Consider the following 288,358-nt stretch of genomic DNA (forward strand, 5'->3'; position numbering starts at 1 on the left):
GTCACTCTGCCATCTCCCAGCGCCTGTCCCCTCTCATCACTCCATCCTCCATGCCATGGAAAGGTGATCCCCCACAGACAAACGCCGCTGTTCCCATGCTGAGGTCCCTCCACTGCAGCTACGTGTCACTGCTGGTGCTCAGCTCTCTTTGCCTGGACCCAGAGCCCATGGGACATGGTGCTGCCCCTCTGAATCTTTGTTATCAATGAGAAATTTAGCAATGCAGACAGTGGAAGCTGCTCTGCTCTGAGCCTATTGTGTTACATGGGGGCTGGAGTGAGTAGGAAGCCAAGCTTTGTTTGACCTGCTGAACTGCCACTTGCAGGACTGGTGGCACACGCCAGCCCACGCTGCTGGGCCCGCTGCAGCTTGCACAACAGACTCAGTGCCTGGTGGGGGCAGGAGGCTGGGACCCTCATTTATGGAAGAGTTGGCATCCTGGGCACTGGTGTGCTATCTTCACCCAGGTTTTTTTCATATAAGTACGGAGGGAGCCACGCAGAAGGCATGAAAGAGAGGGTGCATGCACTCTGCAGTGCCACCCAACACACCGAAACCTGCACTGCTGCACCCACTGCATCCCGTGGTCAGCCTCCTACAGCAAAAATGCCACCGAATGCAGGCTCAGCGCAGACCTACATCAGATGAATGCCTCCAGAAAAGCCAGCACAAATACAGGGCCAGCGCGGATCAGGGCAACATTCGGCAGGATCCTTAATGCTCCCCTCCCTCCCTTCTGGGCTGAGAAAGCACAGAGGGTGATGCAGCAATCGTTTCTTCAGCGCAGCCTGGGTTGTGGCTCTTTGTTTTATAGTGGAGGTGTAGCAAGCCCAGGAAGGCTACACATCCCAGGAAGCATCTAGACGTGGACAGCTTTCGAAACCTAGTTCAAACCAGTCTGTGATGGGCCTTGGCAAGTGTCGATTGGACAAGGTTTCATGAAAGTTTCATTTCCAACATGGCAGTGTTCTTGACTGTTGCTGTCTGGGGTTTTCCAACCCAGATGGCAAATGCTAATTGGCTTTTTCCTATGCTTCACTACTGTGATATATTTTACACTAACAAGGGCTCTAAAGTTCATTACTGGTCCAGTTTCTTGGTCTTTCGTTATAAAGTGCAGTAGAAATTTGTGGGAGGTATGATTAAGATATCCCTACCATAAGTGTACAGTTGTGGTCTAGCCCTGTGGAAACTCTCCAAGGGTACATAATTCATTCTTTATATTCACCACCTATGTGGGTAAAGCTAAAATTACGGCATATATCTGAAGTTCTTGCACTGGTACTCTGCTCATTATGCAGGGTACTACTGATTACGTTATGGAATTTATTTCTTTACCATTGGCAAATGTCTAGTCTAGTGACATTGAGATGTTGGGTACAGGAGCCTTCCAGGACTAGGTGTGCCTTGGATGGAAGGTGCAGAGGGCACTGAAACAGAGCCAGTGCCAGCTTCTAGCAAAGGACCCCTCTGTGCAGCATCTGGGAGGGAAGCAGAGCTGTGCCCCTGCTCCTGACGACCTGTCACCATCCCGTGCCTCAGACGTTGTAGCCTTGGGGCCGGGATGGGATAAGCTGAGCCTGGCTGACTCACACACTCCTTTTCTGCCTCAGCACATACTATATCACTTAGGCCGATGCTCTTCCAACAGGTCTCAAGATTTAGTGCAGTTCATATTTGATCAGGCAGGTCCCCAAGGAACCGTTTGAATAGCAGAGGATATGAGTGCAGAATGTGAAGGGACCACCTGGGTCATTAAACCCAGTCCCCTGTTGTCCCTGGCAACTATATAATAGACATTTAATCCAGAAAGGCCCAGCTACCTCCATTCCTCCTCCCCTGTGCGGCTGGAGCCAGTAACACGATATTAAAGCCGTCACTGAAAGCACATTTCTTGCTGCAAAAAGGCAGAGCTCCCAGAAAATGGAAATTCTCTGGTGTCTTTGGCCATAATATATCAGTAGGAATAACACAGTTCCTAGCAATAGCGTTTCACACAGAGCCAGACTTGGCATTTCCCCAAACACTTTCTCAGCCATTTTAGAGATTTATAACTAATAATTGCATAGCTGGATAAATAATTAGACTCTGAGGTTTTGTCTTAGCTTTTTCCTTATAAATAAATCCCTTATTCACAAGCTATATTAAAACACCTGTCAGTACTATAATGTGCATTTCATATCAGTGAGTCGCTTATTTCCTGCCTAGATACATTGGTTTTATTTCCATTATCTGTACTCTTTTATTTATGTAATTATCAGCCCTGTCATTCACCAGAAATACATCTATTCTATGTGAATAGGTGTATATCACTATATTGGAGACGATTCACACACACAAGCACACACGCACAAAGGGTTACAGAGAAGCGAGACAGCACAAGGCAGAAACCCACCACAGAATGACGGAGCCGTCCTAAATTGGATCTGATGGCCCTGGGTGAGTGCTGAGATATGGCAGAGCTGTAGCAGACCACGTTGTCCGACTGGAGGAGCACTCTGAAGGGAGAGCAGTGACTCCCAACAACAAACTCCAACCCTGCAGAGGAACCGTTGGTTTACGTCTAGAAATACCTTCAGAAGGTCCTTCCAGGAAGAGGAAGACTGAGAAGGCCGAGAGAGCTACTGCAGCACTGAGCTCTCATGGGACCTGGTGTTAGCAGGTATATATTAAGCGTCTAAGAGAGTGAGGGATAAAGAAAATAGAAAGAGCAGCATTAGCAATATATTTGCCTCTCAGAAACGTACACTGCTCCCATTTCATTCTTGGTGGGCCTAAAATTTGCGCAATTACTTGGAGTCAAGGACAGGAAAATAGTTATCAGGTTAGATTTATAAAAGGACAGGCACCCTCAGCACTGGGAATAGATGAGCACATCGCCTTTTGTCAGCTGGAGGCGGATTTATGGGAGGGAGGACGTGGGAGGCTAACGGGGCTGTTGCTCTCCCCCACCCCGTCACTGCTGCCTGCTGCGGCACATGCTGCGCACCATGTCTGCGGGGATCTGCTGCCCCTCGTCGCTACCGCAGCCTTATCTGGCCACCTTTGAGTTTCCCCCAATGTCAGTCCCTCCTGCAGCTTTGTCCGCTCTCCCTGTCTTCACTCTTCCTCTTGGGTTAGATGAAATCTCTCTTCCAATTTAGGGAACGTGGTTTGCAGCCCACAGGAATTAGCATCTCCTCGGGCAATGTGCTGGGGGGGAGCAAACAAGGCAAAAGCTGCCCAGGAGCAGACTGACTCTTACATAAACAGAAACGTAACTCAGAAGACCCAGAAGATCCAAAAGCCTGTGTTTTCTCTGCACTTAAGTTCCCTCTCCATTTTATGCTGGCTGGGTTCTGTGGTGACCTAAAGTCAATGGAGCTGCAGCGAGTGGGGCAGGGAAGACCTGCAGCCGTTACTGAATCCCACGGCAAAGACTGGGTATAGTTGACACGGACCTGATTCCACTGACATCATTACTGAAAACTGGGCTCACTTTTGTGTCAATCAACTTGACTTCATGGTTGCACTGGGACACGAGAGCAAGTAAAGACACTGGACTCAGGGTCATCATCTCGTGCCTCTGCTCTGACCCTGTGCAAGGGTGACAGATTATGTGAAAGAGATATTTCCTAATGACACTAATTTATTTTTGTGCACCTGAAGACCTTTGGCACAACACCAGCAAGTACCAATGGTAAAGCAGGTAGGTAAGCGTTGCTTTTTTTCTGTATCTATCCTAAGGATGGGCATATTTCGTGAGACCCTGCCTGGAGTACTGCGTCCAGCTCTGGAGCCCCCCAACATAAGAAGGACATGGACTTGTTGGATTGGGTCGGTCCAGAGGAGGGCCACAAAGATGATCAGGGGGCTGGAGCACCTCTGCTATGAGGACAGGCTGAGAGAGCTGGGGTTGTTCAGCCTGGAGAAGAGAAGGCTCCAGGGAGACCTTATAGCAGCCTCCAGTACCTGAAAGGGGCCTACAAGAAAGCTGGGGAGGGACTTTTTACAAGGGCATGTAGTGACAGGATGAGGGGTAATGCCTTCAAACTAAAAGTGGGTAGATTTAGATTAGATATCAAGAAGAAATTTTTCACTATGAGGGTGGTGAGACAGCGGAACGGGTTTCCCAGAGAAGTTGTGGATGCCCCACGCCTGGAAGTGTTCAAGGCCAGGCTGGATGGGGCTTTGAGCAGCCTGGTCTAGTGGGAGGTGTCCCCACCCATGGCAGGGGCTTGGAACTAGATGACCTTTAAGGTCCCTTCCAACCCAAACCATTCTGTGATTCTATGATATATTGCATGACACAATTGTAAAACCCAAACTCTAATGGGTTGAGTCAAACAAAAACAATATGTAAGACCTCATTACTATGTCCTCATAACCACATTTTTCTTTTCTCCATCAGGTCCAAGCCTTGCAGCAAGGGCCATTGCAACACTTCTATAAACACACAGGGATGCAATTCTGCTGGAATTCCACTCAAAGCAGAGGGGCTGTGGAGCCAGCGATCAGGCCTTGGCTGCATGCTTTCCCCTTCCCAGTGCCCCAACCACAGTCTGGGCTTTATCTCCAGACCTTGGGAGACCTCCTCAGTGTGGGCTTGCATGGACAAGTTTGCAGGGGACCAGCCGCTTCCTGCGTGTGTTTTGCTCACACTCCCTCCATGTAGGGGTTGGTCTGAGCGGAGCCCCGAGGACTCTGCAAAATTTAACATTTGGATTTTGCTGGCTGGCAGGAGGTTCACTTGCTCCTGGCTTTCGCTGAGGGACGTTGGGGAGCAGCCGCTCCCCCACAGCCATAGCAGGGCTGTCAAGCAGTGACAGTAGGTGGCCAGCTGCTGGAAGGGGGCCAGGAGTTTCAGGAAAGATATCAGTCATGCTATTTACCAGAAAAGTCTTCGGTCTTCGGCTCTCCTGGCCATAGGAGGATGGGTTTTTTTAAACTTCTTTGCTGGGTTCTATGTTTGCTATTACCTTGTGAAATGCCCCAGAGAACCTCTGCCCTTAGCAGCTCAACCTGTCTTCTCCCTCACGAACTGGGCGCCCGTCCCCATCGTCCTGTGGCCACAGCATGGCTGTTCTGTGGCCGCACAGCCCTAAGTGAAGTCACCTGGGCAGCATTCCTTAAAGAGCGCCCAGACACCACAGCCACTGCCTCGTGCTCATCTGTCCTCTCAGAAGGGCAGTGGCATCGTAAAAATGTCAATCTATTCTTTAGGTGCCTTTGTGGTCACTTCACTGTGTACAGAGAAGGGAATGAGGGGGATCAACTCACCTATGTTTATCACAAATTTTCACATAATTAGAAGGACTTTCTGCCTAGGGTCCATGCTGGCCCATGGAGACCTGTGCAGTGAGATGTAGTCAGGGCAAGCACGATAAGAACAGCCAAGCTCTCCTCTGATGAGGTGACTTGTGGGACTGAGAGGCTGGAGCATGCTTTGCATGGGGCTACTGTGTCCAGAGGTAGGGAATTGCACTGTATAACCCACACGGAAGATGTTTCCAGTGATGCTAAGCCATGTCCACTCCAGGATGTGATGTAGTTAGAGAAAGGGCAGAGAGAGACAACTAAAATGCTCAAGCTAATGAAACAACTTGTAAAGAGAGACTAAAGAGGCTTTGGAGAGGAGGAGGCTGGGTATTATGACTTACATTTACAAAATCATGAAGACGGTGGATGAGGTGAATGCAGAATGGTTATTCACCATATCCCACAAACTAGAACTAAGGGGAGCGGGATCAAACTAGTAGTAGATTAGTTTAAGACAGATAAAAGTGCTTCTTCAGGTGATGGGTAGTGAGCCCTCCTCAGAGCCCTACCTGGGATTCATCTTGGAAAGTGCTAGGTGGACCACATGCAAAACTGAATGGAGGAATGAGCCAGAAATTGAGCGGTGGATCGGTCAAGGATGATCAGGGTCCAGTATCTCCTGTTCTATCTATCACTGTTGTCATAACCATTGTGTACATGTCTCTGGCTTACATTCATCGACAATTTTGAGGTAAGCCTTTTAGGTACTCTATTTGGCTTTTTACAAGAAAACATCCTCAGTCTGTAATTCCTGCATGAAAAGCAAAATAAAAATTAAGAGTTGTGATTTACAAGAATGAGTAAGGCGGTGTTTAACTTAGCCAGCTAATTCTCCTTTAAATCTGTGCTGAAAGCCACAGGCAGGCTTCCAGCATGTGAGTCTGTCTTCAGTATTTCCTACAATTTGAACAAGAGTTCAGCTGGAGTTCTAAATTACTGGGGGAAATTGGCTTTTCTCCATCTGGTTTTCACCAGTTCTGCAGAGTTTACACAAAAATTGAAATTAATTTCCTAAAATTTCAAAACATGCTGCAGCGGTTGGAGTTTAGTGGGAAACACTAGTGCAATAACCTGCCAGCAAGGTCACACCGCAGAAGAAACTTGACCTTTGGCTGCAGAGTGACTGGAGTAGTGTGAGGAGCAACAACCGTCAGATCACTCATGAGGAAGAAGGAGAGGTTTGGGGACTTCACTTTCCATTCAACCCATGTGGAAAGAAATCTGGAAACTGCCAGCTGCACCCTGCCCCCCAGTCTCTAGGTCAAACCCAAATTTTGGCAACCTTGTTGGAAAGATGTTTTTTAGCTAGAAATTTTGGTGCTTCTGCCCATGCATATTTCCAATGAAGGGGCCCAGAAACATCCCAAAGTATGTATCACGCCTTTTCAATATGCTCAGTAGCTATTTGTAAGAAATTTTGTTGGGGGTGAGCTACCGGGCAGGTTGCATGGAGCTGCTTGCCAAAACTGGAGCCTAGCAGAGCATGGAGAGGAGAAGGAAAGTGAGCATGGAGAGAGCCCAGTGAACACAACAAGGTATTGTTGTACAACTGGGGATGCACAGATCATTTGGGACACAGGAGGCTGCAGGTTCAATTTTACTTACTGTAGAACACTTCACTCTGGAGACTTAGGTACGTGTAGATTTGTTTAACAGATCTGTGAAGAAAGCCGAAGGATGAACATCTATCATCTCTCAGGGCTTCTCAGTCTGTAAGATTTACTTTTAACAGTTAGTTAACTGTGACTCTCAGACAGAGAATAGGGCAGAGCTTTGGGCAGTGAATGTGAATCCTGAGCTGCTCCGAGCTTGGGAGGAAGATAGGCAGAAATCTGGGTAGTTGCAGCCTTAGGAGAGACCTATGGAACAGCCATTTTATAGGTTGGTCCCAAACTTTTACAAATTTGGGTAGTGGCTACAGATTTCTGTTCCACTGAAAGCCCTGGTGACATGGTCAGGAATTTCTCACAGCAGCAGGGCAGATTTTGGCAGCTCTTACGGGTGCCCTCTTCTCTCAGCTGTGCTGTCTTTGAAGGAGGACACAGAGACGGATCCTGGAAACTTACGCAGCTTTTGAATGATCTTGAAAAAAAAAGAGCAGAGGGGTTATTCCTTGTCCATATCAGTTTGCTTGTTTGGTGTATGATGCTGTCTCAGAAATATTAGTTAATAGATGTACAGCTGCAGCATGGCCGTGGCCAATTAGCAGCACAAACCGCTGAAGCTGGCATTGCTGCAGAGAGAAATAGCTGTACACCCACAGCCTGAAAAGTTAAAACTTTGGCCAGTACTTCAGCAAAGGGCTTAAACTGATAAACAGAGCAGCAAGTATGTAATATAATAACACAGAAAAATAATTTTGTCTCCCCCTTTCAATTTCTGAAAGATGATGACGTCACACTTGCCATTATAAACAAACCATCCTTTCTCAGGAGATCTACGTCTCAGTGGCATCAGCCATTCAAGGATTCTCCCAGCTCCCCACGAGATTTCAACCAACAGATGGCAGCAACCCTATTGCTAATGGCACTACCGCTACGATTTTTGTTCTCATTAAGGCACGTAGTTTCCCTGGGATGTCTCAGACCTCACTGCTGAGCCTATGGTCAGAAAGACGCCAGAAATGTCCCCATAGCAGAGCAAGCAGCCGTCAAACACAAAGAGCCTCCACTGGCTGCACTCTCCATTGCATTCACGGAGACAGGATGGCTTAAACGAGACTACAAATGCCTCCCAAAACCACGGCTGAGTCCTACCAGAGCCAGCAAACACTGCAGCCCCACCGGCTGCGCGGCAGCTGGCATTCAGCATCACTGGTTTTTCATACCTGAACTCTGCCTGTTTTGTGTAACTCATTAATTTACACACTGCCTCCAGCCTGTTTGTGAAACCGCACCTGGCACGAGGCACGTGTAGGTGGTCCTTTTGGTCCAACACCGCAGGCACTTCTCACTTCTTCTGGCTCTTTGCCACTTGCCCTGTAAAGGCATTTGGCCATTCACGGACAGCCACAGGCTTTTCCCTCCAAGAAACCACTTGAAACCCAATCTTCTCACATAAAAGTTTTCTTTCCCAGCCAGCACTTACATTTTACATCCGTTCTTTATTTTAAATGTATGGTTAAGTTGGCCACATGCGTTGATGGTATAAAATTCATTTTTGTGGGGACATCCAACAGACACCCCCATGTATCTTATACACATTTTGCTGTATGTGCAACGTACAGCCCCAGGGCTAGACAGGGCTTGCTAAAAATTTCTGTGGCCTACCATACCGTGTTAGAGCAGGGATCTGGTGGATTTGGGAAACAGGAGGGAGTTGGGTGCTGCAGAGCTGGCCCTGCCTAGCTGAATTTTCTTCCTTCTTCACAATGCCACCATGATGGTCACCAGTCTTTCGTGGGCACTGGCTGTTGCTTAGCGTTTGCTGCATGACTTGTGGTGCAAGGGGAAGCACAGGGACAAATAGGGAAAACATAGTTGGGAGATGCTGAGGAGGAGAGGACAGGGGAGAGCAGGGGCAAGTCAAGTTAGGCTGCAGTTACCTTCCCACTCATCAATGTGCTCCTAATTTGAACCCAGACCTCAGGCAAATGAGCAGCAGTCTCAAGCATGACTAACCCAATTTTACTCAAATTTTGCAGATCTGGAAAATTGCATTAAATGACTGAAAACAAAGCAGAATGGATGTAAGTAATTTCTTAATACACCATCCTTGCTCAAATAGTTGCTACTCTTGTAACCTAAAAAAAAAAAGAAAAGTAATTTCTTCAGGGGACTGGAAGAAGCTGCCCAGTCACAGGCCCTAGTCCTCATGGGGGCAACAGAACAGGGCATAATAAAGAAGTCCCTGGAGTACACCGACAATAACCTCCCGACATAGGTGACTGAAAATATGAGAAGGGGAGGCGATCTGCTGGACCTCAGAATTACAAATAAGGAAGAAACGGTCAGGAATGTGAAGGCTGGGGCAGCACTGGCTGCAGTGACCATGAGATGGTGGAGTTCAGGATCCTGAGAGGAAGGAGCAGGGAAAAGAGCAGGACCACAACCCTGGGCTTCAGGAGGGCAGACCGTAACCTCTTCTGATTACTGCTTGGAAGAATCACATTGAAATATGTTCCTGGAAAGAAGAGGGGTCGAGGAGACCTGGTTGATTTTCAAAGATCACCTCCTTCAAGCTGAAGAGTTCTCAATCCCCACATGCAAGACATCAGGCAAAGACAGCAGGAGTCCTGCATGGATGAAGAAGGAGTTCCTGACAAAACTGAAACACAGAAAAGAAGCATAGAACAGGTAGAAGAGGGTCAGGTCACACAGGAGTAATACAGAGACTCTATTGGAGCATGCAGGGATGGGGTTAGGAGAGCAAAAAACAATACAGAGTTAAATATGGTGAGGAATGTGAAGGACAACAAGAAGGCCTTCTATGGCTCTATCAGCAGCAAAAGGGAAACTGTGGGCTTGCTGCTGAAGGTAAAAGGGGATCTGGTGATGAAGGATGTGGAAGAGGCTGAGGTACTCAATGCCTTCTTTGTCTTGATCATTCTGCTAAGACCTGCCTTCAGTGATCCCAAGCCCCTGAGACTCATGGAATAGTCTGGAGCAAGGAAGACTTACGCTCACTGGAGAAGGACCAGTTGAGGGAACATTTAAACAAACTGAACATACAGAAGTCCATGGGACTTGATGGGAGCCACCCACGAGTGCTAAGGGAGTTGGCCAATGTTATATATCTTTGAAAGTTTGGGGTGATCAGGAGTCATCCCTGAGGAAAGGGAGAAAGGAACTGTCACTCCTATCTTCAAGAAGAGCAAGAAGAAAGATCCTAGGAAATACAGGCTGATCAGCCTCACCTCAATCCCTGGGAAGATGACGGAGCAAGTAATACTGGAAACCATTTCTAAAAATATGACAAAAAACAAGGTGACTGGAAGAAGTCAGCATGGATTTATATGGGTTATGAAGGTGAAATCATGCTTGGCAAGCCCAATAGCCTTCTAAAATGAGATGACTGATGGATAAGGAGAGAGTTGTGTCCATTTTTTATCCTGACTTTGGTCAAGTCTGTTTTCACAAACTGATGAAGTATGGGCTAGATATGTGAATGGTAAGATGGACTGAAAACTGACTGAGCTGCTGAGGTCGGAGAATTTTCATCCATGGCACAAAGTCCAGCTGGAGGCCAGGCAGTAGTGGAGTACCCCAGCGCTGATACTGGATCCAATACTGTTTAACGTCTTCATTAATAAACTTTATGATGGGACAGAACGCACCCTCAACAAGTTTGCAGAGGATACAAAACAGGGAGGAGGTTTTCATGCACCATCTGGTTGTGCTACCATTCAGGGGCACCTCAACAGGCAGGAGAAATGGGATGGCAGGGATCTCAATAAGTTCAGCAAAGGGGAGTGCCAAGCCTTGCCGCTTGGGATGAACAAACCCATGCACCAGTACACACTGGGGACCGGCCAGTAAGAAAGGAGCTTTGCAGAGAAGGACTTGGGCGTCCTGGTGAATACCAAGCTGACCACGAGCTGGTAATGTGCCCTTGTGGTAAAGGTGGCCAGCTGCCTTCTGGAAGCATTAGGAAGCATGTTGCCAGCAGGTCAAGGGATTTGATCCTTCCTCAGCCCTGGTGAGACACATCTAGGGTGCTGTGCCCGCGTCTGGGATCCCTAGTACAAGAGAGACTTGGACATACTGGAGACAGTGCCTCAAAGGACCATGAATATACTTAAGGGACTGGAGGACCTGACATATGAGGAAAGGCTGAGGGACTGTTCAGCTCAGAGAACGGAAGCTCACAGGGATCTTATCAATCTGTATAAATACCTGATGCTGGGAGAGAGTAAAGAAGACAGAGCCACACTCTTCTTACTGGTGCTCAGTGGAAGGTCAGAGGCAATGGGCACAAACAGAAATACAGGAAATTCCGTTTAAACACAAAAAATATTTTATTTTACTCTTTGAGTGATTGAACACTGGAACAGGTTGCTCAGAGGGGTTGTGGAGTCTCCATCCCTGAAGATATTCAAAACACAGCTGGACATGGTCCTGAACAGCCAGCTTTAGGTGGCCTTGCTTCAGCAGGTGGTTGGACTCGGTAATCTCCAGGTGCCTTCCAAACTCAACCATTCTGTGATTGTTATACTCTTTAAATAACCTCGTTTTCAGTGTAAGTCAAATACGTATTTTTCCTGAAGTGAGAGCTGAGGCCAAGAAATGACACAGAAAGATGAATCAGTGGAATCTTATGATTTTAGAAAATGTTTTTAGTGATTTGACTGTTCCTTAAAGTAATCATGTGATTAAGTCTTGTTGGTGACTTTATTCCTTGGAAACCGAAAGCCTGCTGAATTCCAATCCACGTAAAAATCAGCCCTGCCAATACCCCAGACACCAGACTAATAACCTTCCTCCTCCATCACCACTTGGGCTAAACAAAATATATTAGGCATCTTAATTAGGTACATGCAGTCATCTTGGAAGGCACATAGAAAATGACCTAATCCACAATTAGCTCACTGGGTCTGGTTTCTGTGGGGGTTTTCATACGCTCCTGATTATGTTGCGTACATCAACGTACCCCTGCAAAACACCTCTGAGGCTGACAAGAATACACAAGCACACACATGACTGCACTGTCCTTGTCCCTCCGGTCTTACCGCCGGTCTGTGTTTTGTCCCTGTGGTGTCCCCGCAGCGGGAGCTCTCTGGAGCTCTCCTTGTGCTTATCCCAGGCATGATGGGGCCCTCTTGACTCTGCTGCACATAAATACATCAAATTGCTGCTCTCCATCTCAGTTGTGCAATCCCCAGGGGAGTGTTAGTGGCGCTCGCCTCAGAAGAAGATAGATAAGAGAAAGCTTACCCTATCAGCCCTCGCTCGGGGGTGAGGTACAGCTGTGGTCACTCCACCGAGAGAAGGACAACGCTCAATGCTCACAGCAGAGCCCCTCTACACAGGGAAGGAGGGAGACAGGGACAGGCATGGCTGTGATGTCCACAGAGAGCACGGAGGTGAGAGCAGGCGTCGTGGCCACGGTTCTCAAAGAGAAACGGGTACACGTGTGCAGTACTAGAAGACATTTCATTCGGGTTTGCTCTTTGGAGCAAAACCAAAGCAAAAATAAATAAAAATAAACATTGCAGCTTCTACAGGTTCACTGAAAAACAGCGCAGCTGTAATAACAACAAATCATACACAGTGCATAGCTCATTTTTCCTTCTGTAGGTTAACCAGAGAAGGTCAGAGCAATCATGTTTAATAAAAGAAGGTTTCCCTTATTTTCTGGCACTGGCTCTGAGCAATTGGCCTGTAAGAGCCGCTTTCAAAATCACTCCCTGCTTGTTCTGTCTCTTTTCTGCTTAACATTCCTCAAGGCACTTGCAGCCAAGTAGATTATTTCTCTTTTTTAAAAGAGAAAAAAATGAAACGATTATATTAATTTAGCTCAGATTTCAACCAACGCACATTACAAGTCTCCGCAGATTGTATATTAGCATGGGAATTTTGAATACACAGTAATTGAAATATATTACATTCAAATAAAGTCTCAAGAGGGCAGCTTCAAATGCTGGTTTAATTCTTCTGCATTTTTAAAGTCTGTGCATGGTATGAAAATAAGTCACTGAAAGAGGCTCTCCCTACACCGATGAACTAGTTCACTCTTTTCTCCTAACGGTGCCTTGTATTTTTCCCTTGACAGCTACCCCCGAGCATTTGGTTTGATTATGAGCAGGTCTTTAAGACTCTGTAATCCTGGCTGGAAGCGGTCTGTGTGATGAGGATGGTCAGCATTTCATGCCTTGCCCATCACCTAGCACACAGCCACTTCTTGGTACCTGTTGAGGTACGTTACCTGTGGCTACATCTGTCCTACCCGAGAGCAACCACACTGACCACTCACCCAGAGTCACCACAGGCTCTCCTGCAGCTCTGCTGGCAGGACGCTCCTGCCAGTCCCTTCTCCAGGATGGCAGCAGGCTCTGCAGACACCCTAGTTCTTGTCTGGACACATCACCCTTGGGGTCTTCTTCACCAGGACTGCTGTTCTGCCAGAGCTAGCAAGTGCCACCAGGCCTGCAGAGTCTTGTTAATGCCCACAAAGGATGATTCACGCGGGCACAGCTGCCACTGCCGCCTACCCAAGGAACGGAGAGCCGTGGTAATGGAAAGCAAGCCTGCAGCTTGTCCAAAAAGCAGTGCTCACAGGGAGTGGGTGGTCATACGGGCTCCCTGGAAGGCTGGCCACGCATGAGCCCCAGCTGTAAGTGACACTACCTTTGGGGCAGCCTGGTCATGGCTGGGTTGAGATGCTGGACACGGAGAAGGCATCTGGAAAAGGAAGGGAACCTCAGGCTCCCCAGCAGCTGAAGGGCAGAAACTTAGGGCTTTACACCATCCTGTTACCCCAGACCCATCTACCAGCTCAGGTCCTGCAAACTGCCAGGGATCTCCTAACTGTCAGTGCCCTGGCCTCCTGGCACTTCTCCAGCCTAAAGCAACCCGTGGACCTGGGGGAACTTCTGCTTCCCCTCCCTCAGCCCCATTTGCCTGTGTAGTAATAGAAAAACCCCAACTGTTGGTCTGTCTTTCAAGACAGCTGGGTGCAGCCGAGCTGTGGGTGCTGGGTGCCCCATTGGAGCCTCTGGAGAGGTGGTATGAGAAGAGGAAGACAATCCATGATGTGTCTGTGCCTGCATTTCCCCATCCTAAGTCTGTCTAGATCCCACGGACACCCCTTTTGCTTGGGAGGTTTTAACGGAAACCGCAATCCAGCAGCTTCAGTCCACAGAAATCAGCCTTTCTCTCCTGCTGATCTGTGTTTCTCACCCCTGCTACCTCTGCCCCAGCAGCTAAAGTTTTCACCCCAGCCTGCCCACACGTGGACCTCACTGCTGCTGTCCCCAGGCCAGTTCTCTTGCCTGCACTCTGATCACTCACCCCTGCTCGTACAGCAAGCTCCTGCTCCAGCTCCTGTGGTTCATGTGCTCTAGCTTGCAAATGAATGTCATCCACATCAGGAATTTTAATAGAAGTTAGCCAGCAGAAGAGATTGAAGGATACTTCAAAATCTTCAGGCCCTAAGGAACTCTACAGAAATGAAACTGTTGAGGAATGAATGAAACGCTTGCACATTTTTCTTAACCCTAAAATCAGTTTCAGCAGCCAAGACTGATCACCAGCCTGAGCCCTTGTATTGGTAATCTCCAGTCAGAGGTGGGAAATTGGGAAATGGAACGGCTACAGCACACGGAAAATGCTGGGAATCGTAGTACCCTACTAGCGGGAAGGCAGGGTAGGGAAAAGCCAGCAGGAGAAACACTCCCCTTACTGAAGTCGGTTAGAAATGGCTCCCGGATAGCACTAGAATGTTTCCTAGGAGGAAGTATTGTTTACCAGACAAGGCTGGGAATGCCAGCCCGGATTACCCAGAGAAGGACAGTTATGGTGACTTAGAGAGCTGGTGAAGAAAGTTTGTTGTTACAAAGACAGAGGTACCAAGCTTATCTCTGCAGAAAGCATGGAGAGAGATGGGGATGCCACGGTCAGGCATTGACAGCCGTGGTGTGGGGATGCTGGCAGTCCTGGAGACATGTGCGGACAACATATATACAAATACAAATACGAAATACAAAACGGATGAGCTCCAGACTGCAAAGACCTGGGAGACCCCACGTGTCTGAAGGCCGTGGACAGGACACACCACAGCCTCAGAACAGACCCTCACTTTCTAGGGTCATTTCTGACTGGCCTGAGATGGGGACCCATGCAAAGAAGTCAATGGATGTCATTGCAGTGCCTCAATCCCAACTGGAAGGGTGGCAGCAAAGTCATTTTATGAACATATCCCTCTGAAATCCCAGCACCTTCTGCAAGATGCTAAACGAAGCGATAGAGCCCAAACTGCTTGAGGTTTCTGAGAAACAATTTAAATATTCACACAGGCAATTACACCAGGGTTTGGAAGGGAATGGGATATTACAGCTAATTAATTTTTGATGCTACAAAGCACTGTTATTCTACTCCAAGCCACAATAGGACAGCTGAAATCACTCTCTCCTACAGCTCTAAGTTCTTAGAGATAGTCTGGAGCAAAAATGCTAACAATGCTCAAGTATATATGTTCCAAGATATGCTAGTCAACAGATGTTTTTCTACCCGGCAGAGGTTTATGGAAAGTAGGAGGGACCTTTCAGGATAGGTGGGCAGAGAAAATAACTTTGAACTGATTAATCTGAATTTTTTTGAATGTATGAACACAAGTAGCCTTATGGAATAAAAGATTTGCTGATTCCAAAATGATAAGTTTTGATAAAATGAGGAGAGTTACTTAATGCTTTTAAGAACTAAAGGGCTTGACTGTGAAAAAGGCTGAGAGTAACTTTACTGTAAAGATATAAAACCTATATATATTAACCACGGTAAGTTTATGTTCTAACCTAAAGGGAGAGGTCTCCATGGTCAACTAGATGAAAAATTATCATTTAAACAAATATCAGGAACAAGGAAAGATCCTACTGAGAGCGCAAGGAAGATATGAGCAACAAAGCAGCCTGTTTCCTGTTGGTTAAGAAGTACTGTGAAGAAGTAAGCTTTGCCAAATATCAAGCTGAGTTAGAAACTGAACAACAAAATAAGAAAAACATGGCAAAAGGCTCTTAGAGCAAAGGGGGATGCCCGCAATCAATATAGGGTAAAGATTAGAGATTACCCAGGTATAGCCCCCAAAACTAATACCCTTTTATAGGCCTGCGCTGGGATATTATCTGGAATACAGCATACAATTCCCATAAATCAACTTCAGGGAACATCTGAAATGGAATAAGTACAGGGTGTAAATACAAAAGTGAGAGAAGAGCTCTTCTAAATGGGAAACTGGCCGTGGATGAGTCCTGGCTGGAAATCAGAGGACAGTTTCCAGCTCACAGAGGAGAGGGGTTCTATAATAGTTTTTCAGGAAAGGTAGTATGACCAAGTAGATTAAATCATTTTGAGCCTGGCTCCTACAAATAATTTCAAAGTATTCCTGAAGGTGCTATAGACAGCATATTTCTGGTGCCTGAAAGTGCAGAGCATCATCAATGCAAATAAACTTATACAAAAAAATCGTAAGAAGGTTCAGCTCTAGTAAAAGAAACATTATATTCTCTAAAACATTTTCACCGCACATCAAATTGAACTATCGTGTTGATGACATTTTCATTCAAGTATTTCAACCCAGGGGGTAGAACCCAAAAAAAAAATCTTGGACTCACGGAAGAGATGTAAGTGGTATCACTCACCATGCCCAGTACAACCTGATTACTGACTGTCATAAAGATGACCTCCTGAAACTACAAAAAGCATTGCTTTGGTTTGATGAATTTCTTAGCGCAATGCTTAACTGCAGTGATTTTTTAGTTCGTATTTTTCCAAGATCCTCGTATGCTACGTGCAAGTGTTGGCAAGTTTTCAGCTCAAGTTTCCTGCGTTGTCCTCAGTAGGGTATTTGCAACACTGTGAAGTTGAAGTAATGTAGTTTCTCCAAATAGTTATTTTGTTCACTGATAATGAAGATACCTTGGCCCTTTCCTTTGCATTACTTATTATCAGGATAACTGAGGAAGAAAGAAGGAAAAAAACACCAGCAGTGTGCTGTCTCGGCACCCGGGCTGCGTCCTGGATATTCCTGGGGTAAAGGCATTGCAGAAAAGCCTGTCCCACTTGGATGGTGCCCTACACTTTCCTGTGCTCCATGAGGCTGCCTAGCTCCATGGACCATGGACTTGCCCAGGCTTCTCCTGTGCCAGAGACAGTAGCTCTCACTGCCTTCTTTGCCAAATGCGGCTCCACACTGATTAATGCCACATGGCCCAGCAGGACAAATCTGATCCTGATTAAGAGCAAATACCCAATTTCCCTTCTGTTAGATTAGCCAGAGCGCATCAGGGTATTTCTTCTGACTTTATGCTTCATCCTGTCTCCTCACGTGTTGTGGAAGGACCAGCAATGCCTTTTCTGGCGCGCAGTTACAATGGCCGGCAGCAAACCCCACCAGGCGTGAAGCGTGTACGTTTGCGAGGGTGGGTGGGCACTGCTTCTGTACCTTGTGTCATATGGCTGCAGGAGCTTTGATTCATTATTAGGCCATCTAAAACCAGATTTACACTTCTTAGAGCTCTGCTGCTGCTCTGATTATTGCAGTGTGGAGCCATATTTTCTCTCCCTACCAACACACAGTGGTGTTTGATGGGAAGGATGTTGCTCCCTCTCAGGAGTCTGATTGCAGAATAATGGTTCGGACCTGGGAGGCACGTCAGGCTCCTTTCTGCCCCGAATTGTGCAGCATTTACCCTGCTCTCACCTCGTTGCCCCGTGGTATTACTTGCAGTAAGAGAGGCGAGCCCCAGCTTGGCACCGCAGTGATACTGGTGGGGGGAATAACGGAGGGGAGGGCTCAGCTCTACCTTGGCGGAAGAGCAGAAAGTCAGGTGGGCGGCACAGCAGAGAGGCAGGTTTGGGAGAAAGTCTGTCATGCATTTTCGGATTAATTTGGTGTGGCCTCCTTGGCTCTCATTGCAATGTCTTCCACGCTGTTACAGTTTGAGAAAACCCATAACAATTTATTGCCATTTAGACAATTATTCTATCAGCCGATGACCCCTCCCCACCTGGAAAGGGGAATCAGGGAAAGCAAGGAAACACAGGGGCTGAAATATAAATAGATTTAATAGGATAAGACTAAATAATTAACAATAGTACTAAAGAACCAGTATTAATCCCGATACTAATGTAAGATATACAAGGATTATGCTCAGCCCGTTCCATCAGCAGGAAGCTGTGCACTCCCGGCAGGGGACAGCAAATGTGGGACACTGCCAGCGCTGAGGCTGCAGGAGGAAGGGAAGAGCTCAGGGGTCCGGCACCGGGGCAAGGAGTTTCTCTGGACTGCCACCATCAAGGGAGAGAGAAACTACGCAGCAAACTTTCTAATTTATATCAAATGTGACGTTCATGGTATGAAATAACCCTGTTGGCCAGCCTGGGTCAAACGCACAGGCCTCGCTCCTCCTCATCCCTGCACCTGGCAAGGCTTGAAAACACTGAGACCTTGAATCCCACATAGCCTAGCTGGCTATAAAGTCAATATTTTCCTGAATTCAGACACTAGAGTCTTTCAAAAGTGGAGTTTTCCCCAGCATTAGAAGATAAATTAGTCCCGTGTCGCTTGACCCAGGACATGCGCTTGTTTAAAAATACATTGATGGCAGCTGAGCAGTGACTGAAGTGGGCAGCCCGATGTGCCGTACGAGGGGCAGCGATAGCAGCGTGCCCAGGCTTGCTTCTTTCCCAGAGGCGCTCCTGAAGTCGCAGTTTTGCTGTTGGCCATGGGGACCCAACTCCGGAGGTGCTGGCGCTTCCGAGCCGAGCACGCTCCAGCTTCCCCACGCCTGGTGCCTCCAGCTGCTGCGTGGGCAGCCGGGGGCTTGCTGGCAAACCACCTTGTCCTGCTGTTGGCTCCGTTTAGTGCACAATTTGGTTGCCTTCAGTTAGAAACTATACTTATATAATTAGTACTAAAAATAAGCTTTTCAAGGAGTTTTAGCTTCATTATGTTCTTAAAACTTAGGTACTTTAGCTCTTAGAAAGAGTACTTCATTGTATAAAACCACAAAATAATAGTGAAGTCCTCCAGCCTTTAGTCTCAGGTATCACAAGTTCCTTAAAATCCAGCTAGCTTTAGAAATAAAACCTTCAGTTATTTTACATTAGAAAGAAAAAAGCTTAAGGAAAAAAGTGGAAGCGTATTTTTGCTGCATGAGCAGTCTGTGGACGTTGGTTGGTGCTCAAAAACCTCTTTCTGAAATGTTTAATGTGAATTCTTGGTGATATTGTTTTGCTTCTATCACATATGCTCCATCCGTAAGATTTGAGTCATTCTTGAAGAAAACAGGAGGGTCTCCATGGTGACAAACTCCTGTGGTCTGAAAAAAATGTGACAACATTTTCTCCATATCCTAACATTTTTATTTTGTGATTTTTTTCCCCCAAAGCTGAGTTTACAATGATAAACACATAATAGCACGGTTTTTAATATTCAGTATAAACAAAGTCTTCTCGAATGTGCAAAGAAACTGCCCTCGCTTATGTACACCTGCAAAAAGTTACCGGCGTGCTCCTCTATAGTGAAAACTCTCCAGGAGGGATATGTTAACACAAAGTGCTGCAGACTCACCCACACAAGAGCTACCAGAATGTTATTTCCTTAGCCTTCCCTTTTCAAAAATTAACACAGAAGCATCTCTCTCATAGATCCTACCAAGATGGAGATTGTAGCATCTCATGTGTTTATATACCCTGGCGAGTGATGGCTGGAAGGCTGCTCTGAGCAAGCAGAATGTCGGGAAGCCCCTAGAAGAGGGCCAGGATTTGCCCCCCGCTACGATGCCACCAACACTCAGAGTCCCCTCTCGCACTGAGGACCCACTGTGCAAAGGTCTGTACAAGCCACCGGAGGAAACGGACCGTTTCTCCCAAAGGCCTCACATTCCTAGTAAAAAACATTGAACTATTATCCCCAAATCACTAGAAATTCTAAAAGACGGAGCATCCATCCAGGTGAGGAGAAAAAAATAGCCTCTCGTACTTCGCACCAGCTTGGAACGGGTCGCTCTCAAAAATACCAGGGGATGCAACTGTGATTTTTGCACAGACTCAACTCACATTATATACGCAAAGTAATTCTAGCAGTTGTTTTGTTGTTGGTACACTGTACAATCTGTGTGAATAGAACTATTTAGGTTTTTAACTGGAGGAATATATGATGCAAAATGGCTGGCAAAGAAAGTTCAATTGTGTTTTGTTCTTCCAGTGCTCTGTACTCACACTGATCCTGTTAAAAACACTCCAGGACTTCAAAGCCCCTGTAGAACAGGAGCCAGCTGACCATATACATTTTCTTACTGCTCTGAACACGTTAAACAGCAAACTCATTTATATTACTGCTGCTTGTAAATATTCCAGATCATGGTTTTCTCAGTAAATTTCTTTTCGTGTGAAGTTTTTTTCAGTTCCCTAAGAAAATGGCCTTGGCTTCACCTAATCTTACACAGGATTTATAACAGAATATTTATATTTATTCAGTAGGGTAGCTCCTGATTTATACTTGTTTGTTACTAAAAGAAAAAAAAAAACAACAAAAAAAGAAGGGCCAGTGAATTATAGGATAGGGTTTTTTAACTTCGATTTCTGAAAAAAAAAATAATCTGGAGCAAATGAACAATTTCTAAGTGTGAAAATGAGGAACAGATAAAATACATCTGTCAAGGACAATCTGTCCAAGTAAGCCACATCTCTTCTGGGTGATAGGTCTTGTGAGTAAGGGAAAAGAAACAGAAGTTACGCATCTAGAATTCAGCAAGCTTTCCGCTGTCTTATGTGATGTTTTCACTGGCAGAACAGGGAAATGCAGACTAAATGAAACTGTGACTACAAGGTGCAAAAATAATTAGATCATGTACCAGACTGCAATTATCAAGACTAACTCGTCAAATGAAGGCATATAGTGACTGGAGTACATCTGCCGCTTGTCCTGAACTTAAGTCCTTCGCCTTAAGTCTAAGCCTTAAGTCTAAGCATGACTTAAGTCATGCGCCTTCGTTAGTAGCCCGACAGCAGCACCGAGTGCTCACCCAGCAAACCTGCCTGGGACAAAAGGCAGGTTGCAGTTGCTTGATGCCTGTCCAATGTGGCATTGGTACCGCTGATCCTGCCATCCCTGCGGTGGGGGGGATGAGCTAGACCTGCGCTTGAGTAACTACGGTAGCTCACCTCTTTGTTAATGGTTCTTTCCCAATGCTTCCGTTCTCAGCAGCGAGCGCTGGTTCTGTTAGTTCTTCTTTGCTCTCGGCAGGGTGGTAAGAATTTAGCATCAGTCAGTAATAAAGCTGTCACTGACTTCAAGCGGAGTGATGGTGCACTGCTCTTGTCTCCATTGTCAGTGGAGATTTGGGCTCAGTTCAGTGGTCTAAGATAGGGTTCATAGGGCATGTGAGATGTGTGGGGTTGTCAGAGGTTAGGCAGAACTCAAATCCTTCTGCAGGAGCAGCTACACACTAACTGGGGTGCCCAGGGCATCTCAAGCAGCACTGGATGCCTATGTTGAGGCAACACACCCAGTGGAGCCTAGCAGGCACCTCCATTTGATCATCTGAGTCACTCAGACTGTACTGATGGTACCAAGTAATCTCCATTGACTATAATAAGAACTGAGATTCCTGTCTCATACGTAGAGCCTACATTTTTTCTTAGTCAAAAGCTGAATCATACCTCAACCAATTTCAATAGAAGTTCTGTGGGACATTCAGTAGTACAGGTCCAATACCAAACCACTAAAGAGATTAAGAGTTTCGCTCTACCCTTCATAGATGAAAGAGGCTTTCAAGTCTTGGACACAAAGTTCCTTCATTGTGTTCATTTTATGGTTCTACTCTTATTGACAAATGGAAAATATTATCTCCAATTAACTGTTTTCTCCCCATTATCACCAAGCACTTTACAGACAGGGGTAGGTAACCTCTGCAGATGCTGAAATAGCGACACCAAGACTTGCTCCCGGGTACATGGAAAATCAGTGCAAAACTGAGAACAGGACCACACGATTCTCAGCACATCCACCCACTAAGTCTTGGTGACCTGTGACAAATTTTAATTGCAAATTAAATGGTTTGCTGATCTAATAGAAATCTGCGTTAAATTTCCTTGCAACAAACCCCAGAAGCAATAAAGAAAAAAAAAAAGATACGGAAAGAGGAGAGGTTTTAACCTACTGCATATGTATTCAAAGTATTATTGCTGTCTTGCACTCCTCATCAGGGATTCCAGCTCTGGACACTTCACTCGCATATGTTTGGGATCGTATCATGTTAAATAGAAAAGCCTTGGTGTCCCCCTTCCCTCTTTCATTACATGAGGTTTGATCACGTTGTGCAAATGTTTGACCCGCAAGTGGAGCAGGATTAGGCAAGAAGAGACCAGTCCTTTTGCCATGCTTCTAGCATTCTTGTTCATTAAGATCATGGTGGGGCATAAGTACAAAAATGAAGGCTTCCAGCCAAGCAAAATGTATTATAGAATATTGAGAAATTGTGAGTAATGAGATGTATGATCCAGCATCACTCAGCTTTCTCATTTCTAAATTGCAATGAGATCTGAAATTGCCCACTTCCACATCATTTACTGAGGGTTAACAAAAAGATCCATTCTCTCTCACATTGCGCTCCCCAGAGAATTTCTGAATCGTGTGATTTTGCCACTGTGGTCCTGTTCTGCTTTCAAAAGTGCTTCTGGAAAAATGTCTATTGTCCCCAAGTGCCTGTTAATTGTGCTCAGTTTACTATGAAATGATTGTTTTTTCTTCTAATGGCATATCCTGCAAATCAAACAGAGATCAGCTCATCCATCTGAGCTCACGCTTTCTTGCACATTAACAACAGTGCAGAAGAAAGCCAAATTATGCCACAGTTATTGCCGGCAGTCATGGTCTTCCAGCTAATCTCAGAGTAATGTCACTGGAATCCCATTATCTTCAGCAGTAGAGATTAGGCTGAATTAAGCAGCTATTTTCCACCAAGTTCCTCCTCCATCATTTACTGAATTTGCAGGGCTAATATACAGTATTAACAGCTTTCCAACCCAGCCTGGATTTAGCGCTTCAACAAAGCGCACACTTTCATGGCTACATTTGCAGTGTACATGTGTATTCAAAAATTGGGGTGTTGAGGGCAACGCAAGCAGACAAAATACATCTGCATCACACTTCAGCGGTACAGAACTACTTGTTTTAAAGATGGTAAACATAAGCCATCACAGAACAGATCAAAACTGATCATGAACAAGGCCAGAAATTGGAGTTCTTACCATCAGAACAATGAGGTCCTGGAACAGTTTTCTTCTAGAAATATGAGGTGTTAAAGTGGGAATAGCCCAAATGCAACCCTGGTCCTTCACGAGGGCTGCAAGAGCAGTGTGCTCCAGCCTGCCCGCCAATGGGCAACCTCTGGAGGTGTCTCCATGTACAAAGGCTACCTGTGCACGCATGGAGACTGCAGTCTTCCCACCACACCACCACTTGCCTGCACCTCCCAGGCCCTGTCCATGGGGCTCCTGGGACAGCCTTGGAGCTGCCACAGGGAAGCATACGCTGCTCATCGCTAAATACTCTCCTTTTTTGGTTAAACTGCTCTTTTATCTGGGCTGTTAATTTGCATACCTCGAATATAGACTCCAATTAAATTAAAAAGGAAAAATAAAGTAACTACAAATTTATGTGAAAACAAAAAGAGTCTGATCAGCAGAACCCAAACCCAATGATACATTTTTAATATTTCAGCATGCACACAAAAGGTATAAAGGTATAAAAAACTCCAACTGCTGCTGTAACAGAAACATGTTCATAAGTGATCAAGAAAGTTGTGATTGGGTATTTAGGCATTTGCAGACTAATTTGCCCCCAGAGCACTCAATTTCCTCTCCTCCTCCCGCAATTTTCTTTACCTGTAATTTCATTTCAATTCCTACTCCCTGTAAGACCCACCAGGTTGTAGCATTCGCTACAGTTGCGCTCAAAGCACTTGCCAGTTTGCCAAAGGCTCTTCTGAAGTTGGTCACAAGATACTTGGTGCCAAGACATGTTCAATAGCTCAATTAACCTATCAGTCATATTAAATTGAAGTACTTGAGCATGAATGGTTGGATGACATTGAGGTGCTGGAGCGGGTCCAGAGAAGGGCAATGAAGCTGGTGAGGGGTCTGGAGAACAAGTCTTAGGAGGAGCGGCTGAGGGAGCTGGGGATGTTCAGCCTGGAGAAAAGGAGGCTGAGGGGAGACCTTATCGCTCTCTACAACTACGTGAAAGGAGGCTGTAGAGAGGTGGGGGTTGGTCTCTTCTCCCAAGTAACAGGCGATAGGACAAGAGGAAACAGCCTCAAGTTGCGCCAGAGGAGGTTTAAGATGGATATTAGGAAAAAATTTTACACTGAAAGGGTTATGAAGCATTGGAACAGGCTGCCCAGGGAAGTGGTTGAGGCACCATCCCTGAAGGTATTTAAAAGACAGGTAGATGTGGTGCTTAGAGATATAGTTTAGTGATGTTTTTTGTCAGAGTTAGGTTGATGGTTGGACTAGATGATCTGAAAGGTCCCTTCTAACGTAAGCGATTCTGTGATTCTATGATTCTAACAGCACTGGCACTTCTGTATCTAAGTAAATATACCTATAACTTAGTTTTCCTGGAGTTAAAATTCTCCCTGTTCTCATTACATATGGAATAACTCAAATGTATTCTGAGTTCAAAACACCACCCCTGCTACTGCTACGACGGATCAAAATTGCACTTGCTTGGCTAGCACCGGGGAAACCTCTGGTATCAGAGAGGTTGTGTGGAAGGGAATTAGAAAACCTGAAAGTCTCCAAGAGGGCAGAAGTTTGTAAGCTGGGAAACCCATGTCTCTTTAAGATGCTCTCTGTGAAAGCTCAGAGAGCTCCTTCTCAAATTAATTTTGCATACTTCTGAAGGCCACTAATGGATGTGAACGCTGATGTTTTCTCTGGCAACTGCGAATAGAGGATCATGCATGAAGTCTTACTGGAGCCAGCTGTGGGCCATGTGGTCTAGCTGAGCAATTAAAATTCCTAGATAGTGCACTCAGTGCAACGCGTACGATTACCGCATCTTCTTACCAGCTCGTAGTCTTGAGACTCTCCAACAACAGAACCTCTGTTCTGGCTCTTGAACACGACCAAATACCAGCAATTCATTAAAAGAGTTGTTAAGTTGCCTAGAATAGCTTCAGTGTTGTGGCATTTCTTTCATGCTGAGAAATCAATGAAGCCTTTCCAAATACCCATAAATCACCTTGAAATATTTCTTAATAATTTAAATTCCTGCCCAACCCTGCTGAAGTCAACAGTATTAAACAAGCAGGGTTGTACGACAGAGCTCGGCAAAGGAAGACTCAGCCGAGGAGGAGATTTGGGAAGAACGACAGAGGTCTGAGTAAGGCTCCCAAGCAAATCAGTGCATGCTGGCACTGGGACACCTCCAGCAGAAATCCTCCAGCAGAAAATGAACATTTTTTTAAAAATCACTTGAAATTTTACCAGTAGAGGGAAACAGAGCACCTTGGCTGCAACCTGCTCAGAGATGCAGGGCTGTCACTGGCTTTTCCAGTGTCCTTTTTCCTTGGCGATGAGCTGCTCTCCTGCCTCTTCTCCCAGCGAGCGCCCAGGTTGTCCCCTTGGTTCCCGCAGCCGCACACTGTGTGCAGGTAGCCCCAGGCCTGGGACCAGGCAAGGGCCCTGCAGGGGCCACCCCATCCGTTCAGCTCAAGGGACAAGCAATACTTTCAGCATCTTGCTGTTCGGGCTTGTCTCTTCCCGAAAATGGGATAGTGTTTGCCCTTTGTACGTAAATGAAACCGTCAAAGTTTACTTCGCAAAGTTGGATTGCTAAATCTCCATTAAAGCACTTAAATACAAGTAACTTAATCTTCAAAGCTGTTACATACCTCTGACTTAATGGAATTCGTGGCTTCTTAGCACTTCCAAATATCAAGTCCCTAAGGATGTACTTCAGCACTTACATCTGGCATTAGGATCCTGGCTAGAGGGACGGAGTTGTTTGGGGGCATGGGGTTTAGTTTGTTTTTTTCAATCTGTTACAAAATAACACTTTTATATGCAACCTATAATTGGTATTTTTGCTTGCTCTTCAGCCTTTCTGCCTTTTTCATAGTAGCAACTGGAGTGTACAAGTTTAGATAAAAAGACAGCGTACCTCTATCTTGCGTTGTACAAATACAGCAGCAGTTCCTTGAAAAAAATAAGTTCATAAACTTTCAAAGGAAGAAGAAAATTCTTGCTTTCCCTGGGTTGGATCCTATCTTTGACAGCTGGAGAGCAAATAGCGTGATCAGAGATATTTTCTACTCATGCACAGGCATGTGCAACCTGTGCTTCACCACCCATCCCAGATTTCTCTTCTCTGTCCCACGTCCTGCAGTGGCACCTTCATGTTCCAAAAAATGACTCCTCTTAGAAGTCATAAAGGAGGGAAGCTGGCAGGCTGTGTTTTAAATCTGCCATTATTAGTCCATTATTATGGGCACCTGTGCCTGAAAGGCACTCCTGGATCCTGCAGCTGAGAGCATCCCTTCGATAGACATAAACGTGCAACCCATTATCTGCATATGCAGATGCGACGGCTTAAATTGACATTTTAATTCTGGAAAAATGCCAACTCACAGCAAACTAGTCAAGAAGTGTGAGTTATACTTAGTGGAGTTTTTACAGGTTCAGTTTCCCTGTTGAGTAGTCCCATGCCCATTAACATACTCTTCTTCTTCAAGGAGTCAATACTCTACAACCATTCAAAAGCCTTTTTTTTTTTAAAAAAGAAGTGTGTCTCATGAAGAGGGTTATCATTCCTTACAGGAGATCAATAGACAAAGCTGATTTTTCCAAGAATCGAGGTTATTTTTGAGTTTAGTCCTGTCCTTGAAAACTTTTCTTGCTGAAAAACAGGTCTTACAGAGGAGCGATGAGGAATTACTGAAAAGGAGACATTCCGAGAGTGTTGCACAGGAAACACGTGCTTTCTCAGTTGTACTTTTACAGGCTTGTTCAATGAAATGTGTAGATGTAGCACCACATCTGCATTTTATGGGCAAGAATCTTTATTTTTCTTCTTTCATGAAAGCTATACTGTTATAATAATCACTGCTTATCACGAAAAGTTTGTACGTGGCTGGAAAAATGTAGAACAAATGATACAGGACATTACATTATCAGCATCATTTGTTTTATAGTGAAAGTATGCAGAAGATTATTTTAGAATACTCATTTTTTACAAGCTTTGTCTGTGTTTTATTCTGTTTGGTTTTAATACAAGTCTGGGCCAGAGTGATAGAGAGAAATTGTTACAAGCTTTTTTCAGAGTGGAGTATAAACTACAAGTAAAATGCAACAGATCGGATTATATTAAATTGCCTCAGTCATTAAGCATTTTCTTCTCCTTGTTATCTTTAATGGTAACAGCATTGCTTACTTGACTCATTTTTGCATCATCTTGTTTGTTAGGAAGGGAAAACCAGGAAGTTTTCTTATGCTTTACTCATTTCAGCTGATTTTCTTTTTTTTTGCAAAGAATGATGGGATTAGCTAAAAATAAATCTGGTGTTGACGGTGTCAGCTGTTCCACAACATATATTAGCTTCCAAAAATCATAATATTGGATCGAATATTACTTACAAATCGTTCAGTCTGAAAATCTATTTCCTGCTGAAGTAATCTGGACCATGCTTTCAGGTTTTTCCTTGTAAGTAGAAGGACAAGGAACTTGCTTTCTAATGGAATAAGTGTTTTTTTCCTTTTTCTTTTGACTCTAGAGGATAAATACATAATACGTTACGTCTCAATAAGATCCACAAATTAACAGTATTATCAAGATTTTCAAAGGCTGGTGGATAAAGCTGGACACAGCTTCATCAAATGCCTTTTATTCAGCTACCTAACTCTTGTAATGATAATTGTAAAGAATTGTGCTCTACCCTTAAATGATTTCTTAAGCCATTTTTCCGTGTGACTTTAGCTGAGGGATGGCTTGGGTAACAGAAACTTAGTTGTATGTTGTTTTCCTTTTCAAACAATATGCTCCCCTTGTTTAAAAAAACACACTCAAACCCAGAAAAAATGTTCTGTTCCAAAATAATAGCTGATAGCAGTACTAACGATGTTTTGTTTAATAAGGTTGTAACACTCACCACCCATGGTGAGTGTGAAGTCTACAGAGAAATCATCTGAAGCAGACCATTAGTATTCTTTACAAATGTCAAAATAAAAAATGTTTCCTTAAACAGTATGTGTTTTCTATTCTGTCTTTTTTTTCTCCTTGTATTTAAAACTCTTTCAATTAAAAATAAAGACTTCAGTTGGCACCAACTGTCCCAGTAAGAGCGTGTTGTGCTGATCGTTTGGGCTGAGGCAATGCGTTCCCTTCTAACACTATTGCCATTTCCTGGTGGTTGTCATGAACGCTGACTCCTGGACCTGAACTTATTTTACACACCTTTTGCCAGCTTTTTTTCCCATGTGCTTAAGATTTAAGCAAATAGTAACTCAGATTTGGAGATCGAAATAAAGCATAAAAATACACTTCATGATTCACTAAACTGATTGTTATTGAAAGTAGCTATTCACTGGAGGATGCACTTTCCTACAGAAATAAGCTCCAACAAAAAAAGGACAGGATAATCATCACTCAAAAAGCTACAAGCAGTGATTAACAAAGCAACCTCAAAATAATTCGATAAATACAGCTACCAAGACAGAGACAAATCTGGGTAGGCCCAAAAAGATGGCACTCAAAACTACCTTATTTTTCATTGTTACCTGGACTCCCTCTCATTCTGCTCAGCTCTTTGGTCTCACCCATGACCTACATTCAAGCTACTTACCTTGGCAAAAAGTAATGGCAAAAAAAAAATAAAATAAAGCAAGCAAGTAAATAAAGGGCTTAGCAACTTTCACTGTTTCTGCCTGAGAACACAGCAGAAGAATGACACACAACTTGCAATGGCCTAGTGAAAACCATCTTTGCATCTGTATCTTTGCAAATGTTGTCATACCCTTCTTGAGTGCTTTTAGCTTGTAAATTATTCAGATGGGAACATTATGCTGCGTATGATCACACTGAAGAGCTGTGAAATGAAGAGCAGTGCACAGGGACTGAAGGCAGGTGTGTAGAAGAGACTGTGTCAGTAGCCTTCTCTATTCCTCAAAATCCCAAATCTGCGAGGGCTTATGATGACTATGAGAGAAGAAACTGCTTTTGGGTTCTTTACTTGACAGGGAGCAGTCTCCTCAGCCTGCCACGCCATTACTTTCCCTGAAGCACTGTAGCAACAGTTTATAGCGGATGTTTCTGGGGTTTTATACTATTTGCTTAACTCCATGACACTAAGAAGTTTAATATTGGACTGCTCTCTTACTTTGATATTAGCTTGAAGTGATTCCATGTGTACTTTTGTATACATGCAGATATTTAAATCTAGTAACTGATATGATATTTCAGTGCCAAGGTCAGAGTTACATGGTTTTTTAACCTGCCAATAAGAAATCAGCAAATTTTTTGGAACTCTTGCCCTTGAACTTAATTCATCTATTCTGAGGCAGGGATTATAGTTTAGTGCTGAAATTCAGCTAGTAGGTATATTGGTTTTTAGCTAGATATGTGGACTTACAGATCTGCAGATAAAGATTTGTGGTGAGGATTATTCTTCTTGTCCAAAAATGTAAGCAGAAATATAATACTTGGCCATTACCTTATGAAGAGAATATTGAAGAAGCATCAACTTTGCAGAAATCAGATGCTATGTCGAGCTGGAATCAGGTATGTTCCTCAGCACACACAATCACTGGCAAATAACAGATCTGATTACATGTTTGGCAACATAGATCAGGAGTCAGAATGCTGTTACAAATTGTGACACACCAAATTTCAGTCTACGAAGCAAAGAACTAATTGCAATAAAACACTTTGTTATCGCTTGCTACAATATTTTCCTATTTGCCTACCGTTTTGTAAAGCAAAGTTCCACTCACTTCCCTCAGAACAACACTGGAGTTTCAGGAAAGGGGGAAGAGTTTCGTTATGATGAACTGAGAAATGTGCAAAGACCTGTTTTTAAAGCTTCCATTGCTGCCCGGGAACGGAGCGGTCAGAGGCTCCCTCTGCCCCATGGAGGTGCTCAGCCCCATCTCTCCGTGCGTCGGGGTAACCGTCTCCCCCTACGGAGCTGCCTTGGGGCAGCTCACTGGACCTGGGGGACAGAGCAGTGTCTGTGGATGTTTTGGAGGCAGACGGTAACGTCCCGACCAGGTGTATTGCCTTGGACACATATTTTAATGTTTAGCCACAGTGGTGTCATTTTTCCCCATCAATTTTCACTGTAAATCCAATAACGTGGTTATTTTGCAATACAAGGCAATGTCTTATTGTACTGAAATATTTTTCTTCCTCCACTTCCTGCTATAGTAATTCCTGTGATTTTGTTATAATCTGAATTTTAGCAAAGGCTGGATATTTGGTGATTTATCCTAAAAAACAGTTCCAGAGACTTTGAGGCTGGCCTCTTCACAAGTACTGCCTGAATCGTGATTGCTCTTGGAGCTCATTTCCAGATGGTTTTCCAGTAACTTTTCTCTGTCAGCAGTCAGTTTTCTTCCAGGTGAAACAGAAAAAGTAGGCCTGATCCTGCAAAGACTTCTGTGAATGAGCATTTAGAGATAGTGTGCACCATGCCCCAGGCTAGATCCTAAGAAAACTCCCCGTAAAGACTGAAGGAATTTAGGAAGTAGGTTTGTTCATCAGCTGCACCGAGTTAACTTGATTTTTTGGAAGCTAATCAATGTTTTTCTACTTATAATTTGTATTTTTTTGCTGAGACGTCTGGCAAGGGAGACTATCCTGTGCTTGGTTTGGTGGAACATTAAACAAGCTATCATCATTAAGGATTATAAGGAAATTATCTGCACTGTACTTGGGTCTCATGTGGATCGATGATCAGACTATGGCAACTAAATGCTCTCCTACAAGCAAGAGGAAGGCTTAGGTTTGGATGATGGAGGGTGTTCTCAGTCATAGTTACAACATCGTAACAGCCAAAGAGCAGTTAAAAGGGTGTTGCCTGCATTATAAAGGCATAAATTAAAAAGGATTTCACCCTGGAAAGCCTGGTCTTATTCTGGCAGCCCTAAGCCTTCAGAGAGGATGCTATCAAGGCTGTGAGCTGTAAAGCAGGTAAACGTGTCTGAAAAGCACTCCTCCACCCCTTTGCGAGCTGCTGTCCCAGCTCCCCTCTGGCACAGCACACATGGAGGGACCCTGGAAATGCACGGGTGGCCTGACCAGGAGATCCAGCCCCACGGGGCCACATGAGGCTGCTGGTCTGCTCCTGCCCTTAGGCCATGGCAACAATAAAAACAATAAAAAAGGGAAATGTTTGATAACCATCAGCAAAAGACTGATGACAGTGAGTAGTGGAATAAATGTTAAGTAAAAGGTAGTGGATCTGTTTTGAGGATTTTTGTAGTTATTTTTTTAACAAAGAAAATAGTTTAACCATAGGCAGTCAACACAATTGCACGCTTAGGCTGGTAGCTTGTCAAGGCACAAAAACTCTCTGAATTCAGAATGATTATGATAAAAGTTGGATAATTCAAGGAAATAAACACATATTTATATAGAGAGAGATGTGTACTAATAGAAAACCCCAGGTAACTCTCTAGAGCACTAGAACTGCTTCTTCATGTACACCAGACACATGGATAGATAGCTACGGAATATCCTTTTGACACAATCTCTCTCTTACAGCTTCCCCAGTGAACTGAATACAAAAAGAATCCATTAATTCCCATGGGAGCAAGTTGCACTCATTTTCTTTTGCAATTTGTCTTCCCTGGCGTAGATCTGTAGGTTACGGCTTTCATTTTGTTATGCTGAGGGGGTCAGGGCTACAAGAAGAGCCTCGTACTCCTTCACACCATGTTCTCCAAGCCCAGGATCAGAAATGCTCAGCCCCGCAGCAGGATTTGTGTGCCATGTTGGGGGTAGAGCGGTGGCCGTGGCATGAGGGGTGCTGCTGTGCTGCCTGTGCCCTGTGTGCCCTGTGCATCCCCACCCTCCTCCAGGATGCTGAGAGAGGAGTGGGGTGTGGGGACACGTGCGGTTGGAGCTGTGGCAAAGTTCTTCCCCACACACTTGCCTCCACCTGCCAGAGCTGAGGTTCCAGCAGGCAGCAACTCCTGCCTCAAATTCCCAGAGACTGGCAGCAGAGTCTTAAAATACTCAGGGACCTTTCAGGACACCATGACTCTACGGAAGAAAGTGAGACCTTGCACGCTCACGTCTCAGCATGTGCATTTTTACACATAAATGCAGATTCTGTAGCAAATGGCATTTTTGGATTATTTTTGTTAGATCAGCTGTTTCTGTGGATCTCGTATTCTTGCACTCGTTTCTCCCTGGAGCATCAGTTGCCACATGGAAGTTTGTTCTGGTTTCTAAGAAAAAGTGCTGGAAAGCTTCATGCTGCTCATGGCCAAGGGAGGAGGTTTTAAAGGAAGGAATAAACACTTGGTTATGATAAGTGGTGGCAAGTAGCTTACAGAGCTTAAATTGGTCCTTGTGACCCATTCCTCACCTGTGGTACTAGTTCCTTGTAGAAGGCTTAGCCAATTTTACAAATTCAGAAAAATGGCTAAATGTTAGAGTAACTCGTGCTAGCAAGGTTCAAATAAGGGAGTGGTGCTTGGCTGGTAATAGTTATAAATTCTGGTCACCCCCAGTAATTAGAAGCACTTGGAGAATTGTGTCCTCATCCAAAACCTCATCTGTAGGCCATGTGCTGCCATGTGTGCCCAAGTGCCTTTGCATTCAGCGGAGCATGACCAAGATCAATCGAGCTGTGACAGGCCCCATGCCACAGACCGTATCCTGTGTCACCCAAGTGCCACATTCCTCTGAGTGTGACACTCAGCAGAGGTGATGGCTTACAGAGGCACCAACATGTATTTGTGTGTAATGACGTGCTGCCTTCTTCCATACTACGGCCATTTGTTCCTGTCAGGGCTGGAAATGGAGCAGGTTTTGACTGCCTGTGACTGAACCGGTCTTGAGTCACTCAGCAGGATGTGTCCCTGCAACCACTGGACTGTCCTGGACCAGCTGTGACACAGGGTGGCTCAGGAAGGACATTTCTGCTGGAAAAGTTGTGACTGGCAAGCCATTTTTCACCAGGCAACAGAAACAACCAAGGTTTAGAGGCTAAAGCTGCACAACTTCTTTGGAAGCAGAAGAAACCAATCACTAACATCTTAGATGTGTTTTATTGTTGTTGATTTGTTTGCTCTACATGTGGCTGAACAGACTTAGTAAGACATCTGCTGGAGATGCAGCAAGGGCTGCCTGCCTCCCGATTCTGCAACCCCCAGTTGCATCCGTGTTGCAAAATAGGAGACAATGAGAGCACCTGACTGTCTACATCTTATACCCTGGCTCTCTGTGGGACTAGTCCAGCTACCCCTTTTCAAGAAGAACCTGTAGACAGAGCTAGCCCTAAGCCATAGTGGCCAAAAACCAAACTGTGTCACCTAGTCTTAGGGCTAGGGGTGGGGTTTTGGCTCTTTATCATGCAGTTATCTTGAGAAATCTCTGGCTGAGAAGTCCGTATCTTCGTGAGGAAGTGAAGGTAAGGAAATCTTTATAAATCCATAATAGCCTGTCAAGCAGGACGGTGCATGTAGTTCCTAAGAGAAGTCTCCCACTACACGACATCTAGAAGAGGGAAGACTTCTTGGGAAGCCATATTGAGGCAATGGTTTCCAGGGAAGTGGACAGAGTCAAAGCGAAAGGAATGTCTGAACTGTGAGCAAGGAAAACAGGAAGAGAAACCGAAAGCTTTGGACTAAAGTAGGAATAGACATTGTGTGTGTGTTTGTGTGTCCTAAAGGGGCAGAGATTAGATGGGATTGAAAAGATCATAAAAACTGTAAACTGATGCAAGTTAGAAGCTGTCAAGTGAAGGGAACTGATAAATACAGTAACAAGAAAGATCCATGGTTAAGTGGCTCAGGGACATAAGGAAGAGTATAGAAAAAAAAGCACCCCAGTAACAGCATAGGTTAGCGGCTAGACAGTAAGACAAAATTGTTGAAAATGATTCAGTGGTGGCACAAGCACCATTTTGTCCCAAAAGTTACCTAATCTCTGTCTCGTTGGGTCTCAGTCATGTCGTATGGTGACAGGACATACAGAAACGTTTTGTCATTTTACCATCCATCGCAAGCCAGTTGTTTATCTGAACAGCATTGTGACTGCCCAGAAGTGCAGCTCTGTGGCAGGGAGGGACAGGTCTTCAGGACAATCAAGGTGTCACAAAAACAGGTTCCAACATGCCTGGAGAAGCTGGCTCTTCCCTTGAACTAGGGAGAGAAGACCTAGTCATGAACACGCATGGTTACTAATGTAGTTTTTTATAGTGGGTATATTTACTTAAGCCTTTATCTAATAAAATATTGACCTTTTAATGAGGAGTTCAAAACCAGGGATGAAGAATCAGGAAGAAGAAGTCACCTTCACAAGAACAAGTCTTTGTTCTGGTTCTTTCTCCTTTGTAGATCAGATGAAGACTCAAGTAATGGCAATTGAACAAATTAAAAACTGTTAACTAATATGCCATAACTGTGCATTTCTACTCCCATAGTCTATCCCACATGTGTTCAAATGTCTCACTGAGAGTGGTCTAGGCCAATTTACCTTGTCTATCAACTGGGGAGTGCTAAGAGAGTGTAAACGGGAGGTGGGGTGTGTTCAGCTCTGCAGTCCCACAAGTGAAGTTGGGCTTGGATAGCTGAGTGCAGGTGGCTCTGTGTGAGGTGGGTGTTGAAGTTCCCTTTACAGCCCTTGGAGACCCACTCGGTCCGGCCAGCCCCAGCTGGAGGGGGCTCAGCTGGTCAGCAGGGGTGCTCACACTGGGGCAAGCTGAATCGTTCCTGTGTTTGACTGCCTGCATTGATGGGGGCTTGATTGAGGTCTGCTGTTATACCTACTTTCCCAAACAACCATCTGGGATACCCCAGGGCATCTGAGGTGGCATTAGGAACCTGTAGCTGGGCACACAATAAACCCTCCAGGCAGTGGAGTGGTGCACCAGGTGCAGGACATGGCTGTATCGACTAGGCTGTAGGAGGAGGTCAGACACCAGGCTCATATTGTACACCCACAAAACCAAGGTGTCCAAATCTGGAGCTGAATTTGTCCCTTTCCAACTGTTTCTGTGGCCTGACTGACTTATCAAGCCACAGTGGCTGGATTGTGCAGCCAAAGTGTCCTTAGCTGCTGCCAGCAGATATTTCCCCTGTTCTTTTTGGTTTTATCTTTTCCATCCACAGCAAGGCACTTGTCCCTACTCTCTTGACTTGTTTTTATCTTGTAATTTCTCTGTAGCACTTACAGCAGTGGAGCAATACAGACTGTTAAAGATAAAATACAAACACCTGTTACCACTCAGTCGTGGTTACAGCAGTCTCCAGTAACTGGCTTCTGCATGGAAGTGACACAAATTCCAGCCTGATGTGAAAAGAGCTTAGGACTCAAGAATTTTTGGCTTGCTTGTAGCTTTATGCATGCATTTCATGCTAACAGCTCAATGTGGCAGTCACGTACAGCCTTCCCCCACCTCCTCCCCCGCTGCTGGTGTGTTAGGAGAAATAATTCTCACTCTGTGGCTGCAAAAGATAACAAAAAAAAATCTCCGTAATGCACGAACCAGACACCCCCTCACATTTCCAAGTTCAGCTATGCTGACAAGCCATGACGTTGTGCTGCAGGATGGTCCCACGAGTGACCTGGAACACCACCTGCCATATGGACCACTGCTCCATTGCACAATTTCATAAGGATGCTCACAGGCAGGCATGATTTACAGGAGGCAGGGCTCGTTAGTGTTCTGCCAGTTGTAATCTCTGCACAAGTGTGTTATCAGTGATGTTTTGGGTTTTTTCTGCATGCTGGAGCCTGGAAGAAACAAGCTGTTTTCTGATTATAGGGATCTAAGTTACATGCATATTGTTCTCAGTTACACAGTGTGTTTGATTACTAACATTTTGGAAATCACAGACTCTTCTTCTGGCAAGATCAATTCTTTTCTGCAATCTCACAGCATGAGCATTGTTGTCACTTGAAAATGACTTTTGCAGGATTGTGTTTTATACCACAATTTTCTTCTTCCCTTAAATTAGCTTTCATCTGTGTTTTTCACAGATGCAGCTACAGCACATGCTGAAAAGCACCAACCAGGGCACCATTCTGTTGCTTTCAGTATTAAGCACGTTCCTGTTAACAGTAGCTGCTGTGATAGGCAGGAGTCCTGACTCTGGAGCAGGTTGCCACGGAGCTAGTGACTCCACAAATGCAGAAAGTGATGAGCTACACCGTGGGAGTTTATGGCTGAAGTATATGTGATACGTATACATGAAGTACATGAGTACAAGGAAGTCTGTGTAATACGGTAAAGGAAGAAATATGAATAAGGCAACCTCAGTGGACATGGCAGAGAGTGTTCTTGGCACGTGAGCAGCCTAACATTTTTGGTCAAGTTTTTTTTAAGTGGGGTAAGCATAGTGGGAAGGTAATACTGTTTCGTAAACCTGCCCCAAAAAGGTGTGAACTCTTTGGACATATTGGCCTTTTTTTGTGCCTGTGCTAGGTAGTCACAGTTGGCAACAAGTGGAAAGAAGAGCACAGAAGTAGCTCCATGGGTAGTAACAGGGAGGTTTCTTCCCATGGGAAGGGCAGCAAAGAGGAGGTAGATGGATGAAGAGAGTTGGTATCTGAGTAATGGCTGCAGGATAATATTCTAGATGATCCAGCTTGGGGCCTCCCATTTCAAAAGAGCTATGGAACAACTGGAGAGGTTTCAGCAGAGGGTTACCAAGGTGGTCGGGACCTGGAGCACACAACCCAGGAGAGCTTGAAGGACCTGAGCTGGGTTACTCTGGAGAAGGGGAGGCTAAGGGCTGATTTAAGAGCTGCCTAGTACTGCCTACAACTGCCCAAAGGGCTACTGTAAAGACCTTGCAGTCAAATTCTTCCTAGTAATGCCAGAAAATAAAAGCAGAGGCAACAGTCATGAGTCGTGACCTGGGACTTTTAGGTAGGACATCAAAGGTTTACTGGAAGAGTAAACTTTTTACCGGAGCAGTTACCCAGAGAGGGAAATCCCCATGCTTGGAGATTTTCAATGCTTTGCTGGAAGATGCAAGGCTGGCCTGATCTAGCTTTGGTAACAGTCCTGCTTTGAGCAGGAGATTGGACCAGAGACCTCCAGAGGTCCCTTCCTGCCAACATGTCCATAACTGCAGCCATGCTCTGCTTGCATCCAGAGCTTCAACATAGCTTTGCTGACAAAACAAGACCACTGCACAGTAGCAACTACTGCTCTTGTAGAGTGTGATCTGACTCATCATCCCCTTCCCAAAAGTTTAGGTTTTCCACCTCTTCTCTCAGATTATCTCTTTACTGCTAAATAAATGAAGGGTAGGGACCAAGTCACCTCCACCACCCACTGTCCGCCACGCTTTTCTGAAGCTGATTCTGTCAGGGTGCTGACCAAGCTCCACGGGCCACCAGCCACAGGACACCCTGCACCTTGAGTGCCTCAGCTTGTCTAAGAGTCCTCAGGCTGCAAGCTGCATCTCCTGCCAACAGCTTCAGGGAAGCAGCCCAGGAGGACGGCTCTCCCCTCCCTGGACGGCTGGTGAAGGAGGTAGGGAAAGGGCAACAAAAGGGTAACTCCCTGGGGTTCATGGTAGATGTGTCAGAGCGTGCAAGTGTTCAGCATCACTTCAACCCTGCAAAGAGCAGCCAGGCAGCCAGACACAGAGCTGTCAGCAGTGGTTTGGGAGAACCTAATTACCCAGAAACGTGGAAAAAACCAACCCTGTTTATGGCATGCTGAATTACATGGGTAGCTGTTCTGGTGGAAGGTAGGGTAGCAGACAGCCAAAACCATGTCCGAGTGGGTACGCAATTCAAACTTCAAATGGTCCTGGCTACTGGCTCTGCAATAGGCAGCTCTGATCTGGCAGAGAAATCAAACCTTACGTCCCCATAGTGTGAGCTGCCCAAACTGAAGTCTGCGGCTCAGGCACCTCATTCCCAGACACCTGCCTGTGCCAGCCAGGCCACAAGCCAACAGTGAACCCCACCGAGCCTGGAGCTGAGGGAAAACTCTTTTTTTCCATACTGAACTCAGCCTCCAAGTGATGGAGGAGAAAATACAAAAATGTGTGGGTGCAAAGTGTCACTTTGAGAAAGAGAATTTGGGATGCTGAAGCCTACAGGATTGCCCGAAGAAAAGAAAAGCTAATGGGATGTGAAACCTCTGGCAGCAGACGCAGACAGACAGGTATAGGATAAACACAGGATTCAATTAGCGGGAGGAAATTTCTGCCCATGAGCGTAGGCTGATTCATCTTCTGAGTAGGGCTGGGTCTCTGAGAGGACACAGCGACATGAACTGCTTCTCAAGGAATGGCAATGCCGAGGCTGTGTGCAGGACCTGAGCATGCCCGGCGTGAATAACAGATTTCCACAAGCCCGATCGCTCTGAATAAAGAAACACCTTCTCTCGCATCAGCCAGTTATTTATTCACTTTTAGGAAAGCAGGAGAGGGGGAGAGAAAGACTAGCAGCAGATATTGGTATTCAAGAGCAGAATTAGAATTTTAATCTATGTCTGCTACTCGGGAGGCAAAATTCTCAATATAAATGCTAAGTATTGCACGCTCTTATTATGATGGCTGCATGAATATGCATTGTCGCTGCTGGCGTGGGGAGTCTGTCTGATCATCCTTTGGCTTTGCCACAGTCTGGGTGCACAAGAGCTGTAAGGAAGCCAGCTGGATATTCCACCTCTCCATGCTCTGGGAAATGGGAACCCGGGGCTCACCCCCTTTCCTCTCCCCTCCCATGCAACGGTGGGGACAAAAAGGGGAAGCCAGCTAGAGATATCCCTAATAGGAGCAACGGACGGAGCTGCTGGGACTGGGCTCTCCAGTGGCCATACAACCCTGCTGGGGCTGCCTCTGGAAGGGGGAGAGCTGAGCAGCCCCTCGTACCTCCTGCTCACGACAGCTCTCTTCCCAAAGCTTTCCTGTGCTCAGTACAAACACACCTGCTGTGCCCGGTGCATTTGCTGCTCTCACACTACTGCCTCTCGTGTAGGAGATGCCCAGTGTCAGGTTCATCCAGGTAGACCCAGGCTGATGCCATCAGGACTATGTATACTTGATAGTGAAGAGAAATGCTGCTCCGTCCCATCGCTTACCACCTCAGGATCTTGTTGATCAGTGCTGCTCAAGGAGCATTATTTATGCAGTAAATTATTGATGAATGCGGCTCTGTGAAAATTGGAAACTTGTCTGTTGTTCTGCTGGATGAGTAATAGTACGTGGAGCAGCAAACACTGTGTCTCCCTGATCCAAGGGAAGAGAGGGGAAAAATAGACAAAAGCACTTCCCTTGGATGACTGCAAAGGTACAGAAAATATTTTGCTTCTCCATAACCATATTTGATTTTACTAGGAACTATATAAAATTTAAGAAGTGCAGTGAGCTCCCAGCAGCTCGCAGGAGAAGACACTTAGTTTGCAATGAGGAGACACCGGCAGATTAAAAATAGGATGCTCCCTTCAAAGGTGGTGTGGACTCCTCATTGTCTTCAGTACATACAAGAAAGATTTTTATTTAGCGAATTTGTATAAATGGCATCTTGTTTGCGTAGATACAGTAAATTTATTTAAGAAAATAACCCGAGAGGAAGTGTCTGCTAATTAACCCAGACCTGCGCTTGGTGCACTCCAGGCACATAGACAGTTCTCTGCGCAGCATTACTGCGAGTGTGGCTAATAGCACTGTGGGTGACCTTTTTCTTTAAGACCTACTTTCTTTTGTTCCTTTGCAACATTGAACAACAAATGACTCTTGAAGAACTTCAAAGGCTGAATTCTGCATTTCAGGTATGGGTTTGCCAGCAAAATTGTTATCCCCACACAAGCATGGGAACAAATGCCCAGAGCAGGCCAAGAGTGACGTTCCCAGGACTGGATCCACTGAGACCATCAGGATGGAGCAAGCGGTTGCAAGAGATGCAATCTCTCATCTGGAGGGATCTCTTTAACCGGCACGAGGTTCATGTGGAGGGAGGAAAGTCTCCCCAGCGCAGAGCAGTTGCCCAGCTGGTGGTTGCTGGCAGCACGTGCACTTTGACGGTGATAAATTTACTCTCCTCCATCCTGATTCCTGCTGTCTGGCTCTAGAGGAGGAAGCAGCTTAGGAAGAGGAAGGGAAAAGGGAGCTGTGCTCCAGGATTAATCTCCAGCTGCTTTTGGGAGCTTGTAAGAGGGAAGGAGCCAAGAGCTGTCAGAAGAGAAAGATCTTTTCTGCTGGAGGAGGAAACCTGGCACCCGCTTGGGAAGGCAGCTGCAGGTTGGGCAGCCTACACAAAGGCGGATGCGGCACAGCAAAAGAGGCAGCTCTATCCCTTTGCTTGCCCTCCAAAATGCTTGTAATCAGGCAGCTAAATACATCTTTTCTCCTGCTGCTGTTCATGAGATGAGAGGCTGGAGTAGTGCTGGGAGGTGCTGGGCACGGCTGCGAATGGTGGGGAGCAGGACCGATTGAGGTCTCTGCCTGTGTTCCCAGCGGTGCTCCGGCTCGGGATGCTGATCCACTATGGGAATTTTGACAGTAACAAAAAGAGCGTTTTTTTTTAGGTTGGCAAAATTGGTTGCCATGGAGTCAAGGGTCCAGCTGCAGAAGAAGGGGGGCGCTCTGCAGACGAAGCACCCGGCCAGCAGCGCCCTGACTGCTCTGCAGACACTGTGAGTTGCTGGCAGGAGGCTGCTGAGATGCTGCCATTAGAGCTGGAGGGATGGAAAAACTTCCCGTCTGCCTGTCTTCAAGCTCTGGGAATAGTGCTGTGACCCTCTAAATAATAAATAGACACCCTTGCTTTCTAGATGACCTGGCGTGATCACACCTCCCGAAACTGGACCACTGTGTCGTGGCTCAGACTGACGTGGTGGCCACGAGGGACAGCAAAGAAAGGAGGAGACAAGGGCTGTGTGAGGAGGTTACATGGATCGGGCAGAGGGCAGGGCTGTAGGACATAGCACTCACCCGCCTTCTCCACTTTTCCCATGGGAATTGCTCTATGGGCAAGACTCTGCAACAGGCTGAGCCTCAGGAAGGAGAAGAGAGTGAAAATGAAGACCTGCACGGGAACAAAAGTGGACCAGAGGGACCAGGGAAAGGAGCAAACCCAAGCAGCCAGGGAGGAGGAAGTGTCAGAGGCCGTGGAAGATGTGCAAGAAGGGAGAGAATCAGCCCAAATCAGACAGCAAGCATTAGAGCTGGCAGGAGAGAGGAAAAGCATGAACATGTTGACCACTCTCAGGTTAGAGTTTGCTGGCAAGCACATTTTTGACATTTTCAAAGTGGGGTAGCTGCTCTGGAGCCGAGGCTGCAGTAGGGGCACAGGGCCGCACACCCAGACGGACAGAGATACGGCTTACCCGTCAGCCGCTGTGTGAAAGCTGCTCTCCACCTTCGCCTGGCAAGCCCCGGGAGGACAAAGGGGACATCCATCTTTGCAGACGCTTCAGGGAAAATGCTGTCTGGCTGCCCCATCCACTGCCCAGGTGGATGGCAAATATCACCAGCCTTCTCCATCCCAGCCCTCTTGCCATCCTCTTCCGTTCAGGCAGGCCACCCAAATGTGTTATACCTTTCTCAAGACCAAAGAATAGATCCAACTTAATCCAACTCTACAGCAAAAATCTTGATCCTCCAGGCCTGAGGGCCTTTCGGACAGGTCCACTCTGTTCCATCACAAAGGAGTAATGGAGATGTCCATTCTGGAGGTGGCAAAAGGACCACTTTTGTGTATCCAGGAAAAATTGTCCCACAGTTGTACTTGGTACACAAAAGATCTATAATTTAACCTGACGCATAGCATTTTTAAAGCACTTTTCCATACTTACATACACTTTTTGCATGCTGCAAATTACACTTTTCTCAACAATAGGAGACTGAAATGACCATAACTTGTTTTGCCGTGTGGAGAAAGCCCTGGGCTTATTTCCCAGCTTTTTGTTTTCCTTCATTATTTAACAATAATTATACCACTGTATACAGATGACTAAAAAGTAACCAAACAGGTTTTCATTTTATTAAATAGAATAGCCAGGCTGCAAAAAGCAGGAAATTTAAGCCCAGTTGTCATGATTTGCTGGACTCAGGTTACAGGATCCGGCCCGAGGTACTAATGCAAAGCTAGATTTTTCTCAACTGCTGGAACAATGAAACATAGAATCATAGAATAATTTGGGTTGGAAGGGACCTTAAAGATCATCCAGTTCCAACCCCCTGCCATGGGCAGGGACACCTCCCACTATACCAGGCTGCTCAAAGTCCCATCCAGCCTGGCCTTGAACACTTCCAGGGATGGGGCATCCACAACTTCCCTGGGAAACCTGTTCCAGTGTCTCACCACCCTCACAGTAAAAAAATTCTTCCTAATATCTAATCTAAATCTGTCCCCTTTCAGTTTTAAACCATTACCCCTCATCCTATTGCTACCCTGCCTGACAAAGAGTCCCTCTCCACCTTTCCTATAAGCCCCTTTTAGGTACTGGAAGGCTGCTATAAGGTGTCCCTGGAGCCTTCTCTTCTCCAGGCTGAACAACCCCAACTCTCTCAGCCTGTCTTCGTAGGAGAGGTGCTCCAGCCCTCTGATCATCTTCGTGGTCCTCCTCTGGACTCAATCCAACAGGTCCATGTCCTTCTTATGTTGGGGCTCCAGAGCTGGACACAGTACTCCAGGTGGGGTCTCACCAGAGCAGAGTAGAGGGGCAGAATCACCTCCTTCAACCTGCTGGCCACACTTCTTTTGATGCAGCCCAGGGTGCAGTTGGCATTCTGGGCTGCAAACATGCATTGCCAGCTCATGTTGAGCTTCTCATCAACCAAGACCCCCTAGTCAGGGCTGCTCTCAATCCATTCTCCGCCCAGCCTGTATTTGTGGTTGGGATTGCCCCAACCCACATGCAGGACCTTGCACTTGGCTTTGTTGAGCTTCATGAGGTGCGCACAGGCCCACCACTCAAGCCTGACTATGTTCCTCTGGATGGCCATTATGTCGACCGCGCCACACAGTTTGGTGTCATTGGCAAGCTTGTTGAGGATGCTTGTTCATGCTGTTCTGCTCTCCCACTGTTCATGTTGCCAACAAAGGTGTTAAACAACACTGGTCCCAGTACAGATCCCTGAGGAACGCTGCTCATCACTGTTTTCCACTTGGACATCGAGCCATTGACTGCAACTCTTTGAGTGTGGCCATCCAGCCAATTCTTATCCACCGAGTGGTCCATCCAACAAATCCATGTCTCTCCAATTTAGAGACAAGGATATCACGTGGGACAGTGTCAAATGCTTTGCACAAGTCCAGGTAGATGATGTCAGTTGCTCTTCCCTTATCCACTAACGCTGTAACACTGTCATAGAAGGCCATCAAATTTGTCAGGCATGATTTGCCCTTAGTGAAGCCATGTTGGCTGTCACCAATAACCTCCTTATTTTCCATGTGCCTTGGCATAGTTTCCAGGAGGATCTGCTCCATGGTCTTGCTGAGCACAGAGGTGATACTGACTGCCCTGTACCTTCTAAGTAGGCTACCTGCCCTTTCTTCCACCCTCTGTTGGCTTCCTTTTTCTGTTTCAGGATCCAAGATTTCTTTTGGGTTTTGCACAAATTGAGCAAGAAGTTAGGAAAACGATTCTAATATCCTAATCCTGCTCAAACTGACCCAAATGCACACGCCACTGACCCAAATGCACTCAAGCCTCACCATGCCACTCCCAAATGTGACTATACGTTGTGAAGACACGAAACAAGGGTGAGCCCCACCAACAAAAAAGGTCATTGTAGAATAACTGATTTGCCAATTTCATAGGTGACAAGCAAGGGGCTCATCCTGTATGGGAGTTGATGGCTCTTCATTCTCTGTTATATTTAACAGGGTGCAATCTACACTGCGCTCAGTCAGGTGGGGGTCACATAATATTTGCCTTCCACCTCTGCAAGGTGTCTGAAGTCCTTGGAGGCATCAGAGGGCAGCCACAGCCACAGAGCCCAGACCTGACAGTAGCACCTTGTCGACTCCTGGAGCGTGGGGATGGCAATGTCCTTGCTTGCTTTTTAGAAGAAGTTTATCAAGGAGAAGCCTAAGCAGGTGTTAATTTCACTGTCATGACACCGTACAACAGTCTCCTCCTGGGAACAGCCTGAGTGATTCCAACTTGCACTGCTGGATCCTTCCGGCCTTGACAGCAATTAGAACCTCATGTGATGTTTCTCCACAATGTCCTGTTGGATGTACAAAACACTATCGTTAAATAGGTCACTTTGTCTCTCTTCATTATAATCTTAATTTTATTACTCTACCCACATTATGTGCTTGCGTGTTTATTTGGCTTGAAGTCAGACATAAATGGTAGCGTATGGGTGCATCCTGCCCTTGATGGTGAGTGAACGTGAAATGTAGCTAATGCCCATTGAGGACCTGCCTCCAAAATATCTGTCATCAGGAAATGTTCAGTACAAATGGCAGATGACACTGATTGACAACACCATGCAGTCACCAGCTTAGCCAGTGACCCCAAAGCTTCCTCATGCCTAGCCATTCCCTGGGGATGGGGGAAAATATATTACATCTCCCAGAGAAAGGCATTTTGCCTTCGGCTGCAGGAGTTAGGGGCTGTTCACCTGACGAAAGTGCTGGGTGAACAGGTTTGATCCTTTAATCCCTTTTAAGTGGCAAAAAGAAGGGTTGGACCCAATGTGACAAGATATCCCTGTTAAACTACTGCGTAATGTACCAAACAGCCTGCTGTTGCAATAAAATATTTATAACTAATAATTTTGTTAAATGAAACATGTACTTTAGGGCACCTTTTATAATTAACAAGCCACGTTCCAGTTAATTTTGCACATGATGTTTTGCAGTTTATTACCAGGTACTACAAGGATATATAATAAGTACCTACAAACAGCTGCCCGTATTAAGCTTTAGTATTGCAAACAAAAGCAATTAAGCTCCTGGGAAGCTTAGTATTATTTGTTTGTAAACAGGAATAACCCAAAAGGTTGGGTTAGTGAGATGATAAAGCAATAAACCTTGCAATGCATGAACGTGTCATTGTGGAGCTACCGTGGTGGAGTAATGAGGATGTTTTAGCAGAGACTTTAATGAAGCCAGATTTTGTTGACAGATAATGTTGAAAGATACTGGTAGGGTCAAGCTGCACTTAACGATGCATTAGATGACCTGAGTGCTGGCATTAGCACTGAAGTAATGGTCCACGATCTGAGTAAGGCATTCCCAGTGGATTATGGCTACGTGAACGTGTCTAGCAATTACCATTATTTTTTCTAATTTGTAGAGTAGAAACTAAAAGGAGACATTCAAGGGGTTTGTGCTGAAGTGGAACCTCCAACACCCTGCCATTCATCTTGTTCTCAACAAGCCAGAGGTTGTGGACATAAGGAACTGTTAGAGATTCGTTCTGATCTAACCAGGGAGCAGAGATGTTGCACGCTTAGTTCACTGACTTGATTGCAGCAATGCAGGGTGCTTAAGCCATCTTCTATCTGTTTCTGCTGTGCAAGCATAGAACTGCCACTGCCACCATTTTCCATGGATGTCTGGCGGGACAAACCTAGTCGGGATGAGGTCACTCACTGGGCTTCACCTTGCAATCGGTAAAGCAAGAGTAGGCTTAAAACAACTAAACCTCAACATTTTCCTGTTGCAGATGTAGTCTGGGGAGACAGCTCCCAATGCTTATTAAAGCAGCTTCTGAGGGACAATTATTGCTTGGTTAGAGCCAGCAAATGGGTATCTTTCCGCTTTTACCCCTGCCTGGCAGAACAAGCAGGGTGTGCAGCGCTCAGTCTGAGCAAGGGAGGAGGAAGCCTGGTCTGGAGCACCTACGCAAGCCTCCCTCCATCAGCTTGTCCTACCACAAACCCCAGTGCTCCTTGGGAGGGACAGAGTGGGAAATTCACCTCTGATGCACACAGGTGCCCTTTGTCTCCACCAGGTCATTGTGTGCTGGCCTGGCCGGTCCATGCAGACCCCATGGCAGGGGGACAAGGTGTCTTAGATGGAGGAAGCACTGCTGCCACCTTGGTCAAGCCGAGGGAGAGCCAGGGGCTCTGCATGCCCACTGCCAGGGACCTGCCCAAGTCCTGAGCCCCAGCGCTGCAGGATTAGGCCTTCCCGTGAATTGTGAACGTGGCATTTTCTGTCTTACTCTCAATGCAAAAGGCTGGGGCTGGCTCTGCTGCTTATTTGGAAACTGGCAATTCTCACGTATTCATTACTTTTATTGGTGCCCTGGGGTCAATTTTTGCAAATTGCTGAGCAGCCTTGCAAAGCCGATGTGTGCTTTCAGCTCTCGCTGGCTTAATCGCTGGTCCTTTGGTAACCAATATCTACGACATGAATTAGCCATCTGCAAAACGCTGCCCCACTGTATTTGTGCCAAATCCCCACATCCTTATTTGAGATCAGGGACTGGGGGGGGAAACAAGCCTGTGCCTACAATTTTCTTGCAAAACATTTCTTGGCCGGTTCTTTTTTTAAGGCTGTGTCAATATTTGGCTCATGTCTTCTGCGGGAATACTCCTAAAGTAAGCATTTAAGTTTTGAATATAATGCAAAGAGAGATGAAGGTGTTTAATGATGCTCACTTTGAAAGCTGACTAAATTACTGTGAATTTTTACTGCATTTGACTTTCTTCTTTAGTCCTATATTATCCTGGTCTGTCTGCAGGGTAACTGAAGTTCCCTAGGCAGTCTAGCTTTGGTGAGGATTCCCCAGCCAGGTTGCTCCATTTTGATGTTGCACCAGTTTCTTTGTGTTTTTGCCCTAAAACTGTAGGCAGCCCAGAGGAAGAGATGTGCAACCACATGAAAAAATCCTGGTTTCCTTTTTCATGCTGAAACCAGCAGATGGTGCTTACTGCCTTCACACACTTCTCCGAGAAACCCTACACTATCTGCTAGTTTATTTATGGTCTTTACCAGGGAACAGCTATAAAGCTCACAGCTACTTGTCACTTTTCAGAGAGCTGAAGGATTGGGCTCTGAAAGAAAAACACATCCCACAGTGTTGAGAGCTTTAGGATTTCAAACCCCTACGAGTTTGGTTGTTTTCATGGGTTGTTTTCTCAAAATGCTGCTTTGCTGCCATGATAATCATCTCAGGGGGGGTGTTTAAAATTGGAGGGTGGGAGGAAGAGAGCGAGCTGTACCATCTCCTTGGGCAGGTTTCAAAGCGGAGCTCGCAGAAGCAGTCTGTAAGAGACAGCTTATGCCTCTGGTATGGGGTTGCAGAGGCCCAGGGGAGCCTGTTTGAGTCGGGATGATTTGCGGGGAATACTGAGGAGCGTGTGCTTCCAGGAGGGATGCTCTGAGACCACTTCAGCCCAGAGAAAAAGGGTGGTAAGCTCCCAGAAAAGCATCTTCCCAAGCCATTCCCAGCACTGGTAAAGAAGTGCTCTCCATCCTCACTGCCGAGGGGAGAAAGTTGTTGTGTTCCCATGCGTGCTTTGGGAGACTGAACACCTGTGGAAAAACACATTGTGATCCCTCTCAGGGGGCTTCCACCCACTCCAGGAAGGGCTGCTGAATTTATACCCGCCTTTACACCTTGAATTTTTTCCCAGAACGACCAAAAGATGAAAATCTACCAAGAATTCGACTCAAGGGCGCTGTTCTTTTTTCTGGTGTGACTTACATCTGCTAGAAAGTGCATAGAAATCGGGTTACACAGGTAAAAAAAGAAAAAATAAAAATATGGCAGAGCTGCTCTGTCATTTGGTGATGGAGAGTGTGAGCAGCAGCGTGCTGAGGATAAAAGGCTCAGCCACGCTTTTACACCATTCAGTCTGGTGCAAAGAGCTTACCTTGTTCTTATTTATTTATCTATGTATGTGTTTCATTTCTACAGACACAAAACCAGAATAGAAACTCACCTGGCTGACTGCACCTTCCTGTGAGCACATCTTTTATTCAGTATTATTCTCTTTCTCTTGTTCTCTGTAGCTGAATTATTATGACTCCATTAGAGCAGTGATTTCTACCTCCAGCCATGAGTCAACAGCTTTAGTAGTAGGTAACAATTTTGCTTATCTTTAAAACCAGTAGGAATTTCTTTCAAGATAATGTGTGTCCAGCCAGCTCTCCCTGCTTCCAGCCCCACCACAGTGTCAGTGCTACCTGCATCTCTAGGAGGAGCCTGAGGTTTACACTTTTCCGTTGATAATGGAAGCAGAAGCGGTATTCCCTTTTCGGATTCTTTTTTGGGGGTTATTTTCGACAGGTTACCTGTTGTACAAGCATGGCCAGGTTTTGTACATGGGAGGGCAATTTCTAAATCCACCGAGGCTGGTTAGAGAAGGTGGCAGCCTTGCAGCTGGGATAATTTCCTGGCCACTCTTACCAGCTTTGGCATCTAACCCAGGGGAGTGAGAGTTGCAAGGAACCCATGCTGCTTGGTACTCTACTCCTGCATTCCTAACCCGCATCCTCAGGTTTTCTCCAAACAATCCTGTTCCCTCCTATCTGCATGTTTACACTGGAAACTTGGTGAAATCTCAGCAGTATTGGCATTTTCCTGAGACTGCAAACTAGTTCTTTTTACCTCACTGTAAATAATGCAGGATAAAAATCTCTGATGATCATGGAATCACGGAATTTTTCAGAGTTGGAAGGGACCTCTAGAGAACATCTAGTCCAACTCCCCTGCTAAAGCAGGATTGCCTAGAGCACATCACTCAGGACTGCATCCAGGCGGGTCTTGAAAGTCTCCAGAGAAGGGGACTCCACAACCTCCCTGGGCAGCCTGTTCCAGTGCTCTGTCACCCTCACTGTAAAGAAGTTTTTTCTCATGTTTGATGGGAACTTCCTATGTTCTAACTTGTGCCCTTTACCCCTCGTCCTGTCACTGGGAACCAATGAAAAGAGTCTGGCACCATCCTCCTTCAACCCACCCTTTAGATACTTGTATGCCATAATAAGGTCTCCCCTCAGCCTTCTCTTCTCCAGGCTAAAGAGTCCCAGCTCTCTCAGCCTTTCCTCGTAAGGGAGATGCTCCAGTCCCTCAATCATCTTAGTTGCCCTACGCTGGACTCTCTCCAGTAGTTCCCTGTCTCTCTTGAACTGGGGAGCCCAGAACTGGGCACAGTACTCCAGTTGTGGCCTCACCAGTGCAGAGTAGAGGGGGAGAATGACCTCCCTTGACCTGCTGGCCACACTCTTCCCTAGGCAGCCCAGAATTCCATTGGCCGATTAATATCTGTATCATTTGATTGTATGTGGGTAGTGTGAATCAAAGATTTTTCTAAATGACACAGGAGAAGAGTGTGCCTAGGCTTGGGCAGAGGAACTGCGAGTGTCTGGCCCTGGGGGAGCCTGTTCCAGTCTGAACCCTCACTGGGAAATCAGTGTACTTCAAATACCTGGCGCTGATATCGAGGGCATCAACACTTGGCATTACTTCAGAGAATAACATTAAAGGAAACATATGGAATAACTTTTTAGTTTTCAGCTGCGCCCAGGAGGGCTGAGCACCTGCCCTTTAATCTAACTTTCTATCAATGAATTAAAAAACGGATATAGAAAATAAACGCTAAGCAGTTACTGAGTTACTTAATTTTTGGTTTATGTCATGTGCAGGCTGACTAGCTTTCTTTGGTCCCTAAATAACCAATCTACAAGAAGAAGACTCGCATGTTCAGTTCACTTTCTGTCCCACTCCTGGGGCCGTGGTGCAAGCACGGGTCTTGTTAGTGAAGGCAAAAAGTGCTCAGAAATTCCGCGGCCCCATTTCAGCAAAGCACAGGCAGCTGACAAACTCCAAGCTCCATGGCAGACATGCAAATGTGCTTCCTTGCTTTGATGGACAGAAGACATCAGAAGGTCTCTAAAATCTACTTTACTTCTAAGGAAGTCAATTGCAGAGCTCCTATCGATTTCAGTGAGAGAAAAAAACCCTCTTTCAAGGGTAAGTAAATAGAAGTATTTCACCGATGTGGAGATCAGCACTCACACAGCTTTGAAATGTGAAACGCTGAGCATCTCCAGCATCACGGCGAGCGCTGTGCTGCTTTGCTACAGCGTTCTTTATCACCCAGCCCAGACCTTCCCCCACCCAGGCTGTCTTCATCTGCCCACAGGAGCAGAGCGAGAGGAGTCACGTCTCCTCCAGGTCACCTTGGGTTTCCATAGTGACTATTTGAATGCGATTGTCTTATCAATCGGGACCTCCTTTACTCTCATAAGCAACTATAAAATCTCTTCTGGTTTCTATAGCAACCATCTTTAAACCCATATATTTGTTTTCTCCAGGCTTAGCTGAATTGTTGGAAATAGTGCAAATTAACTGCTGGTGCAGTATTTCTTACATTTTTTCCCTTAAGCTATCCTTTACAGTCATCCAGAACAACAGTTATGATGAAGCTACTGTCCTTTTGTTTCAGTTACTCAGAGATCCTCTTTGCTGCCAACCGCAAGAGCAATGTCTGTTAGAAATCATCATTTTCATGAGGAACACTGAAAACTTGAAACCTCTGGAGTTCAGCCTTTCCTTTCCTAGTTCAGGCCCCTATGTCATTCTACCCCCAGGCACTTAAAAGAAAAAATGGTGCTGTTTTGTTACCCTAAATCACTTCTTGTAATAATATGCAAGAATAGCGCCTTCCCTCCAGTAACCTCAACGCAAAGTACAATTGTTACTTAACAGCAACACTGTGAGTTAGTCAAATATTACGATCAGTGTAGTATGAAGAATGTGCAGGAGGTTAATGGCCCATCTACACTGCAGACCCAATAAATGTCAAGAAGGTTATTTATTTTTTTCAGCCTAAATGTGGTAACTGCAGACAAGGCTGATACCACACTGTCTATGGTTTCCTTACAGCAGACAGCGAGCAGACATAAAGTTATCTAAACGCGCTGACACTGGCACAACCACAACTCCGCTCTTACTCCATGACCTGACTCTAACCATGCAATGCTTTTCAGTCTCACAAAGTTCATTTTTCCTGGGTAGATGACGAGTGGACAATGTGCTTAATTCAAGGTTATAAAGTTAGGAAGAGGTAATTACTCTGCTCTGAAACTCTGTGGCAGCGTTTTTCTGGGATCCTCTGGGTAGCAGCAGATTGCAGCCATACCAGATCTACCTCTGCAACTTCCAGGCTTCATGGAAGGGTAGATGGACTATCGAATGGGAAGAGAGAACCTGAACTACACCTGTGGTGTTGGGTTCTACCTGTACTGGGCTTTTCTTACTCCTCTTCCCTGTATTAGGAAAATAATTTTTGTTTTGGAACAAGATGACAGAATTGTCTGCTTTTCTCTTAATTTCTAACTTTTCTTAGAAACCATGGCTTGGTCCCTCCGATGTTTTCATTCACTTCCCCTTGCCCACAGCTAGCTCTGGTGCAAGCACAAGGCGTGTTTGTGCCTATGGAGCCAGGAAGTGCACCTGGACGCGTTCCTGTGCAACCTGCTCTAAGACGACCCTGCTCTGGCAGGGGGGTTGGACTAGATGATCTCCAGAGGTCCCTTCCAACCCCAACCATTCTGTGTGATTCTGTGTGATGGGACAAGCAGCACATGCAGAGACGCCAGCAAAGCTGCAGTCACTCCTCCTTGCTCCTTAGGAAAAGGGTTGGTAACAAATGGAAAAAGTTGAAGGAAAGGTGAAAAAATAGCCAGGGGGCTGGGGTTGTGTTCACCTCTTAGGGAAGAGCAAAAGAGCTCTGTGTCAGTTAATGGGAAACTCAGTAACTGTCATAGAGGATGAGGAAATCTTATGGGTATGGGAGGAGGAATACATTGAGATGTTAAAAAGAAGAGGAGTTAACCAAAAAAAGAGGAAAATGTAGCGACTCAGGATCAAGATGCCAAATTCAACAAAGGTGGCTGGTTCGGCAGGGGCTTGGACCTCCCAGATGCCCTGCTGTGCTGAGGGAGGTTTCTGTGTTTTTCCAACTCACATCAAGCTGCCAGTGAAGGGGAGAAAGGGGCAGGAGGAAGCCATCAGGAGAAGGAGAGGGGAGATGGCCATGGGAGCTCCTCCAAGGAGAGCCAAAGGGGACCAGAGGGTGTTCAGAGCCCACAGGGGAGTAAAAGCGTTTGCGTTCAATAAGAAGCACGACCTGCATGTGACAGGCGGAGGGGACCGGGTGGTCCAGCTGTGGATCCCAATCTGCCCAGGTAAGGGTCTGTGGGAGGCCTTGCTGCGCTGTGCTGGCACGGAGCTGGGTGCGGAGGGGGAGCAGCTCCCACCAGAGAACCACGTCCCTGCTGCTGGGGTGGGCAGTGAGTCACCGGTGTTCTCTGCTGACTGTGAGCTCAGGACATCTTAAAACAAATGCTTTGCAGAAACACAAACTGTTTTCAATGGGAGCTTGGCTGAAGCTGTTCCTTATCCCTAAGCTCCCACAGCAGTTTCTGCCCAAACAGATGCTCCTCGGATGAGCAGGGCTTTCGGCTCTGTGCAGGGTCCTGCCGTGCCACTGTACGCTACCAAGGCTCTTGCAAACCTGCTTAGGAACCTGCCAGGTACTGCTCAGAGAAGGGATACCAAGAGCCCAGCTGCTTTAGAGTCTGACGGGGAGATGGCAGCAGGCAGAGACGGGGCACAGCAAAGCCACAGAGCAATAGTAACTAGCAGGAAAAGTCGCTTTCTTCAGGCGAACACTTGCCTTCCTTTCAGTGAAGAGTTACTATTGCTGGCTAAACCTTCCTGGGAAAACTTGCACATCTTTGCTCTCCGAAACACAAGTGTTAATAGATTTGGGCCCATTACATTTGACCTGGCATAATAAGAATCTCACAGATGGAAACTGTTTAACATGGAGCTCTTCTTATCTAAATTTCAGCCGATGCACAGTGTGCTCAGAAGCCATACAGCACTGACCTTTTACCCTCGCATATCTGAAGAAGGTGCTAAAATATTTTCTGTGTCTACTGTTGAGGTCTGTAGAAGCTACTGATACAATACTCACACTCTTTCTTTGCAAATTTGCTGAAATTTTCTCATTTTTGAATGTCTAACTAATACGTAATCTGTGCAAAATAAACACATGCCCTTTCCTGGCATTAGAAGAACATTTACAAATCCGGAGTCAAATACTCAGGAACTGGGAATGCCAGAGTTGAAGCTATCTCTGTAGTTTTACATCAGATCCTCTCAGTGAAATGCTCTGAAGTAGCAGAGCAATTCTTTTTCGACTTCCCACCACCCTCGCCAGGCAGGCTGAGCTTTTCTTCCTTCCCTTTCCCCCATGGATTTGTGATGCTGAGGACCAGAGCTTCTGGCTTTCAGCTTGCCCAAGGGCAACCAGGGGCAAGCTATCTGCTTGACTCTGGCACATGTACCTAGCACGCAACTCCTTTATGCTACTTCGGATACACTGGCTCTTCTCTACCTAAAATTGAGGAAAGGAGCCCATGAGGAGAAGGGGTGAAGAGGGTGTTTCGCATCATGGTTTTCTTCCCAAAGCCTGTGGTTGGGCGGGTGTGAGTCCCGTGAGAGCACAGCTCTGCAAGGACCGCAGGAGTGACGGAACGGGGGCAGATAGGGAGCACGTTGCTTGCAAGGACTAAAAGTCTCGTTCTCCTTATCTCGCTTTTCAGAGCCACTTAGACCCTGCGTCTTTCTTTCCCCTGCGTGGCTGGTGTATCAGGGAAACCATGCAGAGCAGCTCCACATGTTCCTGCCTTCCCTGGGGCTTGCACGGGGCGTGGGCTGTGCGTGTTTAACACCCCGCTCTCCACGCGGTGTATGTAGCTGCACATCCCAGTCATCTCCTCAGCAGCTGCCCCCGAGAACACGACTTTGTTATTTATGCCGCTCCCTCCCCTGCTGCAGCACCCACCGCACTGTGTGAGTCCAGAGCCGGCGGTGGGCTTTGCCTTGGGGGAATGACTCAGGCGGCTGCGCTGGATGCTGCCCCAGCAGTTTCCTTCAGGGTTCATCTGGTGGGACGGCCGGTAAGGCAGACCAGTGCCACGGTTTGGCACTATGCTCACTGGGCTCTCATGTCCCTGCAGGGTGGCATCAGTCCTTCACCCTGAAACCACTTGAGTTCCTGTCCTGAAGCATCCGAGCATCTCCCACACAAACAGGGCCAGCTTCTATAGGAGGTAATCACTGGATATTGGGTTAAAACATGGCTGGCAACACTACCGTCTCCATCCTTCATTTGAAGAGGGTGGGATGTGCTCTGAGCACAGTCACGGGGCAGGTCCCGCCAATGAGGAGGTGGTTGTCCTCTCCCATGACTCCCACCAGTGACACAGCCTGGACCTGGGATGTTGTGTGCGCACCTAGCAGTGGCTGCTTAGACTCAGGTGCTAGACATCCAGATCCAAGTTTGTTCAAAGGGACTTTAAGTACTAAAGCCCACTCAAACTTGTCATCTGGCCTCCACCGTGGTATTGGTGAGATACCTCAGATCTCATTAAAGGTGAGCAAAGGACATGCCTTTTCCTTACTATGCAACAGAAAAGAAAGCTGGGACATGAAGGTGGGGATGAAGGGTGGGAATTTAAGTGGAAGATTTGGGCTACTTTTCAGAGTTCAAACTTCCTTTGTCTATTTTTCCTTTCCTTTAAAGACAGCTGAAGTGTGGGATTTTGAAAGGGGAAAGCAGTTATTTGAGCTCAGCAATGCTCACGGAGAGACAGAAACCACCTGTTTGACATTTGAGAATAGTGGAAGAGCTACATTTGTTTTTATAGTCGTTACATCTCTGCGGGCATTATTGCCAGTGCCCACAGCAAAGAGCGCTGTGTTTGAATCCGGTGTTTGAATCCAGAGACAGAGACGGATGCCTGAAGATGCGGAGTTACAACAACGAGCGTTTTCTGCATGGTCTGAAGAGGAATGTGGTGGCTTGACCCTGGCTGGACGCCAGGATCCCACCAAAGCCACTCTATCACTGCCCTCCTCAGCTGGACAGGGGGAGGGAAAATAGAACGAAAGGCTGACAGGTCAAGGTAAGGATGGAGAGAGATCATTCACCAATTACCGTTACAGGCAAAGCAGACTTGACATGCGGAAAATTAATTTAATCTATTACCAATCAAATCAGAGGAGGATAACGAGAAATAGAAACTAAATGTTAAAACACTTTCCCCCCACCCCTCCCTTCTTCCCAGGCTCCACTTCACTCCTAATTTTCTCTGCCTCCTCTGCCCGAGCAGCGCAAGGGGACGGAGAATGGGTTGTGGTCAGTTCATCACACGTTGTCTCTGCCGCTCCTTCCTCAAGGGGAGGACTTCTCACTCTCTTCTCCTGCTCCAGTGTGGGGTCCCTCATGCAGGATGCAGTTCTCCACAACCTGCTCCAGCGTGGGTCCCTTCCATGGGGTGCAGTCCTTCAGGAAAAAACTGCTCCGGTGTGGGTCCCCACGGGGTCACAGGTCCTGCCAGGAGCCTGCTCCAGCAGGGGCTCTCCATAGGGTCACAGCCTCCTTCAGGCACCCACCTGCTCCAGTGTGGGGTCCTCCACAGGCTGCAGGTGGATATCTCCTCCACCGTGGACCTCCATGAGCTGCAAGGCACAGCCTGCCTCACCACAGTCTTCACACGGGCTGCAGGCGAATCTCTGCTCCTGCGCCTGGAGCACCTCCTCCTGCTCCTTCTCCACTGACCTTGGTGTCTGCAGAGTTGTTGCTCTCACACATTCTCACTCCTCTCTCTGGTCTGCAGTTGCTTTTTTTTTCTCCCCCTTCTTAAATATGTTATCACAGAGGCACCACCACCATCGCTAATGGGCTCAGCCTTGGCCAGCAGTGGAGCCATCCAAGATGGTCCATCTTGGAGCCGTCTGGCATTGGCTCTATCAGACATGGGGGAAGCTTCTAGCAGCTTCCCAAAGAAGCCACCCCTGCAGCCCCCCCTCTACCAAAACCTGGTCATGCAAACCCAATATAAGGGGTTAGTGGTTTGCAAATTTCTGGAAAACTGGAAATCATTTAAAGGACATAAATGAGAGCGGATTGGTTTGTTTTTTTCCCTACAGAAGGCAAGTGTGATGACATCTGTGACTGCACCTATGCGGGAGGTGAACAGGAGCAAGTAACGTCTTCCCTGGCATTGCGTGAGCCTTGTCCCATAGCCAGATGCATTGGGTGGGAGTTTATGCTGCAAGTAACTGTGGGAAGCTCCCCCCTGAGACATTCCTGAGGAATTAGTCAGATTCATATGCCTCTGAAAGAAACGTGTACTACAGCTTCTGGAAAGAAAAGGGCAAAAATAAACCCGAGCAGATCTGTAGTGGAAGCAGATGGAGCTGCCCAGCCTGAGCAAGCAGGCTCAGGCTGTCCGTGACTGGGTCTGCACATCCGCAAAGTGTCTGCAAGTCAGATGGTGCTCTAAAAAAATAAGTTCTCTCTGCCATTGCTCTGCTGCATCACAGACAACACACTGCTGCTATTTGTGATGTAGCATCACACGCAAGGCAGAGACTGTTGTGCTAAACAAAGGACCAAGTACGTCGATGAAATGTTCTGTAGTTTCCACAAGGCAGAGTAATTCCAGAGTGGAAAATTATTACTGTTACACCCTTTTGGAGACAAGTGGGTAAATTTTCCCATGTTTGAATATTTAAACTAACCATGTGTAGATACCACATCTCTTTCTAATCTTGGAAAAGTATGTCAATAAATTAAAGAGTGTCCTGAATGTTCTTTGAGGTATATTGTTGCTGTCGGGTGGGGCAGAGGAATTGATGTGTGCTTGGTAAGTAGAAGGACTGCATCTAAAAGACATTGTCTATTAGCATAAAATAATATGAAATTGTTTCAAGTTAAAACCTGAGCTTAGTGTTTAGATCTTGTTAAAAAATAAAACAGAGCAAAAATCCCTTTACCACCGGTAGAACCTGCTGTCTGGGCACGAAATGAAAGATGTGCCCAAAATACACAAATCCTTGGGGATTTTTTCACAGGGGAAGCCACCCACCACCTCCACCTCCTTGGGAAAACACCCGGTTGCTTGGCTGTGGGCTGACTTTGGGAGCTGGGAGCAATTTCATTAAGGTCAGTTTGACTTATCAGCCCAGAGATCCGACTATGTCTGTACATCTTTGCAGAAGCCCCACGAGGTTTTATTGTCCTCTGAATGCGGTCTTGGACCATTCATTGGGGAAAAAAAGTCTGTGTAAAGCTGCATTTGCCAGTGATCAGAGAAACATCCAGCTACCTTTTTTCAGGTAGTCCAATCATGGTGGTAATGGCCAAGGTTGGATTTAAAATGCAGAGAGGAAGCATGTGTGTTACTTCTGCTCACCTGAAGGGTCTGCTCTTTCCTTATAAGGTCCAGGATTCCCTTTGGAGTCCCCTGGGAAGCACCAGCAGGCATCTTCCCACACAAGAGGTTTTCGTCATAAAATGGTCATTTGTTGAAACTGAATGTATTGGCTTCAGCAAAGTGAGCGATGTTGGGATTGGCACTGAATGGGGAAAGAAAAAGTTTGTAATTAGCTGCTGGCTATTCTGGGACACTCCTCTTGCTTGCTCCCTTTTTAAAACAAAAAGCAGCTCATTTTATCCGAAACTGGGGCAGGAGGGAAGTCAGAAACTTCTTTACCATCTGTGAGGTGGATTTCCCATTTTCTGGCCAGCTCTTGTTCCCAGCAGGGCCGTGTAGCCTGCGTAGGGCTGACCTTCCTGGGAAGGGAGAACGTGTCCAGGGCCAAGGAGGACAAACCTCTTCTGGCAGTGGCCAAATCAGCCTCTCCCTTGTCAGTCTCCGTGGTCCAGGATTTAGCAGATGAGCTCCATCATGCTCAGAAATCTCAGCCCTTTTCCAGGATGACGTAGTAAGGATCCACCTCGAGTCTGTTTTTCAAATATATTACTTAAAATACATTATTTAATGAGACTAGTAAGTTGCAGCATATAGTAAGTCAACATGGCACAACAGATAAATACTTGGTCTTGATTTAATTCAGACAAATGAGATTTACGCATTAATTCTGTTATTCTGTTAATTTAATCTTAGCATTGCATAGTCCTCACTCACTAGTTTTCATAAGGTCTAGGAGGAGAAGTCAGAGACAGAAATAATCTGAACTTGGAGAGGGCTAGGCAATTAAAAATGCATGGTTGTGAACTCAGATGGGAGGTGGAAATCAGGTGCCACCAAGCTTTGGCAGGGTCAGGTTTATGTGTACGGTCTGACCAAACCAAAGAACCCGCTGAATGAAAGGGGAGTACGAACACGGTTTCTTTCATGGCTTTTCTCTTCTTCCATCCAGCCCCGTGGCCACAAAGAAGAGCTCTTGTGTGATGGTCGCTGTCTGCCAACTCTCCTTGCCTCAGCTGGTTACGGAGGTGACACCGTGGTTTGGATCATGCCCTCCAGCTGTGACTGCCGTAAACTTCACATGCCGCGTCCACCGACTGCGCTGGTGGAAAAGGCAAGTGCTGCTTGGGAAAACAATGAGCATCACTCAGCTTTCAAAAACCTTTGCAAATGAAACATCAGAAAAGGATTTAAGATACGTTTGAAATGGTTGGCTTTGACTTTTATGGGGTTACTTCTGCCGTATACTTATCTTACAGATTATAAACTGAATTTGAAGTGTTTTTCTAAAGGAAAACTGGTTTTGTTCTGAAAATCCTAAAACAGCCTCTTTTAGAGACTTGCTGGACTTTAGTAAGGTTTCTCCCCAAAGCGAAAGCCGAGTAAAAGCGTCGTTCAGCAGACTGCTTTGCAGTTCTGTAGACTCAAGTTTTCCAGTGCAAAATGTTTCCATCTTTCTTTGACCGGCTCTGCTGAAAGCTGTCGGTGGTGACACCTGATACCAGTAGCAGCCTTGTGAGGCTGTGAAGGGGCAGCTCGAATAAATGCGTTACAACTGCTTTGGGAGAAGGCAAAGGTGTGTGGGGGGGGTTGTTACTACAATTTCAACACAGCAACAAAGACATCTTGCTGTGTCAACATGATGTATTTTATTCATTTGACATCGTTTGTTATAGAAAAGTAATTAGAAATTCTGTAATTCAAGTAATTCTTAAATTATTTCGCATTTACGCAGGCTTACGTTTCTACAGGCTCATGGGGGTCTGGAGCAGGGACTCTGATTTCCCACGGGCCCCAAGGCAGGAGTTAACACTGGGATGTGGTGCACGTCCCAGCACGTGTCACAGCTCTGTGGTGTATGGGATGGCTTTTTAAATGATCTGTACAGGGATTTTTTGTGGGGGAAAAAAAAAGACGACTATGCTTGTGGTTTTTTAGAAAACCATGAATTAGCTGTTTGTCAGTTTGCAGTCATAATTAATCTTCCCTCTCCCTGTGCTTTTAATCCATGAGCACGTAGATGCAGATTATTGATTTTTCATCATCTTAAAATAAATCCCTTAAATTGATGACGGCACAACATGCCTCTTCTGTGTGGCAAAACCTGCAGGACCTCTGGCCCTGATCCATCCCGCAGGAGAGCTCTGATTTTCCCTGACAGTAGTACTTGCTCTAATCTTTTTTAACTGTTTTGGCGTTGGTTTTTTTCATTAAGTGTGGATATGTTATTGATCCCTCCCTTTCTTTATGTTAAAGTTTTGAATGAAAGTAATCATTTGCTCAGAAGACAAATACCCAGAGAATACTTGAGGTGAATAATAAAAAAGAGAAAGCCAGCGTGTTACAGAGCACTAGTAAATAAATGCCTTGTGGGCAAAAGATGATCAGTGGAGGAAGGTATGGGGTTGCTGCTTCTAATTCTAATTTCATCCCGTATGTTCTTCTCCCAACAGACTCGTGTTCCACCACTACTGAGAAATGGTTTTGCCATCACCATTTGTTTTTCTGCAGGTTCCTTCTACTCCTGGAGCCTACTCAGCTTTGTGCCTGTAAGCTCTCCCGCCGGCACATCCACACCACGCAGAGCCGAGCTCGGCACCCTTCGTCCAGCTCCAGACAACCCGTGCATGAAGGAGGGAGGAAGAGCATCTTCTCTCTGAGAAGCTGCTGCCAGCATGCATCCCCTCTTTGGGTTTGGTACCATGATGCAGTGTATGGCCACTAATACAGCCTGTGCTGTATTATTACGGCCTGTAAATTACCAGTTAATCATACAATTGCTCTGTGTGTCCTTCTCGGTCTGGAGCTCCATGGCAGCCCTGCGGCATGGTGTCGCTCCTCATGAGCAGGCTCTGCGTGGGGCTGATGGCGATGGGTGTTGTGCCAACAGCACCAAGGATTATGCCCTTGGGAATCCAGAGAGGGAGCCACCACCACGTACATAATATGGATTGTTCCTACCTAGATAAACTGTTTGAGGAGTTGTCTGTATGAGTGTGTGTGTCTGAGCAAACACGGTAAGAGAAAATAAGGATTTAAATGAGCAAAGTCCTGCCTATGATTTGTGGCTACATAAAGAAAAAACAAGAAACCAAACAAGTCAAAATCCCCTCTCCTTCACATTAATCTCTTTTCTCCTCTTGTACGTTCTCATAAATCTGCCCTTGGTATTGCAAAGGCTTGTCTTCAGCACGGCTAAGTTTGCCCCTGTGTAGCATTTCAAGTGAAACAATTTAATGGCCCATTGGCTAGACGCTGACAAACCCACTTTGAATTCAGTAGGAGGCAAGGACTGAGCAAAATCTCAGCAAGGACTTTGGCAGAGCATCCTGTGACACGCACATCCCTGCAGTTTAGTGGGAGCTATTTACCCGCATGGGTCTGTTTCACGCTCTGTGTGAAAACTGTTCTAACATTTTGTTGCATTAAAACAGTGTCACTGAGGCACGCACTTAGTTTTCTTTTGTTGGGCTTTGTGTTTGGCCCTGCACAAAATGTGGCCTCTTTGCAACGTCGTTCAGTGACGCATTCTTCTCTTGTGACCTGTATCTGTGTATTACTGCGAATTGTGTGGGATGTTACAGATTTTTTCTTTATTTTGCTGTAGATACGTATCATTGTCGAACACACATCGACATGGTTGTATTGTAAGTATGTTCTTACGTAGCTCAGTTGGGGCTCTGGAAATACCCACAAAGTACACAGGCCTGTAGCCAGCTGCTTTTCAATGGCAATGATGTGATTAGGTTACTTAATTACCATCCCCCCTGGCAGCACAGGAAACCTCAGCTCTGCCCTCTGCATGGTCCATGCACTTCTCAAATCACGTGAGGTGCCATTCATGGTGCCATTTCTACTCCAGCATCATTGGGATGTGTCTGATCCCCCCTGGAGTCCTAGTGCCTTGACACAAGCAGCTGGGTTACAGCATTAGCGTCGGGCGCAGGGACGGTAGGTCCATCAGAGCTCCTCGCTCAGAGAAAGCTGGTACCCTCAGCCCCGCGGTAGCCCGATCCCTCGATTCCCCTACAGCATAGATTCACGGACTGCGTTTAACATTTAGACCTTTACTTTTCTGTCTTGCTTCTTCTGGTTTAGTCTTCATCTGTATTTTAAATCACCAGGGGCAACATTTGAATGACAGGATGGGGGTTTCTTCATTCCACAGGGAATGCCTTTGGGCTTTTTCTATTTTCCCATATGCATCCTATATTCTGTGGAGGAAGAACGAGGTCAAGCAATATTTAAAATTGACTTCCTTCAGCCAGAAGAACTAGAGGACAGCTTTAAAGACACTTCAAAATCTAAAAATGCAGATATTAAGAGGTTTTACTATGTCTGTTATGCTTCTTTAACAGAAAAAAAAAAAACTGTGGAAATTTTATGCTTAAACCCTATTTTCCTCTATGCAGTTTTGTCTCCTTCACCACTTTTGCAAGTCAGCTGAAAACTATCTGAATTAATGTCCACTGAAATCAATACCAGTCTGGGGGACTGATCAAGGTCCATGCAATAACTAACATCTGACTTGGAAGATTACATAAACATGTATCTATTTATTTTTGGAATATCTTTCTAAGAGCTGTGCTGTGGCCTAATCACAGGGAGATACAAAATACAGAAATATATGTGTAGGACACAAACATACGTACCAGAGCAGTAGGTACCCTAGTAATCAGATGCTCAGCTGTAAGAGACAAGTTAAAACCTCCACTCAAATTTAGTAACTCACTTGGCAGTCCAGTATCCTCATCTACAGAATTAAGAGAACCAGTAGCCCTAATTCACATGAATAAAGAGCCAGGAGCCCAAGATCAGTCATAGCAATGCTTCAAGTCCCTCCTTCCTTTATAGCTTCTTTAAAACAGGGACACTTTTTTCTGTTTGAGCTTTCTGTTATGTGTATGTTGTGATCCTGCTTTCTGCTCCTCCTCTCCCCAGACATTAACTGAAGACCCTCTACCACCTTTAGAGCTGGCATTACCCTGAGCTGAGAGATGAGTAGTCCTTGTGCACCTCTTCCCATGGTTACCTTCCCTCCCGCCCCAGGACCTTTGGCCAGGCTGAACCTTGGGAGGTTTCCACTCGTGCCTCCTGGAAACACCCCTGAGTTCCCTACAAAATACTGACAGACCCACAAGGCCTGTCCATTCACCTAGTGCCAGAAGGAGGATCTTCTGTCCTGCAAGTCACTGAATCATAGAATGGTTTGGGTTGGAAGGAAACATAAAGATCATCTAGTTCCAAGCCCCCTGCCATGGCCAGGGACACCTCCCACTAGACCAGGCTGCTCAAAGCCCCATCCAGCCTGGCCTTGAACACTTGCAGGGATGGGGCATCCACTGCTTCCCTGGGCAACCTGTTCCAGTGCCTCACCACCCTCACAGTAAAGAATTTCTTCCTAATATCTAATCTAAATCTCCCTTCTTTCAGTTTAAAACCATTACCCCTTGTTCTATCATTACACTCCCTGATTAAAGAGTCCCTCCCCATCTTTCCTGTAGGCCCCCTTCAGGTACCGGAAGGGGCTATAAGGTCTCCCCAAAGCCTTCTCTTCTCCAGGCTGAAACTCAAACAAGCGATGGAAACAAGATGGTGCACTTAGAGCATGTCTTCACATTTCTTACAGCAGGCTGAGGAACAAAAGGATGAAATTCTGCATGAAAGATGTATTAGACTACCGTCTGACAAATGAAAACTTCATTACATCCGCAGCAAGTGTATTTGGTATTCCAGAGAGATCATAGAATCATAGAATGTGTTGGGTTGGAAGGGACCCTTAAAGGTCATCTAGTCCAACCCCCTGCAGTAAGCAGGGACATCTTCAACTAGATCAGGTTGCTCAGAGCCTCAACAAGCCTGGCCTTGAATGTCTGCAGGGATGGGGCCCCCACCACCTCTCTGGGCAACCTGTGCCAGTGTCTAACCACCCTCATTGTAAAGAATTTCTTCCTAATTAGACATTAATCTAATCTAAACCTACCCTGCTCCAGTTTAAAACCTCGTCCTATCACTACATGCCCTTGCAAACAGCCCCTCCCCATCTTTCCTGTGGGCCCCCTTCAGGTACTGGAAGGCTGCTATAAGGTCTCCCCGGAGCCTTCTCTTCTCCAGGATGAACAACCCCAGCTCTCTCAGTCTGTCTTCATAGGAGAGGTGCTCTCTTGGTAGGAGAGCTCATGGAACAGTTTGGGTTGGAAGGGACCTTAAAGATCATCTACTTCCAAACCCCCTGCCATGGGCAGGGACACCTCCCACAGGCAGGGACACCTCCCACTAGACCAGGTACTAGATCATCTTATTTTGGCTCCATCGTTTTCATCACACACATCCAGGAAGAAAGTAAAAGCTATCGCAAAAATGGAAGCAATAATAATATAAGGAACATTTCACTGAGGAGCAAGATACCTGATCAACTGTTAAAACGCATAATTTGAACTTTAGTAACAATCAGCCTACGCACTTAGCCCATCGAAATGTGCTAGAGCAAAGCTTTATGAGAGCTTATACAGTAGATAAAATTAATTTTAAGATTTTACTTTTTATTTATTTTGTTCTTATCCTTTTGTGGTTCTAAGCTCTTACTGGCTTAAAATACTTAAAAATCTGATTTTATAAGATAATTTCTCAGAGTGTGCATCATTTCACAATTTTTAGTTCCACTAAACCTTTTGAAAAAGCATAATAGAAGAGCAAAATACAATATCTCTGGTAAATCTCACGTATTTTACATAACTTTGCATCATCTAAGATTCAGAATTACAGAACGATTGAATTTCAGGGAAATTTGATGTGTATTGTGAGGTTATAAACTTTGTTTTAAAGACAAAGTTATTCACAAGTCTGTTATGGTGGCAAGATAATGACAGTTAAGGAATATTTATATACTTAACTAAGGTTAATAATGACCCAATAAGGCAGTGTAAGTACTTTTTCCAGCATTTTCCTCTCATATCCTGTTTATTTTTAGTGGCAATTTGACCTCCTTGTATACTTCACACAGATTTCTGGATAGGAAATAAACGTTTGTATATATTAGACACATTTCTAGGACCTTTGAAAGAAGATGATGAGAGGGTTGGAGCACCTCTCCTATGAAGAGAGGCTGAGAGGGTTGGGGTTGTTCAGCCTGGAGAAGAGAAGGCTCCGGGGAGACCTTATAGCAGCCTTCCAGTACCTAAACAGGGTCTACAGGAGAGACAGGGAGGGACTCTCTGTCAGAGAGGGTAGCAATAGGATGAGGGGTAATGGTTTAAAACCGGAAGAGGGTAGATTTAGATTGGATATCAGGAAGAAACTTTTCACTGCAAGGGCAGTAAGACACTGGAACAGGTTGCCCAGAGAAGTTGTGGATGCCCCATCCCTGGAAGTGTTCAAGGCCAGGCTGGATGGGGCTTTGAGCAGTCTGGTCTAGTGGGAGGTGTCCCTGCCCATGGCAGGGGGGTTGGAACTGGGTGATCTTTGAGGTCCTTTCCAACCCAAACCATTCTCTAATTCTATGCCATGCACTGCTGAGTGTTCTGGTATGTTGTAGCATGAAGGAAACTACCATCCTAAACATCCTCACTTTCCTATAACACATACTGAGATTAAACACACACACATGATTTTCACACATGCCTGGTAAAAAGTAAATTAGAAAGTAAAATATTCCTTAAACTGAAGGGAGGGGAGAGGAGGAAAAGTTAAATCACTGATGGCTGCTTTCATTCCACCCTCCCCAGGTTAAAGCACAAGCAGCATAAGAATTTAAACAAGCCACTAAATCATAAGGGATCAATCACTTTCCATGCCATTAGCTGCTATGAAATAGTTAATGTTCCAGAAACCTGAAAAAGAATTCCAGATTTGTCTGTTCTCAGCACAGACATCTTTTATGAAGGTTCATTAAAAGAAAATTAGAGCAGTACCTTCTACAGAGGCAAGCGAACGCATGACAATCCATCACTCCAGGGCCAGTAAAGCTTCTTTTTGTAGATCCAGGACTAAATGTTCTGACAGAATTCTACTTTAAATGTCTACAAAGTTTTCTTCTGATCAGGCTAAGCTTCCTGCTATGGCATCCTACTGATTTTCACAATGTAAGTTCGTACCTTTTATGGTACTAGAATGGTAATTTCCATTTCAGCAATCATCTAAGCAAGCAGTAGCCTGTTACAGAAACTTAACCCTTGATGCTATCACTTTACCAGTACCAACACAGAAGTACTCTTCCACACTCCAAACATGGCTTTGATATCTGGTCTGACTTCCTATTTTTTAGCTCTAGGAAAAGGATAGGGAACAATCAAAGTACTCTTAGTGTTGCCTACTGTATGCAAGTGTCTCATGGATCAGCAGAGGCAAAGAACAGGCAGCTCGAAGCAGCCAGTAACAGGGATCTGCATTTTGATAACCCAGCTGCTTATAGTCAATGCAGAAAATTGGGCACTACTGTGGGCACTTGCACACACTGTAGTATTGCTCCTGCACCTGGCTGTGAGACTTAGAGTGCCACTAAAAGCCATAACTAGAAGAAAAACACTTGCCGTGAGTAGGATTAGTTGGCCCTAAATACCAGCAGTCCCACCTGTACTCTCTTTTCAGTAGCTCCAGGGGGACTAATTTCTCTTTTCTCCTTTTGGTTTTGTTGTTGCAGACAAAACACTGCTGGAACCACACTAACTCCTTAAAAAAAAAAAAAAACAAAACAACCCTTTGCATTTAGTGACACTGATCTTCCAGCATCTGTTGTCACAAGCTTATATATGGGGTTTATGGTCCAATGGATCACTAGAGATAACACCCTTTGGAATAGGCTTCGAAGAAAAATCCTTCCCTCAATACTTCAGGTGCCTGATTCGTTAATATAGTTTGATGTCTAAAGCAGAGGATACAAACAATTTCTTTCTGCATTCTCCTCAGCTCCCAAGTATCTAAAAATAGGCTTCTTCAGTAGACCACAGAGATTTAGTTGAGGAATTCTTCATTTTTTTTTTTTTTAAAACCTTTCCCCAGTCTCACAGGAGCCACTTGCTCAGCAGAATGGACCAAAATCTCATTTTACCATTCAGTTTAGTCTGTAATGAAAGGCAGCAGAGCCTAGCTTAAGTATTCAGTCAGGTTTTAACATCTTATTCCGAACTGCAGATTATTGTCTCTAAGCCATAGGGTTCTGCATGTTACAAAGTTTGTCCTGTGCCTTAACATCTGTGAAGTTCCGAGGTTCTTTCAGGTGTGTACAACTCTTGGAGCAAAGAAAAGAAAGAGGCATAACTCGTTAAGCAGCCAAGTTACTTTCAACTTACTGCACAACTGTTCTGTTACATGTGGGAGTTTTAAGTCTTTTTATGATTCTCCTGCACAGGAACACAAAGCAATGGCCTGTCACAAACCATGCAAAGGGCAACACTTACACTAGAAGCACTGAAAACAGCTAAATCCACAACAAGGCAGGAGATACCAGTAAAATGAACTTTATTTTAAAGCTCATTAAAAAGCTTCACAATAACACTAACAGAATTAGCATTTCCTTCATTTTATGTACCCCACATGAAAAATGTATTGTTTAGCAAGAGATGAAACGTAAGCGTTTCTGCATGCTACTAACACATTTCACCATCTTATTATCTGATAAGAGCTTTGGACTGCAATAATCAAAAACCTTAGAACAGAAGGATCTCTCCTAGAAAGTCCTTATGAACGGTACAGACACTGGCTTTTTATTGACATACCCAATTAGATGTCCAGACAAAAGAAAACTACCTTGGCATCTACAAATGCCTACGAAGGTTTTGATTACGACCTTTTGAAGGAGCAGTATTATTTCAGAGCAAGGGCTTCTTTTCATCTTTAGTGATGCAAATGGTTAAATACTGCACAGAAGCTTAGTATGAACTCACAATTCCACAGGAATCTGGAAGTTACCAAGGCAATTTTCCTTTTAGGATAGTCATGACCAACGCTATTACTATTCTTCCTCCCATAACACAACATATCCCAGACAAGTCTTAAGAAAAAAATATAAATAGTTCCCAAAACAATGCGTTCCCACCCCCCCCGTCACATAAGACAGCAAAAATATTTTCTGTCATGGGATGAAATAACTTGCTGCAAGTGCAGTGGTTTAGTCCAAGTCCATGCTGATGGTGTTTTGATCACTCGGATGACATTCACCATTTTGTTGAGGCATTTCAGAATTTTTGTCATCTTCTCCCATGTCTTCAGTTTTATAATCGTTCCGTTCATTTAACGGGTTTTCTTCCTTAGGAGAGTCAACTTTCGGTTTTGGTTGTGTCACAACAGGCTCACAGACATTGTTTAACTCCTAAAAGAAAGGCAAAAGATGTGGTCAGAAGACGCGTATTAAGGACTCACCAGCTTCACTACTGTGAACAGTCCTGGCCCAGAAGACTGGAACTTGCTTCTGTATTTGTTTCCTAAGTCCAAACTGAAAAGTACCCTGAAATGAATTAACTGGTCTACTTTCTGAAGTTCTGTGGGCAAAATTCTTCAACTTAATATTTTGGTTTTCTCGGGGTTTTTTTTTCAAGACTATTTTGTGCCTACCAGTAACACTAAAAAAAACCACCTGAGTTTTTAAGGTGACTGAAAGACATAAAACGTCAATAAGCCCCCAGAACTGTATACAGTATAGTAGAGCTCCTCTGCTTTCTACTGAATCTCCTTCTGTCCTAGTTTCTAACTACCCTTTAAGAACACTGGAGCAGTAAGATGAAATTGGGGGAGAAGGAAGGGGACAGCTATCAGCCTAACTTCAGCACCAGCCTCTAGAATTAGTTTCTTATGGTACTTACCTGTAGCTTTGCCTTAATTTCACTTGAATGCACAGCTGGATCCTGATCTAAACTCTTCTTAGCCTGTGCACTCACAGCATTATTCATCCACTCCACCACTTCACTAACACACTTCTCTACTTTCATCATTTCCATTTCATCGATATGGATGTATTTCTCATCCTGCCCAAACACAAACATTTTGTATTAGTCAATAATGTCCAACTTACTGTCATCAAGTTATACCAAGACTATCCCAATTATTTTTAACTTATAATATTCACTGATTTTTGAAAATACATATAGATGTCAGCAACAAGCCAGATCTGTTACAGCAAGAGACAAGGCAAAGTAAATCTTCCTTTGCCCAATAACCCAAACAAACAAAAAAAAAATCTATTTCACAGAGGTAATAGAGGCTTCACAAACAGGTCACACAATAGAATATAACATTAACAGGGTTGATAGAAAAACATCCCCTCTCTCCTGGAGAGTCTTACATGGGCCTAAGGTAGTTTAGACTGCGATTCTGCTGTACATAGAAAGGGAAAGAATCAGTTGTTCAACTTTAGGAGCGTTCCCTACAATGCCATAGTTACACAATTAACTGTTATCAGCAGAAGGACCTACCCAGCAACACAACCTATGATTTTGGTTACGAATCTAAATATGGATTTCAAGTCTTAAATGTACTGCTTTCAGTGATGCTAGGTATTTCAAGACTCTGTAATACTACTGAAGGACTTCACTGAATAATGACAAATTTGTAATCTATAGCTGGGAGGACATAATTGTTTCTGATGCAAGTCTCAAACTGAATTAGCCTGAGAGTTGTGAGCTTCCCTGTTGAAACTCATTAAATTGAAACCCAAGGAGTAAGTTTTCAAAAGGCAGGAATGCTTATTGAGCAAGTAATCTTCAAATATCAATGGCAAAGCTCCCCCAAACACCCATATATAATAAAAAACACTACATGTTTTAATTTATCCTGAATAGCTTTTACACTAGTGCTTCTGACCATGGCACAATTCTTGTGTGTGCCTTCCTCCATAAGAAATGGAGGAAGAGCACACTTAAAAAAAGTCAGAGAAGCTTTTAAAAGGTCAAGAATCAGACCACAGTCTAACCCTCACTCTTTATAAGCATGTCCTTTTTGGCCTGAATACATCCAGCAGTATCAAACAACTGAAGATATGACGCACTAGGCAAGATTTTTTGAGTACTGGGAAACATTTGTGGTGTTAAATTTGTGACCTATATAAGAGTAGATTGCAGCTCATCTTAAAGCGAATTTGAAGCCTCTGCCAGCTGGTGAGTGTCAGTGAAACACTATGTGGTAAAATAAAGGTACTTTGAGGCCACTTACTTTATTCCTGAATTCCCCAGCTATTGTAGCATAATACTGGAGCCTGTGTCCCAGTTCTTCTAACAGCTTTGGTCGTTCTTCTGCTTCTTGATAGCGCATTTCAATTGGAGTACCTAATTTCTAGAAAAAGTAATTCCTATGCGTTATGTGATTCATTAACATTGTTTTGCATTTTATTTTGGAAACTTCTCAATTTGGGCATACTACCAGACCTACCTTTAAATCCTCTAATTTGTCTACGTACACCTGCTTAGCTTCATCCTCACCCTCTTCATACAGCCAGCCTTCTGTCTCTGTTAGGAGTGCAGAGAATCCCTGCAGATCCTATATATTGATAGAATTCAACATGTTAAACATCAAAATATGGATCAATTGACAGTGTGTGTCTTGCAGTAACAGGACACTGGTAAATATACACATTAATTCTTAGCTTCCAACATCAAAATTACATTTCTACTGCATCTTTTTGCCTAATCAGGTCGGATAAACCACACCAGCTTCTGAACTGGGAAACACGCACTATTATATCTACAATAAAGGGAGCCTTTTGTCCATGATTAGGCCAATGCGTGGGGTGTGGCTTTAATTCATGTTTTTGGTTATAGATACAGCAACACAGCTTCTCCTTATAGACACCAACTTTACTTGGAATCAAAACTTTACCCCCTTCATGATAAAAATTTATTTTCAGGGATATGTACTATTTGCTAAGCCTGAACCTAATTCTGGATCAGTCCCAGCTGTCCTTCAAATGAGTTATGATTTTCAGCTACTGCCAGGGTGGCTTTGAGAAAGCTCGAAGGAATACAGAGCAGATATTTGGTATCAGTATTTTCAGAGAAGCTGTTGAATCCATTACATACCTTTTCACAAACAAACTTTTCATATGGTCCAGACAACTTGTCCCTGAACTCATACACATATTCCTCCACTGCATTCTTGGCATCGTTCCTTTCTTTCTCCAGTTTATCTTGCATAATCATCTTTCCCTGTATAACCACAGAATATACTTTAATTTAAAAAAATACCTATGTTCAAACAGCAGTCTACAACGCACAGTTCCTGTAAAACACAGTAATCTCACAGAGGCCTTGACTCCTGTAACTGCTGGAATGCTCGTTGCTATGAATTGGACTCACCCGAAGAAATGGGATGCACTTATCTAGATTACAACAGCTTGAACCAATCTGCAATGTCATTCCGTGGATCAGTGCTCTGATACTACCACTATAAACCACACTTCAATCTTTCTGATTAACATTTGTCAGTTATGTGTTAAAACTGGACTGTATATTAGCTCACTGTACATTAGAGTCCACGCTTCAGGGTTACAGTAAAAGATCAGGGGTTGCTTTAAAAAGCAGACGAATGGTTAATAACAGCAATCAAGGAAGCCTAAACCACACTCCAACTCACCTCTGTTTCAATATACATATTGAGGAGATCTTTTCCTAACTGCCAAACCAAGTTAGCTTCAATAGGTAGTTCCACATTCTTCACTTTTATCTTGGGTTTTTTAGCTTCTGGGGGCTGATCACCTTTCTTCTCATTTGTCTGAGTTGGAGAGAAGAGAAATATGATAATTTTCCTGACTTTCTTCTGATTAAGTAGCACTATGATGAAATAAACATTAACAGGAAGAACATGCAGAGATTTTCTGTGTTCTTTCAGAATCTTCAAAACGTAATTTCCTTTTGCGGACTTCACCTCCTATCCTAGTCTGCTTACAGTCCATTTCATGAACAGTAAGTACTAAGCTACATGGAATATGTTTCTCAGCTATATGGTGTATCTGCAGGTTTTCCAGAAGTGCCCATGTGCAGCTTAGCACTTCAATGGCGATGCTGACAGCTACAAGATTTTACCCCAAAACATTTTTCATCTTAAACAGATGAAAGAGCAAACTATTAGCAATATCACAAAGGCTTATGTTTTCCAGAAATTATTTCCTCCTAGGTTTATGAATTCCTGACCCCAACTTCCTCTCAGCAGGCCTAATAAGCTTGGCCTCTAACAGCTGTTAAACAAATTGAACTGTCTTCAACCCAAACAAATTAGCTGTACAACATTACATAAAGACAAGGAAGTGATAGAGAGGGACTTCTTGCAGGAATTCTTTTGCAAACTCTTTACAAAAATCATCATGAGATACACACATTATTTTTCACAATAGAAAGGGTATAAAAATGAAGAAGGTTCCGAGAACCAAGTTCCTTACTTTTTCCTGGAATATGGTACCATTTTAAATGCCACCATTATAGAGCATAACATTTTCAACAGAGTTAAAGGGTCACTCACTTTCTTGACATCTGGGATTTTGTTTTCTTCAGAGGGAGGTTCTGATGAAGGGGGAGACTGTGACGTTTGCTGACCATCTGTTTGTACCTGGGACTGTGTTCCAGCCTCACTGTTCTCTTGCTGGATATTTTTCTGAAATGAAAGCCCAGGCACAAAGGATGTAGAAGGCATGTGCACTTGTATTTAATAAAAGTTATAGGGCACTTCACTTCTGACGCACATACTGTACAAAGTGCCCTACAAAGCATCCTGTGCACACGCAGAAACACACACGCTTTAACTAACGGAGATACAGACTAGGTGCGAGTTCAGAAGGACTTAGTGAAAGTGCTACCAGTGCCAGGCTTCCAGCATAATACTCGTGTGCGTATGCTACCATTTTCTCTTACAAAAATTGGCTTTTAATTTATTGAGTCATAGCTTTGAAGATCTTTTTCCCCCTCAGAAATCTATTAAAACATCAAGTACACCATACCAATGCTGCATTATTCCCCAGTGTTCCCCTCCCCTTAAATGGTGTAGAAAACAATCCAGCCTTCCCTTCCACAAAAAGTTTCAAAAAAAAAAAAAGCAAGCCACCTTTACCAATACAAAGGATTATGCACAAATCCTTTTTAACACAGAGAGCATGGATGACTAATAATCCAAACCAAGTTTTCCTATTTGGAATAGTCTCATAACTATGGCAGCCCACAACCCCACCCGCAAGCAACCCACCTGCTGCTAATTGGCCCTTTGCCCAATAATTGATTTTAAAATCCACACACTTTCAAGATTATACAAGTTTACTCCTGTTCTTAATAAAGACATTATATTTTACTGACAGCTATGCGCATCTCAAAATTAACCTCATTTTGGTTCCTTAGAAGAAGGTATTTTTCTTCCAGAGTACATCACAACAGAACACACTTTCATCAGTAAGAACATCCACACACAAGAAAGGTCAACTTACATCACTTGAGTTTTCAATAGGTCTCTGGTCCTGAGATTCCACTTCGGTCTCAACACCAACATCTTCACTGTCTTCACTTTTAACTGGTTCTACCATGGATGCAGTGGACACACTAAAAATGCCATGAGTGTTGACACGGACTTTCACTTTGACTTTAGATTTTTCTCCATCTTTCTGGGCTGACACATTCTGGATAACATACCTACCTAAAAAACAAAAGAATCAATACTCAACACAGTGGAATTAAACAGGTAATATTACAGAGCTAGGAAAACACCTCCCTCTAGGAAAGAGGGCCCATTTTGTAAATATTTGATGAAACCTGTGTGGTGATCTCATGGTTCCCCCAAACAAAACAAATACTACACAAAAGAAGAGTATGCTGTTTTTCAGCATACTTTACCTTACAAATCAAGAGGGAGAACCATTTATTGTCATCAGCTAGAGTAGGTTCCCCCTGCTGCTAGTAATACAGAGTAAATACAAAATTAAAAGCTCACTCCCCCTTACCTGTGGTATCTGTGATGCTATAGTGGGATGAAAGAAAACTATGCAAAGACTTAGAAACAGCCTTTCTAGAAGTGTTCTTTTTAGCTTCTAACTTGCATGTAAGTCCGCCATTACCTTTCACTCTAGGGTAGAATGCAGTTGTTTTCTAACTCCTGTAACACTTGAAACAAGCATTGCGAAGCTAAGAAACAAGAGGCAGCTAGTTTAACAGTACATAAAAAATCAGATCTTCTTGCCATTAAGAGCAGACATATTTTTCCTGCTTACTACATGGTTATATGTGTACCACCAAAGCAGCAACCTGGAGATTACGATGCCTGTATAGCTGCAAAGTGCAAGTTCACCAATTTCATCACAGGCTGAATATATACATGCTCATGCACACTATCCCTTCATTAATAGATCTAAACCATACGCACACAAGCTTTTACCTGCTTACTTCATAGGCTAAAGAAGGTAATCCCCCCTCTCTTGTAAATCCAGTAACACTGGAGTTCTGACCTGTTCTCCCTTTTGGTAGTCTCATCAGAATTACTGACTCATCCATTAGGACTACTAACAATTCTGTTCTGAGCAAAAAGTTAATCCATGAGTGAGCTGAAACCAGTTTGATTTTCAGTTCTATTCTTCGCAGTTTGCAGGAGAGCAGTTAAAGACCTTCTCGTTTGTTAACACCATATAAATTGAACAGCCACAAATCCCACCATCAGTCTTTATGGTAAGAGTTAAAATAAAAGGAAGACTGCTGCTTCTGTAACTGCAAAATACTGTGCTGGTATCTAAGACATATGGTATTTGAACTTTGTGACTCTCAGTGAAACAACCACATAATTTGCTTTGAAGTAGCGAAAATAACTGATGTTTTCTGTTAGGATAATAGTTTTTTGGTAACTTTGTAGTGCATTAAGTGTTAGCTGAAATATTGGCAAATCAGGTGGAGATGTTTTTGCCTTATATATTCTGCCCATTTTAAGAATATTTATAAAGCTTATCTTTAACACTACAATTCTAGTGACACTGTATTTTAAGTGTATGGTTAACCAACAGGACAAATCTTGGTTAAGTATTTGACAATACAACTGTCATTTCTTCTGCCACTCTGGGGAAAAAAAAAAGCTGAGCTTTCTAACAAAACCAAGCAATTACTTAGCAACTAGTAATAGCTTTATCTTAATTTTACATGCAAACATACAACATTTAATTACATGCTTAGAACTCAAGAGCAATTATTTAATTGTCCTGTCTTTACCATCACAATCTTTTTCTAACCAATCACATTGTAGACTCTTTCTAAGTGTCAACACTGTCAATGTTGTAATTTGTCAAAAAGGATGAGAGCACTGCTTATAAATGTTACCTAGACAATTCAAATCAATGCTGTAGTCTTGTAGCTGCCACTATTTCAGGCTGCCTTGATTAAAACTTAGTCAGCATTATGTCAAACACAGGAAGCGTAGGACAAACACAACAACTAGCTACTCAAGATGTTTTAAGTTTTTTATATGCAGGAGGTATTTTTTCAATTATTCATAGCTTGCTTTAGTGATAAGCAGACGAGAACGTTAAAGAAGTTTAAAAGTTATGTTTTGCAGTAATAGCCCCATTCTAGTCCTGGTCATTTGGCTGTAATTTCCCCTCATTTCTTCCTTGGACCAAAGCAACTTCAGAAGCTAGAAAAAAAATAAAAATTCAGTTCCCTATGGAATGGAAGAACTGAAAATTCAGTCCTCCAGATACAAAAACCTAAATATATGTCATATATTGAGGGATTGGAGCATCTCCCTTATGAGGAAAGGCTGAGAGAGCTGGGACTCTTTAGCCTGGAGAAGAGAAGGCTGAGGGGAGACCTTATTAATGTTTACAAGTATCTAAAGGGTGGGTTTAAGGAGGATGGAGCCAGACTCTTCTCAGTGGTTCCCAGTAACAGGACAAGGGGTAACAGGCACAAGCTGGAACATAGGAAGTTCCCATCAAACACGAGAAAAAACTTCTTTACGGTGAGGGTGACAGAGCACTGGAACAGGCTGCCCAGGGAGGTTGTGGAGTCCCCTTCTCTGGAGACTTTCAAGACCCAGCTGGATGCAGTCCTGAGTACTGTGCTCTAGGCAATCCTGCTCTAGCAGGGGAGTTGGACTAGATGATCTCTAAAGGTCCCTTCCAACTCTGAAGAATTCCGTGATTCCATTATAACCATACTATAACACAATGCAGTTACAGAACTGATTTAAGACCAAACAATGCGAGACAATACTATTTCCAGGACAATTAATTACTTACCAATTTTTGACTCAGGATATGGAACTCCCTTAGGATCAGAATAAAAAGCTTCCAACTCAAATGGACCTTTCCTGTAGAACGTAAGAACCTTGGAGAAAGGTGCTGCATGATTTCTGCTGAAGACCTCATGAACCCTATGATTAGGAAAAAAATATCACTTTTAGCAGAGTATTTTGAGCTGAAAGGCTTTGATCTAGCGTCAGAACTGTTCACAAAAATGTCACCATGTTTTGACATATTCACTATTTTGAACAATTCCAAGGAAGATACTTCACTACTGTAAGGAAAAAAAAGAAAAAAAAAAAGACTGTTGTGTACTGTAGTGGGAAATTTTCCTATTCCACTAATTTTGAACCTCAGAAGCAAGTAAGTTTAGATGTAGGTGGCAATTCAGTGACACACTATCAGCAGACCTCCAGAATTTGTTTCCTGCAAAGACATTCTGAGCTTGAAAGAGCATAATTTAAATCATGATTTGCACCCTTCCTCAGTCAGTCTCAAAAGGCTAATTATACCCCTGTTAATTCATTACTCATTTACTTTCTGTGGCTCAGCTGAGAACCCTGACACCAGATTATTATTCATTCCCTGATATGACAGAAAGACAACCGGCTTTATTTTATGTTCTTCCTCTAGCGTCTGTCCGCTATTATGCCAGTCTGATTCTAATTTCCAACTAAGTCTTGTCTCCTAAGTATGGAAGAATCTCATCTAAGAACCTGAAAGTGAGAAAATAAGAGCTTCACCTAGAATATGAACCCACAGGTTGCTGTCAGAAGCCTGTGACAGAACAATTAGGTTCTGCACCTCCACAGAAGACAGACAAAACCAAAAATGCTGAATTACAAAGAATATGAGAAAGGTATGAACAGGTCCCTGTAGAACTTTTAACTACCCAAAAGTTAAACGCAGACGTCTTTACATCCCAGACAGCAACTGCATTTCCCACAGGCATGGCAGTTAATAGCAGAGAGATCAGTCTTAAGACAATGCAATTTCAAGAGATTTCTCTTACAAAACTCTTAGAGGTTAAACTCTTCCTTCTGTTTTTAGCCAGACAAATAGCATCTACATAAGTTTAGAATATTTACGTAGTGCATAGTGATCCTACTAAAACAAGAATCCACATAGGTGTTAGGAACACCCTGAGTAAAAAACAGTCAGAAAAGAAAAGTGGATCCAGCAGTTGTTCTAGTCCATTTTGTATTCCAAGACCTGACAACCTGGTAAGGGCAATACGATACAAGACACTGGTTGGTAGCTCATTCAATTGCAACTTTTTTTTAAACACATAAGGAGTTATGCTTAACATTTCAACACATGCTTTTACACACTCCACTGTCAACCATCTCTGGTACACAGTCTACGGGTGTAGTTTTCTGCATCAGCTTGACCAAACCCTAATTTAAATGCAACCAATAACATTTTCCTTGAATTACAAAGCACAAAAGCTTCACAGAACTGTAACTGGAGCTACCTACCCTTCAGTATCCTCTGCTTCTGTGTTCCACAACAGAGATATTGGGAATGGGGTAGCATCTGTCACAGAGAATTCTCTCACTTTAAAAGCTGGAGAAAGAATTGCACACTAAAAAAATAGACATGCATTAAAGTTGGTTAACTGCTCTGCTCCACCAGCCCAAGACCGCTAAACATCTTTAAACAAGAGAACTGTGTTGTCTTTACTAAAATGGAGGTATGCAAATTTATTGATTTCAATGGAGTGTAAAAAAATAACTCTCACACAGAAGTGTTTATACTCTTTGGGTAAGCAGGACTTTTGGCCTTATTCCTACCACAGTTTGTAAAAAAAGGTTAACAGTCTAAATGAGTATCAGGACTGTGAAGAATAGAAGTACTGCATTACTTAGTCCTACAAGACAGGGTGTTTATTTTGCAGGTCCTGCTTCTTTCCTTGGAGACAACTGATTGGTAGTGATGGAAAGCAATTAGTGAGATGGGGTAAAGAAACAAGTCAAAGAAGACAGGGTGAAGTAAGAGAGTAATAAAGGAGAAAAGAAGGCAGAATGAGTAGCTTGCTTGTAAAATATAGTTCACCAGTTGGAAACTGTAAAAATGGGGGAAGAAGGGGAAACAAAACAAAAGTCTGTTTCACACTGATGGAAGCTGGATACCAGAAAATACAAACTTGCAGTGGTTTGGGCTCTCCATATATACTTCTCATACACTTTGTTGATTAAAAATCTCTTCCCTCAGCTTGACAGCAACTTAAATTTTTCTCATTAAAGATACCTAGATCCTCTTCTTTTGAAGAAGAGCAGACTGCTTACAGAATACACCCAGCATCCACATTTTCAGTAAAGTACTGCACCACAGAGTACTCTGGTCCCATAAAAAGACCCAGTGAACACATATGTTCCCTTGCGTACTTTAAAACAGACTCCTGCCATTTCTCATAACTGCTTGGCTAATTCTTCAAAAAAGTGTTCTGAAGAAGTGTTTTAAGCTTATCAAGTGTTGCCAGTTACTATACCTGCAGAGCACAACCTCTAGCTATTGCTTCATCTGCATTCAATGTTGTACTGACATCTTTGCCAAAGAATTTAGCAATCCTCTCTTTGACAGCGGGAATGCGGGTTGCTCCTCCCACAATCTCTACAGCAGTTACATCTTCCACTTTCAGTTGTGTTTGCTCCATTAATGAAAGCAGAGGCATCTCTATCCTTTGCAGCAAGTCAGCACACAATTCTTCAAATTGTGACCTAAGGAAAGAAACAGAATTAACTAAAGAATGCCTGTTCCACCACCAAGATTTCCTGGTATTCTTGTTTCCAAACTGATGCTGCCTATGTCTGTTAGCTAGACTGCAAAGAGACTTAAAGCTAAAGCCCCGTGAGTAGGCTGAAGTGACAACCATAGAGAAGGCAGTACATGAACAGCTGCTTACAGATTTTCCTATGCTGCTGTCAGTGTATTTATAAGACAAAGGTATTGTTTGGGCAGGTGCTATATATTCGCCTCTCAGGAGAGGTTACAGATAATACAGAAAACAGTGATACTTCTTTACAATGAGAAAACAGTTACAGTTCTTTACAATGAAAAGCTGTTGCCTAAACACTCTTGGCAGTAGTTACAGGACTAACAGTGACTGCAAATTAAGTTGCACCTATGAGTGTGAGCAAGAGACAGAGAGACACACAGACTTCATCTACGCTCAGGCCATAATCACATCACCTCCCATACGCACTGCGTCTGTCCTCCATTTCTCTGCCAATATCCACAGTACAGTAAGAACAGAACAAAAGGAACAAAGCTTCAATTGTTGCTATCTTAAGAGCAGTATGGGATTTAGGTTACCTAAAATATGCAGGAGGCCTAAATACGCAGTCAACCCCCCTGGGTCTGGTTTGCATACATCAATCCATGGTTTTAAGAATGTGTCATTCTACTAAAAGAACCCAAGCTTCTTATGCAGGCATTGTTACACTGAAAGATTGCTCAGGTAGCTGAACATCACATTTCACAGCCTTAGTTATTCTAGCATTATTAAAATTCCACAGCTTTTCAGCAGTTGCGCTTACTTTTGGCACAGTGAGTTTCTTTCAAACACTGAAAGAAACACTTGTTCAAGAAATACGGCCACCAAAGGAACTGCCTGTCTTTATATAGAACTCACCTGTTCATTTTTCCAGATACATCAGTATCATTCATGAAACACTCAATGTTTAGGGGAATGTCTGTGCTATTTGAACTCATCAGTTTCTTTAGCTTCTCACATTCCTGATACAGACGAAGAAGAGCTCGGACTTTTGATTTTGGATCCAGTTTGTACTTCGCTTTTATTTCTGCACAAAAGTAATCTACTAGCTTTCCATCAAAGTCTCTTCCACCTAGGAAAGGGTCAAATGCTGTGCCAAGTACCTGGTTTGAAAGAAAACAATTACTCAGTCTTACACTCGGTAAAAATCAAATGGACCAGCAGACCTCCAGTATCAGCAAGCCTTTGCTTCAAAAAAGCTGTGGACAAGTCAGCCCATCTTCCACTGCACAGACTTAAGTACACATCAGCCATAAATTACTCTTTGTTTTTACAGCGGAAGTAAGACTAAGTAACAAGGTGACAATCCTAAGCATTCACAATTTTAATCCATACACACATCCGTTTAGATAAAACAAACTAAAAGACAGCAGTTCTATCGTATATCTTACATTGGTGTATTCCAAGGAATTTACAGCCTCTATTTGAAACCATCCTAACGAAATGAAGGACACTGACAAAAATCTTCACCTTTTGACTCGTTGCCACTTCCCATGCATTATTTCAGTATTTTAAAAACAAGGCAGGTTTACAGGCTACTTCATTCTAATGTCTTATAAAACCTTTTATTTTCATTTAATCTTACTACCTTTAGTTTACTCTTGTTGAATGCACAGGCTGATACTTGAAATGCAGAATGTCCCATATCGACAAACACAACTATCCGTGGCTTCTCTTCAGGAGCTGGAAGGTCTTGTTTATAAATTCCATAACTCAGAGCCACTGCAAAACAAGCATCAGGTATTATCAATGCAACTTCTAGTGAGTCCCAACTGCATGCCACCACATCCCTGTGAATATTAAGCTTAGCATCAAGAGCAGCAAGACAACTACAACTCCAGACATACACCTAATGCAAGGTCTTAACTACACGGAAGCTTTATTCCACTAACATATGTTGTAGGATCTGAGAAGAAAAACATCCTTCCTCAGTCATTATATGTTCTCTAAGTGTTTAAGCATGCAAACCTAAGAAGAAACAACCCTGTTCAGGGGTTTCCTACCTTGGTCTGTTTATTTAAACGACTCTTTTCTTTGCATAGTAATCAAAAACACAGAGCATCTTTACAACAAAATCCAAACCCAATTTTGTATTTACAAGAAGTAACTCCCAGGCATGAAGGCTTTGTCTGAGAATGGTATAAATGGTCAGCAGAGACTGCAAAGTGGAAGAATCTCAATCTATACAGAATATTAAGGCATGGACAGTCTGCAAAGTGCATCAAAAGTGCAAAAAAGAAGCCAGTGGGGCATGTAGACACAACATAACGAAGTCAAAGGACAGAACACAGTTTTGCAGCAACGTTCATTCTGGATGGATCTCAGTGTCAAAGCTAGGCAGGAGGCTGATACTGTAAGTGAAGATAAATAAAACCCTACAGAGTCTTGGCTACATGGTTACATAGGAAAGGCTGAGATTTTGGCATGAGATCAAGTGTGCAAGAATGTACATTTGCGTATGATGAAAAAATCCCAACATGAAGATAACAGCCAGGATACTAGACAGATTATCAGGCAAGAGAATTAGGCCATTAGAGAAGGTGGTACGGAAGGCCTGGAACACATGGTCTGAAAAGCAATGTTTTATATTCACACTGACATCCTCTCACTTGAGGAGAAAGGGACGTCAACTTCCTCTCGCATCAAAAGCTGTAGTTCCCAGACCATCTGAAACAAGGACAGACAAGTTTCCCACTGCTCAGACTTGAGATTTATGGATTCTGGTGCCTAATAAAGTTTCCCTGCAGTTGGTGCACTCATCCTCATCTGTGTGGATTCTTTGGCATCTGCAGTTCCCAATACCAGTACTCCAACAAGCAGTCACTAAGAAGTAGTTAATTAAAAACAAAAACTCTATTTCACAAAATGTATCTGTTATATTGATCTACATTTGACTGAAATTGGTCTGTTCAGACATGTAACATTTGTATTTCTGAGCAGACTGAACACATTGCCCTTGTTTCTAAGCAAAAAATAGTCATGAACAATACTTGATAGATCAGTGCAGAATTTGCCTTTTGTTACAACAAAACAAAAAACTTTTTTCTGCCCTATTATACCTCAGACCCCTTCCCCAAAGATATAATCAAAGATTCTTACATTTAGAATATTAGAAAAACTTGGACAGTACTCATTAGCCTTGCAAGGTAAAGAGAAGGAAGTTAGAAATGCTGTGTGCTATGCACACAGCTGGTGCTGCTAAGGGGATGAAAGCCATCTGATCCTTGCTAAGAAGTTCTGAAAAGCTCTCAAAGTTCTTGCATGGCCAAAGACAGGGCTGATGTGTTCTGCCAAACAAACAAAGGAAGTGACACTGCCTTTTTGGCAAGGCCTTTAGTTGGCTTATATCATGAGAGGTCACCTCTGAATTGGGTGTCAAGCATCACTTCTGCTTCAAGACAGAAAGCGATTGGAATAATATTCTTTTTTGACTGCTAAAATTGGAAAACTTTTTTTTTTGGAGTGCTAAATTTTTTTTTCCCTTTATGGCTACAAAGTTTATTCATAAACATTTTGAAAATGGAATTTGAAGGTTAAATAAAAATAGAGAGTTGGATATCCTCCTGTCTCCACAATCACCCTAGAAATGTACACACCCCATAACTCAGAAGAATACAGGCACATGGGACAAAGTGTACCTACCGTGGGGTCCACACCCAACCCAAGAATTCACTCTACCACACATTCTGTGGCACACTTTACTATATAAAGAAAGAATTAAGCTAAAGCTAGATGACAGAAACATGCACCTATAGCTTTTACAATAGTCACATTTTCTCTTCCTTAGGGGCAAATCCAGTGTTCAATGCAAAGATCATAATATTGATGAAATAACTACATTTACTAGAAATCCTATATATTACCATGTAGATACTCATCTGAAATTGATTCTATAAAAACATAAGATACCACTCCATCGGTGCACATTTAAGATTGCTTTATGCCTTAAAAAATAAAATATTAAATTCAAAAAGCATGAATCCATCTACTGTGCACCAAAAATGCTTGCATTGAACATTTTCCCAAAGTAAACTTTTCCCTACTTATCTAACTTAAGTGGGCAGTCAGAGCAGAAAAGTAATTGTCTTCTGGTACAGACCTCTACTTCACAACCCTTCCCCCAGGAAATACGTGCTAGTTATTATGCCATTTAAAAATATGGAACAAATGCTTTCTCACCAAACGCAAACAGAAAAATGCAGGAAGACAGGGTAAGAACGTTTATTTTAAGAAAGACCAAATAAAACATTGGTTCTGACAATGTGTTTTCAGAGTTCCAAACAGGTTAGCAAAGGGGATTAATCGCCTTTTTGTGTTTTAATACCACAATTATGCTGATAAAAGCCTTGGAAATTATTAGTGTGTTGACACTTAATCAAGGAACTTCCTTTAAGAGTGCCTAAAACCCTCAACTGTACACCATAAGGTTTCTTTTATGAAATCTGGACAATAAACTGAATGGACAAGTAGTCCAGGCACATGTGGTGACTCCTAAGTACTCAGGGAGATAACCATCACTAAAGCTTCATCTCTTATATCCCTTCACACAGAAGCCATTAAAATGAAAGGCTGTAAATCCAGAGAAGAGCAACAAGTTTTTAGAACATTTATACCTCATGTCTGATTTTTCAAGTCAACCTTGTCAGAGTAACTAAATGCTCCCTCTATCACACCTTTAATTTGCAGAAACAGATACTTTACCCTACATACCTGCTGTCATGTCATTCATTAATCTAAGACAATTTAATCCAACAATCTGAGCTGCATCCAGAAGGGACCTCCTTTCAGCATCTGTGAAAAATGATGGAACCTGAAGAAAGCAGGTGAGAATGGGAAGTTATTTCCAGAGAAGGAGACATCACACTGTTTACCTGAAAGCACTCATTTAAAAATTGCATCTATTTGTTCCCCTTGAGGAATACACTTGCTCACTGCAAGTCTTTTAACATGCAACTACTGTACTGAATAGACTTCAAATATTCTATTCAATCAAGCTGAGATGGAATTAAATGAGCATCAGCTAGTTTACGTGAGCACACACTAGCAAGAAACAAATGAGTTATTTGCATACAAATGCTAGGAACCTTAATTACTGATGCAAAATATGAAACTGGGTATTATGGAGACACAGACATAGAATAACCTTAATCAGAATTAGTAATGTATTCCTGGCCAAGTAAAGGTGGGGGGCCAGGGAGGGGAAGTACAGCAATGTTAAAGATGTGAGAAATGCAAAGAAATAAGGGATAACAAACAAAGAGAATCTGTTGTGGCCAAAATTACTTTGTGCAAGAAGCAGCAAGAGATTCTGAAGGAATATGTTGTTGAAAATCTGCTACAGATCTCTAGCATTAGCATTAGAAGGTGACCTCTGATGTCCCCAGGACAGAAACTACAACATTAGAAGACACGACTTCCCAGGTATGCACTGGAGAACAAACTCTTCTAATAACAGAACTAAACATTCCTAGATGCAACATGAGACAGACTTGTTCAAAGAGTCATTGAGAACACAGAAGCAGATGTTATTTTATACTCAGGCTTTACAATGGAATGACTGTTCTTTATCTGAGGTCATTTTCTGTGCAGTCGTAAATAAAAAAAATTAACTTCCTGAGGGGACAAACACAAACAGAACAGAAACTCAGGTTTTCAGCTTCGAGAGGACAAACTTTGATAAACAAAGGTGTCTTTAATGAATAATTAGTGTTCTTAGTCATGGAAACAAGCTGCAGCAGAAGGGTATATACCTGGATCCCAGAAGTGTTCTGGGTCTGAAAGTTCAGACATCTCCAAAAGATTAAGTTCATAAAGTGGGTCGGGGTCTGGAATATGGAAGCAGCCCTGGGATTTCTTTACGTCAAAAGCTCTAAAGCTAGTTAGGATTAATCCCTTTGTAAATGCTTGTGCAGTGTTCTTTTTCACTCCACATGAATAGAAACAAAATGCTCTCAGTAGCTGAAGTTAAAAGACATAATGTTCCTGCGCACTACAATTACTTACAGAAATAACACAGTCTGTTACTGGTTTTTTCAGGTTACTCTCTGCAGTCTCCTTTAATTTAGTCAATAACATAGCTGAAATCTGTTCCACACTGAAGATATGCTCCTCATCCATGTACATGACCTGGATAGAAGAAATAGGTAAGATATCATTAGTTCAACTGGAGAAGAAATTACTTACAGTTAATGGGGTTTTTTGGATACACTGCTGACTAATACGCTATCAATCATGACATGCTTAATTATTTTATTATAGAACTTCACTTTACAATTTAATTTCTCAGTTGAGTGCCTACAAAAGCAATAATTCCATTTTCAGACTTAAAACATCAAGAACCATATCAACTCTATAGATGAAGGAAATGTCTAGGGAAGTGATTTTAAAAGTGACACAAGTCTAAAATGTAACTAAAGCTAAACGTGGTCACAAAGCATTATGCCAAAAAATTAAAAATAGCCATCAATTTTCAAACTGCTGCCAACTGCAAAAAAGTCCAGAATTAACTTGCTGACTATTTTCTTCTAACGTGCATTTGCTCAAATATGTGAGGAGTGTCTGAAAGACCTGTGGAACAACAATACACCTATGCACAGCTAAAAGCTTAAGACAAAGCTCAGCATGAAGTTTATTTGTTGCTCCCTTACCAAGAAATTATTCTTGAATCACCATTTTTCTGTGTAGTAGAATAAATGGCAATGGTGAAGTGAAGGAACAGCTGATTCTTGAAAACAGCACCTGCCTTTTATTCACATCGGCCAAATTTCAGTTTTAATAGAAAAATCATTCCCTAAACATCCCAGTCTTACTGAATGTTACTTACTGAATCAATTCTTAGAACTTTTTAACCACAGTTAAATAGAAACAAAACACTAATTTGTTCTCAGGAGAACAAAGAAAAACCAAGTAGCACTGTTCTCCCAGTAACAGACATTCTCATACAGTAAGACCCCTACACACACTGTATTTAAAGGAAAACATTAATTTCTGTCTGAATTTATCAGGTAACCTCACAAGTCACAAACAGCATAAGAAAAAGCATCTCCTCTTTTGTAAAGCTTGACTACTCTTACAGTCAGAATTCTTTCTAGTGTATAATCTCTTCTATAACCTATTCATTACTAGGCCTGATCTATACCAAAGTTTTGAGGCACCAGTTCAAGTGCAGAAAAGCAGCAAACTAAATGCACAGCCCTAAGATAAGGTCTTCATTACTGAAGCAGCAGTCTGTTATGCCAACAAGGCTTCATTATCAATATTTTTATATACTTCTGTAAATTAATACAATGTTATTAACTACACCTATTCTAGGAAAAGCTGACACTGTCTCAGCAAACTCCTTGAAACATAGGAGTCAAACCTGTAATGTGGTACAAACTGCTTTTGAACATCTGTTGCAAGTAACTTACACCAGGCAGTCCACTAAAGACAAACATGTCACTCATTCATAGCAATTATTCTAAGGATAAGTTGCTACTACTTTATAAGGAATTCGTAACCACATAATTAGACCGTTGCAACACATTCCACATAAAGACAGAAAGGTTAATACTTTGAGGTAAAACCATACGACCTTGTAATTATCTTAGCAGTTTTTCTGCCAGGATGCTTGAGCTGGATGTGCAATTTGCCAACAGGGGAGCTCACGTTTCAGCAATTACTCACAAATGAACCTTAATTTGATAGTTAAAAGATAAAGCTGTCTATTCATACAAGAGCTCTTTAACAGAAATGTTAAAGAAAACCTTCAGAGTAACTAAATGAAACCCATATTTTCATGACTAGGTGCTGAAAAGTAAACTTTTAAATTTAGATATAAAATCCAAAAACATATGCTGCAAATTTACCTTTACTCCAACTCCGCCATTCTTCATAGGAACCAAATCATAGCTCAACTTTTCTTTTTCCTTCTGAACAAAAGGATCATTAAATGCACGGCCATGGAATCTCTTGAAGTTAGATACGGTGTTGTGGGCATGAGTAATTTGCTGTAAAGAAATACGGGATATTTAGAAATCCACACTTAACTAACCTGCAATGTTCAGTGCTGTTCTGCATGCCTCCAGGCATCAGTCAAGTTTTAAGACAACTGCTCCCTCACTTGTCACATCTGTTTCTGTAACACCTGTAATTACTATCTGGTACTTTATATCAACTCATTACTACAGAAGATTCTATGAGTCAGAGATATAGATACTTACAGACCATTATATGTTAAGTATTATAATGATTATACAAGTATCTCTAGAACCTTGAAGCAATCAGGTGAGCAATAACTGGATTTATAGTGCCTACTACTTTAGTCACCTAAAGACAGGATCCGGCTTCACAAGTAGCTGCAATGCTTGTAAACTGGCACTCCAATCCCAGTCACCTCACCTCCAGCTGTTCACTTTAAACCCCACTACAGTAAGTGCAAAAAACTGTTTTCACAGTTACTAAATTCCAAGCTGGTAAGTCTCCACATAACATTTCAATACTTACTTTTTTCCCCCCTCCATGAGCAACTTTTAAACCAAGTCATTTCCCTGTTCATCTTCACCTAGCAACCACTCAAATTCTTGCAGCAGGCCAAAGAAAGATACAGTGCATAGACAACAGGGAGAAACATGAGACTTTTTTGGTAACAACATCAGCTTAAAGTATACAGTGCAAGCTACCCACAGAACCAACTGACCTAGAGAAGCATTCTTTATCAGGAATGCAAAGCAGAACAGAAATTGGACAACTAGATCAGCCTAAAAGAGATACTGCAAGTATCTCAGAGTAGAATGAATCCTATTCTGTTGGAGAAAAGACTATAAAAGCGCATTGTTCTCTCCAGAATAGATTTAGGCACACACCAATAGATTGCATGATAATAACTCAAATGACAAGCCCACCAAGGAAGATCTCTAGCATGCACTGCCCTCAAAGGAAAGCATCAGTTTCTTATTGCATGCAAAATTTTCCATCAGGGAATTGAAGAATTTGAGATACATCTTATACTAGAAAACTATGCAACTGTGTCTGTCCTCCAACAGAAAAGCTCTCTGAGAAAGAAGCAGGCCATACCCATACTATTAAATAGTTTCAGAAAGCTCTGTGTGTGCATGGAAAGAAAGGCGTTACACCCAAATTCTCTACTGGGAATCATCCTTGATTTATTCTAATTGCCAAACAGCACTGAGCAATTATTAGTAAGAGCACAAGTTACTACAGGACAAAAATCTTGCCAGGAACTATTCCAGTACTTTAATGCAACAGAGTATTTAGGTTCCTGTGTCCAAGATCGTTTCCCAGCATGGTTTCATTTATTTGTATAGCCATAACTTCACAGTACTTGAATGCTACGTAATTCACAGCTGTATTGCAGAAGAACGTAGAAGCAAAAATTATTACCATGCAGTGGGCAGAGAAACAAACACTGGTAGCTTTTTTTAGCCTAATTTAGAATTAACCTCAGAGACTTTTCTAAGAGAACAATCTTAAGATATTTTTAGAGTAATTGTATGTCATTAGGTCTGTAGTATGTTGTAATCTCTGCTTAGTCACAATTAAGAAAGCTGAAAATGATGGTCTATTAACTAACATACTACTCTTATCTCCAATGCTATCAAACTAACCTAAAGAAAACAAATTCTCTGAAAATTTCCTCCAACAGCAGCTCCTTAAGTGTTAGAGAGCACCTCTGACTATTATGAGCGCTCTCACACATAATCACATTGTTGAAGTCACCAGTCAAACACTGTGTGTTTTTTTTCTTTTGTTTTGGGGGGCCTTTGCAGGGGGCTCCTTGGTTGTTTTTTGGCTGGATATTTTTGTGTTTTGTTTTGTTTTTTAAACTAAAAAACTTGTTCAAATAAAAGGGATTATTTCACTCCTTGATTTAAGTAGCTATGACACCCTAGGACACTGAAAATATAACTCTCAGTTATCCACGTCAAAAAACTTCTACATTTGCAAAAGAAACATGATTTACCCCTCAGGTGGTCAGCCAAACTGGACCACTTACCACAAAAGAAATAAGTGCTCTGAAATCTTTTATCATATTAAGTATCAACCTTTTCTTCTGGCAAAAACATTTAATTTCGACTGATAGGATAACCAAGCATGAAAGACTTAATATAGTAACATCTTACAAAGGTTAGTCTGAAAGCAACTGAAGTCACGTGTGTTCATGACTGCAAATACATGCTTTTACATGTAATTCAAGATACAAAATCTACTTCACTTTCAGCTTATTTCACATTTTCAACAGCATTTACTGGAATAATCTAACAATACTGAAACATACTCTGGACTACACAGGGTTCAGATCACTTGCTGTTTTGAGTAAGAACTCATTTCTGCACAATGATGAATGCACACTGTTTCTGACCTGAAACAGTGGACACAGACAAATATACAAAAGCTATGTTAAAATTAAATTTAAGGAAAACACACAAACATATGTATTTACTGTATTACTTCAAATGCTAACCTGTACCTGAAAATCTATGTGTGCTTATGAATACGTAAACTACTCATATTTCCTTGGTTGTTCAAAATTAAGAGGAGAGCCATTATAGTGGGGGGAAAAGTCTCCCTTAGTGGACTCTCCACGGAAACCCACTGCAGTTCTTTCACTACAGGAGCTACCTGATCCAATTTGCACCAGCTAGCACAGGCTGCTCGTGCTCCCCTTATGTAATAGCCTACCCTACCATACCTGAGGAATCACTGAACCATTACACTCAGGCATCCTAAGATTTGGCAGAATTAAGCTCTCCTAAATTCAATCTTTCAGAGCACCTCAATCAAAAAAAACCCTAAAGACTTACGTCTTCAAAACCACAGGCATTTAACTTTCTGTGAAACCAAAGGTAGTAAGGTACCCAAATAACTTTAAAAATCTGCAACAAGACTCTCCCTTTACATCTAATTTTAAGAAACTATAATACACAGCATTTAAAATGTTTTCCTTCAAGTACAAGGAAAATTTTACATACAAGCATCAGGAAAAGAAACCCGATGACCTTAAGTTGTCAGAAAAGGAATCTGTTCAACTGGAAAATATTACACTCAAAGAAAGAGAGAGCAGTTAATGTTCTAGCAAAAACAAAAAACATCCTGCGTTTCCCTGAAGGAAGCATGGCAGCATAGTGCAGCATTTCTAAAATAAAAGGCTTGAAAAGGAAAATTAAGTTGTTTGGGCTTAACTACAGCAAGCCAACTCTCTTTACAGCCACTGGTACTTCAACAGCTTGCACTGGCCGATTCACTGTTAACACACAAATGCCAGGAAACAACTTACCTGGTTTTTAGCCGAGACACCAATAGCTCTGTTTTTGGATCCAAACGAAACCACCGATCTGAAAAGAAAAACAGGCTAGTTAACTAGATACTGATAATAAACGCAACTGACAACTCTCATAGATACACTTACCACAACTGCAACTAGAACACCAAAGTCTGTCTGTTGAAGCGCCATTCTTCCAGCTTACAGTAAAACCCTACAACAAGACTCTTATCTATCTTAAAGTCTTGTCTCGAGTTCGGGACTCTTCACAACAGTTAAACACGATGATCGCAATTAAGAGCTCAAACCCAGATTACGTTCTACCTACCTGTGTTCACCTGCTCAGAACTTCACAGCGAACTCCTGCTTTGAGCCTGTGGCTCTCTATACCTGACTCCAGACTACAGGAGAGCTGCTGTGGGGCAGCTACACGAGTCCGCCCGCCCCCAGAAAGTGTGTGTGCGTTGTCCCCACGTCCCCCGTCCGTCCCACCCCGCGCCCCCGCCCCCCCCCCCCCCCATTTAATCCCAGCTGCCCCGTCGAGGATTCCCCTCGCAACCACCGGCTTTCCCGCCCGCCGCACCACTACCCGAGAAGCGCCCCCCCCCCCCCGCCGCGGGCCGCCCTCCAGCAGGTGCCTGCGCAACACGCTCCAGTCCCGTCCTGGGTGGGGGGACGACACACACACGCCGGGACAGCCAGCGGAGCCTCACCAGCCCGGCGCCCCCCGCCCACCTGCCCCCCCGCACTCCCCAGCGGCCTCCCAGGGTCCCTGAGGAGGCGGCGACGGCCGGGGGCCGCGCCGGCCCCACACAACTTCCCCCACGCACAACCCCCGCCCGCCTGGAAGCTTCCAGCACCTTCCAGCGCGGACCCTCTGCCGGCCGTAGCCCGGCTCCCCCTTAGCCCGTGAGGGATCCCGCCGCCGCCCCCCTCACTCACGGCGTGCACCGATCGCTGAACTCGTTGGCGACCGTCTCGATGCCGCCGGCCCGCGCCACCGCGATGTAGCAGCTCTGGAAGCCCAGGTCAAAGCCCACCACAGCCATGGTCCCACCGGCAGGGAGAAGGCCCCCGCCCCGGCTCGCTCCCGGCGCTGCGGCCGCCGGCCCCGGTATCCCGCGCCGCGGCGGCTCCGTGCGCAGGCGGGAGGGGAGGGGAACGGAGCCGGCGCCGCCGCTTTAAATACGACAATGGGACGAAGTTTCCAGAAACTGCGGCAACCGCTCACCGGCTCCACGTGCGGCTTCCGCTTCCGCCTTCGGCGGCGTTCTCGAACAATTCCTGCCAATCAGCGGCGCCGGGGCCCGGTGACGCAAACCGTTCCCGTGGCGACCGCAGACGCCGCCGACGCGGGGCGGGGAGTGGGCGGGGCCGGGGATGGGCCGGCCGGCGGGGAAGGGGCGGGACCAGGCGGGAAGGGGCGGGGCCAGGCGGGGAAGCGCGGGCCGCCGCTCTCTCGCGCCCGCGTCGCCGCGGCCGTTAAACGGTTCCTCGGCGTGGGGTGCAGAGAGTTATGGTGCCGCCTTGTCGGCGTGGTCCCCTTCGCTGTCCTTCTTCAGCCTTCCTCCAGCCCTCCTCCTCCTCGCCGCTTCCCCTTTGCCTTTCGGTTCGACGTTCCTGAGGGGCGGCGGGGTTTTCCCTGGTGCGGAGGTTGCCCGGGAGCGGGGGCCGGGCGGAGAGCTCGGCTGCTGCTCTCTGACTGAAATAAACCAAAGCGCTGAGGGGGATGGCTGTGACTGCTGAGGCCTCGTTGAAGTGCCGCAAATGGCGGTAGGCGTCGGTGGTGCCTGCTTTGCCGGCGGCCGGGAGGAACGAGGCAGGGTCTAAGCGGGGGTGGAGGGGGGAAGGGCTCCGGCCATGGCGGCCCGCAAGCCGTAGGGCCTGGCAGCCACGGCGGGAGCACGGTGGCAGGGGCTGTGTGAGGAAGCTGTTGGGACACAGGTGAAATGCAGCAGTGTGAGTAGGTTACTCTCCTCTACTCTGAGAAATTCGTATTTTGTTGAGCCTATATGTGTGGGAGAATGGAAAATAAGCAGCTATCTGACAATATCCTCAGTCCTCTAATACACTGGGAAACCTCTTAGAGTTGACTATCACATTGTTACAGGTATCTCCGCACCTTGGTGTTGAGATTCTCTTAGGCCTAGCAAAAAGCAACATAACATTATTTATGCTACAGATCACTTACCCTCCTTAGGAGGGCTTTTCTGTCTCTGTATCCAGTGCCACAATCCACTATAATGTAAATGTCCTGTTGTCTCCTAGCTGTGTAGCTCTAGCTGTTAGTTCAGGACCCCATCCCCTGCCACAGGCAGTCCTTAACCTCCTGCATTCTATATGGAGACCTGGCAGGTACACAGATCCTGTTTTTGGTTGTCAGTGGTACATAAGTTATATGCTGCCCTTCTGGTCATGGGTGTTAGGAAGGACAGGGGGAGATGGTTGCATTCAGAGTCCTGAGTGTCCCTGTGTGGAAGAGGCAAAATGTCAGTATTCTGCCCCTACTCCCTTTTTAGATACTGTGCTGTAGCAATCTATCTTTGCTAAAGCTTCGCTTCAGAGTTGAGTAACATGCAGCTCTGTGTTGGATCTTGACGCCTCTGAGTATACATGGGGAGGAACTGGTCCCTTGAAATCGTGCTTGCCTGTTTCAGAGGAGCCACAAAGCTGAAAAATCCATTGGGACCTTTGTGTGACTGTAGCCGAGGATGTAACTCATGACTTCAGAATAAGCCGACAGATGGGCCAAATGCTAAGGCGTATGTGTATGTTGGTGAGGTTTCCCCTCCCCACTTGACATGGTAAATATTCCAGGCAATGCACTTCCAATTTTAAATGAGGAGGTAGACTTCTTCAAAGTATTTAGGTGCTTAAATATCCTGCTTTCTTGGGGTGATACAGAAATGCTCAAAATACTTCTCCTGTCTTCGTGAGTGTTTGAAGTCCTTGCATCTTGGATAATACTTCTCTAGAGCTTGAAGGTGAAAATCCAGTCCCTTTATTACCAGTTCATCTGCATGTCAGCCTTCGCCTTATCTGACAAGAAACTGGGTGCTAAAGATGAGTAGATGTGGTGCTTATTAACATGGTTTAGTGATGTTCTTTGTCAATGTTAGGTTGATGGTTGGACTCGATCTGAAAGGTGCCTTACAACCTAGGCAATTCTATGATTCTATTTTCAGTGATTGTTTAGAAAATACTGTTGTGTCAAATCATAAACATACAGCATACCCGCTAGTTTAAGTGTCACCATAGACGATAAAAGTAGATACCAAACATTCCTTTTGCTTTTTCTCCTTTGGTGTAAATTGTTTATCCTTGAATAGAAATAAGAAAAACTTGACTGTTTGCCCAGATTTGCAGCTGGTCTCTAAAGGGAGAAAAATGTTAAGCTCAGCAGTGAATTTGGAAGTTATTCTGCTGGCACCGTCTGTCTGATGACAGTAGAGTGTTGTGCAGTGCAGCGGTTGAGCTACGGCTTCAGTGAACTGGGATTCCAGTATAGGAATAAAGTTTTTCTTACTTGGCCTAGAGCAGAAGCACATTTTGATAGTGACTTACCTCATCTGTGAGGTGAACACCCAGTCTGGAACTGTAAGCGGTGTTGAGGGTCAGGGAGGAGTAGAGGGGAAATAAGAACTGCTGAGGGTGGTAATAGTGGTAAGATGCTTGCTTGAGATGGTCCCTAAGGCTGGGCCTGCGGCAGCCAAAACAGTAGTGAGAGCTGTTTTGCAAGGGTAGCTGGTGCTGTGCGTTGCCAGAATTCTATAGGCTGGAAACCCTGTGGCTGTGGACGCAGCCCATGTACAACCACTTCAGTGCTCTGTGAAGGAGCAAGTCTGACTGTTACGACATGAATAACAACCCCTTTTTTCATCACTGATGAAAGACAACAAATACAAGATCAAAGAGCCATCAAGGAATGATATGACATTGATTGACTAAGTGGCTAATGCGCTGGTGAGGCCTGACAGTGAGGAGATTCACATCTGTCGGGAGAGACTGATGGTCTGGATAGAGCCAGCAGGATTGGAATAATTAAAACTGTGATTATCCAAGGGCCATGGGTGAGCTGATAAACTTTCTTTAAATAGTTAAAACTCTTGTTTCTTTCTTCCAATGATGTGGAGACTCTGAGTGTCACTCCTTTCTGAACTAGAAACATGGGTTACATAGGGGCAATTAATTATCGTGTATGTGGGGTGGGGAAACACTGTAAGTAACTTCTGCTGGGGTTTATTTGTTTAGGAACTGAGAATACCTGGTATACTGCCCTTCCCCTTGATTGTCGCATCAGCCTTTACTGGATGGCCGTGTGGATAGATACGCTGTCCTGATGCGAAATTTCTGTTAATGTTCTCCTTGTTACCTGTCACGTAGTCTGGGATTTTAATGCTGCTGGGAAGGGAAGAGGAAGGTTCTGCTGTTCCTGCTTTCTCATTGTTCAATGGGATATTGGATTCTTACACACGGATGTTCTATTTCAACCTTTGTGTTTTTGCAATGCACCAACTACTGCAGCTTGCTACTAGAAAATAATGATTGACTCATATTTTCCAACTTTTTAAGGTAGCCTTGCACAGTTAGGATGAGTGTTGCTTAGTCTACCCAAATATACTATCTACTTAGGTTTTTAGCTTATGGTAATTGAGAAAATGGTTTGGTGACAAAAAAGTATCTGTTGTGGATTTTCCTTTATTCCTCAGTATGCGCAACGAGTTCAGCTATGTAGGTGCTCTTGTTGCCTGTGACAGTTAAGGGCTTCTTTAAACATGTCCACATTCTGACTTGGAGAAAAAAGCAATCTGGCCTTCATTGGTGCAAGCAATGCTTTAAAATGGTAGCAGGTCAGGCCTTTAAAGAATTATTTTAATATTTCGTACTGGGTGTTCTATGTTGTGGCTTTTACCAGAGCACTAATAAGGGTGTTAAGAAACTGAATTTGACATGGGAACAGGAGTTATCTCATCTGTTAAACTAATCCTAATGTTGGTAAAGTGTCATGGGGTGTGGAGACAGAATGACATTAGTGTCTATACAGGGAGTATTACCATTATAAAACATGACCTAAGTGAACTAAAGAGGACTGGCTAACGTCCCTGTTGAAGGCCAGGCATCATAGAACTTAACATAGGAATCTATTGAGTACTTAGGATTTTTGGTATGTTGCCAGGGGCCCAAACAGAGGTGTACAGGAGTTCTGCTGGGACAGTAGAGGCAGCATTCTTTGTACATAACCTTCATATTTTATTTAAAACAGGAAAGCCCATCCCAGCATAGAAAGGCAACATCTAAACACTGGATTACAAGTAGATAGGTTTCTGTATCATTTCTCTGGGGACTTTATATATATTGTCACTTTCCATTTGTGGGCTAAACTGCATTCCAGCCCATGCTATTGTTCTAGTCTATTTGGAGGTTGCCTATTCCAGTTTACTGCAGCTGTAGCCGTGAGCAGTTGGCTCTTGTGATAGTGCATGATGGACATGCTGGTCAGTCTAAGCTTCTGCACCATTTCTGCCTCTCATCATTTGAGAAAGCCTTTAATGCAAACTAATGAGATTAGTGTTCATTTATTCTTGGGTTCCAGGCTAAGTTTTAAAGGGCAAAGACCATTTGAGATCATTGCTTATTCCAAAGAAAGACTGATGTTCCCATCCAGTCGTGGTTCTCTGGAAATAGGAATTAATTCACTGGATAGCTCCAGTAGTCTTACCCTTGCTGTACAATGCTGTACTGCAGCTCTTTTTTTACACTGATTTTTATGCCACTATGTTACCACTGTATGATATTTATTTTCCTGTATATAAACATTTTGTAAATCAAGTGAAAAAGATTATAGTAATAAGGAAAATAATACGAAATGCCAAATGTTTATTTAACTATATGAATCAATACGTAACACATTATGCTTCTAAAAGAGCTAAGCATTTTCATTTGGCCTTTTTTGGTCTCTTCTGTATAGGAAGTGTTAATGATAATGTTCTACTGTATTGTCTTTTTTAATACCTTGATCTGCATACTTATCCTGGAGAAAGACAGAATGTCACCAACGCAGTGGTGTGAGCAGTATGAAGCATAGCAACCAATGGGCACTGCTTTCTGAAGATTTGGCATCTAAGTTGTATTGTTCAGAGCATCCCTACTGTGGGGAATATCCACTTTAAACAAAACGCACAGCCTCTCGGGTAAGGCAAATAAACTTCACTTGATAAATTTGCATGCTTTCTGATAAAAGCCTCAGCTCTTGGGAAATTCTAATGTGATTCTTCACAGCTCTGCCCATGTATCAGCATAGTTTAACACACAGTGTAGCATGGATCCAAATCCCAGAGTAACCAAGGGGGTGATGCTTTATCTTCCTGACACTCTGAATAAGACTCTTAACCCAAAAGTAACTTTTTAATCTGTATACAAGGATGTCCTTTTTCTGTGATTTTTTTTCTTCACACCTATTAATAGATCTCTGTGCTTATAAAACATGAATTAAAATGTAGCACGCTTTGCTTTTGATGTTAATGTGAATTCCTCAAAACTTGTAATTGTGAATATTTGCTTTGATTGCTGGGAAACTACCATTACTGTCTGATGTTGATTAAGTGTTGTTTGGATTTAGAAAAACACAAAACTAAGACTGAAACTAAATAACGTAAAGGTGGAGAAGGTAAGTTAAAAGTTATGGTACCGGGGTTATTGTAAGCTTAGTTCTATTCACTTAGATGTACAGATGTTTTCATCCTTTCACTTAAATAACTGGATTGTCCTACTGGAAAATGTGAAGATTTTAGGAAAAAGAACACTTAAACTTTATTTACTTTATATTTAATAAACTTAGCACAGCAAGGTAAGTGTACCATAAATGCTTTAAGATACAAAATTATGGAGTTCAGGAATATTCAAATAATACTAAACCTTAAGTGTTCATGAATCTCAAATACTTTGACTTGAGTGATTATGTGTTTATAATTCCCTCATAATCTCCCCCCTCCCCCCCCCCCCCAGCTTAGACACAAGAACTGTTTAAAATAAGAAAATCAGACAATAGGGTTATGGCACAAAACAAATTTAATGTAGGTGACCAGCTGCACATCACTAATTGGAAGGACTGAAGAGTTGAACAGTTTTTAGTTAGATTGCATAAACTCTCTGGTGCCTAAGCGCGATTAATGAAATAAATGCACTTGTAAAAGCAAAAGGATTGCAAAGCAAGGAGGCAGCCTGGATTTAAAAAAAAATAAATCAGTCAGGTTTGACTGGTTTGTGTATATAAAATCAAAAGAACTGAATGTTATTTTTAAGTAGAGAAATGAAATGGATATAAATGAAAATTGGGGATGGGGAGAATGGAAAGAATGAAAAGAAGCTAAGTTATTACTACTTGATCTAATAGCAAACCATCTGGCAATATGCTGCCAAATCATTATGTATCATTTATATGACTCAGTCCTAATTAGATGTGCACGGATTATGCAGACTTCTTGTGCTTTCAACACTGGTAGAATGTTTTAAAAATAACACTTGCAGTGTTAGTATGACATGTACTTGTTATGAATTTCTGACAGTAATCCAAGCCATTTTTTCACTAGAAAATATCCCAAGCACTTCAAAGACTGTTCAAATTTTGACTTATGGGAAAAAAAAAGAAAAAAAATATATAATATCAGTATCTTCTGTACAGACACCAAGAAATTAATTTCTTTCTCTTTTTCACTAACTTACTGAAAATATACTGGCTAAGCAGTTAGGCCTGAACAGTATGAAAAGATAACTAGATAGAGATACATATAGACACTACAGCTTACAGAAAACATGCTTTGAAAGAGAATGTAATAAAACATCTTTTCGAAGTGAGTGTGCATGGTACTGTGCCTATGCATACACAAATCCAAGACATGTATATTTTTTTCTAAAAAGAAACATAGCTGTGTTATTTCTCTGCTTGCTTTGTCACAAAGCCAACAGTTGCCACAAATGGAGTACTATAAAAGTTTCCTTGGAGTGTTCATAGCATGTCCATAGCTATACTTAAAATAAATTAGCTATTATATGACTATCTTAATAATGCTGTCACAGAAATCTGTTAATAAAATATATTTAGAGAATTTAAAACTTCAAACCGTCTTCATATGAAAGCTACAAAAATCTGTTGGATAGAATATCAAATATTGAAATTTACTCAACAGGCTGACTAATTACTCTAAAAGGTCAAATTGCTCCCTTGTCCTCCAGAAATGTCTCAAAGGTGGTACATGCAAAGCTATGAAAACAATTCTTTTGAAGAAAAAAAAAATTGAATATGCTCAACTAATAAATACTATGTGTATTGTGGAAATTAAGGGCCTATGAAGGGAGCTGTTTATTAGTTAGATGACCGTAAGATTCAGTTATGAATATGGTGAAAATAAGGCAGCACAAACCCATAGTTGTATATAGGACTAGCAGGCAAGATGAAAAACTATCAGAACATTCTACTACAGGGATATAGATCTTAACGCAAGACTGCTTTTTGTCATGTGGATGCTTGTGTAAACGTAAGTGTGACTTGCTGTGTGTAATTTCTTGTATTTACATTTATAGATGATTTGGAAGAATTGAAGATAGCTCAAAGAGCAGGCAGCATGTTTTATAGTGTAGAAAGCATGTTCTGCAAAGTGGTATAAATAATCAATTGTTTAGATTTACTTACAGACTTAGAATTTCTTATACAAGAAAGAGGTATATGCTTATCAGAGTAATTTTTTATTTTGGACATAGTAATGTAATGTTCCTCTAGTAGAAGGATGAGAGCAAAATTCAAAGTAAAAGTGAGATGTACGCTTTTAACAGTGACTGTCATTAATGATCTGTTAAACTTTTCCAATATGATAAACTTGTTTGAATTCTTTATAGTTATGGATGACTGCCTTTCTAAAAAGTTACTGTCCTTTGAACACAGGCTAAATTCAAAGCTCTGTGATTGCCACACAAGAGATTTGATTTTAGTACCGTCATAGTAAAGTCCACGCACTGCTTGGAACATGCTGAAGACTGATCCCTATGAGGAGCCCCAAAAGTGAGAAACTAAAATAATGACAACCTTAGGAAAATGCTGGTAAATGTGTTTTGACAGCTTCTCTGAATTTACCTGAGCTGTGCTAATGTCCATTTTACAGAGAATTCAAGCTGAAACAAAAGAAATATGAAATATTTGCCTGTTTTGAAATTCACCACATCTGTTAATCTTGTGTCTGAGCCAAGCCTTTGCATACAGGTATGATTACAGGTAAGCATTACATACAGTTTGTTGGGTTTGGGTTTTTTTGCTTGCTCTTGGAGCAATAAAGAAAAACAAGCTTATATATAATTTCTGGACATTGGGTGGCACCATTGCCTCATGTAAACCACCATGTAGATGCCTTCTAGCTTAAGTTTTACAGTGTTGGCTCAGCTCCTTTTTTTCCTGTAACATAACTATATTAGGTAAGCCAAAAAGCAGAACTACTAGCCTTCTCTCTTTTCTTTTTTTAGCTTGATTTTAAGTAATCATCTTTAAATGGTAATGCATTTTTGACCAAGAACTGATGTTGCTTAGTTTAAGGAACTGTTGATGGATTTCAAGTACTGATCTACAGATCTTCTGTGAAGCTTTTGACTGAAATAGAAAGATACTCTTTACAGCCAATCTGTTTTTCTGTGCCCCAGCCCATAGGGAACCTGTGCACTGATGTATAAAGTCTTTTATTGTCTTTAATAAAACTTCAGTTTAAAATGCATTGGTGATGTGGCTGACATATTGGGTGCTGTTATATGTTTCTGCAAGTGCAAAATCTCCTCTAAGTTTATGTGCTCGTTTCAGCTGGGGCAGAATTAATTTTTTTTCTAGTGGTTGCTGTGTTTCAGATTTGGTATGAAAGGAATGTCAACAATACATATTGTTTTAGTTGTTGCTAGGCGATGTTTATGCTTTTCAAGGACTCTGTGCTCCTTCTCAACTTCTATGGGAAGCTGAAAAGGAGCACAGAGAGAACAATGAAATGGCCAATGGAATATTCTGTACCACAGACATCATACTCAGTATATAAATGGGGGTTGGCTGGGGTGGGCGGAATACAGGATCACTGCTCAGGACGGTGCCAATTCATGGAGCGATGAGAGTGACTTGTGTTGTTATTGTTTTCCTTTTCTGATATTGTTTTATTAAGCTGTCTTTATCTCAACCCACGAGTTTTGGATTTTTTTCTTTCCTTTTCTCCCTCTTTTCCCTACCCTTCTTGGGAGGGGAAGGGGAGGTGTGAGCAAACGGCTGCATGGTCCTAGCTGCTGGCTGGGGTTAAACATGACAGTTTACTTTTAAGATGTATTTATGTCTTTTTAATTGGATGTTAATCTCCTTGCTGGCAGGTACAAACTTTGTTCCAGATCAGGAGAAATTTGTATGTATGCCACTTTCAAATTTAATATATTACTGGTATAAAAAGATATGACAAGCTACTGGTATAATTTCTTTTTTTCTGAGGTTCATTGAATTTATTGTACAGAGCAAAATACTCAAATAGTAGACAATAGTAAGCAACTAATAGCGTTTTTCAATTAGATTAATGAAACTGTCAGAGACTGCACTTTGAAAATTGACTGACCAGTTATATAGTGTTTACTACTGTGGAACTCAATAAGAGTAAAAAGGAATACAGTATTTGTGTTAATTTTTAGTTTATGTCTGTATTTGAGGCAAAAGTGCAGAATTTAGTTTTGCAGTAGTTTCAGAAAGTCTCATAGCAGAGCAACGTTGGAGTTATGCAGATCAGTGTTAGCACTGACTTACATGAGGGAAAACATTCCGATGAAAGCTGAAAGAATTCTTTGGATTAAAAAAACCCCAAGCATTTGCATGTATGTTGGCTGTTCAACCTAAAGATACTACAATTTTAGCATAAATAGAAATCTTCATTAAAGTATTTCTTATTCTTTGATAATGTTGCCAGCCAGTTATCAGAAACAATAACAAATCATGTATCAGTAGTATCTGCTATAAACTGTGTATGAACCTGCTGCCTGCAGAAGTTTGCACTGCTAAGCCTTATAAGGAACACGTTTGCTAAAATCTGAACCAACTACAACATTCAAGAACAGATTATTAAAATAAATTTCTTGGTTTATCCATTTGTAATGCATAATCTGACCAGCTCTGTCTGTTCATACTGCTCTGGAACTGGTGACAGGGCAGTTCTGCAAGTTCAGGATGTTTCATTCTTCAAACATTTAGAGCCTGACAAGTAAACTTGGAGTAACAGAAAATACAGTTTCAGAGTTGAAAAATGGGACAGAAGCTTTAAATATACACTACAAGAACTGATGAGGATCAGTGATATAACATTAGAAGAATCCTACCTTTTTATTCTTTTTAGTGGGAAAAGAAATTGAAAAGAAACATACTATTTCTCAAATACTGAAAAACTAGGTAAGGACTTTTTCTAAGCCCAGAAAGGATATGATCAGAACTAATGTTATAAAATTAAAACAAGGAGGGTTTAAATCGGACATCAGAAAGAGGCATTCTAATCATGAGAAGTAAATACTGAGGTAGACTTTTGCATAACAGCTTCTAATCATGAGAAGTAAATACTGAGGTAGACTTTTGCATAGCAGCTTCTAATGATGGAGCTTTCAAACAATCGTCAAAATGGTTTAGACCCAGTTAACTGTGCCTTCTGTCTGGAACTGGGAGGGAGGAGACAGAGGAGGACTATGGACTGTGGTTGAAAAAGTGATGTGCTATATTGTATTTTTCTTTTCTTTTTGTAGGGGCAACTCACCTGATACTGTACCTTTTGGCTACCACAGGGTTTGGAGCTCAGCGTCAGCCAGGAACTGGGAGTTGATGCCTTGCACAACGGAAAGATGCTTTTGATTTCTGGTGTCTCCATGCTTTAAGAGGCAGCATGGGTCCCACCGTGAGCAGATATGAATGAAATGACCTCTTGAGGTTTCTTCTAAATCCTGTCCGATCCCACACCATGATTTTAATATTGTACATTCTGTAGTAGATTAATCTGCTGGAAACAATAACTTGTCTTTCAAACTTGTTATTCAGACCAAGATCTCTGAACTGTTACAGTGAATTTACTGCCAAATAATGGTGATGAAAAGACAAAATTGTTACTGATTTAGAGAAGATGGTTACCAACTGTTGTGGGTTGACCCTGGCCAACAGCTGAGCACCCGCACAGCTGCTTGCTCACTCCCTCCCCTCCCCCAGGACAACAGTGCATAAGGGAAGAGCAAAAGCAAGAAAATTTGTGGGTTGAGATAAAGACAATTTAGTAAGTGAAGGAAATAGAGGGGGCAAGACTCAAGTGATGCTCACCACCTCTCAAAGTAGAGCAATGTCCAGCCAGTCTCCGAGCAACGGCCACTTTGGAAGTAAAACTCCCCACCTTCTTCTAACCCAGCTTTTATTGCTGAGCATAACTTTATATGGTATGGAATATGAAGGATACCACCATCTGGGCTGCTACGAAGAAAGTTAACTCCATCCTGGCCAGACTCAGCACACCAATTCTTTATAGCTGTAGGTAAAATTCAACAAATTAGTTGTTTTCCACACCATCTACACAAAGCTTCAGTTACTGAGGTTTACTCATCGTATCATGTATCTCATAGGCGTTTTCTCAGAATTGGTGGTAGTTTCCGTAGAGATATGTAAAGGTTTGTTATTCACAGAATCACAGAATCTTCATGGTTGGAAAGGACCCTTAAGATCGAGTCCAACCAAACAACCTAGAATCTCTGCCACTAGAGCATTCCCTGAAGTGCCACATCTAGATGTTTCTTAAACACCTCTAGGGATGGTGACTCAACCACCTCCCTGGGCAGGCTGGTCCAGTGCCTGACCACTCTTCCAGTAAAGTAATTCTTCCTAATATCTAATCTAAACCTCCCCTGCCACAACTTCAGACCATTTCCTCTGGTCCTGTCATTATTTACTTGGGAGAAGAGGCAAACACCCACCTCTCTACAACCTCCTTTCAGGTGGTTGTAGAGGGCAATGAGGTCTCCCCTCAGCCTCCTCTTCTCCAGACTAAACATGCCCAGCTCCCTCAGCCTCTCCTCATATGACCTGGTCTCCAGACCCCTCACCAGCCTGGTAGCTCTCCTCTGGACCCGCTCCAGCACTTCAATGTCCCTCTTGTAGAGAGGGGCCCAGAACTGAACACAGGACTCGAGGTGAGGCCTCACCAGTGCCGAGTACAGAGGCATGATCGCTTCCCTCATCCTGCTGGCCACGCTATTCCTGATACAAGCCAGAATGCTGTTGGCCCTCTTGGCCACCTGGGCACACTGCTGGCTCATGTTAAGGTGGCCGTCCACCAGCACCCCCAGGTCCTTTTCTGCTGGGCAGCTTTCCAGCCACTCTTCCCCAAGCCTGTAGCGCTGCTTGGGGTTGTTGTGACCGAAATGCAGGACCCGGCACTTGGCCTTATTAAACCTCATACAGTTGGCCTTGGCCCATCGATCCAGCCTGTCCAGGTCCCTCTGTAGAGCCTTCCTACCCTCAAGCAGATCAACACTCCCACCTAGTTTTGTGTCGTCTTCAAACTTACTGAGGGTGCACTCAATCCCCTCATCCAGATCATCAATAAAGATATTAAACAAAACTGGCCCCAAAACTGAGCCCTGAGGACACCACTGGTGACCGGCTGCCAAGTGGATTTCACCCCATTAATCACAACTCTCTGGGCACGGCCATCCAGCCAGTTTTTAACCCAGCGAAGAGTACAGTTTTCTATGCCATGATTCGTCAGCTTCTCCAGGAGAATGCTGTGGGGGACGCTGTCAAAGGCCTTACCAAAGTCCAGATAGACAATGTCCACAGCCTTCCCCGCATCCAGAAGGCGGGTCACATGGTCATAGAAAGAGATCAGGTTGGTTAAGCAGGACCTCCCTTTCCTAAACCCTGGCTGGCTGGCCCTGACCCCTTGGCTGCCCTGCACTTGCCGTGAGAGCTCACTCAAGGTGATCCTCTCCATGATCTTTCCTGGTACCGAGGTCAGGCTGACAGGCCTGTAGTTCCCCGGATCCTCCTTCTGACCCTTCTTGTAGATGAGGGCTTTCCCCGCCCTTTAGACTTGCAACACTTGGGGACAGCCTGCTCTTGAGCCTTTAAGATTTCCTTCTTGAAGAGCGTCCAGCCTTCCTGGACCCCTTTGCTCTTCAGGACTGTCTCCCAAGGGACTCTCTCAACCAGTGTCCCGAACAAGTCAAAGTCCGCCCTCTGGAAGTCCAAGGTGGAGGTTTTGCTAACCCCCCTGCTTACATTGCTACGAATTGAAAACTTGACCATTTCATGATCACTAAACCCAAGACGACCTCCGACCACCACATCTCCCACTAGTCCTTCTCTGTTTGTGAGCAGTAGGTCTAGCAAGGCACCTCCCCTGGTAGGCTCACTTACCAGTTGTGTCAGGAAGTTATCTTCCATGCACTCGAGGAACCTCCTAGCCTGCCTGCTCTCTGCTGTGTTATATTTCCAGCAGATACCCGTCAGGTTGAAGTCCCCAACCAGAACAAGGGCTGGCGATTGCGAGACTTCAGCCAGCCGCTTATAGAATACCTCATCCGTCTCCTCATCCTGGCCAGGCGGCCTGTAGCATACTCCCAGCACAACATCTCCCTTATTTGCCCTCCCCTTCAACCTTACCCATAAACACTCAACTTTATTATTATTGCTCTTAAGCAGCATAGCATACTGGGCATGTCCACAAAGCATTTTTTCCAAAGTCTTAACTGAGTGGTTTTGGTTTAGAACTGTATATTTTGGGGGCTTTGGCAATGTTTTTCTTAATGATTTTGACATTAATCTCCTGAACATCTTTTGACTTTTTTATTTCCTCTGTGTCTTGTTCACTAGATGTTGCCATATTTGAATGGTTCTGTACCGCATGTGACATTCTGTGGTTTTTGTGATCCAGTTCCGTCTGACTTTCTGTATCAAAAGCAGAATGAAATAGTCCTAAGGGAGCAATTGCTGGTGGACGTAATCTGAAACTGCTTTGAGGCTAATACAGGCTGCAATGAGTGCAGTTGCTCTGAAGCGACATCAGGCTGTAATGGCTCCTAAGGGCCATTTCATAACTGAAAATTTCTGGAGTGAGGAGTGCTCTGGTTTCTTCTGTCAGTTTTGCTCAATAAGCTCCTCATCTGGTTAACTGTCCCAGCCCTTGCTTCCCTTTATCCCAGTCAGCAGGACGAGGGAGATGCCCACTTTTGAGCAAAGAGCAGCAGGATTCAGAAGTCCTTTTCAGACATGATCAAAACTGGTTTTATTGCACAGAGGATGGATTTGTGGTTTTGTTCATGTCAAGGGATGGTTGTTAGGTGACTTTATTAATGAGCAAGGATGGTTGGCAGGCTCAGAATTGAATCATTTTACCTTTAATAGTGATTGATCTTTCTGCCAAGTAATTATTTTAAACCACTGTTTTGCCACAGTGGGGGGCCTCAACAGACAGCAAATACCAACTTCTATGCTTGGAGACAGTTTACAGACCCAAAATAGATTGATTTTGTCTGTAGGTATGTGCCAGGTAGGTGTCATGTCATTTTCTATTCTTCTCACTACTGTCTCAGAAGAAGAGAATAATTTAGGCTGGGAAAGACTTCTTGAGGTCACCCGGTCCAATGCCCAGGTCAGAGCTGGGCTACCTCAGAAGTAGCTCAGGCTCCTGTCCAGAAAGTTCTGAATGTCTCTAAGGATGGAGGTTCTTCAGCCTCTCTGGGCAAACTTGTCCCAGTGTCTAATCTCTATGACTTTTTTGTTGTATTCATTTAGAATTTCCCTTATTGCAACCTGCGAAAGCTTATTCTCTTGCTGTGCACTTACTGAGAAGAATCTCTAGGTTTCCCTCTCTAGGTAATTGCTGGCAGCAATTAGATTCCCCTTTAGTCTTTTCTCCATCTATCTTGAATAATCTGTTACCTCGGACCTCCCTGGTACGCCACATATTCCAAGCCCTTAAGCAGCTTAGTGGCTGTCCAGTGTATTTGCTCCAGTTTGAAAGTCTTTCTTGTGCTGGTGGGCCCAAAATTGTACAGAGTACTCCAGGTGCTGCCTCCAAATAACAAGTAGAGGGTATTGATCACTTCTTTTGTCCTGCTGAATGTGCTATTGCTAACGCAGCCTGTTGTATACTTGGCTTTCATTATCTCAGAAGGGCACTGCTTTCTCACGCTCAACTTGACCACCGGTACTCCCAGGCTTCTGCCAGCAAAGCTGCTTCCTAGCCAGTCAGTCCCCAGCCTGTTGATACTATACGAGGTTATTCTGACCCAGGTGCGCAATTTTACATTTGTTTTTGTTAAACAACGTAAGGTTTCTCTCAGCCCATTTTTAATGCTTATCAAAGGCCTTTTGCAGAGCAGTCCTGCTCTCCAGGGTTTTGACTGTTCCCCCACAGCTTGGTGACATTTGCAAACATGCTGAAGGTGTGTCCCCCAGGAATTGTTCAGGAAAGTGATAAAAAAGGCCAGCAGCTGCCTGTATAGTCCAGAATTCTTGGTGTGAAGGCAACCATTGTATTTTATCACTCTGTATCGGGTAGCTTCAGATATCAGGGCAGAGTGTAACACTGTGACATCATTGTCAGAAACTTCTTTGGGATCTATAAGATTTGGACTCCCTCCTGTTTTCCTACTCTATACCAGAAAATGTTCCTGGCTGATGATGACGATGAGAAGATGATTCATCAAACATACTGGCCCTCTGTTAATCAGTCCATGCAATTTACGAGCTTTTTCACACACCGTATGTGCTGGGATGCCGTGAGAGTATCCATGTTTGAAAGCTACTCCTATGGCAATGGCATTGGCATTTCAAATATCTCAACTAGAGATGAGATTTCTCTCAAGAGTCATTAAGATAAGAACAAAATATTTGTGATACATAACATAGCTACAAAGGTTTATGGAGACACAGATGACAAAATGAGAAAACTACACTGAATGTAGTTATATTAAAATAAAATGCAGAGACCTACCAGCTAGTGGGGATTTTCCAACCCTGGTTGTTCAGGAGCATGATTATTGTGCACGCCTGAGTTGGTTCACAAGAGAGGTACTTCAGCTAAAGAAACTAGCTCTTATATTCCTGCCATTGCTTAGAGTGATCTTATCTAAGTATAAACCCCCTGTGCATCTTGGGATTACTGGCATTAAAAGCTGTAAGCCAGACGTACCCCAAAGTCTTTGATGTCACCATTTTACAGGATGGATTTTACCGGGGTCTAAAATCTAGTTCATATGTTGCACGCTGTTTGAACTTCTCTGGATGTTACTGTGACTACTTGTCTCTTCTACTCCCAAGGATTATTTTTTTAATTATTATTGTTTGGGGGGGGGTTGCTGCCAAATTGGGATGTCATAACAACTTTTGAGTTGGTTCGTAGTTTACAGTGCAGCTGTAATAAGGTAAAGCAAAGTATGTGGAAGCCCTTTGTGAGACGTGGGATATCTTGAGGCAGTAATCCCAACAGCTGATGCAGATTAGTCAGTGCTAGAGGGATCACATTATTTACAGCCCATCCAAACCACAGAAAAGTTAGAAACAAGTTCAGAGGACATTATTTGACTATCCATTCCAGCATTCCTTGAGCAGTTCACCTTGTTTTTCTCCCTGCCACTATGAGTACAGAGTGGAGAAGGGTAGGTGATTCTTTATACCACTATTTCTCTTCTTGTAGGAGTAGAAGCAGGGGAAAGGAGTCAATATGGCCTAAGCTCTTCAAGATATATGGAAGCATTCTGTTCCTACATGGTTTTGCTCAAATAAATCCCATGCTGTTCATCTATACTTTGACTCACAGTTGACAAGGTAATATTTTCATATATTGATAAAAAGACACGATCAGGTAGTTTAGGTCTAATGTGTTGTATTTTCAAATAGCTACACTTCAGCAGGGGAAATATAAAGAGCTCAGATACGCTTGGTAGAGGCAATTCTGTGTCAGATGGAAGCAGCAGGAGATGAAACAGGAAAGAGTATCAAGTCTGACAGTTCTTTTAGGCAAGCTGTTCATTTGACCAAAGGAGTGGGCAATATGCCCTTGGCTTATAATCGAGACTGAAAAGCTTCAGTCCTCTACGTCTGCCTGTAGAAGTATAACCCTTGTTTCTCCTTGACTGTGTGCAGTACAAAGACAGGAGCATAAATCATCTTCCTCTCATCATGCGACAGTTGCAAGAAATCAAAATAATGCATTTTCCCCCTAGTTTTAACCTGTCAGCTATTTGTCTGCAGATACCGATTCTGAAAAGAGTTTATACTATAGATTTTCAGGCATGTTGTACTAAAAATAATTCATAACTGAATCTTCCTGTCAGTATCAGGTTTAAATAATTTAAATAATCAGATTTAAATAATTTCAGTCAGTTCTGAACCTAGATAAATTTATAATCAAATTATTTTATTTTAAAAGTAATCTCATAAAGTAAAACTGGAATCAACACTTAGCTTCCAAAGGTAAAATAGGAAAAGGAAAAAAGGTCAATGGTCTTTTGGGGGTATATTAAAAAAAGCGTGGCCAGCAGGTCGAGGGAGGTCATCCTCCCCCTCTAGTCTGCCCTGGTGAGGCCACATCTGGAGTACTGTGTCCAGTTCTGGGCTCCCCGGTTCAACAAGGACAGGGAACTGCTGGAGAGAGTCCAGCGTAGGGCAACTAAGATGATCAAGGGACTGGAGCATCTCCCTTATGAGGAAAGGCTGAGAGATCTGGGTCTGCTTAGCCTGGAGAAGAGAAGACTGAGAGGGGATCTCATCAATGCTTATAAATATCTAAAGGGCGGGTGTCAAGAGAATGGGGACAGACTCTTCAGCTGCACCAGAACGGGCACCTGTCTGTCCGTTTGTGGTGCCCGACGACAGGACAAGGGGCAACAGCCACAGACTGGAACACAGGAAATTCCGTCTGAACATAAGGAAAAACTTCTTTACTTTGGGGGTGGCAGAACACTGGAACAGGCTGCCCAGAGAGGTGGTGGAGTCTCCGTCTCTGGAGACATTCAAAACCCGCCTGGATGCATTCCTGTGCAACCTGCTCTGGGTGACCCTGCTCTGGCAGGGGGGTTGGACTAGATGATCTCCAGAGGTCCCTTCCAACCCCTACAATTCTGTTATTCTGTGAAAACTTTATAATAGCCCATAGTTGAATGTTACAGAATATTAATACCAATTTAGGGATAATAAGGTCCTTTCCACAGCATTCTGACAGTCTGAGTTTGTTTTATGATATGATAGCTTGGTATAGTGATTTTCAGGTAGATTGGATAATCTTGTAGTAGGGTTTTTTGAGAGATTAGATATACTGTAGTTAGAACAAAGCCAAAGAGGAGGTAGACATTTAGGAGTGCAGAATGACTAAAGCCAACATGGTAACTTTGCAGGGAGAATAAAGAGCTGTAGAGAACATCTGAGGATGTTCTAAGATATAGTCAGTGAAACTTAATGTCTGAACCAGTATGGCAAGAAAGAAGAAGAATCGGATTCTGCAACTAAGCTATGATCCTGTGGGAAGGAGGGATAGCCAAGTTACTGACTGAAGTGGAGGAAAAGAAGTGTGAAAGGGGGTTTCAAGCAGGGGGGGGTGGAGGGAGGGCATTTAGTTCCTAGGTTCACCTTCCAAAGGATTCCAGATTCCAAGTTTGCATCTCTCCCACAGACCTGTTGATTTACTGCTACTATGTGTTTAAGAAATATGAACTTGACAAAGCTGCAGCTATATATTATATTCTTTATGCTACACGAAAAATAAGCATAACAATTTTAGGTTTCCTTCCTGCTGTTTCTTTGAGATTAAACATTTCAGAAGGTAAGCCATACCTGGAATCTGGCAGTGATACCTTCAAGAATGAGCCAATCAGAAATCTCAGGTGTGGTCTATAAGGGAGGTTGAAGCACTGGTGTCTAAGCAGCTGTTTTAAGGCACTCTAGGGATCTATGTCAAGTTCCATGGTTTGAAAGATCTCCTATTTCTCATCTGTGGCTTAGTCTGTAATGGTTCAAAGATGTTGGAATATCTATGTCCTCCCCCAAGTGTATATACTCTGCTTCTTGGACAATCCTGTCGTGAGCTCCAGAAAATATGCTACCTAAGGTATTTTCAGTGTTTCTGTGCCAGATGACAGAGAGGAGCTGTTAAGCAGGCATTATTTGCCCCATAGGAAAGGAGTCATCTTTGATCCATCTTTATAATCTTTTAAGAATCTGTGACTGATCACTTCATGCCCAGTGTTTTTCCTGGTCTTTTCTAATGAGTGTGTAATCCAATAACAGCAGTCTTGATTGTGAGAAATTGCTTGGTTGAACTCTGTCCCCGGGACTCTCTGCTACAGCCCCAGACCAGTTCTCTATAAAGCTTTGATTGAATGCCCTGAGACTTACCTCAAGATGGACTCCTCAAATTTTAATGAAGGGCAAACACTTCCCATATTAACCCAGGAAGGAAAGAGACTCAACTAGGACTACACTGTGGGCTACCACAGGGGCTGACTGGAGCACTGATCTCCCTCGGTGGTTTGGTTGTCAGGCTTACTGCAAATTTATCAATTCTTCCGGTTAAGATGGGGCCAGTCCCAGGCCAAGTATCACTTGATTGAGTCATGTCTACAGCCAGCGCTCAGGGCTCTCCCCACTACTGCAGATTTCTCTTGGGAAGAGCTATTTAGGGTGGTCCAAGCGGGACAAGGGAGGGTAGTTAAGAGCTGAGCAATGCAGACGATCAGAGCTCCCATGCTCAAGCTCACTGCCTGGCATTTGATAAATGTAGATGCACTCCCAGGGTACTAGCTGGACATTGTGATGTTAATGGAACTATCATTGAATTACTGTCTTGAGTAGCTGAAAGCTGAGAAACTCAGTTTCCAGATGTATGTCGCGATTCAAAATGTAATTGTGCAATTCTAAACTCACTTGGCTTGGTTTTGCTGACAGGATTATTCATAGCTGAAAGTTACGCCCCTGCAAATGCAACTTCCTGAGCAGAAGAGAGAGGTCAAACTGCAGCAGCCTGAGGAAGAGCTGGGACAGAACTCAGCTCGTGTGATTAATAGGCCTGGCTCTGCCGAAAAAGCCTTCCCACCCCATCCATTGCAAGAAACCATAGGAGTACACTGTCATTCCTGGATTAGTTCAACATTTTTCAAATGACTAATACACCAAAGTAGTACCAGTCAAGTTCTCTAACTCAGTAATTGCCATTGTGTCTGGTTCATAATTTCTCAGGGGTATTCTCAGGGGTATATATAACAGGGGTATTCCATCCCACCTGCCCCATGCTCAGTATAAAAGCTGAGGGATCAAAGGGTCAACTCTTCCTTCAGTGGCTGATGTCCGAGGAGGACCCTGTCTGTTCATGTGTCTTTGATCCCGATCCCTGTGTTCCTGACTCCATCTGTGGAACCTGGTTCCCACCCGTCGCTGAGTCCAGCCTGGGACTTCCCCAGTGCCTGCCAGTGACATCATCTTGGGAGCTTAATAGGGTTTTGTATATACTGTATCTATTTCATTATTTTCCTTTTTATTTTATTATTAATATTTTATTAAAGTAGTTTAGTTTCTTCTAAACTCGTAAATCTCTCTTTATCTCTCCTTCTTACGAGAGGCTGGGAGGGAGCATCTGTTGCCGGCCATTGGCCAATTTGGCCAAAACCACGACAGCCTCATAATCCCACAATTGATGATACAATACTAAATGTTAGTAACTAAAATCTAGTAACTTGGATGCAAAATTGCTGCTACATACATGCTATTATAAATATTTTGAAGGACATAGTAATTTACTTTATTATTTTAATTACTCTTTTTTCCAGAAAGTCCATGTTTACTTTTCATTCTGGAAAAAATGCTGTGTTTTTGCTTTTTTTTTCCTTCTAAAAATCTCACTTGTGATGAATAATTAATTTAAAATATATATATTTATATTTAATATCTGTAAAAGATATCCTACCAGGACAAAATAAATCTGATATGCATAACTTTAAGTATATCTATATCTGACAGGCTTTCTTTGTATTTGCAGCCCCCCTTGTTAATGTGAGAGGTGGGACAGCAATAGTGCTACATTTGTATTATTTATGAATGTAAGATATATGTAATACTATAATGAAAGGAAGCTTAGTGGTGCTCTGAACCTCTTACCAGAAAGTTCATTATTTTCATCCTTCCTGAGATGGAAATTCTCACTGGGGTAGTTAGAACAACAAACAAACTCAGTCTGAGTTTGTATGTAGAGCAGAATTGAAGGAAAAGATTTATTTCCTCCTCCCAGCCCCAAATATAAGATTAAAATACTTAAGTGCTATTTTTCTTAACAGTTGGAGAACATTAGCTTTCATGGTAGAGTTCCATATTTCTAGGGAGGTTGTTACAATGAAATTTCTCTTACATTTGTGAGAAACCAAAACATTGATTACATCTCGGCAAAAGGTTGGGTTATTTCTTTTTTCCTTACTGACTTGCTGCGTGGGGAAACATTCAAACATGAGTGTAACTTAACCATTTTGAAAGTGACAAGTCTTATGTTTATCCCAGCTGTTGTGGGCATGATCTTTGTGATGTGAATACTTACGGAAACCATCACAGAACAGAGAAATGGGAGAAAGGGCAGGAAACGCTGCTGCAGCTTACAAGGAAAAACAAGCAAGTGCAAATGTATGTGTTAAGCAGGAGGATTCACGCCTTTTATATTGTTATATAAGAGGTATAGACCTCTTATATACCTATATACCTATATATAGGTATAGAAATGGAAGGGTAACTTAACACTTTTTTTCCTGGTAATGAGCATGCACATAGAATCAGCAAGAGAAACGTAGTATGAAAGTTTGTATTTAATTTGCACCAGAATTGTTATTCTTGAGGCCAGTAACTTGTTTAGTGAAGCAGAATGTCAGCAACAAGCAGTTGTTCTGGAAGGCAAATAACACGCTGTGGTTGCTCACGCTTTTGTCCCATTTTCCCTCTCTCTTCAACACCCTGCAATGTAAGCGGGCTATCAAATACATAAAGCAAGTCTAATACCCCAAGGAAGTCTGGCTAATATATTTCTACTGAGATAGTTCTAAAGGAAAGTATGAAGCTTCCTACTAAGTTACAGTGATATAGATGTGTTTGCCTGAACTTGCAGTGAGAGTGAGAGTTTATCGCTGTGAAAATATTTCCATTCATCTTCAAAATCACTTCTCTGGCAAACTTAAGGTACCCTGTTGTAACCGCTTGGTCTGTCAGGAAAAGAACACAGTAGATCTAAAAGCTGCAGAGATTTGAGGAAAGATCGGAGTTGGCTCCTATGCTGTTGGCCTTACTGGATTGCAAATATGGGAAGATTATAGCTGACCTGGGTGTTGCACCGTTTATCTCCAGTATTTGATGGGAAAATGTGTACGTAATAGACCTGGCTGGAATTCATGTCTACGCGTACCCAGCGTGTAAGGAATTGTTACCTAGGGGCACCAGGTATACCCTCCAAATCAAGTTTAAGGGCAAAGAGGAAGCATGCCGTATATATAAGCAAAGCCAAGAATTTCTTGTTATTATAGTTAGAATGTGAATAATCTAATAATTACAAATACAGATCTAATTGTGACGGAAAAAGAAAGTAACAATGCAGTGAAAATTTTATACACGCTGCTAGGTTTCTACTCCTTTTCCTGGTTACAGGCTCCAACCTTCTGTGGCTCCCCCGGGTCTGAAGGTTGGCGGTTTCATTCTGGGGTGCCTGGGGAGCGTTGCAGCAAGTTGTCAGCGTGTGCAGTCTGTCACTGGGACAAATCTGATGTTCGTGTGGGTGGTTTCTTCTTCCTTGTTCCAGGATCCACCTGGGGTCATGTTTTGGTTGCTAACAAGATTTTATACATCTGAATTTTCTTTGTTGGTCTGCAGAGCTGCATTACATCCAAATTTACTGTCTATACTGTGCCTTTTATGCATGTTAGATACTTTGTGCTCCCTGTTACCCCTAAAAGACGTTTTGTGCAGCTCCAGGTCTGCATTTCTCTGACCGACTGTGGGCGAGTGGTTTGTAGCTGTGGAGTCTCGGGTGCCAAGGCTGTGCCATGCTTGTGTCCATGCCCCAGCTCTGGGCTGCACCCCGTGTCTCCACTCCTGGCCACAGAGGTGGTTACGAAATGGTTGTCTGGAGGTGTCACACACTCTTTGGGGGGAATGGTTTGTGAGGGTTGTTTCGGAGGTGAACTAGGCCGCTTGTGACCGTGGACCAGGTTCTTGTGAGACTTGTGGGTATCATTTGACTGACAACATTTAAATTTGTTTGTGAGAGGAGAAGGATGAAGCTCAGAACCAAAAAACCCCCCTCTTTTGTCCAAATTGGACAACCTAGAAACCTTGTTGGAGGACTTTCTGTGGAGTTAATAATTTATCGTGAAGAATCAAAGCCATTACGAATTGGTTTTGGCAACAGATGCTGGGTGGTCAAGAATGGTTACGGAGAGCTGTGCTCATTAGGATTATATTTCGGGTTGGATGTTTAGCCTACAGCCATCACCGGGGCTGCAGGGGTGCCGCGGGGGAGCTGAAGGGCCCGCAGCGCGGCCGGAGGGAGGCCGGAGCCGGCGAGGAGGTGCAGGGGCCGCCGGGCGTCGCCTCTCCCGCGGCCGCCCGCCAGAGGGCGCCACCGCCCCCGCTCCGCCTCCCGCCGCCGGCGGCCGGTGCTGCCGGGCCTGGCGGGGGGGAGGGAAGGGAAGGAGCGGAGGGGAGGGAAGGAGTGAAGGGGAGGGCGGGCTGGCCGGCCGGCGGCGGCACCGCCACCAGCCGGAGGCCGCTCGCCCGTGCTTCTGCGGCAGAAGCGGGCAGCCAGGAGCACCGTGCCCCTTCTCCTCCGTGCGGCTCGGCGGCCCTTGCCAAGATGTCTCGGGAGCCCGGCTTCGACCGCTGGCTCCTTTACGCTGCGTGCGCCCACCTCTTCTTCCTTCTCCCTCCGCTCCGCAGCCGGGGTGAGTGGCCGGGGGCCGGGCCGGGACGCCATGGCGAGGTGAAGGGAGGAGACCCGGGACGCTCGGCCCCTCCGCCGAGGTGATGAGGGGGAGGAGGGCACGGGACAGAGCTTGGGAGAGGGGTGCCGCAGCCACAGCCGCTTCCTCACCCCGCCGTCCCGCCCCGTGAGGGAGGCAGGAGGTGCCCCTTCCCCCGAAGTTTGTTGGGAGCGCGGCGGGGGCAGCGCGGGCTCCCCTCAGCCGCCCCGGCTGTGAGGCGCCACTGGCGCCCAGCCCCGCGACCGTTTCCCGCCCCGCGGGCCTGGCGCCGGCGTGTGGGGCGGTGCGGGGCAGGGGAGAGCCCTCACCGCGGAAACCGCTCCTCACCGGGCCAGAAAATCCCCGTGAAACAACCAGCCAAAACCCGCCGCGAAACCGCCGGTGCTCGTGTTTGAAACAGCCCCTCACTGACTGGCTGTGCTGAGGGGAGGTGGAAGGGTAATTCCGCCGGGTTAAAATGTCAGCATAGAGGGAAAAAAAATATCTTATTACTATATTTTAGAGACGTTTTTAATGTGTCTGGGCAGGTGGGAGAAGATTAAAAGAGGAGGGTTAGTAGTATGTCAGCAGTTGGATCGCTACAGGCTCTCTGAGTTAGGAGCTGTTGCCGTGAGTGTAAGAGACAGAAATAAATGTTTGCATCTGTTCTGTTTCTCATTATTTGTGTTCCTGAATGCTTCCATCTCTGTCAGCACAGGCTTGTCAGTTTGTTCTGAGCCGTTGGATTTGATTCTCTTCCACTAGCATGGCTTGTGGATCAAGATCCTGCAGGGGAAACCTGGTAAAAATAAATGCTGTTTTCAGCAAAGCAAAACTGTGATAATTTGATTTTTCTTTTGTAAAACATTTTTCCTTTCACCTGTGCAGCTTGGTTTTTGGAGGAATCCTAATACTTTACTGCTCTTCCTAAAGAGCAGTATTCATTCTGTATTTCATTCCTTCCGGGATGAGTAGTTTTGCTCCAGTGCTTCAGCAAGGGACTACAGCACTTGTAACCCCGAGCAGATTATAATCACAGAGATTAGCAGCTTCAGTTTTCACCATGTGTATTTGTATACTTATTGTACGTACATGCATTTGTATATTTATTATTTTTCATTATTATTATATTATTAATATATAATACATACAGTACATTAATATTATATTAGCATACGTACGTATGATATATTAACATTACGTACGTGCGGGTAAAAGGCAGAAATGGAAAAACTTCAGTTCTTGCTTGTGCAATTACCTCTTGTTCAGTAGGTCTCAATTCCTGTGTAGAATTTGTTCACCTGAAGCTTATAGCAGTATCATGGCTTTCCTGTTGTTTTTTCATTATCCTTTTATATTAAAATCCTTTCTTTTGTAAATACCCCGTGCTTTTGAGATGGACAGGGTAGTAAGTTTGCAAAACAATCAGCTCTTGGAAAACAGAATTGCATTTCACAGAAGAAAATAGTTTGTCTGTTGGTAGTTAAGTCATTTCATAAATTCCATCTTGCAGAACGAGAAGACATATTCAGATGATTTTGTTTGGCCTAGCTTCTAGACAATCAGAAGGGGTAGTCATGATGCTGTTTCCTCTACTGTTGTTCTTTTCTCACCTCTTATAAAGATACTAGTGTATACAGCACTCATTTAGACATTTCGGTGGTTCACAGTGGTGATTTCAGCTGCCTTCTTCCTATATGTGCCATTACCTTAAAGAAATTCAGTAAAGAAATAAAATGAGTTGCTTTTATTTTATGAAAAGCTTCAGATGCTGGAAATTTGCTTGCATCACCCCCTCCTCTCTCTCCTCCCTCCTGTTTTCTTCCCATTTTGGGTTGCTAAATCTGTAAATCTTCATTCTTACCTGGCTAGACCAGGGTCTTTGATGCTGATAGGGTAGCAACAATGAAGAAATATTATAAAAACTTGCCTATAAATATATGAAACTAATTTATTTTGCTTGCTGGTGCTTCCATAATGCTTCTCATTATGGAAGATCCCGTCTCTTTGATTGACAGCGTCAGTGCAGATTTTCTCTGGAATCATGTCAGTCCATGGAACTTTATGTTCTTTGAAAACTTAGGAGAGGGGAGGAAACCAAACCAACCCCCAACCAAAACAAAAGTAGGCCTTTCATTAAATTAGAAGTATAAAGAAATTATATTTTAAACATTTTGTCTACTGTGTACAACACAATCAATGGCTTTCGTTATTTGAAGTGGTTATTAGTCATGGTTTTGCCATATGTAAGTCATAGAATCATAACTTCCTTGTAGCTCATTTAAACTGATCCGCAGCCCGGTGAGGTGATTGGAATGACTCTGGGGTCAGTCAGCCTTGAATCAGACCATAAAAGAGGAAAATAGCAGAAGTGTTGCCTTTCTGCCTCAAGTGGATTTTGTCTGTGAAAGCAGAAGAATTAACTCCTCATTTTTTAACATCTTTTGCACTTAAAGGACATATAGTTGTAAACATTTGGAATTTGTTTACACTCAAAAGGGTAGCACTGGAGAAAGGATTACTTCTAATTTATAATGTGGTATTATATCATTATATATATTTATACAGTATACTGTATTTGAATACTGAAGTATTTACATCCATTTTCCTAATTGTTTCTTGGCAGATATTCCTGCAGTTCAACTGCCGAACAATGAAAATAAATGATTGAGTTTTACTTTCCAGTGTCATAAGCAACTCTATTTACTCACCAAAATTTTAATGAAAATAATGGAACACTTGAGAAAAATAAGTAGGAACTGAGGCTGCTTACATTACATTCTCTGATTAAATTTCCAGGTTTTGAATGGATCCGAAAATGCTCTCTAGCTTTTTCAGTGGATTTTAGTCCTGTTCTCAAAAGAAATAAAGATCAAGTTGATGAAAATAAACAGCTTTAAAGGATTTCTAAAATCTCTTTCATTTTCTTACTTATTCTCAGTTTTTGAATATTTAGCAAAAGGAGGGGAGGACTGGCAATTGACACGTTCAGCTTCAGTCTGCTTGTGCCAGGTGATGGGAATAGCTACATGTGTTAACAAACTTCAAAGTACACAATGCATGAAATAATGAAGTAAGAATACAAAATTATGGGTTGTGTTTAAGACAGCGTTTTGCTGGTTTTTTTTTCTTTAGATACAAGAAATCATACAGTTAATCACCCTAGCCTTTTTGCTTATTGTGGTCCCTACGTGGTTTCGGCTTTTACCAGCTAATCAATTTCTTCTTGCAGTAAATTTTTCACTGTGATCTGTGGTAAGTCAGTCGTCCACCTGAGGTGTGCTTGTGTTATGTCAAAAAAATCAAAAGGACTAGAGGAAATTCTGGATTTAGCAAAGGTGCCTCTAGCTCCAGAGGTTGATGTGTGTGTTAGTGACTTCTATACAGAAAGAAATCTGTTGCAGTTGTCTGAATTAATAATTAATAACGAAGGTTGGATGTGAGCTGCATTGGTAGTTAGAATTTTTCTGTCTGTGGTCCATTCCTAGGCACACCTTTTTCAGAAACCTCTTGGGAGTTGTCGTGGTTTTGGGTGGATTGGCCAATCAGAATGACAGATGGCCCTCCCCCCCCTCCCCTCCTCAGAGAGAAGAGGAAGAGATAAGGAGTTTTATGAGTTTAGAAAAAGAACTAAGCTACTTTAATGAAAATAATAATAAATGAGGAAATAGTAAATAATAATAGAATAATAAAAATTAAAAAAAAAGTATACAATACATACAAAAACGTATCCAGCTCCCAGGATGACTATCGTGTCACCAGGAGACACAGGGAAAGTCCCAGACTGGCGCCAGCGACGAACAGGATCTGAATTCCGGAACTAGAGTCAGGAATGCTCAGATCGGGATCAAAGGCAGATGAACAGACAGTCCTCCTCGGACATCGGCCATTGAAGAAAGAGAGCGAGCCACTTGCCCCTTTGATCCCTCAGCTTTTATACTGAGCATGATGCGTATGGGATGGAATACCCTGTTGGTCAGTTTTGGGTCACCTGTCCTGTCCGCACCTCCCTGCAGGTGGGTCCCCTCTATGCTTCTCTGCTTCTGACCTTCTAACAGGGCAAATAGCAAAGTTAGGTGACCTTGGTTGTCATAGCAATAAGTATAGGCAAGAGCCCCATTGCATACCACTCCTTGGTATAATCAGGTCTTATCACTATGAGAGTTTCTGAACAATATGCTGTTAATTTCAGAGTTCAGTCCGTTAGAAGAGGCCCAGCTAAAAAGTAAAATTACAAAACAGAAAATTGGTTCTGTTTTACCTCAAACGAGGACAGGAGTGAATTGTGGGTAGATGAATTAATCTTAGAGATGTCCGCCTGCATCCAGGCACTGTGTTTCCTACCTACCTGGTGGCCCCTTTGTTGGTAAGTCATATGCCAGCTACATTTACCATGTTCTTTTCATGCTACCCTTTTCCCAGTAAATCCTTAGAAGAGAGTATTTATTTCCAGGCTGTGAGATCAGGTTGCTTAGCCAGAACAGCCTTGGCTGTATGTTAGGAAGACTTGATTTTACCCCACAAGTGTATCCCATTTTATTTCTGAAGACTGCTTTACTCGAATCAAATTATGTGTTCATAACAGATTTGCTAATAAGGCAGTAGAGAGTCCATGGCATATTTGTTGCTAAAATAAATTCATACAGCCTGAGTGAAAAGCTTGGTTACTGTTGGGTGAAGACTCTTGAGGCTTTTTTGTGGTGTCTTCAGGGGTCTTCTAGTCATAGAATCATAGAATCTTCATGGTTGGAAAGCACCTTTGAGATCATCGAGTCCAACCATACGCACACAGAAAAACCCCTACAATCTCTGTCACTAGAGCATATCCTGAAGTGCCACATCTAGACATTTCTTAAATACCTCTAGGGATGGTGACTCAGCCACCTCCCTGGGCAGGCTGTTCCAGTGCCTGACCACTCTTTCAGTAAAGTAATTCTTCCTAATATCTAATCTAAACCTCCCCTGCCGCAACTTCAGACCATTTCCTCTGGTCCTGTCATTATTTACTTGTGAGAAGAGGCTGACCACCGACCTCCCTCCAACCTCCTTTCAGGTGGTTGTAGAGGGCAATGAGGTCTCCCCTCAGCCTCCTCTTCTCCAAGCTAAACATGCCCAGCTCCCTCAGCTTCTCCTCATATGACTTGGCTTATGACTCCTCATATGACTCCGTTTAGTGAATCGTTCTTCAGTAGTTTAAAAATAATCTGAACAGTTCTTCTCTTACAATTAAAATGTATTAGCTGGAAAAAGTCTTCCTGGAATATTTAATGTAAAAGATACCGACTCATTTTAATACGTTTATTTGTTGGAAAAGAACTCCATGTCTGAAATCACTTGGGATAAGAATATAGAGAGACTTTAACATTCATCACAGATACTGATTTGTTTAATGAATGATATGTGTGAGTGTTGAAACTGCACTGTATGTCAGGGCAGCTGCAACAAAAGTAATTTTTAGCCAGGCATATCTGGTCTACCACTGTCCTCAACAATACAGAAAGACTGATATGGGAAATGGTCCAGGAGAGCCGGTTGATTTTCAAGGTTCACCTCCTACAGCCTCAAGAATGATCCATCCCCACGTGCAGGAAGGAAGCACAGATGGCAGGAGGCCTACACTCATGAACAAGGAGCTCTTGACAAAACTCAGACATAAAAAGGAAGCGCTCAAGAGATGGAAACAGGTTCAGGTCACCCCAAGAGTAATCGAGACACTGAGAGTGCAGGTATGCTGTTAGGAAAGCAAGAGCTCACCTGGAGTTGAATCTGGCGAGGGATTCAACTTGTGAAAGGCAAGGAAAAAGGCTTCTACAGGTGTATCACCAGCAAAAGGGAGAGTAGGGAAAATGTGTGCCTGCTTCTGAATGAGGGGAGGGACCTGGTAAAAGAAGGACATAGAAGAGGGTGAGGAACTCAAAACCTTCTTTGCCTTCATCTGTGCTGGTAAGACCCACCTTCATCAATCCCAGGCCCCTGAAACTCATGGGAAAGTCTGGAGCAAGGAGGAGTTACGCTCTTTGGAGAAGGGCAAGTTTAGGGAACATTTAAACAAACTGGACATGCAGAAGTCCACAGGACCTGATGGGAAGCACCCGCAAGTGCTGATGGAGCTTGACAATGTCAATGCTAGGCCACTCTTGATAATCTTTGAAAGGTCATGGTGAGTGAGGGAGATTCCTGAAGACTAGAAGAAAGCAAAAGTCACCTCTGTCTTCAAGGAGGGCAAGGAAGAGAATCTGGGGATATAGGTTGGCCAATATCACTTCAGTCCCTGGGAAGGTGGCGGAGCAAATAATCCTGGATACCATTGCCAAACAGGAAAGGAAAAGACAAACATACAAAGGACAGGAAGGTAATTGGGAGAAGTCAGCATGTCACGCAATCATGCTTGACCAACTCAAAGACTTCTGTGATGACTGCCTTTGTGAAGGTGGGGAAAGCAGTGGACGTTGTTTGTCTCAACTTTAGCAAGGAGTTCGATGCTATCTCCTATAATGTCATACACAAACTGATGAAGTATGGGCTAGATATGTGGACAAGTGAGGTGGATAGAAAACTGTCTGACTTGCTGGGCTCGTGATCTCTATCAGTGGCATGGTGCACTCCAGGGCTTGATAATGGCTCCAGTAGTGTTTAGCCTCTTCATTAATGACCTGGACAGTGGGACAAAGTGCACCCTCAGCAAGTTTGAAGAGGATACAAAATGGGCAGGAGGGGTTGATGCACCAGCTGGTCATGCTGCCATTCAGAGGGGCCTCAGTGGGCTGGATAACCTAGCAAATGGGAAACTTGGAAAATCAAGTTCAATGAAGGGAAATTCCAAGTCCTTCCCCTAGCAAGGAGTCACCCCATGCAGCAATGCACATGAGGGACACACTGTCTGGAAAGCAGCTTTGCAGAGAAGGACCTGAGGGTCCGCGTGGGCCACAAACTGACCATGAACCAGCAGTGTGCCACTGTGTCAAAGATGGCCAGCAACCTCCTGGGCTGCATTAGGAAGAGTGTTTCCAGCAGGTCAAGGAAGGTGATCCTTCCTCTCTGCTCAGTACTGGTGAGACACACCTGGGGTGCTGTGTCCAGGTCTGGGCTCCCCAGTATGAGAAATATGAACATACTGGAGCAAGCCCAGCAAAAGACCATGAAGATTATTAATATACTGGAGCACCTGACATATGAGGAGAGGCTGAAGGAGCTGGGACTGTTCAGCTTGGAGAACAGAAGGTTCAGGGAGGATCTTACCAACACGTGTAAATACCCGATGAGGGGCAGTACAGAAGACGGAGACAGACTCTGTGGTGCCTAACAGGACATGAGGTAGTTGGCAGAAATTGAAATATGGGAAATTCCATTTAAACATAAGAAATAATTTTAAATTTTTTGTTGTTGTTGTTACTATAAGAGTGATAGAATGTTGGAAGAGGTTACTTAGAGAGTTTGTGGAGTTTCTGTCCTAGGAAATACTCAAAACGTGACTAGACAAGGTCCTGAGCATCCTACGCTGAGGGGTGATTGACCTAGATGATCTTCAGGGGTCTCGTCCAACCTCAACAATTCTGTGGTACTGTAATATGAAGATGAAGTAGTTTGTTAAAATAATTACCTGAAGAGCTTTACCTGTGCTTTCAAAGACATAGTATGAAATAGGTCTTTCCCGCCCCCCCCTCCCCCCCAGGTTATTTGAGCATTGTTTGATTTGTTTCAAGGATCATGTGCATTAATATTTTATAGATCTTAGAAGCAGTGTGGCATGGGTTATTGAATGTTATGGTGAGAGAGGCAGCATCTCTTGTCAATCATAGTTGTTTCAGGTCTCATGTGTGCCGTTCCTCAGCTGCATATCAAAAACTGTAAGTCATGAAAATTCTGCTTGCATTCGGTTTTGCAAATAAGCCGAATTTATGAGGTGATACTTCTTCAGGTTAATACTAGGTAGTTAATACATTTCCTGGAATAAGGGTGTTTTGTGTTGATCTACTAATTAGGATCGTGTCAAGGAGAAGGTGTGGATCTGGTTTCGGTAGGGGAAGATATTCCTTATCTGGAGCTCTAAGTACTGTTAGGTTGGAAGAGAAGGAGGAAAATGACCAGAACATGCTGTCAGCAAGGGATCTGTGTCTCTGTGCACTTTTGAACTAGAAATGCAAAACATTTATTTGAGGACATTGTGGGGGACACTCCTACTTGTACTCTGTTTTCTTCTTCCTGGCTAAATGCCTTGTTGAAATGTGACTATGGTCAACATGCATCTACTGTGTTAGAATACTTTTGGGATGTCTGCGTTTAGTGGTGTGATTTGAGATTCAAGTTAGTCAGGACCTGAGATTGTCGTTGTGAAACTCAGCTCTTAGACACTTGATGAAATTTAGTCTCTAGTTGAATAGGGATATAGGTAATCAGAGATGGAGCACCACAGGCTTTGGACAATCTTGTCGTCTTGCTTTCCTACATTCCAGGTTTCAAGCATGTCAAAGGAATTGACAGTTGCTAGCAATTCACTTTGAAATCAATTTCAAGCAATAAATAAACTAAACTTGCAGTGAGACACTCCACTTGAATCTGCTTTTTATTCTGCCTCAGTTTTTAAGAAAACCATCTATTTGACCATGATGAGTAGTATCCTGAGTTTGTTCGAAATTATAGCAATTTACTTTCATTTGCATCTCTTTAGTACCTTTAAGAAAAAGACTCCTTACAAAGAATCTTAGCAAAACTTTCTTATGCTAAATGGAACTGCTTTTACAAATGAGGAAGTCAGACAAATTGATTAGACAACTGCGTCAACAAGCAAAAATAAAAAAACCAACAAACACCACCCCAGAACCCTTTTTTATGATTATTTTTCCAATACAAACCAAAAAGTTTATGCACAGGGTGGTGTCAGTATAAAAGGTTTAATATAATGCTAGGTCTGTGCAAATTGCCCTTTGGGGTCTCTGTTCATTTTGTAAGCGTTTATTTGGGTTTCTTATGCACTAACAAGTTTGACTGTTGTTCAAAGATGGCATTCAAAGCATATGACAGTCATCTTCAAGTTTGATAGACATTTTCATCAGCTGTTGTCAATTTCTATGGTTCTAAGTGAAGCTTTGGTAACCCAAACTTTAACCTAAAGATAGAGTGGAATGCAGGTCTCCCATCTGATAGCACATTATGCTGTTGTTGAGTGAATTACTGGACTGAGCAGATTTGATTTTTTTTTTTAAATGGGATTTCTTTGCCTTGAAGCCAAGATAAATTGGCTTCACATCAAAGAGTGATCTTTTCAGTGATGTACAGGAATAGAATTGTCAGGCAGCAAATGTATACATTCTGTAAGAATGGACTCTCTTTATGTTCCTAAAGATTATTACCAATATAGTATTGTTTAATGTGAAAATCTACATAAATGTTTTTTTTCTTTTGCTGCAGAACTTTATCAAGTGTGAAAATGAGCTCCTATAATTTGAAAAAAGTCTGCTTTTTCTTTCAGCTTTTGCTGTAAGTGTAAATCCTGAAGGTGCAGAAGATGAGACTGAACTGCCAGTGCTGCAGGTAATAAATTTTAATTGCCAGAGCAGGAACATTTTACAGACATTATAAAATCATCCAGAAGAGACCTGAGCAGAAAGTGTAACATCTGTGACATTGATTATTTTGATCATTGACTTCAGTGGTACTAAATGTCATATGTCTTGCTGTTCTGCGTGGCATATAAGAGACTGTTAATGGGACACGAGCTGCATGTAGTGGTACTCTTCTAATATTACTAGGATCCTAATTTATCCTATGAATTCTTAGAATTACTAGAATAAACTTATACTTAGCACTTTTGATTTCTTTTTTACTCTGGGTTTTTCTGACTTATGTCGTCATTTGTATTAAGAGAGTTAGGTTTTTTGTGGGTTTGTTGTGGAACAAAATTATGATTTAGAAAATAATTTCTTTTCTTTTTTCCAGGATCAACTGAAGAATGCATTAAAAATTTGTAGTAAAAAAAATACTTGGCAATTTTGCATAACCTCTACAAGTTGGTAGTGTTATTGCTGTTGAAAATAGTTTTTGAGTATATTCAGAGACGGGTTTTCCTTTTTTCTTGGTTTTGTTAAATGTATAATATATTGAGAGGAAAATGGATCCCTCTTTGCTCAATTAGCATTATTACATATTGCTACCCAAGTCACAGCTCAAGTAAAGCTTGCATACGAAATTTCAAATTAACAGATTAGAAGAGCTAATGGTCACAGCTAGCCCTACCGCTAAACAGCACAGTGCGTTAGGTGTGTATGCATGTGAGTCCTTTAAAAGACTTCTGTCTACTAATTTTTTTATATATATATACACACACAGATATATATATATATATATTTGTAACAGGTGTTTGTGTATGTATAAAAGATTTAAGGGAAGAAAATTGAATAAAAGTACTGGAATGAATGAAGAGTTAGAATCTGTGGCTGCCATTTAGATCTAGTGATCTCACATCAAATGCAGCAGAAGTATGGTCAGAGATAAATGTATCTAAGTAATTTTTGGTTTTGATGATGGTCACTATATGTACAGTAATTTTCATAAATGCAAAAGATCCTTATTGCAAACTGCTGGCCTGCTGTGGTGTATCTAGGAGACTAGGTAATATTCTGTTTTTGATACTTCTCAGTTGCTGTTTGTCAAATTCCATTACTGTCTCAATCCAGCTGTTTAATGTTATCATTCTTACATAGGATATAATTTATGAAGGATTTCCTACTATTTTAGAGTTTCAAAACCTTCCCTGTGATGAAGTCAGAAGTGCCTCCTAGAACTGTTCAGGCCAAAATCCTTCCCCGCCCCCCACCTCTTTTTTAAAACGTTAACAGGAATGTAACAGGCAACAGTTTTTTTGTTTTGTGTTTTAAAAAAGGTAATTGTAAAATATGACTTGTTCATCACTCTGCATACCACAAAACACTTACTTTTTTTGTTTCCATAGCAAATTAATCTTCCCACATTGTTTATGATACAGGTTAACTTAGAATGTGGTATTACACTGTAAGATGGCAATACTGTGTATAGTCATCAAAATAACTTAGTCTTGTAAGATTTTTTTATTTTTTTTTTAAGCTTTAGACCCAGTCAGCAAAAAAGGGTCAAAGGCATGGATGCCATGCAGTCATTCTTGAAAGGCTTTTATGGGTGGCTACCAAGGAAGTTTGAGCTTATGCATTTCAGGGTAGAAGTCAGACCTGGACAGCGGGAGAGATCATCTGATGCAAGTAGGATTGCATCAGGATTAGATGGATATGCTTTTTATAAAAAAGGGTGGTGGGAGGAAAAAAACGTGTTTATAAATAGGAATTAAGTCACAAGGGTAGGAAGGCTATATACGAGCTTATTACTGAGGAGTGCCTTGTATGGCATTTCTATCTGAAGGTCTTAAAACATTTGATCCAAGATAAATTCTACAACATCCTTAAGCAATTAGTAAAGATGTCTTGATTTTACATGTGGAGAAACCAAAGGACTGAGATGCCGTTACCAGGGAGAAATTGTACAATAAATGAAGGCTCTGTTTTCCTTCCTACAATTTTTGTAGGAAGCACAGTGCTATTTCTCCAGTCCTGCCTCTCTACCAGTCAGCAGTTCTTAAACAGCACTTTTCCACCCAGCCTCTGTTACTTAGAAGCAATTGAATATTCCCCTAAGATATTTTTGTGTGTGTGTCTTGGCTTCCTGGTTAATGATGCAAATGCAACGTCACTGTCATCTGTTCCTCAACACTCCATTAAAATTCCATCACAAATGTATGTGATACCTGAGTAAATCACAGTGAAGTCATGTTATGTACAACAACCTCTTAATATTTGTTTGTCTTGATATAAATTGCTTTTGAATCTTCCTTTAGGAATTGTGTTTCAATAGATGCTTGGTAGTGGATCAAATAAGTAAGAGTATGTTAGGTTGGGGTTTTTTTTACACACTGACTGGGTGTGGTTGTATTATAGAGTTCCATATTCCAAACTTTGCTTAGGAGACACATCTTTTTTAAAAAAAACAAGACATTGTTAGTATTAACTTAAAGAGCTCTAGTATAAATTGTCATGGAAAAGCATTGCCTCTCTTTTTTTTTCTTTTTATTCTTTCACTGTATTGTCTAAGTAATAGTATACAAACATGCGGAATATCTATTTCAGTTCTCAATGATGAAAATCTTTTTACTTTTGTTTTTTTTTATTAGTTCTTAAATTAAAACCTCTGTGTATGCATTTACAATCTGATGAATGCTTTGACTCCCCGTGTCTCTCTATAGAAATATTTTGAGTTCTTGTGTGTATCCTTATTTTGCTTTTTCTCCTTTCTTCTAGAAGTCTGGAAAAAGTGGAACAATTAGTAAAACAAACAGAGGTAAGCACTGTATAGTCTGTATTTGTTTTCACTTGTGGCTGCCTTTTTAGTATGAATAAAATACGGTTATGCTTTGAAAAGTGACTGTGTAAATAGTGCCTAAAGGCCCAACAGCATTGTTAGTTAATTGCTGATTCCCAAATACTTTGTATGTTTTTTCTTTGCTCATGTAGTCGCATCAAAGAGAAGCTTCTCGGTCTTTGTATTTGCAATTCTTGTAGTTAAGTTATTTTCTGAAAATACGCACTTGCACTATGAAACTGATGCATTGCTTTTTGTATTATGCAGTATTTTAAAACCAAATTTCACGATATTTAGTAGCAGGTCTTGTAAAAATTTAACATGAAACTACACTTTACCATTCTGCTAGGCTTTCATGGTACTTGTAATAACTAGGGTTATTATAAATTACTTGTAATAACTTGTAATAACTTTGTAATATCTGGAAACAAGTATTTAAGAAACATGTCAAACATTAATAGGATACCGAGTGATAAAATTTTTACTGGACATGTGAGATAAATAGAGAATAAAAATTCTGCAAGCTTCTGCCTTTTCTGAAAACAAGTCTGATGTCCTTCCAGCAAAAAGTTTACAGATCTGAGATAAGGATTTGCACTGTGACCTAGTGCTGCCTCTCCTGTACTATAGTAGTTCGGTTCTTAACGCAACTTGGACTGTTGCAGTACTTCTCACTCTTCTAAAGCACGAGTGCTTGGGGCTGCTTGTTCTAAAAAGAGCCAGTTTGACCATGCTTCTGTTGCAGTCGTTTCTGAGTAGTTGTGAGTTCATTCTGACATCTTAGCAGGCTTTTAGTGGAGTTGCTGAACAGAACTCTGAACTGTGCTGAGAAGATCTGGTTTTTGTTTGTTTGTTGGCTTTTTTTGGACTTAGTTGCAAGCTCTATCCCTAATACAGATGACCACTTTTGTGGAAAATAATGAAGTTCCTTGTCCCATTTATCTCCCATTTTACCATTGAAAAGTCAGGACCTGTCTATAGAAGCTTTATGACTCTGTTTCCCTGTTCACCCATCTTCATCTGGTGAGAAAGTATGTTTTCTCTTTGTGTTCTTTTCTCTCTTTCTGTGCAATCTCATAACGCAGCCAGGTGCTAGTTGCTGCTTTTATCATTCCCAGCAGACCTGCTGTTTCTCACTTCATAAAACACCCAGGGAGGCATTGAGAGACATTTTTCTTTTTTTTTTTTTTTTTTTTGCTTTTGACAGCACTCAGTTTTCGTAAGTTTTAATGTAATGTCATTGCTTAGGAGAGGTGTATTTAGGAACGTTACAGTGATACATTAGTGATGTAACTACCGTCTGTTATCTATTGTTTGTTTCAGTAGGAGATCACTTTAAAGCAGACAAAGGAAAGTATTTTGTGCAGCAGGTTGCAAAATTTTGAAACTTGGTGCCACAGGAGGCTGTGGAAGCAGACCATACCAGCAGTTTCAAGAGGAGACAAGTCCATAAATGTATGGTAAAATAAGCAGGCAGCAATGTATCTTCTGGCATTTCCTAATACAGTAGTTGTGGATGCTGTTAGAGTATGAGGAGCACTGGAGAAAGTGAAGATCTGGTGTCCCTAAATAGTGTTTCCCTATTGCTACTGTTAAAGACAATGCACTGGGCTAGATGGACCTGATGTAATACATCATTTCTTATGTTCTCTAGCTTTTTTTAAATGAGATTCTGCCTCTCCTTAAGAAAGAAATTTTTTTTAAAGTCTCTCTTAACCCATTTCTGTGGGTAAAATCAGGGAAGGACTTGAAACAGAGAATGAAGTTCTTAGTGGTTCTTAGTTCCTGTGATTTTTTTCATTCTTCTTTTTCAAACTGTTATACAAGGAAATTTTTTCTCCTTTATAAATAAGCTGAACCTTTGCACCAAGGAAGAAAGTTACCATCTGTAGTTTTGCTTTCAGAGTTTTAAGAGATCTTTTTAAGTGTCCTTAGCCAAGCCTTTGAAGACAGGTATCAAATCTTCATATCCCAATCACTGGGAAGACCAGTGTAATACAGAGAAGACCAAACTTCACATTGTGATGTTTGCTTTGTCTCCCCAGAATGTGATGCGACCCTCTGGATTGGCCGGTGTGCAAAGAGTTTCATGCATTAGTCCAAAAGACAAAGCGTGCAAAGAGTTTCATGTTATAGTCCAGTCAAAAGATCAGTCATGAGACTTACCAATGTCGGCTCATCATTGCCACGCCATGGCAAAAAGTCTTGCCCTGCATGTGGATGTAGAGCTACTCTATTGGTGGGTATATTTGTCCCCAAATGGTAGGCCATATTGCTTTTCGAATATTTGAATAGCAAAAGGAAATCTCTTCTTGAAGGGGAGCACTGGCTATTTCAGGCCAGTGTACAATGCTTTTGCCTTCTTTGGAAACTCAAGGAAGCCTTGAGCTTCGGAGTGTGAGTTTTATAGCTTCCTCCTACAGTCTGTGGAAAGAGAGGGGCGTTTCCAGAGGGTGACTGAGATCCAAAGTAGGTTGAGTCATTCTCTCTGGAGATATTACTCTCACCATAAGATTATCTACTAGCTTTTGGCTGTGGGATGAGGTTGTATTTCGTTAGGGGTTTTTATTTTTTCCCCCTTTTTTTTTTTTTTAACGTGTGTTAAATGAGAGAAGAATGAAGTAGTCTTAAGGCTTTTTTTTTTTTCCTTGGATTAGATTCTTGCAAATATGGTGATGTTATACTTCCTCTGATCTGCAAATACCTGCAATATTCTGAAAGGATCAAAAGTATTTTTCACAGTTATGTCCTTTTACTATCCTGCGTGGCCTAGTTCTGTATTTTATTTAGGCTCTCTAGGAGTTAGGGAGGGAAGTTTGGGCGGAAAGGTGAGAACAACAACATGCAAGGTTTACCTAACTTTTTTCTGTAGTATCAGAGCAAATGAGTAGACGATGAACCTTTTTGTTTGGTTAAGTGTTAGGACACATCATAAGTTCTGAAGTGATAAGCAACATACTTTATGTATTACAAAACTATGAAAGGGTGTGCAGTTCGTGGAACAACTGGATACTATTTCTAATTTCAAGAGGTGAACAAGTGTACTAAAAATGTGGTGCATTTGGAATTAATTTAAAGGGTTTTTTGGATGTTACTGGGGGAAGTAGTTTTCTAAAATTCAGGAAATAAAAATATCAGAAGTATTCAAACTGTGTTGAGAGAGAGTGTTTGAAGTTAGGATGGCTTTTAGTTCTCTTGCTGCAGGCCATAAATAGATAAATGAATCATTACAATGCTTATTGCATATATGATAAATAAATAACCGCACACACACAGATGAGATTGTGTCTCTATACCTATGTATCTATCTATATGCATACACTGCCTTTAATTCAGAAAGATCCCAATAACTTTATATAATAAGCGCATTTAGAAATTATTGTTCTTAGCGTGAGAAAAGACTTGTGTCTGCTTTTAACTGTGGAAGCTTTATACTAAGCTACAATAATCTGTTCAAAATATAAGGACTAAGAGATCCTGATCTGGAGTTTCAGATTGATTTTAGAGCTGTCATAAAAGGAGGGGAAGGCCTCCAGAATATGCAAGTGGCCTGACTTTTTTTTAAACCCAAATTGGAAGCTGAGTTTTCTGACCTACACAGTAGAGTCTCTGGTTTGTCAGTTAAAACAGCGGTTTAGTTTTTGTCTGTTAGGTAACTGGGAAGCTCAGGAGCTGTTTTCACTCTTACCTGTTTCTAGAACAAAATAGAAAAGGGGGAAAACCCACCTCAGAATATACTTGCAGCCTGGAAATTAAGAGATTGACTTGGAATGCCAAAGATCTACATTCAGGTCCAAACTACCTTACAGATGAGAATTTGGGTTTCTTGCATCCTGAGTGAATGCTTTATCCTCTGGCTAGCAGAGGAAGGCTAGCAGGCAACACCATCATCTTATGCTCTTCTAGGAGCTGCTTTCTTTTTTTTTTTTTTTTTTTTTTTTTTCCCCCTGAAATGTTTGTTGTAATTTTTCCAGTAGGTTTGACTTGACTAAAACAGCCTTTTGTGATGAATAAACCTGGGGGGGGGGCGGGCGGGGAGGGGAGAAAAAGGAAATGGTACGGGTAGTTTATTCGTCCTAGTCATTATACTGCAATGCTTATCTTCCAAATAGCAGTATTTCCCCATTGCCATATTTTGAAGTGATTTAGTAGTAATTCCAAAGGAGATGTATGTCACATAGGGTCATCATATACTTGCTAAAACACACATTGCTGTTAATGGCTTATTGAAAGTTAATTAAGGCTCCATTCTGTTTTGCAATGAAACGTGGTTGTGGTAAGACTCAGGAAGTTCAACATACCTGTTTCCCAATTTTTAATTATTTGTTTTCTGTGAACTTGCAGTATCTTTCCAATCAATGGGCATTTGAGATTGTTGAAGATATTTTCCAGATATGGAAATTTCTTAGGGAAGTACAGTATATCAGTAGCTTTTTTGGATATTAAACTTCCAAAAGACTCTATTCTTTGTCTTGTTTGGTTGATTACTTCTCAACTTGAGAAACAATTTAGGTGTTTAAAATTATATATACTTTCTCTTGACATTTAAATACACTGAATATTTCTTTTGATGAACTATTTTAAAGTGTCTATAGGAGAGAAAACTATTGCCGTTGGGTTAGAGCAGTAACACCAAAGTAGTTATTAGATTACTCCTAGAAAGTATTCTATTGTGGGATATCACAGCTGTTGTTAAACATACCGTAAGTGAAACTGAGTGTAACTCAGATGTGTGCATATCTGTAAATGTACTGATAGTAAAACAGTAATTATATAAAGCAATATAGTTTTTTGCTTTTTATCTTTGGGGGTGTTTTCAGTATTATGCTTGTAGATTTAGCCCTTTGACTCTCACTAGCACCGTTGAATGTAATTTTAATTTTTGCACTAATTTTAATTTTTGCACAGGAAATCTAGTAAATTTCTTGCTAGATAGAGTTTTTCTTGGTGAATAAGCTAACAAATTGTGAGAAAAGAGTATCTGTGGAAAAGTAGAAAAACATTTAACTGCAGCTCTGAGCTGTCATAGGTCTAAATTAACAAGTAACTGTTCAGAGGAAAAAAGGAATGTAATCGATGATCAGGTCTTGGACATGACAATCTTCTCATAATCTTAGCAAAAATATTTGGGGTTAATGCTTTTTTTGTTGCCACTGTTTTTCTTGTGATCCTTCTTCAAGTGCTCAGTTTCTCTTTTTCTTTGAGACTGCTACTTTCCATCTTTGGACATTTATTCTCCATCTTTGTTCCACTGTTCTTCACTCATTCTACACTATCTGTGAAGTTAGCATTTTTAACCTAGAGGTCAAGATCTTAATGTGAAACTGGTGTCTTTTAGGTTGTCTTGACCTACGATGCAATAATATACATTTTAAAAATAAATATTGGATGAAGTAAAACTTGCATTTATATTGAAGTGAAACTCCAGATTAAAAGTGTTGAAATACTCTGCTGCCTAACCAGAAGTTTCACATCCTTCCTCTAGGGTGCTCTGTCCTTGGGATGTTTGTCTTCACACAGATGTTTCTTGTAGTAAAAGCTGGCAGCTTTCAGTCAGCCGTGACTCTGGATTTTCTCTACTGAACTTTCATCCTGGACTGTCCTCAATTTGACGTCTCCTGTATCTCATTCAAAGTTTGTTTTCGATGGAATACTAGTAACTTTTCTTGGAAAGCTTTCCTAAAGTGTTGATATCTTTAACTTCTCTGTCAGCTTTCATAGTGTTGCGAATGATGGTGATCTTGAAATTCTGCTTTTCTGAAATTTGACTCCATCTTTTTTGTTACTTATATAATTTTTTTGGTGTGCACTTTGTTCCTTCTGCACATTTTTTAACATTCTGTACAGATCCCATGGGTCTTTATCTTTTATTTCTTTCTTTTTGGTGCTGTCTTGGAGTGATGTCATCTGTAAGCATTAACTCAGCAGCCTTTTCCGTGCTGTCTCTTCCTTGAATTAACTAGAATCTTATGCCTGATGTGACTGTCAGAATTTAAATGCAGTTCTCAATCCCTGCCCACCCTCCCCACAAGTTGTCTACTTATCTCCTTGAACACTGAACATCATTACTTTTTTGTTCCTTAGGCAGTAATTGGTCAGTCACTTAATTGTACCTCTTAATGAATTTCCTCATCTGCACACTTCCTGCATTGTATCTATAAAGTTCAGCTTTTTCTGGCAAACCAAACAGAAATTGCAATATTATGTCTCCTCGTTTTATACATTGCTACTTACTTATGGTTTTGGGTGGATTAGACAGCATAGGTTAAACTTGTTAAGAATTTTATGTCCTCTTCCTTTCACTTTCTTATCCTCTGTTGTGTTCTGCTTCTGAACAGGATCATATCTGCCAGTTTTGCTTAGCTTTCAAAGTGCTGAGAGATTATCTACTGTCATCAAGAAAACTTGGCTGTCTTCTTCAGATTCTCCATGGTATCAGCCTTCATCACTGATTTCTGTCAATAAATGTTTGCAAAGCTGCTTCAGTGTTTTCTTTTAAATTTCTCACACTCTCCTCTCCTGTTGAAAGTTCTTGAATGTGGTGCCTTTAAACACTGTGAGCACACAGTTGAGCTGTTGGTGCTGTCCTGTCAGACAAAAGTAGTACCTTATTGTTCTCTCCTGTCTCTCTCCATCTGATGTTTCTTTCTGGGTAGGGTTTTAAACTCTTTATTGAGGAAGCATCTTTTCCATTTCGTGTTCACCCACTGCCCAGTGAGGGGAGATGCTGATCTAAGACTAATACCTTTTAACTTTGGTAATAAGGAGCGCTGGTGTATTCCAGAAAAAGGAGCTTTGTGAATGTGGTTACTGTTAACTGGGGGCATAAGTTTCTTCATTGCTGCAGATCTCCTAGTCACGTCATACTTTTTATGTGTTAATCCTTAAAGGAACTCATTTGGATGTTTTTGTCAGTTAAATAATGCCTTTTTATTATTTCATGAAATGTTTGTATAGCTAAAGAAACAGCTTGCTATGTCATAAATTCCCCCCTCACCTGGGTTCTCAGTAGCTTTGGAGAAAAACTAAAAATAACTTATTTTGTCTTTAAATCTTCTTATTTTCTGGTTCACAGAATTAAAAGAAATTGTATTTATCATCCAGAGCCAAAGTAATTCCTTTCATGCCAAGAGAGCAGAAGATCTAAAAAGAGAGATTTTAAAACAGGCTGCAGATCTTGGAAAGGTATGTTTAGATAATATAGATTGCACCTTGTTATGTATGTTTTTTACTGCATTTACTAAAAATATCATTTTCTATCGTGCTTTTTTGGATCCTTTTTATTCTTTTTATTAATTGCCTTCTGTGTGCTTACAAAAGAACTGTTTCAGTGGGTGTTTACTGACTGCATGCCGTGATGCATCACCAAATAATTTTAATTTGAACTATCTACATTTTGTATAATAACTGTTTTTGTTTGGATGGCATTTGATGTAAAAATGATAACAATAAAGACCTGTAGTGTACCTTTAAGAAAAAATCAGATGCTTTCTTTATGAAGTGAAAAACGTAATCATTTAAGCAATAATTTTTAGGCGAGTACTTTATTTTCTTAGAGCCAATGCTGTGATGTAGATTTTGTGAGAATTTCATTGCACAACGGTAGCATTGTGGCAGTAGAGCAGCAGTGTATATGGACATTAAAATCCTAACACAGGATTTCCTACTTGCTACAGCAATAGTCTTCCACACTTGTCTTGCCCACATCGATATTCGTTCCCTCCCTGGTGCAGTACCTTCCCTAACTGCTCCTTGTTCCTCTGCCACCCCATTGTAGCCCGAGCACTCTGCCGCTCACCTGCTGGTGGGCCCTGCTGGCCTGGGAGCTGCATGTTGTACGAGTCTGATTTTGACTTAACACTCTAATATGAAATTTTACTTGTAAAGCTTTAGCCTAGAGAGAAGAGGTTTTTAAGAGGCTTACATTGAAAGTTTACATTAAGTAAACATAAACAATCCTTTATTTTCTTTCTCTTTAAGGAAAATAAGAACAAAGTAAGAGGCATACATCCCCCGATATGAAATACCTTGCTCTGAGGTTATTTGACCTATTTTTCAATTCCCGGTTCTTTGTTGTAAATTGTCTTATATGTCTCCGCCTTGGAGTGCCTAAATCAGGTTCCTGGATGTTTTAGGCTTCATTTATCCAAGCTTATCAAACCTGTTGTAGTTAAATCCATTCTAAGTGCAATTTTTAATCCTTTAATGAAATCAGTCATGTGAACAGCCCTTGTTCTGCAGAGTTCTGCTCTTTCAGAGTCTTATTTGGGATTGGGGCAAGTGTGCAGATACAATATGTGCAGAGAGGATTACGGCTTCAGTTGTTAAAACCAAGGATTTTAATTGAGTTCTGTAATTGATGTTGCAGAATATGAATGATGAAAAGATCAATAAATGGAAGTATAAATAGTTTCAGTGAGGCAGGAATACAGGCATGTTTTATAGGAGAGGTGAAATCTTTTTAGTAATCAGAGTTGTATCTGTGAGGACTTCTGCCTTGAGCAAAGTGAACTGGATTTTAAAAAACTTTATTGTCTAATTAAGGAGTTTCCTTTTATGGGAACACTGAAATGGTGATGCTTTTCCAATATGAAGAGGTCCCTGTTAAACAGCATTCATGGCATATTAGGGAAGCGGTGATGGAAATACATCACACCAAAAATGTCATATCTGAAATCTGGAAAAAGCGGAAGGCCATCAATGTACAGGAAAAAAATGAGCATAGCAAGCATGTACTTGACACGTCTTGATTGTTTTGTCAACCCACAATTACACTGTAGGCCGCTGTGAGGCATGACACAATAATACTAATTATTGAGAAGAGACAGAAGATCTCTAGGTGAACCTGCTCTGGCAGGGGGGTTGGACTAGATGATCTCTAGAGGTCCCTTCCAACCCCTACCATTCTGTGATTAAATTCTGCACATCAACATTTGAATTTACATTTTTCATTAAACAGAATACATAATGCAATTATTACTTTCAAGCAAAGGAAGTTAAATCCTTGTGTTTTATAGGACAGCTGCAGTATGGAAACAAAGGACTGAATCATCAGGTTCACTTGCCTGTTGCCAGAGAACCAAATGATAGATGTGTAGTCCATAAGGATTCATTAGTTATTATTTTCTGCTGGTTTAAAATGAGAAAGTTAGAATATCTGCATTGCTTTAAAATGGATTAAATCACTCACATTCATATTTAATTTACATTAATCTTTACAAGTAATCTATTTATTTTCTTTCACTGTGTACTTAAAACATTGTTTTCATGTGAAACTAATCTGTGATTCCAGTCACCAGTAGATGTCGTCATTGAGTTCATGCTTAAAAGCACATTTAATAGCAATTTATTGAATATTAATCAAAACTCTTACTTTATATTAAACAACTCTTACTTTATATTAAACAGTGTCTAGAACATATCAATAAAGAAAATAACTTAAGAGGTTTTAGCAGTGTTCTTAATTTTCTGCAGTTTCTGTGTTTAAGAAGTTCTGTAAACTACGCTTTCCTAAGAAAACACCAGATAAGAATAAGGAAGCTGTCAGACTGTGAAATGATAATATTTGGGACTGTTCCCTTTCTAGCTTCTTAAAAAATTGAAAACCAGAATTACTCTTTTGGCTATTACATTTAAGACTAGAAACCAGGTAAAATATGTTTTTTCAAAAATGGTAGATTTTGTCTGAAATACTGGTTTAGATGCAGTTAATGCTATTTAATTGCCTGGAGTGGTGACATTGTTTTGAAGACAAAGGTCTGTGTATGAAAGCTGGTCTAGTAGAGTAAATGCCCCTCCCCCTCTTTTTTTTTTCTCCTTGTGAGGGTTCTGATATTGAACACCCTGAGCCAATTCATTATGTTCAAAAAAAGTTATTTTCCTGAAAAACCTAGAGATTAAATGGTGTCCTATGTATGTTAGCCAGAAGAAATATAGCAAATTAGTAGTATTCATTATGGAGTTTAAAAAAAAAAACCAAACCACCACAAACCAATCATAGAATCATTTAGGTTGGAAAAGGCCCTTAAGATCATCAAGTCCAACCACTGCCAAATCCACCACTAAAGCATGTCACTAATCACATCTACACATCTTTTAAATACGTCCGGGGATGGTGGCTCAACCACTTCCCTGGGCAGCCTGTTCCAGTGCTTGGTAACCCTTTCGGTGAAGAGTAAGATCTTAAGACTGATACCATGGAGTATTGGAAAATGAAAATGAGTATCACATACTTCTATATGAATAATAGATTATGTGAAGTATGACCTCTGTTTTATAGAAGTGTCGCAACTATAATTTGCAGTATTTTTCCTCTTGGGCTTACTTTGTTTTCAGCAAAATCCTATATTTTGTACCATCTTATAAAAATGAAATTTCACAGATTTAAACTATCCCTATATATGAAGGGGAATATTGCTCCTTTGTGAGTTTGAGGACTATTACTGTAGTGATTATTAACATCAGTTTAAAAGAAACAAGTGCAGTCAAAAGTATGTAACCGTACATAGAAAACCTCTATATTATGTTGCTTGAGTAAATACTTGCTTTAGTTAACATCTTCATGAAATTTTCTAAATATTGTTTCTTTGCCAATCTCTCGATTTCCAGTTTGGCTAACGTGAAAATAGGGGACAAATGTTAGGAGCGCCCTATCGTTGTATTCTTGTTTATTTAAAACAATTTTGCAAAATCCTGTTTCCTGAAGCACAGCAGGAACAAAAATGATCAGAAGCCCAGCTGTCCTATACCACTGGTGTGTGCCTCAGAAGGTCAGTCTCTTTGTTGTGTTACAGGATCCTGCTTACAGAAGGGTCTATTTTTCTGGTTCCAACACACACTGAGTGTAACTCAGTATTGTAGCTGCTGCATCTATAAGGTTGAAAAGACTCTTGGTGCCCGTCTCAGCTTTATTATGTCATTAGAGTCATGGCCACAATATCTGTTGCCAAAGTGTCAGTTGTTGTTGAGTATGGCATATGTGCCTTAAAGATCTGTTATTTTTAATTGCGTGGGCTGTATTGACGGCAGCATTGCACTATTTCAATAATATGGAAGATTTCTTTGTTGAAAGTGTCAGAGAGGGGGTAAAAGTGTAATTAGTTTGCTTGAATTTTAATGTAAGCCATCACCATATTCCTGTCTGAAATGATCTGTCTCCAAATTGTTCCTGCTCATGTTTTGGCCATCTGTGAGAGACTACTTTCAGGGAATTTGTAGACTCTGTCTTTTTTTTTTTTTTTTTTTTTTTCCTTCTCAATATGCCAGTGGGACATGCATTCCTTTTGTGGGTGAATTGATGTTTTTGGAAGCTCTTCCTAGCTCTGCTTCCACATCTGATTCCAGACGGAATCTGGAATCTGGAGTGAAGCCAGCTGAAGTTCTCTTGTCCAAAAGCCTCCTTAAATATTCCTCTGTTGTTGTTTGATACTATTCGCACAATGAATTCTGACATCTATATCTCACCTGAAAGAAACTTTGAAATACTGTCAGGCTGTGATGGAAACAACACTGAAAATCTCTCTGGATTTTTCTTGGTCTGTAGTAGTAGTTGCCTAATTTTATTCCTTGTTAGAAATATTCCACAAATGAACAGGCATACGTTCCTCTTCCAGATCTACAACAAGCTGTATAGCTAAAATTTCCCTACAGTTCTGAGTCTTGGAGTAGGTTTGAACTGTTCTGCGTTTTACCCTTACTGTAAAGCTCACGGGCACGTTAATAATGCTGTGGTTATAAAATCTAGCAGAAGGATTTCTCATTCACTGCAACAGAGTTGTTTAAACTGATCTGTATATTTAGACTTAATTTGCTGGAGCTCCTTCAAAATTAATATGATAAATAAAGGCAATCCATAATATATCTGTTGCTTCAAATTCCAGATTTCTTGCTTGAATTCTAGATTCTAGTCTGAAAACCCTGTTTCCTCCTCTCTGTCCTATAATGGCTTCCCACACCATGGAAGCTGCTTCCAGCTGAGACTAATCAGATGATTCATTTTTGGATCTTGCAGTTTTAACAAGGTTTAACTGATTATATTTAAGTGAAGTGTTGGGCTACATTCTGTCCTGCCCCTCCATCTCCATGTCTACAACAGTTCGTCTTACGGCTAGGTTTTCCATAATAACAAGATCAACCCCATATTTTTAATTAGAACAGGAATGTTTTATACGTAACTTTAAATTACTGTATTTCCCAGTGTTATTAGATTTAGTAGCTTCTTTTTTGTTTTTTTTTTTTTAAACATTAGTGTGCAGTCTGTTTCCTTCCTAGCAACAGCTTGCTTTTCTTCTGCAAGGATTTATTCATGTCAAATAAATCCTGCAGCCTCATGAAGTGTGCTTGTCGCCTTAGTTCTTAAAATACTTATTCCTTAACATGTAAGAGTTTATCCTGCCAGGCAGTGGACAGTTTTTGTTCCCTTTATTTATGAAAAACAAGGCTCTCTGACATACCTTCTCCATTAGCTTTCCACCTTTTTCCCCTCTGTGTAGAGCAAAGCTTAGATGCCAGTCTATACCAGAGCTGTTGGGGAAGATACTGTCGTGTCATCTGTGATATTAATCTTGTATGCCACTCTACTTGGCCCAGGTCTTTCTAGTCTTTGATCAGTGGGACTCTCTTTCCACAGCAAAATGATGAATCTGGCATATGACTGGCAGTAGACTGCTTGAAGGTAGCTTGCTGAGATGACAAGTCCTGCGCTTCTCTGTGGTGAGGGCAGAGACACTGGTGGGGTACCTGGGACATCTGGCACTCTTACTTTCTCAAAGAAGTCAAGTCCCTGCAGGGGGGTCCTCACAGACTCAAAAAATGAGAGTAATTAGGGAACACGGTACTGCAGTGAAAGAGAGGGAGGAAGAAGTTCCAGCCCTTATCGGTGGCCTCCTGAAACCACACAAATCCTTGTCCAGAAGTTTTGAGTATCGTATTACCCAGTATGTGTTGCTCTTGTGATGCTTTTTTCTGTCTGTATTGCTTGAGTCAGATGATAGTATCGGTAAGTACTAAAAGCCCTGCATCATCTCTGGTTTATTAATAGAAAATTATAGAAACAAGTTTAGGAGTTTTTTGTCCTTTTCTTCCCCCTGCCCACCTTTAGTCAATGTTTTCCATTTAGAGAACGAACACCTAAATATTGCCACACTAGTTGACTTCTCTCCTAAACTTGCGTACTTGCACCTTGCATAAATTGATTTTTTTGTTTTGTTTAAAGGAAAACAAATTAGTTGGATTAATTTGGTATTTTGGACCTGCCCTCATTTTCATGTTCCTGTATAAAGTTTAGTTGGACCTTCATTTTTATCCAACCTTTTTTCTCTCCTCCCTTCCCTCCGTTTTGCCTGACTTCTTTTTGTAACAACAACCAAAACTTTCATATTTATACCTATCTTCAAAATCTGTCCATAAAACTTCACTTCTATTGTGTGGGTAGAGCTTGCAGTATAAAAATCTTGTCTTACAAGTGTGTGCATTAACTGTTCAGTGTATGAAGTTCATCTTTCCCCTTCCTTATCTATATTAACATGTGCATTTGTTTTCTGCTGTATTACTTATTCTGCTTATATATGTTGTCTGATGTCAGCATGTTTTTTGGTCATTTTCTTTCCTGAGTACATAGTTGTCTTCATAATGCTTAATTTCTTTCAGGATTTGCATTTTAAAATGCAGCTGCTCAACTTGGGGCCTCAATATTTGGGTGCTCAAATTCTGAAATGCTTCTAAACTCTGATCTGTTGAAGGGTGAGGTGCTTCCAAGTTCTGAAAATCAAGCCTTTTGAAAGTGTTTCAGGAAAAGTGTACAAAATTCCTATTTAGTTTGGAATATGTGTTTCAGAGTTGTCTTGAATCTTTTCTCTTCAAGGTCATCTTGCAGGACTTCACAAACCTGACTGAATTCTGTTTTATCTCTGCTTTCCTCTGGCTGTTCTCTTGGCTTTTTGAATTGTTTGATCTCTGACTTTCCAATATGCCCTTGCTTCTCATTCTGCAAAGGTACCAGAATCCTTTGGACAATTACTAGGCTCTATTATCAGCAAAACTGAGGTCTAGCCCGTTAACTAGTTCATGATTGAAACTGTAAAACGTACCTACATGGTAATGCTAGAAGATGAATATGATCATCTTCCCATAATAGATATTCAGTAGATTTGAAAGAATTTGTAGAAGCTGGATAATACTGCACTAATAAGATCTTTTAACAGTTTTAGTAGTGACAAATGGGCTTCTCTCAGCCCTGCCTTACACGTCATACACTGTTTATAGCTGCTTTTCCCAGTCAAATATTTGATAACTATTGGCTTTTGTATGCATCAAAACTGTGCCTGTCACTGTACAGAGATGACTTCTCATGTCAGGACAAAAATATATGTGAAATTGGCAAGTTTAAAGTGCTTTAGGCAAAGGTGCTTCTCCACCTTTTCTGCAGCAATCTCTGCATACATCATAGGATGTGAATGAAACCATTTTGCTAAGGTATAGCTTTATTAGTAAAGAATGAATAAGAGATTGATCTAAAGTTTCTTCTTCCACTGTGACTGCTGTCGGCTATGGTGAAGTTGCTCAGTCATCTTTGAATAGAGTGCCATATTAGCTGCTCTCAAGTATATGAGACTAGAATTACTAAATGAAAATTAACCCTCAAAATCAGTATTTGTTGACAGTTTTCTTCGATTCTTGTAAGTTCTCCTGAGCATCTATACTAGTATTTGAAATACATTTACCAAATTTCGTGCCTTGTGGAAGCTTCTTTCTGTTCTCCTGTTCCTGTTCATTCTCTTCTTCCTTTCTTCTTCCTAAGTTAGAAAATGTATTGTAGGTTTACTCGGTAAGAGACTACTGGGGTGAAGGGATCTGCTGCCCCATGTATCACATTGTTAGCTAGGGAGATAGAATCATAGAATGGTTCGAGCTGGAAAAGACCTTAAAGATCATTTAGTTCCAACCCCCTGCCATGGGCAGGGACACCTCCCACTAGACCAGGCTGCTCAAAGCCCCATCCAGCCTGGCCTTGAACACTTCCAGGGATGGGGCATCCACAGCTTCTCTGGGCAACCTGTTCCAGTGTCTCACCACCCTCACAGTAAAGAATTTATTCCTAATATCTAATCTAAATATCCCCTCTTTCAGTTTTAAACCATTACCCCTTGTCCTGTTGCTACCCTGCCTGATAAAGAGTCCCTCTCCAACTTTTCTGTAGGCAAATGACTGCTTCAAACTCGCTGTTAATGAAAGATGCTCCAGACTTATTTGTCTGTGAATATAAAAATCTTCTAAGAAATGGAAATACTTAAAACTTTCAGTGAGGTTAGGAATTTCTGTAGATATTGCAGTAAGAAGTTGAAAGTTGGTGAGCATATGCTTTTTCCATAAACTAAAGGGAGAGAAAAGCAGAAGACAGCAGTAAATCATCCTCCATTTGTGTGTACAACACATGGAATTTGCAAACCATTCAACATTAGAATAGACTTTATAGATTTTGAAGGGACAATTTGCTAATAATAAAAGTACCAGCAGAACTGCATAAATTCTGCATTTGAGTATCGTATTACCCAGTATGTGTTGCATTAAAAACTGCATTAACTTCATTGTTTGAAGTGTTTTTGTATGCTAGTTCTGATTGAGAATGGATTTTAGTATTGTGGCTGATAATGTGTAAAGTGAGGTTTTTACTTAAAAGCAAAATCTATCTTTAACGGCCATTCTAAAGAAAGAATCCAGCTCAGATCAGTTGGCAACATAATTATTGTGGTTCACCATTAATACTTACTTTCATGAATAATAGCTGTGTACTGGTATATCTCATGTCTGTCTTCCGTGTAATTGCTTTTATTTATAATTCTTGCAAACTGTATTCCTGCCTGGTTTTTATCCACATAAGTGATAAGAAAATGAATGGCACTTTAGTGCAATTTCTTATTATCATTATATGCATCTCTGGTAGCATTTTTTATAATAAATATAAAATCTTTTCCAGATTTTTCCACGTGTTTTTTGTCTTGTTACAAAATGAGACTTACTTGGGGATGCTGGTGATCATTAGCTCTTAAAAGGAAGACAGGGGATATCTAGGGGGAAGACTGGGGATTCTGTGGGAGGAAAAAGAAAATGCAGAATAAATTGGTGAGAACTCTTTCATTGATTAAGTTTCTTCCTCCAAAGGTACACTTTTTAATTAGCACGTTCAAATACTTGTCTCAGTTTTTAGAATTGAGATTGCGTCTCAAATTAAATTTAGACTGACTTAAAATCCATGTAATTATTTTATTATTATTTTATTAAATGCCAGTTAACTGAAACTGTAGCAGATGTGCCATACTCACTTGGAACAGCTGGACTAATGTTTGGACTGTTCTACATTAGTTGGTGCAGCAGGAGCAAATACGTAGCGCCGTGCAGTTGTTTCTGAGGAGCTGGCGCTGGTGTTAGGTGACTTTTCAAAGGGTTTTTCTTTGGACTAGTTCTGGCTTGGTTCTGTGAACTGGAGGTCCATTAGCAGTTGCAGCACATCTTCTAGTTTAGCTTCACCCCAAAGGAATACAATTTGTGCACTCTGTGATGCAAGACAATGCGGTGAGGGGGAAAAAATGCACAAAAATGGACTAACTTAGACTGAATATATGAGGCAGTGTTAGGAAGCCGTAGGAGCTGCTTTTGGTCTACGTCTCAATCTTGCAGTTAGGTTTAAACTTTATTTAGTAAGTGTGTCTTTTTTTTTTTCCCTAAGTATTAAGATTTATGATAATAATTTTGAAATGGATCAATACCTCTGAATGTTGTTCACATCTCAGTAATTACAAGAATGAAATTAGTTTTTTTATATTGTTCAGTTTGAAAAGTCAGTACTTGACAACTCTATGAGCAAGCGCTAATCGAACACTCCAGGCTGCATTTTGGTCTTTGAAACATGTAGCCCAGTCTAGATTAAAATAGATGAAATTAGAAGTATTTTAAGTTCTTTGACTAATTGGGGGGCATAATTCATTTGTTGATAGATGTATATTTTGAATTTTTTTTTCTTTTTTTAATTTAGTAGCTTCTCGAGTCTTATGTCCTGGTCATCTGAATTAAGATCTATTCAGGTTTTCATCTACAAGATAGAAGGCAGCTGTATTGATTTTGACACATTTTCTGCCCCTGATCATGAAAAACATAGGCACTCTTATAAATTCTGTGTATAACTGTTCTTCAGTTTGCTGCAGGACAATTGTTTGTACTGGTAGTTGAGGAAAATCTTGTGGTGTCACTTGAACACAATATAAACCAAATTAATGCCGATTACTACTGACCACAAGTGAATTATTTCTGGATCACAAAAACCTTACTGGACCTTTTACTGATTTTTCTAATTGTGAGAGCTCTAAGCAGAGTGTTAGCAATTGGCAACACTGTAATATGCATGGTGAAATTTACTCTGACTGTTGTTGAAGAGCAACCCAGTAAAATAACAAAATCGGTGGCATCTTTCCCACATGAAAAAGTTACATCAATAATTATAGGGTTTTGAGACAGAAAAGGATTGTAGTGGAAAGCTTTCTTTTTGATGATGAAATAGTTAATTGCATAATGATTAAGATTCCAACTGACTGCCTAAAAAGTCCTTTCAGATACAAATACTTATTGTAGCTGTTTTCCCAGGCAAGGAGTTGGTGGATCTGGCGTGCAAGCACTCAGGTGTCGGTGCTTCGGTTATGCATTCATCTGTATTTTCTGGCAGCTAAGTTGTGTTCTGAGGATTTCAATATAATGTACAGTAGGAAAAAGGAATAAAATTACTTCCTCTATGTTAACTCTTCCCTTTTTTTTTTTTCTTATCTGAAGTTATAGTCAGGAACACTTCAAATCACTTTCTTAAGTTGCAGTTATTACCTCCATATGATTGGGTAAATGCTTCCGTCTTTTCTTTAATGTAAGATCATTTGACGACAGACTGACACACAGCATCTTGCTCTTGATTTATGAAGTCAGGGTACTGCTATGGCCTTCATAATATATTATGAAAACTTGGTTCTTTTTTAAAATGATAACCTGAGTAGATTTTAAAATGTTAACCTGATAATCTGAGTAAAACAGAAGTAGAGACTCTCTCTAATGGAAAATAGTAGATTATACTTTATTACTTTAGGTTTCCTGAGAAGCAAAAGACAAAATGCCTGTTTTTTGGGTATTATGCTTTGTTAGCAACATGGGTTTTTTTAAAACCTTACTGTGGCCTTTCAATAATTAAAGGAGGCTTGTAAGAAAGATGGGGACAGACATTTTAGTAGGGTCTGTTGTGATGGGACAAGGAGCAATGATTTTAAACTAAATCGTGCACATGCTGTTTCGCTCCCCAAAGCTGTCATCAGGTACTTTTTGCCTTTTTTCTGTCTTTCTACAGAAAGTAGAATAAATAAAATTAATAGGGTAGCCCAGTTCCACTGGGTTCAGAGTGAAAATACGTAAAATGAGAAAGGAAAAGCAAGAGATCCTCCTGTATTTTTTGGAAGAAGCTATTTTACCTGCATAGTGTTTTTTAAGCATCTCCTTTATTAAATCAAAATTGATGCATTGTTAGAGATGAGTGGAGGGAAAGGTATATACAAGATACGTATTTTCATGTTTAAGAGGACATTGGGTAGAGAAAGAGAGCAGGCTTATGAGAACGTCAAAAAGGAAAGATACCTTGCAAAGTATCAGATTAGCTCAAAAAAGATCTGTATAAAGGAAAGACTTGTTGGGTTTTTTTGTTAAAGCGGAGATACCTGAGTATATGGTACAGCTACTTATATTATGTAATTTACTTCATACCTTTTGCATGGGAAAATGTTATTTGTATCTAAAATGAATACAACTTCAGGCTTTAATGTGATATAGACACTGAATATATTATTATTAATTACTTTTATCTCTGTCTGTCTCCTCTTGTACATGAAACACATGGCCCCATACAAATACTAGCATAACTGCAGGGTTTGTGTGCTTATAAAAACAACATAAAGACAGAGGTTTGCCCTTTTATCTTCCTATCTGCAATCCCCTAAGCAAACATTTTTATGGTTTTACCATGAAGTGGTTACATTTCATTGAAATACCAGGTGTTGATCATACTGTTACTAAGATTTGGCCCTTCCGATAAAAACCTCTCGACTTCTCTGGTTTTGCAATAAATTGAAACTAACCAGAAACACATTTAATAGACTGGCTAGAACTAGAACCATATATCAGAACTACAGATGTTTTAGATGCAAGTGAATATCCAAATCAGAGCCTTGGCATTCTTTCTTTCTAATTTGTGTCCTTCACAATAGTGTAAACATTTTTAAAACGAGCAGATTGTTATGTTTTGATAGGGTTAATGCACTCCTGAGAGACACAGTTATTCTTTAGAATGGTAGAAACGTTTGCTTTAGTGGATGAAATTTGGAGGTTTTGTGTATTTCTACGTGCTATGCTTACCTGCCCTTAAAAAGGATTTGAAGTAAACTTGACGGAGTCAGCAAGCGGTATGAGCTTTATCTTACAGCTTTTCTTAGACAATAAGTTATTTTTGTTTTTAAATGTAAAAATTCCATTTTTATGTTAATGGAATTGGCTTATATTCTTGACATGCGTTCATCAAACAAAAATGTTTGGCATATGTGTGGTGTAAATGGAAAGGAATTAGGCCCTCGAGAGGTCAAGATGGTTTATCTTAGGAGCTGCCAGATGTGCTAGCCTGAGGGAGGCCAGGCTGCTGCAGCTCCCTCTCCCCAGGTCCAGCCAGTAGCGAGGCTGAGCATGTGTTCCCAATAGGCGCATGTATGTGTGTGCGCGCAGTACATGGACATAGGCCACGAAGATGATCCGAGGGCTGGAGCACCTCTGCTATGAAGACAGGCTGAGAGAGTTGGGGTTGTTCAGCCTGGAGAAGAGAAGGCTCCGGAGAGACCTTAGAGAGGCCTTTCAATACCTAAAGGGGGGTCTACAGGAAAGCTGGGGAGGGACTCTTTGTCAGGGAGTGTAACAATAGGACAAGGGCCAATGATTTTAAACAGAAAGAGAGGATATTTAGATTAGATACTAGGAAGGAAAACCTTACTGTGAGGGTGGTGAGACACTGGAACAGGTTGCCCAGAGAAGCTGTGGATGCCCCTCCCTGGAAGCGTTCAAGGCCAGGCTGGATGGGGCTTTGAGCAGCCTGGTCTAGTGGGAGGTGTCCCTGCCCATGGCAGGGGGGTTGGAACTGGACGATCTTTAAGGTCCCTTCCAACCCAAACCATCTTGTGATTGTATGATTCTATTCTATGATATACGTGGTCATCCATGTAGATCACAGACAGAAGCCACAGCACTGTCACAAACACAAACTGCACCAGTGGCCTGAGCACATTTCACCTCTCTGGCTGATCAGGATGAAAGCCTGTTTGTGGAATATATGTACATAAATATCCATACCTACAATATGGATGCTTCCAGTCGCTGGTCTTTGACATTCAGTCTATGCAGTCACTGGCCCTCATGTTTGCAGCCTCCGCAGTTGCCAGCATGCGAGGCTGGCTCTGTGGCTCGCAGCTCCGTTCCAGTTGCTAGTGCTCAGCCCTGCTCCTGCACACACACACGCGCACACTCAGTGGATCCTTCCAGTAGCTTTAGACACTCAGGGTAACCAGTGTTGACCCCTAGACTCCCTGGCTTCCCCCTTACCTCACGCACAGACTTATGCATGCGAGCGCGTCTTTCATTGGTGGCCCAGTAGGTAGCTGGTGCAGACCTATACCCTACCAGTAACTGACCCTTGCACCCCAGAGGTTCTCCAGTAGCTGGGGGATCCTTTACCTGCTAGTAATAAGTCATTTGTGTTGAACTGCACTAACACCACCAGTGCTTTATTAGGTTAATTGTTGTAATGGGATATACTTAGATGGTGGGGAAGTTTAGATAAGTTGTTTGGGAGGTTAACCTTTTGTGTCAGGAAAATTTTTGCTTCGGTACTAGTGCAATTACCTAACCCAAATGATGTAGACATTTGTGAGCTGGTTGACACCGTAATGATGCTGCAGTAGAGAAGTGTACTTGTAAATGAGTAGGTAGTTAATCAATGGAGTAAGATACTGCCTATATATTATGGGATATATATATCTCTCCCACTTTTTATATGTATGAGGTAGTGTATAAATTAGGCAGTTTGGTTTGTCAGAGGACCATGTTTAAAGGGTGTTTTCTTGGGAACTTCCCCAGAATGCTTGCTTGTCTGCTAAACTTCTGCATCTGCCACACCAAAGAGATTTCAAGTGATAAAAGACCAAAGAAAGTTATAGGAAGATTTTGCTTTGTAGGAAGCTGCTTTGATTTTTCAGTAAGAAAAAAGTGCTAACTCTTCATTTTTATTTTTGCATAAATTGATGGGGTTTTTGTTATGTTACTGTGACAGGTCAAAGCTGAACTCAAAGATGTGTTGTAAATCTCGCGTAAGTGCTGTGTAACGTGATTGTCAATGGAAGCCTTTGTATAATGCCCTATATTATTTTTAAGTCTGTCTTTACAGTATGGGATTTTATGATATGGTAAAGAAATGAGTATGATATGTTGCTTAATTAATTACATGGGACCTATACAAAACATTTCCCTTGAAGTGTATTAGCTTTATATCTAATAGGGAATTAAGAAATCGTGAGTTGGACAAAGCACTTTCCTTAAATTGCAGGTCACATTGTTTTGTACCGTCCTAAGTTATCTGTTCTGCAGGGCTACTTGCCAGTAAAAAACAATGAAGAGCTAAGTAGTCATTCCAGAGTGATTTTTTTAAGATTAGTTGGCATTTGGGGAAAAAATGTGCATATAATTCAAGTTTAATGGGAATATTTTTATTTTTCTTAAAGGAATTACCTACAGTTCTGCTTATTCATCAGATGGATGGACATGAAGGTGCATGGACAATATTGCCATTAATGAGAGAGTAAGTGTAATGAATGCCAGTTGTTTTCAGAATTTGTTGCAACAATGCATATAAATATTAATTACTCAGACCTCTCTTTTCAGGAGCAGAAGTTTTGGAATGAGACTTGCAACCTTATCTTTTCACTTTCTTACTTGTCTTTTTTAGTTTTCCAAAGCAATTTTCTGTTACATTTCATTAAATCAGAGAAAGCTATTTTAAATAAAAGAACAACAATAATTTAATGTAACTGAGCAACTACCTTCTTCAAATTGTTGTGGGTTTCTAAATTATTAAGGAAGTAAACTAGTGAAAAGGAATGCCATTTTAAAATGTGTATTTTCCTATTTGGTCCCCACTTCTCAGAGTGCAAGGTGTGAGGTATTTCAGAACTTTTGACCTATCAGATTACTTGGCTGAATTAAGTGGATAAATCATTTTTTAAAACAAATAATAATAATAGCTTTTTGGGGTTTCTGTCATTTATTGCTTATAGAGTTTTTAAGAGGTGATACGCCTCTACAATGAAAAAATAAATGTTTTGACATCTTTTTAGAAGCTTGTATGGCCAGTTTTCATCTTAGTATGGTCAGAGAAGACAGATAATCTCAAATGTCTTTTCTTCTTAGCTTATGCAGATGGCTCCGAGGAAGACATGCAGCATTTACACAGTAGTATATTGCAAACTCTTAGGAAGCAATGATTCCTGTTTCAAAAAGTCATAAAGCTCCATAGTACTGAAGGCTATCCTTTGCTTAAAACGTGCATTTGAAACTGATGCCGGAGGCTCTGCAGCCTCTTGAGGCTTAGTTTAGTTAATATAATTTGTTAGAGTTACTCAAAAGGATGTTTTTTTGGCTTGACATTTTTGCATTAGACTGGTAACAAGACAGGATGCTTTTCTCTCTTCTGCTTTCCTTTGCTTTCTATATGTGTAGAAACATGAAAAGAATGCTTGTATAGTAGCTATCTTTGAGATATATGTAAACTGTGAAAAGACGCAAAAGGAGAATTAAAGTAAATTGAAAAACTGGAAGATAATGTTCCAACTATCAGTCATCTTTGGTTTTCCTTCTTAGCTCCTGTTTCAATGACCTTGTGGTTCCTCTTCTGAATTATTTATGTCTTGGTGACAGGGTTTACAGATACAGCTCTTACAAGATAGCAAAACTCAGAAGCAAAAATACAAATGGTAGTTTGTGTGATAAAGCAGAATAAAATTCTTCAGAAATCAGAAGAGGAATTTTAAGTAGAGGATTTCCATCTTGAAGAGAATTGAATGTGAAGTTCCTTGTGTCTACTATTTCACTTACCACTTTTGGCAGAATGAAGACATGGAATAGTTTAGAAATATGTACATGATGTGAGGCTTGTACTTTTTAGTTTTCCCAATGGACAGAAGAGGAGGAAGGGAGATAAGGGATCAGCCCATTCTGCAGCAGCTGATGATGCTAGGAATTTTAATAGAAGATACATTCTTATCTGAAAACTGCTTTCAGAAGAATGGCTTCCCTCAGTTCTGTGGTTGTCAGCATTTTCAAGTAGACCTCTATGTTATGACAATTCTTAATTTTTAGTTGTTGGGCACAGGTTAACTTGGACAAAATACTTCATTTCAGAAGATGTAATCCTAAGACATCAGTGGATGTCTCAAGACACAGTACCCTTACTGTCTCCGGGAGGCCCAATGCATTTCTTCTCAGTAACCACATTCATTAAGCAGGGAAGAAATACCTTTTTCAAGCTATTACCCTGAAACTGGATCTTACCTGAGGATCTCCAATGGCTCCGTGCAGCCTCAACTCCAAATTTTTGTGCTATGAGGTCTACATAAGACTCTATGCAAGCCTGAAATACTTAGCCTTGAAAATCATTCTGTTTGTCCATCAATAGGTAGAAGAACAGATCATCCTTTTTGTGAACTTGTACGCGCTGTATTCGCAAGATGCAGTAATTCTTTTTGTGTGGATCATTGTAATGTTTTTCTCCTTGCCCCTCGCCCGCCTGCTTTTGTGTAAATCCAGATATTTCTCCCTTAAAGTTATAGCTGAGCACTAAAGTGCAAGAGAAAAACCTTCAGTCTTCACAGGGCATTGAATACTGTATATATTTAAAAACATGAGGGTATCCGATACTCTTTCTGTACTTGTTCAGCAAGTTTTGGAAGGAACAGCTAGAAGTGTCTTTCCCAGCCGATTGTATCTGTTCATTTGCCTGAATGGCAAAGAGTTGCCCAGATTTCAGTGTTACGTAGGCAACAAGTATACACTTTTATGAACTAAAAGGATGAATGAATGGTGAGTTCTTCTGGCTATTACAGTTTAGCAGATTAGGTGTCATAGGCAGAAAGCAGTGAATAATCAAATACCACTGCAAGACGCAGAGGAAAGGTAGCTTTATAGGAAGACAGCTCGTCCCAGATTTAAAAAGACTGAACTAGTTTAGCACCTGGCAACCATCTAGCGCTACTAGCATGTAATCTAAAGACCTGCAAACGCAGGTATCGCATGTTCTAGCATAAGTATTTCTCTGATAGTGGGTTCAGTTTTGGAGGGGGTTTCGTTTTTGGGGGTTTTTTTTTTAGGCAAATACAGTTCCCTGAAACATAAATGATCCTGTTACCCTTTTTTACTTATTTTTGCTGGCTTACATCGCTGATGTTTATTTTCATTGCTGATTTTATCAGCAGACAATGCTGTAGGGGAAGAAATCTGTGATGTTTATAGGTGTTAATTTTCTTATCCCTCTTCTCAGATGAGTTCTCCAGTTAAATCCACGTAAAAGCTATGCAGAGGAATCTGGACAAGTAAAGATTGGCTTTTTTTTCCATTAAGTAGTCATGAATTAATAAGGTTTTGTTTTGTTAGGTAGTAGAAGAATTAAGCTGGGAGGAGTAGAGAAATAAGGAATGAGAATTTTCTGAAGGAATCGGGAATCCTGCATTGAGATTAGTGTTAGCTTTGAGGAAGGCAGGGGAGTCCCTTCAATCTGTGTAGTTACAGTGTGAGAGAACCTGTCATTAGGCACTTTCATGATTGTTGCAATGGTGTTAGATGCCCAGCAGTGGGGCTCCTTGGAAGAAAGTTAAGGTACAGAGGGGGAAGGTAACTTTAACTGCTGTCTGTAACTTCTGAATTCATAGGTGGTTATACCTATAGTACCTGTGCATTTCTGTGAGGGACATTCTTTGTGTATCTCTATTCTTTTCCTTTCTTTCTGGAATAACAGGTGCTATATAAATACATAGCAGCAGAGGCAATGTCTTTATCCATTTGCTGTAGCCCTTTGATATGTAATTCTAAGTTGGTAGTAAAAGTCTCTATTTCTGTGTAAATTAGTAATTGATTGCAAAGTACTTGTATTTGGGGAATGTGGGTTGTAGCTATTGTTCTGTTCATAAGCCAGTTTATTAGTAAAATGTTAATTTCTTTTGTTAGCTTCTCTGTTACCTATGGTAGGAACTCCTCATGGATTTTCTTCTGTGAAGAAGATACAAGAATACAAGTTGTAAAGCTGCTAGAAACACTTGGAAGATTTGACAAGTCTAAGGTGAAATAAAAATTTAGATATTTAACTTTCCTTTGAATGTGCTTGAATGGGTTTGTAGGTGAAGCATGTGGAATCATTTTAAGTAAAAAATTATAAATACAGAATTTTAGGATTCCTAATTATGGAACAGTTTCTGTAGTCCAGAATTTAATTTTGTAACGTTGCCTGGAGGGCTTATAGCTCCAAACATTGTAAAAGATGTATCCAAACAGCTTAAAATAGGGGGATAGTTTCTGTTGCTGAGGCTGAGAGTGAGCAAGGTATTTAATATATTAGAAGCAGTGTATGAGCACCTGTCTAGTGTTGAAGAACTATTAAAATGGAGCAGTAAAAAGATTCCTTCTGTGGATAGCCTGAAAATGATGTAGCATCAGTAAAAAGATTAATATAGTCTGCTGTGTGGTCCCCTCTCCCCATTTTCCCGTCTGTCATCAGTTCGGATTATCATGAGACAGAATGACTGATGTTAGTTTGACTAACTGCCTCTGATCTAATATAATAGGGTATTTTATTTGCATTCTGTTTCTGAACTGTCTTGGTAATAAGACAGTTTTCTTTACCTGCTGGAAAAGAAACAACACCGAAAGACTTGCAGAACGAAAGAAAAATTCAGTCACCAAGGAACAAAGTAAATTTGGCTGTGTGACTGACACGAAAGCTGTTAATGTTTAGAATTCTTAATGTTCAGAAAAAATTTCAGCTTGATGTCTGTCCTTTGCTTGGAATAAAAAGCCAAAAATCTCCTGTGCGAAGTATGTTTTGCCTCTTTATTGTTACCTTGACTGAGTATTGAACTCTTATTCAGGTCTCACTTTAGTATATTTACTTCTTTTGCAGGCACATGGCCTTGTCGTGTTTTCTCACAATTCTTTCCTACAATGGTAGTAATAATAATAATTCAGAGATCTTAACATTTTTAAATACTCCATCTTCAAAATGGCTGACTGAATATATTCAGACCTTTGGAATACCCATTTATTTCTGTTTCAGAAACACTCCTAATTGATGTTCTCATAATAGAAACAAAAATTTTGTTCTAGATGCTGCCCTTACGCCAGTTCTAATCTCTCCTTTGCATTACATGTAAATTCTATTACAATAACAAATTATGTTCTAACCTGCATTATAAAAGGAAAATAAAATCATAGAATCATAGGTGTTTTGCTTTTGCACATAGTAATCATCATGTTAGTGTAACAGTCCACAATTGATTCCTTATATAGAGCAGTGGTCCATCAGTCACAAAATTTAAGATGAGTTAGACCAGAATGAGCTCATTCATTATTAATTCTGGAATGTCAGCAGTCTGCATAATAAAAAGCTGGTATACATTAATCACAATAAAAGGTCTACAGGGGGCATGTGAATAGTTGATGAATCTGCAGCTTTTCAGTCTGGATATATAGAGATTAGTAACAGAACTATTGAGACTGATATGAATGTAATGTTGAGTGACAGCCCCAGAGATGCCCAGAATGAATAAACCAAGCTGATGGGCAGCAATGACTTAGTAGCTGTTGATACCTAAAGGGTATAAAAGATCTGTCTAAAGAACAGTTTGTCTTTGAGAATCGTGAAGAACCCGTAAGATGTTCTAGTAAGACACAATGAGAATGTGACAGCTGAAATCTGTCTCATGCGCCGGACACAAGTTTTGAACAGATGAATTTGGCCACTTGTCTTGGTGATTGTGAGTAAGTGGATGCAAGAGTGAGTGGATAGAATCAACTTGATTAGCAAGTTCGGTAAAGTCACCTCTGCCCTCCCTGAGATCTGATATTGAGCTTTGTTGTGTCACATTCCTTCAACTATTAATTTAAACTGTTCTAAAGACGTTGGAGTGCTCTTACTAAAGGTAGGTGATTTTTGCCATTTTTGAAGCACAATATATTAACCGATCCTGTGGATGGTAATTATCCGTAATGCAGTAAATCACATTCTTTTTTTTAATTCACATTTTTGCCCATATGCAATTTAATTACCATCATTCCTAAAGTTACTGTATAAGTTCCTTTGCGTGTAACTAATTTAATATCTTGTAAAGCCAGCCTGCACAGATTGACTTGTCCTAGATACCGATGTAGTAAATAAACAATGTTATGACTAAATAAGCTTGGAGAGTATTGGCTGTAACCTGGAATGCCTTCACTGTGATTTGTGGCTTAATAGTGCCAGAAATAATATTATGTGAAAGGCTGAGGAGGGTATATGTATGGATTTAATTTTCCATGTTTTATAGAGAATGGAAAGTAAGATTGTGGGTTTTTTTTAATCCATAGATTGTTTTGCTGTAAAAATTAGCACGCAAAGTTAGGATAAGTAAAGATTTTTTTTCACTCTGTAGCATAAAAAAAGTGGAGGTCCAGAAAAAAATTGTCTGCAGATGGTATTGACATATTAAAACACTACTATTAACTATTTCTGAAACAGAATAGTGTGTTTGTGTTATAAACGTTTTGAAGTCATGGAGGCCCTAAAAGAGTTAAAAAATGTTGTGCACAAATGCTTCTACAGAATTCTTTTGATTCTTTCAAGCCAATCGTTTTTGTGCATAAAAATTAGTATGTTTGCCCATTTTCTTTTACCTTCCAATATGTTTTTTCTTTTTTAATCCTTCCAGTGAACAGTATTGAATCCTTCCAATAAAGGAAGGAGAAAACAGGGTCTGTTGTGACTGAAGGTATAAATCAAAGGCTAAGTAGGTACCAGGTAGCAACTCCTATGAGGGTGGTTAAAAAATGGTGGGAAAAAGTCTCCCCCCTTACCTTCTCTGTTTCCTCAACAGATTCTTGAGCACCTCTCAGCCTCACCACATGGGGATTATGGGAGCAAACAAGTTTTCAGCATTTGTGCTGCCTGAAGAAGTCACTAGTCAAGTACAAGATGTATTCAATTTGGTTTTACTGAGAGTAGCTGATCAAAGTAGAGGGGAGAAATGTTCAGAATTCATGAGAAATGCACTCGGTGCCTCACTCACATATACATGAACATCCATACCATGTTACGCTTGCATCAGTCCCTCAGACAGTCAGGGTTCCTGGCAGGGTGGCATCCCGTATCTTTGACTCATGGTTGCTTGTATAGGTCCTGGCCATCCTTGCAGAGGTGGGGTTCTTGAAGCAGGCAGCACCCCATAGCTTTGACTCGGTGTATGTGGCAAGACAAGCATCCCTAGTAGCTGCACGGGGCTGCCCTTTTATTGCCTTCTGGGCAGCCAGGTTGAGTCCTGGCTGGAAGCCGGGGGGTTGCCAGGCTGAATGTCCTGTGGGGCAGCCACCCTTGCATACTCCTGCCAGGCTCAACCAGGTGGTTTTGGCTGGTGGTGTCTCCTGATGGGTGCAGACCTCTCTGCTGCTGTTTGCTGACTGCCGTACCCTGGCCAAATTTCACTCATGCCTCCTCATCAACTCTGGGGAGATACAAAATTTAGCTTGGTCTATATAGCAACATCTGCTTCAAGTTAGAAAGATGCCTACTGAGAGGCAAGATACTCTTGGGGTTAGACTGGTTTAGGTTTTTTTGGTCAGCTGTTTCTACAGTACTTTTGCTTGAATATTTTCCCTTTTGTCTTGAATTTGTGTAAATGATTTATTTATCTCGTGTGAACTGTGCTAATGCCTTGAAGGAATTTTTCACTGTTGCTGATAGCTGCCCCTTTAAAGGAGGGGAAAAATCAGCTATGTCAGAGAGAATGGAGAAGGACAATCTTTTTTGGAAGAACAGTTGCCCTACCTTTGAACCTATTTTAATGATGAACTTGTAAATTGTCAGGAAAAAGAAAAGCCTGAGTTACCGTTATAATGTGAAGAACTTCACACTTTAAAGATCTAACATAATCATTAAGGTGATTCAGAATTCTGATTCATTGTTTGTACTTGTAGGCCTGAAAAGGAGTTTATATTTTTTTTAAAAAATTATATATGTACACATATATATTCTTTTTTCCCTTCATCGTAGTTCTTATTCTGCAAAAATTTGGGGGTATACTTGTTTTATATCCATTCCAAAGAGAAAGATTAAGACAACTGACAGTAATGTTAAAGCAGTAGTGTTTAAGTAATTATTTTTCCGATGCAGCAGACTCAGTAGTAGATTCTTAAACACGGTTATTAAAAACTATAATAATAATAATAATACTTAATTTTTTACTTTACAAATGGGACCGTCTTCATTTAACTCTTTCAACAATCAAGGCATTTAAAATGTGTTTGCTTTTTAAGTTCCCTAGTGTAAAAGAGGCTAGACAGATGGAAATTCAAAATGGATATATATAAAATTTCTCGGTACAATTCTTTTGAGTGTCTTGTCTAATCATTAGCCAGTTTGGGTGGACAAACACTGGAACAGGTTTCCCAGAGAGGTTGTGGAGTGTATTCAAAACACGACTGGACAGAGTCCTGGGCATCCTGCTCTGGAGACTGAGCAGGGAGATTGGACTAGACGATCTCAAGAGGCCTTTCCAACCTCAGCCCTTCTATGATTCTGGGATTTGGTGCTCTTTGAACAGGTAGAACCCAGGGCATATGCTGCAGTTTGAAAATACATTGTGTATTTGAATTCGGAAAACTGCCTTTAGTTTCATTTCTTACCAAGAACGATTTTTGTCTGGATTATTGTGAACAATACGCTTCCCTTGTTTTTGTTTTCAGGTTTGCTTTATTCAGCATGAATGCAGTCATCATCTTCACTAAAAGGATGCTGTAGATGAACAAAATTGTTTCCTATATTCCTTTACAGGAGTGGTTTTTAGGTAAAGCATTATATGATGAAGAATCTACAATAATTCACCATTATGCCTTTGCTGAAAATCCTACAGTCTTTAAATTTCCAGATTTTGCTGCTGGTTGGGCACTTAGCATTCCACTTGTTAACAAGTAAGAATTGAATTTTTAATAACTTCTTGTTTATTGATAGTAATTAAGAATGTTTAATTTGTAGTTTATACAATTTTTCTGGATGCTAATCAATATTATTTTAATGAGTTATGATTTCATATGAATTACCATAAAAGACGAAGGTGTTCCTGCAGTACAGTTCAAGGTCTTATTGCAGACCATGTAGATATGCAAAGACAAATATTAATTTTGAGCTGTCTTTGAATTGAAGCTAATGATTGCAGCTTAGCGAAGGCAGACAGCTTGGGATGTCCTCAACCAGTGCAGGCTGGCCTCTTGTGGGTTTGGCTTCAGAGCCTACACTGAGCTTTTGCTGCGGCCACCTGTATTATTAGCATCCATGCCGATACATGTTAAGTCTACTTCGGTTTGAGGAGCTAAGGTGCATAGCAAGACATTCAGCCAGGCACAGTGATGTACAGCTAGCGCTGGGCATGCCTATACAGACTTGTGCTACCACTATAAACTCATCCAGAAAATACTCCTTTGATAAAATTCCATTTCTTCCTTATTCTACAAATTCCAAGCATAATTATTGTAAATAAACACTTGAGAATTCATTAGTAGAGAAGGGTACAGAAATAGATTTCTGTATCATTGCTGTGCATGTGGTTTATTTTGCTTTACTCTGCCAATCTAAAAGTTAACATCATGTCAGCTAACAGTTGTCCAGTACTAGTTGTTAAACTAGTTCAATACCATCTCTTGTCATTTTAAAAATGTATTCTTCCTCAGACAGCAGTTTTATTCCTGGATCTTAGAGTGACGGTATTGCCCTCTAGAAGTGTTTCTCATGCTATAGAGACAACTAGATGTTTATTTCAGATTTGGTGCTTAGTTTTTAAATGAGATTTGAAAAGTTAATCGATTTCAGAACTTGGATGCATCTTGCTGATGCAAGGATTGGCATAGTCATAAATTGAAGGTGCCTAAATACTCTGCTTTGGAATACACAAAAAGAGAATATTATTTGAGATGCTGATCAATATTGAGCTTCAAACGCACTGCTGCTTTAACCTGTTGAAAATGTTATGCCAGCCTCTCCATCTACTCCAGATGAGAACTTTCTTCTTGGGCAGGAAGAATGGATCAAAATTTGTGTGCTGAAAACTGGTATTAACATCACACTGTGCTTCAGGTGGAAAAAAAATTGATATGAGAAAACAAATATAAGTTGCTTCTTGGGGCAATAAATACAAGTGTGATTTTTTTTTTTTAATTTTTTTTTTTTTACTTATAAGATGGTCAATAACACCAGCCACACTTAGCTGCATACACAAGTGATTGATTTTTTCTTTTAAATACAGGGGTTTTTTGAGTAAATTTCTTCATCTTTAATTGTATAGGCTTGCAAAGAAGTTGAAAAGTGAACCACTCAAGTCAGACTTTACAATAGATTTAAAGCATGAGGTAAGCAGTGATGTGCTGAAAAAAAATTGTGTCAAATCTATATATGTCAATGGTGATAAATGATAATGGAAATAACAGGTTTTTCTTAGACGTTGCTAAAAGGTTTGACTGCAACAGCACATTGAATTTCTTTCCCTTCCTTTAGAATATTGAAATACTTTATATTTCAAGCGTAGAAGAATTAATGAATAAAATTACATTCATGTAGGAATACATACTTGGTTTTATACAGTAAGGTTTCTTCTAAGGATTGCTTTATAAAGGAGAGACGCTTCCAATTCATGAAGCATAAGCTGACAGGAATAGTGTAACAGATGCTAGCCGGCCTCACTCACTTTCTGAATCAGACTCTAAGAGCTAAATATGATGGAGTTTGGATTAAATAGTCTGAGGAACCTAACTGTTGTGGGAACAATCAACTCTGCAACTTGCAGCGTGGAAGTCAAGAAAATTTTTTTTGCCTCTGGTTTGCAGCAGTTTTAAAAGGCAGCCACTAGGTCTTTCAGAGAATGAGCTGACTAAAAGGAACATGAGAAGAAAGGAATGGGGGGATCCAAAAGAATATCAGTGCTACTATTCCTGAAGCTTTTTTATTTTTTCTGCCTTCAAAATGTTTGAGCAGCCCAGGGTTTTGTACTGTCACCAAAGTGAATTCCTGAACCAGGGTGGGAGGGGAGGATGAATCTGGAATAAGCTTGCTAACTTTGGCCTGAAATTGTGAGTGATGTTGAATTTGTTTTAATTTTTTAAAACTCCTAAAAGTGAGCTATAAATTGTGGTTCTGGCCCAGAACCGCCCCCCCACCCCTTACTTAAAACTACTGCTGCTGTTCCAAATCTTTGTTCTGTAATGATTGTGAACCTCCCTATTTCCAACATAAATCTACAGGGTGTTTATAGAGTATAAATTGGTACCATATTTAAATAAATTTGGGTTTGTGCCAGCACTGTTCTTTGGCATAGTTTCCCCTCCTTGACTGATGTATTTCTCAAAAGCAGTTGGACCCCTCTCAGCTTTCATTTTACTACGTGAAACAAGCCAACAAGCTGTTTCTTTCCTCTTGGTAATTTTTCTAAATGCAAGACCTTGGACTTCACACTGTTAATCTTCTTTTTGTAAGTTACTTCAAAGTCATTCGTATATTCCCAATATTCCAGCCTACGTCAGCACTGACAAAGCCTCCAAACATAGTGTCATTAAAAAAAAAAAAAAATCATTAGCAGACATTTCTTTTATGTGCCACAGATTGCTTAATGAAAAACAATTGATCGCTCTTCTGGCAAAGTGACTTCCATGCACTTCTTACTCTGTTAGCAGCTCTTTGCATATGTTTCATTTCAGATTTATTGCCACTGATAACCTACTTCAGTCCTGCAGTTATTCTTTCTGCACAGTCTTGTGTCTCCCTAGAGACAGTTCCATTCCACCTCATTTATTTTATAAATCACTGTCTTCTCCTGCTTAAATCATTTTTATCTCTGCATCCTTCTTATGTGAATCAAGATTGACAACAAATCAAAGGATATAATCTGTGATCTTTAATGATTGTATGTAATGTTTAAATTCATGAAGGATGATAAATGTTTTAAGAAATGTTTCAGTTTGACAGGGTCCTAATAACATGTGCGTCTAGTCTTTGGTATTTTATTGTGCTCTGTATCAGGTTTTTTTCTACTTTCCAAGTCCCTGTTTCTTATATCCATAGTATTTCTATTACTTTCCATCTGGAATGCCTATCTTGGAAAATATGGTAAAGACTTTTTGTCTTGATGCCTCTCACTTGTAGATTGTTTTTTAGACTTTTTTTTAACTGCACAACGTATAGCGTATTGCCTGATGCTTATTCAAAACTAGAAGTGAATAATGGATTTTTTGTATATCTAACATCAGATTTGAACTAGGGCTAACATTAAGAATATTTTTTGTCTTTTTATTGTAAATCCATTTCCATTGTTTTCGGAACAGTCTGTCATCCTGTCCTATTAGTCAAAATGGCACTCTTACCTCACTTCTGAAATATGATAGCTTCACACCATTCTAAGGCTTTCTATTGATTTCATTTTCAGTAGAAAATCTTAGCACATTATGAACTTTCATAAATAATTCATGTTAAACTACAATTGTTAAATATTCTTTGTGCTGCAGGAGCATTTCTTCTTTGTTGGTCCATGTGATAGACATTAATTCTGAATAGCTGAATTCTGAACTAATACAATCTTAAAATGTACTGGAAGCTTGTTAGAAATCCTGTCCCTTGCTGTGATGTAGTCTTCCAGCTACAAGGCAGGGTGAAGAACCACTTGAATATGATCGTGGTGGCATTGACTGTGGCCACAAGAATATGAATGTGGTGATGAGGCAAGGAGATAACCTTGGAGATGTATGTGAGCTTATTGGCTGCTCCTTACCATGAGCCTATGTGTGTTACGTGGCATTTCCATACTTCTCCTTTACTCCAAGCACTATCAACAGTGTTTGTCTTAACTACCACTCATGCATATGCTTTTTCTTCCCTATAGAGTGGCCTTTCCCTTCAGTATTTTGTTGAATTCATTTGTGATGCTAAGATCATCTGTGTTTTCAGAAGCATTGCTAAAAGAGCAAATAAACAGGCCACCTAATCATGGTGAGGCTGAGAGAACTTAGAATGTGCAAACTACAAAACGCATTGTATTGAAAGAACCTGCAGCTGAGTTAGTGACTTGATAAGCCACTGTATCAGCTGAGCACTAGTAGTGAACATATTTGTACTCGCAGCTCCCAGTCGTCTGCATCCACTCAATTATAAGGAAAAATGCAGTAATTTAAACTCTTTTTAATGCAATTGAACTAAATACTTTTACTTTGCAGTTGAGGTGGTTTAAGAGGACATGTGGATCTCTAACAGCCCAGTTACAATCAGCAACTTGCTAAAAAGTCATGTATTCTAGTTTGTGACTGTACCCTATTGAAAATCTTTCAAATCTGGCAGCTTAAGTTTCAAAAATATGATTGTATTCAACCCTGCCCCCAGTCCTAACAGGGCCTGTAACAAACTGGCACTTCTATTTTATTCCTTCTAAGTTCCAGAAACGGCTGTGTGCAGGTAGTTGGGATTTTCTGAGGATGTTGAGACCTAAATGAGTTGGGCAGGAAAATAATCATCTATAACTTAGAAGTCTGTAACTGGTTTGGTGACTTGGGCTTGTCCAGACCATACTTAATGCTCTTGGTTTGCGCTGAGTTCTTCCTGAGCAGTAGGGAGAAGGAAATATTACGCCCTCTTAATAAGAGCTTAACGATCGCATTATTTGCTAAAAGAGGAACTGAATTCTGGCCCTGAGGTGATTTTAAGCTAACAGTTCCTAAGTAGGCATAAAACAGTGAAAAGGAGACTCATTTTCATTGCCTTGGTGTGTGCTGGGTCTGGTCCCGTATTCCAGTGGAGCCCTTAACTTGTTTTCCATGCAGGAGACAGTGGGAATATTTGTAAATAACATGGGAAACAGGAACTAGAACGCAGGACTGATTCTCCTCTCTTGGAGGAGTGTCATTATCGCTGTGCAGTAGAGTCAGGCTCCCCTTCGCTACACCATCTTGTTGGCAACTCAGTTTCATGAGATGGCATGGAGAGTCTCGGTGCCAGCATATCTGTAGTTTGTTAGTGTAGGCACCACTTTGAAAACTAGAAGCTGTAGCTTCTGACTGAGTTAGGCAGTAGCAAACCTAGAACCCAGATCTCCTACATCTTGAGGTTATGCTCAAACAGCTCTTGTCCAAAGATGCTTTCACATGTTTGGCCTATCCTCGGGAAGAGCCCAAGCATTCAGAATCAGGAGCGTATGGCAGTGCAGCTGGGAATCTTTGGATCCACGTACTTACTCAGAAGATATTCTCCGCCTTTTAGATTTTTAAGAACTTCATTTTGTTCTTACAAGTCTCTGAACAGTTTTATATGAAATGAAGTTCATCTTTTAAGTGGTCTGATGTAGGCACCCAGTGTAGAACTTTCCTGCCTGAATACTTAGTCTGGCAAAGTTATAAGCAGTGTAAGAGTATTGCAGTAGAAATTTTGGGCAGGTCTAAGTGTTCTTGATGTGTCATGAAGTACAGATTGAAATACTATTATTTTTATTATGAATTGAATGTAAATACAAAAGGATGGGGTTTTTCTCTTCTTCATACATCCCTGGTTTGCGTCTTTCTCTGTAAATTTTGGCTGGCTTTTTTGTTGTTTTCGTTTTGCATTTAAAATGGACAAGAATCTACTACAGGATAGCATATCTGTAACGTTATCCTTCATTGTATTTTACAGCTTCTCAGAGTTTCATTACTGATTTCAAGCACTTTAAATTGTCACCAGAGAATGGGTGTGTTTTGAAAAGCTAAAAACTGCCACATAGGATGAAATAGGCCTAGCTATTCCAAATTATCAAAATAATTTTAAAAGAGCAACACAATAACGATTTTTGTTTACTTTCAAAGAAGGTGTAAACATTCACTCTGCCACTTCCTATAAAAGTTAAAGATGAGGTGTTTTGATATGCTTAAATACATGAAACTAATTGTGATTCTATGAAAAAAATTTTAAAACTTGTCTGTATATAGAATTTCTTTTATAGCAAAAAGTTGCACGCTGCCTCTAGAAACGTGAGCAAGAAATAAGGTATGCAGCTAGTTAATCAACTAAGGAACAAATCTTCTAAAGCATCCTGTATTTTTCAGTTTTCCTGTAAAGTTTGTCCTGTAATATGATTTCTTTGTATGCCCTGAGAATTTTTGTCCAGTTTCATTACTGATGTAAATGTTTTCTGTTTTCATAGATTGCCCTGTATATTTGGCAGAAAGGAGAAGGACCACATCTTACTCCAGTGCCTGAGTTCTGCACAGATGATGTGAATTCATATAAGGTTGATCATTGTGCAACAACATTCAGTAATTTTCTGCCACTTTGTGTAAGTACCGTGTTTTAAATACCATTTGCTTAGTAAAGGTAAAACTTTTTCAAAAATGCATAATACTTGACTTTAAAAATCTTAAACCCTAAGAAAATATTTTTCCGGAAGTTAAAAAAAAAAAAAAAGAAAAAGAAAAAGTTTGTTCTGGTGTTTATCTATTTTTGGATATGCTTTCAGCCTTCTGTGGCACAGGATATTTCCTGGCAAACAAATACTGCATATGCTTTAATGGGTCTTTCTACCACACCGTTTGTACTATAAAGTATTTCTCCTTACATTTCTGTGAGATACTGAAGTACAGATAATCTTTCTTTCACGGATGGGAAATCTAAAACTTGTTGAGGCTAAAGATAAAATGTAACCTAGTATTTGGTGCATTAAAGTACAACCCATCTCTTCCACCTCTAGGAGAATACATTTATGATATTATGGATTAACTCTTGCTAGAGGCCAAAAAGTGTTCTGTGCTTCCAGGAGAGCAAAATTCTAGGTGCCAAAAAGGAAAAGAAATAAAAAAGGTTAAATGATTTTATTACAGTTGAGAAAATTCAAAGATTTCTACTGTGTAGAATTTAAGCTTCTTTTTCCAAGTATGATATAGTTCAATATGTTGTCATAGTGATTAACTTCAAAGAAATTAAGAAAACGTTCTTTTTTCAGATTAATCATTCTTAGTTCAACAAAGTTCTACTACTCATTCTCTTTTCCTAATGATATGTGGTTTATTTCATGTTAGAACACTACATCAATGAAAAAAGTATTTCAATAATATTATTTCAGGAATTCTAAACCACTAGTGACCTTTTTTTCCAAGAGACAAAAATGTACTTTCTACTCTATTACTGGTAGGCTATTCTACTTAATATGCAATACAACGAAAAGGTATTTTCTGTTTTATTATATGCGCAGACATAATAATCCTGTAAAATGTTACAGGCAGAGCCTGCAATTACAAAATTCTTTTTTGTTCTCTTCATATAGGGAGAGCCAGTGAAAAAGGAAGATATCTTTGTTGCTGTAAAAACATGTCAGAAATTTCATGGAGAAAGAAGTAAGTTGATGGTTAGTCAAGGGAGTAGTTCTATGCGGTATAGTGTATGAAATTAATATTTTAAAAGCAAACTGATATACGCTGTCTCTGTAGCTCTTTGGGACTAAACGTTTGCAAAATCCACTGGGAAACATGAAAGCTTCAAAACTGTAAACAGCTTATTCTTTAGGTAGAATTTGCTATTCAGAGTTCTTCAGGAGTGCTGCGAAATGTTTAAGATGAAAAGTTGTGGTCGTTTGATGTTTCATCATTAGTGATTGGTTGGCAAAAATCTTGAATACCTAAATTAAAAATATGCATTAAAGTAGCTCATCTTATTGCAAATTGGAGCTGTTGCAACATTAATTAATAAAACAGCTATTAATATCCTTCAGTGTGTTTCCCCCAGATAATTGGTTCAGTTCTATTCCTTGTACTAGCAGTAGCAATTGCACAGCTGTGTGGTGGCTGATTGAGAAATTTGAACAAGCTGAAAGGTCTCTCCCCTCCTCCTTCCTTTTGTCCTGCCCTTCCCTCCAGTAAAAGATTGAGCAGCTTACGCTGTCTTATTGCTTGTATCTATTGTAACCCTATGCAATTGTCCAAGACATGGGCCATATCAAGAGTCTCCCAAGTGTGCAACACTATAGCACGTTTCATCTGGAAATTGTAGTGTTATACAAGTAATCATAGTCACCATGAAATATGATGATGATATCTGTGGTAAAAACAACCAAAAAAACCCTGGTACAGCCCAACAAGATACGTCCAGTGAGTATTCATTTCCTTCTCAGAGGCACGGAAAATAAAGATGCAGAGAGACACTCAGCTTCAGCTAATACACAATAAGGCTCAGATAAGTTGAGGTAGATCCATTGTCTACAAAACTTGGAAGGAAAAATTCCAAATCCACTGATTTAGCAGAAGACGCTCTACCTATTGATGCCACCTGCCAGTTTGTTCTAGTTTACTTCTAGACATATTGTTAATAAGGAAATTTCAGGAATGGATTTATTTCCTGGAATTTACTTGAATCTTGCGTACCCTTGAATACTCCAGGTACATAATATTGTCACCATTAAACTTAGTTTGTTCATAAGCTTAATTTAAGTGATTATTGTCAGCAAAATAAATAAATAAAATGAAATAATGCCTTAGTAGTTGTACCAGACTGGGGCTGGGGTGGGGAGGGAGAGGTTTGCCACACCTATTGTCGGAGGGCAGGATGAAGATAAAAGCTCTTTTCTTAACTAAGTCCCCCTTTGGTAATGCATCCAAAACTGTAGATTCTGTCACTTCTAAATTTAGACTATTTGTCAGTTGCTGATTTTTTTTCTTTAAAATAAGATTTATGGATTTTTTTTTTTCTTAATGTTACTGCACTTAATGAAGGCACATTTCTAGTATTTTAATCACCTCATTGTTAGGTGGTCTTTAAAGTAGCTTTTTGACAGAAAAAATTGACTGGCCTGTAATTGGAGTTCACTGAAGAGTTCTCCTTTCTGGATCCATGTTTATTTTCTTACATCAAAATTAAAACCAAAAAAACCCAAACCTAGAAAGTCAGAAAAGAATGTAAGTCTTCAAAAAGATAGTGTAAACACAAGAAACACTTGTTGAAGACTGAGGAAAATTCTTGAACTTTCCTCACAGCTTCCAGTGTTATGCAGTAGAGGATAATCTTACTCAAGATTTTGAAAGATTAATGGATGCCAGCTTCAGAGAGCTCCTTTTACCTGGTAAGTCATTTTTTATTGTATGCCAAAAACTACATTAGTGCGACATTAAGGATTGGAATTGAATGTGCAAAAGCAGATAAATTTTACTTAAGAATTTACTTCAGGTACAAATCTCCGCTTTACACATACCGTATATGGTTATATAAGAAAATTTCAAGACTGCAAACATGCATCGAGGTTCTAGAAGTAGCATAAATGAAATATAATTAAGAACGTAGAGCTGACCTTCTATAAACATCTCTTTAGTGCAGTATTAAAACTTTTGGTGTGATCACAAGTATTAATACATACGGATAAATATTTGCATCAGTAGCTAGTCAGAAATTTCAAGTAGTTGTTCTTTCTTTGGAACATATGAGTTTTGTAGAAATTACAAAGTGTTACGGGATTCAGTTTACAAGAGGCATTAGCCTGAATGGTGGCACTTAACATCAAAACAAGCAAGGAAAGAGAAAGACACTTTGGGTAGTAACCCCCTTTTTAGACCACTGAACTGAGGTGAAGCTCTGATCCCTGCTTCAGTGAACTTTTTTCATTTATGCAAAAAAGTGAGACTCCACTGAAGAAATTGAGAGGCTCAGTCTGTAATAGCAAATAGTTCTGTACATTAAAGCACCCTAGTGAGGTTGAGGTCCTTGGCTGGAGAAAGGTGGAACAGCCTTTACAGGTGTGTCTCTTCTGCCAGGTGAACATTGGAAGCGTTTTGTATATCTGTGACATTTCTGTATTAGGGCCTTTCTGAAAGCTTTCTGGTTTTGTTCTTCTGAGAAACACTTTTGAAATAGAACATTTCCACAAAATAAGAAAATAATTTCCTGCCTATTTGGGTCTTTTATTCTACTTGGAAAAAAATAAGTTTACATGGCATTCTCTGTCAATAAATGCATGATTATGCAGTTGTTTCATGATGTAACGTGACTTTTTAGTACATAGGAGTTAATGTATTGTGAGATTCCTGGCTTTGCATTTCAAAACTCCACTGTCATGTATGAACATATCTTTTGTACATAATTCCCTTTGGATTTTATAATGCAAAAATTTGAGAGCAGGTTTAAGTGACTAAAACTTTTAAAAGCAGTATCATCCATTGCACAATGCTACAGAAGTGGAATTATATTTTTTCCAAATAATAAACCCTTTCCATTAGTGCACTGAGTTGTTACTACTCTATCCTAACATTCACCATTCAGTTCATTTTAGTCTTATCAAACTGACTGTTGGTCAGTCGAGTATAATAAATCCTACAAGTCTCTGTGGTCAGAGTAGAGGGAAGTGACCGAGTAGGTAGGCAGCAAACACCAAGTTAGGTGATGGATGATTCCAGCAAGGGGCTAAAACGAGTTGTTCACAAGCATCAGAGTTACACAGCAACAATGGGAATTACGTTAATACTTCCTCCATTTGAAGAGATAGCTACTACTAATGAGACCTACTGGATGGTGTCAAAGAACATAAAGCGGACAAACAATGATAGCAGAGAATGCATCGTGTTTCAGAGTCATTGTTCATCTAAGTCCTGACCGTTTAGTTTTTAAAATGGAAAAAAATCATTGATTTTAATCTGATCATTCTCTTCTAAACACCCCGCAGGTGTTCGGCTTTTGTTTGTGTTACCAATAATTTATTCACTTCTTGATACAAGTTAAAGATTTTTAGCATCATTATTAGAATTTTGTATGATCAATTTTAAATGTTAATGTCAAATGGCAAACTAATAAGAAAAGGATTGTTCTTGCAGAGAAACATTAAACAGTCCTTCTTTGAAAAGAATCTCCATTGGGGGCTAAAAATTCGTTGTATGATATTTATAAATGTCCCTCTGTGAGTGTGTTTCCAGACACAGGTGTTTTTGAGCATTAACGTGGTGTCAGGTATGACGTATATAACACAAGTGGATATTTCAGCAGGTGCGTTTGGTCTGTTTCTGATTCAGAATATTTTACATGCTGTACAGTTAGGTTTGCTGTTTTTAAAATGCGGCAGTTTCAATACTGGAAGAATGATAGATCTCTGATAGTGTTGATGCTGATGTGTGCTATAAAGTCCACCGTGGCAAGTGTAAAAGTAATGAATTCCATACTTTGCTTAGCATAAATGTAAACATCACATTTTTCAATGCAATATGGATGAAACTGTAGTCATATTTTAAAAGAAAATTTATTACTATCTAAATAGAACTGCCCTGACAGGCTTTCATAAAAATGTGAAATTGTTTCTCTCTAAATATTGTAGCAAAGGAAAAAGAATGAACGTTTAGAGCCATGATGCTGTCTTTGAAACGGCGTTTTCATTACCAAGAGAAGGAATATGTCCAGTTAACAAGGTGCATAAATGTTTCGATCAGGTACTTATTTTAAACAATTGACTTATGTTTCAATGTCAACGGTTGTTTTGCAGTACCAGTTGTAAAGCAGACTTGGGAAAGAGAAGCTGCCCTTATTGAATACTACAGCGATTATGCAGACATCTCCATTCCTACTATAGATTTAGGCGTACCTAATACTGACAGAGGTGAGCTATTGGCTGTTGTTGTCAGTTTTGCTCAAATAACTGTCTAAAGATGCTAAGTTTTATGGATGATACGTATATTTCATGCATAGCATATAATTTAGAAATTCTGTATTTCGATAGCACATTTGTGCAGCCTAAGCTAAAAATAAAATGCTTTTGCCACACAGGAAACAGATGGAGAGTACAGTTCACCTATGTAGGTACAATATTCTTTTTAGTAGAAAACTAAATACTGTGAGTATGAAAGCATGGTACACCGATACGTTCCAAGAGACAAAAATTGGTGTTATTGCTCTGGGTAGGAGTAATAACTCTTGAGTTCTTGATGATCTTGACTCAAGATTGTCAATAGTAGCAGAAGTCATAGCTTTATGTCAAAAAGACCTGGGACAGTGCTGGCTGGTTACTGAGCATAAACTACCCGCCGTATGGTATTCAAATATTATATACTTGTGCCTAGTATGTCTTGATTTAAGCACAAAAACTAAATGTTAAGATTGGAAGATGTTTTAATGACAAATAATGTGGTTTTAAAGTAACGTACTTTGTGTTTGAATAGAAAAAAGGCTCATGGCTTCCATGAGTTTAATAATTTTAGGTTTTTTTCTGAAAAGGCTTTTTAGGGTTTTTTCTAAAGGATGTAATTTAAACTTGCATCTCAAATATGTTGCCAGTCATTTCCAAAATGTTTTGCCTAGTGCAGTAGAATACTTATTTAATTCTTGAGTAATTGTTTATTCCAAAATCTCGTTTTATTTAAATGTATATATTCTGTTACTTCTCTTCCTTTAGGTCACTGTGGGAAAACTTTTGCCATTTTGGAAAGGTTTTTGAATCATAGCTCTCCCAGAACTCCTTGGTTAGTCATAGTGGATGATGACACACTGATAAGGTAAATACTGCAATACTTCAGGAATTACCACTGTTCATATTGATAGGATTTTTAGCAATATTCATCTCTTCCTCTGTATTAAAGAGATACATCCGCTTTATTAGTTGTATAGATTTATATACCTCTAAGGAAAAAAATTGTCACTTTCCTTCAGCATTCCCTGACTTACATTAAAAACAATATAATCTAGTAACTTGATAAAAACTATGCATATTAGTGTTATTATGCAATCATATAGTCGGAATATGATTGCTCATCATGATTCTTCACTGTAAGTATATCTGAGATGATTGGGTTTAGTCGTTTGCTGATACACGTTCTAAGACGTATTCCTCACATAAGTGTGCCAGAAGGAAGGTTCCATACGCTAGGGTCAGTTGTCAGAGCCACTCAGAACGGTGTCCGGGGACTTGCCTTTATTAGAAAATTAGGTCCCATTCACATGAAAACTGACGCTGTGAAAATATAAGCGAAATAAGGCACAATGATCAAGCAGCAGGGTCACATGGTCATGAATATGAGAGTAAGTGCTCAAGGCGACATTTTACATTAAATCATGTATCAGAGTAAGAATTTGGAAGAGGCTATAATTGTAGATAAAGCAGTATTTGTATAACTAAATCTACCTTTTTGTTTTCATTTCCTGGTAAGAAAAGATCACTTGCAAAGATTTTACCATTGTTTGGAAAAAACAATTTCATGTTTTCTCTGAGATGAGACGGTTTTGCTGAGAAACTGTACTTCCTTCTTCAGAAAAATATTTTAAGCTAATTGATTTATTATTTGACCAAATTCATTAATCACATCTCATAGTAAATAACCCATCATAAATTTCTGTTTAAAAGTTTGTATCTCTGCTTTTTGTAGAATTTCTGAATTTCTCCTATTATTTTTCTGCTATTTACCTGAATGCAGTTTAGGCTAGCAACGTCTGTTTTTGAAATAAATGTCTACATGATTATTTTTTTAATGGATTTTCATATTACAGTATTTTCAGACTCCGAAAATTACTCAGCTGCTATGACCCAAGTGAACCAGTATTTCTTGGAGAGCGTTACGGTTACGGCTTGGGAACAGGAGGATACAGTTATATCACTGGCGGAGGAGGGTAATTTATTTAAACTCCTGCTGAGATCTACATCAGCCCCTGCTCTGAATGCAAATGTTTTGAGTTACAACACAAATCAGTTTCAACAGAAACAGTGATGTTTCCTAGTGCAATTAAGATGTGGTGATGCTCAAAGACTGAAAACGTCCTAACTAGTAAGAAGTTGTGCAGCCTTTTGGGAACAGATTTGTAGAGCAAAGCAGTTGGTGACAAAGACCATGCATATTTCAGAGAGGTCTTTTTGGCTTGACTGGTCCTATGAATTGAGTGCCTGTTACCAGTTATCTGCACCACATGTTCTCCTGGTGCATGTCATGCAGCCTTGTTCCAACTGATAGAATTCATTCTGCATACTCAGAGACCGTCTTACAGTGTGATTCAAAGTGTAGGAAGCAGAGACAATTGGGATAGTTGCTTAAAAAAATACGTTTGTGATCTGAACTGTTGTGGAATTTGCAGGAGAACCCAAAGCAGCACACCTAGTGATACAAATTGCAGCAATGAGAATATTCTTTCCTGTTCTCTTTCTTTGTCCTAGCATGGAGAAAACTGTTCATGATTCTCCTTCTGGTTTTGAACTTCATGCGATGATTTATGGAGAGGTGGCTGAGCAAGGAGTTTGATGTCTTGGGAAATAGTGTCTCATAGAAAGAGATCACTGTGGGTTGATCTCATGCATGAGACAAAGGGGTCGCTGTGATTGTATGCAAAATTTGGTTTAAATTATCATGTCTATAAACTTTCAGGTTGGCTCATACTGCAATCAGAACAATCTTAAGACTGATCTTGTGTGACCCATCTTGTGTGTCTAAAGCAAGTAGTGTGGACATCTGAATGTCCTTAGTGTCTCACTCTGTGAAAAGTAGTGCCTATAATAACTTACTAGATTCTTATTCATCCATGAATAAGTAAAAATCAATTGACTGTCGTTCTCATTGTTTTGCATAGTCGCATAAGATCTTACTTAAGTAGGGTTTATGCTTGAGTTAAGAAACAAACCTTTTACTGACGCTGGTATGTTTGTTGGTTATCAGTCTGATAATTCTATATATTATTAGTGTTTATCACTTAGTTTCTATTCTGTCATCTAGACGTGGAAGTTTGGGGGTTATTTTCATTCTCAGGTTTGAGCAGATAGAGACACAGATCATCCATTTTGCTCCATACCCTGATTTTGGGAAGGTTCGTTGTAAGCAAAGAATTCTATATAACTGAAAGGACACAGTCCAGGTAATCAACTAGCAAGTATCGTCCCCAAATGTGTGCAATTCACGTCACACCTTCTGTGTAGCAACACATGCTGGCCACAAGTCTCAACTCTTTTTTTTTTTTTTCTTTTTATGATCCATGCAGTCTTAAAAATTTCAGTAATAATTATGGGGTATTTTACAACTTCATTCTGACAATATTCTCAGGTCAGGCTTTTTGTCTTAGCATTCTGTATCTGTAGAGGTTTTGCCACGTCCCAGTGTCAAGTGAAGGATTGTCATATAGTGAATGAACTTATGGGGCCATGTAGCAATTTTAGAGCGTGAATCTTTCTAGTAGAACTTGTAGTAGCTAGAGTACCCTATATTCTGATCAGGCTGGGTGGGTGATGTAACCTGAGAAAAGGCAGCTGTGGAATACTAGGCAAGAGTATATTCCCGCAGCTGTTGAATTTAAGACATCCTCGTGTTTCTGGTCTATTGAATGCTTATTTTAGTGATAACAATCTAACAGCTCCAGGCTGTGCTTAGTATTTAGATGAGCAGGACAGTTAGGATCAACAGAAGAGTCTTGCAGTGGCTTAAAGGAACGTTTTTGACTTAGGGAGACAACTCTGTATAATAGAGGATTCAAGGAATGACAGTTCAGGTTTAGAGTTCTTTTCATTTAATTGCTACCCGATAACTGACTGGATAATACATTCGAGTAAGATAGAGGAGAATATCCCTTTGAAGTCCTGGGCAAATTTATGAGGAATTAGCTGCAGCAAAAATGGTGACTAGCTAAGTAATTGTTGTAATAACAAAAATTGTCATAATTGGTGTAATTAATTTTCATTACATAAAGTAATTATCTTTCAGAAAATGCCTCTTACACTACTTGTCAGTACTGACTTCTCAAATTCTGAAGTTTCAGATATATTGTACAAGAGGGCTGCATTTTGTCTTGCAATTTTGTATCATTTAGCAATATTTATTAATTACAGTCACTTGGCTTCTTTAGTAGTTATTGTCTTATATGTTTCATTTGCTTTTTTTATTCAGGATGGTTTTCAGCAGAATAGCTGTTCAGAAACTACTCGCTAGTAAATGCCGGTGTTACAGCATGGACGCGCCTGATGATATGGTCCTTGGGATGTGTTTCAGTGGTTTAGGAATCCCTATAACACACAGTCCGCTTTTTCATCAGGTCAGAAATTTACTTTTACTAGTATTTAAAATATATTTTATTCTTTTAAGTGTACACATAAAAAAGGACTCATAAATATTGCAAACTCGACCAATGTGTAATAACTATAACAAAGATGCTGCTGCTATACCATATTTCTCTCCAGAGCAAGTTCGATCAAGAAAACAAAAATATAACCAAAAGTGTATTACTGCAACGCTTTAGTAGTTTATAAGATATTTCAGTTACCCTATGACTACATTTTATAAAAAATGCAGTCAGAGGTGGGAACTTGGAAAAACAAATAGAATTAGGAGCCACATGCTTTGAGTACTTGTGATATGTCCTCTAAGAAAAGAAAAAAAACAAACCACACAACAGTAGTTTTTTCTTCAGGTAATGGAGCACTGACTGTGAAATTTTCAGTGAATTTGTCTTCTCTACTTATCCAATTTTTCTATCGATTCAGTGTTTACTATTCTGAAATATCTCATTAGCAAAGATACAAAATTTAAAAGTGTTCCTAAAACTGTTGCTTTTTTTGGTGGATTCTGAAGAACAGTATAAGTATGGTAAATTGCCCTGTGCTAGCACAAGGGAAAAAGAGGTCACAAAACATAATTTTCTTGTGAGTATATTCTCCGGTTTGGGAGAAGTGGGTTGGAATAGGTTTGAATCTTGTTTCTGTCTTCCAGAATATTTGACAGTCTAACCGCAGCGTCACAGTGGAAGACACAATGCATTGAGTCCCAGAGAGATTTGCTGCCTTGTAAACCAAATAAACACTTTACCTTCCTCCCATGGCATCAAAGAGAAGAAGGACTTATGATTTTTCCCAAACAGTACATTTAAAAAAAAAATAAAAAAAAATCAGCCTTTACATCAGTGTAGTGTTTGATGTTTTTTAGGTGTTAATCTCGTTTGAAAACTGGGAAGACCTATGTATCTGAATATGAGCTGAGATTAAGATAATAGGCTACTTGTAAACCAGTAAATTGCCGTGTAACTAAAAGCAGCTGTCGGGGAGCGGAGGTGTTTGCTATTTAAATTATCCATTTTTCCTATATTAAAATTTTCTTTCTGATTATTATTTAGAGAAATGGGAAGACTGAGAATGCACTATTCAATATTTTAGTTCCTTCTCCATCTAAAAAAAAATCCTATTTGTTTACTTTCCTGTTTTGTTTATCATTGCTTACTCTTTTCAGCATAAGTATGAAAGGAAGCAAGTAATGCGTCTTATAAAATCAACAGACTTATTAAATAGCTTGTGCTTGCACAGGTGTTTTTTAAAAAAAATAAACATTACTTAAAGGAGAGTTGGAAAGAACAGAACTCATTTTATAGATTTGTAGGAACAGCCCTTATACAACAAAACAAAGCACTTTGTTGTAGTCCTTAATGGTGTGCATTTGGTACTGAATCACTTTGAAAGTGAAATCCTAGCAGTTTGATTTTCCGCATAGAAAGTTACACTTGAACTGTAATTCATCTTTACTGCTGCTTATAACAAATTCTAATTCAACATACCTTGAACGAAAATTAACCCCAGGGGGAAAACTACTATTCTATGATTCCACTATTATGCAACAAATATTTAAAAATGAGAAAACCAGAAGATCATTTTTTAAAGACTTCACTGAAATATTGTGATGTACAATGTTCCTTGAAGTACATGAATCCAAAGTTGTACTGAGTATATATTATGAAACAGAAGCAAAGATGTCTTCGTCCTTAGAGTGTCTGTGATTAAACAGTGTTTGCTGGTTCTTACTGGTCTCCTGTTTGCCTCATGCTAAGGTAGATAAGTGTTCTGTAACCTGTCCCAGAGGCTTTTGACATGACGAGACTTAAAGAGAACAGGAACCTTCCCATATCTTAAAATATAAAATCTGGGCAAGAGCAACATATTTGGCTTTTGTGGAATACCAAGTACAAATTCCAGCACCAAAATAAAAATGCAAAGTTTACAATAATAGATTCTGCAAAATTTAAGAATGAAGAAATTCAGGGAATTTATATCTTAAGGTCAACCACCTATAAAGCAGTATGATTCTTAGAGAGCAATGTAATAAAAAATTGTAGTTATTAGAGCAGATCTCATTCTTTTAGAATTACCAAAACACAAAAATTTTGTCTATAGCTCAATAAAAAGCTGTTTGGTTTTCAAACAGCAAAAATCTTTGGTCTCAGATATCTAAAAACTATCTCTATCACGGAATCACGGAATCTTCAGAGTTGGAAGGGACCTCTAGAGATCATCTAGTCCAACTCCCCTGCTAGAGCAGGATTGCCTAGAGCACATCCCTCAGGGCTGTATCCAGGCGGGTCTTGAAAATCTCCAGAGAAGGGGACTCCACAACCTCCCTGGGCAGCCTGTTCCAGTGCTCTGTCACCCTCACTGTAAAGAAGTTTTTCCGTGTATTTGAACGGAACTTCCTATGTTCCAGCTTGTGCCCATTGCCCCTTGTCCTGTCGCTGGGAACCATTGAAAAGAGCCTGGCTCCGTCCTCCTTAAACCCACCCTTTAGATACTTGTAAACATTAATCAGGTCCCCCCTCAACCTTCTCTTCTCCAGGCTAAAGAGTCCCAGCTCTTTCAGCCTTTCCTCATAAGGGAGGTGCTCCAGTCCCATAATCATCTTTGTTGCCCTTCGCTGGACTCTCTCCAGTAGTTCCCTGTCCCTCTTGAACTGGGGAGCCCAAAACTGGACACAGTACTCCAGTTGTGGCCTCACCAGTGCAGAGTAGAGGGGGAGAATGACCTCCCTCGACCTACTGGCCACAGTCTTCCCTATGCAGCCCAGGATGCCATTGGCCTTCTTGGCGACAAGGGCGCACTGCTGGCTCATGGATAATTTACTGTCTACCAGGACCCCCAGGTCCTTCTCCTCAGAGCTGCTTCCCAGCATGTCCGCCCCTAACCTATACTGGTGTTTGGCATTCTTCCTTCCCAGGTGCAGGACCCTACACTTGCTTTTGTTGAACCTCATTTGGTTCTTCTCTGCCCAGCTCTCCAGCCTGTCCAGGTCACGCTGGATGGCAGCACGGCCCTCTGGAGTGTCGGCCACCCCTCCCAGCTTGGTACCATCAGCAAACTTGCTGGGGATACACTCTGTCCCCTCATCTAGGTCATTAATGAATATATTGAACAAAATTGGTCCAAGTATTGACCCCTGAGGGACACCATTCGTTACAGGCCTCCAACTGGACTCTGTGCCGCTGATCACAACCCTATCCAAATTAAATCTATCCAAAATTAATCTATCCAAATTATTATTTAATTTAATCCAAATTAAAATCCAAATTATTATTTAATTTAATCCAAATTAAATTATTCAGGTTTTTGAAACCTAGATGTTCATTAAAGTTTTTTTTAGAAGTCTTGAGAGAGAGAGGCTCCCTTTTGATTTCTCCAGTGGAATTTTTAAAAATTAACACTCTGTGGTTTAAATATCAAAATAAAAAAAACCGAGAACAGCAACACATATTTAAATTTCTTAATGTCAAATTCTGTTGCCTAATTTTATGACTGGATTGTATACAGAACTGTGTGAGGAATGCAGCAGGTAGAGTTCATAAATACCGCCGTAAGTAGGTGAAGTGTGCAGTTATTAAATCAGTTACTAGCCCAGGTTAGTAACTGATTCAGTGATGATTCGGTATCCCAATCGCTCAATTTTCTTCTTATGTTTTACATCTAGAAAAAAACAAATGTGTGCCTTTCATGCATTTCTCTTTACAAAAACTCTATTTACAATGGCGAAATCTAGTTATTTTACCAGGGACCGCTACAGGTGGGGCTTTTTTATATAAGGATGCACTTACATGCCACTAAACTGTCAGAGGAAATGAAACATGCTTCGTTCCTTAAGAAGTCAGCTGCATCATGTGGCTGTGTTGTAATTCTGTCTCTTTTTGATATCACCTTATAAAGAATAACAGTGCAGTTTTCTGGCACCACATTATTTCCTGTTTGATTCGGTAACGTTTCCCCATGATAAAACTTCATATATCTGGGTTGCTTATGGCCTTATTAGGAAACTATAATCACACCCGGAATGCTGGCAGCTCTCATTAAGAGGAGGAGCAAGGGTATATTACTTAAAATCAATTTGTCATTACACTTGTTTTCATAGATGGTGACCATTTCATGCTGAGAAACAGGGCATATTTAATATCAGTGTACTTCATAGCATGATGACTGCAGCGTAAATTTAAGATCTAAATCCAGAATGATGTAAAAAAACCCCTTTGTTACCATCTTGTATGTTTTGTCAATGCCGTGTTGCTTTGTTAAGATACGGAGGTCGTTGAATGGTGATACGTTCCTGTTTTGAAATTATTCTTCGTCACTGAGTACTAGTGGTTTTGGTTTATTCTTCCATCCTAGGCGCGGCCAATGGACTACCCAAAAGGCTACCTTTCTCACCAAATTCCAGTATCATTTCACAAGCATTGGAATATTGATCCAGTGAAGGTGTATTTCACATGGCTGGCACCGAACACAGAAGAGTTGCTTAATGGAAAGAAAGTTGGGTATAACAGAGAGGATTTATAAGCAGTAGAAGAATTTAAGTGTTGATTAATGTACTGCAGATGAGACAGTCACTACTGTAATTTTTGTGGTGTTCTCACATTGTTCACGTGTTTATGACAGAGAAGACAATGTTTTGTTCCTGCTTGTTGCATTCCTTCAGAGCAATGGAAGAAGGCACCTAACGGACTTACAGATTCTTCGTTACACTTGGTTTCTTTCTAAAATGTTTTTGGGCTTTCTATACCAATCAATTTGACACACATTTAAAATGTCTCATACAACTGTGTTCTGGTTTGGACTTTGAGTCAGACACCATCAATTTACCTTTCCTTCCTTTGTTCTCTCAAAAGCTGAAGTGGTGCATTTGGGAGCCTAATATTGAACATGTGTTGAACATCTATTGAGCATCACCTCTCATTGACCTACAGAAAACAGTTCCCTAAACTGTTCTGGAACAGGTTCTTGAGAAATCAGAGAGGAGACATGACTTTGTTTCTGTGCCCAGGAACTAGATTGTGTGAAGGCTGTGTTCTTCATACTCATTTCAAATAGAAATATTGTGGTTTCCTGGGGTGGATGGGCCAAGCGTGAACCACTGTTGCACCTTGTAAGTTTATCAGCATTTGTGAGGAATGTCGCGCTCAAAATCGAAAAAAAGGTTTAGGACAAGGATTTCTTAAGTGGCCACGGGAGGTCACTGTGGCTCCTTTAGAAACCTGAGTCACTGTGTATCTATTTGGCAAGAATAAATGTGGCTCTTAAGGATTTTTGCAGAACTAACACTTCAGTACTTCTGATGTGTGCATTTCAATAGTATACGGATGCCAGCTTTAAAAACTTTGTAGTATTCCTAATTTATATCATCAAGATAAGTAATTTTATGCATACAACTTGTAAAGAGTGATTCATATTTAAAATGTTCTTGTTTTTTTTTTTTTCTTTGAGTAATTAATTTTTGTAAAGATGTTTGTACAAAACCTGGCTTTAGTATGTTCTAAACTAATTTTTATACTGTAAAACTGCTCCTTTTAAGATGACAGTATATGGCACTTGTATCCTGTTATTTAACTTCGCTTGCTATATCTTAACCAAATACAGGGTCTTAAAGCCATACTGCTGAAGTAATTTGTGTTTTGTTTTCTTTGAGTAGGTTAAAAATTGATTCCACTCCAAAGTAATGCAACACTTGCTCTTAAGTCGAAGTAGGGGAGCCACGGATTCCTGTTTCAGTAATGACTGAAGCCGTATAAACATTTGTTTGTGAATGTCGCTTGTGGAATTTTAAGCATTTGAATAGCAAGCACATAATAGATTCGAATTCTGATTAAATAGGAGCAATCCATGTTATGTCTTTTCCCTTCCCACTATCAGTGCCTTAAACAGTAGACATTTTACTGATACCAGGACTATGTTCTCTGGCACCATGGGTGAATTGTTAATTATGTTTACTGTTTAGAACTGTGAGAGCTGAAAGCTAAATAAAAGCATTCTCCTTTGACCTTTTGTGCCTTCTTCCTCTTTGCAAACTGAGTACAGGATTATTTAAGCGCCCGTGTTACAGTTTTATCATCTGAATGGTATTCTGTGATCAGCTTAAACGTTTTTATTTTTTTTTTTCATATTCTGCTTCCCCAGCTTAGGTTAATTTTCAAGTGTCAAGTTTTGTGCAAATGAAAAATGCGTTTGCAGTGGACTTCACATGCGATCGGGAATCTTGATGCTGTCACAAAATGTGTGTCATCATCAAATTCTCCAAAGGTAGTCCCACCACTTCCAACTTCAAAGCGTTGGTCTTCCACGTCTCCTCGGGCCCTGTGGAGGCAGAGTAAGTCAGGCAAAGACAATTATCTTCGGGTCCACGCTGTGTTGCGCTTGCAGCCTTCTGTCTTGTTTAGAGATTGGGAGCCATTGACTCGTTCCTTGCTTGCTTACTGGGACTTTTACTTCTGGTCTTAGAAATGTAGTAGTTGTCTTAACATTCTTTTCTCTTGCCATTAGCTCTGGGTTTTACTGCAAAGATTTTTATTAAGAAGCATCAGACTTCTGATTCCCATCTTCATAGTTTCGAAAGCACTGAAGCAGTAATTTACTCAAGTATTTTCTGCCCCCAAAACTCTGACTTTTGAGACATAACTAATGATACACAACCCTAGCAGCAGCATGACAAAAGTGACGTTTTATTCCATGAACTAAAAAACGTAAGATTTTTTTTCAAGCAGAGGGTCCCAGAGAGTTTCTGAAAACAAGATGTGAAGCATTCTATATTGAATTTAGTTTTAGAAGACTCAGCAAGGCTGTTACTAGCTGAAACCCAAAGACAAAATTGCGCGTTAATGAGCCTGAAAAGTACTAATGTTTCTAAGGAAAATCAAGGGGATTATAAATGGTGTAATGTGAAAGCAAAGCAAGAGAAGGGGAGTTCACAACTCACTTTAGTAACAGGCAGATTAAAACAGGACTGCAAAATTGACCGACTGCTTGAAGTTCCCTTTTCTGGGACATTCCATAACCATGGTGTGAAAAAGAAATTCTGGGAATCATTATTGACAGGCTGGTTTTTATGTTTATAATATAGAAAATTACCATGTATTAAGATATTTATTTCATGGCATTCTCTTGATAACATGGTTGGTTGGTTGGTTTATCTGCTTTCAGGAGCCAAAAAAAATCTTGAAATTGTGCCTTCAGTATAGCAGGATACATAAATGATGAGAGATGAAGTATTTGGATCCCACATTTGATCACAGGTGAGAATGACGGCTGTGAATCCGTTTTTATTTCCCTCCATCTGCAGATGGCCCAGGCATGGAGGGAGCCAAAAGGAACTGACCTTTGCCTCTTCCTTTGTGAGAAGGGAAACGGGCAGGACTCTGAGGGAGCTTCCCAGCTGGGAAACTTCCTTTTCATGCAGCACAACTTTGCCCTAACACCAGCAATAATGACTGCTGGCTGGAGGGAGGGGTCAGAATGACTTTATTTTCAGTTCCTTAGTTTCTCATGGTTTATAACTTCTGTCGTCATGGCTGGAACTAGAATATGTCTCAGTCAGAGGCCCAGGATGCCAATCTATTTTAGAAAAAAATTTAGAATTTTAGGGTAAGTGTTTCTATAACAGACAACTGTGAAGTGTCTCTAAAGCCTGTAATGCCACTTCATTACCAAAAAACGTGGAAAAGTAGCAAGAGGTTTGCTTTTTACGCCACCGTAACACTCTGGAGGCTTTTGTTCATTGGATTCCCTGATAATAAATAAATTTGAGTTTGCTTCAGTGGAATTGTTTCTGCTTATTGTTGATATGAAACTAAAGGAGAAATTCAGAATAATGAGCAAAATCCTCTCTGCTGATGCCACCTCATTATACGTTTACTGAGGAAACGAAGAGCACTTGGGTCTCTGTCATTAATGCTGCCTGGTGCAGCTGTAGCTCCCTGGTCCTGTGTCACCACAGCGTGGTCGCTTCGCCGTCCCGCTACCCAGGGGCGCACACCCCCCTTGGCAGTGCAGAATCAATTCCTCCCCAGTCACATTGAAGAGGATATCCTTAAGTAATCGTTTCATTCAGCAAAAAAATAGATGCAGTATCAATTTGTAAGTAGTTAATTTTTCTGTTTCAATTTGTTTCACGTTGTGTGCATGTATAAAGATTAGCTTTGTTAATGCACAGCCTTACAGTGGTAGCCATCGTGTAACTAACTACTCGATGATTTAAATCAATCCGAGATTAAAATTCCTCACACTTTTCAAGTCTCAGTCTGTGGTTTACAGGAAGAGACCCGTGGGATTAGAGGAAGCAGAGAGAGGTGAACTCTCTGTTTGCATCTAGCTGCCTTGGCCGCGTCCCTTGACTTACACTTGGTTTTTTGTGCCCCTGTTAAGTCAGGAAGCAGCAGTGCCTCCATTGAAATCCACAGAAGATGTCTCCTGAGATTAACTAGGACCTGCATTTGGGTGGCAGGAATGAAACGGCTTTGGTGGAGTGTCTGTAGACCGGTTAGCTCTGAACACTGGGGGAAAAGATACAACAGAAATAATGCGTTTAGGGGTGAAAAGGTAAGTAGACATTATGCAAATGTATACAGAAACCAAAAGGATGCACAAAGCAAGCAAGAACTGTTAGGGAAAGCAAGCACTGTTAGGGAAAGCAAGGTATGAAGAAGAGTGATAGGAAATTACATCAATGGAGTATCATGAAACAGTCTTTATGGAAAAATCTGTAGGCACGCTGGCTTTGTAAGCTAAATAAATAAATGCTAAGCTATTTATGTGAGAAATACATTTTTAAAGCAATGTTTTTGGAAGTCTGAAGGCTTAAGAGCCTAGGTGTTACAGAGAACAGCTCCAAACAAGTAAATAGCAGTAGGTTGTTAATAGTTTACAGACTTACCAAAAAAAGTATAAAATCTAGAGTGTAAGCAATTTGCTAATTGTCATAATAGAAAGCCAATGATGAAAATTTTCTGCTGTCAAAATTATTGTGCATCATCAGTTCGTTTGTGCCCACTTGTCTTGTATGTATTTCAAACAGCTGTGAGTTTGTAGGAACATCTGTTGCTCATTGATGCCATGGGACAAAGTGTTAAGTTGCGTTCTCTTCACAGGAAAGCCATAATGAAGTGGGCTTTGTACTCAAATGCATTTAAATAATGGAAGAAAAGATACTGAAGTAAGAAGCCAACGCCTGACAAAGCCACGGTTACAGCTCAGGTTCTCAGCCATCCCTACCCTTTGAAAATTCCTTTTGAAGGGCAGCAGTTGTGGACCAGGGTCAAAGACTAAGGGGATGGACCATGTGAGCTTTGGACAATGCATTGGACACTTCATTGGAGTCTAGTTGGGACAGCCTCTGGATGAAGGCCTGTCAGTCTGTTTATATTGAAGCCCATCAAGGTCCTCATAGCAGAAACTCAGGTGTTAGCTCTAGTTGCAGGCCAGGTGAGCTCTGCACCCCAACCTGCCTTCACAGGGCAGCTGCATGGTAGTATCTGCTACCTGCTCCCCAAAAACCCACAGAATGGCAAGAAACACAGCGCGTTTTCCTCAGGAAGGAGGGAGAGAGACGTTTTGTGATCGAAGACCTAGTAATGTTCTTGACTATCTTTAGGAGAGCTCTCACTGGTCCTGCTTGAAGTAAGTTAACTGTTCCCTAGCTGACAGAAGTGATATAGGATGAAACACTAAACCCAGGAAATAACAGCCTGTGTCAGGGCAAGCTCGGTTATTGCTCAGGAGGCATTGGTTGCTCCGTACTTACTGAGTTTTCATAGACAAGGTGCTCCAGCCCTCTGATCATTTTCATGACCCTCCTCCTCTGGACTCGAGATCTCCAGTAGGTCCATGTCCTTCTTAATGCTGGGGGCTCCAGAGCTGGATGCAGTACTCCAGGTGGGGTCTCACCAGAGCGGAGTAGAGGGGCAGAATCACCTCCCTGGACCTGCTGGCCATGCTCCTTTTGATGCAGCCCAGGATGCGGTTGGCTTTCTGGACTGCAAGTGTGCATTGTCGGGTCATGTTGAGCTTCTCATCCACCAACACCACTAAGTCCTTCTCCTGAGGGCTGCTCTCAATCCATTCTCCACCTAGCCAGTATTTGCTTGGGATTTTCCTGTATTACTTTTTCCTTCAAATGAGGTGTTCAGATGACCCGTTTTGTTTCCCTGTACATCACACCGTCAAGATTGAGATCCTGGGTGCCCTGCATCCCAAGCAAGCTCTGTCCTTTTTGATCCACAGGGCCAAACCTCTTGGGCGGGCATACTGCAGCAGTCACTTTGATAGCTCTGCTAGGCCGTCTTCCCTGGGCTTTGCTACACCGTGATTTATGGCTTTGCAGGTCAAAAGGAATGGACACAGGGCACACTTGAGACTACGCATCTGGTTCTTGAACACCTTTATGCAAACAGCAGCCTCAGCACAGCTCTGGCAAATACGGTGTTGGGGGACCTGTGCACCTACTGCAGAAAACCCATGGAGCACCAGCTCCTGGTCTGGGCAGCACGCAGGCCCATGACTTCCCTGTGTTCCAGTTTGTGCCCGTTGCCTCTTCTCCTGTCACTGGGCGCCACTGAGAAGACTTTGTCTCATCTACACCCTCCCATCAAATACTTGCTGATGACATCCCCCTGAACCTCTGCCTCTGCGAAGTCTGTGAAGCTGCTTAACAGGGGTCCAGATCCAATTTATTTTTACTTCTTTGACAGGTTGTCTCTAACCTGTCAAGGTGACTCCAGGCACTTTCCTCCAGAGCCTGTTTACAGGTTTTTAATAACCGTCGCAGTGCCAGGCATTTGTTCCATGGTGAGAAGCTGCTGGGAATAATTATCACCGAGGGGAAAATGTCAAAGAAATTAAAATGTAACATTTGTACAAAATGCTGCTGCTCTTTAAGGTTCCTGGCAGCAGCAGCAGCACAGAACGTCTGTGAGTCCCCGTCCCCTGGGGCTCATCCCACCTACACAGCTGTGCAGACCATGTCCCCCACCCGCAGCCACGTTCCTCTCCCGGCGAGGCCGATGCCGGCAGCACTGGGAGCTGCAGAGCCACGGGGGCTCCTCAGTGCCCCGGCACGGGGCACCTTTCCCCAGGACCGGTTTCCCACAGCTCACAGCCCTGTCATGAAGCTGCTGAGGCTGTCGCATCCCTGGCATCACTGCCCAGCCCGGCTCTCCCATTACCTCACTTTCCTGCTTGGTTTTGCCTCCAGCCACCCTGTCACCGTGCCTCGCTCTCCAGATCCACACATCAGTCCCCCAGCATCGGCAATGAGTTACACAGCACGTTCCTCCTGCCTGCCCTCATCCCACTGGAAATTAATCGCCCGGTAACTGCTGTGATCTGCAGGTGCTAAATCTTTCACTTGTGAAGGAGAGTCTGTTTCCAATTAACACTTTGCCCCCTTGCAGGGCTCATTACCAGTATCTAGCAGAAGGGGTTCATTGCAGCCTTCCCAGGGTTGCGTTGCTTGGATGGCGGGGGTTTCACACCCGGGGCGATGGGAAGGGGCCGGTGATTTCCTCCAACTCCCCGCTTGCTCTGTGGCTTCCCTGACGCTCCGGTGTGGAAGTGCCCTCTTCCCGCCAGCACACAGGCCATCCGCTCGTAACAGCGCACGCTTCGTTGTGTTGGATGTTTGTGGGTCAGACTGAGGCTTCTCCAGTGCAAAGAACAGAAGAAAAGTTTTCACTGCTGAGGCTGAGCAGAGGGTTCAAAGCATCTAAGGGATTGGTGCAGGCAAGTATCTCCCTTAACATTCACAAGAAATTGCTTCCATAGTGAAAAAAAAAATATTTCTCCAGTTGCTTCCATAGTGAAAAAAAAAATATTTCTCCAGTGATTGCCCCAATAGGACTGAATCATAGACTGGTTTGGGTTGGAAGGGACCTTAAAGATCATCCAGTTCCAACCCCCCTGCCATGGGCAGGGACACCTCCCACTAGACCAGGCTGCTCAAAGCCCCATCCAGCCTGGCCTTGAACACCTCCAGGGATGGAGCATGCACAGCTTCTCTGGACTGAAGAACCAGTTTATGTCTTCGAAGCACTTCAGGAGCAGGCAGTCAGCTCCACGGCAGCCCCACCACCAAGTGCAGAGCACACCAGGACCAGCGAGCAAGCTCGGGGTTGCTGCCCTCTTGCAAGGAGTTGCTTGGTGGGTTGGCTTCCCGTGGCCCTGTGTCAGCCTGCTTTAACCCAGAATTACTGATTGCTGGGTGTGAGGGAGAGGCATTTGCAGGCTGGGCTGAGCAGAGCAAAGTTTTTCACTGGAATCACTGAAATATGCAATATAACTATTCTTCAGTCAGCTCTCAGGGATCTGGCCTATGGGTGATAGCTTGGAGAAGACAATCTTAAGCTGTCTAGACTTGTGAGATATGAATATTTTTTTCTGCAGTATCCCCGACCCTCAAAAAAGTACGCTCTTCTCCATTAAGTGCTCCTGAACAGTGAAAAATTAGTTACTAATTGCAGGTTTCCAGATAACCTCTCCCATCTGCAAATAGATAAACCCCCGAATTTCAGTAACCTCCAGACCTCTGTGGAGCATGTGCCCAAAGGGAATTTATAGACCTATGTACTTCTACTTTACATATGTACATTTATAAGGCTTATTTCAAAGACCCGTGATTCTGTCCAACTGCTCTGTTCAATAGCTCTGAGGAATTGATTTTACAGTCACCGCCGTTAAGATCCTGAATTTACATCTCGTATCACTGGCCTAGGAAATAATGGTACAGTGTGGGGGAGTAGACAGTTAATGGTTTTTACTGTCCGGTGTAATTTTTTCAGGTGTTCCTTGCTAAAGGAGAAGCCGATGCCCGAGCATTCACACACCATTCATGGCGTCCCACACACTCTGGAGCACCCTTCCTCCTTCTTCAGCCTCAACCCTGGGCTTCCCACAGCAGAGTCACAGGTGTCAGATTTCATAAAATAATTAATTTAATTGAAAGGTACGGCAGCAAAGGCAGCCTGGGCTGGGTGCCTCCAAAGAGAGGGACCCCAAACAAAGAAATCCTTGGGCGATTACACCCTTGTGAACCACACACCCGCCCTTCACACGGTGCCCACATGTCTTTTAGTCCAATGGTGATCTTTGGTCTGGGGTCTTCTATCATCTTATTGGATTCTTTTTCTGTGTCCTGGCAGGCAGGCTCTTATTTTGTTGATTTGCAGTTTCAGACAAGGGTTGGAGCCTCCTTATCTTCTGGTTTACACCTCCTCGTGCACCTGTGCTCGCTGGCAGAACATGGAGAACTGAAGAGTCCCAGACTTGGGAAAAACACTACTAAAACATCAGCGTGATACCAACATCTTTCCCATACTAAAAGACTAAACACAGCACTGTACCAGCTGCTAAGAAAATTACTAAGGAAAATAACTCTACCATGGCCTAAAGGGTTCAGCAGATCTAGCTCCTCATGCTAAGTAAAGCTAGGCAAACAGCACAAATCACACCATATTATAATCCCAAGTAATTTATTCTAATTAAAACTTATTTATGCTAAACAACTAATATCCCTCAACATTCCTGATGCCTTTGTTGGCCAAATCCCTTTCTGAAGTACCCCCTTCACCTGAGCTGAAGTATCCCCAAAGGGATCCAAGCATTAAAATTCAAGGTTTTAGACTCTACAACTGCAACTATTTCGGTCTAAACTCTCCAGATACCCGAGTACCCACACCTGAGAACAGCCAGAATGGCCTCGGTCGTGATGGTGCATCAGTGTTAAGACTTGTACCCCTCCCCTGAGGTTTACAGAGATGTTTCTGCACCAGGTAGTGGTGACGGGATACGTTTAACCCGTCCAGAGCACATTGGGTTTGCCTTACCCAAGCAGGTGGTGGTGACAGCATTACCTACCTACAAAATGGAAAGTCATCTGAGAGCGAACCTGAACGCCCATCTCTAAGCTTTAAGCAGAAACCCTCTGTGATACCTGGAACCACTGAAGTAGAGAGAGCAGCAGTGGTGGACAAGTTGCTGTTGAAGGTGTTCCATTTTGTGTCAAGTACTTACACACCCAGAGGAGACGTATGCAGATCCCAGATCTCCCCCTTTACTGGCCGAGTAGCTGCTGGCTCTGTTGAGATAGAGGGAGGTATGAGGTCCACAAACAGACAACAAGGCTGCAGTTGCCCTTCTTTCCTACTGAGAAATGTTTAGCAAAGTTCTGGACACCTCGCTGTGGACACAGAGCGTCTCTCTGCAGCAGAGGGTCGTTCACATCCCCTCTCACAATAACTGCGAGACCAAAGTAAAGAAATAAATGTGGTGTTCGTTAGTGGATGTTGGTCTTTCACATCTCAGGCACTGTGAGTAATGTTGCAAGACTACCTTAATTCTGTCTTTTTAGAATTTATTTTTAAATGCGCTCTTTGTAATATATCGCATGGAATAACTGTTGCACAAACAGAAATAGCCCACGTTGGACAAATACAAATCATCTTTGAGCTGACCGAGTCATCCCCTTCAGGGTACAATTAATTATTCAAGAAGTACACATCCAAATTTGCATAAGAGCCCTCTTCCGACTGAAATTACCAAATATGCTTAAAAATTCAGTAAGGAGGAGACAAAGAGCTTTAAAAAACCTTTGTGAACTTCTAATTATTTTCAAGATAGGATCAAAGCCAGTGTAAAACATCCATGTGTAACTCAGCATAACTGCTACGTGCCACGTGCAGCCACGCTAAAACCGTGATCTGATTTCAGACAAAAGCAGGGTAAAGCCTAAGTTTAAATCACTTACTAGAAAAGGTTATTGAATAGAAAATTACAACAATTTGTTTTTCCTAGCAGCGGGAAGCAGGAATTTTAAACAATAAGCTATTGAGCAACAAATATTATAATCTTTGCTGGGAAAGTATCTCAAATAATTTTCTTTACAAATAAGGGAGATAAAAAAAGGAGATTTACTCACAGGCTGAAGAATGTAACAATTTTTATTTCCCTAATTATGTGTCAAGGGTTGTAGATCGTCCCTGTCAGACAGGCACGGGGAAATGCTCTGTAAAACCAACAGAGGTGGATTAACCTGCTGGGGCTTCTTCACAGGCGTGCTGCAAAGCTCCAGACATTTCATCAGTCCTGCCGGGATAATTGCCGGTCTGTCGGTTCCTCCTAAAACACTTTAAACTTCCACACCACTTGGCTCTCAGAACCGGTATTGCTTAACAAATCCCAAGGCATGTAAGACACTTAGAAATTCTATTTCATGCAGGTTTAAGTTTGACTTCCCTGGCAAAATAGTCTTCCCTATTTCTTCCTTTCTCTCTCAATGCTTTTCTTCTCCCTACAGCTTGGGGTTTTTTTTCCCCCAATGAACTTACCATCCAAACAGAGATTTATGAGGGAGGCGGAGGGGACCTCAGTCATCCCCCCACCCCAACAAAGCTGGTGTGCCCTTAACAACAGCACGGCCACCCTATTTAAACGAAGGCTACCTGTGAACTAGAAAACGCCCAGAGCATCCCAGATTTATTCTCCTGCTTGCCATTTTTGCCACTCTTTTCTATGCACTCACATACCAGTATATTTTACAACATTTTGCTCCCACAGAGGAGACGGTTGTGCCACCAGCTGACAGGGATGATGCAGAGGAGCATCCCAGGCTCACTGAGTGTCGACGCTTCAACCGGTCATAGAATCATGGAATGGTTTGGGTTGGAAGGGACCTTAAAGATCATCTAGTTCCAACCCCCTGCCATGGGCAGGGACACCTCCCACTAGACCAGGCTGCTCAAAGCCCCATCCAGCCTGGCCTTGAACACCTCCAGGGATGGGGCATCCACAGCTTCTCTGGGCAACCTGTTCCAGTGTCTCACCACCCTCACAGGAAAGAATTTCTTCCTAATATCTAATCTAAATCTCCCCTCTTTCAGTTTGAAACCATTACCCCTCATCCTATCATTACTCTCCCTGATAGAGTCCCTCCCCATCCTTCCTGTAGGCCCCTTTCAGGGGCTTTGGAAGCTACTGGAAGGCTGCTATAAGGTCTCCCCAGAGCCGGTCCCCACTGCAAGCAATAATCTGAAAAAACAAAACATGGTCTTTTCTTGCTTAACAGCACTCAGCCGCCTTGCGCACTTGGCAGCACCTTTGCAAATCTGCCTTCCGTATTTTTAATAGCCAGTCCCTTACCTGATGTTAAGGCCCCTGTATGTAAATGCCGAATGCATTTAGGATTTGGCCTAAGTGTTACTGTGGAGGAAGAATTGTAAACACCGGGTGAACACACTCAAAGCTTTGTAGGAGAAGGCAGAGCTCAGCAGTGTAAAAACTCAATGAAAAGGGGGCAGTTTTGCAGCCTGTAACGACGAATGCGCAGGTACTATTTTGTCTTTAATCAACTCCTCTGCAGCCAGTACCTGTGAATGCTGCAAGGGTATCATTTCCCTACAAAACTGGGAGAAAATTCTCCATAGCCATTGGGATTCCTTTTAGCATCCATTTCCCAGGAAGTCAGGCTGGTTTGCTCTCTGCTATGCCTAAGAGTCTCCAGCTAAGTGTTCTGAGTGGCTGCCTTAATTCCGGCGTGCCGAAAGGACGGGACAAACCCCATGGTCATTCTGATGAGGCTCAAGCCTGCGTCAGCCTGGCTTCGCCTGGTGCCCACAGCAGCAGCTTTGGGGCACAGCGGCGACAAAGCTGGGGCTCGTCCACCTTTTCCTTCATCCCCCAACCTGCCCTGCATGGGCAGACCAGCCACCGCCAGCCTCCTCCGGCACCTCCAACTGGGGGATTTCAGGCAACCTTCGTTGATTGACCTTTTTTTACATAATTGCGTAATTTCTAAAACTAAATCCAGCATTGTGCTTTACATTCTGCTCTCGGCTGCATCAGTTAAACCTCCATGGCCTTCAGAAGGTGTCACACAGGTTAGCAAAGAGCTGGAGGTGGCCTTTAACATGTCGCTGAGCTCTTAGAGGACCAGACAATGGGATTTCAAACTGTGTTTAGTAAAGGCAGTATTTTATTAAGGCAGTAATCAAACAGCTTCAAAGCGCTTCCAAACTATGTTCACAGCGAGAAAAGCTTTCTGGTTGTTGGTTCTTTCCATCCTCGGGAACCACATCACAACAACCCCCCCCAGCAGCTCGCGCTCATGCTGAGAGGAAGAACAGCCAGGGACCGGTCCTGCACTCGCACGTCGTGCTTCCTAAAGGCAAAATGAAATGATTCGTTGCTCACAAAAACTTGAAGAGCCTCATACCCCGCTTGTCAGGGCCATCCTGATTCACTGAAGCTGAAGCGCAGGGTGTCATGTTGGGGCCACACAGCTTCAGTTCAGCCTCAGGCTCCCGGCAGACAGAGGGCCCATTCCCCCGGACATGGAAAGCCTCTTTCCCCACATTAAGGGGAAAAAAAAGATGCTTCATCCTTGTGCTTGTATGTAAAAAGTTCCATAACTCCTTTCCAGAAACATTCTCTTTCCCGCATCAGATTTGCTGTCAAGCTCCATGTATTCGTACTTCCAAGTTTAACTGGAACTTACACTTCCCCTGCTGGGAGGGTCATGTTTTGGACACGGGAATAATTTCATTTCCAAAACTTCATTTGCCTCTATCTACTTAAACAATAAATGCATAATGGTAATGCTGCAGATTTCTCTGGGACATGCACCCGTTGTAAACTGGTGTGTTTGGGACCTTCCCACCACTACTAGAGCAGGTCTCCTGACAAGTAACAGGTACTCAAAGGTACCTGAAAGTCCAGGGCCTGACACTCTTCTCACTATAGACAGCACTGTAAGGTTGGAAGGAATTTACTAGGGTCTAGTCCAGCATGCTCCAGAACAAAAGCCCTATTGTCCGACTGGATGCGGGGTGCACAATTTGGGGAAAGAGCGAGGTGGACACCATGGGACCTCACTGGAGGGTGTCATGGCAGCGCCCATGGCAGGAGGCGAATGGCACACAGGGACTTCAGGGGCTGGAGGGACACAGAAAGCGAGGAACAGAGCAGGTATCTGTGGTAGGGGCGGGAGGAGCTCTAAGACTTGCAGAAAAAAGAAAAGGAGACCCGGGCAAACAGTGTGAGACCAGCTGCTCTGTTGTTATAGTAAGACCTGTTTAAGGGTTAACAGGGAAAAAATGCAGCACCAACTGTATTGGGACCAAAGAAGGGACCAACTTTTTTCATTTTAAAGAAAGTCAAAACATGTAATTTTTACATAAACTCAAGTATTCAAAGATGGATGGCATCTCAGTTATATTTTATCATGTCGGTTTCCACTGAAATACTTCTTTTTGGGTGATGATTTAGTTATGACGCTAAGCAAAACTTAATTCAAAACCAGGCCCCAGTAATGGTTTGTCTTTGGTCAAGGTTTTTAAACCGTAGTCAGCCATAAAGGTTTTTTCTCCTCCCCACCTGCAGATTACCAGACAGTCTCTATCTCCTTGTACACTTTGGGTCATCCCACAAAAAGCCTTCCCAGCTGATTTTCAAGGCCTCTGGCAGTTTTTTCCTACATGCACCTACTGCTCAGGGGTATTTCATCTCCTCCTTCCAGAGCACTGCTCTGTGCTGCAGTCCTGGCACAGGTGATGAAACTCCACAGAGGCTGAGAGAACATGAAATCAACACCCCCAAGGGTCGCTATGGGGTACATGATTTCTGCATGGAGCCTCTATGGGACTGCTAGAACTGTCACCTCCCTCTGCCAGCTCCTGGGACATTCCTCCATCGAGAGCAGCATCGGTGGGGTACGTGAAGAAGAAGCTGGAGCGGCCGTGCCGCAGGAGCAGCAGCAGTCCACCAGCAAGACAACGGGTGCAGGACACGTAGTGGTTGAAGTGGGCAGGACAGGACAGGAAAATAAGTTTTGGGGTTTTTTACAAAAGCCTGCATGACCTCAGGCAAGTTACGTTGTGCCTGGTGAGATGCAATAGCTTCAGGTGTCAACTGCTACCAGCTTTTCATGACTGTATAGGTACAGAGATATATAGGTATTGGTATGTATAGATATATATATACACACTATATATATATATGTAAGTCCATGGAAATTTGTGGATTGCAGCACATTTGAAAGTAAAGCCGCAGATATCTGAAACTAGACACCTGAAACCAAAAAAACTTTAGTGAAATGCAGGTCTCCATTTTAATTCACCATGATTTTCTGGCCACTGGAATAATCTGTAGCTTTGGAAAACTGTATGTTTGTTTAAAGTAAATTTTATTTCCAATTGCGTATTATGCACGACAGATGAGACCTCAGTACTTGTTTGGTACACGTATATGTTTGTGTACATATATATGAGCAGTGTACATATATATATATATAGTGTACATATATATGAGCACAACTCCTGCAAAAAAAGGCTTCTCAATAAAGCTTTTTTTATGAAACCCACAGAGAGACACTTTATATCACAGATTCATTTTGGCTGACAAATATATTTTAAATACTGCTCCTTACATCAGCCCTGCCAGCTCTTCTTTGCTAATAAATTTGAGGTTTGGGAATCGAGACAAAAAGAATGTACGTAAATGAAAACCTATGTGATATAAACGGTGTCAGCCATCGAGTCATAAAACTTAATGTATTGAAACCCATTAGTAGTAATTCTAGCTAGAGCTGGCTGTTGGAAAGGAATAGATTAAAATATTTTTAAAGGCTAAAAAAAAAAAAGACAGACCTTTCTCTTGATTTAAAGCCAAGATTCAAAGCGGAGGCGAATTGTTTGCTTTCAAAGAAAAGAAGGGAAATGGGCGGAAGGTGCAGCGTCAGGCGGGTGGAAGGCAGGGCTGCCCGACAGGCCTATCTCACACGATTAATGTAAGGCTGTTTGCCACGGCGAGCACTGTAGCTGCCTCGTGGCCCATGGCAAACTAAAAGCAGACTCAGAGGCTGGCTTTGCGTTGGGGAGGCGGTGGGTAGGGTTCCACCACGAACGTAACAAGCTTAAAACCATCCCCCGGGCTCGTATTTGGGATCAGAGAGAGAGGTACCGTCTCTTCAGTTCACCTCTTAGAGGACATTCAAACTAGTCTTTTGCCCAAATGGAAATTTCTGTAAATGTCACACATCCACCTCCCACCCTTAGCAGAATAAAGAGAACGAGCAACGGGATCAGAAACCCTTGAGGAAGCCTCTCGAAACCTCCTCCATGCCTGGGGGTACCTCTGCAAGCCAGCTTTATTTGAACTCCACGGAGCTATTTTGAAATGACCCTTTTATCAAGTAATGGAGAGCAGACTATGTACGACCTGCTGGTTTTAGAGTCCTTTTTCTCTCTGAATTCCCTTCACGCTCTGGAGTGTGTTATGCAGTCCCTCTTATGTTATGCAGCCTGGGATAATCCTTCATGGGAATGAAGCGGATCTCAAAACAGTTCCTCAGGTTTTCTACTTGTTTCAATAAATCAAAACAAAAGCAAGAGATTTTTGCTAAAATTCTATTGTCAGAAGTATTATCCTACCTTGTTTAAAAGTCCAAGCTGGTAAATCTATGAAGATCTTTTCAAAAACTTAAACTTCTCATTATCCTTTTTTTATTCAAAACTAGAATTGACCAGAATGCTTTGATTAGAAAGGCTTTTAAGGGAAAAATAATTTTTTAAAAAAACAGTATTTTCCTGGGAAAAAATTATTTTTTGCATAGGTTTGAAGTGATTCACAGTGTTCTGTGAACTGTCATGAGTTGTCTTGAGTCTGCAGGGTTTAAGCAGTCCTGGCTTGGTTTTCCTTTCCTTTCCTCTTATGGGACAGAATCTCCAGAAAATAGTTATGTCCCACCAAACAACACATGCCTCCTCCTGGACGTGTTATGCAGTGTGCCGTGGAGGTCCCACCACCCCCAATTTGTTCCAAACTCTTGCTCACAGAGGTCAATCAGGTAACCACCAAGCCTGAGCTGGAATTCCCATGAAGCAGTGGAAAACATCAAACGAACTTGGTGACGAGATCAATTATTTGTGTCAAAATAAAGTACCCTGGTTCTGCAAATGCTGAAGGGATTTATTCCAATATCCTTCAAAATGATACTTTTCAACTTTTGCCCTGGCATGGGGATGAAAAGCCAGGGTTTAAGGCCAGCATTTGCTGCAGCCTGGATCTTCTGGGCTCAGCTCAGCTCAGCTCGGTGGAGCAGCGCACGGGGCAGCGTCGCTGCAACACCCTCCCTCCCCTTTGCAGTGCAGACTGGAGCGAATCCAAACCTCTTTGAGCTTTTCCTTAGGCCCCAGATATCAAAGAGCCTGTAACTTCCGTGGTTTCATAGTGAGAAGTGAGCTAACGATGCCCTGTGCCTGGCAGGGTGACAAACGTCCATGCCTGGGGCTGCTGGCTCTGTACTTTGTCTTCTACAATAGTCGTGCAAGAAATCATCTCTCCCAAGGCCTCTACAGGCACCAGCCCTTCTCTTGATTTCCTTGAGTGACTGTTTGGCCTCGGTGCTCATCCAGAAAATGCAACAGAAATAGTTATTGGTTTTCAGTGAGCAGTTACCCAAATTCCAGTGCCTCGGGCATGTAAAACCGAACAGATTTGAGCCTTTGCTTTTTTTAAAACAGCACCCAAAAATTTCCCTTCTGGACCTTTCATCAGGACCATGTAGGTGGTACTTCTAGAGCTTTGCCTGGTGCTTTTTGACCATTTTCTGTCTCTTGGCGGTGTGTGTCTGCTGTGTATTTTGCTCTGATACGCTGCTGAGAGACACTCAGCTCCCCGAGTCTGCATTAGCATAACATCCGCAGTGGGAAAACCCGTGACGGAATGAATCAATATCACATATGGCCTTATTCTAGGGAGCTAGATTTAATTAGTACAAGCATCACTGACACTGCATTTTCCCATCGTTAGGCCAAATATGTCCAAAATCTACTGACTGGATGCATGTGTTAACGGTTTTCTCAAGCACCCAGAAAATTGAGCTGATCCAACTACTATGAGCCAGTCTGTCTCTCAGTGGCAAAATTCCCAGGACAGGACCAAACAGACGGAAGTTAAGGGAAAAACTGAGTTTTGGACTGCAAAATGATAAAGCTGTTGGCCCATGCCAGCATGATGCTTAGCTGTACTTACTCCCATTAGGCTAATGAGGTCTTAGGGTTATATCCGCACAGACTTTTTTGCAGGATGCACTGCTTAGGATTTGTGGGTCTCTTATTCTTTACACATAGTCATTATGGCAACAGCTGCTTTTAAATAATGCATGTTTCTTTGCATGTTTTATGGATTTCTTTTGAAGATGTGGATCTCTCTTAAAGCAGTATGCAGAGTTTGACTCTGTTTCCCTCTAAGAAAAATGAGGGAAAAGGCCCTAAAGCTCTTTGAGACCTGCAAAGCCAGAGTTTGCCCCCTCCAGGTGAACGGAGCACAGCAAGGACACGCCAGGCAGAGGCAGGTCCTGATGCAGAAGTGTGCTGGCCTTCATACCTGAATCACAGCAGTAATGAACACCATCCTCAGCTTACGTCTCCACTTTCCTGGTATCAGCACCGTTGGCACACATGGGTTTTCATCAAGGATTGGGTGGGGAGAACTTTCTGAAAAATCTCTTCTTGGAAACATTGCCTTAAAGAGGATTGTTTTAATGTGTTAACTTCGTATTATTATAATATTATATCTTTGTATTATAAAGGAATAAATGGGCAGGACTCACTAAACTCTAACATGCTTGCTCTAGGATCTTCCAATTTAACTAATGTGTTATTTGGTTTGACTCCTGGAGCATGCCTTGGCACATGCACGAAACAACTGGTTAGTCTAAGTGAAGGAGATGCCAGTCCTGTTTCTGCCTCAAAGCTGAGTGAAGCTTCAGGGCAGTCCATCCCAGACCCAGCTTCTTCCTGGTGCCTCAGGAAGGACCCCCGTGGGGCAGGAGGTGGCCTTCCGGGCAGAGAGATCTGATCCAGGGGGCCAACAGGAGGGTAAAAGTGTGTCCTTAGTCCCCGCTGCCCTCGAGTGACACAGAGCAGTTCATCCTGGCACCTGGGACACCCTGGGCATGCAGACAGCAGCCACAGCCTGCCCAGAGCCTCGGGAAGCCCTGTCCCTCCCAGATGCGTTTCACAGGAGAGGGTATCAAGAGGGTATCAAGAAAGCAGAAGGGAGACCTTCAGAAGAGAGCAGACAAGTGCGCAAGGTCAGCACCAACCCCTGCATGCACCCTCCCTTGGGAGATGCACCCAGGGATCGGGGTTTCTCACTGCGTGTGAGGCCTGGGAAGTATCAGGTGCTGCTCTCAAAGACGCCTCCAAACCGCACTATGCAGCCCCCGGTACAAGGCTGTTGGTCCACATGGACACCATGGGTCAGCACAGCTCAGCAAACCCAGGGCACAGGGGCTGTACACCCAGACGGAGGTGGCCAGCACAAAAACCAGGTACAAAGGTGTCCTTCAAGAAGAGGGAGATCACCATCACATGGACCTGCTGCAAACCAAAACCTGATTTAGAAAGGATCCTACCTGGTGTTCATAAATCACTTGGCTTCAGTGTCCAACTGCGGTACCTCTGTGTCCATATTCCATGTACCCCTTTGCCAGAGGAGCAGTAAAACATATGGAGCAAAATTACTTGGAAGAGTCTCCCGGGAGTTCATGTGCAGGAATTTCACTAGTCAGCAGCGGTAACATTACCCAAAAAATTCTCACTTGGGGCTATAAAATCAACCCGAGCAACTTTCACATCCAGGAAACCGAATGGCTGTAAACTGAGCAGTGTCCATTGCCCGCAACGAGCTGTGCTACAGTTCTTAACCCTGGTGTGGAAGGCAGACGTCCCACCCAAAAGGTACAGGATGAGTGGAGAGAAAAATAAGGTAGGAGACCAAATAAATCAAAACCCTTTTCTTCCGTAACTGAGCAGCAAAAGGAGGAAATAGTTTTTCTGAATCATGCTAAAATATTATTCACGGAAGCTCAGGGCCTTCTTAACACGTAAAGCGGGAATAGCCTCTAGAATTTGTTTTTCTCTTTTAGAGAAGTCTAAAATTGTCTGCTAGTTGATTCTCATCTATGCTGCCCAAAAGAAGAATTCCACAGATTACTCACATTTGACTTGGTTTGATTAAATGTACTATCACTGTCATTGCTAATTATCCTTGTACTCAGTTACTCAAATTAGGATCCTATGACTTGATCAAAGTTGGATAAACTGTATGAGGGAAAAGACGTTTATTTGCCTCAACCTGTGGCCTTATTCACATACAGATAACAGCATATAGCAGGGGGTTGACCTTTGAAAGGATGAGTCTGACCATGCTGCCATTTCAGAGCAACTAGCACTTTTCCTGCCGTCTGACGTAGGCATTGGGGCTGGCTGCCCTCTCACCTCAGCAGATGGCGAAGGGACTGATGGTACCATTTTCATAGGACCTGACAGGGAAAAGGGAGATGGACACATTCAGCTGCTCAAAGAAGGTCTTGTGTTCTTCTTCACTTCTTTCTCTCACGTCCTAATCTCATTTCCTCCCTAACCCTGAAACAGCATCCCAGAAAAAGGGAAAAGAGGTTGGGTGATGCAAGGGGTAAAGATCAGGAAAGGAGCCCTGGAGGTGTTTCCCTTCATCTGAGGAAAAGGGCAGAGTTTCCTCAGCAACACAAAATACAGAAATGTGCTGAGCCAAGATAGGAAAAGGGAAAGAGGAGGAAATAATGAATGGAAAAGTTACGTTGGGGCTAGGTTAATGTAAAGGTGAAGATACAGATGCGGTCGGTGTAGCAATGAAGGGGAACCTGCTTGTTGTGGGGTGGAAGTGACCGGCGAAATGGAGAAGGGGCAGAGGCAGGGAGCCAGGAGTGAAGACACTGTGATTTTGGTGTGCTGGGAGAAGTCAGAGCCGCTCATCCACCCCAGCAGCTTTCTCTCCAATGTGTCTGATTAATCCTGGTGGGATCACCTAGCTGTGGGAGATCAAGAGCATCATCATGATAAAGATGCATAAGGGTTGGCAAAACTCCTTTTACCACACATAAAGTGTGGTACAGGTGGGAGAAGAATCCTGTGAGTGGGTCTAAGAACATAAACTTTACATTTATGAAGAAGAAATGTCTAAGAAAATGAACTTTATGAAGTCTCACACTGCAGAGAACAAGTGGAAAGGACCCACTGAGGAATGCTTTTATCAGACCCCACGATTTTTGAGCCCATTTTATTTTTTGAATTCTTGGATGTGGCTACTCTGGCATTACCTAACTTTGAGACAGAGCAGAAATCTGAGTCATCCTCACAAACAGATAAATAAAAAAGTTGAAGGTTATTTACCTCAGCACTTCTCTATATACATCAGCAGTGACCTCAGGCAGTAGCATGTAATTTTTTGATTAAAAATCTTCAGTCTAATGAAACATTTACTTTTTACTTCCTACATTAAATGCTTAAGATGTGCCTTGCCGGAAATCGGTCGTTAATGGCTGTAACGAAGTGCGTGGCAACCTTAGAAAGCAAGGAAAATGTGATGAAGCACAAGAACTTTCACAGCTGTCAAAGTGCTAGCGTTCTTCAGGATTTGTTGGTCGTGGAGATCCCTGGACCTCATCCAGGGCTCACTGAGCTAACGGGAATGAGGTGCACAGGTCCGGGATCAGTCCCCGAGGTGCGTTGCCCATCTCTGCAGATGGCCGAGAGATCCTCATCCACAATCTGGCTGAGGTGCAAGCCTCCAGTGCTGGTTTAGCTTGGTCGCACCCAGCGTCTGTTATTTAAACAGAATCACCAGAATTTCAGGAGGTTTTTCATCAGGAAGTAGGTGCAGGTATTGAAGATATTTTGAACAATATTATCTAGGGAGAGAACATGTCATTTGAGTAATCTGATTTTTCACGTTTCTGCCACATAAGTACAACAGCAGAATGGGCTGCAGTTTTTGCAGGATTTTCACCACATTCAAAACATCTCCCATCCCATCTTCAGATGTGATGTAGAACCTGAAGTGGTGGAGTGGGGATCTGGTTGTGGAGATGAGAATAAAACCTTCCTCTCCCTTCCAAAACCCAATAGCCTAATCCAGGTTTCTAGCCTTATCAGTTTTCTATTATTTTTTCCCTTTCCCTAAATGTAGGAGATCACTTACTGCAGAGTTCTGCAGTACCAGAGGGTGAGTCCTATAGGGCTTTGACCACAGGAATACAGTCTCACAAGAAATTTATCCATAGGTAAGCGAAATCATGACTCAATGCTTGAAAGTAAGAGTCTCAAAGTAAGAAAGGCTCTAGAAAGCAGATGACTTCCTATTTCCTGCGAGAAAGAGCAGGCCCATGCCCACGTTAAGTCTTGCCAGCTCCAATGGTCCCATGGCAAAGCGATCACTTGCAGCTTTCAAGATGTCAGTGGGAGCTGCACATGCTTACTATCTTTGAAGATCACATCTTTAACAATACCAGCTCAAAAATGTTCCCACAAGTCTACATAATTAGTTCTTCACTGGTTTTTTTAGATTTTTCTTATTTAAACTCACATCAATGAGAACTTGGTCTGGGGTTCTTCAACTCAAGTTCAAATAAAGGATAATGTTTGATATGAAGTAGGACTGAAATCAGCTCACTTTCCCAGAGTGCCATGACTGTGCACTACCAAAAGAATTAACACTCACTGCTAATTAGCAAAAAAAAAGGTCACTGAACATGTTATAAAGAACATGTCCTCTGAAGCGGTCTCAGTTAACACTTCCAGCAGCTACACTATAAAGGCACAGTATCAGGTAAAACAGTCCCAAGAGTTATAAAGTGTATCCTACAGATCCAATTTCAAAAATCACAAATTGCATCCTCTTCTGGACAATTTTGCATCACTTGCATTTGACTCTATTCTGCTAAAATTGCTGCAAAGAATTATTTTGTAGGAGTATATAGGCAAAATATTAAAATGTTTTGGTTATATTCTCCAACTATTAATGGCTTTGCATAAATAAGCAATTACACCTAACCTTTCAGAATGTCTGGTGTAAACTGTCTGCGAGTTATTCTAACAGTTGAGAACAACTAAATTCAACAATAACCCATCAGAAAAGTCTTCGATAATTCTGCCACAGGACTACACAAAATTCCTGCAGGTGAGCATAACCAGTGGTATATTTGGGCTGTTGACCTCTCACCTTTCCCTGCCTTTATTACTGACTGTGAAAACAGGCAGGGCATGGTCGTCCCTTCCATTCATTTTGAATCTTGGCTGAATCACAGCTCGGCTCAAGCCTAGGACACCTGCAAACTGTTTCTCAGCAGCCCAGTTGCCCAATTTCACATAAAGCTAATAATGACGAAAATTACATGAAAATAAATTTAGTATAGAGACTTGCTAACAATCTCGCTAATGGGGCTCATGCAGGTTTCTCCGTAAGTGTCCCACAGAGCTGTGAACATCCAGCTCCCGAAGCCTCAGGATGTCACCCAGCACGGGTCCCCCACCAGCGCAGTCCCAGCCACCGCAAGGAAAGCAGGCTCTGAGCTGGATTTCTTAAACTTTTCATACTGCAATTAAGGCATTTGGCTTCTTTCCCTCCTTCCATTTTCGCGTTTTCTCTTTCCTTTTAAAATCGCTAATTCTACTTAGCAATGTTTTCTGGTAGACATCTTAAAATGCATCACAGAAACAAAATTAATTACCCCCCCAACCCTTCTATGCCCCGACGTACTCCATTAGCAGAGAGGAGAAGCTGACTCACCCTGTTAATTGATGCACCTCCTGTATTATGTAAACAGTCAGGAAATTTGAAGTACAGCATTGCTAAGGGATTGTTTACTATCTGTTAGTCCAATTAAATTTTCTGTTAGTCCAATTAAATTTTCTGATGCTGTCGAAGTGTGTAAAGCCCTTTGTTTGAGTTAACTGGAGTCTAAATTATTCTCTGTTTTGTGACCTGTGTAATCCTTGAGTACGATAATGCCGTTTCAGACGCACAGTGACTTACGCCAGTGTCGAAGTTGATCCCTGTTTCTATACATAAATCAAGACAAACATAAACCTGCACCCGGCTCTTAGGAATTACTCGAAGCCCCCAGATAAACTCCCTGCCACTTAACATTTGCAATTAATGTCCATTACTCTTTTTTAGTAAAACAGTCAATTAAATTCGTTCTATTAATGGGACTGTGCTCATTAAGCAATGTAATAAATATAATACACTTTCAAGGAATGATGTCAGTGCTTTTTCCCATTAGCTTTTTTTATTCTCCAGGAAGCATCTTTCCCCACGCTGGTCACGGGCTGCCTCTCTCTCCGCACTCTCGTCTGCCTTGGTGCTGCCATTGCGACCGTTGCCAAACGTGGGGGCCACCGCCACCGGGGAGCTGTGGAGGAGCTTGATGGTGACGCACAGTGCCACTGTGCTCCTCCCTGCACTCTCAGCCTCGGTACTGCCAGCCGAATCTTCGCCTTTCCCGCTTTCCTGCTCCCGGCTGGGTTTGTCAGACACAAACAGGCTCAGCACGTTCCTTTCCTTTCTTCCTTCCTTCCTTCCTTTCCTTCCCATTAGCAGGCTTGAGGCAAAGGTTCAGCTCATACAGGATTTCGCTTCTGTTAAGAGCTGTTCTGCATCTGTCCTCAGGAAGTGCAAACCTTTTATCTCAAAGCAGGGCAACCGAGCACTCGGAGAAAAAAAAACCCTTTCAGTAGGTATATGTCACAGCTTTAATCAAATCCCTGTCGTTTCAACAGGGTCTTTCAACAGCTTTGTGGACTCAGTGAGCTGATGAAAACTTGAGCTGGAAAAAGAGCTTAGTGTGGCTGCTGGCCAGGGCAGCTCTCCCCCACGATAGATGCCACATCGTTGTGTTAGACAGGATTAACTGAAAAGGCAGCGTCTCGTTCGTGTGAGCGAGGCTATTGCGTAAAAAAAGCCACATGACTTCATTCAAGTGCAAGCCCCTATTTGTATCTTGTATAAGACATAATTCTGAGTCACAGAGCAAAGCCTTTCTTATTTGAGTGAGGTAAAGGTGCATTTGTATTAGCCCAGCAGGTAAAACTGCAAAAATCGAACAAGTTTTCAGGTACACTAGTTCCCTAAACCATGAATGGACAGGAAGAAGAGTCACTTCAGAACCTCAACCAGGGTTTTCTGTGCTCAAAATCTTCTCAGCCTTCCAATTCTACCAGCTGGTCTCCTGAAAGGTAGTTATCACTTCCTCCAGAAATTTGGCTCCCTTATACTCCTAGATAGTGAGGTCTCCAACAGTGCTGGCCATTACTGGTTCATTTATGACTCACCCTACATCCGCACTCCGTGGTGCCTTTGTCTAGACTGCCTCATGCAGTAAGGTCCCCTCAAAAGACTGAAAGCCTTTAAACTCAAAAAACGCAAGTATCATTCAAATTAAAATTTGCATATTTTAAAATAAAAATCAGTGGCTAGGCCAGGTAGATAGAAATAAAATTATTTCTATCTTTTTCTATATATGTGTGTGTATGTACATAATATGTAACTTCGCCCTGCCCATCCTCAAAGGTACGCTCAAGGGCAAGTCCTTGTTTCCACGTAACTCAGTGTCTGAAAGGCAGCGTGCTCTGCCTGGTCCCCTCTGGTCCTTAGGGAAGTCCTCTTTCCCTGGGAAGCCTGCCTGTATCTGATCCCCAGTGCAATCTTCTGGCCCCTCTGCACAAGGCAGGGATCCTCAGCTTCATGCTGCAAACTGCTGCTCACTCCACCCTTCGGGCTCTGAAACCATCTGTCTTGGAGCAAGAGAGACACGGCTCCCCCAGATGGGAGCAGATGCCTCCCCAGCCAGCCCCCCCCGCCCAGGAATACGGTTCAGTTTGTCGTCCCTTGTACCTGCTTCACGGCAGCTTGGAGGGGGTATGGATCCCAATACGGTTGAAACAAAGAACCACTGACATTTACTTTTTCGCTGGAACACAGACACAGTTTCGGAAATGAAATACACTTAAGTTGTGAAACGGACATCTGTAAGAGCTATGAAGCTGGAAAAGTCTGTTTCATAGAGTGGCTGCTTTGGCTTCCTGAGAGTCCCGGTGGGACAAGGCAACCCCTCGGCTTTGGGACAGTCCAAGATTTTCCATAAACCCTACCTCACTACAGAGCAGCCCATGATTTTCTTCTTTCATTTACGTGATCAAAAAACTCTCACTTTTTATTTAAATTCCAATGCAAGGCCTGATTCAAGTAAATTTTTACCAATTTTTACTCTATGTTGGTACTTTCTGAATTCCAAGTTGTATGTCTTGTTCTTCACGGGCTCACTTCATATTCTGTTCTTTTGGAGATGAATATTCACCTGCTTCTGTAATATTCACCTGCAGTCAACAACTGCAGCTCTGTTCTTACAAGCATTTAACCCTTGCTTAAGATGCATGTTCCAAATGTTATTTGTATTTTTGACTTAAAGAATATCAAGTTCTTCCACATTCAAGACCTTGAGCCCATCTGCACATTTGGCTGAACTAAGCAGGTCCTTTCATTTCTCAGAATATTTTCCTTTCATTTCAAGGAATTTCTCTTCTGGTCTGGTCTTGAAGAACAAGAGGTGTTTACAGCATGTCAAGTTACTGGATTACAGGCATGAAAGAGTGCAGTATTCAGTCTGCCTCTGAATAAGTGAGTAGCAAAGGAGGAGGGTAGGGAAGAACTGAGGCAGAGGGGTTCTTCTTTGTCTCTTTGCCTCTTTGCTGCTTGGTCTCCATGGATTAGGCTATTTCACCTAGAGTAGAATATGAAAAATAGTTGGAAGTGAGAGAGTGTCAGAGACATTCCTGGGCTGACCAAGTAGATCATCAAAACTTGTTAACATAGTAGTTTCCCTGGGTAACAGAACAGATATGATAAATTAACTGGGGCTTCTAGGACAGCTGGAAACTCAATGAATTTTGAGATCTATAGTTGATGTTGTCCTCAAAATCTGGACAACTTCACCCAAAGTGATCTCACTGTCCATCTCTGAAATGGTTCCTCTCAACCATATCATAAAACTAGTCCTGCGCTCATCTTGAAATGGTGGTTTCTCCACTGTCTGCAATGATGTTACTCCCCTGCCATCCTCGTGGCATGCTGGTCACCTCCCAGGGTGTCGTTTGGAGGTGCAATCTTCTTTGAAGGCTGGTGGCTCCTTCTCCTGTTGGCACACCCATTCTAAGGAACCGCATTAGTAACACAGCTTCGGTGACTGTTTGTGTGATTACTTGGATAGTGAAATGATGTTTCCAGATGCCTGTTCAAAATAAAACTGTGGTCCTTCTTTCTGGTGCTACTCACAGAGGTTTAGTGCTCAGCTCAGCCTCTCTTCTCTGACCTCCTCTCTCAGCCACTCCAGGTAAGAGCACCATCTTGACTTTTGCTTGGGTTGAAACCGAGCGTGTGTCTTCAATGCTGCCTTGCACTGCTCTTGCTCAGACCTTGACAAATCCATTTTGCCATTTTCATAGCCACAAGGAATGCTGCTGCTAAAAATAATTTCTAAGCATACCACTTTAACCGTGCCAAGTCTGCCTGTACAACTGCCAACTAGATGGGTTTTGTCTTTTACATCCAGTGACTTCAAGCCTCTTTAGGATTTACCTCTGCAGATATTGTAATATTTACTGACAGTCACCTATGTAAGTCGTCTTTTATTTTGAATGAACTAGCAAAAAAATGGCAATTTTCATCTAATTAAACATCATCTAGCAGATAACAAGACTGATGTCATCAAACTTAAGCTCTCCTTTCAAAGAATGCTTCTATGTTGGCTCAAATAAATTTGCCGTTGTCCAGATAAGATCAACTGCCTTTTTTCCTCATTGCAACTTTCATATATCACCTATTTTCAGGATAACAGCTATGATAAACCAAAGGAAATTAGAAGATTGGGCGGCCTTAACTTTGACTGCCGAGAGTGGAAAAGATTTTTTTCACACTATTTCTTTCAGGTGAATTTATGTGTTAGCCAACAACTTTCTTTATAGGTACCTTTCTCATGTGCACAGCCAGTTCCCAGACCTGTCTGCAGAGTGGGGTGAAGAACTGCAAAGCAGGAGACGATGTGTCCAGCCAGCTGAGAGGCACGTACACGAATGCTGCTGCCCCCCAGTACACCACTAACGGGCATGATCTTGCTAAGATGCCTCCTCTAAGCAAGGAATAACCGGAGTGATGGGCTGGGCCCTTGTTTCCCTCCCATGGGGGTTACTTTGCTGCTTTAGCTTTATTCTCAGTGCAGTTTTGTTCAATATATTCATTAATGACCTGGATGATGGGACAGAGTGTATCCTCAGCAAGTTCGCTGATGGTACCAAACTGGGAGGGGTGGCTGACACTCCGGAGGGCCATGCTGCCATCCAGCGTGACCTGGACAGGCTGGAGAGCTGGGCAGAGAAGAACCTAATGAGGTTCAACAAAAGCAAGTGCAAGGTCCTGCACCTGGGGAGGAAGAATGCCAAACACCAGTATAGGTTAGGGGTGGACCTGCTGGGAAGTAGTTCTGAGGAGAAGGATCTGGGGGTCTGGTAGACAGTAAATTATCCATGAGCCAACGATGTGCCCCTGTTGCCAAAAAGGCCAATGGAATCCTGGGCTGCCTAGGGAAGAGTGTGGCCAGCAGGTCGAAGGAGGTCATTCTCCCCCTCTACTCTGCACTGGTGAGGCCTCAACTGGAATACTGTGTCCAGTTCTGGGCTCCCCAGTTCAAGAGGGACAGGGAACTGCTGGAGCGGGTCCAGCGAAGGGCAACAAAGATGATTGAGGGACTGGAGCGTCTCCCTTATGAGGAAAGGCTGAGAGAGCTGGGACTCTTTAGCCTGGAGAAGAGAAGGCTGAGGGGAGACCTTATTATGGCATACAAGTATCTAAAGGGTGGGTTTAAGGAGGATGGAGCCAGACTCTTCTCAGTGGTTCCCAGTAACAGGACGAGGGGCAATGAGCACAAGTTAGAACATAGGAAGTTTCGTTCAAATACACGGAAAAACTTCTTTACGGTGAGGGTGACAGAGCACTGGAACAGGCTGCCCAGGGAGGTTGTGGAGTCCCCTTCTCTGGAGATTTTCAAGACTCGCCTGGATGCAGCCCTGAGTGATGTGCTCTAGGCAATCCTGCTCTAGCAGGGGAGTTGGACTAGATGTTCTCTAGAGGTCCCTTCCAACTCTGAAGGTTCTGTGATTCTGTGATTCTAAACTAGCAAATACTGACAGAAGTTGCAGTCAGACTGGCAAACAAGGGACAATAGTCCAATGTAGCTGCCTGCTCAGGCTCTGTTCATATGTGCTTAAAAGGAGAAAATATCAAATTGAAATAACTCAGACCTGTGGAAAATGTGCAGACATGCCTGTGAAGCTTCACTGGCTTCAACACCTTCTGAAGTACAAACCCAGCTTTCTTCCAAAGTAGTTCAGAACACAGTAATCCCAGAAAGTGAAAAAATAAACTATGCAGAAGAATTTTCTTTCCATAAGGCAATTTCAGGATGTGATGCCCAGTGTCCCCAAAATTCTAACTATTGAATTGAGTAAACCTACCTCAAACCCTCCTGCGCAGAAAGAATGGAGAAGCTGTGTTGCATTTATAAAGCTACCTAAAGACACAAAATGTCACTGTACATATGATGACTGAAGACACAGTAACTCCGCAGTATCCTGTATCTATCAGAGTACCACATGGGAGCTCCCTGCTACCACTGTGCAAATGAAAACCTTCATATTTCTTATTTGGTGTTATGTCCTTCCTCAATGCCTATTATTTCTTGAAAGTCAGAAATTATTGGTATTCCCTCAATAGATTTTTTTTTCCCTGAGGTTGAAATGGAAAAACAGCTACTCAGAATGGTGTCCACTTATGATTTAGGGATTTTGGTTTGTTTTGCTTTCTTATGATATATTTGTAGATAAACACCTCACTAAACAGTGTTCAATCTTTGGTTTAGGTTATCTTTTAATTAGTACATTATAGACTGTAGACATACAAGATCAGACTGTTGTAGTTGTAAAATTGTATTGTAAAGTAATATTCACTACCTTGTGAAATAGTACTCACACAGTGAAAAAATCATAGAATCGTAGAATCACAGGGTTGGAAGGGACCTCTGGAGATCACCTAGTCCAACCCCCCTGCCAGACCAGGGTCACCCAGAGCAGGTTGCACAGGAACGCGTCCAGGCGGGTTTTGAATGTCTCCAGAGACGGAGACCCCACCACCTCTCGGCACCTTGTTCCAGTGCTCTCTTTTCACAGTAAAGAATTTCCTCCTCATGTTTAGGTGGAACTTCCTATGCTCAAGTTTGTGCCCGTTACCTCTTGTCCTGTCCCCAGGCACCACTGAAAAGAGCCCGGCCCCATCCTCCTGACACCCACCCTTTAAGTATTCATAAGCATTGATAAGATCCCCCTGCAGTCGTCTTTTTTCCCAACTGAAGAGAGCCAGATCCCTCAGCCTTTCTTCGTAAGAGAGGGGTTCCAGTCCCCTAATCATCTCGGAAGCCCTTTGCTGCACCCTCTCCAGCAGTTCCCTGTCCTTCTTGAACCGGGGAGCCCAGAACTGGACACAGTACTCCAGGTGTGGCCTCACCAAGGCAGAGTAGAGGGGGAGGATGACCTCCCTCGACCTGCTGGCCACACTCTTCTTGATGCACCCCAGGATGCCTTTGGCCGCCTTGGCCACGAGGGCACATTGCTGGCTCATGGTCACCCTGTTGTCCACCAGGACTCCCAGGTCTCTTTCAGCTGAGCTGCTCTCCAGCAGGTCAGCCCACAACCTGTACTGGTGCCTGGGGTTATTCCTCCCCCGGTGCAGCACCCTACACTTGCCCTTGTTGAATTTCATAAGGTTCCTCTTTGCCCAACTCCAGCCTGTCCAGGTCTCTCTGTATGGCAGCACAGCCATCCGGTGTGTCAGCCACTCCCCCCAGCTTTGTATCATCTGCAAACATGCTGAGGGTGCACTCTATCCCCTCATCTAGGTCATTGATGAATATTGAATCTCTTCACCTTTCCCACCTCTATTCTTTCTAAGAAACTAAATTGCAGTAGGACAGTCTTATCTCTAATATAGGAAAATATCTAGTGGAAACTGGCAAACACTCTAGGACTCGGCAAATTTCTGAATGGAGACAGAACCATCAAACAAGGAAGTGCCCCACTTCACATCTTCAAAGTTGGCAAAATGAGATACCTTACGAGTCTGAAACTCTTTGGGCAGATGAGAAGAAGAGGTTGGCATTGTCGGCAGAACATTCCAAAAGAAGTGATGAACCATCCATAACACTTTGTGTTACCGTGCCATAGGTGGTGGTTATCTATACAACGAATGCTCACTTCCACTTTCCTTTAGCTGTTACACAATACCAACATTAATAGCCTTATTTTCTTTGCAGATGTTCCTGACAGAGATAGTTTGGCATCTTCAAAATAGTCTCACAAGCAATGGATAATTCCCTCTTCAATTTCGTACTAACAAATATTACAAAAGCTTTAATGTTGCTGTGTTGAGGCACTAGTGCCTATGAAGAAAAAAATCACTCTTTTCAACTAAGTCTTTTTTTTCTCTATTGCAAGACGAGCCTATTTATTGTAGAGAATCTGTCTTAATGAGGGAAAAAAAAAAAAGCTTTTTATATTTTAGCTATGGCTGGTGAAAGAGAGAACTATTTAATTTCCTGTAAGAATCTTGTGAATTCTTTGCCACTGTTCCTCTGTTCTTCAGTTACTTCCTGACCATTAGAAAATGTCTGATTTAAGAGCAACTGCTGTGATTTTGCTTTTTAGAAATCACTGTACGCTCAGAGTCAGATACCTGAGTGTTGTACTGAGTGCTAGTTTGCAGGCACTGTAGCTAGGCTCATGGCCCACGTGAAGCATGATAATAAATGTGATGCTGAAGTTGTGCTTACTCGGGTTCCTTCCTCAGGGACTCTTGCACAAGCAGCATGTTCCTACATGATTCAGAGTTATTTCTATCCCTGTTCTTGCCATTTCCATCAGAAATGGTGTGACTCTGTCTCTGTGTCACATGACATACACTTCAGTCGTTAGGCCATGGTGAGCAATGGGTGTCCTCAACACAGGCTTGGACAAAGTCTGTACGTGCCCAGTGCCCTTTCTCTGAATGTGCCTGTAATACCCTCCTGAAAGGGCCCTTTCTTGGTTCAGAAGAAAGACTCAAGCACAGACTCCTTCAACAAGACCACGAAGGACGTGCTGCTTAGATCACTGACTGAAGCGTGGAGTGGAATGGAAGTTTGGGGGTTCATAACTGTCATGCTGAGGAAAGGCCTTCTGCTCAGTTAGTGGAAGAAGCTGTGAGTGCCAAGCGTTCCAGCAGAGCCAGGTCCAGCCCCTGGGGCAGCTGCAGCCAGCGCCCAGGAGATCCTGGTAGGTTGTTCCCCCAAGACATACTCACAGACATGCCACAGATGTGCTCTCTGCCCCAGTTCCTATTTAATTTCATGGGGAATATATCCATCTCTCTCAAAATATATATCAACAGATACTGTGCAGAGCTACAGGTAGGGGTAAGTGACTTCTGTTTCCACCACAATATTAAGAATACTCTTGGAGAGGGGAGGGAGAAGACCAGGAGCTAGGCCCAGGTTTGAACGCCAATGCATCCTGCTGGGATGCCAGGGGACAGCAGCCAGGTCCACACGTGTCTGCTTTATTCCTTCCAGGGATACTGAGAATGGAGGTTTATTTACAGCTTCTGCATTATTCTTTGGAGCGGAGGCTGGCATGCCTTGTTATACCTCAGCAGAGAACTGTATCCCATCTTGCTACCATAGGATGTACTGAAAGCGCACAGCTGTAAATTTACAGATGTTTTTCCCAGTACTGATTTTTGTCCCATGGCAAAAGGCAGTGGCAGGCACGCTCTGCTCCTGCAGCGTGTCCTCTAGGGTTGGGTGAGTAATGCAGTTTTACGGTGAATCACAACCTGGGGAGTAATAATGCAACTGAAACACCGCAAACATAAAACTTCTTGGCTGAAGAAGCATTGAAAAGAAAGACAGATGAGGGGTCTTTTGGTTGGGAGAACATTTTCTTATGGGAGCAGATATTTTTCTAGCGGTAGTTGTCAGAGATGTTCTTTATTACACGAACATGCCACAAAATTTACTATCACTGTTAGACAGCTGTCATAGTGTTCATGTTTTGGATATGACACTGTAGCATGAGTTTTATTTTCATCTGTGCAAAATGACTGAGTAATGTTCTGCAGTAGTACAGCATATAAATAATTCAGCTGCTTAGAGAGTGTTACAAATAAAAACAGAAATTATTTAACATCACTTTTTAATTTGGAGGAAGATACCTGCTTTTAATATTCTTGGCTCCAATTTAATACATATTTTTTTTCCTGTGTCTCTCTTTCTTCATAAATGACAAATAAAGGTTTTTTCCTCCGGGGGATATTGTGTTTGTATTGACACTGATAAAACCAGGTTTTTTGATAATTTTTAATTAAATCAGCAGAATGTGTCTTTCCCTGTCCTTTATTGCTGCAACTTCCTCCAGCATTCGCTGTATGATATTAGATGAAGAAAAACAATTCTGTGGTAGAAATATAGGACCGTTATCAGAAGACATCAGTTTGCTTTGTGCTTTTTACACTTTTCATTACACTTCAGAAATGCAGATATTTACCAATGTTGCAGGGCAGTTTGAGTTTTAATTTGCTTGGATTTTTAGACCCTTTAATAGTGGTCACTTTATTCAGATAAAGTACTGCTTCCCATCTATTTTTGCAGGGTGCCAGTCTGATGGTACTTCTCTTTGATTTACCAAGTCATTAAACGCTGCGAGATGCTAGCCGGTGTTAACAATCGTGCTCATACAGCTCTACCAAAAGTGGTTCAAATGGTTATTGTCACCTGGAGGCCATTTCCTCCAGCGCTGAAAACATCAAAACTGATTGTGTGAGCACTCCAGGCTGCTTCACAGCAAAGTAACCATAAATTAACTCAAATGGTCTTCGGCCTCAGAGGTCAGGCAGCGTTGGGATAAAGTGAAAACCGCCAAAAGGCAAGCTAAATTATACCCTGCCATTACCTTAGGTTTTCTTTACATTGCAATGAATAGAAAGCCCTGATTATGTCATATGAATTGAAAGAGAAAAATAAAAGGTGGACAGTAAGGGCGGGGGGGACACTTTGAAAACATTCTAGCCATGGTCCCTCACTAAATGCTTAAGCTTTTAGTGGGGTATCTTTGGGGTGTGATGGCAAAGGCATCCAGGTGGTCAGATGCAGGCTATGGAAAGAGAAATCTGAGGAAGGAATGAAAATCAGCTTGATGCGGAGGGGCATAACTCCAGCTCATGGAACGAGCTGGCTTCAGAAACGTAGGTCTGATATAGCAACAATTTCAAATAAACCTCTTGAGCTGGGAGAGGTGCTTGGGAAAGTGAGCCAGGCAACTGAAAGTGCAGCTTGTTACTCATGTTGGGTTTTAAGTGGCCGTGGGCATTATTTATTTGCAAAGCGCCAGTTTGTATTGCTCAGCTGCACTGAAGGCGAGCAAGCGTGCCCGTCACGCGTGTCCCTGCCTTTGCGCAGGCTCAGCAAAAGGCTGTCGGGGACACGAGGTATCCTGAGAGCTTGGGCAACCCCCCGCTGTTATCTCAAAGGATGCACTGGCACAAAGTGGTAGGCTGTGGAGCATATGGCAACTGTGGTGCCGCAGAGCAGATTGAATTTGCCAATAGAGAAAGAAAGCAACGAGGGGGAAATGAGGACAGCTGCTGAATCTGCTTACTAGAGTCAGCACAGAAAAACACACCAACAACTGCCTTTTACGTGGTTAATAATGTTCCACTCTATAAGCTTTCACAATTCTATTGCAAAAACATCAAATACCAATTTATTTGTATAATGCGCTCACTGAGGTACACCATATATTTACTGAGCAGTTGAGGCTTATCATGCTGCAGTCTGCAAGCTCTCTTCGTGCCAGTGGGTAACTGGTCGCAGGAAGGTTTCCCTGCCAGACCCTCAGCCCAGTCTGTAGGATGTCACAAAGCAAGAATAACCCCCTGCACATCTGCATCCTCTTATTTACATTCGTAAACCCAGTCTGATGCTTGTCTGACTGACTCAGAAATAGCTCAGAAAAATCCTATTTCTGCATTGAATTGTGCCAGTTTTTCCCCCAAATGTGAGGTGCTCCTCCCCTCCTCCTCCTTATTCTTTTTCAAGTCTGGAAGTTGTCTTCTCGTTTGCAAAGGGAACTTTCTGGTTCGTACATCCTTGCCCTAAAGGTGAAAAATTATGTCTGTACAGTTTGTGCTCTTCTAAGCGTGCTCACCCCTCCTCTTTGCATTACACGCACTTATCCTCTGCAGGCTCTTGTTAGTAATCCATAACCCAAGTGGAAACCCTCCTCCTCCCCTCAGACCCTGTTTCAGCCCATTTGCTCCCATGAATAACTCTCTTGCTAATGGCAGAGCATTCCCATCCCCATCAAGGAACAGATGGTGGGAGTTTATAACTACGTGATGAAAAAGAGCTCTGTTTGTGACAATGTGTAACTTTGATTCCTAACTTAGGGCATGTTCTAATTACATTTTCCATTTGCAGCTCTGTGTTTATTTCCACATTCAATTCTAAATTGGTTCCCCCATCAATATTAAAATGTCATCTTTTCAGCTGCTCAGCTGGATTCAAGAATCCCACTTCTTCTGGTTGTCATGGACCAGTATTGTGTTTTCAATTTATGACCATATTTTATAATACAGAGAGACCAGCATTACCCTAGTAAAGCTTTGTTTCACTGGCATTATTACGACATGTAAGAAAATAGGAATAATAGTACAATCTATTTGACCATAAGGAATTAATTACTAGAGGAAGACGCAGACCACACAAACCACTCCTGATCTCCTTTCTCTTTCTTCTTTCTCAGTTTTTCATGTCAATGAGCACGCCTGCAGCCTAACTCCAGCTGTCATGGGACCTTTCCTGCTATTCATAGGAGTAACTATTGATTTTAGGATGATAGAAGATTGAGCACTGCTGAGTCTGTATGTGGGACTGAGGCACCAAAATCCAGTTTAAGGAGGTTTCAGGCAACCTGTGACGTGATCTTTTAGCTGTTAATGAAAAGCAGTATTTTGCTTGTTTTTTTCAGGTAATCACTTGTATCTATCACAAAGTTTGGTTTCACTCATCCCATTCCCAGAGGAGAGTTGTGTTTAGTCTCTTATGCCGGCTGATGTACATGTGCGTATATATATATACACACACACACATAAGTTATGTATATGTATGTATGCATGTGTTATATATATAGGTATAAACACATATGTTGCTTTTTTCCCAATAACTCAGAGCAATTTAACAATGTGCTTTGTAGTTGGAACAAGAGATTTAAGAAACGGCTAGAATGATTTTCCTTTAAAACTTCATTTTTTCCGAAAGTTGTTTTCACTCTTTTACCAAAATACATCTTGATGGCATTTCAAAAGTCAAAATTTTCCATTCCAAATTTTGTTAATGGCAAAATGCCCACTTTGTTTGTGATTTAGCTCTGTTATATTCAAATACCAATTTTAAAATACTATTTTCCACACTGTCTATAACACTTCAATGCAAGCTTAATACTTACAGAATAATCCACATGATCAAAAATAAGGAAGTAATCACCAATCAAAACGAAGCCTTCCTTGGTGCCAAACAAAAACGCCTGGAAAAAATGTCAAGAAACCTCTGACAAGCATCAGCAGGAACCCGTGGTGGGAATGGAGCTGCAGAGCAGACGGCTGCAGCGTGTGCTGAAGCCTCTTGGGAACGCAGCTTCGTCCCCCTGTACTCGGCACTGGTGAGGCCCCACCTCAAGTACTGTGTCTAGTTTGGGGCCTCCCACTACAAAAAAGACATTGAGGTTCTGGAGTGTGTCCAAAGAAGAGCAACAAAGCTAGTGAAGGGTCTCAAGCACAAGTCCCATGAGGAGTGGCTGAGGGAGCTGGGGTTGTTCAGCCTGGAGAAAACGGGGCTGAGGGGAGACCTTATCGCTCTCTACAGCTACCTGAAAGGAGGCTGTAGCAAGGTGGGGGTCAGTCTTTTTTCCCAATTAACGAGCAATGGGACAAGTTGCGGCCTCAAGTTGCGCCAGGGGATGTTTAGATTGGATATTAGGAAAAATTTCTTCACAGAAGAGGTTGTCAAGAATCGGAACAGGCTGCCCAGGGAAGTGGTGGAGTCACCATCCCCGGGAGGTATTTAAAAGACGGGTAGATGTGGTGCTTAGGGACATGGTTTAGTGGTGGACTTGTCAGTGTTAGGTTAACGATTGGACTCAATGATCTTAAATGTCTTTTCCAACCTAAACGATTCTATGATTCTATGATGGAGTCTGAAAAAGTCTGCATTTTTCAGCTATGCCACCAGTAGCAGCACTAATTGTCCTGATCCTTCCATTTCGGCTGCCACTTGCTGTCACCCTTTGAGGAGCCTCTTCTCCCATCTTCTTGGCAACAGTACTGTCCTATAAAATAAACTCAACATAGATAAACATTGTACAAAGCATAGCTGATGAGCAAGTAGAAGTATTTGTTCCATTTTAAAAAAGGAATTGATTTTTTGTTTCCAATTACTTTTACTCCATCATTCATCACAAAGTCTGTGCATGAAAATTTTGCCTTAGAAATTTAGGCAATTCGGCCAGTGGATTAGACCTCAAATTCATTCATGCGCAAAGCCTTTAGGACCAGAATATTGAAACAATCTCTTGAAGATAAAAGCTTACGACACAATGAGCATGTCCTGCTGCCTAACTACACGCATTTATGAAGAGAAGAAAATTTCATGAGCAGCTCATGAAACTACTTCTACGAAGAACCTTTTTATAGAGGATCACGGGTAGAATTTGACAAAGATAGCTACCTTTTCTAAATACATTTTCTTTAAGATAGAAAGTCGCACTCTAGTCAAGAAAAAGGAATTGTTGTCAGCCAAGATGAATACTATAAAACTTTGATCCCAGGTTCAAACTATACCAGTAAAACCACTGTGAGCTATATTTGCAGTGTTAGTGCCATGACAGTCAAATTCTTGATTGTTGCAATAATGTAGTAATTTAGAAGGTTTCTTGCAAAACAAGAGATGTTGCTGAAATGAACGTAGTTGACTATTCCCGCTATTGAATTTGCTGTTCTTTAAAATTCCCTGGCTAAAGTATTGAGGTGGCATTAATCATTCCATGGCTGACTTTTTCTGTTAATTTCGGTGAAAAGACTTGTAGCTTTCCAGGAGTTACGTCCTTAACTGGTATGTTCCATCATTCCTTCCTTGAAGTTTTCCTGATTTTTTAATTAATTAAAGAAAGATAATTATAAGTTACTATATGCTGGATTAGAGCCAGAAAACATCATATATAAACTTTGGCGTATCTAAGGCAGTCAGCAGTATTTCTCTAATCACATGATTTTTTTCCCTCTCGTTGCTGCCAATGCAAAATTCCTGCTTAGCTTTGTTCAAGTAAAGCTGTTTGATGTGTACCAAAGTGAATGTTTAAAATCAGATTTAAAGGTTTACAAACACAAACTGACCTTTAACTGACTCTAGGAACAGAGTTGGTAGGAAGGAGCATCTGATTTGTGTGTGCATGCAGCTTTGAGGACACCAAGGCACCGACTAGAGATGACAAGGGTTAGGGAGGAAGATGGACAAGGACCAGAGCTTGGAGGAGTTATAAAATGGTGACCTTGCAGGAGCCAGGAATCTCTTCTGAGTCTCTAAAGAGACTTCAGGCATAAAATTCAGAAGAGAAACAGATACAATGGCTGACCAACTTATTACTGAATTTATTACTGAAATTACGTGCTGCACAAGCTTCCTGTATCCTTCCCTAGCCAGGGCATTGCACTGTGTATTTACGCCACATAATTTAAGAAGTTCGTTGAGGCATTAGGGCTAAAATTGGCATCGGAGAGGGCAGGGACATGGTAGGGAGGCATCTTGGCATCAGTTATGTCAGGCTGATTGCATCCCTCTGACATCGGAGGTGGGTTTTCAGCAGCAGTCGCAGTATCTCCTGAAAAACATTCAGTTTTAATCTGGATGTGTCAAATCTGGAGTGTTTGTGTCTCAGCCACCAGAGAAATAATTTTCTCTGAGGCTTTTACTCTCACCTCAGTTGTGTGTTTGACCCTCAAAAGACAATTACCATGTCACCTGCTGCATTTGCTTGGTGGCAGAGACAAATAGATGAATTTGTGCCATCTGAAATGGATTTTCTCCTGCTTTGTTGCAAAACTTTCTTTTGGTGGTACACAGTGAGCTCTACAGTCTGAGGGCAAAACAAATCACACCTCTCTGTACAGAGTGGTCACATGTCTAGTAGAAGAGCAGACCGGGCTGAGGCAGTTGTACAGTGGGGTTGAGACTCTGGTGGTGTCAGCAGAGATCGGTGCTTCCCTGATATTAAAGACCAATAATCTGTTGGTTTGATATTACGTTATGTACTGTGACAGCCATTTTCAGCGGCTCTCCACTGGCAGGCAGGTATTTATGGGTGTATCTCAGCCAGGCAAACTGTCTGCCACGGGGATGTGTAGCACAGATTTTATCCAATCACCTCTCTTTCTCTCTAGCAGATATGTCTCTAGTTTCGGTGAGTTTTAGGTGCTTTCCGCACTATAGAAATGGGTTAAAAGACATGTGAATTAGATGCATTATATCTACTACAATAGCACATGGCTCTTTTGAACCTCTTTTGAAATTCCCTCAGATGTTCGTGATCTTTTGGTATTAAAGTTCCTTTAAGAGTCCATCTATTTTCTAGATTTTTTCTCTCCAACTTTTTGTTTATTTCTCTTTGCTAGATTGCAAAAAATTAATAGGGTGAAAACAGTAATAAACATTTTAGTTAACAAAAGTGCTAACCATCTGTCGTCACCATCATTGGAGTGTGTTTTTGAGGAAAGCCCCTGGCTCTCCCAGCTCTACCAACAGCACCAGCTACATCTGCCCTCACCGTGAACGCAGCATTGGTTCCCTGGTCACAGGTAAGCCCGCTGCAGAGACACAAAAAATTCTGTGGCTTAGACTACAGCTGTGTCGCAGACCAACAAGTTTAGGGAAAGCCAGAAGTATCAGTGAGCTACCATCCCTGTCTAAGATTGGCTGTAAAAGTTGGTAGAGTCAAAGGATGCTCCCAGGTTATGAAAGCTGCAGGTTTTTTGAGGGACGGGTGAGAAAAGTGAAACTTTGTACATACATGCCTTGTCTAGCCTTAACTATATAAAAGAGGGGTTTAAGCTAGTCATTAGGGCTACCTCTGCTCAAGGAGGGAGGGGAGAGAAAGAGAGATATTAGCATCTCCAGAGAGCTGCTAACCCCATTGTAGAAAAATCAGTGTTACAGATTTATGGGCTGAATCAATGGACCGCAGAGGGAACTTAGTTAACAAGCTGTGAGTCCCCTCTAAATGGGTACCAGTGGTTCCCACGGCATGTGGTAGGCTGCATGGATTGCTAGATGATTGTTATTTCTGGAGGCAGATGTTGGAGTAAACCATGGGAGTCTTCAGAACAAAATAGGGATTAGTGACTGGCAGGAAGCTTTCTAGTTATGAGATTCCTCCATTGAGGAATTTGTAATGCACTAGAGTCTCCAAACACCTTGTCAAAATCTGATGATAATTAAATCTGAGAAATAGAGAACACGAAGTGTACAGCTGAGGAAAACTGTATGTTTTGCTAAAAAGACTAGCTTTTAAATTAATAGGTCCAAATAGCTATCCACTGAATTTTAGTAGGTTTTTGTGTCTCTTCCTGAGCCTGCCATAAAATAGCATGCTTTTTAATACTGGACTGAACTATTGCAGCATGTTATTTAAGGCCCATATGGCCTGCTTCCAATTACAGCGTCCGTTGCAGATGAAAGAATAATTTTACCACTGGTATACTCCATAATGAGGATGTGAGACCTGGAGAGGAGGCAGAAATGATTTTTTTCTCACAATTTTTATTACAGAATATCCTCTTTTGAAGATCTTGCTTCTAGGACTTGCCTGTGGGGAAGACTAAACACTAAGTGTTGGGACTAGCAGCATCCATACAACTCATTAAGAACCCAATGTCTTTGTCCATAAAATTACTTACTTTAGCTATTCCAGAAATTAGAGTTGTCTACTCATGAACTAGATGGGGAAGGGAACAGTTGTTTACGCATCCTAACAGTCAGATAGCTCTGATCTATGAGTGATCTTGGTTAGAAAGCGATAAGCACAGGCATTAATCAAAACTGCTTAGAGTTGCAGGAAACCTCATGGAAGTGGGAATTACTGCTATTGCCACCTGTCAACTTTCATTCCTTCAAATCGGACATGTGTAGAAACAGCTGTCAAAATAAGATTTAAGTACCTAAGGAAAATCTAAACCTGAATGAAGTAAATAAAATAGCAGCTTCTGTTTATTATTGAAATTGCCAGCTGGGAAATTGGCCGTAATCATTTGGAACTGCTACAAATTGGTTTCAAATTATAGGAGTGAAGCAGGAGGTAACTCAACCACCATTTCAGCAGAGGAAAAAGTGTGAATAGCACATCTGGCTCAATCTGTGCTAGAGTCACCCATGCAAGGACGGGCTGAGAGAGTTGGTGTTGTTCAGCCTGCAGAAGAGAAGGCTCCAAGGAGACCTTATAGCAGCCTTCCAATACCTAAAGGGGGCCTACAGGAAGGATGGGGAGGGACTTTATCAGTGAGTGTAATGATAGGACATGGGGTAATGGCCTCAAACTGAAAGAGGGTAGATTTAGATTGGATATCAGGAAGAAATTCTTTCCTGTGAGGGCGGTGAGGCACTGGAACAGGTTGCCCAGAGAAGCTGTGGATGCCCCATCCCTGGAAGTGTTCAAGGCCAGGCTGGATGGGGCTTTGAGCAGCCTGGTCTAGTGGGAGGTGTCCCTGCCCATGGCAGAGGGGTTGGAACTGGATGATCTTTAAGGTCCCTTCCAACCAGAATGATTCTGTGTCCCTGTGATTCTGTGATCACAAGGGGATCTAGCTTAAGTTTAGCTTCAGTGGAAACCACTGAGAACGGGTATTTCCTCATACTCAGTTGCAGATGCCCCAACCACCTTTTCATTTGGTGTTCATCTTCTAGACAGCAAATTATCCATGAGCCAGCAGTGTGCCCTTGTCGCCAAGAAGGCCAATGGCATCCTGGGCTGCATAGGGAAGACTGTGGCCAGTAGGTCGAGGGAGGTCATTCTCCCCCTCTACTCTGCACTGGTGAGGCCACAACTGGAGTACTGTGTCCAGTTTTGGGCTCCCCAGTTCAAGAGGGACAGGGAACTACTGGAGCGAGTCCAGCGAAGGGCAACCAAGATGATTATGGGACTGGAGCATCTCCCTTATGAGGAAAGGCTGAAAGAGCTGGGACTCTTTAGCCTGGAGAAGAGAAGGTTGAGGGGGGACCTGATTAATGTTTACAAGTACCTAAAGGGTGGGTTTAAGGAGGACGGAGCCAGGCTCTTTTCAATGGTTCCCAGCGACAGGACAAGGGGCAATGGGCACAAGCTAGAACATAGGAAGTTCCGTTCAAATACACGGAAAAACTTCTTTACAGTGAGGGTGACAGAGCACTGGAACAGGCTGCCCAGGGAGGTTGTGGAGTCCCCTTCTCTGGAGATTTTCAAGACCCGCCTGGATGCAGCCCTGAGGGATGTGCTTTAGGCAATCCTGCTCTAGCAGGGGAGTTGGACTAGATGATCTCTAGAGGTCCCTTCCAACTCTGAAGATTCCGTGATTCTGTGATTCCGTGATTCTGATAATTGCTCTACAGCGTGTTTCCCCATTGGGATAAGTCTTGATCATGCTAAGTTTGATCTTCACCATTTTTACAGTAATGTCTCCAAATAAATATTTCCACCTTCACTGTGGATTTGCACCACTTTATATTAAAGGAGGAACAGTCCTAGTAAAATCACTTTCTCTGCTGCACAATACGCTTTTGGGTGCCTGTCTGTATATAGATTTGTATTTGAATTGGGCAACTTACCTACCGTTTCCTCACCATGATTTAGGTTTTCAGGGACTTTGTGGAGAATGGATAACTGGTAGTGGCTGAATCTTGACAGCAGCAAGGGCCAGATCCACAACTTATAAGTCCTGCTGGTGGACAAACTTCTTGGTGCCACAGCCCACCCCCCTCAGCCTGCCTTTCCCTCCATCCTTACTTGCCCTGTGTCCAAGTCAGCACATTTTCCTCTCATAGTGAACTTCTCCACACTTGCTACTGCGAGTAGGCGAGGGCAGGGGGCTCCTTCATCCATTTGTGTAGCAGCCAGATCCCACCCTCCACGGAAGGGAAGCTGGCTCAGCCAGCAGCATCTCTGGAGTTGCCCAGTGGACCATGCTGCTTCAGATACACCAAGGCTTTCTGTAAATATGACAAAATAATTCTTGGACTGCAAATCCAGGGTATGCTGTGAGAAGGTGTACAACTTGCTGCCAGCATTGGTCGTGAGTGTTTGTATGGGACATTGGTGGTGGAGGTAACCTTTGGAGATAGCCATTTCCCTCCTCTGGCTGGAAATGAACATAAGACTTTCTGCCCCAGTGCTTTTACAAGGTTTGAGTGGACTGGGTCCATGTGAAGATAGGTCTGTGCACCATATGGTAAATAATACAGGTTTTTTTCTGTTGGTCTATTGGGTGAATAGAATGGTTTGGAATAAATTTCCTGGGCAAACTCTTATAATTTAAAAGAGGTGTTTTCTGTGGACGTTTTGAACAGACGGCCAAGTCAAGTGATTCAAAATTATTTTTGCCATTAAATTTTGCTATATCTACAGAAAGTGAACAGAAAATGACTGTGAACTCAGTCAAAGCACATTTATTTAATAAAAAGATTCTGTGGTATTAACAGATTAAATATTTCTGAAGCTTGAAAGAAGCTGTAATGGAAAGTGACACCAAAGACATTAACAGTCCCCACAAAGTGAGTTTGGAAAATATAACTGAGATTTCTCAAATTCTTTGCTTGGAAAAAAGGTTATTCATATTTTCTTCCTTTTCTCAAAGACTACCATAGCATCTAATGATGTGATGAAGTTAATCATCTGATTGATAATGATTTTTATTCTATTTGGTTACTGTTTGCTAGTCCCACTGTTTCTGTGAACAGCATGGATATCTGCAGTCAGAAAAGTGGTGTTTGTAGCAGTAGAGACTAAATTATCCTTGACTGATGCTGATCTCTGCTTTATCATCTGAAACTATCCCTCATGAGTGCGCGCGCGCGCGCGCGTGTGTGTGTATGTGTGTGTGTGTGTGTTCAGGAATGGCTGTAATTTTCATTATACTCCCACCTGTCATAAATTACAAATTCTGCTTTCTCAACAACCTAGTGGTTTAACATACTGGTTACCAAAATCTAAGATAACAATCTTTTTCTCACTTTTTCATTATCTAATTTTTATTTCTGCATTTTCCTGTACTTTACAGCTTAATTCCAATTACTTGTTAAGCTTTCACTGCTCATTTCTTACTGTCATCACTTGAGGATTAATCGGTTCACAAAGCACCGCCCATTCCCGTTTCAGTGGCAATAGCTTCAGTAACTACTTGTAGGATTTATAGCCCCACCTGCTGTGTACAGATCATAGACTCATAGGATCATAGAACAGCCCGAGCTAGAAAGGACCAAGAAAGATCATCTGCTCCAGCCTTTCATGGTGAGAGGGAGCCTAGATGAGATTATCTAGCACCCTGTCCAATCACATCTTGACAACCTCCAGTGATGGGGACCCTACCACGTCCCTCAGTAGGTTGTTCCAGTGATTTTTCTCACTGTAAAAAATTTATTTCTTCTATTTCAATGAAACCTCCCCTGGTGCAACTAGTACCTGTTGGCCCTTGTCATATGGCTCCTTGTGAAGAGAGCACTCCTGTCCCCTTTGCAGCTGCTCTTTAAGCACTGGAATACTGTGATGTGGTAACCCCCTGAGCCTTCTCTTCTCTTTCAGTCTTTCCTCACAGTTAGGTTCTCCAGCCCTCTGATATCTTCACAGCCCTCCTTTGGACTCTCTCCAGTCTGTCTGTGTTTCTCTTGAATTGTGGGGACAGGAACTGGACATAGTACTCCTGGTGCAGCCTGACAAGCGCTGAGTAAAGTAGGATAATGATATCTTTGTCCTGCTAGCAATAATGCCCTTGCAGATGCATCCCAGGAGCCAATTTGCCTTCATTGCTGCAGTGGTGCACTGCTGCCTCACGTTCAGCTTGTTGTCCACCAGGACCCCCAGGTCCCTTTCAGCAAGGTGCTTCCCAGCCACATAGACCCTAACCACTACTGATGCCTTCTCCAGCCACCAGTTCTAGAGACATCAAAGCAAACCTCTGCCCTACTTCCCTACAGCTGGGCTGCAGTTTTGGTCACTGTCCTGTTCTGAGACATGCTGTAAAGGTACTCAAAACGAGGGCCCGGTCTCGTGTGCTCACTGCAGAGCTCTCGGGGTTTAGAGTAACTTATCGGCCATTTAATGATTTACATATGCTTTATAATTATTTGAAGGTCTGCAGACCTCCTGACATTTTACCAATAGACCTTAGGCATGGAAATGTGAATGCACAAGAGGGTGGATTCACTGGTCCTAAGCAGAATGTATGACTTAACATTCCTGATTTGTCAACATATCTACAGCACCTGGGACTGATTAGATATTTGTTCTGCAATTTTTTAAAATTGTTGCCACCTATTAGGTATTCCAAAGGATCCAGCATCATAGAAACTATATAGTATTAGTGAAAAATGCACGTCTTGGATGCATTCTTAATGCGTTAAAATAAACTGGAAAACAGTCTCACTTTTCCTGTTTTATACTCATTCATTCAACAAATACTGAGACTTCCTTTAATAGAGCTTGATGTTTCCATAGTTGTTTTCCTTTCCTCCTCCTGTTGTGCAATAAATCAGTGTTATAATGATGTCAGATTACAGCAGCTCTGGAAAGCGTGTGCACTGGGAAACTAAAGAAAAAAGCCAGATTTACTTTTTCTCATATTCTGCACAATTCATTTACAAGCTGGATTGAAATGCTAGAAGTGCAAACATAATGCAATGAAAATTTAATCAAAAAGTTGCTCCAAATCCATAATAAAAGTGAACTGGAAATAGTAATTGGGAAAACAGGAGCAAAAGCCAACAGCAAAAAGCATTTCATACTCAGAAACATGCTGTTTTGCAGGTTTCGCCTTCCTGACCCCACATGTCTTGTTGGTAGGTAGAGCTGAAACTTTGGCCTTCCTTTGTACTCTGAGACCTATTCCACTGCCTGGAGTTCACAGGGGATTTACACCTAAGAGAGACATTGCACCTGAGGCATTCAGCCTTCCTACGACACTGATTGATCTCCCTGGCACATTCACAGTCCAGTGCGTACAGAGGTACGTTACTTGTACTTGGGCTTTAAGTTTGTCAAGATAGGCTTAGAAGTAGTCAGAGTTATCTTTTATGTGAATTTGTTAGGTTATCTGATTAAAGGCTAAACACTATAATCCCAAAGGCTCAGCGAATATCACAGGATGACTGACAAGTGGAAACCCCCACAACCTGCCAAGCAGAGACGGAGCCCACCATCCCAACTGCTCCCTGAGGCTATCCCAGGGGAATGATTCAGCCAATGTCCCCGGTGGGAAACTGCCAACAGGAGTCAAGGAAATAATGCCTCCTCTCCAAAAGTCATGCAGAATAAAGGGGTTTATTGCCTATAGGGGAATAGGACTTGCTATTGGATGCAGGGGCAAGAGAATTTGGGGGGGGTGTAAAAGTCATTACAGGATATTTGAAGGGAATTGTGAGAATATGGGAAAATTATGATTAGGCAAAGGACCAAAGGTGGGGAAAGGGAGGGACTAAAGTGGACAAGGGAGAAATACATGAGAAAATAGAGGGGTAAAGGAGATTAAGTTTTCTGGACACATGTAAACAAGTCTGCTGGTCTGGATGTCTCTCTAGCTAGGCAGCCTTTCAGTCTGCTCATTAAACTATTCCTATTTTCTGCATGTACGTGCTCTCTGTTCTGTGTGTGTGCCTGTATGTGCACGTGTGCTTGATCCGCTAGGAAACGGCAAGTCGGAGTAGCTGGAGCGCAGGGCAAGATGTCCAAGTGCCAGCCATTTGGGAGGGATCGCGGGTCTGAGGGGCTCCTCAGCCTTAAAAATAGGAAGTGACCAGGCAGTGGAAGACTGAGGCTGGATGGACCCAGGGTCAAAGGACAGCTACTGGGGAGACCACGGGAGAGGGTGTGTGCATGTGTGTGACCACGGGGAATACCTGCTCAGACTCACTGCTGGCAAGACCTGGGGATGCAGAGCCACAGCAGGTAGAGTCAGCCGGCAGCAACAGGAGAAAGCCCCTGGGTCCTCAGGTTTACTGGATCCTGCAACCTCTAACAAAATTCGAAAGCCAGAATCTATGTATATTTATGAATGTTTAATATGCATTACAATTTTTCATCAAATTGATATTAAAGCAACAAACATAAATTCAGAAAGCCTATGTAATCAAAGGCAGTGTTGGAGAAAACTTATTTGACTTGATGTTAGTCTACAGCAGTTCGTATGCTAAAACTCTATTTAAGCATATCATACTGAGATTAGTTTTTAAACTGTAATTAGATACTCACACTTTTGAACATAACACCTTGATGTCTGGCAATTTATAACTTCAGTTTGAAGTCTGAAAAAGAAGTAAAATAAAATTTTCATTATCACTTCATGTAGATTTCAACATTTCAAGCTGGAAGTTGACTAAATGGCTGCAAAATTATATATTCTGTTTGTAACTCATTGTCAGAATTGGATGCTTTACATTCCCCAGGACCACCAGAAACATTTTTCTGTAATGTTCAAAGTCATCTGGAAAGTCTTTGTAAAAATGAACCATATTTAGCTGCCTGATGTGCTAGCTAAGAGAATAATTAATCTTTTGTTCTGGATTTTTTTAAATAAACTGAGTGAATTCAAAGATGCAGCAGACGTATACACTATACACAAAACCAGGGCATTGAGTTTATGAAATTGCTGCTGTTCTCCTTCCTGGTAATATACTGTTATTATCTCTATTTGCCAGGACATTTTTGCCATTTTTAGATTAAACTTGCTTTCACTTTTCTGACAGATATAAATACCTTCCTTTTACCATCTTGGCTCTAAGGCTTTCAACATCTGAAGTTGTTTTTAAAAGCGCGTGGAAGATATTCATTGCTTCCTGTAACACATTACACTTTTATACTGTGTCACCTGAAGTTTTCACCAATATGAGGGGACCAGCTATTTGCACCGTAACTGTCTTCTTTGCAATTATGTCATCTTATCACTCAAGAATGCAATTACCCTAATTTTCCTTATGAATAATAGTAATATTTGGAGACCTAAAAGTAAAAACCAAAGACCTGCATAGATTTTAATTTGATTGCCATTATTTTGAACCATCATTTAGGCAATATCCCTTTGTTTAAAAATAAGTACCCAAGTGCAGTGTGTTCGAGGATTCTGGCAGCAGCTGGGAAAACCCACTGTTCTGTTGCGAGTTTTATTACATTTGGGAAATTATCGGGAACTTTCTTAAAGATGGCAAAATCCCCTGCTGTTAGGACATCAGCTGCTATATGAAAGAGATGAGCCATAGAGGGAACAGGTTGCAAACAACTATGTATTGTTTAATTTTTAGCAGGCACCTGAACATACGATGAGAACAAGACGTGCATAAACAGTATTTCTTCCTAATACACTCCAAGCTTCCAACCGGTTTCAGCTCCAGGGACCTCCTTAAGCTGGTGTGGTTTCTGTGTAGTTAGGAATCCTCTAGTTTTCCTTCCATGAAATTGTCTCTTTGAACCCACATGAGCTGTTGTTATCCCCAGCAACCTGAGGCAAGGACTTCAGAGATTTACTGCATTTTCAATGAAGAACTCCCTGCATGACTGTCATCTACTCACAGCTGAGCTACACCCAGCTTTTCCAGCTACTGTCACTCAGAGCGGCCAAGGAACCGTAACTGGAGCATTATACGCCATTTCTGAAGTACTACCACTCCACTGGATATTGCACATTCAAAATCATGCAGTTCCTGGAATTCCTTGCAAATTCGCTGTTTTGCCAACAATTCAAGAAAGCTGATGACTTTATAAAGAGTTTGCATTTTCTTTTTTGACTATGCTTCCTCTTCCAGTGCTCTGGAAGGCATTCCTTCACCAAGCACTGACTCTCAGGGTAAGGGAATGCATGAGGTGTGTATTTCATTTAAAAAGCAAAAATACCTAACACATTCAGACAAAGCACATTGCCACTTTGGTCTGTAATTTTCATTTGTTTCTATGTTTTTGCTGCATCCTTTAGTTTGATGTGACTTGCAGATACATGTGCTAAATCTGAATTTGCTTTGCCAGCCACAGCAACACTACAATATTTTTGCCTTAAAATTCATCCTTCACACAGTCTGTTTCTCCTGTGTTTTTTTTTCCCCACTGCAAATTCCTTATATGTTGCTCATGACTTTTTGCCTTTTGCAGAACCAGACTCACAAACCAGCATTGCACTTTGCTGTCAACCTTATTCTCCTCATCCTCGACATGATCTTGTGTCCTCTTGGCTGACTTCAGAGTTTGCAAGATAACCAACACTCTTCAGAAAATAATTTTTTTTAAAAAAAGAAAAAACAAAAACTACATCTGCTTGTGCCCACACATCAGACTTTGTCAGACACAGTCCTGTGTTTCCAGGTCAATCCTGTCCTATGGACTGTCCAAAGGCCAGAGGCCTTACAGCTTCCAGACTCCTGGTCATCTTGCCAAAAGTTGGGCGACCCAGGAATCTGGCTGGGGTGGACACCTGAAGCCCAGTGTTCCTCAGCTAGTCAGTGTCTTATAACTTGCCGATTCCAGAAAAAGGTATTGCACCACCTCAGCAATTCCAGAAATTTCTTTTATGGTATTTTTGGGAAAATGGGTTGAGAATTAGTTACAAATTGGAATATGACTGCAAAACCATCTGGAAACTGATGGTAAACTGACAGAAGTCAGGGGTTTTTCTGGCCAGTTTTGTCATATGTATAATTTCAGTTGCTTACAGTACTGAATTTATATCTAAGTCACTTCCCTGAATGGTCAGCAGTGGAAAACAAGCAGTTTTGCCATAATTTAACAGCTGTATGATTGATGTCTCCATAAGGATATGAAGAACTGTGCTCTGATGTGCCTCTTTCTTTTTACTGACCATAAAGGGAGCCAGTGATGACCAAGTCCAATGCAGACGTGCACATTTCATTAGGTGAATTCCATCATTACTTCTCACATTCAGCCCATTACATGACTTTAGTATGTTACACTCCCAAACAGAAGGACCCTGACATATCACAGTGCCTCTTGATCTTATTTAGATCTTTGCCATGAGCTCACACCACTAACAGGAAGGTGTGTTATCGTGTATGAGGTAGCATCTAAGTGCTCTACGGTCAATTTATTTGGTGAGTAATTCTAAGCTTGTTTGGAGAATAGCCAGAAAAAGATTTCCTTTACATTTCCCCAGCAGCTTGCTACTCTCTTATCTGCATTATCATAAATCTATAGAAAGTCCTTTATAGAAAAATACACAATAAGGACAATAGGTATTACCTAAAATAGCACAGCAAGGAGACACAATGCGAGGGAAGCATACAAGATGGTTTTAAAGCGATGTTCCACTGATGCAAAATTTCCAGGGGCAAATGAGCTAAGGGGGGCAGGCAGCTGTGACCAGCAGGGCAGCCAAGAGCTGTTTCTGGCAAACAAAACATTTATCTCCCTTCTCAAGCGGTGGTACATGTTGCCTCCCAAGCCCCTGTTAATAATGCTGTGTCCAGAGGAACTGCCCAATCTACCCAGGCTTACTTGGCTGCACTTGCTGCCAGCATCCCACAATGATGGGACGCCAGACAGCTTCTCAGGGATCCATTTTCTTTGCTCCTCAGGCATGCAACAGAGAGTGGCCAGAACATTAGTGCAATGGATTCACATTACTGAAGTGACACGAACACTAAAATGATTTAATACTTGAAAAATGCATAACTGGTTGCAAAATGCGCCGATTTGATATCAATAGATCTTAAATGTGTATTTAAAATGAAGTCCTTTTGAGACTAAAGTGCTTTTTGGGTCAGAGCACATGCTTTAAAAGGAATGTTTAAAAGGCTTCTAAATCAGTGTTTTAACTACAACCATTATAATTTAATTTAGATTTGGGCTTGAACCAAAACCCCAGCATCCAATTTTGCACGTCTTAAATTTGAGTCCAATTTGAGTCCCTTTCTGTTTGGACTTCAGTGGCCTTCTGACTGTTTCTATTAGCTAGGAGTCTGGCCTCAAAAAAGTTTACTTTGGCTAAATTGTAGTAGGGTATTTATTTTTAATAAGTCTTAAGATGATTAAAATAGTATTGCTTTATTGTATAATCAAGTACTCCTGAGCAGAAACCAATTGTGTCTATCTGTCTTTATTTAGCTATCCTACCTGGAATGCAAAAATTGATATAGAACAATGTCACTGCAAAAGAAGGCATTTCTTAGCCTATTTTCTTATTTCTTTTTGTATAATTGATTAGCTGTAATGCCAAATAATATCAAGGAGCTAGTGAAAATGTGTGTGTAAAATGTGTAAAATTTTCTATTAGAAAGAATACTCTTTATGTAGACATTTCTGTCAGGGAAATCCAAATGAAATATTGTCCATGCAAATCTTCATGTTCACCTTAGGCACTTCAAAATCCTGTGCTCATAGTCCCATTTCTGCCTTGATTCAATTTTCCACCATGTGCCCATGAAATGATCAGTCCCCATCACATTGGACTCTGCCATCCTCCCAGCACGGGAGGTAGTGCGGAGGCGAGGCTGCAGGTGAGACCACAGCTCACCAGGGAAGATATGCCGCAGGAGGAGAACAAGGCTCACGCGTTCCTGAGCTATGATTCCTAGATGGCAATGTGCTGGGTCTAGAGGATGCAAAAGTGTCTCCTAAACCAGAAAACATTAAAATGTAATTGGTTTGCTGTTTCACATATGAAAGCAATTAGACTTTTAGTACATTAAGTATTTCTGTATTCTGACTTTTGTCCTTGTGACAAAAAATCTAATACAAAAATATTGACATGTCCCACACAATGGAAATCTGGGAAACGCTAATCTCATGCAGTGGTATCTTTGCTGGAATACTGAGGATATTTGTTAGCAATGTGGTATCTGAGTCCTAGATAAAACCTTAAAAAAAGGCTGAATTAGATACAGACTTGCTCTTTTTGTCTGTCTTATTCCCACCATTTCTTCTAATTCGAATTTGGGCAAGCTATAGCATATAAATAACTGGTGTGCAAATCTGGCATTGACAATAGTATCCAGACCTTTTGCTTTTGTTGCCAGGGACAACAAGCAAATGTTGAAAATAATGGAAGAGTAATAAAGCCCACATCATAGGAAGTACTGTGGCAATGGAAGAGGTCCACATAAACACTTAGGTAGAGCCATCGGGATAGACCAGAGTCAGCTGCAGGGTGGACAAGGTAGGACATCAGATGTACAACTACAATGACACAACACCTGTGGGGCACAATATATGAAAGTAATGAAGATGTGAGGGGGATACGGATCCTTTTTCTGTAAATAATTAAGAAATTTCTTCAGATTTGGCATATGCACCATTTCTCAGTAAGCTTAACCATATGGCTAGTTTGATACATCTGCGTTATTTCATTACTTAGCTCATTTCAGGTACGAATAGAGTCTGACACAGATGCTAAATTTCTTAGAGAGTTCAGTTTTCATTAATTCTCATTCTTAAACAATCTAGCAGATTGAATTGTAAAATGTCAGAAAATTAATTCAGTTCACAAAAGAGTATTAATACTATAAGGGGAGGTTATATTTTATTTCTCACACATAAAAGAGAGACTGAATCTCTATTTTAAGCAAAAAAATTCAAGCAGGTTATAAACCTGTATAACCTATCGACAGAGTCATGGTTTTACTTCCACAAATATCTGAGGTTGATGGTAAACAGCCAAGATTTACTCCTGGAAGAAGATGAGCTGAAAAGTCCATATTCTTCTGCCAAACAAGTCAAAGCCATTTTCCTTTGGAATATATGATTTACACATAAACAATCTCATTTTATTATGCCTTGGTTTTTTTCACTTTGTACCCACACATTGTAGTCATGTTGTGTAATAAAAGTGCAGAAATTCTGTGTTCTCCACAAGTTGGGTGTAGGATTGTTTTTTACCACCACCTCATCCTCTTCACTGCAAGGCACTGAGACAGGCATACAAATCTTAACAAGAGAGATTGTTAAGAGCAGACAGTTCAATTTTTCTGAAATTCAGGCCAAGAATAAGAGATTATATGACCCCAATACTTTTGATTTTGTTTTGGAGTTTTTTTCCATGTAAAAGCTGATGAGTTTCCTGGTTTCCAAATTTCAGACTGGTTTTTGGAAGTTTTATATCTCTAGTAGCTTGTGACCGGCAAAGAATCTGGCTTTATCTCAGCACAAAGGGACTGGAAGGTGGCCTTTGCTATATATAGATAAACACTCATGTCAGTTGAGTGGATCAGCTGAATATATCACAGTTGAGTGGATCAACTGGCAGTGTAAATGTCTCCCTGAGTTAGCCAGACCAGCACAGGGGGAGTGAATATGTGGCTGGGCGCAATACAGAGTATAAAAGCTTAACAACTAACAAAAGAATTTTAAGCGACCAATGGGCTTGAGCTGCCTTCAACCCACATACTCCTCAGCGACTGGGGAGACCTAGCATCCTGACAGCAACCATATTATAGGGAGGGGTAACGGGGATCACACTGGTGTTGTGGTTGAACTGTGTATTGCGATTGCCATATTTTGCTAAGCATAACTTACACTTATATTATGATTTCAGTATATTCTGTGTCATTCTGCTAAATCAGAAATCTTGTGTAACATCAAATATCTTCAAATAAATAAATCGATATTACGCCCTCCACACATGTAATATCTAAGAGAACTTGGCCAGAAAGTATTGGACTCTGACACAGACTTATTGACATGTGCATTTGATGCCTGTGAGTCTCTGACTATCATAGAATCATAGAATCTTCATGGTTGGAAAGGACCTTTGAGATCATCAAGTCCAACCATACACACACAAAAAAACCCCCTACAATCTCTGCCACTAGAGCATGCCCTGAAGTGCCAAATCTACACGTTTCTTAAATACCTCTAGGGATGGTGACTCAACCACCTCCCTGGGCAGGCCGTTCCAGTGCCTGACCACTCTTCCAGTAAAGTAATTCTTCCTAATATCTAACCTAAACCTCCCCTGCCGCAACTTCAGACCATTTCCTCTGGTCCTGTCATTATTCACCTGGGAGAAGAGGCCAACACCCACCTCTCTCCAACCTCCTTTCAGGTAGCTGTAGAGGGCAATGAGGTCTCCCCTCAGCCTCCTCTTCTCCAAGCTAAACATGGCCAGCTCCCTCAACCTCTCCTCGTATGACCTGGTCTCCAGACCCCTCACCAGCCTGGTAGCTCTCCTCTGGACACGCTCCAGCACTTCAATGTCCCTCTTGTACAGAGGGGCCCAGAACTGAACACAGGACTCGAGGTGAGGCCTCACCAGTGCCGAGTCCAGAGGCACGATCACTTCCCTGCTCCTGCTGGCCACGCTATTCCTGATACAAGCCAGAATGCTGTTGGCCCTCTTGGCCACCTGGCCACCTTGCTGGCTCATGTTAAGCAGGATGTCCATCAGCACCCCAGAGTCTCAGTGGGGAAGAAGGGGTGTCAAACAAGCAAGGAATTGGTGGAAATGGGTCAATGCCAAACTACTGGAAGTTTTAAAGAAGATCTGGTGTTACTTGTTCATTTATCTGCATATTCATATTTGTTCCGTTAAAGGGAGAATGTAAAATCCTATGAATTGGCAAAAGATTTGCTAACAATGTAATTGTCATCAGGATCTAGTCCATAGCACACAGTGAATACTTTGCAGAATAATAAGACAACAGTGGCAGTATGAGATCTTTTGTGCAATGAATCATACTGGTACTGATCACTGCTGTAATTTATCATGCTCGCCATGCTTCTGACATTTGCTCATTGATGTACTCCGTTGGCAAAAACAGAGTGTTGATCATTCATTAGCATTGAAATTTGCAGAAAATCTAATTGATATAAAATGCAGCATAATCTTGTGTTCAAAGCCATGGAAACCAGAAAGTGCACAAACAGGATAAAGTAATTTGTTTCATGCATATCCAGGAGAAGAAGTTTCTCTGCAGTTTTCTCATAGTAACTTTTTTAAAAAAGATCATTTAACTGTAGAAACAAACTGAAAATAACTGACAAGAGAGAAAAACATACAGCTCCTTATATACAGAAAAGGTGCTGCAAAGGATTCACTTGATATGAATTAATTTAAAATTTTCCATCTTTCTTCTCTTTTCTGTCTCCTGACAGAGCTATCTTCATAGAACTTTTCACACTGAATGAAATTTCAGGTCTAATAGATCCAAAGCCCTTTTAAATGTTAATAGCTTTCTTTGAACTTCAAAGAGGGTTTGTCTACAAGGGGGCACTGTATGAATTTATAGTAAAGCCAGAGCTAAAATATATTGAAAACATAAACCAGTAAACAATGGAGTATTGTGACAACCTTTTAAATGAGAAGTTAGTAGCTGAACAAATTTAAGAAATTATATCACTGCATTGTGCATTTTGTAATAAAATCATTCCATCTTCCACAATTTTAGGGCTTAATCCAGTAGACATACTCTGTTGTTACCAACATACGCTACATTGGCCGCAACAGTCACTGTACCATTGTCTCTTGTGAAGCAAAAAAGGATCTTTGAAAGGTGTCTACACAAGAAACATGTTCCTGTTCACGTTTCAGTAGAATGTTAAATTGTCATCATTTTGAATGCCGGAAATTATTACTCTCTAAACTGCATGTAGCCATAACCTTGTTGTAGAGCTATGCGCTTTGTGAAGTTATTACAAGTTTAAAAAAAATAAAAGAATCTTGTCATGATTTATCTCCAGTTACTTTCCAGTTATTTTGAGTACTGTGCTATGTTGAGTACAGTAGGACTTCCAGTGCAACTATGCTGATTAAAGATCTTGCTATCAGTCTCTTACAGAGTGATTTCTCTGGAATTCAAAATTATGATAAACTGAAGATCTATGTAAAACATAATCTCTTTTTTTTTTTTTTCATTTAGAAGCAAGTTTGTGTGTGTAAAGAGTGGATACAAGAACTAGAAATCATGAGTGCAGTGGCAATTAATTTACCAAAATCTAGCACAGTGCATTCAGCATCTTCACAGTCTGAGTGCACCTCTCAGTGCTACCACCACACCTTGGGTAGATGGCAGTAATGATGTTACACAGCGATTAAATGTGGCAAAGCCCTGAACCAGCATGTTTGACTGAATACAACTTAGAGGGACAGAGAAAAGAGCAGAGATGTGAAAAGGTCATCCCCACAGACTGCAAATAACCATGCTGCAGTGGGCACATCACACAGATCCTTCAGGGAGAAACAGCTGTGAGTTCAGAGGTGAGACTCTTACACGATGGAAGTTCAGGAGGATCATGAAACATCAATATGCAATTTGATTTCATTTGCTCTTTCACGGATGATGTGTTTGCGTGTTTCTTGAAAGGAATCCAGATGCAGTATAGAAAACCCTGCCATAAGCTTTCTGATGTGGGGGAGATCCACCAAGACAGAAAGAAAGAACACCAGTAAAAAAAAATGAAAGAACATAGACTTCAATTTTTTAATGTTTAAATGGACCTCTATGGATGTAAACTTCCATTTTAACCCAACCTGGGGCAGATGCAATTTTCTGTAGACGATAGCTATTAGCACTAGACTCAATAGAAAAGGTAGGATGATGTCGTGGTTTAGGCTGCGCCAGCCACCAAACGAAGCAAAAGAAACATGCACCATGCACTGAATGAAACCTTGGTAGCATGCATGAATGAAAGCATGGGATTTTTGGTAGCATCCAGACTGTAACAGTCATAACACATTTGTTTGAGGTAAACATTTTTAGGGTCTAGTAAAAGCTAGTGAGACTTCTTTTTCTGCACACTTGAAGGTTGCTCCTTTAACAGACTTTGATGAAAACAGGGTTTTTCTTAATATTAAATGTACACCTACTTTTTTGCTACTTTTTCGCTACTTTTTCTTTATTTAAATATATGTCTCATTCACCATCTTAATTTTTTCTAATCTTTTGATTCAGCTTCGTCTCAGTTATCTGAGTTTTGTGATTTCTGATCTTGTCAGTAGTTCTGCAGCTTTTATTTTGTAAGGCAGAAACAACCATTACTAGGAGAAAGGACCAGTATTTTTCCACACGTAGAGCCTACAAGGGAAAAGGATAAAAAAAAAAAACCACCTCCAACCCAAAACTTAGAATATTTGCAAAAGGTAGATTAGGAATGTATGAACAACATAAAATATTATTACTGGCTAAGTACTGATCCTGATATGACTGAGAAGTTCATTGGCACACTCTCACAGTACAACCAGGCAGTTGCAATAGTTAACATTGTGCTAAAAATACACCCTTGAACTTCGTTATAGCAGTGCTGATATGATTTACCAAGACAGCACACACAGTTCTGGCATTCTGTATGGGGTAAAAGCAGGCATAGTATTGAAGTCCAGTCAAAACCCAGTAGGAAAGCCTACAGTGGGTACTTTCTTGTTTTTCTTATTTTCGCTTTTCAAAGACGAGCGAGAAATCCACAGCCTGACTCTGTTGTGTCTCTTAAGTCTGCCTTCCTCTTATTTTTTAATTGCCTCACGTAACAATTGCCTTTTATGATATTTTCTACCTTCTCATCTTTGAGAAGTAGTGGGAAATGAAGGCTTACATTTTTTTTTTCAAAGTGGCAGGTTGTGAACTTATTCGTTTTGCAGTTAGGCAGACTCCACAGGCTTTTTGCGGTAAGTGCTTCTGCAGGGCTCATGCTCTGCTCCTACGGTGTGGGTATATTCCTAACTCATCTTCCCCTTCCCGTCTCACCACCCTTGCTTATATGTGATGCTCCCCTGCTGGATTGCCCTACATACAGATGGGAAATGCCTTGGGGAAGGCATCTGCCTTTGTTTGTAAAATGCACAGAACATTTCTGGATGCTTTTTATAAGCAATAAGTATTACTGTTTGTGTTTAACTTCAGGACACAGATTGTGATCATTTACCATTCAGTACATGTATTATCTGTCTGATGGATGAGCAGGATTTGCACATCAATCCATCATCAAACCATGGTCTTATTCCCATTTGGTCTTATTCCCCTTGAAATAAAGCTTACTGCTGATGTCAAACGGTGCAGGTCAGGCAGTACAGACTTAAAAGCATTCTGCAGCACTGTATTTGAGCTGAGTGATCTACTCAGATTTATGAAATTCAGTAAACAAATACGCTATAAACACAAAAAAGCATGAGGGCTCAGTCCTGCAAGGATTTGAGAGCTTTAGTTTTGAGCCAACAAAGCACAGAAGTATGTACCTGGCTTTAAGCATGTGTTTATTCCCCAGGGTATTCCCATGCACTTTAAGTTAAATACCTGTTTAAGTGCTTTATTGGTTCAAGGCCAGATTATTTTCAGCATCTTTTAGGTTGAGTTCTTACATAAGGCTTTTTCTCTGAGATCTCAAAGCATTTCACAAAACACGCTAAATACAATTCCTCAAAATAATAAGATGAAATACTGTCATAGGACAGAAAATGATATTGTTCCCCTGGGTGGGTACAACATTCCCATCCATAACTAAGATTCCTAGCTTTCTAAGTCAGTGACAGAAAAAAAAACCTATCTTTGCTCTATCTACTAAATGATGCCCTGCTCCAGTAAACACTGAAATGAATGACTCATGTAAGAAAGGCAGGCTTTAAAGTAAGCTACAATGATGAAACTCCCTAGCTACAGGGGCTTTGTTGTGTGTTTTATTTTCCTCACAACTGGATGCAGAGGGATGTGGTTTATTTCTTTAGATGGGAAGAATTAAAAACACTAAAAAGATTAACTAAACACCATTTATAATAGATGCAGTAAGTTGTCTTGAGAGAAATATCAAGGAGCTGTACAAAACGTAAGGTCCTTGTCTGGGTTACTGAACTAATAGCAGTAATGTACGTTAATACTGCACATATGTCTCACTCTAAATTATTATGTTATACCAACATCAAAAGACCCTAACTAATTTCTTTCTGCAAGCAGTGAAAACATATGCGAGAATTAAAATATACTTAAAGTTCTACAGCACATTTGCCCAGAAAAGACAAAAACGAAAATAAAATCTGTTATTTCTCCTTCTTTCCTAGAAGGCATCCCTCCACCCTCCTGGACTAGTTGTTTGCCAGTCTGAAATGTTGGGTTCACCTCAGGAGGTACCATGTGAGCCTTTGGGCATGCCTGGCCACATTCCCTTCTTCCAGTCATGCCCTATCCCAGCTGTCCACGTTCCAACCCCCAGAAACACCTTAGGAGATGTGCTTGTGGTCACTCCACCTCTTTTCTTCTCTGTCTTTGTCAATCCAAAATAAAATTCAAAAAAAGAACACAAAACACTGACAAGATACTAGAAGGTGCAACAACATGAAAAGAAACAATGCTCAGGAAGTCTGTGCAAATGAAAAAATATGTCTTTGAACCTTCGCAGTTCTGTCAAATGGAAATAAATATAATAAAGTGTATGCCAAATCTCATTCTGTCAGTTTACCCAGTAATATTAGAGTTCTTCAGTGGCTATCACACATTTATTTTTCATGTTGGGAAAGGTATTTTCTTTTCCCCTACATTTCATTATCATCAGAACCAGAAAAATTCTGGCTCATTCACAGCAGAAGTAGCTGGAACACTAAGGAACTACAGACTGGTCAGTCTCATCTCGGGGCCGAGCAACATTGTGGAGCAGATCCTCCTGGAAACTATGCCAAGGCACATGGAAAATAAGGAGGTTAATGGTGACAATCAACATGGCTTCACTAAGGGTAAATTGTGCCTGACAAATTTGGTGGCCTTCTACCACAGTGTTACAGTGCTAGTGGATAAGGGAAGGGCAACTGACAACATCTACCTGGACTTGTGCAAAGCATTTGACACTGTCCCACACAACATCCTTGTCTCTAAATTGGAGAAACATGGATTTGATGGGTGGACCACTCAGTGGATAAGGAATTGGCTGGATGGCCACACTCAAAGTGTTGCAGTCAACGGCTCAATGATATCGCAGTGTTGGAGGGAATGTCTCAGTTGTCTACTTCCACTGTCCTGGTTCATTTAACAGAGTAGTTCTGGTGCACAGTAAGTTGATTTCTTTTGTTGGATGCAAATCTTTTTACTTCCTGTATGCACCTGCCCCTGAAGGAGGTACAAGGGTCTCAGAGCCAGTGACCAGCCCTTCAGACCAGTTTGAAACATGTGTGAGGGGAATGATCAATCCAGGGGACCAGACTAAATCTGATCCAGAGTAAAACCTTGTAATTCACTCAATAGAGATTATGGAGCCTCTGCCCCAATACCTCAATATGCTGATGCCCCAAATTCCTTGCTAATGTAGAGGTCACCATTCAGAGCTAGTCTGGGTGTCTCACCACAGTACTGCATAGTGAGATCAGTCACAGGCAGAGGTGCTTGGAGGTAGTTCTCAGCACCCGAGTCCTCAACGTTTCTCACTAACTCAATAGTTCCCTGATGTATATACTTGGTTTTGGTAACTCAGTGCAGTGCGCTGGCTGTTCTGGATCTCATTTGGATACATTTCAACCTTGTCATCAATGGTATGGTAAACCCCTGTACCTCCCACAGGATTTGGGATTCTGTGGCAAGGGGACCAGATTACTATGAAGCTTAATTGCCAGGTGCCCATAATCTTTCTGGTTTATGGACCACAGTGGTGTGTGGCAAACAACAATTCTGATGGTTTGGAGTACATGTGGAAGGTAACTCTCCTAAATCATGATCTTCAAATTCTATAGGCAGTGGAATGACTGTGTTATGAAATATCTAGTAGTGTTGATTCAGGTACAGTTACATGTTACAAACAATGTCATAAATTGCATCAAAAGAAACACGGGTCTTTGGAATTTGTTTTGTAAAGAAGGTGCAGCATCAGAGCAGACTTTTTAAAACCTGTTTTGTCTTGGTAAATGTACATCATGTATGAGTTCTTATTTCTAGGCCTGTTTCTTTTAATTTGCTGCTTACATATATGGAATACGATCTTTTCCAGTCTACGTCTGTTCCACATGGAAAAGTCCCGTTTTCTTCACAGAGCCCACCGTCAGCAGGCAGGACTGGGCAACACCAACAGATCAGGCAAGTTTTTATATGCTTATCTAGAGAATCATAAGCAGGACTATGCTGACAGTTTTGATTGTTTGTACCTTTATGTTGGCTGAATACTGGACCAGGTACTCAACACAGCAAGTGGTGCTATAACCTTTTACAGCTTTTTGTAGTTAACACAATTCATTTATTCACGTTATGCAAGTAACATTTGAGGGCCAGTGGATCACCTATAAAACACTACATAAAACACTATAATGAGTATCATCATCAATACTATTCATATATTAATATTCTACATTGTTGAAAGAATAGTGTACACATATCTGAATTGTCTGGATTGATTGGAGAAGCAGTCTGAAAACAAAAAGCCCTACAATAAGGATGAAAAATATCAACTGCAGAGATGTTAAACAGAGAAGAGACAGCAAATATTGAACTCTGCAGAAAAAAGCTTTAGATGTTTTAGCAGATCACCAAAATCTTAAGTGGGCTGTTGCTGCCAAATACAGGAAATGAAGTTCTGGATTTCCAGAATGCATTAATAAGAGTATCATATGGCACCGACCACGTGTCAGTTGGAAAGCACTGGTCAGTTCAGGTCACCACACTTGGGGCAAATATGGAGCATTGAAAGAAAAAGCAAAACATAGTACGTAGAGTGGTTCAAAGCTTAGAAACTATGGTCTATATGAAAAAAAAATCCAAAGAAGTGGGATCATGTAGCCTAGAAAAGAATAAAGGAGTTTTTGTATAGGCTGCAGTAAAAAAAAGAGTATTGTGGCTGTTCTCCATGTCTACCAAAGCCAGAAGAAAAAATAATGAGCTTAATTATCAGAAATGGAGGCATCAGGCAGATATGAGAAAAACCTTCCTTTTTTTTTAAGGTTAACAGAGAAGAAAGTGCTAAAAGGCTTTAACAGGCTTTAAAAAAGATAGTAAAATCCCCAGCCCTGGATGATATTGGCTTAGCCAAGTATCTCTCAGAAGAGGTGTAATCTTACTTGATTATCAGAGCATATAAAAGGTTCATTTTAGGTCCCTTTCACTCCACATTTCTGTGATTTTTATGATTTGATAAAGCAATGGTAATTAAAACACTAGCTTTTTGCTGTGATTTGCCAGATGGATCCAGTGCTAAATCACATTCCCTTTGGCGTCCTTTTCTCAGCAATACAGAATTTAAACGAGAGCTGACCTAGTTTACATATTCAGCAGGGTGTGCTTCCGCCTATTTTAAAGGTGAATCTGTTTCTAATAATTTCCTATTAAATTCTGCCAACATAATTCCAGATGCTCAGTTTAAATAAGGCTATTGTTTTTATTAGTATTTTTAGCATCTCTGACCTTAATTTCCAAAGCAGGAACATTTTCACAATACCTCTGGCATTAGTAAAATGAGGTCCTGGTTGATCCTAAAGGCTATGAGTACATATTGCTGTTTCACGGTGATCATTGACACTTCTCTCCTCTCCCTCTCTATCTCCCTACGATCCCCAGTCACTCATCTCCGCCATGAGAGATTTATGCCTCCTCAGCTGCTGGGTGCTTTATTACCATATCATGTTCGTTAAAACTTGTTAATTTTTAATATTGTGGTTAGAGACTAGCTAGGGAGAAAATTAGCACTGCCAGGAAGGAGCAGACACAGACGGCTTTCGTGGGGGAAGGAGTTATTTGCACTAGAAGTTCAGATCACAGAGCATAACATACAGCCATTGCTTTGGATACTAGCAAAACAGTGTGCTGGCTAGCAGTGGCAATTTATTCTCTTGCATTTATTTTTTGCCCCAGAAAGCGGTTCCTAGAGGTTCTATTTTCTCAATTGCCAGATAATTTTAAATCTAGCTTTCAGTTCAGTTTATCGATTGCCAGTAAAACCATTCATTGCAATAAATTATGCATTTGGAAAGAGACCTGGGAGTCCTGGGGGACAATGGGATGACCGTGAGCCAGCAACGTGCCCTCATGGCCAAGAAGGCCAATGGCATCCTGGGGTGCATCAAGAAGAGTGTGGCCAGCAGGTGGAGGGCGGTCATCCTCCCCCTCTACTCTGCCTTGGTGAGGCCACACCTGGAGTACTGTGTCCAGTTCTGGGCTCCCCGGTTCAAGAAGGACAGGGAACTGCTGGAGAGGGTGCAGCAAAGGGCTACGAAGACGATTAGGGGACTGGAACACCTTTCTTATGAAGAAAGGCTGAGGGATTTGGGTCTCTTCAGTCTGGAAAAGAGATGACTGAGGGGGGATCTTATCAATGCTTATAAATACTTAAAGGGTGGGTGCCAGGAGGATGGGGCCGGGCTCTTTTCAGTGGTGCCCAGTAACAGGACAAGAGGTAAAGGGTACAAACTTGAGCATTGGAAGTTCCACCTAAACATGAGGAGGAACTTCTTTACCCTGAGGGTGGCAGAGCACTGGCACAGGCTGCTGAGAGGTGATGGAGTCTCCGACTCTGGAGACATTCAAAACCCGCCTGGACGCGTTCCTGTGCAACCTGCTCTGGGTGACCCTGGTCTGGCAGGGGGGTTGGAGTAGATGGTCTCCAGAGGTCCCTTCCAACCCCTACCATTCTGTGGTTCTGTGGTTCTGTGATTAAGGTTTACATTCACTTTTCACTGGATGGGGATTTACACACAGTGCAGTGAGTGATGTGCAAAATGACAACTGATTTAAGTAGCTGTGTTGTGGCCTTCTCTTCTACATTTAAACTTACATACATTTCAGAAAACAATTTTATTACTTGTCATGTATTTTATGAGCATGTCATATCCCTCCAACACACCACCATTTTGGATGTAAGATGACTTTATGCTGGCAAATGGGTCAATTTTCCTTTCAGGATTCTTGAAATGTAGAGATCATGCTACAGACATTGTGGACAGCTTGACAAAATGTCTACTGTGACATTATATCTACAAAATGTGCCATATTTTGATGTCCCTGATAAATCACAGAGTAGTCTTCCTTTTTTTCTCTCTCTTTTATGACAATACTCATTGAACAATGCAGCTTTGGGATTTGAAGGTGAACTGTAATGAACTGAACTGAGAGTCATCCTAAGTATATCATCAAACTGAGGAAAAAGAGAATAAGGGATAACAATTTAGAACATATTTTTATGGGAAAGGTATGAAAACTTCCTGACCACACACAGTCACACTGGGTCTGACAATGCCACGGTCTGAAACATTAACTTGCTTATTGTCTTTAAGCATCTCCTGTTTAAGCCAGTTAGATTCCTCTAACATGCTTTTCATCATTTCTTCTAACAGGTTTCAAAATCTTCTTTTCCAGTAATCTCTACCATATGTTAGGGAGAAAAATTAAATAAAACTTCTTAATTAGGATTGCATTTACATCTATTCATGTTTCCCAGTCTCTTAAGTTTGCCTATGGAGTCATCCATGTCCCTGTAATAATTAAAGAACCCAAAACATATGTATTGTTTTTTTCTAGTGTAATAAACACATTCAAGTAACAGAAATTTCCAGTGGCTCTGGAAATACAGCCAGAGATTCAATCTGAGTTACTACCAGGAGAACTCAGGGTGGAGGTTTGAGGTAAGCACAGGAGCACTGGTGAGAATCCAGGACTGGGCTTATTGTGATAGACTCTTGCAGTCTGCTCCCACACAAGCCTCAGCTCAATGTAGGCAGTGTCCAGGGTATAAGATCTGACACACAGATAGGCTGACAGGAAACATATACTGATTGCAGGTAGGTGGTGAGCATCTACTAATTGCAGCAGAATTTTTAAGGTAGATGGTCCCCTGTTTCTGCTGCGTGGTTTCCAGTCCTTCATGGGAAACTCATTTTGGTCCTGGACTTCCTTCAGAAGGTAATATATTCTCCTTCTAGAAGCTCGGTATGTTTTCAGCATTTATGTATGAGTTTCAGTGTGTTATTAAAGTTCTGTGTCCTCTTTTCTACAGGCCAGACAGCTGTCGAGTGGAGTGGCTCTGAACCTCTTCATCAAGCAAAATTGCAGGAGACCAGAAGCAAGTACAGCTGACAGCTGTACCACCACAGGTCAAGGCAAGTAAGTGTCTGAACACACAAGAAAACAATGTCCCTGCAATTTTATTGTTTTAAAACAAAGTGTGCTTTTTTTATCTGACAGCAGAAAGTAGATTTACATTCAAGGAGCAAGGGAGCAAGGGTGGGGCTAGAAGAATAGAAAACTTGACTAGAAAAGCAGAGAGCTCATTCTCCTCCAGATTTTGCCGTCATAAATAAATACACTTCAGGGTTTGCCTTTTATTGCAAATGTTGTTTGCCACAGGTAATCTTTCTCCTTTTCTATTATTACTTTAATCACCCTTTTCACTACAAGTAATACTAACTACAGAGCCTCTGTTGAAAAGGGTTGCATGCTTATGTTGCCCTACTGCACCATGAGAAAGCACCCATAAAAGCACCACGTGTTATTGTACTGGGTATTACCTTCCAGTAATTTCTGAAGGAGAAAAATGTTAGTGCTGCATCATTTTGGCAGCCCTGCTTTACTTATTCAGGTTGTTATTTTGAAGCTTTTAAGATCATCTTTTTACCAATTCAATACATGCTGGGATATGCAACCATGGTTGGGATTTTTTTGTAGATGGTGACTGATTTTAGACAGAAAATGGAAATGAGTAGCCTTGCTAACTTTAATGAGTATGATGTGGCGTTCTCAAGCCAACGAGGACAGCTCTCCAAAGTGTCACCAGACTTTTAGCAGTTAATCAAATTATTAAACGAGTTCAAATGGAGGAGAAAGAAATCATGAAACTTTTGAGATTTTAATGAAAGGAGACATCGCAAGACTTGTTTTACATGAGCACACAGGAAGAGACAAAGAGAATTTAGGCTGGCAAACTGACACCTCCAAAGAAATTTCAGTGTCTGTCAATGTTAAGTTAGACAAATTATACAACTTCCCCTACACACTGGCCATTTACTGTGGCAAATAGAACATTCTTCTAAAGGAAGTGAGAGGAAAATACAAACATTGGGAATGTGGATTATTAACACAATTTTTAGCTGCCATCAAATCCAGTTTTACAAGAAAAAAACATGTTTAATGATTTGCTTGCTATGTAAATGTTTGTCAAAGACTTGTGCAATTAGGAAAATAACATGACGCACGAAGAGGGAAAGTGCTTTCCTGGGAGGAATGACAAGTGGAGGATTTTAGATATAGGGATTTTGAATTACTGCTTTTCTGGGGCTTAAATAGAACAACAACTTTGAAAACAGCCAAAGACTTGCTAGGAGCTAGGGAATTGCCACAGCTTTTCCTGCAAACCACCTAAACAAACCCCCACTGATAACCTTTTCACTGTAACATTCACTTCTTGTTTCTATCGAAACAGAACAGCTACAAATTACCTTCTGGTCTCATTTCTTATACTGTAAAGGAAAAATGAACAGAAGGAAAAGAGCAGAACTTACATATAAGGGGTAGGAAGCTGAGCTTCATTAGCTGTGTTTCTAAAAATCAAACCAAAGACTCTACACGGGATATTCTGGATAACTGCCCAACTTGACAGACTTGACTCTGAGGCCTTCCAAAGACCTGGAAGATCTCATTTATGAATTTATCTAGTTTCAAGCCAGACACACAGTCTCAAGGTACCTAATGTCAGAACAAAAACTATTCCTTACATTCATTATGAGGCAGTGAAATGGAAAAAAAAAAAAAATTACAAGAATGTAATGTGCAATGAACCTACCTTATCCAGTAAGTGACTGCCAACCCTGCAAGTGTAGTATATACCTTCTCACATCCCAGTCTCCTCCCATATCTCATTTGTTCACCTCATTCCTCCTCTGCAAGGACTTTAGTTTCAGTCACATCTCCTCTCGAATCTTTCTCATCTTAATGCTTGAGGAGCAGGCTTTGCTGGGTGGAGCATTCTACATTTATGTCAGAGAGGTTAAGTTTTTGCTAGTTTTAGGGTTGAAGGAACATGATTCTTGAAGTACAGGTGATTTCAGTACTCATTTGAAAGCAAAGAAACCATTTTTTTTTGCTCTCAACGTTGTTTATATACTTCATCCAAAGCCTCTTGTAGCACAAAGTTGTGAGAATGAGGATGACAACACCACTGATTGCCCCAAGCATTAAATACATGTCCCTGCTACTTTTCTCTCTTTGCTTTCATTTCAATACCAAGTAGACTTTGAATTTCTCCATGCAGAGAAGCAAAGCTTTCTAGCAGACATGGAGGTTACCCTTTGCAAAGTAAATTACACGGTTATAGAAGAATGCAACAGTCTATGCTCTTCCCAGGCACAGTTTTGGTCTGTGCTGGCTAGGAGTCTTCACATTCTCAGACACAGCTAAGGTATTGAATCACCTAACTAACAGTCCAGGAATCATTCCAGGCACACAGCTTGGACACCATCACCCTGTTAAAACAGGGTATACTGAGTAAGGTTTTACTAGGATAGATGTGGGCTATTCTCTTTTACTCTCAGCATTCAAGAACAAGGCCAAGGGCTGTTTCATTTGCTAGTAAAGACATGGCTGGAAACTGCTTTCCACCTGGCCTACTAATATCAATAGCCTTGTGATTCCACATGCTTGCAAGAGCAAGAGATATCAATCTCTGCAAGCTGAGGAGCAAGCAGAGTAAACACCTTCTCCTTCCCACATGCCAAATTGGCCATCATGTAAAATGATGTCCTCATTCCTCTTCCTCCTGTAGATGGGTTTTGAAAGGGAAAGCCTTGTGCAGTTCAGCACAGGATAGTTTACAATCATCCCTCTGCAGGATAGCAGAAGCTTGACAAATGGAGATGCTTCAATGCATCTGAAATAAGGTACCCTCAGAATCACAGAATCACAGAATGGTAGGGGTTGGAAGGGACCTCTGGAGATCATCTAGTCCAACCCCCCTGCCAGAGCAGGGTCACCCAGAGCAGGTTGCACAGGAACGCATCCAGGCAGGTTTTGAATGTCTCCAGAGATGGAGACTCCACCACCTCTCAGCAGCCTGTCCCAGTGCTCTGCCACCCTCAGGGTAAAGAAGTTCCTCCTCATGTTTAGGTGGAACTTCCTATGCTCAAGTTTGTGCCCGTTACCTCTTGTCCTGTTACTGGACACCACTGAAAAGAGCCCGGCCCCATCCTCCTGACACCCACCCTTTAAGTATTTATAAGTGTTGATAAGGTCCCCCCTCAGTCATCTCTTTTCCAGACTGAAGAGACCCAAATCCCCCAACCTTTCTTCGTAACAGAGGTGTTCCAGTCCCCTAATCGTCTTCGTAGCCCTTTGCTGCACCCTCTCCAGCAGTTCCCTGTCCTTCTTGAACCGGGGAGCCCAGAACTGGACACAGTACTCCAGATACAGCCTCACCAAGGCAGAGTAGAGGGGGAGGATGACCTCCCTCGACCTAGAAGTCCCTAGTTTGTTCTCTGCATATCTTTTTGGAAGCTGCATGCTAATCACATTTACTTTGAGTTTGAATTACTGAGCTCAATGTATTAGGAGCTGGGAATTGACATCTGAGGGAGTCCAAATTTCCATAAAACTCATATAAAGCATTAATTATAAGTGTCTGTACCTCAGTCTGGAAGGACAGGACTTACATGTTAAGTGCCATACTATACAATTTCTGCCCCTAAGTGTTAAAGTGTTGTCATTTAAGGCCCTCATAAATCTGTGCTTCCTTGAAAAGACCCAGAAAAATTTCCTTGAAAAATGTCTAAGACCAGTAGTACTGATACTTAGATTCTGTAAACATTATATATCCACACATACCAACATCCTTTCCCAGGTATATAAATGTAATATAACAGCTAGAGTTCTGGGTAGATGTGTAGGCATAAGAAGTTGCAATCTAAAAGCAAAACAATACAACCCCTGCTAGAGTCAACACAAAGTTTGTGTTGATTACCTGTTGTGTTAATTTGGTAATCAATTTAGCCTATTGATTAATTTTTAATTGTAAACTCCATTTGGTCCTTGCAGTGTTATGTCTTTAATTTGTTTTCTTCAAGAGTCTGTTTGTTTGCTCACTCTTTTTATTAAAATCCAGGAAAAACTAAGCCAACCCAGCTTATGCTGCTTTAGTCAAGTCACGACATAGATAACAAACTCTAAAGACACAGGTAACCTCCAACAAAAAAATAAATCTGCCCACTAGGTTCCATTTCCAAATGAAATGTAAGTTCCCAAGAGTGTCTTTGTACTTGTTAAAAATAAGCTATTCTTATTACCATAGAGGTAGTGTAAAATATTTTTTGTCAGTTTTTTATTTCTGTTTTGTAGTTCCTAGGGGCTTTGTGAGTTATGCACAGTTTCTCAGCAACTTTGGTTGTTTTCAGATTAATATATTTTTAAAACTTTTAAATGTGTTACATTTGTAGACAATTACATTTTAAATATAAGCATATGGTTCTATTGCGTTAAAACCTTCAATAATTCTTTGAATACTTCTTATCTTTGAGTTAATGTCACAAATGTTTTCACTTATTACCATATTCCATAAAAATATTCCCCCAAGTGTCATTTTGATTGTATTTCACTTCCTGCTCTAACTCACAAAATCTATATATAATTTTTCATGTCCCTTCTTATTCAACAAATGTCAGCAATAATGCATGCAAATTTCTTTTTTTTTAAATAATATGTCTATTTTTAATTTTCATTACATGCCTTCTTGGCAGTAAACCAAATAGCTTATCCAATATTTGGAGAAGCATTACTGTCATACATATTGCATGTTTTTAACCTGAACACAGCAATTATAAAAAGAAAACAACTTTTATTGCAGCAATTCAGGCAGAGGATAAAAGTTCATTTTGTGTAGTGAACACAATTTTCCTTCCATTTGGTCTTGAATTCACTGTACCTAACCTTAGTCCAGTAGTTTAAAGTCTCTTTTAATGTACTGTAAGTACTGGAGCACTGGGTTGGTCCTATTCTCTCTTTGTGGTTTTCTTCTGGCTTCTTGCATGTCGTTGGCACAGTATAATACACTGAATAGGACATTAAACTTTTTGCTCAGCAGCAGGTACTAGGGAGGGCATTTTCCCCCCTTAAGAGTCACAGATCAGCTTTCAAAGAAACTTATCAGAGCACAAGCACGTCTTGAATATTTCTACGTCATCTAACAGTCTTCTGTTATCTATCAAGTAACTGTTCTTCTGACCTGCTAGCTCTCTGGTTGTCAGTAAGCCTGTGCTTGTGTATATTGAAGCATTCGCTGGATACTACTTTACAGGTTCCACCAGGCAAAGCATGTACACAAGCAAATCCCCAAACTGGAGCTGCAGCATCATTTACGTCAGGCCCCAAAAGGCCCTCACAGGCCCCCTCTGGCTCAGCACAGTGGAGTGAGTTTTGTCTGCTCTGTAATGTATTGGAAGAGGCACTGCAAGCCCGGCTGTTTTCCAGCCATTACATCCTTAAGTGAGGAAAGGAGCATTCACAATGACTTTTACAAAAACACTTTTACCAGACTTTACCTAATCAGCTCTTACTGGGAGTGATGAATGATGTGACACTCAGCATGAATGAGCATGATAGAGCAGGTGGCAGCTTTACATGCTTATATACTATGTAATATTAAAAAAATATAAAAATACTCCGGTCTTGGATACTGGGCATCACCACCTACCTAGGAAGTCCCAAATGAGGGTCAGCAGAACCTGTACATCTCCACTGACTTTTCAAGCCTCTGGATCCCCCAGTTATTTTGCAAATAATCCCTGCTCACATCCTACAACCTGCTTGCACTTCCGACTGTGGGCTGGGCTTCAGTTGCCCACCAGGACATCACCTCTCTGGCTGGGCTTCACACTTAGTGCAGCAAACTAATGATCGAGCCACAAGCTAGATACTATCAATAATGCTATGAAAGAAACAAGGTTTTGTGGGCCTAAACTATTTCTGCTTTTCTTGGCCTGTGGATATACCAACAACAGGGTAGCTCTTAAATTAGTTCCTCCTGCCAGCTGACCCTTTCCTGGAGGAGTAGGAGGGAGCTTACTACCTGCAGCTCTGGAAGTACAACATAATCTCGGGATGTGCCAGCGCCACCCCATCTGTTTTCCTCTCACCTTTCCGACCAGTCAGCTTCCCATAAAAGCCATCCCTCATCCATACTCCTTAATTGCACAATGGAGTAAAGTCAGTGGCGCACCTGGGGCCAGTCCTCATCCACCCTGCAATACCTGGGCAAGCCTAAATTCACTCAGAAAACAAGCGATTCCCAACTTTGCCAGCACTCCTCTGCTGATTTGCAGGTTGTCACATTCTGTCTCTCAGTATGCAGAATGATTTTCTTTTTTTTATTAACTTATTGCCATCAAAAGCTGTGAGGGATCTTGCTCCACTTCCTCTTTGATAATCCTTGATCTCCAAACCAGAGGAAGATCTTATGGTGACTTCTAGCAGGAACAGCCTGTCTTGTCTACCCCTACCTGCTCCTGGCTGCATGTTCCCACCACCTCTCTCGCTTCCCTTGTTTTTTGCACATCAGCACTGAGCTCATGAAGGAAACTAAACCGACAGAAAACTGTTCTTGCAGAGAATGACTATCCTGTGCCGGAGCTGGCATGACAAAGTGGATGGGACTCTGGAATTGGAAAAGAGGAGCCAGACCAGTCTATCTGGTGGTAGCTCACCATCAGGTCAGCTTGGCCTTAAGGAGAAACCCCACCTTCACTGAGCAGCCTGGTAACACAGCAATCAATTAAAGTAAATGTAACCTCAGTTTCCCTGAGATACCAGTCTCCACAGAGTTCCTGGGTGCACTCAACAGAAATCAAGAACAATATCCAAATAATTTGTGTCACTGTCTTAAAAAAAATCTGAAGACTTCCAAAATCTAGGTGAAGTGAACTGTCACGGGGATAAAATATGGGCGTTGAGATGAATAATTTAGCTTGGTCCAGTAGATATATGATAACCTAATAGCTGAAGGCATAAAAAACGATAATCTACAGGGTAAGTCAGTGAGTGTCTGACACTACCAGAGAAAAGATGTAAACAAGAGTTCAAAGACAGCTGGAGACAAGGTTTTTTTGGCCTTGCTTTTTACTAAGGACTGTACGGGCTCTTTTGGGGTTACAAAGATGAAGAAATTGTTGGAAAGCAGGTTAACAAAAGTCTAGACCATGAACTAAATAGGAAAAACTGCAGAAAAAAACAGCACTGAAATGATAACACATACCCTGATCTATTTTAAAGACAGATTTTACTAATTCTCTCAGTACTTTTGGGGACTTTTTCTCACAACACAGTGCTTCACAGACATCCTTGTCCTTACAGCCTGAGTTAAGAGTTGCCACCCTAAAGCTACTGAGCTTCCAGGCAGGTCCGGTGCTACAAGCTCTGTCCTGGCTGTGTGTGGGATAAAGCAAGTCAGCAGGAGCTCCGAGGCCAATGTCTTCCTGGGACACGGCCGTGCTCCTGGTCTAGCCCATCTCTCAGTGAAACAGAGGGACACTGGAGAGACACTGTCTTCTCCTGTAAGGCCATAAAGGAGAACAGGGAGCTTGCAATGCTACATGAATTAGCAAGTCACATTAAACATTATGAGAATGTTTAGTTTTTAACACAGCCTGAAACAGGGGTGAATCACTAGTTATTTTAACGGATGAGTAAATAGATGGATAGTTGATTATCCCTAAGAAGCACCTCAGAAACAAGAGATGGTCCAAAGCAATAAGGTGTATAGACAATGCTCATAAATAAAATAGCAGAGCAAAAGGAGCATTTATAAATTAGCTGACACATACCCTACAGAATTATGAAAGCACCAGAATGGCAAAACAAGAAAATGCTGACCCTCTCTATGTACTAGAAAACCAAGGAGTCTTACAAACATGCCATCTCCATGCAGTTGCCTTTCACAGCAAGATGTTTCCCTGCTTGCAGTTGGTGCTTTATCACACTAAAAATACAATATGACAAATGCCTTCTTTCAGCAAAATGTAGGAACGCTTGTGAGTATTGACCAGCTCCTCCGTGTATCTGCTGCTCTGAAAAGCTCTGTGGGTTTGTCCACCTGTCTTTCACCCAGAGGTGGTCCCCATGCCTAGCTCACCCCACTCATGGCTATGATCCCTGGCCACGGACACCACGCTTGCTTGCCGTTGCGAGCCCTGTGAGCTAGAACGGGCGACATTGCCAGCTGGGACCATGCCCTGTGGGAGCCTCTCACAGTCAGTGGGAAGGGTCTTTAGCCCCTCACAGATGAAACTGCTGCCATTTACAGCCTTTGTTGGCAGTGTTTGTAGCCAACCACACTTCTGCTAGGCAGCAGCTTTGAAATGTTTACCTGTGGGGACGAGGAAAGGGCTGACAACAGCCGCACAAATCATTCATCATGAAAAGCACGAGCGCTGCTCTTATTCCTTCTTTCAGGCTAGGTGACAGCTCTAATTCCTCAAGCTCTATCTTTCTGTGATTCTGGTGAATATTTATGCATATGGCTGTCACAAATATTTCTGCGAAGATCTATATTTAATATTGAAAATTCAGGTCAGGAGTATCACCAAGACCATGTGCGACTGTCTCTTGTTCTTGACAGGGATAGCATTTTATGCATTTTCGGGCATACAAGTGCATTAATGCCAGATAACTCTTTTTTTTTTTTTAACAAGCCAGTGTTCAAATTTAGTTTGATTAGATTAATTAACCAGCAGTTTAAAAGGAGCTTGCCTTGGATTTGTGTTTTGCCAACACCAACAAGATGTCCTTTCTGGCCGAGTGCCCAGCGACCCACCGAAATGGCTGCTGCCAGACGTCCTGCTTAACGCCCAGGACCCCATCCCCAGGAGATACCTTGGCCTGAGGGACGTGGAGGAAAAGCTCAGGCACCCGGTAACAGCCAAACAGCTCTGCACATCCATGTCCGGCAGCCCTGTCAGGCCCAAAGGCCTCAGCCCGGACAGAGTGCTCTTGGTAGCTGTGAGGCACCATTTTGGGGGAGCCTAGCAGAAAGCCTGGACTTCTGAAGGACGTTGATGGGGGACGGATATGGATGTCTGAGTATTTTCTTGTGTGAAGTGTTGTTTTTAAACAGTAACCTTTTCTTTACCCCTCACCACGTTTGCTTTGGTCACAGAGGCAGCGCGTTTTGCTGAGGGAGCCCAGCAGGGCCTGAGGGAGCCTGGACCAGCCCACATGGGGCAGTGTCAGCCATGGCCTCCCAGGCCCCTGTGTCTCTTTATCCTTTATAGTAACAATCTTCTCAGACTGATGCTTCCTTACAATTTCTTATGCAAGTTACCCCTCATCCCCACACGCTATTTTTTCAGCCAACTGTAAGAAGGAGACTGGAATTAACACAGCACTGAACTGTGGGTCAAATTAACAGCCTACTGATGAGTAGTTCTGTCCAATTTGCTATGCCTTTATAAGCAGTGGTCCTTGTACAGTCATGTATATGAATTCTGGAGAATTCCCTTTGTACTGAGTGTGAAGCTTTGGAGTGAGAGCTGCGGCAGGTGCACACTGACATGAAGGAAGGAATAAGCAACTGAAGAAGGCAGGAGGAACGCTTCTCAAGCATTATTCCTGATACAGCGGTACACTGAAACACAACTTCAAACACTGATGCCGATGTTTGGAATTGCAGGAATCGCACATAGGAATTGTAGTTAAAGGGTCAAGCAGCAATTCAACCTGGAATGACTCAGGCTGTGAATAAATGACATATTTATATTAAGATAAAATGCAGCACATAAAGCAGCAACAATTTCAATAAAGATTTCAGTTTTCTCTGACAACATCTGTTGTCTGTTATAAAGGACGACATCATAAAAGTCCCAATTGCATTGGGTCTCTCACAGCTGTCTCGGATATACTAAAAATGAATATGCATCTTGAACATGCAACAAACTCACTTTTATAACCTGTTGCTTTCATTTTTAACTGAAGGCAAAACCAGTTTGCTTTTTTTTTCTTATTTCCATGAATGGAAGTTTCAAAATCCTTTGACAGGACAATCACTTCAGCATTCAAGGGAGTCGGGGTTTCACTTGTTCCATTGTCTGATGGCAATGGAAAGGCTTTATCTAGAATTTTGTATTGGCTTTCATGGAAACAGTGACTTGGTAATCTGGCTTTGTGTGGTTGGTGAGCAGTTATTTGAGCATATTGTTGACATCTCAGGAAAAAAGTGTTCCCCACAAGAAATTCCTGAAAATTATGAATAAGAATTAAATTTTTATTCCTCAGAAATCACTAATTTTCAGCACTGTTTTATTTTGCTTTCCCATTTGCTTAAAGAAGTGCTATATTTTGGGTTTCAAACAACTTACTTAGATAAATATAACTACAACTGCATGGAGCAAACAAACATAGTTTTAAGGAGACACTGCTCAGTGTATAGTGAAGCGTGAAAACAAGTCACTCTCCCTGCACATGGAAAGAGTTATTAACATGGTAAACCATGACACTGAAGACAACATAATGTCATAGCATGCCTTAGGCCACTCTTGTACTATACGAGCAAGAAAAGTACCTGATGACAGTACCCTGTAAGGTGTCTTTTGCAAGGAGTGATGACCTAATAGTGCACTCATTAACTCAGAGAACTCTGCCTGTATCACAGATGCCTTTCTTGTTTGGGGTTCCCTACAGCTTGGCAGCAGAGAGTGAAGGAAACATCTGTTTTCTATTTTTAAAAGATTGAAACAGGAATAGAAACAATTTCTCCCTATGACTGTTCAGCCACATTCCTGATGCCAGTTTTAATTAGCCAATAGACAGAATATCATTAGAAACATAGAGCTGGTGAGAAACAGCAGTGCCCACAATCCAGCAACATTCAAACATCACTAGATGGATTCCAAAATGTATGAGGGCTGGATTAAAGTCACAAATTTCCATTTTCATTTTTTAAATATCTCATTTTGGAGATTCATTTCCTCAAAAGGAATCTCCTCCCTTCTGTTTTATCAAGGATCTACCTCAACATCTCCTCTTATTCTCCTGAGCACTCTTGAACACTTTTACCTCAAGGGGCACATCACAGTTCATCATCCGCAAACAGTTCATTGCCTGGCACTCATCAACCAGCTCCTGCCTGAGCAACACACTGCCTTTACCCCCAGTCTCCTCCCTGGACCTTGCTTTTGCTCATCCTCTCTTGCAGATGAGCTCAGTTCTGCCACACTGTCTCTGTGCCTGGGGACACTGGCAAAACCACTGTCTTTGTTGACGCTCTAAGTGATGGGTGCTCTTTTTTTTTCTGGATTCCTGTTCTTCACCTCATTTTTTGCATTTGCCTTCTCTAATTGAGGACACTGCATCACTTGAACCATCCTATTCTCTCCTCTGTGCTATCAGTAGAGGACTGAGGTCTGAGCTGCTGAGCCTCCCAGCAGCATTCTCTGCAATCTAGGTAGCCCATCAAGTGGGGAAAGGCTTCCCCTGCCCTTCCTCTGTGGGCTGACTTCATCCCATACCTTTCCCTCATATCTAGAATTTAGTTTAAGAACTACCGTCCTTGGAAGTCATGTCTCTCTGTTCCTGGACAGTCATATGCTGCTATTTTGCATCCCCCTCTGAACATAAGCTTTTAGGATGCGAAGGTAGAGGTCTTTTCAGTCCTCATGAGCTTTCTTTCCTTGTTCTCTGCCTATATGTGGCTTTGAAAAGGGAAAAGGGAGATTACATGGAACAAAGATAAATGTTGGTAGTCATGAAAATCTGACTACACAAAAAAATACCTGAAAGGTCTGAGGTCTCTACAGAGGTCCGCTGTATACAGACTACTTATTTAATCTGTGCAGATACCAACATTTAGCCTGAATGTATTATCTACCAAGTACTATGCAGTGCTTAAAAATGCAACTAAGTACATGGCTCAAATCAGTTATGCTCTGGATCTTCTACACTGAGCTGTAAGCCAGACTCCTACGTCAGGACAGCAAAATCAACCATGACCTTCTGGTAATAGGTAGCTGCCATTTTCATCTCTGATGTGATGACAGGTGAGCCAAGGCATGGAAGTCTCCTGGTGATTTCATCAGTCTCACCTGTACCATGGGCAAGGCATTATTTCTGTTACTGCTGTGAAGACCTCAAGAAAGTCCCCGTGTGTGATCTGTAGCACAGTCCCAAAGAATAGTGAGAAGCAGGGCGGCTCTGCTCCTTTGCAGCTGGTGACCTGCAGCTGATGGCATCTCGGTGCTTTGAGCAGACAACTTGATGAGTACACACTAGGAATGGGATGCCAAGAAACAAGGACATTTACCAATGTTATTTCACTTTTCGCTGGGATCCCCACATAATTTTGCATGACTACTATTCTCAGTTGTACTTTTCATTTGCGTGTGCTGAACCTAAGTGCCATCCACCTCTCCTCTTGGGCTAGGAACTCCTCAAGTGCCTGGGTGGACAGTACGTAGACAACAGAAACAAACAGTGCCAAGCAAGACATACATGTAATTTTATTGTGGTTGTCAAGAGCCTTTAGACCTTTCCACCAACTTCAACTTCAATCACCTTCCATGTTGCAATGTTGGTGAATGTGCACATTTGCATCTGCTGTTTCAGAAAGTGCAGAAAATCTACAGTGCTACACAGGACTAAGTAATATAGGTGTAAGTATGCCACGTCCCTCACTCACCTTCATTTGCCTCCCACATCCAATATAAAGAGCACCGGTGGCTGGGACGGTAAATGCATCCCAGATGCAATTACTGATTACGGAAGTCAAATACTTTCTGGTATGAGTATTCCTACTCATTTTAATTGTTCATTGCCTGGGAAAGATGTGAACAGCAGTTTGGCCTTTTGATGCTGGGTAATTCATGACAGGCCTTTTTTGTATCTTACGCAGTGGAGCACCCATACACATTGCATTTTGCAGTCCCTATTTCTGGGGATTTTTGCATTCCTCCTGTTAGCCCATGTATTCTGAAGTATTCTAGACAAAAGTTACCAACAATTTCTAGTGATCTTTTATACAAATGCATTGTGGTCTTTTTGCATTTGTTTTCCCCATTTAAATCAAAATATACCATGGAAAGAACACAGGGCCACTAGTCACAGATATTCCTTAAATACACTGAAAACTTACACCAAATGATGTATTAATGTTAGAGCAATATGTCTGTCCTGCATAATTTTTAATACAGGTAGTGGTGTAGCTAAAGATCTTCTACATGTCTGTGGTATCCTCTTTTTTGGGGGGAAAAAGAGTTTTCAGTAAGTGAGGGACATATAACACGGGCCAGGAAAATATTACCTTTACAGAAGAATAATTATGGCAAAGGGGTAATGATCTTTCTTTGAGAAACTGCTATTTCAGAAATCACTCTTGGAGACAACTAACCAACGGGCCAACTCTACACAGTGTTCAGTGTTTCAGTAGGCCAACTCTATGCAGTGTTTGGTTACGTGTTTAAGTATTTGGATGTTCGTACTTAGATGGCATTGTAATTAAAAAATCAGACTGACATCTTTGTAATCCCAGTTGCAATGTAATAACAGCAAACTGTTGAGATTTTGTGTCCTTTACAAAGGTAACTTACTATTTTCAGAAAAGAAACGTATAACCAAATTTACCTTGTCAGAAATCACTCATGACTCCAGTAAAATTAAAATTCCTTGCAGTCTTTCTCAGATGAAAGCAGTGGTAACCCAGAAGCCAGACAAAACTGTTACTATGGTTAAAATAATTGCCAACAACCTGATGGGTGACAAGAGATTTCTCCTTTAGAGATGGGAAGCAGCAGGCTGTGAGCATGCTCAATGCCACATGTAGCTGAACTGGAGATTTCTTTACGAGAGCAACTACTAAGGCGTCCAGAGCATAAATCCTGCTCAATGGCCATAAACATACTATTGCCCTTCTCTTAATCTTACTGACTTCAGACTGTCAGCAATGCTGTTTCTGCTCCACTTTGTTCCTCTGTTAGAAATCCAAGGTAAGACTGCTTCTTTCTTAATTCTTTGTAAACCTGATTGGCCTTTGGGACACAGTAAGGAATTTTCATTTACATGAAGGAACTAACCAGGAATTTCAGCTAAAGTAAAGAATCAGTACGGATTTTAAATTTACATGATTTTGGGAAATATATTTGTAGGAAAAAAAATGTTTACAGCACATGGGGATTTCATAAAATGACAGGTTGTCCAACCAGGTTACCCTAAACTTTGATGAAATGAAATTCATTGAATGCAAGACTAAGGATAAACTGATGCTTTTTGAAAAAGTACTTAATGTAATAAAACATTGTTGTAAACAGCAAGCTTCACACTAGTATCATAACACATTTTCTACATACTAGGTGGAAAAAAATAAGTATTTACCTTAGCAACTGAGTTTTCATAAATATTTCTCTATTGCAATGTCCTGGTTTGTGGTAATTTGGCCAAGAAAATCCTTTCAGCATCAGCACATTAAAATTCGAATTATACATTTGATAAAGCACTTTGAATCTCAGAAATGATTGCCTACAACATTGCTTCTATGAGAAAAGTTCTTTCCCATAGAAACGCTGCATATAAAAATATACAAGTAGAAGGTACAGTATGTCGTTTACAAAAATTTTCCAAAATTAAGACTTTTCAGTTCCTGCACAATTTCTTTTTTAATAATGAGCAGTTTTCTTATGCTTGGTAATTCCTGAAGCATTACAGAAAATTAATAAATAGGTTTCACTGTAATTAGCTCATGAATGTAATTTCTCAGCTTGTGAGAAGTTCTTTAATGAAATAGCATTTTTTCTAAAAATGCATAAAGGGCAGGTTATAGTGTAATCAAAATAAGAAACTGAAACAGAAAATATATTACTGTGAAGAAAAGCAATTTTAAAAATTGTCAGCCTGTTAGAGACAGAAAATAAGTATTAAAGAATATATTATTTATTCTGTAGACACCCTCTTACAAAGGGATGGAATGTGCAGGATTTCAACATATTGAATTTTACTAAGTACTCTATTTAAAAGTAACTTTTTTAATCACTATGCTTTATTATCACTGAAAGAAGTGTTACTCATGTTAAGTTTTTATTTTAACATAAACTTTATTTTATTATGTTTCCAACGTTCGGTTTAGGACAATGTGGTTAATAAAAAACATACGATGACTCACCTTTTCATTACACAGATTAATGTATTGTTTTCATCATCACAAATTTGATTAGCAGAAACAAAAGTTGGAAATAGTTTATTACCAAAGCAACCCTCACTATGTTTCCTATTTATATACCATGGAATGTACCTATGGTTATTTTGAACCGTTAGAAAAAAATATAAATATCCACCATACCATACCTTCAAACTGCTTTTTCCATATACTCGCCCTCAATAGTAGAAAATAAGGCTTGAACCAATTTTGCCATAAATTATCTTGGTTTAACAGGAAACTCTTTGTTCCCTTTAGCCAAAACAGACTAGTTCAGACTACTCCAGAGGGGGATGGAACCCATGATGACTGGGCACTCCATCCTAAACAGGTTCCAGCTCAAAAGCCTTGGATAACCACAGGTGCAAGCAAAAGTTGTGGGGAAGGAGGCATGTATTAGAGAGATTTATCTGTGTGGGCAAGTCTTCACAGCCGTCACAAAACTGCGTTCCAAGCGGTACAGAAATATGAAGAGAATGACTGATGAGCTCCTGTCTTGTCCTCTCCTCTTAAATGTGTCTGCAAATGTACATGTTCAGTATAGCAGTTTTGGGAATGTCATAGGACATAGTTACGTCTGGGAAACCCACATCTGCAGCACGTTTCCAGGGAAAGGATCTGTAATGTAAAAATAATTGCACATTGTTTAGGCTTCACTAGGTGTGTACTCTACAATTCCTAGAACAGATATATGAGTCCACTCCAAAAGAGCAGAAAACATCACTTGATTATAAATACTGTTGATACTTGAATGTCTGGTTAACCTTCAAAAAGTGCCCGTAGTATTTAGCGTGAATAAACTGACGCTGTATAAAAAGATGGTATTTTACTGCCCTCTAACGGCTGACGATAAACAGTGCCCTTTTTTTTTTTTTTAATTTATTCCCCCAAAAGCTCTCTCTAGCAGACCACTATGACATGAAGTCTTCCAGCCAGAAGGAAACCTCACACGATTACCTTCATATGCCAAGACCTATGGAAAGTAATTATACAGCATCGGGGGTATGTTGAGAAAACAAAACTGGCATGTTACTGAGTGGAAAAAAAGGTTATTCAAATCAGAGCTGTAACTTTGTAATTGATGCTCGTTAGCTAAACTGTGTCTAAAACATCAGTGACCACACTTTCAACACTTGAATAAATCTTATCAGTCTGAATTGATAAGCCCAGGAAGATCTTCCAATGTATCCGAGAGAACAGGTATCTTTAACAGTGATTTCAGACTTTCACTGCTGAGAGTCTGTGCATGACAAATTTAAGGATAAAATATTTAAACCTAAATTTTTAAGCCTTTTCCTTTTATGATGGATTGCTGTTCACAGCAGCTATAGGACCTCTTCAGTGAGTAACTGCTTCTTAGTGTCAGGAAGGGATTTACAGTCCAGACCTTAATAATAGTACCAATGCAGGCTAGCGTTCAGTTGAGTTGTTCAGTTCTAACAATAAAAAAATCTCAACTATTATAAATGTAACAGTCAATCATATTTAAGCGTCATACAACTACTGAGCATAAATTATACTGTGACTCATTTCTCAACCAGGGAAAAGAATAACCTGGTAAAGGATCCGTTCATTTCAAAAGGAGAGTTCGGGGATGTTTTTTCCTGTGGAGCACTGTGGATGAAGTCTGCCACTGTAGTAAATGCAGGAACCCTAATGCAAGTACATTTTAGATTAATGTGAAAACCTGATGATTAGTGTCATTTTTTTGTAGATTTTATAAATTTCACAAACAGATGGTATCTAATTTGCATTGTTGCTTTAATCCTGCTCAACGTTCAGGCCGTTACATGGATGTTTCATGTGGACAAGCCACAGCAGTTTCAAAATTTTATGACAGCTGCTCTTGCAGTTCATCAAACATCTCTTCAACTTGTAATCTGAATCTATCAAATTGGGGTTTTTTTCAGAGAAAATTTGATATAAAACCAAGTGTTTCTTTTCCCAGATAGAAAAAACACATTTGTGGAAAAGAATGGTTATGAAAACTTAGATCTGTGCACAAGTAAATAATTTCGTGTATGTTTTAGTGTGTGTCTTCATTGAAACAGGATCCATAAATGAAAAGAATTCTCTTTCCATTTTTCAAGAATTTTTACTAATTCTAAGTGCTTATAATTCATTTGACTTACTTGGTTGTTTTCTTTCTTTTCATCTCTTCCTTCTGAAGTGATATATGAACTCAACAACAGCTGTGCTCCCACTGAGCTCTCAGTCAATAATATTTCACTGATTTTGATGCTAAGTAGAGCAAACCGACCTGTCTGCTCTCACAGCAGCCTGGGAGCAGTAATAATAGGATCAAAAAAAATATTCTATTGTTATCTGAAATGTACCTTAATTACATGTGCTACAACAGCTTCAAGCAGTCTTGATTCAACAAGGGGCCTTCACTAAACTAATTTTAACCAGTGCGGAAATCTCTGGATCTGTCTGATTGCAAAGGAGAGCTTTTGCACAACTTGAACATTTGCAGATAATGTTTCAGTTTTTCTGCTTTAAACAAAACTGTTCTTACAACTGTAGTCACTGAAAGAGACAACGTTCCTTGCTTGCACTACCAAGTTTGCAATCAATTTATAAATTTCTTTCATTAAAGCACATTGAATAACAGTGACGTTTTTGAGAACTGTGCACGTGTTGTGTGAACCTCAGTAATACATGATACAGTTTGGTCAATTTTTGCCACTCAGAAATTTATGGTGAGAAATAGGAGAAATGTAGTAGTAAGTAGAGAGGGAGAAACTCCATCAGAGGCAGAAATGTGAAGACTGAATTTTATCACATGGTGAATAAAGAACTGCTTTTATGGCATTATTGCTTTGAAAGAGGAGTTTCCATTTTTACCTGTATCTATTCATCAGCCAAAGTGCTTTCCATGGGGTAGTAAATCACAAGTCTTACAGCGCTGCTCCACATAATTCTGCAGACATTGATGAGAATGGATGTGGATACCCAGCAGATGACTCCGTTGTTTGTGTGTCAGTGTTACTGGAAAGTGTGTCGGGAACAACTGCAGCCATCAGAGCAGTAAATGCACTATGCTTGATAAAAGAGCAAATTAGGACAAGTTAAAATGAATTTAGAGACTCAAAGAGAAAACTAAAAGAGCAAGCCCTTTCTGTTTGCATAATAGCTGGTTTCTTGCCTGCAAGGGCATGGACACGCTCAGTTCTTTAAAAGGGACTGTCAGGCCATACTGAACATGCACATTTACTTTGAAAAAATTAATACAGAAAGAAAGCTTTTTCCAGCCCAACCTTTGTGCAATATCTGATACGTGAAAAAATGAGTTAGAACTAAAAATACTGGCACTACTATAAGGACTTTGATGAAAACAGCAAACTATTGGAGTTTAATTGTAGCATTATTCAAAATACTGATATACAAAGATCTATAGTTTATCCAGTCTGAACTACCTTTTTTAATCCACATAGTGGATCCCAACAAAAGCCTTCAGAAAAGTTAGGCTTAACCCCCTTCAGCCATCTTTTAAGTTTTGTAGCAAGAGAACGTTAGAGTTATCTCACTTAAAAGGCATGGCATACCTTAACAAGATTTCCAAAATTAACTGAATTTTGATCTCAAACCTGAGTTTGGAATCAACTGTGTATTTTGACTCCTATCATCGTGTCTCAACCTCATTTCTTTCCATCATACAAAAAAGCAGTTAGGTAAGACTAAAACATACTCAGTTTTTAAAGATTACCGTTTAGCTGAATTTCTGCTGTTTCTATCCTCGCTGATACTATATAGCCCCTAATTATCCATTAGCTTCATAGGAATCTGATTACTTCACTTGGTTTCTGTCATTCCTTCCTATAATTTTATCTTATATGTTTCATTTTAATCTTGTATATAGTCCCATAGGAGTCTCGTGTGCCTACAGTCAGCATGTCTGCCTTTGCAAGGTGCGTCCATAGACATTTTGACCAGTTCAACTAAGACAAATCAAATTTCATTTGTCAAATTTGAACTTCACTTTTCAAAGATGTTGCTAATGAGTAAAAACAGAACCAGCTCTGTATGATACAAAGAACTTTCCTGGTTTGTTTGGTTTGGGGTTTTTTTGCAGTTTTAGCATTCTTTCATTAGTTTTTCTTGGCCATAAAAGCTCCTATAAACTTTGCGAAAGGGAAAAAGTGTTTTTGCAAATGGACATATGCTCCATAACTATACTGAAACAACAGAGCAGATTTCCTGCAAATGTTCTGCAGAAAACCATTCGTTTGTGATGTGTGCCAACAGAGGAAATAAAAACTATTCTCTTGCTTTGAACTTCTTGTCTAAATGAGTGATTTACAAGACCATAAACCTAATTGCATTATTGCAAAAAAAAAAATCCCAAAAGAAAAGCCATAGATCTGAGACCAGATTTGCAAATTTGCACCGAGATTTGATTTGACAATTGCTCAAAGATTTTACTGTAATTTTGTGTAATAAGCGTTCTTAGTAGTTGTAACTCTCTGATGTGTAAGCGGACACTTCCCTGTTTCCCAACTGCCTTCAACATGGGAAGTGCCTTTCCACATGGTCCCGCTGGAAGTTCTCTCTTCACATGAGACTTCACTTTGCCCCAGCCAGGAGCACCCAAGTGCCAACTTTCCTGTCCATCCCTGGCCACGCTGCAGCATTCTGCTACTCAATGCTCACCCCTTCAAGGACACAGTCTACGAGGAAAGCACATTGATGAGTTTCTTTCTTTCCAGAAATGTGTTCTGCAGATGATGGGAAAGAGAGGAGAAAAACAAACAGAAACTTTAAGTTGTCTCTTCTAAATTCAGTGGTGATAAGCCATTTGTAGCTGACACTGTAATGCAAGAGGCAGAATTAAAATTATATACAATGCACTTTAAAGTGAAAAGTGAAAACATTCTGTCACATGCTGTGGTTGTAGTTTTATCAAGCTTTTCTAGTTTGACACATAGTCTGCTACAGAGGATATGTCTTCCCATATTTTCTCAGAATCCTGGCTGATGGAAGACATTTCAGTTTGTGTTGTCTGCCAAAAGGGTTCTTTTCCATGCAGAAATCATATGACATGCCTCCTGTGGGCATTTCGTTATGATAGCATAAATGACGGTGAGAATGGTGCAGATAAAGAGAACTGTGGTGAGTACTGCGACATCTGCATGTATACAGAAACAAAATCTGGTTGTGGGGTGTGCTCCTCCAGCTAATACACATTGAAACACTAGTAGTCAGCAGGTACTCCACAAGCCTGACAAGTCTAGGGTTTTCAATGTAATTGAATATTTTATTTTCTTCAAGGAATGAGGGAATTACCCATGCTGGTCAGCAAAGAAAACCGACAGGGTGTCTAAAGGCATGTCCCAGGCAAACTCCAGTAGTGAGATTCCTGTAGAATCCCTAGTATATTGTCCTCTGCTGTGGACAGTGGGTAACCACTGCATATCTGTGTGGGGAATCCTTCAAAGTGGGGGCATGAACTCCTGCAAAAAAGTAGTGGTACTTATGCTCAGTAAGGCTTTCTACCAGTAGAAGTGAAGAATTCTTATTCTGTGGTGATTTCAAGTGTTGCAAGAGTCTTAGATAGATACATATGTTTGTATACGTGCTTAAGCACATATGCACTTGGTGGTGATCACACTACCATTCCTCTCTATCTTACTGATCTCCACTCCCACTTTCAATCCAAAAGAGCAATGAGGAAGTCAGATCAATGAGACCAATCTCCTTTTTTTGGCTAATAAATGATCCCTATTTTGGAGCATGATTCCCTCTATATCACACTTGACTTCTTCTCTGACTCTGAAGCATGTTGGGTCAGAAAATGTGTCAACTCCGCTGTCATCTCCTGCTTTGCATCCTCCCTCCCCACCTGCCTCCTAGTGAAGTTCTTACATCTCTTTCACTTCCTTTTCTTCTTTCTAGGTATTTCAAATCATCTTCCTGTGCCTCTTTCCTATTTCATTTCCATTACCCCTCAGCTACCATCTTTGGATGGGATCATTTGTGTTTATGACTTTCCACATTGCACCTTTCGTGTTTACTGATCACCTATGTACTAGTGCCGATACTAGCTTCCAAACTGCCCTCTGGTGTACTAACACTGATTGCCCCAAAGACTGATATTGGCCATACATAATAGAGATTCCTACCTTCTGCCAATCTTTAGAGAGGAAAAAAAAAGAAAAAAAAAAAAGTGTAAGCTTTATAAATTTTAACTGATTTTCTCTCAAATCTCACATAACTTTTACAATTGCCTATACATTCAGCTGGTCCAGTAATGATCTGTTCTCATCATTTTCCATGGTTTTTCCTGAAATTTGAGATCACCGAACATACTCATTTACTGAAACTGGTGTAAACTTTCTGGGTTTTACTGAGTCACTCTCTGACTTTCAGTCTTCTCCTAGAACAACTCCATTATCATGTGTAGATTTTCCCTGTAAATAATTTGTAACTCTCCTTGCTATACCACATATGCGCTTCTCCACAACATTAATCATTCTACTTCAGCATTCAGTTCTTTTTATCAATATTTCATCTAGTAATATTTTGCAGCATCATTTCTCTCTATATTTCTTTCTCTCTCTCTCTCTTCCATGCTTATAGTCTTGAACACTTCTGATATTCAATTTATATGAAATCTCTCAATTTGGACTTATAATTGTTACTCATAATCAGCAGAAAAGACAATAAAAACAATCCACCCGAAGATTTACTTTTGGTTCCATCATATATAAGAAAACACATGTACCCCACAGACAAATTGGCATTAACATTCTGGTTTTCATTAAAAGCTGATAGGCAATTTAAAGCACAGCTGACAAACATTAATACTTTTAATAGGAGATAATAGTGGATGTGCAAGTATCTTTGATATGGTTCATGGAAAGCCTAATTATCTGGATTTATCAGAAGAATTCTAACTTAATCCTAATGCCCTTATTAATATCCTTAAACTATTTTACACTTCTAAAGCTTTTCACTGCATACATATATTTACTGTAATTACAGAGATAGCTGGAATTCTAGATGCGCTCTAGGAACTCCTTTACTTTCCAGAGCTTTTTGCATGCATTCCAGAGCACAGCAGGGTAATGCAGTGTGGAACTTTCTTGCTAATGCCAGGTTGCAGCTTTATAAAGTTGCAGGAAAATGGTAATGACATTTCTGGAAACTTTTGGAAAGTCAGCATTTGTTTTCATTCCACTCAGGAAAAAAAGAAAAAAGAAAGGCTCCTCTATGAAACATTAAAAAAACAATTAAAATCTTGAAATGTTTGATGTTGATCCTTTAAAAATATTTCTTCCTGCCTACAGATGAAGAGTTATAAACCCAAAAGCCTCCACTCAGTCAACATATTACAGCTCTGGGACAGCTCTTCAGATGGACTGCGAGGTTGGGGTACCCAAAATGCCCTGCCCTTAAATACCAGAAAGCAAGGACAGTGTCTTGGCAAGCAAGAAACAAGTTTAGATGCTGTGTTCCCTCCAGTCTGCAGTAAAATTGAAGCATCCAATGTCTCAGTGAAGTGACTTAAACAAATCTGCATTCTCCAGGGGAAACTGTTCCATCAGCAGTTTCTCAAATGTTCTCATTTGTATGTTTATATAAATTTATACATACATGAAGTACATGTTGTGTTTCAGTTACCCTTATTGTAGCTTATGGACAGTAGGATATTAAACTTGATTTATGTTTTACTTACATTTGCTTTCATTACACGGATAGTACCGCAGTCCTAGGAACTGCAGCACCAGTTTTTTATTGCCTTCCTGATAAGTGAACCTTACTAAGGTAATTTGGGGGTGTTGCATCTAGATGTCCAATCCCTTTCTAAAAAGAAGTCTCAGAATGACACTCCATCTGATCAGAGGTACTTGGTGGGTCATATGTAAGACACTCATTCAAGAATTCCTTTTCCCAGGTCTTTACCAGCTCCCAGAAGGTTGCAGCTGCATGGAAACAGAACTAGAAGGTGCTGCTGTTAATTTAAAGTCTGTTCCACTTCTTTCAAGTAATGTAACCCTCCTGTAAGTAGAGTTCCCTTTGCTTTCCAGCATAAAGCAGTTTTGCAAAGAGATGCCTAAACACGCTTTGCATAGTGCTATACTACCAAGTATGGGTCCTCTGCATTCAGAGACTGCAGAAAGGGTTGACCCAGTATAGATATTTAACTAGTATGTCGTGAATGCTGTGAGCATTTTGCTGCAAGGCCCACTTCAGAGTGGAATTCATCTGACAAAATGTATGTGTCACCACTGTAAACCAGTCACCTAATACAGGTCATACGAACTGCACATAGAACATGTTTACTTTTCTCCTCTCAAGAGAGCTTGGGGTGTTAGCTGAGATGTGCATTTTGCACTGTAGATGTTTACAATTAGGTGAGTTGAATGCTATTTGGGTTTGTCATTCTTATTGATTAAAGCCTGTCAGCCCCAGGCCACTCACTAAAGATCACCGGTTGTGCAGCCAGGACTGGGGTAATGAGCACCCACCAAATATTGCTGAAGTTACCAAAGCAGGAATTTCAGGATCATTGGTTCTTAATGATGAATGACAGCTCCCTATTTCATTTTGTCAGCTCCAGTCCTACCGGTTGTCAAAATTTATATATGCCTGAATACTTGTTAATATGAGAAATTCTCAAATATCTGTCTGGATCACCGAAGAGAAATATTTTTAAAAGGCCAATCAAACTTGGCGATGAAGTTTGCTGGCCTTCAGCTAGCTTGTTCAAGCAGTCAAGTACATTTACTTTCCAAACAGACCAAAAGGAGGCCTGTCTTCTCCCAGATAATCCCAGAACAGCACTCAAGCTTCAGCTCAGGATTTAAATAATAAGGACAGATGACAAAGAAGCTGAGGTTACCTGGGCTTCACAGGCAAGGTAATACACCCAATGTACTGCACCTGGTGTAATGTAATGGAATGTGCCCAAAGTCCTTTCCGGGCTCTGACCCTGTGTCAGCTGCACCCAGATTCTGATTTCTGACAGTTCCAACACTAACCAGTTAATACCTAATTTAAATAGCAGTTACCAATGACTTTCAGGTCACACACACACTATCAGATCCGTTCTCTTCATTAAGTTTTCAGAAAGTGTACAAAGGTGAAGAAAATGTGAGCACCTTCACAGTTTATTAAATTATTACATGAGTCCTGGAGTATATAGAATGAACAAAATCAATATACTCTGACCTGTGTGATCACTTTTTTAAGAGTATAGCACGTCCTTTGCCTTTGAAATTCATGTTTCAATCATGTTGGTCCTCCAGTGTAGACAGATGTGCACAGATGCAGGCAGTTTTGTATGCAATACACAGAGATCTGGTCCTAGTCCCTGCCACAGAAAAATAACTAAGCAGAAAAAAAGTCTGTCTAATAAGAAATGCCACCATTTTGTCATTAAACCACATCTTACTGTTTTAAAATGTTAAATAGAGCATCTTTTTAATTTTTCCCCCTTTTTCTTTCTTTTTTGATGCTAAGCTACCATGGAAACCAATTGCAAAATTAAGTTACAAAGAAGGCAGGCATTCATATACCTTGTTAGGTAGAATGACTTATGACCTTTTTAAATATGGCTGTTATAAAAAATCAATCAGTCCTATACCTCAGATAAAGTCTTACAGGATTAAGGCATACATACAAAGCTAGCAGGTATGATGTCTACATAAGAAAAGAGTGTCAGCTCCAAGGGTAAGAATTCATATACCAGATGTAAGATAAATCCTTATAAAACCCCTAAGTACACAGTATTTGGGTTTAGTTCTTGTTTCTGACTGAATGGTGTATACCTTTTATTTGACAGTTCCTAATGACAGCTCAAACTGCCTTCCATCCAAAAGCAGTTAACGGCCTGCAAGAACAAGTCATGTGAAAGGACTGCATCATTTGAAGAGTGGGCAGAGTGCTAGAACCAATTTTATATGAAAAAAATCCATATGCCACTAATTTTCAACTGAGTCGCATCAGCAGGTGCAATGTATGTTAGCATAAGTGTGCCAGGAAGGATGGAGGATGGTTGGTGACGGTTCACATTTAATAAAATTCAAAATAATACACCTGTAGCCTGGAACAGCATTGCCTTTTCTCCCCAGCCTCCAGTGCTTTCTATTTTGTATCTTATTTTTTATACCTTATGATCTTCTGTTCCAAAAGCATAATCAAGAAATAGGGCATGGCGCACCCTGTAGACAGACACATACAGAATAGCCTCAAAGAAAGCATTAGAAAGTTCTGTTATAGTGGAAAATATTGAATCTGACTTCAGTGGTGTTACACTAGGCATTAATTTAGTAGTATGCTCGAAATGGCAGAAGAGGATAAATACAGGATTATAAAATATTTGCATTTCTAAGAAGTTAATGAACGATGATTATCCTGGCTTTCTTACCTTACCTGTACTGGATTTCTACAACACAATTTCATTCAGACAATATCAAGGAGAGCATTCTTTGGACTACGCAAAAATAGTCCATTATTGCCCTATTTTGCCCTTTAAAACAACTGATTGCCTCTTGGGTATCTCAGAGCAACCAGCCTTCCACAACACTGGAAATAGCATCTAAATTTCAGCCCTTCAGAGTCTCATCCAACCACTACTCTGCATATTCCAGCACCTCGAGAAAGATGTTAGAAGTGAGCACTTCATGAGTTTTAACTCCTGCTGTGACTCTAATTGCACACTGGCGCAAAGACAAATTGCTGAACTTCTTTTTGTATCATTATCCACCCATTATAAACCTCATTTCCTATGTGTACCTGACACTGCCTCATTAGTCGATGTTCACGAACCATATTGGTCAAATTTATCAAATGTAAGTATTTGTTAGGCACCCAGGTACTCCTACCACCTCCAACAGCCGATACGAGCTCAGTGCCTTTGAAAATCAGGTGAATCTTTCTGGTTCCTTATCAAGTTTTGAATAACAAGATACAGGTATCAACATTTTGATAGATTAGTGTATACAAATGCAAAGCATTTTTACCATGTCTACCTTGGTTTAAAAAGCATATGTATAAGATCTAGGCAAAAGTTGTCCATTGTATCATAGCAGAACAGATCCACTCCAGTGCAGTCCAAAACTATTCATAAAAGCCCATTTTTAATGCTTTACCCAGAATCATTCCAACCACAAAATATTAGAAAAGATTAAGTCAAATGCTACTGCCCTTGGAGTAGCAGTCAGCCTTCTATGAGATAGAAACCTTAAAATACTTCCAGTCAGCATTTTTAAATCAAATACTTCTTGTCACAATTCTTTACCTTTCTGGCGGTTCTCATCAATCGACTGAAAGGTTTTTGCTCCCTCCCTTTAGAAGTAGTCTATCAGTTTTTAGATAGTGTTATTTTAGTTTCTCTGTTATATGTTTTTGTCAACAGGTATCTCAGTCATAACTGTACCACTGATTTGAAACCTGGGGTACTCAGCGATCTACACAAATTGAACTGGCTGTGAGTGCCCATTTTCTCCCCGTCTGTAAAAGTCATTCATCACTGGCAGTGTGCGTGTTTATGGCATTGATCTAAAAAGAAAGGAACAAGGCAGTAAAACTACGTCTGCAAATGACATTCTGCACAAAATATTTGGAATGACTACTGAAGCAATTCCTTATCAAGCAGGTTATGTTTCAGTTTGTGGAGATAATATCTAGGTCTAGTTATTTTGTATGTGCAGAGGAAAAGCTCCCTCATGATCCTTCATGATTTGCTCATCTCAGCCATTTTTGAAATGTTTCTTTACAAGGATTGGTGATGTAGTAAACTATTATTTCCTTCCAGAATTCTAGATTACAACCCAATAGTGAAAATTTCACAGCAGTTATTTACTGGGCTAACATCTTTGGGTTTTTGCCAAGTATTGTTCTTGCACATTTTCATATTCGTATTGTTTAATATCCAAGTAGCAGTAGCTTTCCTTTCTATCTTTTTGTTTTTCCTCCAAGTTCTTTTCTTTCTTAAAGACTTTCAAATATCTTCTTCATGTAGGAATCACACTTGTCACGCTGGATCCAAATTTGGGCTTGGATTTCTCATAGGCGTCTTCCATACTAGGACTATCTTTACTATATTTCTGTTAAAACTAAAGCACATTCCCAACGTTGTAAAACTGTTTAGAATCACATCTCTATTCTCAGAATGCCTACAGGAAACTCATGATCTAAACTGGAAATTCTTGGATACAACCAGAAGAAACCTAGCATCTCCTTTAAGAAAACTGAAACAGTATTTAGGTACTTGAACAATTTCCCAGGCAGATATCACTGTGGCAACTATAACAGAAAATTCCATACAAGACAGAGCTTACAGTATGTGGGAAGGAGATGTGAAGTCCTATAAGCATTCTCCATCACCCTCACCAAGTTAACCAGCACCTGAAAAGCATAATCTTGGTTTCTTAGAAAAGACAGCAGCTGTTTTTAATAGTATCCCGGGAAATAAATTACTTGGTTTTGCTAACAGAAAATTTTTGGCTATTAGTCCCTTGGCTCGGGGCAGAGAAGATGAAAAACTTTGCGTCTTTAATGATCCCTTGACTCATCTGTTTCAGCCAAGCTCATGGCCGGCAGCCGCTGGCATCAGAGCTGGCACCAGGAGCCTTTGGGCCAGGCTCCACAGAGTGCGTGCTAAAGCAATGGATGGAGCAGGAGCTGAAATACCTTTCCACCCTTACCAGCTCCCATGGGAAAGAGTTTGAGCAAGGTCACAGCATGTGTGGAAAATCTACAGTAACCATACCGAGAATGTAAATTATTGAATAGGCACATTTTTTTCTGAGTTGTTCAATTTAGCATTCCTCTCGCTCATTCAATGAATCCATTGCCTATAAATAAAATACATTAATAAGCTAGTATCAGAAGCAACTGTTTGTGCTATGTTTTGCTACTGGTAACTTAAAAATTATCTTTTTTCTAGTTCGGTTTCTGTAAAATCTAAATTTATTTTAAATTTCAAAGCAATGTAAATCTAATCTTGGATTCTTCTCTCAAAAGTTTACATTTGCATATCTTTCTTAGACTTACATATTGTGTTATGAAGTATGATAAAACATCTTGTTTTCTAACCATGTTTTAATTTATGAAGATCAATGATAAACAATTCATTTGAGACTGTTCTCAAGAAGATCTGTACTCAAATGCCTCTTATTAACTGCATAATAAATAAATTATGCAAAAGTTTCATTTCATAAATGAATATATCTTTTCTGTGAAGATAAAAATTAATCATTTGTTTATTCTGTTAGACCAAGCCACTTCTAAAGGTGTGACAGTCTAAAAAAAATATAAACTTACCAAATTTGAACCTCACAGTGTTTCAAAGAACTGTCTAAAAAAATACCACAGTCCTCTGCCATAAATCTTTAGAGCTGCCTCTTGTTCTTATGGCTCTCATGAGTTTAGCAAAATTCTGTCTTTCACTGTAGTTTCCCAATGAAAATGAAATTGGTTATTGTGAATGCATGTTTATCCTAAGTGTAACTTAGACCATATAGATATACTTTGCAATTAAATGTAAAATCTCCACCTAGTGGTCTCTATTTATTCTGGTAAACAGATGACACACAAGAAATGCCAATGCGTTGGCCTGTTATTGCTGAAATGGCTAGTGAGCTGGGCCATAAATAGAGACAAAATTACAACAAAGAAAAGGGTATAATTTGCTTTATTTGAGATTTACATTCATATTAAACACTAGGTAACAAATGGGCTAATTTTGTAAGGAACAAATAAAGAAAGGTCAAAAAAAAAAAAAAAGAAGACTAGCTCAGAGCTTAAAGTCCCTCCTGCAAAACTATTACACAACACATGAATAAAAATACTTTCCTTATTGTTATTCAGGTATTTTGAAGGCCTTCAACTTCAACTAAGTCCTTAACTTATACCATCTTCACGGAATGCGATGCACTCACTGTATTGTAAGTAAAAGAAGTATGAAAAAAAGGCAACAAAACCCTTTTGATTATGCATGACTCTCAGTCCTCAACACAGGATTTCTCTCAATGTATAAAGCCTCATCAGGACAGTTGTGCTATTGTCAAGGAGTTATTCTTTACAATTAATTGAATTATTGTATGCACAGTCACATGGCACATTTTGGCAATTGTCATGATCACTTGTTTCAACAAAGAGATTAAGAAACAGGCATACTGTATTATTTCTGCCTTGTGATCAGACCATGAGCACCAGGGTGCTTTTTAAACTCCACTAAATCCTGGGACTTGCCATCTGATCACAAAGCAGAAACAATATAGTATGCCTGTATCTCAACCTGCAGATATTTTTTCCTGTTGAACCCTTCGGACTGGGTTTTCCCTTTGCAGGAAATATTTCGCTGAGCAAAATATTTTGTTGCTTCTAAAATTAAATATATTGGTATAAAGTAATAACTCACATTTCTATTCATTTTATATTCAGCCATATCTCTTACAATACACAGGACAAGAAAAGCAGAATCTGAAGGAGAATCACGTTCATGAAGAAAAAATTCTACAGGTTAGGAAACATAAAGTGCTCCTTGGTGTTACACATGTTGGGTCTTACCAGTGAGGAATAGGAATTCCCTGCAGTGAGACTCTATCAATCACAGTGAGAGCAAAAGCAAAAAAGGCTAAATTCGAACATGTAAAATTTCTGTCTGGATAGCAAATCCCAGAGCCTTTAATCAAATAAAATTCCATATTTCTCTTTCATGTTGTAATTTGCTTGTTTTTAATTAAAACTAAGGAAAGTTTTACTTAACTAACAACTAAGTCTTGTGCAGGTTTCTTTTGCACTGACTACAATAACACACCTTGTTACTGCTTGGAAAAATTAACCAGGGCCCTGTGTAACTTCCAACACAACTAGAAAAATAGAAGTCCAATTAATCATACTGAAACATGGGATTAGCACTCCATATTAAATTGAATCATTAAGTACTTATTCTAATATATATTTTACTTTGCAGGTTTCTTCATGGAAATCAAATTTGCTTGCTGCCTGCAAATACCTTGTCCTCATTAAAAGATTTGGGGGAATCGTGAGCTATCCAAAATCTATTTTTAAATTACAGAGTGTGAGCTATTACACGCCTGCAATCTGCGAGTGCACTGCACCTTTCCTGCCAAAGGTGAGGCAGGAGACCACGCAGAATCAAAGGCAGAGGACAGAAAGATACCCGGCAAGAGGGAGCTGGAGAGGAGCTTGGGGCAGCATCACGGGGAGGGGTGAATTTATTCCAAGGCCTTCCAGGTTTTACAACAGACACAGTTGTATGGGCTGAGAAACAAGGTCTCTCTGTGTCACACTGATGCTCAGGCTCCCTCCCTTCAGGGCATACAAGTGCCCAGCTTTGCCTGGGTCCTCAGGAGCCAATACTACATTTTTCAGGTGCTTTGGCTCACTACTGAGGGTACCTATGTTCCCTGTCCAGTCTATAGAAGGATAGCTAGGGTAGCATCTCTGTGCTTTGGAGGTGAACCAGCCTCTCCCAAGAGCTGTCTGAGGAACTCAGGCACCTACTCCAAGATCTGAGACTGCCACTTCCCCTGGGGATAAGCGTGTATGCATTAGGCTCATCTGCATATAAAGTAGTCACACTGCATCTGGGTTCTCGTTGCCTCATTATCTGGCATGACATGTTTAAGCAGAAACACAAAACAGCTGCCGAAGGTGTAGAAGCGGAAAAGAGAAGGGAAAGCTTGAAGGAGAAGGGGAGCTGTCAGTGACTGGAGTGACACAAGTGATTGAAACAGGCCACTACTGGCTGTGGAAGGAGAGTGGCAACTGATGTTATTTATTAAAGACACTGATTTGCTGGCATGGTGAAAACTCGTTCACTACTACTGATCTTTGGTGATGAATTTACTGTGGGATTTTTCTTAATGTGTCCTTTTTTCTTTGTTTTTCCATGTTCTACCTATATTAAATGTGAAAGCTTCACGTCTATGTAATTATGCTTTGATTCATCTCACCTCTCAGCAATGATTAAGTCCATAAATTATAGAGAGACCCTCAGGCAACCAGGTTCCCAAATTAGATGCCTCAGCTGAATTAGTTATGATGAATCAGAGCTCAAATATCCATGTTTAGCAATCACCAAACATCAGTGCCTGTACTGACTGGCTTCAAAGTGACTTACAGATACAATAAGGGCAAGGAAGTATTGGATGAACTGAAGTAATGATAAAAGATAGTTTTGCTGCTATTAAAATTTTAAGTAAGATAGTATGCCTCCTCACCTATAAAAAGGAGAAAATCTGAGTCTTAGAGTTCTTAAAGTTTGTATTGAAAGGGATGAGTGGAATACTAGGGGTGAACCTGATCGCTTTTGTCTTCTTTATTCTCACCTCATTATTCTGTTTCTCCAAGGGGTCTGTCCAGCAACATGATTACAAAATTACCATATTATATTTTTATAGAGCTGAAGTATTTACAAAAGCTGGAAGTGATAAATGAGAATTCCCAACTGAATTTAAAAATGTAATAATTTAGCTTGTCTTTTTCCTGAAATAAAATAAGAAATAGTTTATCTTTCCTTTAGTGACCTGTCTGTAAATCCACCTTCTCACCTCTCTGAGGATCACTCTGAAAGTCACTGTAAGCAGCTTCAGTCACTGTAAGTAAAAAATGAAATATTTTACTAACATAGTATGCTAAATAATATCCTTTCTTTCCAGGAGAAATATTCATCAATTACAAAAGGCACATGAAGGTGCTGAATGTACTTCAGATTTCTATTCCTATAGGAGTGCTCAACACCCTAAGGTAGCAGGCCGAAACACAGGAATGACAGCCATACTGTTTGCTCAGTTTTGCTGTTATTCACAAATGATTAGCCTAGGAGAAATCAAAACATATAAATAAAGAAGAAATTACAGAAAAAGCAGAGCTAGGGCACCTGGGCAGATAAGGACATAAATAACGGATAACAAGTAATTTAGAACTTCTAGAAACTCTCCTTTGGGATGGCTCATAAAATACTCCCCTCACAGGGCTGATGATTCAGCCTCATTTTTTTTTAATTATTTTACGCAAAACTCAAATTCAGAAGTTTTCTTATTTCTTCTTTAATTTGCAGACTCACCCTCATCTAAAGGTACATATTATAATTTCATTGGATTCAGAGTTGAAAAACAAGACTATCATTTCTTTTTTAAAATTGTCATTCAGTGCCATATGGCTTTTTCTTAAAAAGCGGTCCAAAAGAAGAACCAAATGTTATTTTTAAATTCACACTATTTTTTTTGTTAAGCAAAAGGAAAACATCCTGAATTAATCTGAATATTAAGCTGAATTTATTTCCTGCAACTCATTGTTTGATATTTTTCTCCTGTGCCACATGGTGAAAAATGCTGTGATGAAGTCAACACACAGGGAAATATTCCATTCCTTTCGTAGATCCCCCTAAATGTCCAAGGTTACACCAGGTGATCAATGCATCTTAAGTCATTGCAATAAGGGCAACATTTAAGGGATTGGTTTAGTTGCCCACAGATCAGATGTCTAGTGCTATTTGACATCTCTACAGCATCCCCACTGTTCTTGGTCTCTTGTGGGTCCTGTGCTGTGTTTGCCTGCCTGCCCACACGGATATCTCAGATACCACAGGACATGCCAAATACTACTAGATGGAGTATTAGTCTGGAGAGCCATTCAGCAAACCAAAAGCTAGTCTAGGTTGAGATGAGCCTTTCTCCAGATCCCAGTGACTCAGTTCACCATTGGCTTATTCAGTTGACCATGTACAGGAGTCTGGTGCCATTGGAGATGCCCTTAAGTATCTATCTCACCCGTCTGTCACTTGCTAATCCACAAGGCCACAGGTCTCTTGTAGGTCTTGTGCCTTATCAGACAATGGTCATCTCAAATTGGTGTCTCCAGGGCACCTTAAATGGTTTTTGTTGGATAACCGAGTCAATCATGCAGCAGCTGTGCCAGAATAACTTCCTTCTGGATTCTTTTTGAAGTTGTGTTACAGCTCTTTGCTTCATTATCATTCACAGAGTTAAATGCAGCAAGTATCAATATTCTAGTCCATAAGCCACCACAGGAGCAAGACCATAATCATAAGACAGGACATTGTTTTGAAATATGGATGGAGACGTGCTCTGCTGCTATATAAACCTTGACCAGTGAGGGAAAGTGTTGTTATTTCAATCTGAGAGTGCATTAACCGTGATAGATATGGTACTGCCAATGTAATAGTACCACCTGCCTGCCTGTCAAAGTGATTGTCTGATCCACATTTCCAACTCGGAACATGCCGTACAGGAACAAAGAATGTAAAACAGACATAACATCACCCCCCCGAAATCTAACTGGGCTAGAATTAACCAGAACAAAGTGATCTGAGTAATCATTCGCTTTTCCAGAAACCCTGCTGACAGAATGACAGGCATTTTATTTCATGGGATAGACAGTATATAATCCAAAAAAGAATTTTTAAAGTTTAAAATCTTGGGGGAAAAAAATGCCACTTAGCTTGGACCCAGACAAGAGCCAAATCGAATCTCAGCCTAATCCTCAAATAGAATTCAAAATTCTTGTCAAAAAGAATCTCCCCTGTGTCTTCCTAGAAGTAAGACAAAGAATACGTTGGGTTCTCTAACCACAGCAACAAGACCGATAATTTCCAAAGGTCTCTTCAGTGAGCTGGGAATAGCAGAGGCAGGAGCATCTACGAGGTTCTTTGGAAATACAGGAATCCCAGATTAGGTATCAAAGGCAATGTCTGACCTAGGACCAAAACTCTGGAGTTTACAATTTGGGATTTAATCTTTTCCTGTAACTGACATGAGCACTCTCATGGTCTTATTGATACAGCCATAGCGGTAACACTGTTTGTGTTGGTTGTAAGGCCTGGGTAGATGCTACACACGCATTGTCACATCTGTCAGAGGTTCCCTGCAGTTCTGTTTCTGATACTCTTCACAAATGCAGAAGTTGTTACTCATCTCTTATATTAGGGTTTTCATATTCAGGCTTTCCCATTTTACCAGATGAAGATGTTCTTTATAAAACATACTTGGAATCCTTGGATGCATTTTCTTATAGATCTGCTATTTTTCTCCATTTGTCACAGTCATTCCAAAGGGACACAACAGCCCAAGGCCCTTTTTTCTATGTAGATCACCTGACTTTGCAATTTTTTTCTTTTCCTTTTTGGTTCAATTGTGATGTTTCCCTTTTCTAAAACATGATCAAAATGTATCACCTGTACTCTGCCTTGCCGTTGCTGGGAACCAGTTTCAGGTCATGGCAGCTGCATCATATGAATAGAATGGGTTTTGGTTTGCATGTTACTAGAGCACCGTTGACAAGATTTCGGTTCCTGTCACTGTTCCAATATTTCACGCACCTTTCCCTGAAATAGCACCTGTGCGGATAATATGCCAAATCCTTTGAAATGCTATTGCCCGACAGGAGAGCTGAAAATGATATGCTGCAGCCCAAGGACACCAGCACCTGCACAGAGTGCCTCCTGCAACGGGCTCTCTCAATATCGCAGGTTTCTGTTCACATTTTTGCCTCTGTCAGGTGGCTACCTCATGCCAAGAGTTCCTCCTCCTGTTTGGATCACAATTAATCAAAAAACCTGTTCCCATGGCTTCTTTTCTTTTTCCATTATAGCCAAATGTGCAAAATAATGAAGTTCTGTCACTGTTTCTGGCCTTACCAGGTTTGCTAATCTTTCCAGCACATGCACTCCTGACACTGAATTTGTAGGCTGAAGGACTACTGGGATGCTGCAGAATGAAGCTCTGCTTTCAGACACTTCGGGAAATGCTTACTGAATGTATTCTGTACACAAGGTGTCCTTTCATGGTTCTGTCACCATTAGGATTTTTATCAAGTTGAACGCTTTTAAGCCTCCCAGTGCCAGTACTGGTTTTGTTTGAATGCATGGAATATTATACAAACCTTTTCCTTTTACCAACATTTAATATCACATTTCCCTGCTGTATGGAGTGTATGTATGTCCTGCCCATCCAGCAAGTCCCATTGAATCATGCCATGTCACTGGCAGGGGAAGGGCTATATTTCTCCATTATTTTGTTTCCAGGGTTCATTTTCGTTCTTATTGGCATTTCCTCGGGATCTGTTTGGATAGTCACATACACCTGTTGTTGTCCTGTTCTTGTTTGTATTACAGCAGAACAGAAGTCAGAATTTTGTATAACCCTTCTGCTTACAGGTGTCCTCGGTTCCCTGCCTCGTACCCCTACGGCCTGTGCTTTCTTCTTGGCACAGGACGTGGGCGAAATGGGTTGCCCCACGGCACTCCATATGAACATTTTTCAGTGCTCTGCATCTCTCTTGCTTTGTGTAAGGCAGTCTACATCTGCTGCAAGCGCACCGCGTCTGCCCCTGACTATACCCTTCTCCTTCGGTTCTGTGCTCCTCTGTCACTCTTGGTGTGGGAGGGAGGAACCTACCTGCACACTAAACATCCCTCTCCCATCACATGCAGGTCATGGCTGGTCCAAGTAGGTGCCTTTGGTCGTGAGGCCCCACTTATGCTGGCAAATATAAGTGTCTGGCCTAACTAGTTTACAAGGGACAAAACAGCGAGGCAGTATGGAGAGCTGCTTGTGCCCGTGTCTTGGCCCTCTTCATTTTCCCAATGCAGATATAACCTGAATGTTTTATGTGGTCTGGGTATTCAAACTAATATTTTCTAATGTTAATTTTTCTGATATATTTTAGTCTATTTTTCTAAAGATTTATTCTCTGTGAGGCTCCCTCTACAGTCAGCAGGCAACAAGAAACCTTGCAGGACAAGAGTCATTTGACCTAGCCGTGTCCGAGGAGATGCTTCTCTCCTCTAAAGGAAACTCAGCTACAGTGAGGAGGTCTGATGTCAGGTAAAACAAAACCTGACCCAGGTGCCTGAATCTACAAAAATTAAAAATAAAATTTTAAAAAAAAAAAGTCATCCTAGTGCTTTGTGTGGCTGATGGAGCAAGGCCCAGGTCGTCACCTGCAAACACATGCTCTTCAGTGATTTGTACCTCCAGTTGTACAGGCCACTGATGAATCATTCACTGCTGCAGCTTCTGCTGCTGGGCAGCTAGTACCTATGGCTTGTGCGAACTCCAGAAATGTGACAAAATATTAAGCTTCCCTCAGCCTACTAGACTGTCTGTCCTTCCAAAGGGAGGACTGTCTGTATTGTCTACAGCAGCTGCTTCCATTAATTCAAACCCAAAAGATCTTCGGTGTCCTTGTCTTTCCTCAGCTGGCCCACAGCTACCTCCCAGTACTTTGGATTTCTCATCAAAAGTTTGCAGGTCAATCTTACCTTGAACAATGGAGGGGAATTCTCACTTCCCCGAGGAAAAGCTGAGAGAATTATACATTTGGCTTCTTGTATTATTTCTTCCTCTCTTCTTCTGATTCTCATAGCAGAAGCTGTCTTTTATCTCTGCCTGTTCTGGGCTTATTAGTGCTTTCAGTTCTGTGACTCTTTTGTTAGTCAGAAGGCCCTCTGGCCAGGGTTTATAATAATAAGATTTTAAATCACACTGCTGTGAGCAGCTGAGCTTAGCACCCAGGGAAAGAGACAAAAACCCGTGCAAGTCACTTCTTGTGCTTCCCTTAATGGATATTGCATCGGTCGTCAAATGGCATAACTACAAAGGGAGCTCAGGCTAACTGCGCATCCCTACGACACAATCTTTCAGTAAACGCTCGATGTGATGAACAGTTGTGGGATCATTCCTCCTGAACATAGACAGGGTTTTTCCATAACATAGTTTCTTTAAGACCTATGATTTAAGAAAAGGCTTTTTTTCTGTAATTCAAAATTAGATAACTACAGAAAGCCCCATTTCATGTAATTTATTTACAAATCATAACATTTACTTATTTTACAGATACCTGCAAATGATTGAGATTCTAAATATAAATGGAGAATGTTTCAACATACGAGGAACCTCTCCCACATGTATGTATGCAAAATAAAAGAAGGGATAATTAGGGGGGTGGGAGGGCCATATAAAAATCTCCAAAACCATGCCAGGGTGTTGCTTTTCCATATTAATTCCACTGGTAGCCCAATTTCTGCAAAAACATTGATGAAACATTTCAGTATTTTAAACAGAGAAAGGAAACACGCTCCTAATTTTGTTCCCGCATTTCTAGATCGTATCACATCACTTCTTTTTCTGCCCTTCACACTTCTTTTTCTGGCTGAAACAGAATAAATAAAACTGTTTGCTTACTTGGGAGTTACTGTAGTCTTGAGCTCGGCAGGCAGAAGTAGAATACCTCATTCATGTGCCCCAAACTTGGGAAGTGAGTTGAGAAACAGTAAAGTGATTATATTTTGGACATGAATAAAAGCCGTATATATTCATAGAGAAGATAGGATGTGTGCTGTATATACATCTTAATTTGCTGTCATAAAGCATCCCTTTTTCCTTCACAGTATGTCGCAGCTTCACGCCAGTAACACCAGGTGCCTCTGAACTACAATCCCTGAGCTGAAGCAAAGGGCTTTAGGAGTGTCACACTTTCACACTTGATGCCAGCCAGGATATATACTCAGATGTCTCTTGCCTCACTAAATAATTAAAATGTCAGCCTTGATGAGAAGCCTCTTGATGAGGCTTGTTTTTTCCTTCTGATTTTGGTCTTTCAGTCTAGAATCGCTCCCAAATATGTATATTTGCTTATTCTCTGCCATGAACGTAAGATATCAAAAAGATGAAAAAGCTACATACCAAAAGATAAAACTAGCTTTTTAGAATTATACTGAGTAGAAAGTAAAAAAGGCAATACATGTGTCAAATCAGATTCATGTAGTGATTTCCCATCAATAAAATTATTATGTTATGCTTTCCAATTCTCTTAGTTTGTTTCAATCCATATTTCTGAGCAAGAGCCTGCTTTCAGGTGCTGGGATCTTGACACAAACGGCTCCTTCAATGGCTCTCAACTACTTCCCCGAGTACTCCAGTCCATGGAGCTGCCACCTGACGAACTGTTAAGAGCCTTGCTCTGCAACACAGCACAGTGAGATTAAAATCCAAGTCGCACAGCTTGCTCCGCACGTGTTCTCCCATCAGTAATTTGGGATGGATATTTATACAGAACCAAGGAAGCCGGTCTGAAACGAACACACGCCTCAGCTCGGTTTGTCACTTTGCTGGGGAATATGATGTTCTTTCCGTACTACGTGAGGTTCCTGCAGGTGGTTTCTGTTTCAGACTTACTGCAGCATTTCTAGTCAGGAGACCAGATCTCTGTGGAATCACGAGCCCACCCATACTGTGCATTAACTGTGTTTCTATAGTAACTTCTTACAACTTTTTCACATCTCGCTGGGTAACAGATGGGAACACGTGGTATGTGAACAGGCTGTGTGACACTAGGCGATATTGAGGAGCTGTTTCTAACATAAAATCGGTATCAGCGTACTACAGATACAGTAATGTAAAAATGTTAACAAAATAACAGAAGGGAATGAAACAGAGAAGTGGCCAGGTGAAAGGGAGGAGAGGAAAGACCATTTCAATGCCATTTGTTTCAAATCTTTTTGGTGTGAACCTTCTAGCCCCCATCACCATAGTGTTTTCATAGGTCAGCACATTTTGCTCTGTCCAAAAACTGACGTTCAGACATCAGAAGTAAAGAGTCACATTTGCAGGGATGTTGCTGTTGCCAACCGAGATTTTTTTTAATAGTATTCACTGATGCCATCTGCTGGATTCCTGTCTTTGTCATTGAAATCCTCTCCTTCTTCCAGGTGGAAGTTACAGGTAACGCTGCGTGATTTCTTTTTTTAAAAATTCATTTTAAGCCAAACCAATTCTGCCAGAGGAATTCTAGCTAACCATGGGTGAAGAGTAAGTAGTGCCCAAAATGTTTGACTTTTTTCTGTTCAGAAATTGATCTTTAAAGTACATACATAAAATCCTCAATCCATGTATGTAGGTGAGAACCGGAATAAGCTATCCAGTGAAAAGCTACAGTAGAAGACTGTGAAGAGCTATCCAGTAGAAGAATCATAGAATCAAAGAATTGTTAGGGTTGGAAAGGACCTTAAAGATCATCTAGTTCCAACTCCCCTGCCATGGGCAGGGACACCTCCCACTAGATCAGGTTGCTCAGAGCCCCATCCAGCCTGGCCTTAAAAACTTCCAGGGATGGGGCTTCCACCACCTCTCTGGGCAACCTGTTCCAGTGCCTCACCACCCCCATGGTGAAGAACTTCTTCCTCACATCCAGTCTGAATTGACCCATCTCCAGTTTTAATCCATTCCCTCTAGTCCTACCATTACCCAACATCCTAAAAAGTCCCTCCCCAGCTTTCATGTAGACCCCCTTAAGATACTGGTACGCCACTATAAGGTCTCCTCGGAGCCTTCTTTTCTCCAGACTGAACAACCCCAACTCTCAGCCTGTCCTCATAGGATAGGTGCTCCAGCCCTCTGATCATCCTCGTGGCCCTTCTCTGGACACGTTCCAGCACGTCCATGTCTTTCTTGTAGTAGGGGCTCCAGAATTGGACGCAGTACTCCAGGTGGGGTCTCACGTGAGCGGAGTAGAGGGGGAGAATCATCTCCTTCGACCTGCTGGCCATCCTTCTCCTGATGCAGCCCAGGATACGATTGGCTTTCTGGGCTGCTAATGCACACTGACAGCTCATGTTGAGCCTCTCGTCCACCCGCTCTGCTACAGCTGCAAAATCCCATGGTAATACATATGAGTAAGTCTAGTAGTTTGATCATTAGAGAAACAAAAACTCTAACAGGAGGGTCCTTAAGCAACCCAGACACCACATTTGTAAGTGCAGGCAATGATTCTCAGGGGATCCTGAGGAGGCTACGGGCCCTCCCTGTTCCACAGAGCAGCCCACACTGTCCCCTGCCTGCCTGCAGAGCTGCTGGACGTGCAATCACCCAGCTCTCCATCACTGCACGGGTTACATGCAGCCCTGCTCACCTTGCAGCTGCTAACAGATAACATGGTAATAAAGGCATCCTGCTCTTCCATTATAATTCTAGAAAATTGATACCTCATGTTTGTAGAAAATTGGGTAAATAATTCTCCATAATACGAAAGGCATTAAAGAAATGTAGTAAATTGTCACTGGTTTTATCACAAAACCTATTTAGCCTCATTGGGAGCACTGAATTCTATTTGTGTAAGCAAGAGAATAGTAATTACATATAGGTTGTTAAAAATAAAACACAGCCATCACGAGGGTGTTCAGAAGATGTACGACTGTGGCTGGTGTGAGATGCACGATGGTGAGGCTCTACACAGCCCAGCTCACAGCCCTCTGAGCAAGTCACTTCACCCCTCTGTACTCCAGGTTCCCCTTTGTAAGCTAAGAATAACAATAGCTTTTGTAAGGCATTTAACCTACTGATGAAAATTGCCATGTAAAAAATAGGTACGGGATTTGGGTTTCTATGAAATGCTATCCTAAAGAAAGGTGAACTTCAGCTCACGTTTAGTGCTCTTATTAAATTCCAGTAGATACAGAGAAAGACACTCTCTAGTGAAAAGCTCTTTTTTTTCCCCCTTCTCGTGAAAATGCACGATGAACTCAATGAACACCACAATGAGAAATGCTGAATTCAAACCCCTTTCTTGTAAAAGTAATACTATGGTAGCATTCTGCAAAAAATGGTATAAAGTGACATAAAGTAAGAATGACATAAAGACATGTTTGCACCTTCAGCATTCCTACAACAGTATCTTAGATTTTTTCCTAGACACTGTCCCTTCCTGGATAGTGATATTTGTTCTGCCAATACACAGTGCCTTGAACCCCTTTCTCTATACCCTCACAACTAGTTTCTTTAAGGAGAAGTTAAAGCAGTCACTGGACAGTCATTGAAGGAGGGCAATTTTCAAAAATGATGAAAATACTTTGGCCACTTCAGTCATGCAGAAGACAGTTCCCCCACCTATAGCTTTTCATTTATGCTTGGATTTAAAAAAAAACAAAAAACAAAAAACAAAAAACAACTCCTGAGGACAGTACTAACTTTTATTTACCAATCTACAAGTGGTTGTTTCTCAGCAAGACATCAGAAACAGGAACTAATTGTCTTACAGCTGCATTAATCTCTGTGAGATTCATATGTAGACTCTTTTTGGCCGTTGCCATCTCTGTATTCATCTTCTTGGAAAATAAAATCACAACTGTTGCATTCACCAGGGGAGATCTGTATTGCAGATTGAAACACAAGAAGCAGACTGTGCACCAGGGCTAAAAAACGCAACACTTTTCTACTACTCATCCCCTCTTCCCCAGAGAGTCAGTATATCTGTACTTGCTAGCTACAGCCTTCATTTAATATATATAGATTAAGGGAAAGGACCTTTGTCTCATTTGGTCTGTACTACCAATTTCAGGATATGTCCGTGTGGAGAGGTGTTTCACCCAGGGTTGGAAGTCCTTGGTGGGAGAAGGCAAGAACATTTGATGCAATGTGTAAAGCTATATTAATCTTTTAAAATTTAAGTAATATGTGAGCTCTGCAGAGTGGTGAATGTCTCTTTGTGCACATAAAGTCACTACTCAGAACTGCAAGACCCGAGCAGTGTTATTACAATATTTTTAAGGTACTAAAAGTCAAGTGAAACTTCCTGTGTAAGCAACAGAGCCCAGACTGAAATAAAAATTAAATAATGAAGCTCTCAGAACAACCCTTGAAAGCAGTCAATTCAGTTTTCATTGCATCAGGTTATATGAAGCATAGGCATCCGGGCAGCATGGGTAAGCGCATGCTTGGGGGAGCATTTATGGGGCTGAGGCGCTTGCAAGGAAGAACAATTCCCCGTTATTAGTTATGTTTTCATAACCACCTTAGCTATATTTTGATTTTATTGCATATGAGCTGCCTACCTGTTATAAATAAATAGAAGAATCAAGCTCTTAGAAAAAGAGTAACGCAAAACCTTCAACAAACTTTTACTTTTTTTTTTTTTTAAGATTTACTAGAGAAAGCTCCAGAAAATGTTTTAGAAGCTCCAGTGCATAGATCATTCTGAAGTGTTATCAAGCAAAAGGAGTTTGGAGCAACGAGGAAGATTCAGAAATGGAGGAAAAACCCGAAGTGTATGGGCACATCACTGAAAATAAAGAGGAGCCTGAACAGTTAACATTTCTCAGCTGAGATGACGAGACTGAATATGTGCTTTGGGCCCACCCAGACTGTGAAATACGATGGATATATTTGAACCACCACGAAGGCAGGAAGTCAAGTCCAATAATAAGGTCATTGTACTGCGGCAATGAGCCCGACTGTGAGGTTTTGACCCAAGTATTCACAGAGCGCACACTTCAGCACGGGATTCTGCCTGAAGAAATCTAAATTTCCATTTAGGTATCAGAAGATCCTCTGAGTTAGTGACCCACTCGACCTACTTTCCAGTACTGACCAACCCACTGGGTGCCTTAATTTGATAGACACTGTCCTGCTTGGCCTGAAGGGTCCCTGGAGCCTCCTGGGTTCAGCATGTGCCTGGTGATGGCAGAGCAGGAGTCCAGGAGCTATAGTAGCTTGCTGGTCCATATCCGTGGCTTCTCTGCCCATAGTTGTGGAGGTGAAGTAGGTTCTGGCTGCTGTAGGTGCTATAGGAAGTACCGCTCCTCAGACACAGTGGGACTTCGGATACACCCAGGCTATTACGATGGATGAGGGTGCCAGGGAAGGAGAAAAGCAACCCCACTGTTGGTACATCAGAAGGGGTGGTCACATGCTGGGGCAGAAGACAGAGGGCAGCACCCCAGCGAGGCTGCTCTGCCACCTAAAATACATGTTGCCTCTGCAAACAGAGGTGCTGCCAGCTACCCATCGTCCAGATTTTATGTGGCTGCCCTGGAGAGCCCTGGCGAGGAAATTTCCTCCCCTGCACCCACTCCTGACATACCAACTGCTGCACGTCTGTCCTACTCATGGGTTTCTACCCATGTGCACTGTACGGGCTAAATAGTGGGGATGGGAAGGGAAACTGGTCTTGCATACACCTCTCCGGGCATTTTTCTAGGATAATGTAGACACTACTTGTCATGTTTTCCTCCCCTTGACAAAATCTTCATTTGTTCTTTCTCTTGAACTTTGGGATAAAGTAGAACTTGATCTTTATATAGCTTTAAAGAGAGACAAGGGTACTCTTCCACATCCACCGGCAATCTGTTTCAACAGATGATTATTTAAAGTATGTCATTTATTAAAATAGATCAATTAATTCAAATTTGTATTTTCTGGGTTTCCACTTGCTGAATTGCCTACAAATACGAAAGAAGAAAGCTTTTTCTGACTAAAACACTCAAAAGTCTGATTCTTATTGTTAATACTTAAAAGCTATTTGATTTTTGCAACACTACTACCCTTTTTTCTATAAATTGTAAACTTTGATGGCCCTGCCTGCTTCTGATAAGATGTAAAAAATGAAAGACAAATTGTTAAAAAGCAAAAAAAGGAGCAATTATACACAGAATCAGAGATTACAGACTCACAGAACCACAGAAAAATTGAGGTTGGAAGGCACCTCTGGAGAGTGTCTAGTCCAACATTCAAGTTCACAGCTGGATCAGCTACAACAGGTCTTCCAGGATCACGTCCATCTTGGTTTTGAATATCTCCCAAGGATGCAGACTCCACAACATCCCTGACTTGCCTCTTCTAGTGTTTGATCACTGTACAATCAAGAATTTCCACCTTACTTTTAAACAGAATTTCCTGCATTTAAATTTGTGCCCATGGTCTCCTGTCCTGTCATCAGGCAACACAGAGAACAGTCTGGCTCTGTCTTCTTTGCTCCTCCCCAACAGGTATTTACACATGCTGGTAAGATCCTCCCTGAGACTTCTCCATGCTTAACAGTCCCAGAGCTCTCAGCCCCTCCTTGTATGTCAGATGCTCCAATCCCTGAATCATTTTCATGGACATCTTCCTTGGACACTCTAAGACGTGTCTCACCAGGGCTGAGCAGAGAGAAATGATCACCTCGGTTGACCTGCTGGAAACACTCTTCCTAATGCAGCCCAGGAGGCTTTAGTCTTTTTTACTGCAAAGGCACATTGCTGGCTCATGATCTGCTTGTTCTCCACCAGCAGCCCTAAGTCCTTCTCTTCAGAGCTGCTTTCCAGCTGGTGGATCCCCAGTGTGTACTGGTGCATGGGGTGATTCCTCCCCAGGGGCAGGGTTTAGCTTTTCCCTTTGTTAAGCCTTGTGAAATCCCTGTCAGCCCATTTCTCTGGCCCGTCAAGTTCCCTCTAAATGGTTCTCTCTAATGCAACCAGCTGGTGCATCAGCCCCTCCTCCCTGTTTTATATCCTCTGCAAACTCTGTTCCATTGTCCAGGTCATTAATGAGGATGTTAAACACTATTGGCCCCAGTATCGACCTCCAAAATACTTCACTAGCGATTGACCTCCAGTTGGACTGTGTGTCTCTTGGCCTGGCAGCTCAGTTTTCAATCCACCTTACTGTCCATTTAGTTCATATTTCATCAGTTTGTCTAGGGGACGTTATGGGAGACAGTGTCGAAAGACTTACTAAAGTTGAGATAAACAGCATCCACTGCTCTCCCTTCATCCACCGAGGCAGTCATCTCATTGTAGAAGGCTATCAAGTTGGTCAAGTATGACTTCCCTTTCATACAAAGATGCTGGCAGCTCCCAGTCATCGATTTATCCTTCACGTATGTTTGGAAATGCTTTCCAGGATGATTTGCTCCACCACCTTCCCAAGGATCAACATGAAGCCTACTGACCTGTGGTTCCCTGGATCCTCTTTCTTGACCTGCTTGAATATAGGAGTGACATTTCTTTCTTCCAGTCCTCAGGAATGGCCCCTCATATGACCTTACACAGTTTCTTAGCCTATAAAATATTGGGGGGGGGTTAAAAAGATTTGTGGGATTTTTTTTCCCTCTTTTGACCATAATTCTTTATAAACATGTCCATGGCTATTTGCCTAATTTTTAATAATAATATAAGAAAAAAGAATGAGATCAGAACAAACAGCTGTGCCTGAACAAATATTGCTCATATAATCGCCCAGCATGAAGAACTAAAAGGAGAGTTGCCTTTGTACTGCATTAAACTCTTTTGTTACTGGGATCTGTTCAACAAGCAAATAGGAAAAACCTAACAGCTGGCTTTACAACATAAATTTTTGACAGAGCAGTGATGAATAAAATCATTTCTTGTCCCTCAGAGCTGGTATGTGATCAATGACAAATGAAACGCAGGAGCAGGAACTGAAGGTGAATAGTGAAAATCCCAAGTGCAGTTCAATTGTCTGCAATGCAGGGAAGTTTTTTGAGGTTATTATGAGCCTGATGGCAGCAGAGAACATTCCCCTGTAGATTTTATCAGTGAATTACTGATCCACAAACGCTTCAGCCTTAGAAATCCTAACAGGAGATACTCTAACTCAGAGCTAAATCTTTTAAATGGTAATCTTTTATATTATCTCCCTACTTGAAAGAAAAGATAAAATGGATCAGACAGGACTGGCTGCAGTGATACTAAGCTATGTCCAGAGGATGATGTATTTTAAATCAGGGATTTAAAAACTCTTGCAGAAACCCATTTTATTCAGCATTTTCAATGTTCAGTATTTTACAATAAGTATGTGCCCTTAGGATAGTTCTAAAATACTGTGCATTATTCATCGTTTGCCCAGGATAAAACCACTTAGTTTTCCTACTCTGAACAAAGGTTGTTCAGGAGGCACACTGTAACATCAACAAAGGTCCCCTCAGGACAACACATGAATAATGGAGCAGAAAGTAAAGTTAGTCACCTTCCTGTCTGCATAAATCTATAAAAAG

At 41.6% G+C, this 288,358-nt stretch overlaps 2 protein-coding genes and 1 long non-coding RNA gene across 8 annotated transcripts; 2 read left to right on the top strand and 1 right to left on the bottom strand.

The window, feature by feature from the left end:
- Window positions 1–66,498: 66,498 nt before the first annotated feature.
- HSPH1 (heat shock protein family H (Hsp110) member 1) lies at window positions 66,499–90,841 on the bottom strand. Of its 3 annotated transcripts, XM_054210105.1 has the most exons (18): window positions 90,517–90,839; window positions 89,590–89,647; window positions 86,162–86,302; window positions 84,318–84,440; window positions 83,025–83,124; window positions 79,903–80,036; window positions 79,173–79,417; window positions 78,030–78,258; window positions 77,017–77,123; window positions 75,536–75,669; window positions 72,749–72,954; window positions 71,797–71,928; window positions 70,915–71,052; window positions 70,362–70,487; window positions 69,715–69,822; window positions 69,499–69,618; window positions 68,154–68,315; window positions 66,533–67,663 (listed from the first exon to the last, which is right to left on the bottom strand). In XM_054210105.1, the coding sequence occupies exons 1-18, from the start codon at window positions 90,621–90,623 to the stop codon at window positions 67,463–67,465; spliced, it is 2,571 nt and encodes an 856-aa protein (XP_054066080.1). In that variant the 5' UTR covers window positions 90,624–90,839; the 3' UTR covers window positions 66,533–67,462. The 3 variants fall into 3 exon arrangements, with proteins under 3 accessions (XP_054066091.1, XP_054066100.1, XP_054066080.1); XM_054210116.1 differs by lacking the exon at window positions 71,797–71,928 and having other exon boundaries at window positions 66,499–67,663; window positions 90,517–90,841; XM_054210125.1 differs by lacking the exons at window positions 83,025–83,124; window positions 84,318–84,440; window positions 86,162–86,302; window positions 89,590–89,647; window positions 90,517–90,839 and adding an exon at window positions 80,914–81,053 and having other exon boundaries at window positions 66,512–67,663; window positions 79,903–80,104.
- A 652-nt stretch (window positions 90,842–91,493) lies between these two features.
- Window positions 91,494–99,255, top strand: LOC128915642 (uncharacterized). The gene is made up of 3 exons (XR_008468703.1): window positions 91,494–93,644; window positions 95,616–95,765; window positions 98,730–99,255. It is a non-coding gene; the product is annotated as an uncharacterized LOC128915642 (long non-coding RNA).
- Window positions 99,256–114,315: 15,060 nt separating this feature from the next.
- B3GLCT (beta 3-glucosyltransferase) lies at window positions 114,316–182,679 on the top strand. 4 transcript variants are annotated; one of them, XR_008469112.1, is made up of 18 exons: window positions 114,316–114,555; window positions 124,043–124,104; window positions 126,897–126,933; window positions 134,030–134,139; window positions 148,791–148,867; window positions 152,284–152,395; window positions 157,133–157,269; window positions 158,637–158,700; window positions 163,503–163,634; window positions 164,619–164,688; window positions 168,804–168,917; window positions 169,710–169,809; window positions 170,798–170,917; window positions 173,170–173,314; window positions 177,687–179,662; window positions 180,492–180,580; window positions 181,710–181,883; window positions 182,432–182,679. XR_008469112.1 is itself a non-coding variant. In XM_054219363.1 (15 exons), exons 1-15 carry the CDS (start codon window positions 114,468–114,470, stop codon window positions 177,852–177,854), a joined length of 1,539 nt encoding a protein of 512 aa, XP_054075338.1. In that variant the 5' UTR covers window positions 114,316–114,467; the 3' UTR covers window positions 177,855–180,051. The 4 variants fall into 4 exon arrangements, 1 of the variants encoding a protein (XP_054075338.1); XR_008469107.1 differs by having other exon boundaries at window positions 126,894–126,933; window positions 182,432–182,678; XR_008469108.1 differs by having other exon boundaries at window positions 126,894–126,933; window positions 181,714–181,883; window positions 182,432–182,678.
- The last annotated feature ends 105,679 nt before the right edge of the window (window positions 182,680–288,358 follow it).

Source organism: Rissa tridactyla, chromosome 1, assembly GCF_028500815.1.
Source record: "Rissa tridactyla isolate bRisTri1 chromosome 1, bRisTri1.patW.cur.20221130, whole genome shotgun sequence".
Lineage (NCBI taxonomy): Eukaryota > Metazoa > Chordata > Aves > Charadriiformes > Laridae > Rissa > Rissa tridactyla.

Bases quoted from the DNA above. Each gene is read 5' to 3' on its own strand.
- HSPH1 (XM_054210105.1), bottom strand. From the start codon at position 90,623: ATGGCTGTGGTGGGCTTTGACCTGGGCTTCCAGAGCTGCTACATCGCG. The intron at 84,441-86,161 runs GTAAATTTGCAG...TCTTCTATCCAG, and splicing joins ATGGCGGAGTTGGAGTAAAG to GTCATGTACATGGATGAGGA. The intron at 77,124-78,029 runs GTATAGTAACTG...CTATTTTTTTAG, and splicing joins CTAGAGGTTGTGCTCTGCAG to TGTGCAATTCTTTCTCCAGC.
- B3GLCT (XM_054219363.1), top strand. From the start codon at position 114,468: ATGTCTCGGGAGCCCGGCTTCGACCGCTGGCTCCTTTACGCTGCGTGC. The intron at 124,105-126,893 runs GTAATAAATTTT...CCTTTCTTCTAG, and splicing joins CTGAACTGCCAGTGCTGCAG to AAGTCTGGAAAAAGTGGAAC. The intron at 157,270-158,636 runs GTAAGAATTGAA...TTAATTGTATAG, and splicing joins AGCATTCCACTTGTTAACAA to GCTTGCAAAGAAGTTGAAAA.